The sequence below is a fragment of the Homalodisca vitripennis genome, chromosome 4 (assembly GCF_021130785.1).
Source record: "Homalodisca vitripennis isolate AUS2020 chromosome 4, UT_GWSS_2.1, whole genome shotgun sequence".
Lineage (NCBI taxonomy): Eukaryota > Metazoa > Arthropoda > Insecta > Hemiptera > Cicadellidae > Homalodisca > Homalodisca vitripennis.
The window spans coordinates 17558245-17846602 of NC_060210.1; the positions used below are offsets into that span (position 1 = coordinate 17558245).

The window sequence follows — 288358 nt, forward strand, 5'->3', positions numbered from 1 at the left end:
TTTATTATTAACAATAAAATTAATTAATTTGTTACCATAAAATAGATTTTGTTAAATACATTGCATTTTATTTTAAAACGTATTATTATTTTTTTTAATTAAGCATAAAAATAACATTAATGTTTCAAATCCAATACAAATATAGTATTTGTATATTTCTAGTACAAAAGCTTTCAAATAAAAGTTTCAATTTTTGTAAAAAAGGGTTTAAACAACAACTTATTTTGATTAACAGTATCAATGATAGTTTAATGTTAATATATGGTGTGTTATATTATGTCTGGTTAATTCGGACAAATACCCCACTGTGTGGAATCCTAAAAACTACATTATTAGAAAGAGCAGAATTTATTTGACTTACTGTGAAACTTGTCATTATGACAATCAGTTCTTGTTTTCTGCTTCCCAAAAGGAAGCGATGTTGGTGAGAAATATGCTGTTTCATCCTCACTGGATATAATGTTGCCTTTCATTTAGGCATTCCTTCGAGGTTTTAAATAAGACAACGTTACTCTTGTGTATTAAAACTGCAATCCTTTAATAAACTCATGTCACACCATAAAGTTTGCAAAACATAACGCTAACATTTAAATGTTTTATTTATTTTTTGTTTTTTTTTCTCATTTAAGCCTCAGTGTCAGCTATGCCGGCTTCGAAGTGCACTGGTTTTTGTTACTATTACATTTTTGGACCGCCCTGGGATTTCAACCCGTGATCTCTCGGTTAGAAAGGCGAGACTATAACCATTAGTCTATGGAGGAGGACCATTAAAATGTTATAGAACAAAATTGTACTACTTAGAGATAGATACATTACATATGCCATTCTATCCCTATCTACTGAAGTGACTACTCTGCTGGCAATGATGCACGACTGTGTGTTGACAGGGACTTACAAGACATCAAAGTTAGCATCACAGTTAATACAACAAATTCCTTTCTTCCAGGCTGAAGTTTAATCATAGAGAACGTTTGGATGGCTGTAGACAGCATTAGTAGATGAACAGAAGCAACAAGAAAGTTATGTTTCATTTTGGGTTACAATTTTGAATCATAGCTTTTAAGCTGTTATATGTTAATAAAATAATTCGACTTGAACATTAAAGAAATTAAGATTAATGAAAAAATATAATGCAATCTTATGTAGCTTATATTGTATCAGTGTATTGCGTTTCCAATGTTTTAACACTCAATGGTTGAGATATTTCTTAGCATTGTCAAATTCTTCTCATATTATTCGTTCTTATATACTCAAGAGTAAGGTGGTAGCGAATATTAATTGTTTACTTAATTAATAATCCTTAACTAGTATTATGTTAATGTATTAAATATTTTGTCTCCGTAGTAAACATTTAATTACTCGAGAAAAATGGTAAAAATTAGTTTTTGGTCTATGTTTACTTTAAAGTCTAGATTAATTTGTAATAATTAATACTTCAAGAAATGCCATATTTATAATTACACTACTTAAACCATGTACAGTGGAGTCCCGCTAATCCGAACACGTGTAATCCGAACAGGTCCAGGAGGAATTATTTATAACGATAATGAACAGTTATAGGAACTAATTACATAAAAAATGAAAATGGGTGCATCATTTCGTACATAAACAAAGGAAACTTTAATTAAATAGACATACTGTACAGTATTTTATTAAGACAAATTGTGTACGGTACAGTACATAAATAATGAAGTTAAATACAGTATCAAATTGAAACTTATAGGTTAAGTATGAGTTAAATTACTGTATTAAGAAGTGAAATCAAACGAAAATTGGACGTACAGTACTGATATTATTATTGAGTACAATATTAATTGTTAAAAGACATAAATTCAGTTATTGTCTTCTGTCACATTAAAGAGAGTCTATTGGATGACGCGTAGTTTCGTACAACTATTGAACGCGTGGACCCGTACAATATCCAGTGCGCTCACATTGCTTAACAATAGAACTGTCACACTAAATACGGTAAATGTGCTTAGTATTCGCAAACACTTTTATTTGTCAAGAAATACAATGCAACAGTCAGAAAACATATTTTAATAAACAATGTTGATAATTCTATAACAAAATAGACCCATTCTCAAGTTTAAAACCGTATTTTTCTGTAATTCTGACTAATCCGAACAATCACATAATCCGAATAGGGCTCGGTCCCAATTAGGTCGGATTAACGGGACTCTACTGTACCTGAATTTGTGCATACACACTTATAACATGAAAGTAAAATAAGTTTTTTTAATTTTAAACGTTTTCAGAAAAATATTATATATATATATATATATATATAATAATAATAATAATATAGTTTTTATATATATATATAATATATATATATTTATATATATATATATAACTTTTTTTGGATAGAGTTAAATTCTTAAAAATATAAAAAACTATTTTTAAGTTTCATAGAAATATGCCTATTGCAATAACACTCTTGAGATTGATAGTCATTGTAATGTATTCAGCATTGAATAAAATTATGATGTACTATATATTTTATAATTACATAATATATATATTACATAATAAAGTACCTTTGTTGCACCAAGTTTTAGAATTCCGTGTTTGACTTTCTAACATACAAAAATCTGTATTTTGAGGATATTATCCTGTGAATACTTTGTTTATTTGTGTCACTGAGTAAATTATTAAAGGACAACTACTTATTAACAAAAATGACAAAAGTCTTTATAAAAAATAATATTTATTGACATACTTTACAAAAGAAATATGTACAATATAACAATAATTACATTTTTGTGTTTCTGCAGTAAACATTATATTTTACAAGTGTAATTTTGAAAGTTATCACTAAGACTTAGAGACTGATTGAAAATAGTCTGATATTTTTTTCTTCTGGTTTGTTTTTTGGCTTTGCCTGGCTGTGCCGGAACTTGACCCCTGCAGAGTTTCACTGGACTGTTCCGTTCTTACCGACTGCTCACTGGAACCAAAGTCTTTTTTAGAGTCATTGAGATTTGTCCAACTACTGCTGAGTCTTTTCAGACACAATTCCTTGTCACTTTTGATACTCAATGTCTTTGCTTCCAAAGGTTTTGTTTCCTCTGTGCATTCTTCTCCATTTTCAATATTGTCCAACGCCTTTTCTATTTCTTCTGAGCTAAGTTTATGATTATTGTTGACTTTGACCGCTTGTTTCTCTGATGGCGACTCCTTTTTGCCTTCTGATTGTCTCATTGTTTCCTTTTTAATTCCACTTCCTCTGCTGCTGTCCAGAACCCTCTGTTTCTTGAAAGCTGGGTGGTTTACCCCCTTGAATGGCACTGGAACTGTAAAAAATAACGGTATTTAAGAGGAGAACGAGTAATGAATTATGATTAATCCTTTATACTCCAACTTTCTGTGAACTTTGTTATTCTTCAGGTGCATTTCATTTTGAGGTAAAAGTATACTTTTCATTAGTTTACTATTAAAAAGTACTTCTCTCTTTTGGAACCCATGAATTTTGTTTATTTTAGAAGAGATATATATTAAACAAACCAAAACAAAAAACTTAAAAAATTATTACTATTATTATTTAAATTGTTTGAAGGAAACAGAATGTTTTTGCTTACTTTAAAGTTAAGTAAGATAAGTCTTGTTTTGTACTGCCTACATTATAACACGCAAACTGAGGCGATGTATACATTTCAAAAACAATATTCATAAGAAAGGAAATAATTATAAAACAAGACATTCTCACACGTAATAGATTTGAAAGGGAAAGTAATTACTAACTTGCTTTCGCTTGCTTGTTTGTATTTAAGTTATAACTGGTGGGAATAAATTATTTTTCAGGGCTTTAAACAATTAAGCTAAAAACATGAATTTGTAAACTAAGTTTCATTAGCAATTTCGCAAGTTTGTGTAAACTGTTGTTATCTTCATCAAGGGAAAAACCATCATTAAGGGAAGAATAAAGAAATAGGAACTAAACTAAGCGTTAGTAAACTTGTATGATAAACAGGTGAACAATGCGTACAGCTCCTTATAAAAGCAACTTGTAGTTGGCTAACCGCTAATACAAGTGAAACAACACTCAAAAGTCAATGCAATGTTTGGACCGGCAGACACACATTGACATAAATCGTTCTTATTTCATTAGCTTTTATAATAAAATAATTATTTTGGTATAATTTTTTTTTTGTTGTTAATAAGAGAACAACGATTTTTATTAATTTATTAAATGTTAATATTTAAAAATTGTATGCTTACATTTAAAAGTAGATATTATTATTGTATAAATTTATAGCTCTATAAAAACCTGAAACAAGTTTACTTGACAAAATTATGCATCATCACATTCTAATATATTTAATGAGAAAGCCTGTGTAATTTTGTTAAAATAATAATGACAATTTACAGATTTATGTATTTATTGGTAAAGTAAGTACAAAACTTACTTTTACTATAAAAACGCAAATGTCATTAGATAAAAAATTGTACTGTATAGTATTATTTTGTTTGAATATAATATGAATGTCAATACAATGCTACTTGTTATAACACGTTTGATATAAAATCAGAAAACAAACTTAGCTTTTCCATTGATCACAATTGAAATAAAATTAAATTTTGGAACTATAAATGTTCAACTTAGGTAACAAAAAACAACACCTACATATTTTCTCTTAAATCAAATAAAGTCTACAATAAATGTCACACTTGTATAAGCTTTAAAAATATAAGTATGTAAGACAAGATTAAACAATAATACTAATACAGTGTAACCTTGTTAAGTTGGACTAGCCGGGACCACGGCCGATATGACATAACGAAAATTAGGGGTTAAACAGAGAAGGTTGAAAAAATATAAGTATGTAAGACAAGATTAAACAATAATACTAATACAGTGTAACCTTGTTAAGTTGGACTAGCCGGGACCACGGCCGATATGACATAACGAAAATTAGGGGTTAAACAGAGAAGGTTGAAAAAATATAAGTATGTAAGACAAGATTAAACAATAATACTAATACAGTGTAACCTTGTTAAGTTGGACTAGCCGGGACCACGGCCGACATGACATAACGAAAATTAGGGGTTAAACAGAGAAGGTTGAAAAAATATAAGTATGTAAGACAAGATTAAACAATAATACTAATACAGTGTAACCTTGTTAAGTTGGACTAGCCGGGACCACGGCCGACATGACATAACGAAAATTAGGGGTTAAACAGAGAAGGTTGAAAAAATATAAGTATGTAAGACAAGATTAAACAATAATACTAATACAGTGTAACCTTGTTAAGTTGGACTAGCCGGGACCACGGCCGATATGACATAACGAAAATTAGGGGTTAAACAGAGAAGGTTGAAAAAATATAAGTATGTAAGACAAGATTAAACAATAATACTAATACAGTGTAACCTTGTTAAGTTGGACTAGCCGGGACCACGGCCGATATGACATAACGAAAATTAGGGGTTAAACAGAGAAGGTTGAAAAAATATAAGTATGTAAGACAAGATTAAACAATAATACTAATACAGTGTAACCTTGTTAAGTTGGACTAGCCGGGACCACGGCCGACATGACATAACGAAAATTAGGGGTTAAACAGAGAAGGTTGAAAAAATATAAGTATGTAAGACAAGATTAAACAATAATACTAATACAGTGTAACCTTGTTAAGTTGGACTAGCCGGGACCACGGCCGACATGACATAACGAAAATTAGGGGTTAAACAGAGAAGGTTGAAAAAATATAAGTATGTAAGACAAGATTAAACAATAATACTAATACAGTGTAACCTTGTTAAGTTGGACTAGCCGGGACCACGGCCGATATGACATAACGAAAATTAGGGGTTAAACAGAGAAGGTTGAAAAAAATATAAGTATGTAAGACAAGATTAAACAATAATACTAATACAGTGTAACCTTGTTAAGTTGGACTAGCCGGGACCACGGCCGACATCCTACATGACATAACGAAAATTAGGGGTTAAACAGAGAAGGTTGAAAAAAATATAAGTATGTAAGACAAGATTAAACAATAATACTAATACAGTGTAACCTTGTTAAGTTGGACTAGCCGGGACCACGGCCGATATGACATAACGAAAATTAGGGGTTAAACAGAGAAGGTTGAAAAAATAAAGAACAACATATACAAATAATACAATATTTGTTTATTGTGGAGAAAACATGCAAAATAAACATCACAATAAAGTATAATGCACTATATACAGTTTAATTTTTCTGAAAGAATTTCTTTTATTTGAGTTGCGTCAGCTTCGGATACCGTTTCAAAGCCGTGCAGTTTCGCATCTGTTCCAAAATGAGAAGCTCGACCGGTGTTGTCTCTTCTTGTTGTTTAAAATAAACCATTAACTCACCCAAATGAGATGCTGCTTCTGCTTGGCTTATAACTGAGATATTTTCAGTGTTTCTTCGTCAGTATTCTCCTTGCTATTGGCATCTTTGTCGCAATACATGTAATTATTGAATGTACAAGCCGTTTATGGATAAAAATATCCATCCCACAATCTGCAGTCTGGGCGGACGACAAAAAGCTAATTAAAAATTTTCTTCAACTGATCCGGGTTACCTAGAGATACGAGGGGTCCGACTTAACGAGGTTGCACTGTAGCTGCAAGTGGCTATCATGTAAACCCAAACGCCACTGCCTTATGAATAATGGAACTATATTAAACATCAAAAGTACTATAAAAATTGCATAAACATAACAAATTATGTTACAATCTAGAAGCAAAATATATAGTTCTGCACAAATCAGCACTAATTTTATTGATATTAGTAAATAAATGGATGTGTACTGTTTGAAAATGTTGAACCTAAATAAAGGCTCTTGGCGCTTGACGTCCAACCTTAACCAAGCCTATATATAGGCTCTTGGCGCTTGACGTCCAACCTTAACCAAGCCTATAATAGGCTCTTGGTGCAAAAAGGGTTAAATGACAATTTATTGTCAGAAACGTAAAATATTTACTTTATTTGGTAATAAGCATACAGTATTTAAAAAAACATCTCAAATGGCTAGATTACTGAATTAGACTATATCGGCAGAAATAGATTCAAATGGAAACTAGGTTATTAATGGAGTAATAATTGATCTTATACAAATCAGATCAAATTTATCTGCAACAAATTCAACTTAAGAACAAGTTTGATAATTCTTACATCAATATTTTTACTATCAATACAGAAATCAATAGGTTACCTGAGCCGTTTGTCACTGTACTATAGATGTGATCGTACAGGCTGTGACGATACAGTGCTGGAATATAGCTGGTAATTATCTTCCATAGGTCACCTGTTGAAAGATATAAGATTATAAATTATAACTTTATTAGATGGTGTTATTACTTATCAGCTGACATTAAGTTGGTCAGTGGATTGAGAATAACTGCCTGAGCAACATGTTTTAGTAATCACATATGATCAACATTGGAGCTTTGAAAGCCTGTGAGAAGAGCCCTATAGTCGGATGTATTTCAAATCCACAAAAGGCAAATTTAGAGTGTAAAAGAATTTTTTATTCGTGCCAAATATGTATATAACATAATATTTTTAGATACTTAAAATTATCATACAGAAAACCAATAAATTCTTGTTTTAATAAAAATTCTTATGTGGTTTAAATCAAAACTTATTATACAGTGAGTTGTCACTTAAAAATTAAAATTTATGGAAGAACGATAAACATTTGCATCCCAGAATGACTTGAAATATTAAGTTAATACTGCAAAGTAACGTGTCAATAAATTTCAAAGTTTAAATAGGCCATCTCTAGGCCAGCCAGTCCCTCAGCTCAGTGTTCCCGAAGGTGAAATAGGCCATATCTCGGCCTGTCACAGCCGCTGCCATCAGCTGTAGCAAGTTTTTGAGGTTGGCATCACCCCTGTACGCTCCACAGTCCCAGTACTTACCTACAGTGACCTGATGTTTGACAAGGAAGCTGTGCATGTCTGCCAGCCTGTCCCTCAGCTTAGTGTTCCCGAAGGTGAAATAGGCCACATCTCGGCCTGTCACAGCCGTTGCCATCAGCTGTAGCAGGTTTTGAGGTTGGCATCACCCCTGTACGCTCCACAGTCCCAGTACTTACCTACAGTGACCTGATGTTTGACAAGGAAGCTGTGCATGTCTGCCAGCCTGTCCCTCAGCTTAGTGTTCCCGAAGGTGAAATAGGCCACATCTCGGCCTGTCACAGCCGTTGCCATCAGCTGTAGCAAGGTTTTGAGGTTGGCATCACCCCTGTACGCTCCACAGTCCCAGTACTTACCTACAGTGACCTGATGTTTGACAAGGAAGCTGTGCATGTCTGCCAGCTTGTCCCTCAGCTCAGTGTTCCCGAAGGTGAAATAGGCCATATCTCGGCCTGTCACAGCCGCTGCCATCAGCTGTAGCAAGGTTTTGAGGTTGGCATCACCCCTGTACGCTCCACAGTCCCAGTACTTACCTACAGTGACCTGATGTTTGACAAGGAAGCTGTGCATGTCTGCCAGCCTGTCCCTCAGCTTAGTGTTCCCGAAGGTGAAATAGGCCATATCTCGGCCTGTCACAGCCGCTGCCATCAGCTGTAGCAAGGTTTTGAGGTTGGCATCACCCCTGTACGCTCCACAGTCCCAGTACTTACCTACAGTGACCTGATGTTTGACAAGGAAGCTGTGCATGTCTGCCAGGTTGTCCCTCAGCTCAGTGTTCCCGAAGGTGAAATAGGCCATATCTCGGCCTGTCACAGCCGCTGCCATCAGCTGTAGCAAGGTTTTGAGGTTGGCATCACCCCTGTACGCTCCACAGCCCCAGTTCCCGGTTGCTATGCTCTCCCAACTTCCACTGGCTACACCCCAAGAGAAACCTGCGTATGCCTGTTCAACACCAATAAGCCTAGTGAAGAATTTATTCTTATAACTACAATTGTATACAATACACTTAAGGAATATATTCTTTTTAACCAAAAATACCTACAAACAAAATATAACAATTAAAAAAAATTATTGGAATGTTTTTAATTTTCTTAGAGGAATATTTTTAAAGGTACATCTATTGTATGTTATCGCTCTTAAAATAGCAGCAAACCAATAAATTTTGCGATATTGAACTAGTTCCGATGCTCACTGTATGGATCTTGTATTTATACCTTTTACATATACAATTTTTTAGGGAAGTTCAAGAAAACTGCATCTAATAAAAGATGAATGTATAAGTGACTGGTACTTTGGTATTATCCAAAGGCTATAATTTCTTTAAAAATATTTGTTACCGAGGACCTACAAAGTACATTACTAAGAACACTATTTGACTTACTGTGAAAATTACATGTCATTTTGACCATCAGTTCTTGTTTTATACCTGCCGAAAGGAAGCGATGGCGGTGAAAAGGTCACTCATACCCTCTCTTATTTGTCATTATAAATATAAAAAGTTTACATTTTCGTCTTTGCTACATTTACAAGCACTCACGTGATCACTCGTAATGGTTATCTTCAACTTCGATACTACTAGAAACACATTTATTATAATCTAATCTAAACCTACTTATATCGCATGATAAGAAAAGTAAATAGGGACTGAATGGCCTCCTTCGCTCCGACAGTGCTACCTTTTGAGAGGCACAAAAAGGTTCAATCGTCATAACAACATGTTATTTGTACAGCAAGGCACATAAAGTCTGCTATTTCTAATAATGTAGTTTTTTATGTTCCCCAATAAGAAAAACTGTTCTAAGAATAATGACCTCCAGATAATACCGAAGTACCTACTGATTAAATCGCTGAGACAACTAACTAAAAATTTTCACCCAGCAGGTATCACTTCTGGGTGGTTTATACCTTCAAGTTGAACATACCACTGGGCACAGCAAAAACCGATGTGTCACTTAAATCTGGGTAACCTTATGGATGTCCAGGAGTGGCACATCACTAACCGCAAATGTCGAGATTCTGGGGTGCAAGGTTAATTTGATAGGTCTAGTCTACTACGGGAGATAACTGTTGGAGTTGGATGGGGTTCGTTCCCTATCTATCGGAGGTTCTTGCTACCCTGAACAAGGGTGTGCCACCCCCTGCTTACTTTGACTCAGGGTCTAGTAACAAGGGCTGAGCCATTTCTTTGATTTCAGCGCTGGGCGTAGGGTACCTCCACGGCAGGCGGAGTGGTGGGAGGGGGTGCTGTGACGTCGCTGGCTGATCAGGCCAGATACCGCCACCACGCCTGCACCGCGTTGCAACTTGCAGGGACTGGCCGTGTTGGCGTTGAACATGTGTTACATTGGCGCACTGTCGTTTACAAGCTGCTGCACATGCCGAAAGTGATTTTAATAGAATTAATAGAAGGAATCGCACCACTTGTGATGCGGTTCGTGCCTTTCTTCAGGCTTGTCTGGATGGCATGGAGAAGAGGCTTTGTGTGGAATCAAGGTTCTTTGACCTTTCAAAGGCCTTTGACACTGTGCAGCATAAATCACTGTTGGTTAAGCTTAAACATATGGGTTTTGATCAGATGTCTTTGCCTTTCATTGAGTCCTATCTTAGTAACAGAACTCAGTGTGTGTTTTTTAATGGGTCATTATCTAGTTTTAGGGATGTTGTTAATGGTGTTCCGCAAGGATCTATTTTAGGACCACTTTTTGTTTATCATATATATTAATGATCTGCCAGCTATTTTAGATGATGATAATACACAGTGTCACTTGTATGCTGATGATATTTGCCTAAATGTTACTTGTGAAGACAAAATCACTGATATTTTTAATTTTAAGATTGGTTTACTCTCGGATTGGTGCAATGTTAATAGTCTGTCTTTAAATTTAGAAAAGACACAAGATTTAGCAATGTCTTTAAATAGATGTAAAGAGATTCAGTCTGTTAAGTTTCTTGGTGTTCTGTTGCAATCTGATTTAAAATGGTTCTCTCACATTAATTATATTTTACCCAGGATCACTAGAGGTATCTTTATGTTAAAGAAAATTAAATTACACAGTTTCTAATGATGTTCTTTCTTCTAATTTATTATAGTTATATACATTCTTTTTTAATGTATGGTGGCATCTTTTGGGCCAACTGCTCTTACTCTCATTGTCTGTTTTGTCTTGCAAAAGCAGGCAGTTCGATTGATTTGTAAAGCTCCAAACTAGATCCCATTGTAAGAATTTATTTATTAAGTTACAAATTATGACAATTCCATGTATCTACATTTATCAGTGCCTTATTTATGTGAAACAGAAACATACATCTTTTCAAATCTAATAGTGATTACCACAGTTATGAAAACTAGAAATAGGCAGGAACTAAGAAATGATTTAGTATCCTACAGTACAACACAAAATAGCTTTAAATATACTGCCATTAAGTTATATAATCATCTGCCATTATACTTTAAAAATCTACCATCGAAAAGTTTTAAATGCTGTATTAAAAGATTGTTAACAGACAATAGTTTTTTATAGTGTTGATGAATTTTATGCTATAATTAGTTAATGATTATTTTATTGTATTTTTGACTCTGCCTGTACAATTATGTAATGATTGTTTTCTTGGCAATAAAGAAATGAGAAATGAAATGAAATAATTGAGGTTGATCCTCAGTGATTTGATGTGGATTTAGTTTATGCAGTGTCAAAATGAATTGCTGTGCTGTGGCTACTTGTCCAAATAACTCTAAAAAGACTAAAGGAAGTGAACAGCGAGTAGTGTACCATAAGTTTCCTAAAGACAGTGAGACTTGTTAAAATTTGGTTATCAAAGTGTAAAAGAGGAGACGCGGTAAATTGTAAGTATGCCTATGTGTGTAGTGATCATTTTTGCACCATCTGACTACATTGATGACATGAAAAAATCGCTTATTTAGGGCTGCCTCAGAAATTCACCAGATGAACTCGCCGTACAGTCGTATATTGCTCTGGAAATGGCTTCTTACCAATACTGCCATGAGAACGATCTTGCCGTGAATGTTTCCAAAACCAAGCAGCTGGCTTTCGGGAGAAGAGGGGTCTTGGTTCAAACTGTGCCTGGTGTGTCTTTGGAAGAATACTCTGCATTTCTTGGAGTAATTATAGACAGCCAAATCTCTTGGTCTCGGCATATAGATGCCTTAACAGCTAAACTCAGCTCCTGTATATATGTTCTAAAGCGCATCAGACAATCAGGTAGTTCTAGAGACTGCTATAATCGCCTATTAAGCGCTCTTTCAGTCACACCTGCAATATGGGCTGGCTGTTTGGGGAGCATCAACAGCAACAAACACAAAAACGCATCTTAGTATTGCAGAAAAAGAGCAGTGAGAATACTGGCTGGTATAAAACTCTACAGACTCATGCAAAGAAGTTTTTTGCGACATTAAAAATAATGACTGTCATCTCCCTCTATATAAAAGAAGTAGTATTGTATTTGATGCAGGAACCCTCCCACAAGGCTCAAATATCCACAGCTACAACACCAGATATGCCACACACTACACAATGCCTCGCCATCACCTCACACTGTACGAGAAGACACCACCAGCGTATATGGGAAGAAAACTCCACAACCTCCTGCCAAATGAGCTCAGGACCCTAACGGGAACAAGACTGAAGACTGCTCTGACAGCATGGCTGAGATCGACAAACCTTTATACGCTGGAAGAGTTCCTGCAATGGAAGAAACTGAAAACTGTCCATTCTCTTCTTCTTTTCATTTTTAAAATGTTGACACCCATTGTATTTCTTGACGAAACTGCAAATAAAGAAAATGTCTATGTCTATGTCTATTGTTATTAAAGCCCTTTGGTTGTTCCGTCAATAAAAATTTCCCACTATCAGTAATGACGATGACGATGTACGCAATGAACGGATAGAAAAAACGACGTTGTAAAAACACAAATTGAACAATTAGACAGTTTAAGTCCAAAAAAAACCTCGATTTGAGCTGTGAACAGACCGATTAGACGAAAGTAACCTCGTACAACCGAGTTCTGTTTGCGAAAAAAATGCGAGAATCTGTTAGAAGAAAAACAAACAATCTGAAATCTTCCATTGATGTTTTAGAACAAAAACTAACTAATCTGAGAAGAGAGCATGATATATTGTATAAATCCATTGCGAAAAAAAGGAAAATGCATTCTAAAACCTTAAGAAGGCGTGCAAAATAACTGTCAAAAACCCTGAGGACAAACTAATGTTTGTAAGCAAGCCATACACGTGTATGCCAGAGTGAGAAACTTTTATTAGATTAAGGAACGTTAAATGGTAACTTTAGAATGCAAGAGGAAACGGCTTAAAAAAGCTAAGAAGTGGATTCAATCAAAAAAAGACTGAAGAACAGTTGTTGAACTAGATAAATGAGTGCTGTAACTATTAAGTGGTATCAATCTATTAACATGCATAATTGTAGTTTTAGGTATTGACGTCTTAAACAAAACAGTAAACAAATAATGCTGTAAAATGAACGAACTAAATTTTATTTGGACTTGCAATCTTTTTGTCGTTGGTTCTACTAGACATTTACATTGCCTAAGGTAAGTCACAAAATATTTACAAACATATCCATAAAATTATTTAAACAGTTATTAACCAATAAGATGTGTGCAAATTGAAAAAATGTAGATTCAACGGATATTATTATTTCTTTCTAAAAACTATTCTATTATTCATTTGTATAGAAAAGCCTAGGGAATATTAATAATATTTTATTCCAATTCTTCCAATGAAACTTATAGATAAACTAATTTACTACAACTTTGTCACTAAAAGTTTGTTTTAACCAAAAAAATAACGCTTATAAACTTTCAATGTATTGCATTTCGGAGTTCAAACACGTCTTTTTGTGGTTGTACAATTTTCAAATCGATATAAACTGAAATATATTTATACTGCTAGTTTTTCAGCAGATCACACAGTTTTAAGAATATATAAGGATGTCCTTAATTATATTATTCTACTGATGTGTAATAGCGTGTAAACCATAACGCTCCCATAGTGGCAAGCGGGTAGACGCGGGCAGACGTCAGGTTCGTGACATATGCGGTCACGTGACCAGGGGGTCACGCCGGCAGGCAAAATGGTGCAGCCCTTGATACTAGGCCCTGACTTTGACTGAAGAGGCTGGTTCAGAGCTGGCCTCCCCTTCTTCCGGGGGACATGACTTTGAGATTAGTGCCCTAATTCTTCCTCATGGATCTCGATAGGAGGCGGCCCCCCCCCCCTCCCAACCTTACACATTCTGAATATCTTATCACTCCAGAAGAAGCGCTAAGCAAAAAACCGATGTGTTACTCCTAAACATGTTCAGGAACCACACATCACTAAGAAAACTTCAAGATATTGGGGTTGATTAAGTTTAAGTTTATGAAAAAAAGTCTATCTACTTCAGGTTTATTTAAACAGAGAGTCTGAAACATTATAAAAAGAACAATTACATATTATAGTACTAGTTGCTATTATAGTTTAACCCTTCCCACGCCGTAGATGGATATATTAGAATGGTAAACTTTGACCAAAACACAAAATATAGTCATATCCAATATTATATTTATGTCACTTGGAGAGCTTTTTAGTTCAAAATAGACCTTCAATATGCCCAGTGTACGCTCAGTGCTTATCTTGCGGTTGACAAGGAAGTATTTATCAATGACTTTCACTCTACAGCAGGGGGAGGGAGGGGAGCACCCTTTGTCTAACTCCAACCACCTGCTCGTCATTTCTGCATTTCCTACAGAACCATCACCAAACATATCTGTGGCGTGTATTATTGCTTTCTCGGTTGTCACGAGTGCGTGTCTGCTACGTATCTCAATATTATTCTTCATTTTGTGGTGTTGTGATTAGTTTGAAATACTTATTTTCAGTTTAATTACATTTTACAATGAAATTGATATTTATTTGAATTAAACAGTTTTGTAAATAGTTGTTTTTTATTTTTAGCAAAAGATATGCTAATTGTAAGTAAAATGCTCTGTTGTATACTGTTTTTGCTTTTACCTTTTATAACTTAGTTATAACAACAATTATCTTTGAACTTTAGGAAACAAAACCTTGTTTCCTTGTCTTGTCGTTATAGTAAAGTTAAGGAAATTATTAGTGGCGCGCAAAGGGTTAATACAAAATTATAGGAATAAATATTGTACTAAATAAAAGTTACATCTTATTTGAAGAATTACTTATCACTTTTTTGTGTTGTGACAAAATTTGAATAGGCTAAGGATAAATCAATAGAAAACAATATATTTAAAGTTCCAAGAAATTTATATTACAGGGCACAAATTCAAATAAAAGATCTATTATTTGCCAAATTATAATTTCACCTAAGGCTATACCTTGTTAAGTTCTCTGCTGATATGTGCCTCGGAGTATTGTGTCTTGGCACTCGGAAAACGAGATGCGTCAATGGCGAGCACCGTACACAGACGACGTCCACCACTGTCCCGAGGAGTAGAGTCCTCCACATTACCGGTCCACTCAAACGTGTTAGAGTATCCTTGGTACGTGCTGAACCTCTCGCAGCCTAAAACCACACAATACTTAACTCAATTTGTAATATATGTTACAAAGTACTGTAAAATGTAATGGAAGTACTAGCAGGTCCTGGGATATCTAAACATTTGGAACAGAAGAGTTTAGAAATTATCCTCACATGTAACATTCGTGGCATTATATTGGTATAAGTAAGAAGTGAAATGATTATTTATTAACCCTTCTCATGCCGTAGACGGATATATTAGAATGGTAGAACTGACCAAAACGCCAAATACAGTTATATCCGATATTATAGATTATTTCTCCTGGAGTATTTTTAATTCACAAAAGGGTCTTTGAAATGCCCAGTGCAAGCTCTGTGCTTATCATGGTTGCCAAGGAAGTATTTATAAACGACCTTCACTCTGTGGCAGGGGGAGGGGAGCGCCCTTTGTCTAACTCTGACAGCCTGCTTGTCAGTTCTGCGTCTCCTAGAGAGCCATAACCAAACATATCTGTGGTGTGTATTACTGCTTTCTGCTACTACATATCCCGTTATTATTCTTCATCATGTGGTAGTGTTGTGATTAGTTTGAAATATTTATCTTGTTTTATAGTAAAATGAAATTCTATTTTTTTTTTTTTTTTTGTAAATAGGTCTTCTTTATTTTTATCAATAAATACGCTAATTTTAAGTCAAATTCCTTTTTGTACTTTTTTGCTTTTATCTTTTATAATTTAGTTATAATAAAAATTACCTTTGAACTTAAAGAAAGAAAGTTTTTTACTTGTCTAGGCGTTATAGGAAAGTTAGTTGATATATTAGAGGTGTGCAAAGGGTTAAACGTATTGAGAGAAAGGAAAACTTGCTCTTTCAGTTTAAGGTGCTACCTTAATGATCACCGTGTAAAAGTAGATTAACATATAATTCTGAATTATCTGCACTAACCGCTGATAATTATGGCTTCGGTGTCGTCCAGAACTTCTGCGAAGAGACGAGCGAGAAGCAATTCTGGACAGATGACAAAGCGAATCTCCTCTTGGACACAGCCTCGTCCTAACACACCTCCTCCTATAAACCTGTAAATATAAATGCTCTCCAATGATTTCTAATAACATAACTGTATCGATCGTAACTGTAAATACGTTTGGGCCAAGTACGTTAGCACTTGTTATGTTTTTCTCTCATTTTTATCACATTAGCTACTGATCACGATACACATGGATTGGAAAGAACACACTGAAGTGATATTTTTTGTAAAGGCAAGCCAATGTCTCATTTTTAATGTTCTACATGCGGTAGTGTGATTATTATAGTTCTTTCTAATGGCAAGCAACATTGTGTTAGTAACGCATTGCTGACTAACGTTTTCCATGTTAGTCTAATTAAGTGTTTGTGACACATGCTCTTGGCATTAAACTTTTCTTCTTTTATGGATTAACTAAGTAAGTACAATTATGTGATTATAAAAATAATGTGAAAGATAATTCAACATTTTATCTTTAACAAAATACTTTTAAAATAATAGTAAATGTTATTAAAACATTACTTTTCCAGTATGGTTTATCTTTGTAGAGTCGCCTTTCAAAACCAAAGACTCCACAAAGGTTTGGAAAGGCCTCGTCCAAAAAATAGGCTATATTGGAAAAGTATTGTTTTAATAACATTTACTACTATTTAAAATTTTTTTCCAATTGCTCCAAGAGTCTACAAAATACTTTTAGTAAAATTTACCAATGTATTTCCAATTAACAGTAGATGATATACGTAGTACCTTGTTGTAGCAAAAAACATGCTATAGAGCAACGTCACACATATATGACAAATAAGTTTATCTAAATCATTATTAGGGTAATTGGAACTTGGACATACAAGAACTGTTTGGAAAGTATCCCATATTTGAAGATTACTCCTTATCTTCTGCAGCTATCGTTATATTTAGTATGCATGATTTCTGTACCCTACTGCTGCACCAAGAATAGCTCAGTCAGCTTAAGTAAGTCAGCTGCCAATCAGTGTACAGTGTGTGTGTTTCTCAAGCCTTGCTCGTAGTTTTTCCTTCCGAAACGACGGAACATGAATATTAGCGAATTTCCATTCAGTTTTGTTTCAAAATCTGGAAAAACGTGTGCGAAGTCAACTCAAATGATCAACAAGCCCTCCAACTTTCAGAGAGTGACTACGTTACTGACTTAGGCTATTCTTCAATGAGATCTAAAAAGAAAAAGCCAATTCTTAGCCACACTAACCTATTGGCAAAATCCACCTGAAGCATGTTGGTACCCTCGTCCTCTATCGTGCCAGTACTCGAGACGTACATGTTGGGCAGTCTGTTGGTAGCCTTGCTCCAGTCTGGCAGCTCCCCCGGTGGGACGTAGTGTCGTGAATACGTCACAACGCCTTCGGGCACTAAAAGCCGACAAGATTATAGGCCTTTCTGAACCTCTGGGAGCCCACTGACAAAATTTCAAATCTACAGCCAGTTTCTATGAAAAAGGCGAGAGAATTGTACAACAGCTGAAATCTCACCTTTTGTGGTAACTCTCCTGAAGTAGTTTATTAAACATTTCAGTTTTTCATGGAGAGACGGAAGTCTACCTTTATCCTCTACGTAATCACCCGTGAACAGTCTGCACAAAATAAGTACATGTACATTCTATTAGTCATATATTAAATTTAATGTAATGAAGTTCAGTTAATCTTTCGTTATTTAAGTTAAATTATGTTATTAAATCCACATTACAGGATTATTTTTATATTAGAATAATGAATTGTGAACTAAAACCTTTTTTAAAACATTTTATTTCCAGACACGTGATGGCAAAATTTTAATAAAAGGTTTAAAGAACATATACAAGCTTTGAAAACAAATAACATGTCACAATAAAATCAAATTTCACTGAACATTTATTAGAAACTGACCATAACTACACAAATATTGAGAAGAACATGGAAATTTTGGTTATCAAAAGGAAAGGAGAAATATTAAACACAAAAGAAGACTTAAATATCTATCTAAATTGTAACAAAGATCCTCACATTTTAAATAACAATCTAAAAAATACAGTAAGACAAACCCAATGTTTGAAAAAAATTAAAATATTAAATACACAGAATACTAATCATAATTATTGCAACTGTGTCATAAATGTAAAATCTGTTTAAATGGTCCAAATGTTTATATATATAGTTGTTTATTGTTTATTATTTATTTAGAGGTTAATGTTCACACTGATGATGGTTTAATACTAAAATATGTGTACGGAAATAAAATGTTAAAAAAAGTTTTAGTTGACCATTCATTATTCTAATTAAGTAAATTAATACTTGCAATACTTAACACACGCTTGACGTTGGATGACGTCATTTATGTACACCATATAAAGCTAGCTAATAAATAAAGTTTATCTTACTCTGATATGAAAATAAAGACATAAACAAAGAACAGATTTTTAATTAAAACTTTACTGTGTGTTGACCTACCTATAACATCAAGTGTTTTATTCTAAAGAATGTACGACATTAGGTTTTCTGATCAATCCACACATTTTGCCTTACTAAATCTAGTTATTAGATTTAATGTGGCAATGTAGATGCTAATCGAAATGGGAGTTTTCAAAAATTCAACAAGTATATTAATTTAAATCAAATTCGTATTTCATTTCAAAAAATTATAAAACCAATGAACACCTATGAGGGAAGCTGTTTATTGTTGGTGATAAAATTGCCAATAGTTTAATTAACATTGATTATTACTTATATTAGGTAGATGTTTGGTTTTATACTCAATAATTTTGTGAAATGGCAACAAAAAATGTAATTACCGACCTAAAAAGGTGAATATTTTGGTTTAGAATATAATTTAAATTTCATTAATGTATCACAACCTGTAAAAATACCATCAATACTAAAAGAAGAGCAATCCGTTCCGTTGCCTACCTATTGAAATTGATGCTGGGATAAGTACTATACTCAGAATCCTTCTTGCCGGTGTTTCTACGAGGGAATGTGCAGAGAAAGGCGTTGGCCAGCAGACAGCTGATCTGCTGCTGAGTAAGACTGATCGAGTGTGTGACGTGCTGCTTCAGCAGAGGCACCCCCTGGGTCAGCAGTGTCGGCAGGCTGAGTGCCAACTCCACTACCTTCGGCAACACCTTTGCGAAGAAATACTCTGTCTCCACTTCCTCCAGAGCCTGTAAGAATTAATCTATTCTAAATTCCAAATACTGATGTGTCAGTTTCCGAGATCGTTTCTTAGATCCTGAGATAACAGATGAGTAATTGAGAGTATCGAGGGAAAGCTCTATGTGAATAGCACACAAGTTCATGCCAACTTAAGTTATGTTTTTACCACAACCATTTTTTCCATCCCAAATACTCATGCACTGGTTATGCCAATCATTTTCAAATAACACAGCAGTAAATTATTTGTTACCTCCCATGTTCGTTTGCTCCCATGTATTTTACAAAATAATTAAGGTTGAGATTTAAATAATAAACGTTCAGTTTATTATTTAAAAAGTTAGTAAATAATATAATTAAAGAGTTATTAAATAATAACGTACCTATTATTTAAAAAGTTAGTAAATAATATAATTAAAGAGTTATTACATAATAACGTACCTATTATTTAAAAAGTTAGTAAATAATATAATTAAAGAGTTATTAAATAATAACGTACCTAGTCCAGTTTGTAGTTTTTTATACTTATTCTGTATCAGAGGTAATCCACTGTTAAATATCTTTATCAATGGCAGTAAACATAATTCAACAAGATTAATTAAGACTAAAGTTAGAGTTAGTTAACTGCACAGATCACAGTCTAGATACAATAAGAACAAAGATTCAGATAAAGACTGTAGAGCTGGTTGTTCTCAGCAGTACAAGGTTATATTTTGTTCTAAATTAGCATTTTACATTTTTATACAATCAACTGAATTTCATTTGGGTTCATTTTATTTATGTAAATGTTGTCAGTTTTTTTACTTTGTATTCAATTTCTAGACATTTTTCTTGAAAGTTCTTGTAATGTTCACGAAACCAATAATAATGGTACCGTACATTAACCGCTTCCCGGATTATCCCGAGCTAACTCGTGCAACAAATAAATGTGCCGTTCTAATTTGGATTGGCCCGTATTAACTTGCTCAGTAGTTATTTGAATGAGTTCCACGCATGCAGCAGCACTTTACGGGCGCTCTAATAGTTTGTAGAGGAATCGGTAGATCGCGTTAGCGTCGTCCCTTCCTCATTCATTGCGCTGCCATTTTAGCTGTGTTTCACAATATTTTCTGTGTTTATTTTCAAGTAAATTTGAATGGTGTATTAGACCACAAGCGATGAAAAGCTTGTTAGTGATTTTGAAACAATCAGATGAGAGTAATGTGGAAAGTGAATCTGACACACACGACTTGTCTTCTTCCAGTGAATCGGATGACGACAGCCTCTCCGCAGCCAGACAGTGGACTGAAGTCAATCCAGAAACGTGTGGTTGCCAACTCACCTTGCTTCCCTTTCCAGGGCAATTCAGGTATTTCTTTAAATTTGAGGACAATGGCAGTGTATTGGCAGTACTTTGAATATACTTTTTCGATGATGATATTGTTGGTATGATCTGTACTGAAGACAAGCAGATATGCCATAGAGTACATACGTACTCACAGGAGGGCAAAACCCTTTCCTGAGGTAGGCCCTAATGAGGTAAAAGTATTTTTAGCTGTACTTTATCCTACAAGGTGTTGTAAAGAAGCCTGAACTCGAGCAATATTGGTCAAAGAAACCAATGCTGGTAACTCAATTCTTCCCATAGACTATGAATTACAGGCGCTTCAAACAAATCAAACAATTTCTGCATTTTTCAAATAATGCAGAATATGATGAAGCATCTCACCAATGTCCAAAACTTAAACAGAATTTGGCCATTGTTGACAAAGCTAGTTTTAAAAGTTTAAAAAATGGCCTAGTCCCAGACCGTGACGTAACAATTGATGAGAGTTTGCTGCTTTACAAGTGGCACCTGGGCTGAAAGCAATACATTCCACTAAAGCGGGCACGCTTTGGAATCAAAAGCTTTATGCTATGTGAGTCTAAAAATGGTTATGTGTGGAACTGCATAATTTATACAGGCCAAGGGACTGTGCTAGGTTTTGTTGATGAGAAAAATGCCTGTATCCACCAGAGTGGTTCTTACCTTAATGGAAGACCTTTTATGGAAAACGTTACTGCCTCACATGTGATAATTTTTACAGCTCTCCTCAACTTGCAGATATTCTTATCACCAAGAAAACAGATATGTATGGAACAGTAAGGCTGGATCGAAAGGAAATTCCTAGTAAGTTGAACAAAAAAAGAACTGAAGAAAAATAAACTGAAAAAAGGAGAAATTTTATGGTTTCAAAGAGGTAAGGTGACTGTGATTGCATGGAAAGACAAGAAAATTGTGTCACTTATATCGACCATTCATTCAACAAAAATGATTTGACGTTGAGAAGAATGGTAAAATAAGGAGGCGAACCAGAGTGTGTTGTAGCTTACAACGACACAATGGGTGGTGTTGATCGGGTGGATCAGCACCTCTCTGACTAATCAACACCAAGAAAGAGAGGCAAAAAGTATTATAAAAAAATATTTCTGCATCTTATTGATCTGGCCCTATGGAATTCTCTTGTTAACTGTACAAAAAGTCAGATGGCTCTCTGAGTCCACTGCTCTATCGCCTTGCTGTAGTTGAAAAATTGATAAGAGACCTACCATTACTCGGACCAAATTCGGAAGGCCAAGCAACAGTATGACTCCATTGAGACTTTCTGGGAGAGTACCTACCTGCTACGGAGAAAAAAAAGCCAATCCTACCCGCCTGTGTTCTGTATGTAGCAGAGTACGTGATGCTAATGGCAAGAAAATACGATGGGAAATCACGCTACTATTGGCCTGACTGTGATGTTGCTTTGTGTGTTTCTCCCTGTTTTCGAGTGTACCACACTGTGTCAGACATACAAGTTCAAAGAATAAACTAAAACTTTATTCATGATGTAAGTAATAAATTGGAAATATGTTTTCTTTTATAAGTTAGATTTTACGTTTATGAAGAAACTCTTTTATTTTCATTATAAGTAGGTCATTTTCAATCTAAGATACTGCCTAGTTGCTATTCATAATAACTCATATCTTTGGCCATGTAGTTCAATCTAAAATTTGATACTTTAATAGTTTGTATTACATAAAACTCTTACTTCCATCAGTTAAATGGTCACTGCAACTTTCAAAGCCTACATACTAAGTTTACATAACAACCGTATTTGTATTGTATGTTGTAAATTTTATATTCAATACATTCATTTATTCTCTAACAGAATTTCATTATATTCCTTTAGTATAGTTCATTAGATATATCATGAATATAACAACATAATATTTGAGATATAATTTATAATAAAAATGTGAGTATGTTTGCGTGTGCAAAACATTAATTTTATTTATAATATATATACATATACATACATCCGAGTATACTCGGGTTAAATCTTGTATATAGTTTTTAAAATTAAAAAAAGACATGAAATATGCATGAAAAAAATTTTTAATCAATATAAATAGTTTTCACTTGGACCTAAATATGACCAACTTGGGCAAATAAAGTAGACCGGGAAGCGGTTAAATCATCTCCAACTTCAATTTCAGGCTCTCTAATGTACTTCATGACACGGTTGAGTTTCTAACACATCATTTATTAGTTGCTGACAGAGACAACATTTTAATGTAGCTCTGTATATATAAATTAATCTTAATTGACACGTGAGATCCTGTTACCTTAATCACGGTAATTATTATTTTGAACTGAAGACAAACATTATTTGTTAGGTTAATGTTTTCGTTACGAATTCTGTTAATATCGTTGACATAAATGTGCCTACAACCAGATCTCACAGATGCTTTCACATTTCTCACAATTGTTTACTAAAAAATAAATTCAGGCAATGGAAATTCCAATAAAATATTCTGTTCTGTACAGCTCCAGGAAATCACTCAGAATAAATTCAACATTTTTTAACTGTAATAGATGTCATGGTATTATCAGTGGTATCAGTTAAATTTTACTAGTTACTGCAAACCTATTTTCTGTGTAGCTACAAGCACATCTGGCAAAGACTGGATGTAACTAGTCCATTCTATAGTAATAGTGGGAGAAGGACGTAAATGACAAGAGCTGCTAATTCAATACAACTTAATCAATAATCTTAATTTTTTAATTAAACCAGGATTAAAGCTACAATCGCATTTGTCGCATTTTGTCGACATTCGTAAAAGGCTAAGTATAACCAATTTAAGCATCTAATAGAAAGGAATTAATTCCAATGAGGTTTAAACATTGTTGTTCACAAAACAAAAAATAAGGCAACAGATTTAATGAGGTTAGTACTCAAGCTAGGGAGGGCGTAACTAGATTTATAAAAATAAACAGATTTTAAAAGTAACTTGTTTTATAAAAATTCACTATAATATTTTATTTTATTTCATTTTGTATTTTATATTGAGAGAAGACTTTTAATTTTTTATTTTTATTTTGATAATAAATTAAAAATATTATTTTGTAACTCAAATGTTTTCAATCAAACCTCATAAAGAATAACTCATCTTTTATTATTGAGGTTCTAAATATTTTAACAACAATATTTGTATTCAAATATATATTGTTTATAAAGGCTAAAGTATTAGAGAACTTCAGATTGTGTTTTTATCAGTATTATTGGAATAGCCACTAAAAACCAACACTATTAATAAGTGCTACAGGATAAATATTTTTGCTAAAGAGTCTGAAAAGCTTGTAGCATTTTTGCTAAGAAACTTTTCATCCCGACTTAAACTCTGAATTGAACCATATTAGTTTTAGTTGGTTTAGTTTTAGTTAAATTACTTTGGCCAATTAAAAAAATTAAACACATGACCAGTTTCTAGTAAATGATCAAAACCAAGAGCTCAAATTAAAAAAAAAAACAAAACAACTATAGGCCTGTATCTTATTTTAGAAAATATAACTTTGACACAACGTTCTGTGAGATTGTTTAAGTGGCTAACCGTAGAGAAGAAGGAATGAAGCGCCCGGAAGTCCCAGCGGTCGCTGTACTTGGAGTTGTAGTGTAAGATGGCCGCCTCCAGCTGCTGACTACTGCTGATAGGGCTGCTGAGTGCCTGCTGCACCAGCTCCCATCTACTCCTCAGCTCTGTCTGTCAACAGCACATCACATCATGGATTTGAGAGTGTTGGTAAAACTGAACCTTTGTAACCTTCACACCAATCTTCTAACTTCAGAATGAAACCTTAACCCTTTCACTGCCAAGCCCTTGGCAATCAACACGTGAACTGCTAGTCAAGTGGTGTTATTGGGAGTTTGCTAAAATGTATTAAAAGTCACATTAGAAAGAATTATTTGTTATATTTATGTGAGTTGTGTATTTGTATTTATGCATGAAATGATTTGCAACACTTAATAAAAACACTCACAAAACTGTTATTTATAACGTTATCGCCATGACCTATTTATTATTTGTTCAGAAATACATTGTGTATAATCTAATTGTAGAATGAATATACAGTTGCATCTTAAATATTCTTTTCAAAGTCAAACCCCAAAAATACTTTTTTTCAATCCAAACAACAATGAAAAAAACCTTTATTTTTTACCTTTAAATACAAATTTTGATACTAAGATTGTTTAGAAAAACAACAAAGCAAATTTAAGGTTTATTATAATATATAATAACGATGACATAAATTTTTAACACGCTGCAAAATGTCTAAAACCCACCTGGCAGTTTTTATACATTACTCTGGTCAAAGGCTTGGCAGGACTGGAACAGGTAGTGAGTATTTCACTTTCTGTGTTGTCTACTTGATGCCTTAACCGGCAAAAGCACTTTTGATATTAAATTATATTGTGGAAAAAATAAAAATGTCTTTTGTATTAAAGGTTGTGAGTAAACAGCCTGGCAGCGAAAGGGAAAAGGTGTGTTTACATAAGGAATACAAATTTGTTTTAAGGCCATTACAGCCCTGGTTTTACTGGGTCACTGACCGTACAAAAATTGTTTTCTGTTATTTGTACCCTTACTGAATATTTGAACACATGGAGGAATGTTAAGTCGGTCGAGGTCCATCATATATGAGTGGTGGAATCGTGTAAAACCAGAGCGAAATTAAAAACAGAGGCAGAAATATTTACAGTTAAGTGATGACAATAACTAGTGAGTGACACTGAAAAATTAATTTGAAACTTCAGTTTAATCACTCATTGAACAGCTACTCTTTCTTTGAGATGAAACACAAGCTTTGTTGCATTATTTATGATGTTACAATACATTTTGTTATTTCCCTTTAAGTTTTTTTGTATATTTCATCCATGACTTGACTAAATTAGATAAAATGAGAGTGCCATAATGAAATGAGTGAATAAGTAGTTTATTGTGTGACTAATAGTGGTGAAAAATAAATGACATGAAATATTCACTGGTCTTAGTTGTTAACCAAGATTACATGGTGACAGGAACTCACTTTTCGATGAAAATTTACTTTACCATAATATAATCATAAAAACCTGTTGTTTTATTTACACACCAATTTTAACTACATGATCGTTAGTTTCAATTTTATTAGTGTAATCCCATTTATTACATGGCTTTATCCTGAACACGCCATTGAAGTTTGCCTTAGCAACCATTAAATTACTGTTCACCTAAATAAAAAAGTGGTACATAATTATTGTTCTTATTACTAAAATTAATTACCTTGGAAACCATTAAATTACTGTTCATATAATTAAAAAGTTTTACATATTTATTGTTATTACTAAAATTAATTGCCTAAGAAACCATTAAATTACTATCCACCTAAATGAAAAGTGGTACATATTTATTGTTGTTATTACTAGAATTAATTTAATCAAGTAAAAAAATATTCAAAAACAATGAGCCTCTTTTACACTTACATAGTTTCCTCGTTTCATTTAAACACTTCAAATTTAAAAATTGATTGGTGCAAGTTTCATGTTTGAAAAACTCCCACGAAAACAGATGCAGTGATTATTCACAAGTCTTAGTAAATTATAGTGTTTTGTTCATACATACATTATTGTTTACACTATAAATATGAAAAAGTTAGATTTTGGAGATCTTAGTAGAATCAAAGATATTAACCCTTAGTGGTACAGCATTAAACTGATACGATTGCCCAGTCTGCCCCTCAGCTTGACAGGCCACTATATGTGGCCCACTGTAATTGCACAGTTATAAAGTTCAATCCTTATCCAGTTGTGGCTGGAAAGTGCTGCAATCTCTCTGCCAAATTAGTCACTAAATTAATATTTCTCTATTTGCAGCACATACAACAGTAAAAATCAGTTAGAATTGTTTTTTATCTGATTGCCAGTGTCACTGCATCTGATAACCTATCAATTTATTAAAATATCAGTGCATTTGGTGGGGATAAAGCTCAAAATATTTATATTCTGTTGATACTGGAGACCTATTTGAGACTGATTGTATTTTTACTCTGCAAATAAAAATACATTTAAAACAGATCAACATATAACTTAAATTACATATTTGGTTTGTTTAAAAGCGAGTAATAAAAACCAATCAATAAAGTTTCAACATTGAAGCTAATAAACGTTTTAAACTGTTTGTTTTAAGACAGTCAAGCTGCGAGTACAACCACATAAGACTCCATCCGAGATAAGTGAGAGATATGTTTTTGCCACATTAGTGGCCTCCTTGCAAAGGGTTTCACAATATTAATGTGTTTTTTTTTTAAGAATCAGCCACAACAACGCTTATAAAGTCTGGATGTTACACTGTGTTTGTAAGTAATAAAGTGTGTGTGTTTTATTACGTTTAAAATGATAATTTTTAGAATACTAGTGTAAACAAAAAGCAGAATAATAAAACAGGCAAGAAACACAAAAAAAGTTAAAGCTTTTGGTACCTTGTTTGTTAGTATATGGGAAAATAACAGAAAAATCATTTTTACTGGCCATAATTATGTAGCATCTTTTAATTAAATTTACTAATTTCACTACAAAACTGTGTATATTTTGTACATTTACAGTATCTTACTATATCAATTCATGCGAAAGTTACATGGAGTAAAACTTAGAAAACAAAAAAATCTTAATATAAATCAATTTGTTTACAAATAAAATAAACAATACTCCGGTAAGTGCATAATTTTATTATTTTACATTTCTTTCTGGTTTCTAATAAAAACATTTACATATAACACTTATTACTTATCAATTACGATATATTTTTTTAATATCTGAAAAATAAGTTACGCAGAGACAAAAACCATTGTATCATTCTGGGAGTTTCTTATAATTAGTCGGAGGGTCAAAATTGAAACTGGTATGAGCATTTGATTTTCAAAATAGACTTATACAATGAAGATTTCGACTTACTGGAGTGACTGGATAGAGGTTTGAGGCTGAGTGTGGCATACGGACATGGTTCTGATCCCAGTTGTCTTGCGGTTTCTCTGGCCATGGTTTAGGCACTTGACCTTCCTTCACTGGCAGCTGTGAATATGTTCATTGAGCAAATAAATATAATAAGACAATTATTTATCAACTATCCTATTAGTATGGTTTTTGTTTTATAGAATTATTAATAGGTACAATGACATGAAATACTTTCCAATTTTGAATCAATTAATATATTGGTAAATTAGCATGGAATGGCTTCTTTTGCCTTCCCAACCTCATTACTATTAACTGTAAAATGGGTCACTCTTGTTCAGTGCAAATTCTTTTATTGCATAACAAATTATGTATAAAAATTCAATCACTCATTTTTGTACAATTAGGACATAGGTGATAATTTTTAAACAGATTAAAAACTTAACAGTTACTAGTTTAATTATAATATTACGAATTTTAACCCTTTATCGCACCAAGAGCCTATATATAGGCTGAACCTATTGTCATAAAACGCCAAGAGCTTTGATATAGGCTTGGACAAGTTCGGACGTAAAGAGCCAAGGGCCTTTATTTAGGCTCTCAACATTTTCATGCAGTACATAACCATTTATTGACTAATATAAATAAAATTAGTACTGAATTTATGCATTTTATGTAAATTTTACTATATGAAATGCATTACATAGACATTCATATAATATTGAAACACAATAACAATACACACTAAAATGTTTTATCTAATGACACATGTGTTTTTATGGTAAAAGTCTGTTTTGTACTTTATTTACTAATAAATATATAAATCTGTAAATTGTTTAGTTGTATAATTTTACTAAATTTTCACAGGTCTTTCTCAAGTAAATATATTACACTATAATACAGAGGGTTTTTTAACTCTTAATTCACAAAAAAAAAAAAAAAAAATTGGAAAAAGTATATTTAAAGGTATACAATTTAAACAGATCAACATTTCATAAATTCCATTACATGTCATTGTTCTCCTATTAATCACAAAAAATTAAATAAAAATCATTTGTTTATCATAAAATTTAGCGAAATGAGAACGTTTTATATCTATGTGTGTCATAATTTGTAAAATTGCTCTGGCGCTATTGTGACATATCCAGCGGCAATGCCACGGCGCCCAACGGGACAACCCGCACCAGTAACTCTGGCGTTATGTGACGCGACCTGCCCAATATACTTGCCGCTAAAAAGGTTAAACAATTAAGATGAAATTGTCATGGTATTGCACCTAAAAAAGGTGATTTGTTGCTATCTGTTTTACTGTCTCTACTGAATAATACTGTTTTACATACAGATTAATCAAAATAACTATGATATAAAAATTGCCCTATTTCAATATGAAATTAGCCACTTTTAATTATTTTCAGCGACCTTAACTTTCACTTACCTTGAATAAAACAGTGTGTTGTGGGCTGACTGCCACTGGAGGGTATAAATCTTTTCCTGTATTTTTTATCAGTTTGTGGAGTGGAGTGCCTCGCCATGGAATTTCTGACACCAAATACAAATTACTAATAATAAAAATGGAAATAAAAATATTCTTAATTCAGTTAACTCGATTAATCTAATCTAGAGACTATGTCAAGAGACTTATCATGTCATATAAATCATTCAAACATAAAACCCCAACTAGTATTCACTAATAGATCTTACTACTAAATTTAAAATCTCTTTCCTCTAATAAATATTAAGTGGTTGTATATGAGAAGTAGAGCAGCTCAAATTCTCCTCTTTGGAATTTACAAGAGAGCAGGATGTAACTTAAAAAAATACTACTCAGAGCTCTTTTAACTGAACTTCTTAAGGATTCCTCTTGGTACTAGATCCTATTTCAGTGAATACGCAGTGAATGTGTTGTCCCGTGAGCTTAATGCTAAATCAAAACCCTGGCTACTGAGGTAAGACTTTATCAAGGATACAAGAATGACAAAGAAGCGAGAATATAAGACAAAGTCTTCACCTAATGTACATAGAGTGAGTATGTGTGTGTTTAATGTATAAACAGACTCCAATGTGCCTTAATACTAATGTTCATTGCTGCTAAATGTTTGTTAACCCTCTATGCCCAGCATTGTCCAATGTACCAACTTGCTGTAAAAGTTCTTTGTCCTTTCAGCTTAATAGCCTTCATAAGTCATGTACTTTTTACATACTAAACAGTGTAAATCACTTTCTTCGCAGATTATTGTTTCTTGACCATTGCGGGGGAGGAAGGGTCTTTAAACACTGTGACTTCCTTCGAGTTGGAAAGTCATAAAATTCCATATACGTCTCATTGCTAGTGATAATTTTGGAAATAATCCGATGATCAGGATTACTAACCAGTTGGAGGGTTTGCTTGCTGTTTCTAGTACTCTTTGCTTTTTACTCATGTGTCAAATTGTAAATACCCATCGAGAAAACAAATTTCCTGACTTTTAAAAAGTTATACAAGGATATTGGCACTGCTGCAGATTCAATCTGTATGGAAGCCTCAATCATTAAATAATATAATACAGTGTCTGGCCTCTTATATCATAGTGTGCACCTTGATGAGCTATTTCTTGAGAGACAGCGGAATGCAATCTTCCCAGTTGTACAATGTCTTGACACAAATTACAGCTGATTCAAAATCCTGAACACTATAAAAATCAGTAGCCCAACATGGTGCTTCAGAACCAAAGCCAATTTTGATATGTTCAACGCACTCTTCTTGAGACAAACGGATTTTAAAATTGTAGAAAATCAAAGTCTGAAAATGATCTTCTAATGATTTTACAAAATTAATCTTTCCGAACAGACGACACAAGTACACTGATAAATCCAAATTGCTATCAGATACTGACTGGAGCTTGTACAATCAAATAAGAGTGATAAGATTTTTGCAGCAACCTAAGCATTGCTTAACACTGCCCGTATTTCAAAACTTTCAGAGTGTCCCTTCTATCACATATTTAATATTCAGATTACAGGAATTGGCTATTTTTCCATGTAATAAAATTAGTAACTGAGTAACTTGAAATTAAATACTGCATAGAAAAGCTTAGTAACCCAGTACAAACATATTTATTCTGCAACACAGCATTAGGTATATACGTTGTCAACTATGGACAATATAATGAGATATTGTGATTGTACATTTGCTTTTGGATACAGTAAATTACAGTTTAGTGTAGACACAGTTAAAAGTTCATCTTAATTATTAAAAGATACCCAAAAATGTGGACCATATTTTTATATTTAAATAAATAACTTTCTACTTGAAACTTGCATTAAAAATATAAGCACAAAGAGAATTCTTTAAACTGATTTTGCACAACCCAGTCTGTTGACTCGTGTAAACCTTACTTTATAGAATATGATATACTTACACTCCCTTGTATTTTTGTATTGCAGAGTTTGATATATGTAAAAGAAAATTTAGAACAATTTGACTTAAGAAGCTCAATACATACTCATTATACAAGAAACCAAGACTCAATCAACCAAAAACATGCTAGGCTAGCCAAAACCCATAATAGTTATCTGTATATAGGCATAAAGCTTTTTAACAAGTTACCATTAGAAGTTAGGGAAATTTCATGTAATAATTTTAAAATAGCTGTGTCTAAATGGTTAAAGCAAAATGCATTCTATTCTATCGAAGAAATGTATCTTTACAATATAAGTAATAGGATTTTCATGTAGTTCATGCATGTATGCTCAGCATTAAGGATATAACTGTACCATGTAAGCTATGTTAAGGTTTGTGTATGTGTTTTTGTTTTTATTTGTATATTGTATATTATATATGTTTTAAGGACATATTTTAAACTCTATGACTTTGTCAATGCATCGTTTGTGTGGGATGGCAATAACATATTCTTGATTCTTGATATAAAAAGTACTAACCTGTGTGTGATGTTTCATTTTTTACAGACGAATTACTAATTTCTGTTCTTGAACATTGAGGAGTTTCAGTACTACTAGACGTGGCAGAGTCGTGTTTAATTAAAGTATTATCTTCTTGTGAGCTGGCGAACATATCATCATCAGACTCTGAGACAACCATTGAAATATCATAACTCGAAGGCTCATCAATTTCCATGTTTAACAGTGACGTTGTCTTTTGAATCCTGTATTATTGAATCTGAAAACTGTAATATTAGTACAACTCAAGTTAATTGTAAAGGTAAATTTATTTATTTTATAAGCTTATTTAAATTCTTTACAATACTTCTCTATTTCCAGTTTAATATGCTATGCCAAACTTACACCTAAATCTCAATTTACTGAGCCCATTATTTGGAGTAACTTATGCGGTTACTTTAAAAATTGGCTACAACTCTATTATTGTATATTTCTACTTCAACTGATAGAAATGGTTAAGAATACAAAGTAAATTATGAAAGATTTTCTGCAAAGACAAGTTGGTCTATGTGCAGGAAAGAACTAACATCAGTCCATTTGTAGCACTTACTTAAATTAAATAAACATCAGAAAAGTTGGATGACCTGGGACGTTACCTGAGGGTTGGGAAAGTACCAATCGGAAATGCCCTTGACCATCAGTGCGAGCTTCGGTGGCATCTGTGCCAACCCGCACTTCAGGTGAAGAAAGAAAAACATCCCTTGAGATATTATCCAAATTCAAGCTCAGATCATGTGAGCACTTGTACAGGTTATCTTTAACATTAGTACTACTAGTAACATATCTATAACCTAATCTAAACATTTTTGTGGCAAATTTTGTTTATGTTACACAACAAGAGACATCGATACAGAGGAACACGGAAAATCGGTTGAAAAAATCTGTAACAATACCAGGCACCCAGAAACTTTATGCCCATCCCCGTTCCTTCTAGCATTAGTAAAATGAAAGTAAAAGCTTTTTCAGAATCCACTGAGTTTCAAATCGAAAATGTTACAACGATTCAGGACTGATTCAGTTTAGCAGTTATTTAACCATCGTCTGTGACACAGGTGGCTGGCCTGTGTTGAAAAAAGAAAATGGCCAATGATGAAGTAGAGGTTTCATTTTTAAACCCAGACACTCCAACGCCTAGCTTTTCTTTCCCTAGAAGACAAGGTATTCTTTGGTTTCCTGTGACACATATTGTATGTAAAGTAAATCTAGTAACTCCAATCCAGTGAACATATATATTATCACATGAAAAACAACAAAAAACCATAGAAGCCTACAGAGACTTTAATCAAAACTTTCCGAAGAGCCTCTAAAAGTTAAAAATTATGTATCTTGAGTCTATTATTCTTTTATGTAGGCCTAATATGTGTACAGTCGGTGCAGATGATTTAGTAATTGTTCAAATTAATTACTATTGATTGATTACATCGACTGGTATAATAATAAAATATCGTTTGATAATTTCAATGTAAAAACCGAGTCCGCTTTTCCTCTACCCGTTAATTATTTTTCAAATCACTGATACTGGTTAATTATTAATCAGTATCAGTTAGTTACATCAAAGCTTATAACTGAGTATTATCCATTTAAAAAACCTAGACCACTTATCATAATCTATCTTAAGATGGCATAAGAAATTAAGGTTTGACATGACCAATTGAAAGTTTGTAATGAAATAAAATGAAAATGTTAGATCCAGTAACATGTACATTGAACACAAACATAGGTTAGTTCAAACTTCAGATGAACTAAAATTGCCGCTTTAAAGGCAATTTTAAATTCTAAGTGCTTCTTCTTTATTGAGTAACCAAACACATAATAGAAACCCTTATTTCTGTTTGGGACGAATATTAGACAGAATTTGCAATGTAAATATCAAGTACAAACATAACCTATAAACTTTACATTAGTTTAAATTTTAGTACGGTAATAACCATCTGACTATGTTTAAATCACATAAAGGCTTGATAATTTTAAAGAGAATAATATGTATAACATAAATAGAACCTAAACCTAGAACCTTTAAACTGTTATTTGTCATTAACATACTCACAGAACAAATTATAAACATTACGCTTGATTATGAAATATATTTGATAATGTAGCCTATATCATTGCTTGGACAGAAATATTAATTTTAGAGTATAATAATCAAAGTACTAACTTTGATTTTGCCAGTTACTGACGTGACTGTAATATTTAATATTAATAATCAATAAAATTAACCTAACCTGTAGTGATGTTACTAAATTGCTTCTGACAGAAGAGAAATGAAAGCGAATGGGCAGTCGACGTACGTTGAACATGTGTGGAGCAACAAATCAGCTGCAATACAAAGTTTAAAAAAACTTATGAACATTATAATATTATTGTAATTGTTAAGGATAAGTTAAATCCTTCACTTATAATCTATACTACCTCTTAAGAGTATGTTTTTATGTATGGTTGTAGTGGCTTATAAAACATCAACATCGTTTTATATTTTACTTTTATCTTCTTCCCCGCCGCAGTCCTAATCCTTGACAAAAGGATCTGAGAGAACTAAGAAAATTCGATTTTATAGTGAGAAAACAAGAGACATCCGGATATTTCCTTGTATCACGTAATCTTGGCAATTCTAATTTCCCTCCCCTCTCCGACGCCTGAGTCATCATCATTGCCTTCCGCTGGGATTGTGAAATAGTGGTAGGAGTCTGGCAAAGGACGAGCTCCTCATGCAGTGGAATAATGGGGCGATCAAGCCAGGTGGAGAGAAAGAATGGGGGCAGAGCCGAGCAGTACCGATAAATCCCGAGAATTTTTGACAAACCCTGTACATGCGGCTGATAGCGACCTCAGTTCGGAACGGTTCTGATTTCTATTATCTTACGAATTAATGAGTCGTTTTATATCCGAACATATCTGTAAAACATAGAAATTATATCGAATTAATTGTATTAATATTGAACTTTCTTTATAACTCCAAAGACACTTTACAAAATGTGTGATGGTGCACAACGAATAAAATGTCATAATCTCATCATATTTTGCATATAGGCTTAAAACGACGGTAAATATATTTTTTTGTGTTATTGGAATATATTCAAATTAATAGGGCAAAAGCAACATATTATAATGTGGAGTCCTTCATTGGTAGTAAATTAATTAATAATTACGCTACAAAATCTGTAATAAGAGTTATGTAATAGCTGTAATAAACGAAGGGGATTAAAAAAGAAACTTCCGAGTAAATATTCAACCAAAAACATAATTATAGAAATATAACAAAATCAATGGCAACTACCTGACTTAAATACCTAACAAAGCACGCGACATCATTAATAAATACAACATTTTCTTAATTATATTATATTACTGGAACTGACAAATTCAGATTAAGATCATATATGAGTATATGTTTGGTTTAATATTTTAAACACTTACAGTATATTTATGTAAGAAATATTAAACTTATATTACAGAAATATTTATGTAATACAGATGATGAAAATAATTTAGTCCTACTGATCTATAATGCTACGAATATACAGATTTATGATACAATTTATTACAATTACACTAATTTATATAATTTATTGAAGTCTGTCATTGTCACTCAGAAGGCTTAAGTCTAGATCAATTTTTAACTTTTTCTCCTCTGTGAGGTCTCTCTGCAAGGGTTTTTTGTTCTTTTTGGAGGAAAGAAAACGTCTCTGTTTAGTAACATTGGTATTGCCTGGTTGCATTCTGTTACACTCTTCTTCCTAAAACATAAATTCGATACATTTGACAGAATTTTCCGTGGTATACTTTTGTGCTGCTATTACTTGTTTTAAATTTAATTCAATTTAAGTTTTACTACTAAACAATAAATAGTGCTTTAATTAAAACTGGCCATAAAGTGATTGGACTTACCTTAACTGGTATCTGCGCAGTAGTGGCCGCATCCAGGGGGGCTCTTTTTAATCCTCCTGGATGTTTAATCCACCCTCGAATGTTTTCTAGCTACGCCACTGAATGTAACGAAGTTACTTTGTTAAGTTAGACTTCCTTACGTCTTTTTTGGGTCTTTCGATACTCCGTTGTGTTGGTTTATTTGTATGTAGAAAAGATTAATTGCCTGTCATTAATTACGTTGTAAAATCAAGGTTTAATGAAATAAATTTAATTACGATGCATCCTGCAGCATCCAGCTTTAAAAATGGAATATATATGTATGTTGTAGAAAATTACTGAAAGGTGTTTAACTCAGAGTAGAAGCTAAAAACACAGTGGTACATTTTAAGAGGTTTGTCATATTAATTGCCTGCAATTTAATTGTGCTGCATCCAGCAACATCCAGCTTTGAAAATGTAATTTAAATATATGTATGCTAAACTACGGAAAGGGGTTTGTAAATACAGTGATACATTTTAATAGGTTTGCCAGGTACTGAACTAAATTAAATTCAAAGGAGTACAGAGCGAGAACGCGCGGACTGCTCATTCCACTATATAGGCCTATTCCAATACAAGGGCTATCTGTAGTTGGCAGGAGGGGCCCCTCCATCCCCACTCTTTCTCTCCGCCTGGCTTGATCGCCCCATTCTTCCACTGCATGAGGAGCTCGTCTGGCAAAGGACGTAGCCAGGAACAAACTTGTGGGAGGGGGCTAAGATGCAATTGAGGGACCTCCCCCGAAAACATCCAAATTTTAAGAGAGGCAAAATAGTGAATATGTACGTATTTCAATATGTTGTATTGACTATTAAAATTCATAATTGTGGAGGCACTACTTTAGTAGTCTGTGTAGAATTAATAATTGAAACTGATTAGATTTATGTAGCAATGTAATTACAAAAAAACTCTTTTATTGCCTGCAAAACACAGTACATAGGATACAAATCCATTTTAAGAAATGGTAATATGCAAAAATGTTTTTAAAAAAGTGAAATCGTTCCTGACTTCTTAGCTAGCGCATATTGTACTTATTCTATAGAAACTGATATTTTCCCGTAGTGGACAGAGAGTAAGTAAAGTGCAGTCATTCCCCATTTTGTCCCTTAAAACGTTCTTTGCCCATTTCAATATTGAGAACGATTTTCAACAGTACATGTCAATAATACTGAATTATTTAAATAATAATAATCGTTTGCTAAAAAAGTAATTAAAAAATATAAAAATTGGGGGAGGGGTCCAGACCTCTTGGACCACCTCACTGGCTACGTCATTGAGCCAGGCTTAAGACTTGGTTATCAATATCTTATTTCGTGTATCTATTTATAGATCCGGAGGCCGAGTACTTTCTTTAAATTCCGAATAACATTTGAAGACGTCAGGGGAAAAACAAGCTCAGTCACATTTTGCAAACTTTTTCAGGAAATAGATTTTAAAGTTTAAAGTCTAGTTTCTAAGTTAGTTTTAAGGTCAGGTTATTTTTTAAATGCTATTGTTAATATTTAACTCTTTTAATTTCACTATTTAATTGTGTATTTTAAAAAAAAATAAATATTAACATCAACGTTTTTAAAATATTTGGTTAAAGTACAGTTTTTACAGTGAAAAAACAGGCTCAGTCCCGGACTGAGCCTGTTCTTCCCCATCGTACTAAACGAGGATTGAGACTAGGATAGTTAACACAAACCCAAGTCCAAAATAATACAGATATTTATTTTACATATAAAACTTAGCACATTGAAAATATAATTTAATTTGGATTGCTTCATTTAAGACCCTAATTTTATTCATCCAAATGGGGAAGATTGGTGAAGTATTCTTGGGCAGCACTACTACAAAAATATCTTTAAATCTTTCAAGTCATTTGTATTTGGCCTTCTTGATAGGCAGTGGACCTGTAACAAAATAATAAATTGCAATAAGGCCTAGCAAGTTAAAATTGTTTAACAGTTAAATTAGGTTCTTTAAAAATGTTCACTTACCATCATAAGATTTTTCTGGCATTAGAAATTCATTTTCAGCACATACTGTTGAAGAATGGGTTTTTTTTCTTTGGCAGGATTGAACATTTTGTCCCACGCTGCATAGTAAGAACTCCTCAGCATCAAATTTTTGTTCATTACCATTGCCTTCCTTGGAAATTTTAAGCTCCTTTATAGTCCTGGTAGCAAATGGGCATTTTTTCATATATAATGTGTCCAAGAATTTTGTCCACTGTCTACAGAATTGATTGTCAATACTCACAACTTTAAAGGGGAAAAGGGTTCTTTCTAGCATTTTCAAAAACTTCAATCCCAATCTGAAGGAAGTTCTGCCTTAGATTTTGTGTTGACAAGCCCCATATTCTTGTCGCATTCCATGTATGAATGGCCACGCACAGGGAATGTTACTTTGATGGAGTCAAGTTTTCTTTGCTTCATAAACAAGATAATGTAAAAATCTTTATCATTGTGAATTTTTTGTTCTGGCCCGAGCAAGAGTCACAGAATATGTGAAGGTGTCTAATTTTTTCATCCCAGTTGTTCATAGACAAAATTGTGTAGGAAAGAAGAAACATCATCACTCCCTTTTCTTTCCTTCAGTCTCAGGATATAGGTAGTAAAAAATACTTTTCGCACTAGACAACTCATGTATGTTAATAAGCCATACATTGATAACTGCCGCTTGTAGTAGATGTCATTAGTGGTAATATTCGGCAATTGTAAATTCTTACCAAAGTCCATACTTATGGCCTCATGTTCCACTGATTGCTTACATAATTGTTTGGCACGTGTTTTCCTTTTGTAGAACACATCTGCTTTGATTTTGTTGAGTTTTGCTTCATTTTCAAAGAGAAGTTATTTCCTTATTAATGTTAGCAACATCATCGGATTCTCTGTTATTTTTTAATTGTTTCTGTAGCCCTGTAATTTTGGCCGTTTAGTTCATCGCACTTACTGCAAGTGTCAGTTCTGGGGTAGCCAAAAACTGATGTTAAAGTTCACTGCAAAAAACATTGTCTATATGTTTCATATGATACCTTTGCATTTGGATATTTTGTCTGAAACATTGATGCATTTTCGAAACATTCAATTCTTCAGGTAGGTAGGTTTTGTTACTTTTGTGGAGGCTATAGTGCGATGATCTTCCTTTAAATGATTTTATGTGATCACGTATAAGATCTACAGTTTCAATTAGATACTCTATGTGGGCCTATTTAAATGTTTACCTCGTTTTGTCCTTTGGTGATGTGCCAGCAGATTTAAGACTCTTAACCAAGAACTCAACTTTGGCTTTGGAAATTCCGTGAATAGAAATGAATGCCTTCACGACAAATGCTTTCTTCTACTAACATGTTATCTTTCAATACTCGTACTTTATAGGCATAAGATGCTTGATTTTCTCTAGCATTTTCTACTCTAGGCCTTCTACGCTGAACAGGGTATGACAGTTATTAACCCACATAAATAGCTATTTTGTTCAATCATGTGACCTCATAAGATTAAAGTCGGAGAGAATCTTTATTCCGAGATGTCTCATTTACTCGTCTGAAACAGCCACGCAAACACTGACAGTCACTGCCCATTTCATGGCTTTGAATTTTTAGCATTTTACTCACAGCCGACATCCTGCCATATTTTTTCCGTTTTTTTTGAAAGCTGCTCGTTGGTTTGCTTTGTGTTGCCAGCAAGGCATTGCACTTGAGGAATATCGTCCTCTCCACTATCCATGCCAATAACTTAAATATACAAGGCCTAAGCAATATATCTACAGTGTTATCTTGCTACTCACACAACTAATGTTTGGAGGTTATGTTGAATTTGCACTTGTTCTGACACATTCACTAAAAAAATTAGCCTACATCACATTTCCCTCTTTAGCTCAACTACAAACATAAAAAAACATAAGCTTACTATCTTCACTTGCAGAGGAACTTTACAATCATAAACAGAGTGAACATGTTAACAGGATTTAACTTTTAAAACAACACCACCAATCCAATCCAAGAAAGACAAAATAAACAGATCAGCTGATCCCACTCCCACAGTTCTCAGCTGGACTGAGCCTTTTTTTCCCCACAAAAGTAGGACTAAGCTCGTTCTTCCCCAGGACGTGGATTTTTCTTATTCTTATTACTAGGGACTGAGCTTGTTTTTTGCCCAAAATTGATGTATAGATATGTTTAACAATGTTCAATTTTATTATAAATAGAAAAAAAAAACGTATTTTGAAAAAAATGGACTGAGCCTGTTTTTCCCCTGACGTCTTCATTTATATACTACCAAAACGTAAATAGTAATTGAATGTTTTTGTAAAAAGACAGAAGTTGGGGGCAGGATAGTCAGGACATATACCTAACAATAAAAGATAATGATGGTGCTAGTTCTCGCCAAATTTATCCTTCAGCTAACTTTCCAGCTAATGAGATATGGATGAACTATCTAATCTCTCACAGTTCCTTCAAAGTGCTAGATTTATTAATGGCAGACCGCATTAGAAAATCAAGTAAATTATCATTGTGTTCTAAATTAGGAGGCATTTCGATTTATTTTCGTAGGAAAAAACTATTTTATTTTCAGTGAAACTACGTTCTTCAAACCACCAAGATGTGGCATATATACCTAAATGATATAGTTTCTGAGGAATACGCGAACTTAACCTCCAATATACAGCAATGTCTTGGAAATTTTTGTGGTTACCGTGTGTCTGATAATTAATAAAATTAATTAATTAGATTAATATCAGGCACACGATAACCCGTCTCTACTTTCCCCGTCTATAAGGAGCTTTATTTAAAAGGTTCAAGTCAGAATTGTATATTTTGTTACTGGGCAAAGGGTAAATTTCGACGGGTACATGACAACACTTATATATTATCGTCCTTGAAGAATCTGACCACCACACGCTGTTATTTAGTAATAAATAAATTTATTGTTCGCATTGAACACTCACTTCAATATACAATAACGATGACTTTAACTATACTTTCTTAACTTGTAAATCACCCAATATCTTTTTCACTTTCACACATCACTTCCTTTCAAATCTACTAGGTTAGCACAATCAGTTCTGTAGTAATGTTGTGATGTATAATTTATAGTTTATTCGTAAGAGCAGTCCATATGTAAGAACCAAATATAATATAATCATCTTTTACAAATTATATGTAAAACGTAAAACAAATTATATGTGACTTTACGTCACAGTTGTTTACGCGTAGTTTCGTCAGTCTCCGCGCGAATCGTTTCACTTGTGGAATAAAAAAGTATAGATACCTAAGTTTAAAAGTTAACCTCAAAATAAATAGTAGAGTTACATTACAAGAGATATTAAAAACGTATACATTAAAGTTGTACAGTATTAACAGTTAGCTTGTTTATGTCATCTTTTAGAGATATAAAGCAAATTTTAAATTTCAACCAATCTGCAAACGTGACCGTACCCCGCACGACGTTTTGTTTGGTTACGCCATCGTTGTGTAATAATCAAAAAGGCATTGGTCGACAGTTATCTAGAAAATTAAAAGAAAGAGAAACTGGCAAAAAAATAGAAGATTTTAAATGACATGGTCTTAAAGTCGATAACTCAATCGACTTTTAATAATTATTATTTATTGGCAACATCTAGATGAATATTAGCCTACTCAAACATCACAACATAACTCCGAATATTCCTTACTTTTCCAGTCTATGTCGCTTCGTTGGGAGAGCAAGATGAAGTTAATTAAAAATTATTTTAGAAGTAATATGAAATTGTGCACTAGATTGACAATTTTAAGTACCGTATTAATTGAATATCAAAGAGCATAAAGTTCTCATCTAGAAAAGTTAAATTAAATCAAATTCAAACATATTATTCGTCCTTTTTTTATCACGGGTTACTTTTAAAACTTCCATGCAGAGTTTAGTGTGATTTTCTATAAACATTTGTGTCTTTATATAGTTTATAAAACAGCTAGTGGATTGCCTTAACTTGAAAAAATGTCAAATACAGTATTAGTTCTTTTGGTTATGCAATTTTGAACATTTTGAAAATAGCCCTATTGTGAAATTAGGGCAATATAAACGTTTTTAATTTAAAAAATGTACTTAATTAAACTGCAGATATAAAAAGTTACATAAATAAAATTATTTTGGTTTGTCCTCATTCTTCTAATAAACGAGAAGTAAACATCATTTCTATCATTGGTACAAACAACCGCGAATATAATAATAATTATTATTAATTACTTCTGGTTTATTTACAAGCCGATTTGGAAGCAGCATAAAGTACATTTTTTTAATTTACGGAGTTTATTTTTGGAAAAGGGCGGTAGTTTTAGGACTTGTTCCCTCTGGAAAAATTTGTAGCTATATAGATTTTGCCTGACATTTTGCATCATTCAGTAATACAAACAATCAAAACACTACTACGCTTCAAGATCTGCAATCTGATCTCTTCTACAGGTAAATAACTAACCTAAGACCGTAATTACAAATTAGGTTAAAAAAAACAAATCATTCCAGAGCGTTGAGATACTCGTAAGTCAGAAATCAAAACCACCATGTTGTGTATCAACTTCACTAACTCTAAAACATGCACTTAATAATAAAAAAATATAATATTAATTTTTAAAGCTAATATTATAAAGAAGAGTTACCTCGACTAGTGCTCCTTTGGTGTATCGCTGTAGCCCCCTGAAAGAGAAGGAAGCTCCTTAGCACAGTCCGCACCTTTTTATAAACCGACAATAATTGAGTAGCGGTCCCTGATTGCACAATATGTTTTAAAATGTAAAATGTGTGTTTGTTATTATAGTGAGTTTATAATGAACGCTCAAAGAATAATATGTGTTATTAGTTTAAAATGAAGGATTTTAATATTTAAATATTTTATGTTATTAGCTCCACATTACAGGGTTATCTTTATATTAGTATAATGAATAGTCAACTAACACCTTTTATTATTTTATTGCCATAAACATTTTTCGGTATTCAACCATCATCAGTGTACATTAACCTATAAATAAATAATAAACAACTAAATATACACATGTGGACCATTTAAATATATGTTAACTTTATATGACACAGTTGTAATCTTCATTGGTATTATGTATTTAATTTTTTTTTGTTAATTGAATTTGTCTTATTTTTTAATTTTTGAAATTTATAGATAGACAACGCTGTTGGAAAAACCTTTTAAATTTCAAAATTTTCCATCAGTTACCAAACAAGAAATAACACATTTAAACTTATTGAAAACAAAGTAAACCAAAATTATGAAAAATAAAAATTACAAAAACAATCTGGAAGTATACAAAATTAACTGAAGTGACTGTGAAAGCTATTATATTGGACAAACTGGCAGACATTTCAATACAAGGTTTACCATACAACATATACAAGCTTTGAAAACAAATAACATGTCTGCATATAATCAAATTTATCTGAACACTTATTAGTAAACTGGCCATAACTACAAAAATGTTGAAAAGAAAGTGGTAATTTCAGATATCGAAAGGAAAGAAGAAAAATAATATACGAAAGAAGAATTACATATCTGTCTAAATTATAATAAAGATCCTCATAACATTTTATGTTGCAATCTGAAAAATAGGACAAACCCAATTAAAAAAAAAATAAAAATACTAAATGCAGAATACTAATCAAAAGTACAACTGTGCCATATAAATTTAATATCTGTTTAAATGGTGCACATGTTTATATTTAGTTGTTTATTGTTTATTATTTATTTATGGTTAATGTTCAAACTGATGGTGGTTTAATACCGAAACACGTGTGAGGCAATAAAATAATTAAAACAAGTTTTTGTTGACTATTCATTATACTTAAATATTTTACTATTTATTTATATCGCTTGTTTATGTATTTAAGGCGCTTAATTGATAATCTATCTTAAAACATCTTATAATTAGGATTTTATATACGAGTGGTTTGTTGTCATGTCATGTGAATCGATTTCAAACTATGAGTGTACTGCCTTTGCTGAGCCTCCTGTAAATGCAGCAATCTTGATTTTAGATCCGAACATTTGTATGATCTTACATTAAGACATAGAATTGTGTTTTATTATAAGTATATACTTATCGTGCATTAAACATAAAAAGAAACTTATTGTCTTTATATAATATATCCAGCGAGGAGGTCCAAGGGGTTCAAAATTTCCCCCAAATTTTCAATTTTTTTGAATTACTTTTTTAGTAAACGATTATTATTATGTAAATAATTCAGTATTACTGACATGTACTGCTGAAAGATTGTCCTCAACAAAGAAACGGGTCAAGAACATTTTAAGGAACAGAATGGGGCCTTACTCTCTGTCTACTACGGGAAATATCAGCTGTCTAGAACTCCCCCCCTCCACAAGTTTCTTGGCTACGTGCTTGCTTTAGAATGAGATATAACCCACAACGCTAAGCACAAAAATAAGGGCGTGAAAGAGTATGAGGTTAAACGGAGAAAAATACAGCCCAGCCCTTAAGAATACAATAAACATAGCACCAATTTTATGCTTGCGTAGCATAAATTCTGTGAGATGATAATCAGTTCTGTTTTTCAACAATTATACGACGCGACCGTACTAGATCTTGTGCTTATAGTGCTAATCTAACAATATTAAGATAACTAAAAAATTAAATCTACTAGTAATTACGTAATTTTTAGGAATTACAATTTAATATTGGGTATTTTCGTTACAGTTATAGTTTAGTCAATGTAAAATACCTACGATTAATTTGTTAAAAGTTTGCTGCATGGGAAATCAAAAAAGGTCAAGGTCGTTTGTAGGACACTATACTATAGTATATACAATTTGTAGTGTATATATTTTCACTCTCGTTGTTTAATTAGTAATGCAGGTTAAAAACAAAACAGTAATTATATAATTAACTACAGTTAAATACCAAAATAAACGTATACACCTTAAAATAATGTACGTGCTTATATTTTCGTATACAGGGTGTATAAAAGTCACTACCAAAACTTACTGTTTCGATGCAAAACATTAAATGTCTTAAGATGTTTTACATTACTGTACAATTGATACGAATATTCTGTAGGTATTTGATTACGGTGCGTACTAATTGCGCCTACAATCTTTTAATGGCAAAGTGAACTCCAAGTAGAACATTGGAGAAACCGCCAACAATTTGCAGGCTTCACGCTAAACGCCAGTGTTGTTAATAACTTTGTTGTTTAAGAGATCAATTTCATATTACAACTTTATATAATTAAAATAATTCGTAGTCCAGGAGTCGAGAGCCAATTTGTACAATAATAAATTACTAACTAACACTGATACATTCTAAGCTCCCGGCTTCCGAAAGCTCTCAGCCGCTACGAGCTTCATATATCAGCCTCTGGGTGGCTCCAGATCTGTTTTGGGAATCAAAACCATGAGAGCTGTTAGCATCGAGGAACTCTAGGTCTCTGGCAGTTTTCCAACTATGGGAGCTCCAGACCTGTTTTTGGAAGTCCCATTTCTGAGAGTTATCAGAATCTAGGAACACTAGGTCTCTGGCAGTTTTCCAACTATAGGAGCTCCAGACCTGTCTTTGGAAGTCCCATTTCTGAGAGTTGACAGAATCTAGGAACACTAGGTCTTTGGCAGTATTCAAACTATAGGAGCTCCAGACCTGTCTTTGGAAGTCCCATTTCTGAGAGTTATCACAATCTAGGAACACTAGGTCTCTGGCAGTTTTCCAACTATAGGAGCTCCAGACCTGTCTTTGGAAGTCCCATTTCTGAGAGTTATCAGAATCTAGGAACACTAGGTCTCTGGCAGTTTTCCAACTATAGGAGCTCCAGACCTGTCTTTGGAAGTCCCATTTCTGAGAGTTGTCAGAATCTAGGAACACTAGGTCTCTGGCAGTTTTCCAACTATAGGAGCTCCAGACCTGTCTTTGGAAGTCCCATTTCTGAGAGTTATCAGAATCTAGGAACACTAGGTCTCTGGCAGTTTTCCAACTATAGGAGCTCTAGACCTGTTTTTGGAAGTCCCATTTCTGAGAGTTATCAGAATCTAGGAACACTAGGTCTCTGGCAGTTTTCCAACTATAGGAGCTCCAGACCTGTCTTTGGAAGTCCCATTTTCTGAGAGTTGACAGAATCTAGGAACACTAGGTCTTTGGCAGTATTCAAACTATAGGAGCTCCAGACCTGTCTTTGGAAGTCCCATTTCTGAGAGTTATCACAATCTAGGAACACTAGGTCTCTGGCAGTTTTCCAACTATAGGAGCTCCAGACCTGTCTTTGGAAGTCCCATTTCTGAGAGTTATCAGAATCTAGGACTAGGTCTCTGGCAGTTTTCCAACTATAGGAGCTCCAGACCTGTCTTTGGAAGTCCCATTTCTGAGAGTTGTCAGAATCTAGGAACACTAGGTCTCTGGCAGTTTTCCAACTATAGGAGCTCCAGACCTGTCTTTGGAAGTCCCATTTCTGAGAGTTATCAGAATCTAGGAACACTAGGTCTCTGGCAGTTTTCCAACTATAGGAGCTCTAGACTGTTTTTGGAAGTCCCATTTCTGAGAGTTATCAGAATCTAGGAACACTAGGTCTCTGGCAGTTTTTTAGGAGCTCCAGACCTGTCTTTGGAAGTCCCATTTCTGAGAGTTGATAGGAACACAATAGGAGCTCCAGACCTGTCTTTGGAAGTCCCATTTCTGAGAGTTATCACAATCTAGGAACACTAGGTCTCTGGCAGTTTTCCAACTATAGGAGCTCCAGACTTTGGAAGTCCCATTTCTGAGAGTTATCAGGAACACTAGGTCTCTGGCAGTTTTCCAACTATAGGAGCTCCAGACCTGTCTTTGGAAGTCCCATTTCTGAGAGTTGACAGAATCTAGTAACACTAGGTCTTTGGCAGTATTCCAACTATAGGAGCTCCAGACCTGTCTTTGGAAGTCCCATTTCTGAGAGTTATCAGAATCTAGGAACACTAGGTCTCTGGCAGTTTTCCAACTATAGGAGCTCCAGACCTGTCTTTGGAAGTCCCATTTCTGAGAGTTGTCAGAATCTAGGAACACTAGGTCTTTGGCAGTATTCCAACTATAGGAGCTCCAGACCTGTCTTTGGAAGTCCCATTTCTGAGAGTTATCAGAATCTAGGAACACTAGGTCTTTGGCAGTATTCCAACTATGGGAGCTACCGACATATCTTTGGGACTCTCAAACCATGAGGGCTGTTAACATCTAGGAACCCCTGATCTTTTGGCAGTAAACAAACTATGGGAGCTACTGACCTGTCTTTGAGAGTCATATTTTTATTCTCTGTTGTCATTTATAATATTCGACTCATTTATTGCAAACCTTAATAGTAGTCTTATCAATAGGGGCAAAGTGATTGTTTTATAAAGGAAGCGAAGGTGAGGTCGGAAGTACGATTAAGCGCCTATTAGTAGTTTTAATCACTAGGACCAGCAGTGGTTGTTTTCACTGTACAATCGTGTTTTACGATCGTGGCAAAATTGAGGTCGGAAGCACGAGTAAGCGCCTATTAGTAGTTTTCATCACTAGGGGCAACAGTACTTATTTTCGGTGCATAATCGTGTTTTTACGATCGAGGCAAAATTGAGATCGAAAGGACGATAACAATAGTTAATTTCGGTGGACAATCGTGTTTTACGATCAAGGGAAAATTGAGGCCGGAAGTACTACTAAACGCCTAAAGACACTCTTGCTCTCTGTGGTGAACAACGGTTTCAATAATAAGGGAAACAAAATCCGAACTTACACGTTTTATTTTAATTTTATTACATAAGAGCACATAGTAATACTGTCAAGTTTACATATCAATAACAACATTTTTATGCAATGTTTTTCAATATTTTTAGAAACTTTAAAAGATCTGATTAGTTCTTCAGTAAAAGGTGTAGCATCATATCTTACAAAGCAGGTTGTTGTCTTGAATTTTTATAATATTTAATATAAAACACAAGTATCTTTATATTTATTATTAACAATAAAATTAATTAATTTGTTACCATAAAATAGATTTTGTTAAATACATTGCATTTTATTTTAACATGTATTATTATTTGTTTTAATTAAGCATAAAAATAACATTAATGTCTTAAATCCAATACAAATATAGTATTTGTATATTTCTAGTAGAAAAGCTTTCAAATAAAAGTTTCATTTTTTGTAAAAAAGGGTGTAAACAACAACTTATTTTGATTAACAGTATCAATGATAGTTTAATGTTAATATATGGTGTGTTATATTATGTCTGGGTAATTCGGACAAATACCCCACTGTGTGGCAGCCTAAAAACTGCATTATTAGAAAGAGCAGAATTTATTTGACTTACTGTGAAACTTGTCATTATGACAATTGGTTCTTGTTTTCTGCTTCCCAAAAGGAAGCGATGTTGGTGAGAAATACGCTGTTACATCCTCACTGGATATAATGTTGCTTTTCATTTAGGCATTTCTTCGAGGTTTTAAATAAGGCAACGTTACTCTTGTGTATTAAAACTGCAATCCTTTAATAAACTCATGTCACACCATTCAGTTTGAAAAACATAATGCTAACATTAAAATATTTTATTTATATATTTTTTTTCTCATTTAAGCCACAGTGTCAAGTTTACAGCCACAGTTAACAAATTTTTTAATTTTAAACGTGTTCAGAAAAATATTATTATTGGACTCTATCATACTGTATATCACTTTTTTTGGATAGAGTTAAATTCTTAAAAATATCTCATAAAAAAACTCTATTTTTAAGTTTTATAAAAATATGCCTATTGTAATAACACTCTTGAGATTGATAGTCATTGTAATTTATTCAGCATTGAAAAAAATTATGATGTACTACATATTTTATAATTATGTATATATTACATAATTAAGTACCTTTTTTGCACCAAGTTTTTGAATTCCGTGTTTGATTTTCTAACATACAAAAATCTGTATTTTGAATACTTTGTTTATTTGTGTCACTGAGAAAATTATTAATAAAGGACAACTACTTATTAAAAAAATGACAAAAGTCTTTATAAAAATAATATTTATTGACATACTTTACAAAAGAAATATGTACAATATAACAATAATTACATTTTTGTGTTTCTGCAGTGAACATTATATTTTACCAGTGTAATTTTGAAAGTTATCACTAAGATTTAGAGACTAATTGAAAATAGTCTGATATTTTTTTCTTCTGGTTTGTTTTTTGACTTTGCCTGGCTGAGCCGGAACTTGACCCCTGCAGAGTTTCACTGGACTGTTCCGTTCTTACCGACTGCTCACTGGAACCGAAGTCTTTTTTAGAGTCATTGAGATCTGTCCAACTACTGCTGAGTCTTTTCAGACACAATTCCTTGTCACTTTTGATACTCAATGTCTTTGCTTCCAAAGGTTTTGTTTCCTCTGTCGATTCTTCTCTATTTTCAAAATTGTCCAATGCCTTTTCTATCTCTTCTGAACTCAGTTTATGATTGTTGTTGACTTTGACCGCTTGTTTCTCCAATAGGGACTCCTTTTTGCCTTCTGACAGTCTCATTGTTTCTTTTTTTAATTCCACTTCCTCTGCTGTGGTCCAGAACCCTCTGTTTCTTGAAAGCTGGGTGGTTTACCCACTTGAATGGCCCTGAAACTGTAAAAAATAATGGTATTTAAGAGGAGAACGAATAAAAAATTATGATTAATCCTTTACACTCCAACTTTCTGTGAACATTGTTATTTTTCAGGTACATTTCATTTTGAGGTGAAGGTAAACATTTTCCATTAGTGTGCTATGAAAAAGTACTTTTTTCATTTACAAACCCATGATTTATGTTTATTTTAGAAGAGTATTTGTTAACCCTTTGACACTAAATGACACTTTTAGACGCTTTAAAAGTATAAGTAAATAAGATAAGATTATAGCAATAATATTAATACAGTGCAACTTTGTTAAGTTTGACTTTGACTAACCGGAACCTCGGCTGATCCGTCATAATGAAAATCTGGGTTAAATGGAGAATGTTGAAAAAATAAAGATAATATAGAAATAATACAATATTTGTTTATGGTGGAAAAAACACAATATATACATCACAATAAAGTATAATTCAGTATATACAGTTTAATTTTTCTGAGAGAATTTTGTTAATTTGAGTCGTGTTAGCTTTGGATGCCATTTCCGTGCTGTGCAGTTACGCATCCTTTTCAACGTGAGAAGCTCAGCCAGTTTTGTCTCTTCTTGTTGCTCGAAATAAACCGTCAACTCACCCAAATGAGATGCTGCTTCTGCATGGATTATAACTTTTTCAATATTTCTTCATCAGTATCCTCTCTGTTATCAGCATCTTTATCGCATCAAGTCACAATACATGTAATTATTGAGTTGTACAAACAGTTTACTGACAAACATATCTGTCCAATGATCCGCAGTCTGGGCGGATGACAGAAAGCTAATTTTACATTTTTCGCAACTGATCCAGGTTACCCAGAGATCCAACCTAAAAGGGTCCAACTTGCACTGTTGCTGCAGGTGGCTATCACCTAACCTCAAATGCCACTGCCTTTTATTCTTGAATGAATAATGCAACTATATTAAACATTAAAACTACTATAAAAATATGCATAAACATATCAAATGATGTTATACTCTAGAAGCAAACTTTGTTCTGAATAAATCAGTACTAATTTTATTGATATTAGTCAATAAGTGGATGTGTACCATAAGAAAATGTTGAAAACCTTTATACAGGCTCTTGGTGCTTGACGTCCAACCTGACCCAAGGCTATATATAGGCTCTCAGTGTGCGACCTCGTGGCGTCGCGACCGGAAGGTGGGACCTTATAGAGGAATAATCCGTGGATCCGCCACTAGATTCCGTCTATCCCAAAACCTAACCAGCTTTGATGACTAAATAAATACTAATAATTTGGGTATAGTTCCGAAAGGTTCCCTAACCAAATACAACTAAAATCTAGACCACCCACGCTAACTTCTCCCGGTCCACCCTGCTCGAAAGCTGCACAACGACTCTTGTGTGCACAACCTCCGGTCACAGCCTGAAAACCTAGCAGGAACCATCCTACCAGAACCTGTCCGGAAGAATTCCGGATGGTAGGAGGCTCCTATTGTTTGAGCTAAAGGCTAGAGGTCGGCGCAGCTGGCTATAGCGTTCGCGGCAACAGACGGATAACGCGCGCCAAATTCAAAACTGTAGCGGCACTCGCCGCAAGTGCAAAAAGATTTACATGACAGTTTTTTGTCAGAATACATAAAATGCTTACTTCATTTGATAATAAGCATAATTTACAAACGTCTCAGCTGGCTAGATTACTGAATTAGACTATGTCTGCAGAAATAGATTCAAATGGAAACTTGGTTATCAATGGAGTAATAACTGATCTTCCACACATCAGATCAAATTGATTTGTAATAAATTTAACTGAAGAGCAAGTTTTATAATTCTTACATCAATATTTTTACTATCAATACCAATAGGTTACCTGAGCCGTTCGTCACTGTGCTATAGATGTGATCGTACAGGCTGTGACGATACAGTGCTGGAGTATAGCTGGTAATTATCTTCCATAGGTCACCTGTTGAAAGATGTAAGATTATAAATTATAACCACTTTGCAATTATTATAAACAAAAGGTACTATCAAATGAATTTATTATTTAGTGGTAATATTTCAAAAATGGCTGTTTTAGCAATATTTAAAGAAAAATGTAAAAAGTTGATGATTAGTAGTTGATTATATCACTTACATATTTGTAGTCCTTCTTGTTATTATTATGTCATAAAAACTGTCATCATCCACATCTTAACAATTGCACCTTGATGTATCCACTGATCTATGTTCAATGCCAAGGTCTCCATCTCTCCATATGATCTATTCATATATTTCATCCGTTCCATTTTGACCTAAAGTAAGACTCCTAGGCCTGTTCTTGGTTTTATTCCATGGATGCTGCCTACCAAGAATGTTATATTAAATGAAGATATTGTATCACCCTTGTACGCTCCACAGCCCTAGTACTTACAGGGTTTGTCCGGAAAGTAATAGGACTGAGTCGATTAAAAAAAATGTAAATTGCAAATCGTTACAATTCTTTTAAAACTTTCAAAATAGGCTCCTTCTGCGTCGATGCAGCGCTGCCAGCGCGATTTCCAAGCATTGAAGGCGTCACGGAAGGCATTCTCCGGAATAGCCTTGAGAGCCGCGGTGCAAGCTGCTTGGATCCCCTCTGTCGTCTCAAAATGCTTGCCTTTTCAGGCAAGGAAACAAAAAAAAAAGTCTGGGGGGGCCACATCTGGGCTGTAGGGTGGCTGTGGAAGAGTTGGGATGCCAGCCTTGGTCAGGTAGCTGTTCACAAGAATGGCGGTGTGAGCCGCAATTTCTGGTCGCCAGTGACCACTTTTGGGACCATCTTCACACACACTGTGCGCATGTTCAAATGCTCCATTACAATTTCATGAACCACAGATTTCAGTAAATGTAACATCTGGCCAATTAAATGAATACTTAGTCGACGGTCTGAGTTCAAAACTTTGCGCACACGAGTCACATTGTCGGTGTTTGTCGAAGTCGAAGGTCTTCCAGTACGGTCTTCATCAGCGACCTCTTCCCGGCCCTCCATAAAGGCCTGGTGCCACCGAAACACACCACTTCTTCCTAAAGCAACATCTGGGTAAGCCTGCTTGATTATATCAAATGTCTCTGTCGCAGATTTAGCGAGTTTCACAAAGAATCTAATCGTGTACCCCTTCTCTAACGAAACGCTGCATTTTCGGCTTGCACCACTCACAGAAACAGGTCACGTGAAAAATGCCTGTCCTGACTCTTCAGGTGCTCGGAGAGAGAACTGACCAGCCGCTTGTTCGTTAGCTAGGAACAGCCTCTACCGAATCCAGTCGGTGCGCGCACGCTCCGAAGTATAGTCTCGGCGAAAGAAAATCAGTCCTATTACTTTCCGGACAAACCCTGTACCTACAGTGACCTGATGTTTGACAAGGAAGCTGTGCATGTCTGCCAGCCTGTCCCTCAGCTCAGTGTTCCCGAAGGTGAAATAGGCCATATCTCGGCCTGTCACAGCCGCTGCCATCAGCTGTAGCAAGGTTTTGAGGTTGGCATCACCCCTGTACGCTCGCTCCACAGTCCCAGTACTTACCTACAGTGACCTGATGTTTGACAAGGAAGCTGTGCATGTCTGCCAGCCTGTCCCTCAGCTTAGTGTTACCGAAGGTGAAATAGGCCATATCTCGGCCTGTCACAGCCGTTGCCATCAGCTGTAGCAAGGTTTTGAGGTTGGCATCACCCCTGTACGCTCCACAGTCCCAGTACTTACCTACAGTGACCTGATGTTTGACAAGGAAGCTGTGCATGTCTGCCAGCTTGTCCCTCAGCTTAGTGTTCCCGAAGGTGAAATAGGCCATATCTCGGCCTGTCACAGCCGCTGCCATCAGCTGTAGCAAGGTTTTGAGGTTGGCATCACCCCTGTACGCTCGCTCCACAGTCCCAGTACTTACCTACAGTGACCTGATGTTTGACAAGGAAGCTGTGCATGTCTGCCAGCCTGTCCCTCAGCTTAGTGTTACCGAAGGTGAAATAGGCCATATCTCGGCCTGTCACAGCCGTTGCCATCAGCTGTAGCAAGGTTTTGAGGTTGGCATCACCCCTGTACGCTCGCTCCACAGTCCCAGTACTTACCTACAGTGACCTGATGTTTGACAAGGAAGCTGTGCATGTCTGCCAGCCTGTCCCTCAGCTTAGTGTTCCCGAAGGTGAAATAGGCCACATCTCGGCCTGTCACAGCCGTTGCCATCAGCTGTAGCAAGGTTTTGAGGTTGGCATCACCCATGTACGCTCCACAGTCCCAGTACTTACCTACAGTGACCTGATGTTTGACAAGGAAGCTGTGCATGTCTGCCAGCCTGTCCCTCAGCTCAGTGTTCCCGAAGGTGAAATAGACCATATCTCGGCCTGTCACAGCCGCTGCCATCAGCTGTAGCAAGGTTTTTGAGGTTGGCATCACCCCTGTACGCTCGCTCCACAGTCCCAGAACTTACCTACAGTGACCTGATGTTTGACAAGGAAGCTGTGCATGTCTGCCAGCTTGTCCCTCAAACTTAGTATTCCCGAAGGTGAAATAGGCCATATCTCGGCCTGTCACAGCCGCTGCCATCAGCTGTAGGAAGGTTTTTGAGGTTGGCATCACCCCTGTACGCTCCACAGTCCCAGTACTTACCTACAGTGACCTGATGTTTGACAAGGAAGCTGTGCATGTCTGCCAGCTTGTCCCTCAACTTAGTGTTCTCCCGAAGGTGAAATAGGCCATATCTCGGCCTGTCACAGCCGTTGCCATCAGCTGTAGCAAGGTTTTGAGGTTGGCATCACCCCTGTACGCTCGCTCCACAGTCCCAGTACTTACCTACAGTGACCTGATGTTTGACAAGGAAGCTGTGCATGTCTGCCAGCCTGTCCCTCAGCTTAGTGTTACCGAAGGTGAAATAGGCCATATATCTCGGCCTGTCACAGCCGTTGCCATCAGCTGTAGCAAGGTTTTGAGGTTGGCATCACCCCTGTACGCTCCACAGTCCCAGTACTTACCTACAGTGACCTGATGTTTGACAAGGAAGCTGTGCATGTCTGCCAGCCTGTCCCTCAGCTTAGTGTTCCCGAAGGTGAAATAGGCCACATCTCGGCCTGTCACAGCCGCTGCCATCAGCTGTAGCAAGGTTTTGAGGTTGGCATCACCCCTGAACACTCCACAGCCCCAGTTCCCGGTTGCTACGCTTTCGCAACTCCCATTGGACACGCCCCAAGAGAAACCTGCGTATGCCTGTTTAAAAGCGAGAAGTCTAGTGAAGAATTTATTCTTATATCTACAAACGTATACAAAATACCCATAAACAAAATACAACAATTTAAAAAATATAGTGGAATGCTTTAATATTTTCTTACAGGCATATTTGTATATTTATTATATATTATTACTCTTCAAATAGCAGTAAAGCTATAAATAAGGATTTTGAAATATTAAACTAGTTCCAATTATCACTAAAAGTTATTTTTTATATAAACAATTTTTTTAAGAAAGTTGATGAAAAATGTATCTATTACAAGAAGAGAAATGGAATACATTACTGATTGATATTTTGGTATTATCCGGAGGCCGCAATTTCTTAACAATTTTTCTTACAGAGGACCTAAAAAGTACATTATTAGAAAGAACGCTTTATTTGACTGACTGTGAAAATTACATGTCATTTTGATCATCAGTTCTTGTTTTCTGATTGCCGGAGAAAGCGATGGCGGCGAAAAGGAGGCCACTAATACCATATCTTATTTGTTATTAGGCTATACATATGTGAGTATTATAAATATAAAAGTTTACATTTTCGTTGCTACAAGTCGATACTTACGAGCACTCACATGTTCTGAGCTTGAAGTTAGGTACTATCTTGAGGAATGTTTTCTTTTTTCACCAAAAGCGCGGGAAAAATAGGTCAGAGGCATTGTGATCTGATGTTAGAAAATTCGATCAATCTGGGATATGACAGATCACTAACCTCAGAAGGTTAGGAAAATACTAATCAGAAATGCCCCTGGCCATCAGTGTGGACTCGCCTTTGTCACCACTCCATACTTCTGGTGAAAAAAGAAAAACATCCCTCAAGATAGTATCCAGATTTAAGATCAGATCACGTGAGCACTTGTAAAGGTTATCTTCAACTATGATACTACTAGTAACAAATTTATGATAACCTTATCTAAACCTACTTACATAGTGAAATACAAAAAAGTAAATAGGGACATAATGGCCTACTTCTCTTTTTTTTTTGCTCTCCTTTTGGAAGTAAAAAAAACCAATTGTCATAAAAACATGTTATTTTCAGAGTAAGCCAAATAAATTCTGTTATTTCTAATAATTTGAATTTTTAGGACTACAATAAGTAAAACTGTTCTAAAAATAATGGCCAAAGTACCTAATGATTAAATAAATAGCTGAGACAACTAACAAAAAATTTACCCACAGGAGATTCACTTCTGGCTGATTTATCTTCCTGTTGAACGTACTACACTGGGTATAGTGAAAATCTGATGTGTCACTTATTCCTAAGCAACCGCATGGATGTTCAGGAGCGGCACATCAATAGCAGTAAACTTCCAGAAACTGGGGAAGTGTTGATCGATAGGTCTTACCGATAGGAGGTTGTCTGTTGGCGGGGGTGGAATTCCATTAGTGTTTTAGACTAAACACCAGGGTGTACTTTTCCCAACCAAGTGTGGGTGTACTTCTTCCAAGCAATACAGAGTCCGCTATCTCTTCTCATGAGATTTTGACAGGAGGAGACCTCTACCATCAACCTTACCCATTCTGAAAGTCCTATCACTCCGGAAGCAAGTGATTAGGTCCTATTGGGACTGAGTGCAATAAGGAGTTTCCTCAGCCTCATATCCTAAGTGAACAAAATAAAAATTTAGAAGAAAACTTTTTTCACCTAACATGAAAAAGTTTATTCAGGTTAAAAGATTTATTAAGTTTATGAAAAAAGTCTATCTACTTTAGGTTTATTTAAACAGAGAATCTGAAACATCATATACATATTATAGTACTATTTGCTATTATAGTTTAACCCTTCCCAAGCCGTAGACGGATATATTAGAATGGTAGACTTTGATCAAAACGCCAAATACAGTTATATCCGATATTATAGATTATGTCTCTTGGAGAGCTTATTAGTTCCTATAAAAGGCCTTCAAAATGCCTGGTGTACACTCTGTGCTTATCGCGGTTGACAAGTATTTATAAACGACCTTCACTCTACGGCAGGGGGAGGGGTGCGCCCTTTGTCTAATCTGACCACCTGCCGTCAGTTTTGCGTCCCCTTCAGAACCATAACCAAACATATCCGTGGCTTGTATTACTGCTTTCTTGATTGTCATAAATGCGTGTCTACTACGTATCTCATTATCATTCTTCATCGTGTGGCAGTGTTGTGATTAGTTTGAAATATTTATACTGTTTTATAGTAAAATTTATGAGATTGAAATTTATTTGAAGTAACAGTTTTGTAAATAGTTCTTTTTTATTTTTATCAATAAATGCGCTAATTGTAGGTAAAATGCCCTGTTTTATACTTTTTTTGCTTTTACCTTTTTGTAATTGACTTATAACACAAATTAGCTTTCGAGAAATTTTTGTTTACTTGTCTTGGCGTATTACATTTTTGTGTTGTGACAAAATTTAAATATGCTAAGGATAAATTGATAGAAAACGATATATTTAAAGTTCCAAGAAATTTATATTACTGGGCAAAAATTCAAATAAAACATTTATTGTTTGCTAAATTGTGTTTTCATCTAAGACCATACCTTGTTAAGGTCTCTGCTGATATGTGCCTCCGAGTACTGTGTCTTGCCACTCTGAAAACGAGTTGCGTCGATGGCGAGCACCGTACACAGACGACGTCCACCACTGTCCCGAGGAGTAGAGTCCTCCACATTACCGGTCCACTCAAACGTGTTGGAGTATCCTTGGTACGTGCTGAACCTCTCACAGCCTAAAACAATAAGTTACAAAGTACTGTAAAATGTAATAGAAGCGCTAGCAGGTCCTGTGATAACTAAACATTCAGAACGGAAGAGTTCAGAAATTATTCTCACATGTAACATTCATGACATTCATGTTTGCACATTTTGTACATTGAATAGTGTAAATTGATTGAAATAGATAATTAAATATTAAAATTGTAAAACTTGTAAAAACTTTGTAAAATTGTAAAAAATTCTTCAAGATATACTAAAATATTACTGACAGCAAAGTTCCTCTACGGAATACAAAGCCTTGCCAACAATATTGTCCTTCAAAAGTTTTATAAATCTGTTTTTATCTTGTATGTCATCACTGCTTTTAGGGATATGTTTAAAAAATATACTCCTGAGTATATGAGATTGAATATGAGCATAAAAAATAGTTTTCAGAACAGGTCTTCATCATCATCATCATCATCAGACGTTTCCGTTATCACGGGTCGTCGTACACAGCCTCCTCCACTTTTGTCTATCATTCCAGGTCTCCTCTTCCTCCACCTGTATTTTCTGTAGTCCCCTTCTCTCTATGTCTTTCCACACTTGGTCCTCCCATCTTCCTCTCGGTCTTCCTCTTGGTCTTCTTCCTCCTTCCTCCTTCTCCAGTGCTATTCTAGGCATTCTATTATCTCCCATCCTCTACAAATGCCCCATCCACTGTATTCTTCTTCCTTCCATTGTCTCTTGCAGTGAAACTACCTTCAATCTTTCTCTGGTTATTTCGTTCCTTATTCTATCTCTTCTTGTAGTCTTCTCTATCCCTCTTAAAAATCTCATTTCTGCAGCTTGCAATCTGCTTAAATCATTTTTAGTCCACGTCCATGTCCATTTTTCAGAACAGGTATGACACAAAAATATGACATGTGTCTTAGAGCATACAGCCCAGAATTAATTTTACTTATTTGGTCCATATGTTTATCCCAGCTAAGGTTAACATCAAGGTTTAAACCCAATTATATTGGTATGAGTAAGAAGTGAAATAATCGTTTATTAAATTCAAGTATGGTAATCAAAGCAGAGCCCACAAACCCAATGTGGATCACTAATGAAATATCTAATTACTAGCAGTTACCCGTGGTTTCGCCTGCAATTTCGTACGTTTTGCATCTATATGAACACTTATAGTTCAAGTGAATTATATTTTAGATGCCAATGTTGAGTTTGCCTTCTTGCCGCGATCAAGAAAATATATTTAAAAGTGTATATTTATGGTAATTTAATTTGTAATTTATTCCAGTTTTAGTAATTTTTGTTCCAAAACTGATTTTACCTCTCTCCTGACAGACGTTGTACGTTTATGACCACTGCTGGTTCGAGTGAATGATATATCCAACACCAATTTTGAGTTTTCCTTCTTGCCACGACAAAAATGGCATTTTACATTGTCGTGGCAAAAAATATGTAAAAAAGTTTATAATTATGCTCATTGTAATTCACTTCATTCTTAGTATGTTTTGTTCTATAGTTGATTTTGTTTTGTTTCAGAACCTAGAAAATATATATCACATATCAGAGAAGCCTACTTCTTTCAAAAGAGAACGAAGAAGGGTTTTATATCAGTCTTTAAATTTATATTAAAAGTTTTTAATATTTTAGAACATTTAAAGCCGGTACATTAGTACAAAAGAACAGTCCAGTGAAATTTCATCTTGTCAACTGTTTCAAAGTGAGTCTTCGGAGTCAAATTCTGACCTTGTTTTGTTTTAGGACTTTTCTAAGGTAGATAGTACAGGGTGGAGCGCGGTAATTTGCTGATTTGGAAATGAAATAAAAAAATTATGAACCTTAGAAAAAAATTATTTTTTATTTTAATTATATTGAACAGTAAGGGAATTTTTAAATTACATGGTTTTTTAAATAATGTATCTGGCAAATGTCGACCTTCGGCATCCACACACTGCTGCATACGTTTTCTGAAGTTTTCATTAACTCTAACAAGCATGTCGACTGGTATTCTGCCAATTTCAGCCTCAATATTGTTCCCTAGGTCTTCCAAGGTGTTGGGACGGTTGATATACACCTTCGACTTCAGGTAATCCCAAAGGAAAAAATCGCATGCGGCTAAGTCTGGTGAGCGTGCCGGCCAGTTCACATCACCCCTCAAAGAGATAAGCCGTCCAGGAAACATTTCCCTCAAACAATTCATGGTAACCCTCGCTGTGTGTGCAGTGGCACCATCCTGTTGGAACCATGTATGCTCTAATTGCATTGCGTCAAGAGCTGGCTGAAAAAATCCTGTATCATAGTCAAGTACCGTTCGGAGTTCACAGTTATAGCACGACGGTTATCCTGAAAAAAGTAAGGGCTAATGATGCCTACTCGTGATATGGCGCACCACACAGTGACGCGGTCCAAATGGAGAGGTCTCTGGTGGACTTCTCTGGGGTTTGTTTCACTCCAGTAGCGCATGTTTTGCTTGTTGACACCCATTGAAGTGAAAATGTGCCTCATCAGAAAAGAACACAATTGCGTCACGCGGAATAGTTGCAAGAATGTCTTCACAAGAAGTACGCTGTGTCAAATAGTCCCGTGCTGACAATTGATGGACCACGCACATTTTATACGGGTGAAATCTCAGTTCATCATGAAGAATCCGGTGGAGAGAACGTCTTGGAATGCCAAGAGCAAGTGATTGCTTCCGAGCAGAGCGTTTTGGAGATTGCAGTACTGCTGCTCTAACTCTATCGATGTTTTCCGGTGTTGTAATCCTTCTCTGAGGTCCCCTTCATACACATGACACATTCCCTGCTGTTCTGAATGCAGTTACCCAATTTACAATGGATTGCCGACCAGGAACACGTCCGCGTGGGGAACAGCGAATCGTAAACGAAAAGCACGCTGCACTGCAATGATTGAGTGGGCATTTGAAAAATACGCTTCAACACAAAACGACCTCTCCTCTCGTGTCCACTGCATGATGGCAACTGGAACGCGGAGGAATACAAATCTCCCGTCAGCCACTATAAGCCACGCCCACTATCCCCTCTCTTTGACCAACAGTGCCGCCACAGCCTGCAGTGCAAAAAAGCAAATTACCGCGCTCCACCCTGTACTTACCTAATCGCTGGAATTTAAATCGGTGTTATTACACAACTTTAGAGATCAAGGTGGGAATTTTTACTTCAAAGACCACTGGGGTGTAGCCTGATGGGATTTTCGAAATAAGAATAGACCTATATTCATCCCAGGAACCACAAGAATGTCCACGTAAAATTTCAGTACAATCGGTTAAGTAGTTCATGCATGAAAACAAAAAAAAAAAAAAACAAACAAAGGCACTTTCACATTTATAATATTATTATAGGTCAACCGCTATTAAAGAAACCTACGCAGAAGCAAATTTCTGAGCAATACTGCACAGGAGGGGCCCCCCTCCGGCGGGGAGTTGGGGTGGGGAGTGGGACCAGCACCTTCTTGTATCTGTTTATCAGCTGTGTGGATCGTGTCTCGCTCTCACAGTTTTGTTTACATTGCAGCTACTTTACCTGTTCTATAACTATATATTTTTTTGTGTAGGCATATACAAGTGTCGAAGTCTAAGCATAAAATATTAATTGAACAGATTAATGTAGTCATAGATGTATGCAGGAAGCTTGAATTTTGTTTTGAGGTTAGCCGTGCAGTAGCAGTGGCCATTAGAAATGTGTTGTTTAATTCGAACGGGTCAGTTAAGTGAACAACTGATCCAGATCAGAGTTTTTCAAAAGACCCGTTCACTTTGAAAGTGTTGTTCAATTTTGCCTGGCAACTGAATAAATTTGATACTTTTTTCCAAATCAGGTATATGAAATTAAATGAAAATGGTTTATTTTCCCAAAAATAGTACAATAAAACATATATACATATACAAGTATTGCAACAAACGTATGCACATTTTTTTTCCTTCCTGAGGGAAAAGGACAGTTTGTCCACGCGCTTAGTCCTAAAAGGACCTTTGCGCCTCCCTTACTTTAATTTTGTGCCCTCAAAGACCGAGGCTTTTGCAAAAACCAATCAAATTTAAGGGCTCCTGTTCTCTAATGTCCTTGGGGCTGAGGAAATATGCTCCCAGGTATCTTTTCCGAGTCTCTACGATGGCAGGACAATCTAACCAAACGTGCTCCGCTGACTCCTCCTCCTCTCCACAGAGTCTACATTCATTACTCTGACTAAGGCCTACCTTCATAAGGTGCTTCCTCAGAGGGTCATGTCCTGTCAAAATTCCTAATATCAGTCTTACATCCTCCTTATTCTGGTCTAGGAGAGCTGACCACCCTTTAGCATAAGGAGAGATAAACAATTTGGATAGTCTTAATCCTGAGGCTCTACTCCAATTATTGTGCCTTGTCCTTTTTTCCCAATCTTTGACCAGAGCTTTAATGTTGAAGAAGGCTATCCCATAACCTGGCTCAGGCCCCACCAATGTGGATTCCTCTCCCATTTTGGCTAGGATGTCCGCTTTTTCATTCCCATGAATACCTTCATGACCCGGTACCCAACCGAGTGTTACTCTGTTATTCATTGCCAGCTCTGCTAGAGCATTCCTGCATTCCCAGACCGCTTTAGAATCAAACAAACAGGTATCAAGTGCCTTCAGTGCAGCCTGACTATCAGAAAGTATTAGGTATGATAATCCTTTTGTCCTCATTTGTATGAGTCTTCTGGAACATGAGTCTATTGCCATGACCTCCGCCTGAAAAACCGTGGCATGTCTTCCTAGGGGCACAGCCATGTCAACTCCAGGTCCATGTATTCCATATCCTGCCCTAGAGTCAAGGCGTGAACCATCAGTGAAAAACTTCAGGATTCCTTTTTAATCCATTTCTCCCTACTTCCGATAGAGACCGTATATGGTCTGTCAAAGGAGTATTTCTAACCATTGCATCTGACACCTTGGTTAGCATTTCAGACAACGTATGCACATACATACAATGTCTGAAACCATGTAACAAGAGTGTAACAATATAGTACTTATACATATTTAATTATTTCTTATTATATAAATCTTGTAGTAATTCTATTTAATTCAATTAAAATTTGAAAAAAGAAGAATATTATAACTGGGAAGAGCCAACATGGGCTTGGTCGTGGATATTGGAACTCAAAACTAATAATAGAACAAATTATATTACAAGTATAAAAAATAGTTTTGTAATTTTTGAGATTATTAAATGGTTCTAGAATATATTTTTAATCCGGCTGGGTGGCAATGACAACAGTGACCATGCATGCAATTGATGAGTCACATTGATAATGATATGTAACCGAGTATAAATCTAGTTTTGCTGCACTGTTGTATGATGTATTAGTTACGGTAATTATAGTGAAGGACCAACCGAATAACAATAAATAATGAGAAAGGGTTAAAAGTTCAGCGATAACAAGGGACAACAAGTCTGTATACTTCTTCGCCATCTAACGATAGTAACCAATCCTTTACGCGTTTTTAAACCAGTAAAGATTAGGTAATTGGCGAAGTTGTAACTCAAACACACGTTACCGTACAAAACAGGAGAAATATAATACAAATTTGTTACACTGAATGTTTTTTTAAAATATAGAAACTGTAATGCCGACTTGTTGTGAGTATCGTGTGTTATGAGTATAGTTGTCAACGCAAAAAGAGTATGAAAATTAGTGTATAAGTAAATAAGAATTGTTTTGATAAACAAATGTCTTATAGTCATTATTTTTGCCTCGAGAAAAAGCAATTCTGAAGAATATGTTTTACTCTTAAAGAACATTATTTTTAGTATTGTTTTCTGTTCAGTAATTAATGGCTCAATAATAGTTTTGAAAGCAGCACCATAGACTATAATACCAAATCAAAGTTGGAATTGAACGAAAGCAAAATAGGCCACTTTAATTTCCTTATCCTGTGAGTACTTCTCGTCATTGTCTGAAGGCAAAAATGTAGTTGCGGATTTTATTAAGAAAAATTAATGTGTTTTGACACATTCACATTATGATGTGAATTTTTTAAAATATATTTGCAGGTATTGAATCATGCCCAGGAGCGGAATTTCCTCTCAAACTGGATACGTAATGTATAACCTTTTGTAACAGTGCATAAGTTAAAGGTCGAATTAAGCCTATAAGATCGGTCAAAACATTGTTATATTTGAGCCATTGGAGTTCGCCAAGTTCTGACCCACATTCGAAAAGAATTCATTAAATTCGTTGACTACTTCAAGCTTAATTTTGTCATTGAATAATTTGGTATTTGGCAAATATTTATTTAGCTGGAAAAAAACTTTGTTAACCTCTCTACCACTCAATTTATTTACAACCCACCAAAACATTTTAAAATCCCCATTAGTTCGGTGCTCCACATTAAATGGTTGCTTTTTCACCAATTTACTTAATTTATCTCTTTCTCTTATAGCTTGGACTAAATCTGAAGTAATCCATGGTTTTAGCTTTTATGACCTAGTTTTAAATTTATTCGACTGGCTATTGAAATTGTAATAATATTTTGAAGTTGTAGTGCAAAAACATTTACATTAGTGCTGTTAAAAATTGATTGCCAATTAGCATTTAAAAGGTTATCATTGTGATAACACATGGTCGATATAGGTGCGATGTGCAGGGTCGATCTGAGAGGAGGCGTTCTGTGTAGTAGTGTGCGTAATATCATTTTAATGAATCGTTAAAACTTATAGTCAACCTGGGTATTATGAAAAGTGGTGGGAACTTACTCGGTTAAATGTATAAAATGTGTTATTATAAAAATAAATTATTTTCAAACGAGCAATGTGTCTGTTTGATGTTTAGTAATTTACTGAAACATTTGTAGTGAAATAACCTTATGATAAATCAAAGGTATATCAATAAACCAAGTCCATTGTTCATAAGTATTAACATTTAAAATATTTAGTAATGTATATAGTAACATACAATTAATTATTTTTTAATCAGTTGTAATAATAATATATATTTACATTTACTAGATTCCTGAATATATACTGTTGTGAATACAATACATTTACTCTTATATATCTATCCATTCACTGTAAGATATATTGTTTCTTCCTCTATTCCAATACTTTTTTACAAGTGGATCCTTTCGTTCACTTGGTCATTCCGTTCAGTCGTTTATTTTGTTGAACACGATGACCGGTAAAACACGCTCTAGCGGGAAGGCTTAGTAACTCTGTACTGACCGGTTCAACTAAACGGGTCGCAGCACCCGGCTGTACATATTATTATTACGATAGACTGAATCAGACTGGTATTTATTACAGTGCTAGTGAATATAATATGAAATATATTGTATATCTCTATAATATAGACCTAAATTTGTGTAACTTACATACAAGAATCCAGTTCGTACAAGTAAGTGAGTATGAACACTGGACAGTTCGACCCGGTAAGGCACTACTGTTCTAGATCGATCCTCAATGTGTTAATCGAATGAAATTCTTCAAAAATTAATGTGGATTTATGGTGGTCAATATTTAAACGTTTAGAGAGAAAGGATAACATGCTTTAACAGTTTAAGGAGCTACCTTAATGATCACCGTGTAACAGTAGATTAACATAAAATTCTGAATTATCTGCACTAACCGCTGATAATGATGGCTTCGGTGTCGTCCAGAACTTCTGTGAAGAGACGAGCGAGAAGCAACTCCGGACAGATGACAAAGCGAATCTCCTCTTGAACACAGCCTCGGCCAAACACAAGTCCTCCTATAAACCTGTAAATATAAATGTTCTTCAACGATTTTTAATAACATAACTATCGATCGTAGCTGTAAATACGTTTGGACCAAGTACGTTAGCACTTGTTATATTTTTCTCTCATCTTTATCACATTAGCTACTGATCACAATACACATGGATTGGAAAAAAACATACTGAAGTGATTTTTTTTAAATGCAACCCAATGTCTCATTTTTAAAGTTCTATATGCGATAGTGTGACTATTATAGTTGTTTCTAATGGCAAGTAATTCACTGTTAAGCCTTTATTGCTGACTAACGCTTTCCTTGTTAGTCTCGTTATGCTCTTGGCATTAAACTTTCTTCTTTTATGGATTAACTAAGTAAGTACAATTATGTGATTATAATTATATGATGTCAAAGATAATTCAACATTTTATCTTTAGCAAAATACTTTCACAGTAGTACTAAAAGTTATTAAGTTATGTTATTAAAACAATACTTTTCCAATATAGTTTATTTTTTGGACGAGGCCTTTCAAAACCAACGGTTTTATCGTCAGGTGACTCCACACAAAATTTTGTTGGAAAGGCCTCGTCCAAAAAATGTTGTACTATTTTAAAAGTATTTTGTTAAAGATAAAATGTTGAATAATCTTTTACATAAATTTTATAATAATATAATTGTATAAACTGAGCCATTTTATGTAAAAAGGTAGAGATATTTTTAATGTTTTTTCCAACTGCTCCAAGAGTCTTCAAAATACTTTTAGTTAGATTTACCAATTACAACATTTACCAACATATTTCCAATCAACAGCAGATGATCATAGTACCTTGTTGCAGAAAACATGCTATATCACAATGTGACACATTTATGACAAATAAGTTTATCTAAATCATTATTAGGGTAATTAGAACTTGAACATACAAGAGTTGTTCAGAAAGTAACCCATATTTGATGATTACTCCTTATCTACGACAGCTACTGTTATCATGTTGAAGATGGAGCTTATATTGGCTACTGACGAAGACAGCCTTGCTATCAAAAGGCCTCACAAAAATAAAAGTATTGAATATTGGTTTAAGTGTAATTAAGTTACAGTTATCATATTTACCATGCATGATCTCTGTAACCTCCTGCTGCTCCAAGAATAGCTCTCATTCATATGTTAAGTAAGTCAACTGCCAGTAAGGGTTTTTTTTTTGTTCTCTTAGGACAAGAAGCTTATAAATTGCACTTAGTCCTGTAAGAACCTTTGCGCTGCTTCTGGAGTGATAGGATATTCAGGATGGGTAAGGTTAGGGAGTAGGGCCGCCTCCTATCGAGATCCATGAGGAAGAATTAGGGCACTACATCTCAGTCATCCTGGAAAAAGGGGAGGCCAGCTCTGAACCAGCCTCTCCAGTCAAAATTGGCAGGGGGTGGCACACCCTTGTTGAGGTTAACAAGAACCTCTGAGTTAAGGAAACAAACCCCACCAACTCCAACAGTCATCTTCCACAGTAGACTAGACCTATCGAATTGCCCATGAACCCCAGAATCTCAATATTTGCGGTTAGTGATGTGCCGCTACTAGACATCCATAAGGTTGCTCAGATTGAAGTGGCACATCGGTTTTTGCTGTGCCCAGTGGTGGGTTCAACTGGTAGGTATAAACCAGCCAGAAGTGATCCCTGCTGGGTGAGCAGCTACGTTGCTGACTTACGGTTAATTGTGGTTCAACAGTTTTAAAAATGGTTACAATTTAATTAAAGTAATCTGGTTGGCTTTCATACACATAAACCCCTGAAAACAACAAACATGTGCAATTAGCGGATTTGGGTTTGAAACCAATGGTTATAAAATTCATCGCAAAATTGCTCATGGAAGATTGTAGCTGCATTTTAAAACTGTGCTGTATGAAGCCATGACTACTGACCCTGAAATTGAAATCCCCGCTCAAAGGAATCTAATTTTAAACAGTGGAAGAGGTCAAACTGAATGCGATGACGAAACTAATGGCGATCCTTAACGCGAACTTTGCAACTTGTTTCTGAAAGTGGGAGGATTGTTTCAACAAGTGCATTGTGTCCAAAGGAAAGCATTTTGTTGGAAACTACCCGTTTGGTTGTTATCAGTAAGCTAGTTTTTCAGAACTGTATTATGAAAATATATGATCCTTCGGGACAGCCCTTATATACATTCTGTAGGCATATTCTTTGGGCTCAACATTAGACAAAAACAAAAATAAGTTTGAATAGATTTAGTAGATTTACCTGCAACAGTCAGTCTCAAAAGCACATCTAATGCAAGGATATTAATGTTAGGAATATAAGAGTATGGAGTACCCAGAAGTTCGTGAATGATGCTGCACTAGGTCAGGCTCACATTTAATAATTTGACAATTAAAGATATCAGCTCTTTATAGAAGCAAAATATGTATTGACCCTTTAACCGCCATGCCTCAGAGATATATCGTGCAACTCTAGTTCTGAGAACAACAGGCTCACCTGAGTATACTCGTTTTCATATTATCAGCTGGTTTATTTTTGTTTCATCAGCTGGTATATTGTGTGTTTTTTTTGTCCTGAGGGAAAAGGATGGCTTGACCCCGTGCTTAATCCTAAAAGGACCTTTGCGCCTCCCTTACTTAAATTTGTGTCCTCAAAGCTCGAGGCTTTTACAGAAGCCTATCAGATTTGAGGGCTCCTGTTCTCTGATATCCTAGGGGCTGAAGAGATATGCTCCCAGGAATATTTTCCGAATTTCTAAGACGGCAGGACAATCTAACCAAATATGCTCTGTTGATTCCTCCTCTTCTCCACAGAGTCTGCATTTCTATATTGTGTTACTTGGTGCTATATTATGTTAGAAATGTTTAGAAGACAGCTGTCCAGTTGGTGGTGCAATTTTTTGGACATTACTAAAACTACTTGGATATCACACACGAGTTCGGGAATGTTTACGTAACGTTGATATTTTACAAAGTGTTTTCCTATGTTTATTCGTAGGCAGTTGTGTGATAGTGGTAATATCTTTTAATTATTTGGCAGATTGACATTATTTTAGATGTTTGTAAAAATTTTTAATTGATTACTGTATTTACTAAACTTTAAAGTGTTATGTAAAAACTTAAAATGGGAAAAAATACTCAGTGTTGGGGAGTTTTAGTATGTAACTAAACCAGGCGCATGGGTGTTGTAGTGAATCCAGGGACGTGGTGGTTAACGGGTTAAGGAATCTATAATATGTAGCTGCTCAGTCCAGTGAATTTTATTTTATTGCTCACTATGAGAATAAAAAAGTGCACATTTAAATTTAGATTTATTCCACACACAACTATGTGGGGTACTCTTCAATCAGATCTATCCCCCCCTCCTCCTGAAAAGCCAAATCTTAGTTACGCCACTGAACCACACTAACCTGTCGGCAAAATCCACCTGAAGCATGTTGGTACCCTCGTCCTCTATCGTGCCAGTACTCGAGACGTACATGTTGGGCAGTCTGTTGGTAGCCTTACTCCAGTCTGGCAGCTCCCCCGGTGGGACGTAGTGTCGTGAATACGTCACAACGCCTTCAGGCACTAAAAGCCAACAAGATTATAGATCTTTCTGAACCTCTGGGAGTCCACTGACAAAATTCCACATCTACAGGCAGTTTCTGTGAAAAAGTTTAGATAATTGTACAACAGCTGAAACCTCACCTTTTGTGGTAACTCTCCTGAAGTAGTTTATTAAACATTTCAGTTTTTCGTGAAGAGGTGGAAGTCTACCTTTATTCCCTGCCGTGAAAAGTCTGCACAAAACAAGTACATGTACACTCTATTAGCCATATGTTCCATTTAATGTAATAGAGTACAGTTAATCTTTTGTTATTGAAGTAAATTAATACTTGCAACATCGAATACAAGCTTGACGTTGGGTGACGTCATTTATTTCCACCATACAAAGCTAACTGATTAACCCTTCCCAAGCCGTATACGGATATATCAGAATGGCAAAAACAGTTACACTTGATATTATAGATTATGTCCTGGAGAGTTTTTTAGATCACAAAAAGCCTTTGAAATGCCCGGTGCACACTCTGTGCTTATCGCAGTTGCCATTTATAAACGACCTTCACTCAGCGACAGGGGGAGGGGAGTGCCCTATGTCTAACTCCGACCACCTGCTCGTCAGTTCTGCGTCTCCTACAGAGCCATAACCAAACATATCCGTGGCGTGTATTACTGCTTCTTTGGTTGTCACGATCACGCGCATCTATTACACATCTCGTTATTATTCTTCATCATGAGGTAGTTTTGTGATTAGTTTGAAATATTTACAAAGTTTAATTCAGGTTCTTTTTCAGTTTAGTTACATTTTACTATGAAATTAAAATTTATTTAAAATAAACAGTTCTGTAAATAGTTCTTTTTTATATTTATCAATAAATATGCTAATTTTCAGTAAAATTCCCTGTTTTATATTTAAAAAGCTATAATAAAAATTAGCTTTGAACTTAAAGAAATCAAATTTTTTACTTGTCTTAGCGTTATAGGAAAGGTAATGGGGTCTACCAGTGGCGTGTGAAGGGTTAATAAAGCTTATTTTACTCTGACATGAAAATAAAGACACATAAACAAAGAACAGATTTTTAATGAACCCTTTACTGTGGTTTTTTATTTATTTTTTTATGTGAATACATACGATCCTTCATGAGAAGCGATCGCATGTACTCATGTACTCACGTGCGTTGACCTACCTATTACATCAAGTGTTTTATTACTACAAGGAATGTACGACATTAGGTTTTCTGATCAATCCACACATTTTGCCTTACTAAATCTAGTTAATAGATTTAATATGGCAATGTAGATGCTAATCGAAATGGGAGTTTTTAAAAATTCAACAATTATATTAATTTAAATCAAATTCGTATTTCATTTCAAAAAATTATAAAACCAATGGACACCTATGAGGGAAGTTGTTTATTGTTGGTGATAAAATTGCCAATAGTTTAATTACCATTGATTATTACTTATATTAGGTAGATGTTTGGTTTTATACTCAATAATTTTGTGAAATGGTAACAAAAAATGTGATTACTGACCTACAAAAGATGAATATTTTGGTTTAGAATATAATTTAAATTTCATTAATGTATCACAACCTGTAAAAATACCATCAATACTAAAAGAAGAGCAATCCGTTCCGTTGCCTACCTATTGAAATTGATGCTGGGATAAGTACTATACTCAGAATCCTTCTTGTCGGTGTTTCTACAAGGGAATGTGCAGAGAAAGGCGTTGGCCAGCAGACAGCTGATCTGCTGCTGAGTAAGACTGATCGAGTGTGAGACATGCTGCTTCAGCAGAGGCACCCCCTGGGTCAGCAGTGTCGGCAGGCTGAGTGCCAACTTCACTACCTTCGGCAACACCTTTGCGAAGAAATGCTCTGTCTCCACTTCCTCCAGAGCCTGTAAAAATCAATCTATTCTAAATTTAAAACACTCATGTGTCGGTTTCCGAGATCGTTTCTTAGATCCTGAGATAAGAACAAGACCGGGAACAGATCAATAATTGAGAGTATCGAAGGAAACTTGCTTTGCAATAACATACACCAATTTTCTGATAGCATTACAATTTTTCATATAAATATTCAGTGTCTTAGAAATAAGGTTAATGAATTAGATATATTTTTAAATAAAGGTAAATATGATATAATTTGCCTTAATGAACATTGGCTTGCTACTCTGGAGGTGGATATCTGCTTACCTAACGGGTATAATTTGTCAATTATTGTTGAAAAAACTTAGGACATGGGGGAGTATCTATATATGTTAGTAATAGTTTTGTATATGATTATGAACCAATTAGAGCAATTCAGTCTTGAAAAAGATCATCTGTTGTTTTCCCCAGTATAAAACTAATTGTTATCACAGTTTATAGAACACCAGATTCAATTATTGAAGTGTTCAATGATGCTCTAAATAATCTGATTCTCTTTTTGAATAAATTTAAAAAATTTAAGAGTTGTAATCTGGTCATAACTGGTGACATTAATTTGGAAATTCGTTTTACAGATAAAAAATAATTAATTTTCAGAATATGTTAAGATCTTATAACCTGTATTGTTTAAACAAAACCCCAACTCGATTAAATGCCTGTCTTGATAACATTATTACAAACAAACATAATGATGAATATTCATGTGAATTAATTCAGCCACATCTCTCTGATCATCTAGGATTAAAACTTAATATTAAATTGAAAATCAATACCGGAAATTATAAAAATAATTGGAAGGACCAAACAACAGTAAGTACTTTTAGACCTTTGAATCATTATTCTGTAAATATTTTTATAAGTAGGTTAAGCAGATTAGATTGGCTTGGTGAATTGTCAAGGTTTTGTTCTGTTGAATAGGCTTTTCAATTTTTCTTGGAGGCTGCCTCTGATCTTTATAATCAATTCTGTCCTGTAAAAAATTAAAAAAACAATCAAAACCTAGAGATTTTCGGTCTGATAAAAACTGGTACACTCCAAAATTAAAGCATATAAAAAATGTACTTTTACTTTATTTTGACAAATCTAGAACCAACACAGTGTACAAAGAAGCTTATGCTAGGTTAAAAAAGATCTATAGGTATGAAATTAGAATAGATCCAAAGTTGAGAGCCAATGATAATTTTATAACTACTTCTGACAACAAGTGTAAGGCAGCTTGGAAGGTCATAAATTCAGAAGTGGGGAGGGAGAGCAGCAAAAAAAAATCACAGTTTTCCTTTCTCAGCTGAAAATTTTAACAATTACTTTGTAAATATTTGTAATGATACTATACCAAATGCAAACCCAGCCAATATTGTAAATGTAGACAAAATGCTAGAAGCAACATGTTAACATTGTAAATAATTTTAAATGGAATGATGTAACTGTACTTTATGAAGAAAGATGTATTAAAAAACTCAGTAGTTCAAAGTTTGAAGATTTTTATGGTTTATCAAATTATGTATTAACCCTCTCCCGGGCAAACGCCTCGAAACGCCTCGGCAGGGCGCCTGGCGCTAAAGTCCAAACGCCTCCAATCGCCTCCAATTGCTTTATCCACGCTCTCTGCTTTGTGCTGCTGTCATACGGTTGTTTGTGGAACTAATACTGGAAATATCTATTGGCAGTGTCATTGTTGCCTTGTTTATTCATAGTTTTATGTCTAGGGACGCTATCTAGGATTAATAATTTGAAACGGTTCATTGATTACTTCATTGACAGTGATCTAGTTGTTCAGTAGTACAATTCTTTCTGACTTGTGCTGCTATCTTACGTAATTTGATGAACTATTTGGGACTTTTTATAACCACTTATTGACTGAAATCATTTCGTTAGTTGTTTTCGTAGTCTTTACATTTGGTTCTGTACTTCATAGATGGCAGGTTCAAGGTGTTAGCGTGATAGCATTATTTTTGTTTGATTTTAATTTTCCTCATAAGGTTGATACTTTTTTTTATAAATACAACGTTATTATAGAGGATTTAATAATCTTCGTAACGATGTATAATACATAATAGTTTTATTAAAATAAAGTTCTTAACTTAATAAAAACGCGAATAGGTGTCCCCTCGCGACACAGCAGTTATTTAATTCAGCCCAGTAGCGCCAAAATCTCGTCGCGGTAATTCGACCGGGAGAGGGTTAAAGCAATGTTACAGTGTTTTGCTATGTCCTATGGCCTATTTCATAAACTGGATGTTTTTTGAGGGTATCTATCCTAAATGTCTGAAATTTACCATTACAATACCTGTTTTTGAGAAAGGAGATATTTACTCTCAGTAATTATTGTCCACTAATTATTTTATTTTATTTCATTTTTTATTTTATATTGAGAGAAGACTTTTCATGTTTTATTTATATTAATAAAATATTTTTTATTAATATTTTTTATTAATAAAAAATTATTTTATTTTGATAATAAATAAAAAATATTATTTCGTAATAAACTGTTTTTAATCAAACCTCTTCACGAATATCTCATCTTTTAATTATTGGGGTTCTAAATATATTAACAACAATATTTTATTCAAAAATATATTGTTTATGAAGGCAAAAGTATTAGAGAACTTCAAACTGTTTTTTAACAGTTTTATTGAAATACCGCAAAAAACCAACACTATTAATAAGTGCTACAGGATAAATATTTTGCTAAAGAGTCTGAAAAGCTTGTAGCATTTTTGCTAAGAAACTTTTCATCCCAGCTTAAACTTTGAATTGAACCACATACAAGTTTGGCCAATTAAAAAAATTAAGCACATGACCAGTTTCTAAAAGATTATAAACAACAAGAGCTCAAATTAAAACAAAAATACAAATGCAGGACTGTATCTTATTTTAGAAAATGTAATTTTTACACAACGTTCTGTGAGATTGTTTAAGTGGCTAACCGTAGAGAAGAAAGAGTGAAGCGCCCGGAAGTCCCAGCGGTCGCTGTACTTGGAGTTGTAGTGTAAGATGGCCGCCTCCAGCTGCTGACTATTGCTGATAGGGCTGCTGAGTGCCTGCTGCACCAGTTCCCATCTACTCCTCAGCTCTGTCTGTCAACAGCACATCACATCATGGATTTAGAGTGTTGGTAAAACTGAACCTTTTTAACCTTCACACCACTCTTCTAACTTCAGAATGAAACCTTAACCTTTTCACTGCCAAGCCCTTGCCAATCAACATATAATAAACTGCCAGCCCAGAGTCTGGTCTTATGGAGTTTGTCAAAATAATTTGCAACACTTAATAAAAATACTCACAAAAATGTAATATATAACGTTATCTCCATGACCTATTTATTACTTGTTCAGAAAAGTATTAGTATCATCTAATACTTGTAGAATGAATATGGAGTTGCATCTTTAATATTCTTTTCAAAGTCAAACCGCAAAAAAAAAACAAAACCTTTCTTTTATTGTTTACCTATTGATACTAAGATTGTTTATAAAAACAAGTAAACAGCAAATTCAAGGTTTAAAATATAATATAACAATGATTACATGAATTTTTAACATGTTGCAAAATATCTAAATACTGCCGGGCAGTTTTAATACATGCCTCTACTCAAAGGCTTGGCAGGACTAGAACAGGTTGTGAGTATTTCATTTTCTGCGTTGTATACTTGATGCCTTAACCAGCGAAAGTGCTTTTGATATTAAATTATATTGTGGAAGAAATAAAAATGCCTTGTATTAAAGGTTGTGAGTAATCAGACTCGTAGCGAAAGAGTTAAGGTGTGTCTGCATAAGGAATACAAATCTGTTTAGAGGCCATAGCCTATTCACTGACCCCACAAAAAATATTTTTCTCACGTTTTCTGTTATTTGAATCCTTACCCAATATTTGACCACAAGGAGGAATGTTGTCGGTCGAGGTCCATCAGATATGAGTAGTGGAATGGTGTAAAACTTCAGAGCGAAATTAAAAACAGAGGCAGAAAGATTCACCGTTAAGTGATGGCAATGCTTGCTTACATACTCTAGTCATCATCATCAGACGTTTCTGTTATCACGGGTCGTCGTACACAGCCTCCTCCACTTTTGTCTGTCATTCCAGGTCTCCTCTTCCTCCACCTGTATTTTGTGTAGTCCCCTTCTCTCTATGTCTTTCCACACTTGGTCCTTCCATCTTCCTCTCGGTCTTCCTCTTGGTCTTCTTCCTCCTTCCTCCTTCTCCAGTGCTATTCTAGGCATTCTATTATCTCCCATCCTCTTCACATGCCCCATCCACTGTATTCTTCTTCCTTCCATTGTCTCTTGCAGTGAAACTAACTTCAATCTTTCTCTGGTTATTTCGTTCCTTATTCTATCTCTTCTTGTAGTCTTCTCTATCCCTCTTAAAAATCTCATTTCTGCAGCTTGCAATCTGCTTAAATCATTTTTAGTCCACGTCCACGTCTCTGCTCCATATAATAAAATTGGTTGGAAATAAGATTTATACATCAATACTTTTGATTCTTTCCCATGTTCCAACTCCACACAATCTTCTTCACCATATTGAAAAACTTTCCACTCTTCCATATTCTGTTTCCTATCTCTTCTCTTGTTGTGCCCCTATCTGTTATGATACTTCCTAAATAACAGAATTCCTTCACCTTTTCAAGCCTTTTTCCTTCAACTAACACGTCTTTGTTATTTACTTCCCTTCTCTCTACTTTCATTACTTTACATTTTTGTATGTTCATCTCTAAACCATATTTCTTCGCCACTTTTGCCCATTTGTTCAACTCTCGTTCTTTTTACATACTCTAGTAACGCTGAAAAATTAATTATACAGTTCAGTTTAATCACTCATTGAACAGCTACTCTTTTTTTGACATGAAACACGAGCTTTGTTGTGTTATTTATGATGTTACAACACATTTTGTTAAATATTTTGTACATTTCATCCATGTATAGAATTGACTACATAAATTAGGCAGTATATAAGTGCCATAATGAAATGAATGAATAAGTGGTTTATTGTGTGACAACATTGTGTGTGATGAAAAACAAATGACATTAAATATTCACTGGTCTTAGTCGTTAATCAAAGATTACATGGTACCAGGAACTCACTTATCACTTTTCAATACTTTATCTCGGGAAAACCATGACCTTTAAAAAGCTACTGGTTTGTTAAAAATTTACTTTGCCATAATTTAATCACAAAAAGTTGTTGTTTTATTCACACACCAATTTAACAACATATTTGTTTCAATTTTATTAGTACTATTCATCTAAATGAAAAGTTGTATATACTTATTGTTATTACTAAAATTAATTGCCTTAGAAACCATTACATTTACTAACTATCTTGTTGAAAAGTAGTACATATTTATTGTTGTTATTACTAAAATTAATTGCTTTAGCAACCATTAAATTACCAACCATCTAAATGAAAAGTAGTACATATATATTGTTATTATTATTACTAAAATTAATTGTCTTAGCAGCCAATAAATTACTATCCATCTAAATGAAAAGTGGTATATATTTATTGTTGTTATTACAAAAATTAATTGCCTTAGAAACCATTAAATTTACTACCTATCTTGTTGCAAAGTAGTACATATTTATTGTTGTTATTACTAAAATTAATTGCCTTAGCAACCATTAAATTGATATAAATCTAAATGAAAAGTGGTACATATTTATTGTTATTACTAAAATTAATTTGATAAATCAATGAATAATATTAGTTAAAAAAAAATAAAAACCTTTAAACTCACATGGTTCCCTCATTTCATTTAAACATTTTAAATTTAAAAATTGATGTAAGTTTTGTGTTTGAAGAACTTCCACAAAAACAGATGCAGAGATTATTTGAATGTCTTAGTAAATTATAGTGTTTTGTTCATACATACATTATTGTTTACTTATATTATTTAATTTGGCCAATTTACATTATAAACGTGAAAAAGTTAGACTGGAGATCTTTGTAGAAAAAAAGATATTAACCGTTTGTGGTACGGCATTAAACTGATATGATAGCCCAGTCTGTCCCTTAGCTCGACGGGCTACACCTAATGTCCCTTGCTGTTCAGCTCGTCAGACCACTATATGTGGCCCACTGTATTGCACAGTTATAAAGTTCAATCCTTATTCAGCTGTGGCTGGAAAGTGCTGCAATCTCTCTGCCAAATTAGTCAGTAAATTAATTTCTCTATTTGCAGCACATACCATAGTAAACACCGTTCAGAATTGTTTTGTATATGATTGCCAGTGTCACTGCATCTGATATCCTATCAATTTATTAAAATACCAGTACATTTGGTGGAGATAAAGCTCAAAATATTTATATTCTGTTGATACTTGAAACTGATTGTATTTTTACTATGTAAATAAAAATACATTCAAAACAGACATCCTATAGATTAAATTACATATTTGGTCCACTTAAAAACAAGCAATAAATACCAATCAATCAAGTTTTAACCTTGAACTTTGTAAATTGTTTGAGAATTTCATTTAAATCTCAGTCATTTAAATAAAATGACAGAGATGGCAGTACAGGTCAAACACTGCCATTTAAATCCAAGTCAAGTTATGTACTTGGTTAAAAAAACGTGAGTGGCGATGCAGGAAAACGTCACGCTGAGAGGACAACCACATGAGATTCCATCCAAGCTGAGCGAGAGATATGTTTTGGCTACATCGCAAAGGGTTTCACAAAATTAGTTAACCCTTTGACGCCGGCGCTATTTGACGTGCGCTGTGCCTGAGTAGCGGTGCGCGCGAGACCTGCCTGCCCTCGCCTGCCCAACTGTCCATTGAGTTACGGAGAGGTTTCCGCCTTGCGTAAACAATAGCGCTACAGATGTAGTATGTTCAACGAAAGATGAGACAACACATTTTTGCTTATTCTTCACCTAGTCATGTTCACAAAGGGAGTAAATAAGATTTAAAACAAAGCTGTTTCAACTACGGTTGAAACCAAATGTGTGAAGAACTGGAGATAAATAACACTACACAATAACTATACAAATTACTTTCTTTGCAAGTAAACGTTTCAAAACAAAGTTAACAATTTCGATTAGTTTTTTGTGAAAATACAGCAGGTGTCCCACTCGCTACTCAGCCACCCAAGTATGCCGGGACAGACGCTGTCCCGCACGCTAATCGGCCACTCATCACGAGTGGGACAGACGCTGTCCCGTTTGACCTCTAAGGGTTAAAGCTTTTGGTACCATGATTGTTAAGAATTGGAAAATAACAGAAAAATCATTATTACTGATAATAATTATGTAGAATCTTTTAATTAAATTTACTAATTTCACAACAAAACTGTGTATATTTTGTACATTTACAGTATCTTACTATCTCAAGTCATGTGAAAGTTACATGGAGTAAAACATAGAAAATAAACAATTTTAATATACATTTTTCAATTTGTTACAATTAAAAAACAATACTCTAGTAAGTGAATATTTTTATTTTTTTACATTTCTTTCTGGTTTCTAACAAAGAATTGATATATAACACTTATTACTTATCACTTAGCATATAATGTTTTTACATATCTGAAAAATATGCTACACACAGGCAAAAACCAGTGTATCATTCTGGGAGTTTCTTATAATTAGTCGGAGGGTCAAAATTGAAACTGGTATGAGCATTTGACTTTCAAAATAGACTTAAACAATGAAGATTTCGACTTACTGGAGTGACTGGATAGAGGTTTGAGGCCGAGTGTGGCATACGGACATGGTTCTGATCCCAGTTGTCTTGTGGTTTCTCTGGCCATGGTTTAGGCACTTGACCTTCCTTCACTGGCAGCTGCAAACATATTCATCGAGCAAATAAACATTTTATATAAGACGAGTATCAACAATCCTAATAGTATGGTTTTTGTTTTATAGAATTATTAATAGGTACAATGACATGAAATACTTTTCAATTTTAAAATTAAGTAAGGTAAATTAGCTTGGAATGGCTTCTTTTGTCTTCCCAATCTCATTACTATTAACTGTAACATGAGTCACTCTTGTTCAGTGCAAATTTTGTATTATATGACAAATAATGTATGAAAATTCAATCACTAATTTTTGGACAATTAGGACATGGTGGTGATTTAAAAACAGATTAGCAACTTAACAGTTACTAGTTTAATTATAATATTACGAATTTAAACCTTTTTAGCACCAAGAGCCTGTTGTCATAAAACTAATTTTACTCCAACACGCTTCAGGGCATCTGGGTAAAGCTCATTTTTACTCACCAAAGTGGCAAGGAAACCCCCATCAAAACTAAACGCTTAATTAATAATTTTAGATTGTATAACTTAATAAATTGTCTGTCTTCTGTTGATTGGTCGTATTTGTATGAAACTGTAGATGTAAATATTGCTTTTGTAAATTTTTTAAATATTCTAACCTCTTCTCATAATAAGCTGTGTCCTGTAATTGAAGTAAAACCAAAAAGAGGTACTGGACAATCTAAAAAGAAGACTGGTGCTCACTTTAATAACTGGTTCACTCCGGCGCTGCGTACAAGTCGTGATATCTTATTAATGTTTTATGACAGATGGAAATGTACTGAAAGTGTAAATGATAAGAATAGGTACACTAAGTTTAAGAAACTTTATAAGAAAGATATAGCAAATGCTAAGAAAACTGTCAATGACGACTTCATTTTAAATGCAAAAAATAAATGCCAAATGGCCTGGAATGTGATCAGGAGGGAGTCGGGCTCAGTTAAGTGTAAACCAGAAATACATATTACTCCTGAGTGTCTTAATAACTATTTTGTTAATGTTTCAACACTTGTAAAAAATCTTCAAGGCAGTGTAGACTTAGATGCTGGTTCCATGTACAGAAGCCATTCTGACTTTCTTTTAAACTTTGATAAGCCTATTATACCTGAAACTGGTTTTAGTCGGCAACATGTTGATTCTGATGTAATACTATCGGTTGTGTCTAACCTTAGTAACAGTAAAAGTGAAGATGTGTTTGGCCTCTCCAATTATGTTATCAAAGCATTAGGGAATACTTTAGTTAGCCCTCTTACATATTTAATTAACTTAGTTCTTGTAAATGGTATATTTCCAAATTGTTTAAAATTAACAAGAGTAACCCCTATTTTAAAAAAAGGCAACTGTAACTCAGCTGAATGTTATCGACCCATTGCTATTGTCCCAATTATTGGAAAGATTATTGAATCCTGCTTAATACTTCAGTTGTATGAATGTTTTAGTACTAATGGTTTACTGTATCAGCACCAATATGGGTTTTGACCAAAGCACAACACCTGCTCTGCAATTGCAGTTATTTTAGAATATATATTAACTGGTTTTGAAAACAAATCAATAATAGCCTCTAATTTAATAGATTTAACCAAGGCCTTTGATTGTCTATCTTTTGATATTTTATATGACAAATTATCTTTCTATGGTATTATAGATAATGAATTGAACTTAATAAAATCCTATCTGTTTGAGCGGAAACAAAAAGTGGTGGTCAATAACAATAGTTCAAACTATCAAGAAGTGATTGCAGGTATTCCTCAAGGTTCTGTCCTTGGACCCTTTCTCTATCTGATTTTTGTTAATGATATGTATTGTAATATTCCTTCTCTTTGCGTACTTTATGCAGATGACATCACACTTATCTGCTCTGATGATAACTTTGAAAATGTTAAACCAAAAATTAAGAATGCATTTGATTCAGCAAAAATGTGGTTTCAATTAAATAATCTAGTTATAAATGATAACAAGACTGAGTTAATCTACTTCTCTCTAAGAGATATTCCTGCTGAGGACAACACAAGTGAGTGTGTAAAGTTGTTGGGTTTTACCCTGGACAATCAGCTAAGCTGGGAGCCTCATATACTAATCTAAAACTTAAACAATCAGTTAGCTTAGACACTTATACTATCCTATTATGGTCTTTTTCCATTCACTAATGACATATGGAATATGCTTTTGGGGCAATTCATGTCACGCTTCAAAAGTTTTCATTTGGCAGATGAAAGCCATTAGAATCTTAGGTAACCTTACCAACAGACAATCCTGTAAGGCAAGTTATCAAAGATTAGAAATTATGACAATGCCGTCCTTGTTTATTTTAAGCAATTTAATTTATGTCAAAAAAAAAAACATAGACTCATTTTCTTGCCAAAGCTCCTTTCATGATTATCTAACTAGGCAAAGAAACAATCTGGCGACACCTTCTAAAATCTGGTAAGATTTTCTAAAACAATCAACAGCCATGTATATCAACAACTTAAATTGTTTAACAAATTACCATTAGCTATTAGAAATACAAAAATTTTAAAAATATCATTAATAACCTGTTAAAAAGTCAAGCATTTTCCACAACTGATGGATACTTTAGTCTTAGCTTCTAAGTCCCACATGTAAATCTGTATTTTGATTAAGTTATTTCTGTTAAGTACCACCTTTGTCTCTTAAATACTTCTTGTGTCTTGTTCATATTAATATGTATTTTGATTAAGTAATTTTTGTCAAGTATCACTTTTATCCATCACTGTCAACCAGATATCTCAGCTTGCACTTGAGTTAGGCTGTTTGTCTCTTTCATTTTGCATTTTCTTTTGTTTCACAAAACTGCTTAAAACAACTTCCTATATTAATCACCTTAATATTAATATATTAATCACCTTAATCCTAAGCTTTTAAATAATTTTACTTATACAATGTACAATTTTTAAATACGTTTTGTGTATAAAGTTATGATGTTACCATAACAGTTTTATATTATAAAATAGAAATGATGGGTCTTATGATTGTTAATATGCCTAACAGAAATAAATATAATTGTCTATTTGTCTATAAACGCTAAGAGCCTTTATTTAGGCTAAAGCTAGGTTGGTGGTGAAATGCCAACAGCCTTTATTTAGGCTTTCAACATTTTCATGCAGTACACAACCATTTATTGACTAATATCAATAAAATTAGTACTGATTTATGCATTTTATGTAAAATGTACCATATGAAATGCATTGCATAGATATTCATGTAATATTCAAAGAAAATAACAATACACACTAATATGTTTTATCTAACAACACATGCGTTTTTATGGCAAAAGTCAGTTTTGTACTTTATTTACTAATAAATATACAGGGTGTCAATTAAGTCTGGAACCTCTTTTTTAATTTTTAAACCACAATATAAAAAAATACCAAATTTCACACGTGCTTACTGGTGATATATCTGCGGTGGTATATCTGTGGTGGCACATATCTGCCCAATTACCGACCAGATAATCCCTTTGGGGTACGGTCCACAAGGAGTCAGACAAAATTCTTAAATAGCAGCATAGGTCAAGTTTGGTATCAAATTAAAGGTCTTACTTAGCAGAGTACAATGCCGCAAACCGGACATAAAGAGGTGGATTCATTCAGTAGTTATAGCTATTTGAATTTTAAAAACAATTGAACAATGTAAATTATTAAGTATTACAAGTAAACACCAATTTTTAAGTACCTGTGATCAAAGTAAGTGTTCAAAAATGTTCCCCTACTATCGTCTGGCAATGTCCTAGGCGGTTGTAAAAGCCATCCACTGCATTTTGAAGGTAGTCACGAGGAATATCTTGAGCTTCTTGGACTATGAGATTTCTTAGGTGCGCCAAATCTCGAGGCTTAGTACGATAAACTTTATCTTTGAGGTATCCCCAAAGAAAAAAATCCAGCAGAGATAAATCAGGGGAACGAACGAGCAGGCCACTCTACTGCACCACGTCTTCCAATCCATCTGTGAAGGAATATTGTATCCAAGTATTCTCTAACAAGGAGAGCAAAGTGTGGTGGCGCACCATCTTGTTGGAAATAAATTCTTTGAAATTGTTGACCAAGAGCAGCTTGTAGTGCAGGAATTATCTCATTTTGGTGCGTTGCTAGATACGAGTCACCATTTAAATTACCATTGATAAATAATGGGCCCATAATTTGATTTTCTATAATACCTGCCCAAACGTTAAGTTTCTGTAGATGCTGTGTATGACTCAATCTGCCACTTTCACATTCTAACAGTAGTTGTGTTATTGGTAATAATTATTGGTTCCTGGCTTCGATTACTACATTGTCAGATGATGGGAGGGGAACATTTTGAACACTTACTTTGATCACAGGTACTTAAAAATTGGTGTTTACTTGTAATACTTAATAATTTACATTGTTCAATTGTTTTAAAATTCAAATAGCTATAACTACTGAATGAATCCACCTCTTTATGTCCGGTTTGCGGCATTGTACTCTGCTAAGTAAGACCTTTAATTTGATACCAAACTTGACCTATGCTGCTATTTAAGAATTTTGTCTGACTCCTTGTGGACCGTCCCCCAAAGGGATTATCCGGTCGGTAATTGGGTAGATATGTGCATTACTATCACCACTAAGCACGTGTGAACTTTGGTATTTCTTTCTATTATAGTTCAAAAATTAAAAAAGAGGTTCCAGACTTAATTGACACCCTGTATAAATCTGTAAATTGTTTAATTGTATTATTTTACCAACATTTCACAGGTCTTTCTCAATTAATTATATTACACTATAATACAGATATTTGTTGAGTAAATATTTTTTCAGGCATTCATTGAGCTCTTAATTTACAAAAAAAGGAAAAAGTATCTAACTTTTAATGGTGTACAATTTTAATAAATCAACATTTCATAAATTCCATCACATGTATTCTGTTATTAATCACACAAAAATTAGATCAAAATCATTAGCTTATCATAAAGTTTTGCAAAATGAGAATGATTTACAGTAGAGTCCCGTTAATCCGACCTAATTGGGACCGAGCCCTATTCGGATTATGTGATTGTTCGGATTAGCCAGAATTACAGAAAAATACGGTTTTAAATTTGAGATGGGTCTATTTTGTTATAGAATTATCAACATTGTTTATTAAAACATGTTTTCTGACTGTTGCATTGTATTTCTTGACAAATAAACGTGTTTGCGAATACTAAGCACATTTACCGTATTTAGTGTGAGAGTTCTATTATTAAGCAATGTGAGCGTACTGGATATTGTATGGGTCCACGCGTTCAATAGTTGCACGAAACTACACGTCATCCAATAGACTCTCTTCAATGCGACAGAAGACAATAACTGAATTTATATCTTTTAACAATTAATATTGTACTCAATAATAATATCAGTACTGTACGTCTAATTTTTGTTTGATTTCACTTCTTAATACAGTAATTTAACTCATACTTAACCTATAAGTTTCAATTTGGTACTGTATTTAACTTCATTATTTATGTACTGTACCGTACACAATTTGTCTTAATAAAATACTGTATGTCTATTTAATTAAAGTTTTCTTTGTTTATGTACGAAATGATGCACCCATTTTCATTTTTTATGTAATTAGTTCCTATAACTGTTCATTATCGTTATAAATAATTCCTCCTGGACCTGTTCAGATTAACCAACGTTCGGATTACACGTGTTCGGATTAGCGGGACTCCACTGTATATCTACGGATGTCATAATTCATAAAATTGCTCTGGCGCTATTGCGACATATCCAGCGGCAATGCCGCGGTGCCCGACAGGACAACCCGCACCAGTAACTCTGGCGGTATGTGACGTGAACTGCCCAATATGCTTGGCGCTAAAAGGCACCAAGATAAATATTAAGATGAAATTGTCATGATATTGCACCTAAAAAAGATGATTTTTTCTATTTGTTTACTATGTCTATTTTAAGAATATTGTTTTACATAACTTTAATCAAAATAACTATGATGTAAAATTGTCCTATTTCAATAAAATTCAATACGAAGTTAACCACTTTTAATTATTTTCAGTGACCTTAATTTTCACTTACCTTGAATAAAACAGTGTGTTGTGGGCTGACTGCCACTGGAGGGTATACATCTTTTCCTGTAGTTTTTACCAGTTTGTGGAGTGGAGTGCCTCGCCATGGAATTTCTGACACCAAATACAAATTACTAATAATGAAAATTTAAATAAAAATATTCTTAGTTTATTTAACTTGATCAATCTAATCTAAAGAGACTTATCATGTTATGTAAATCATTCAAATATAAAACTCCAACTAATACACATTAATAGATTTTACTTCTAAATCTGGAGTCTCCTCCAGTAATAAACATTAAGTGGTTATATATGATAAGTAGAGCAACTCAAAATCTCCTCTTTGGAATTTAGAAAAGAGCAGGATGTAACTTAAAAAACTACTCTGAGTTTCTATAACTGAACTTCTTGAGGATTTCTCTTATTACTAGATCCTTTGGAAATTTTGGATTTCAACTGATTCAGTGAATATGCAATGAATGCATTGTCTCATGAGTATAATGCTATACCAAACCCTGGCTACAGAGGTAGAATTTATCAAGGATACAAGTATCTTAAAGAATGACAATGAAGCGAAAATAAGAGAAGATGAAGTCATCACTTCATGTACAAAGTGGGAGTGTGTATGAGTGTGAGTGAGTGTGAGTGTGAGTACGTGCGTGCGTGCGTGCGTGTGTGTTTAATGTACAAACAGACTTCAATGTGTCTTAATACTAGTGTTCATTGCTGCTAAATGTTTGTTAACCCTCTACCGGTTGAATTACCAAGACGCATTTCTGGCGCTAATGGGCTGAATTGATTGGGTGGCTCCATAGCTGGAGAACACATTCGTGTTTGTTTTTGTTATTTTACCAACTCTATTCAAACAAAACTGTTAAATATTATAATATTCAGTCAATTTTATTAAATTCTCTTCAATATGGTGGTATTTGAAAAATTATTAAGCCTATAAGGTAAACTAAATGTATATGAATACTTATTTGTATAAGATATGTTTGTTTATATTGTTATATTAAAACAAGACTACATGTCTTGTACAAAGAACTGTAAAAACAACATAACAATGTGTCATTGAAACAGTAACTGCAGGAAGTTACAAATAGATCTAGTAATTCTATAAGATGACAAAAGAAGTTGGAACAAAACTCTATGAAAAATGGCTAAATCATTGTTAATGAGGAGATTGATAAAAGTTTCATATTTAATGAAGAGATCAATAAAACGTTTCATATTTAATGAAGAGATCGATAAAACATGTTATATTTAATGAAGAGATTAATAAAATGTTTCATATTTAATGAAGAGAACAATAAAACGGTTCATATTTAATGAAGAGATCGATAAAACCTTTCATATTTAATGAAGAGATTGATATAACGTTTCATATTTAATGAAGAGATCGATAGAACGTTTCATACATTACTCCTAGATATTATTGCTACTAGGCATAAAAAATGTAATGAATAAGGACAACAGTACTGTCAATAGATATTTCCATTAGCAATCCAAAAAGTAGCCAAATGTTGGTAGCACAAAGTCGAGAGCAATGATAAAGTTAATTGGTGGCGATTGGACTTTAACACCAGGCTTCCCGTCTAGGCGAATGCCCAGGAGAGGTCAACGGTTACTTTATTGTTATTATTTTATTTTATAAAGGAAATATAACATGAGGCCGATGTTTCATCCATTTATATAAATTAAAAAATGGTGTTTGCTCCGGAAATACAATATTTACAATTTTGGCCAAGAGGATTCTTTTGTACAGAGATGGAACAACGTGTACTGTAAATACTGAAACAAATCAAAGTAAGAGGCGTTAAACCTGGAAACCTGTAAATGAAAAAGTGGTCACATTAAAAAAAATGAGGTAATGATAATAAATACGAAGGTCACGCTGAAATTTTATAAATATATGAAGAGTTTTTATTTTAGACTTACTAAATGTTAGTGTGTTCAAAGTAGTCCTCTCCAGCATTAATGAATTTTTGAAATCAGATTTTGCACTCATTAAAAGCAGCTAACCACAACTTTTTATTTGAATCCAAATATTTAAGAATCTTATTATCAATTTTGGCATCTAAAGAAAAGTGACAACTATGCAAATGTCTCTTCAGATAAAAGAATAACCAGAGTGAATAAGGTGGGTGCTCCATCATTTTGTTGCCAATTTATACAAAAAACTCACGTTTTAGCAATAGTGTGGAAAGAGGCATTAGTGTGGTATAAAATGAAATCCTTTATATTTAAACCATGAAATATTCTAGCAAGCATTATCCAGTATACCAACTTGCTGTATGTTCTTTGTCCTTCCATTTTAATAGCCTTCACAAGTCATGTACTTTTTACAAGAAAACAGTGTAAATTACTTTCTTCAAAAATTATTGGTTCTTGACCATTGGGGGGGGGGGGGGGAAGAAAAGGGTCTTTATACAAGTCATAAAATTGCAAATACGTCTCAACACCAGTTAATTCCTAATCCGATGATCAGGATTATTAACCAGTTGGAGGGTCTGCTGGCTGTTTCTAACACTCTGCTTTTTGGCCATGTGTTAAATTGTGAGGTACCCATTGAGAAAACAAATTTCCTGACTTTTAAAAAGTTATGCAAGGATATTGGCATTGCTGCAGATTCAATCTATATATGGAAGCCTCAATCATTAAATAAATGCAGTGTCTGGGGCTTCTTATATCAATGCGTGCACCTGAGGAGCATTTTCTTGAGTGACGGTGAAGTGTAATCTTCCTGATTTGTACAATGTCTTGACGCGAATTACAGCCCCTTCAAAATCCTGAATAATATATAAAAACCGTAAACCACCAAAACCAGTGCTTCAGAACCAAAGGCAATTTTAATATGTTCAACGCACTCCTCTTGAGACAAACGGACTTTAAAATCGTAGAAAATCAAAGTCTGAAAATGCTCTTTCGATGACTTTACGAAATTAATCTTTCCGAACAGACGACACAAGTGCACTGATAAACTAAAATTATCGTTAGGTACTGACTAGCACTTGTACAATCAAATAAAAATGATAAGATTTTTACAGCAGCCAAAGCACTGTCTACCACTGCTGCTATCTCGAAACTTTCAGAGTGACTTTTGTATTACATATCTAATATTCAGATTACAGGAATGTTATTTTTCACACATAATAAAATGCAAAATTGGTAACTTGAAATTAAATACTCATACAAAAGCTTAGTACACCAGTATAAACATCTGCAACACAGCATTATATATGTACGTTATCAACTATGGACGATATAATGAAATATGTGCTAGTACATTTGCTTTTGGATAAAATAATTACAGGTTACTGTAGACAGTAAAGCTATAAATTAAAGGTTTACCTTAATTATTAAAATATACCCAAAAATGTGGACCATATTTTATATTTAAATAATTAAGTTTCTACTTGAAACTTGTATTAAAAACATAAGCATAAAGAGAATGCTTTAAACTAATTTTGCATAACCTAATCTGTTTATATATAAAGTATTAACCTGTATGTGATGTTTCATTTTTATCAGACGAATTATTAATTTCTGTTCTTGAACAGTGAGCTTCAGTATTACTAGACGTGGCAGAGTCGTCTTTAATTAAAGTAATATCTTCTTGTGAGTTGGCGAATATAATATCATCATCAGACTCAGAGACAACCATTGAAATATCACAACTCAAAGGCTCTTCAATTTCCATGTTTAACAGTGACGTTGTCTTTTGAATCCTGTATTATTGAACCTGAAAACTGTAATATATTAGTGCAACTCAAGTTAATTGTATAAGTAAATTTATTTATTCTATAAGCCTATTTAACTTCTGTAGAATAATTATCTATTTCCAGTTTAATATGATTCTAAACTTACACCTGAAACTCAATTAATTGACTTCATTTTTTTTGGAGTTACTTATGTGGTTACTTTAAGAACTGGCTACAACTCTATTACTGTATACAGCGTGTATCAAAATGAATGACCTGATTTTAAAACTCAATATCTATTGCTAAAAATGTACTGCAAAAATAATATTTATTGCAAAATACTCACAAAATCTTAAAGTTTTAGGTATGTTATTACAAATGTTCTATATGTCCACCAGCAGCAGCACGAACAACATCCAGACGATAGCTAAATTCCTCATAAACCTTACACAACGTATCTGCGTTCACAGACCTTATTGCGACAGTTATTCTGTTCTTTAGTTCTTCGATGTCATGAGTTATAGGGGGAATAAACACTTTTTCCTCCACATATCCCCACAAGAAAAAGTCGCATGGGGTCAAGTCTGGTGATCTTGGAGGCCAAGAATGAAGGGCATTGTCTCGAGGTCCCGTGCGCCCTATCCAGCGGTGGGGCAGAGTGTTGTTGAGAAGCTGCCGAACATTGTTGTGCCAGTGAGGCGGAGCTCCATCCTGTTGGAAAATAAACCTAAAACTTTAAGATTATGTGAGTATTTTGCAATAAATATTATTTGTGTACCGGTAGTACATTTTTAGCAATAGATATTGAGTTTTAAAATCAGGTCATTCATTTTGATACACGCTGTATTTCTACAGTTGTGGTGTAAACACTTCAAATCAGATTTATTTTCAACTAAGATTCAAATGATCAAGAATATAAAGGAAATCATAAAAAATTTCCTGCAAAGACCACAAGTCGGTCTGTGTGCAGGAAAGAACTAACATCAGTCCATTTGTAGGACTTACTGAAATGAAATAAACATAAAAAAAGTTGGATGATCTGGGACGTTACGTAAGGGTCGGGAATGTACCGATCGGAAATGCCCTTCACCATCAGTGCGAGCTTCAGTGGCATCTGTGCCAACCCGCACTTCAGGTGAAGAAAGAAAAACATCCCTTGAGATAATGTCCAAATTCAAGCTCAGATCATGTGAGCACTTGTACAGGTTATCTTTAACATTAGTACTACTAGTAACATATCTATAACCTAATCTAAACATTTTTGTGGCAAATTTTGTTTATGTTACACAACAAGAGACATCGATACAGAGGAACACAGAAAATCGGTTGAAAAAATCTGTAACAATACCAGGCACCCAGAAACTTTATGCCTTCATCCCCGTTCCTTCTAGCATTAGTAAAATGAAAGAAAAAGCCTTTTCAAAATCCACTGGGTTTAAAGTTGAAAATGTTACAACGATTTCAGGACTGTTTCAGTTTAGCAGTTATTTAACCATCATCTATGACGTAGGTGGCTGGCTTATGTGTTTGAAAAAGAAAAAAGTCAATGATGAAGTAAAGGTCAGTTTATTTGAACAACTAGCTTTTCTTTCCCTAGAAGACAAGATATTCTTTGGTTTCCTGTGACACATATTCTATGTAAACTTTCTGAAGAGCCTCTAAAAAAACTTCAAGTTAAAAATTATATTCATAACTTAAGTGTATTATTTCTTTTATGCAAAATGTGTACAGTCAGTGCAGATGGTTTAGTAATTAATAAAATTGATTACTATTGATTGATTACATCGACTGGTATAATAATTAAATACCGTTTGATAATTTCAATGTAAAACCCTGAGTCCTCTTATTGTACTCTACCTGTTAATTATTTGGGTAGGGTCCAATAAGCGGACCCGGTTTTTTATATCGAAGAATATAATCATCGATACCTAATATTCGCATATCGAATCATAGACTAACAATCGATATAAAAATAATAACAATCATATGTTTTAAATTAAAATGTGAATTTAATGATGTAACAAATAATAAATGAACATAACCAAAATCAGGGAAACTCATAACTTTAACTAAATGAAACAGAACGAAAACGTTTTTACTAAAGTTGTGTCCACCATTACTTTCTTTTTTGCATCTGAAGACGACTATGTTAGCTCCTCTGACAGTTACATTTGTTACCTTTCCACAAATATCACATAATGGATTCTTAGGTCCTAACCCAACATTCTGAAGCCATAAAAACATGTTTTATCGTCTTTTAAAGCAATTTCGTGAAGCTTCCTAAGATTGACAGCCATTTTTAATACACAATGTTACTTATGTGAAATTTAAAATATTACCTTAATTGTATTATTTGAAAGTGTTTACAGCTGTTCATATAGATTATTTGAGTTAATTGTTAAAAATAATTAATCAGTATCGATTGATTATTTGGATGGTTATGATTAAGTAATATTGTTTGCCAATTTCGACATAAAAAACCGGGTCCGCTTATTGGACCCTACCCAATTATTTTTCAAATTAATGAATCAGTCAGTATCAGTTGGTTACATCAATGCTTATAACTGAGAAATATCCATTTAAAAACCATAGTCCGCTTATCATACTCTACCCTAGGATGGCATAAGAAATTAAGGTTTGACATGACCAACTGGGTAATGAAAATGTTAGATCCACTTACATGTACATTGAACACAAACATTGGTTAGTTCAAAATTCAGATGAACTTAAATTCAGGTTTTAAAGGCAATTTTAAATTCTAAGAGCTTCTTCATTATTGAGGGTAATTATCATATTAACCGCCGGGGCGGAAAAATACGAGTTTTGCGTTCTTAACTTATTGGAATCGTCCTATATAAAAAAAGTATAAGGTTTGATGGGGTGGAAATGAGAAATAACGAAGTTCTAGAAAATAAAAAATTAAATAACTTTCCAGTAATATCTCCATGTTCTACATCCACGTCTAGCGTCACGTGACCTTTTGTGGCCAATGATTGAACCTCGTGATGACGTCATCGGTTGCGCCGCCATCTTTGCAAACGTAAATGAGAAATTACAGAAATGAGCAGAATTTTGATCAAAATTAATAATGTTTTTCTTAATTTCGAGAAAAAAATTAATTACGAGTGCCTCCGGCCATCAGCGCGGGCTTCGGCAGCACCTGATGTCAATAAAAGAAAAACATCCCTCGAGATAGTACCTATCAGTAAAATATAAAATTCTAGAGGGGCTGATCAAAAATATAAATTGAAATGTAATGCAAAGGCAATTATGTAAAGTTTAAAAACTAAATAAATCATGAAAAACTCAAATATATAGATGGATATTAACAGAGAACACTTACCATTAGTGTGTTGGCGGATATAGCTAAACAGCAGCAACAAAAAAGTGGTCTATCACAACGAAACGACACAGTCTCCCGGTTTAAAAACACCACTCGACCGCACGACGAACAAATACACTCATTTTTAAAAATGCCCTGTTCTATTAAAAAAGAGATAATTTCGTTTCGGTTAAAACGTAAGCTCTTTACGTGCCCTACGAAACACTCCGACACACACAATTCACTAGGGTTGGTTGAACTAGTGGATGGTTGATTCATCATTGTAAACTCACTCACTCAATCCGACCTACTGAACACGATATCTTGTGTAGAACTGACCTATGCCCCGGACAACTCAGATAACAGGTATGCTATCAGGCTGCTATCAGTCCCGGCCGCAGATAATATTCAAGTAAACAGATTATCCAGACACTGCACACAAACTGAACATTAAAACATTAGAAACTTTACCACTTATCAATATACCCCCTAAAATCATGTTATTTGTCATTTGCACCCCCTAGTACTATATATATTTTTTGTTCAGGAGGGTGAGCAGAATACGTTGGTAACGTCAAATTCGTGATTTGCCGCCCCGGCGTTTAATCTTACTGGTACCTTATTGAGTAACCAAACACATAATAGAAACCTCTATTCCTTTTTGGAACGAATATATGACGGAATTTGCAATGTAAATATCAAGTACAAACATAACCTATAAACTTACATTAGTGATTCTAAGGTTTAAATTTTAGTAAGGTAATGATCGTCTGACTAAGTTAAATCAAATAACGGCTTGATAATTTTAAAGAGAATAATGTATAACATAAATAGGCTAGAACCCTAAAACTGTTATTTGTTATTAACATACAGAACAAATTGTAAACATTACGCTTCATTATGAAATATATTTGATAATGTAGCCTTTATCATTGCTTAGACAGAAATATTAATTTTAGAGTATAATAATAATCAAGATACTAACTTTGATTTTGCCAGTTACTGACGTGACTGTAACATTTAATATTAATAATTAATAGTATTAACCTAACATGATACCGATGTTGCTAAATATTGCTTTTGACAGAAGAGAAATGAAAGCGATTAGCGAATGGACAGTCGACGTAAGTTGGACAGTTGTGGATTAACAAAACAGCTGTAGCACAAAGTTAAACAACCTATGAGCACCATTATATTATCATAATTATCAGAGATAAATTAAATCCTTATCTTATATTCTATACTACCTTTTAGGAGTATGTTTTTATGTATGGTTATAGTGGCTTATAAAACTTCAACATTGCTTTATATTTTACCTTTATCCTTTTCTCCACCGCAATCCTAGTCCTTGACAAGGGGATCTGAGAGAACTAACAAAATTCGATTTTATAGTGAGGAAAGAGAGACATGCGGATATTTCCTTGTATCACGTCATCTTGGCAATTCCAATTTCCCTCTTCTCTCCAACACCAGTGTATCATCATTGCCTTTCACTAGATTGTGAAATAGTGGTCGGAGTCTGGCAAAGTACGTAGCCAGGAACAAACTTGTGAGGGGGGGGGGTTAAGATGAAATTGAAGGGCCTCCCCCGAAAACATCCAAATTTTTGAAGTTTTCAAATTTAAGAGGCAAAATAGTGATTATTATGTACGTATTTCAATATGTTATATTGACGATTAAAATTCTTAATTGTGGAGGCACTGCTTTAGTAGTCTGTGTCGACTTAATAATTGAAACTGATTAGACTTATGTAGCAATGTAATGACAAAAAAAATGCTTTTATTGTCTGCAAAATACAGTACATAGAATACAAATCCACCTTAAGAAATAATAATATGTGAAAAAGCTTTTACAAAAGTGAAATCATTCCTGACTTCTTAGCTAGCGTATGTTGTACTTATTCTAGAGAAACTGATATTTTCCCATAGTGGACAGAAAGTAAGCAAAGTGCAGTCATTTCCCATTTTGTTCCTTAAAAAGTTCTTTGCCCATTTCAATATTGAGAACGATTTTCAGCAGTACATGTCAGTAATACTGAATTATTTAAATAATAATAATCGTTTGCTAAAAAAGTCATTAAAAAATATAAAATTGGGGGAGGGGTCCAGACCTCTTGGACCCCCTCACTGGCTACGTCATTGAGCCAGGCTTAAGCCTTGGTTATCACTATCTTATTTCGTGTATCCATTTATAGGTCCGGATGCCGAGTACTTTCTTTAAATTCCGAATAACACTTATACACTACCAAAACGTAAATAATTATTGCATTTTTGCGTAAAAAGACAGAAGTTGGGGACAGAATAGTAAGGACATATACCTAAAAAATAACAGATAAAAAGGGTACTAGTTCTCGCTAAATTTATCCTTTCAGTTAACCTGCCAGATAAAGGGAGATGGATGAACTATCTAATCTCACACAATTCCTTCAAAGTGCTAGATTTCTTAATTGCAGACCGCGACGAAAAATCTAACAAAGTATAATTGTTTTATTATGAGGCATTTTAATTAATTTTTATTGGGAAGGACTATTTTACTTTCAGCGCAAAACCGTTATTAAAATTACCAAGATGAAGCATAATATGTACCTAATCTATGTTTTGAGGAATGCGCGAACTTAACCTCCAATGTTTGACAATGTCTTGAATCTTTTGTAATTATCGTGTATATGATATTCAATTTATTTACAAGGTTCGAGTTGAAATTATATATTTTGTTACCGGGCGAAAGATAGATTTTAACAGCCCTTTAGTACCTATATTATGTCAACACTCGAAGGTCGCCCTTGAAGAATCTGAACTCCACGCGCTGTTATTTAGTAATAAATGAATTTATTGATAAATTTGATTTATTGTGTACTCACTTCAGTATACAATAGCGATGTCTTTAACTATCTTCTTATCTTACAATCAATACCTTTTTCACTTTCATACATCACTTCCTTTCAACTCTACTAGGTTAGTACAATCAGTTATGTAGTAATGTCGTGATGTATAATTGATAGTTTATTCGTGACAGCAGTCCATATGTAAGAACCAAATATAATATAATCATCTTTTACGTGTTATATGTAAAGCGTAAAATATGTTTAATGTGACGTTACGTTACAACTTTCTACGCGCAGTTTTGTCAGTCTCCGCGTGAATAATTTTACTTGAAGATAAATATACCTAAGTTTGAAAGTTAACCACAGACTAAATAGTAGAGTTACATTACAAGGAGTATATACGAGTTATACATTATAGTTGTATTAAAAGTTAGCTTGTTTATGTCATTGTTTACACATATAAAGCAAATTTTAAATTTAAACTAATCTGCAAACGTGACCGTATTTCGCTCGGCGTTATGTTTGATTACGCAATGATCAAAAAGCCATTGACTGACAGTTATCTAGAAGATTCAAAACAGAGGAACTCGGCAAAGAAATAGAAGATTTGAAGTGGCGTGGCCTTAAAATCGATTACAATTATTGTACAATTCAAGCGACTTTTAAAAATTATTATTTCTGAGTAATCCTAGACGAAGATGACCTACTCACACAACGTAACTCCGAATATTCCTTATTCTTCCAGTCTCTGTCGCATCGGTCGAGACCAAGCTGAAGTTAATAAAAACTATACAGGGTGTCAATTAAGTCTGGAACCTCTTTTTTAATTTTTAAACCACAATATAAAAAAATACCAAAGTTCACACGTGCTTACTGGTGATAGTAACGCACATATCTGCCCAATTACCGAGCAGATAATACCTTTGGGGGGCGGTCCACAAGGAGTCAGACAAAATTCTTAAATAGCAGCATAGGTCAAGTTTGGTATCAAATTAAAGGTCTTACTTAGCAGAGTAGAATTCCGCAAACCGGACTTAAAAAGGTGGATTCATTCAGTAGTTATAGCTATTTGAATTTTAAAACAATTGAACAATGTAAATTATTAAGTATTACAAGTAAACACCAATTTTTAAGTACCTGTGATCAAAGTAAGTGTTCAAAATGTTCCCCTACCATTGTCTAGGCGGTTGTAAAAGCCATCCACTGCATTTTGAAGGTAGTCACGAGGAATATCTTGAGCTTCTTGGACTATGAGATTTCTTAGGTGCGCCAAATCTCGAGGCTTAGTACGACAAACTTTATCTTTGAGGTATCCCCAAAGAAAAAAATCCAGCGGAGATAAATCAGGGGAACGAGCAGGCCACTCTACTGCACCATGTCTTCCAATCCATCTGTGAAGGAATTTTGATCCAAGTATTCTCTAACAAGGAGAGCAAAGTGTGGTGGCGCGCCATTTTGTTGGAAATAAATTCTTTGAAATTGTCGACCAAGAGCAGCTTGTAGTGCAGGAATTATCTCATTTTGGAGCTTTGCTAGATATGAGTCACCATTTAAATTACCATTGATAAATAATGGGCCCATAATTTGGTTTCCTATAATACCTGCCCAAACGTTAAGTTTCTGTGGATGCTGTGTATGACTCAATCTGCCACTTTCACATTCTAACAGTAGTTGTGTTATTGGTAATAATTATTGATTCCTGGCTTCGATTACTACATTGTCAGATGATGGGAGGGGAACATTTTAAACACTTACTTTGATCACAGGTACTTAAAAATTGGTGTTTACTTGTAATACTTAATAATTTACATTGTTCAATTGTTTTAAAATTCAAATAGCTATAACTACTGAATGAATCCACCTTTTTAAGTCCGGTTTGCGGCATTGTACTCTGCTAAGTAAGACCTTTAATTTGATACCAAACTTGACCTATGCTGCTATTTAAGAATTTTGTCTAACTCCTTGTGGACCGTCCCCCATAGGGATTATCCGGTCGGTAATTGGACAGATGTGTGCGTTACTATCACCAGTAATCACGTGTGAACTTTGGTATTTCTTTCTATTATGGTTCAAAAATTAAAAAAGAGGTTCCAGACTTAATTGACACCCTGTATAAGAAGCACCATGAAATTGTGCACTAGATTGACAATTTTAAGTACCTTGTTAATTGAATATCAAAGAGAATAAAGATGTCATCTAGAAAAGTTATATTGAATCTAGTAAAAAATATTATCCAGTCTTTTTTATCGCGTGTTAATTTATTATAAAGCTTCCATATAGAGCTTAGAGCGTTTTTCTATATAATATTGTGTCTTTATATCGTTTATAAAACAGCTAGTGGATTGGCTCAACTTGAAAGAATGTCAAATATTAGTTATTTTGGTTGTGCAATTGTAAACATTTTGAAAATAGTCCTATTGTGAAATGAAGGCAATATAAACGTTTTTAATTTTAAAAATGTACGTAATTTAACTGCAGATATAAAAGGTTACATAAATAAAATTATTTTGGTTTGTCCTCATTTTTCTAATAAACCAGAAGTAAATATAATTTCTATTATTGGTACAAACTACGGCGAATATAATAATAATTATTATTATTTATTACTTCTGGGTTATTTACAAGCCGATTTGGAAGCAGCATGAAAGTAAATTCTTAAATTTACAGAGTTGATTTTTGGGAAAGGGCGGCAGTTTTAGGACTTGCTCCCTCTGGAAAATATGTAGCTATATATTTTTTGCCTGACATTTGCCATCGTTCAGTGATACAAAAAAATCAGTAACACTACATTTCGAGTTCTGAAATCTGATCTCTTCTGAACTAACCTAAGGCGTAATTACAAACTAGGTTGTATATAATAAACAAATCATACCAGAGCGTTGTGTCACGCCTAAGTCAGGAATCACAACCACCATGTTGTGTGTCAACTTCACTAACTCTAAAACATGCACTTAATAAAAAAACGAATCACTAAACCTGTTTAGTTTTTAATACTAATATTATAAAGAAGAGTTACCTCGACTAGTGCTCCCTTGGTGTATCGATGTAACCTCCTGAAGGAGAAGGAAGTTCCGCACCTTTTTATACCGATAATTGCGTAGCTTTCCCTGATTGCACAATATGTTTTAAAATGCAAAATGTGTGTTTGTTATTATAGTGATTTTATAATGAACGCTCAAAGAATAATATGTGTTATTAGTTTAAAATGAGGGATTTTAATATTTAAATATTTTATGTTATTAGTTCCACATTACAGGGTTATCTTTATATTAGCATAATGAATAGTCAACTAACACCTTTTTATTATTTTATTGCCATAAACATTTTTCGGTATTCAACCATCATCAGTGTACATTAACCTATAAATAAATAATAAACAACTAAATATACACATGTGGACCATTTAAATATATCTTAACTTTATATGACACAGTTGTAATCTTAATTGGTATTATGTATTTAATTTTTTTTGTTAATTGAATTTGTCTTATTTTTTAATTTTTGAAATTTATAGATAGACAACGCTGTTGGAAAAACCTTTTAAATTTCAAAATTTTCCATCAGTTACCAAACAAGAAATAACACATTTAAACTTATTGAAAACAAAGTAAACCAAAATTATGAAAAATAAACTTTACAAAAACAATCTTGAGTATTCAAAATTAACTGTAATGACTGTGAAAGCTATTATATTGGACAAACTGGCAGACATTTTAATACAAGGTTTAATGAACATATACAAGCTTTGAAAACAAATAACATGTCTGCATATAATCAAATTTATCTGAACATACAGTAAACTGACCATAACTACAAAAATGTTGAAAAGAAAGTGGTAATTTCAGATATCGAAAGGAAAGGAGGAAAATAATACACGAAAGAAGAATTACATATCTATCTAAATTATAATAAAGATCTTCATAACATTTTATATTGCAATCTGAAAAATAGGACAAACCCAATTAAAAAAAATTGAAATACTAAATGCAGAATACTAATCAAAAGTACAAGTGTGTCGTATAAATTTAATATCTGTTTAAATGGTGCACATGTTTATATTTAGTTGTTTATTGTTTATTACTTATTTAGAGGTTAATGTTCACACTGATGATGGTTTAATACCGAAACACGTGTGAGGCAATAAAATAATTAAAAATGTTTTTGTTGACTATTCATTATACATAAACATTTTACTATTTATTTATTTCGCTTGTTTATGTATTTAAGGCGCTTGTTTGATAATCTATCTTAAAACATACTTTTATCTTATCACATGACATTATAATTAGGATTTTATATACAAGTGGTTTGTTGTCATGTGAATCGATTTCAAACTATGAGTGTACTGCCTTTGCTGAGCCTCCTGTAAATGCAGCCATCTTGATTTTAGATCCGAACATTTGTATGATCTTACATTAATACATAGAATTGTGTTTTATTATAAGTATATACTTATCGTACATTAAACTTAAAAAAGAAACAAAATAGAAAGCTTTGGAATGTATATTAATTATGTATATATATATATATATATATATATATATATATATATATATATATATATATATATATATATATAGCCAGCGAGGGGATCCAAGGGGTTCAAAATTTCCCCCAAATTTTCAATTGTTTTTAATTACTTTTTTAGTAAACGATTATTATTATGTAAATAATTCTGTATTACTGACATGTACTGCTGAAAGATCGTCCTCAACAAAGAAACGGGTCAAGAACATTTTAAGGAACAGAATGGGGCCTTACTCTCTGTCTACTACGGGAAATATCAGCTGTCTAGAACTCCCCCCCTCCACAAGTTTCTTGGCTACGTGCTTGCTTTAGAATGAGATATCACCCATAACGCTAAGCACAAAAATAAGGGCGTGAAAGAGTATGAGGTTAAACGGAGAAAAATACAGCCCAGCCCTTAAGAATACAATAAATATCGCACCAATTTTATGCTTGCGTAGCATAAATTCTGTGAGATGATAATCAGTTCTGTTTTTCAACATTTATATGACGCGACCGTACTAAATCTTGTGCTTCTAGTGCTAATCTAACAATATTAAGATAACTAATAAATTTAATCTACTAGTAATTACGTAATTTTGATGATTTAAAATTTAATATTGGGTATTTTCGTTACAGTTATAGTTTAGTCAATGTAAAATACCTACGATTAATTTGTTAAAAGTTTGCTACATGGGAAATCAAAAAAGGTCAAGGTCGTTTGTAGGACACTATATTATAGTACGAGTATATACAATTGTAGTGTATATATTTTCACTCTCGTTGTTTAATTAGTAATGCAGGTTAACAACAAAACAATAATTATATAATTAACTACAGTTAAATACCAAAATAAACGTATACACCTTAAAATAATGTACGTGCTTATATTTTCGTATACAGGGTGTATAAAAAGTCACTACCAAAACTTACTGTTTCGATGCAAAACATTAAATGTCTTAAGATGTTTTAAATTACTGTACAATTGATACGACTATCTTCGATTCTGTTGGCGAGAGAAAAGAAGAGACCTGGCCCGTGCCGGCGCACAGCTGTGTACTAGTGTGTTGCCGCCCGGTAATTTCAGGCGCTTCGCCCCACAGCCAACCCTGCGAATTGTTTATCCTAGCAATGGAACAGTGAAACAATAATGGAATTACGAAACAGGGCGCGGCAACATACTAGTAGTAACGCCTGCAAATTTCAGATAGGCCAGAATCCAGGTCTATTCTTTTCTCTCGCCATCAGTATTTGATTACGGTGCGTACTAATTGCGCCTACAATCTTTAAATGGCAAAGTGAACTCCAAGTAGAACATTGGAGAAACCGCCAACAATTTGCAGGCTTCACGCTAAACGCCAGTGTAGTTAATAACTTTGTTTTTTAAAGAGATCCATTTCATATTACAACTATATATAATTAAAATAATTCGTACTTGTAGTCCAGAAGTCGAGAGCCAATTAGCACAACAATAAATTACAAACTAACTAAATATATACTAACTAACACTGATACACTCTAAGCTCCCGGCTTCCGAAAGCTCTCAGCCGCTACGAGCTTCATATATCAGCCTCTGGGTGCCTCCAGATCTGTTTTGGGAATAAAAACCAGGAGAGCTGTTAGCATCGAGGAACTCTAGGTCTCTGGCAGTTTTCCAACTATGGGAGCTCCAGACCTGTCTTTGGAAGTCCCATTTCTGAGAGTTATCAGAATCTAGGAACACTAGGTCTTTGGCAGTATTCCAACTATAGGAGCTCCAGACCTGTCTTTGGAAGTCCCATTTCTGAGAGTTATCAGAATCTAGGAACACTAGGTCTTTGGCAGTATTCCAACTATAGGAGCTCCAGACGTGTCTTTGGAAGTCCCATTTCTGAGAGTTATCAGGGGTCTAGGAACACTAGGTCTTTGGCAGTATTCCAACTATAGGAGCTCCAGACCTGTCTTTGGAAGTCCCATTTCTGAGAGTTATCAGAATATAGGAACACTAGGTCTTTGGCAGTATTCCCAACTATAGGGAGCTCCAGACCTGTCTTTGGAAGTCCCATTTCTGAGAGTTATCAGGGTCTAGGAACACTAGGTCTTTGGCAGTATTTCCAACTATAGGAGCACCAGACCTGTCTTTGGAAGTCCCATTTCTGAGAGTTATCAGAATCTAGGAACACTAGGTCTTTGGCAGTATTCCCAACTATAGGAGCTCCAGACCTGTCTTTGGAAGTGCCATTTCTGAGAGTTATCAGGGTCTAGGAACACTAGGTCTTTGGCAGTATTCCAACTATAGGAGCTCCAGACCTGTCTTTGGAAGTCCCATTTCTGAGAGTTATCAGGGTCTAGGAACACTAGGTCTTTGGCAGTATTCCAACTATAGGAGCTCCAGACCTGTCTTTGGAAGTCCCATTTCTGAGAGTTATCAGAATCTAGGAACACTAGGTCTTTGGCAGTATTCCAACTATAGGAGCTTCAGACCCGTCTTTGGAAGTCCCATTTCTGAGAGTTATCAGAAATATAGGAACACTAGGTCTTTGGCAGTATTCCAACTATAGGAGCTCCAGACCTGTCTTTGGAAGTCCCATTTCTGAGAATTATCAGAATCTAGGAACACTAGGTCTTTGGCAGTATTCCAACTATAGGAGCTCCAGACCTGTCTTTGGAAGTCCCATTTCTGAGAGTTATCAGGGTCTAGGAACACTAGGTCTTTGGCAGTATTCCAACTATAGGAGCTCCAGACCTGTCTTTGGAAGTCCCATTTCTGAGAGTTATCAGAATCTAGGAAACACTAGGTCTTTAGCAATATTCCAACTATAGGAGCACCAGACCTGTCTTTGGAAGTCCCATATCTGAGAGTTATCAGAATCTAGGAACACTAGGTCTTTGGCAGTATTCCAACTATAGGAGCTTCAGACCTGTCTTTGGAAAGTCCCATTTCTGAGAGTTATCAGGGGTCTAGGAACACTAGGTCTTTGGCAGTATTCCAACTATAGGAGCTCCAGACCTGTCTTTGGAAGTCCCATTTCTGAGAGTTATCAGAATCTAGGAACACTAGGTCTTTGGCAGTATTCCAACTATAGGAGCTCCAGACCTGTCTTTGGAAGTCCCATTTCTGAGAGTTATCAGAATCTAGGAACATTAGGTCTTTGGCAGTATTCCAACTATAGGAGCTCCAGACCTGTCTTTGGAAGTCCCAATTTCTGAGAGTTATCAGAATCTAGGAACACTAGGTCTTTGGCAGTATTCCAACTATAGGAGCTCCAGACCTGTCTTTGGAAGTCCCATTTCTGAGAGTTATCAGGGTCTAGGAACACTAGGTCTTTGGCAGTATTCCAACTATAGGAGCTCCAGACCTGTCTTTGGAAGTCCCATATCTGAGGGTTATCAGAATCTAGGAAACACTAGGTCTTTGGCAGTATTCCAAACTATAGGAGCTCCAGACCTGTCTTTGGAAGTCCCATTTCTGAGAGTTATCAGAATATAGGAACACTAGGTCTTTGGCAGTATTCCAACTATAGGAGCTCCAGACCTGTCTTTGGAAGTCCCATTTCTGAGAGTTTATCAGGGTCTAGGAACACTAGGTCTTTGGCAGTATTCCAACTATAGGAGCACCAGACCTGTCTTTGGAAGTCCCATTTCTGAGAGTTATCAGAATCTAGGAACACTAGGTCTTTGGCAGTATTCCAACTATAGGAGCTCCAGACCTGTCTTTGGAAGTCCCATTTCTGAGAGTTATCAGGGAATCTAGGAACACTAGGTCTTTGACAGTATTCCAAGTATGGGAGCTGCTGACATATCTTTGGGACTCTCAAACCATGAGGGCTGTTAACATCTAGGAACCCCTGATCTTTTGACAGTAAACCAACTATGGGAGCTATTGACCTGTCTTTGAAAGTCATATTTTTATTCTCTGTTGTCATTTATAATATTCGACTCATTTATTGCAAACCTTAATAGTAGTTTTATCAATAGGGGCAAAGTGATTGTTTTATAAAGGAAGCGAAGGTGATGCATCAGAAGGGACAACGGTAGTTAATTTCTGTGGGCAATCGTGTTTTACGATCGAGGCAAAATTGAGATCGGAAGTACGATTAAGCGCCTATTAGTAGTTTTCTTCACTAGGACCAGCAGTGGTTGTTTTCACTGTACAATTGTGTTTTACGATCGAGGCAAAATTGAGGTCGGAAGTACGAGTAAGCGCCTATTAGTAGTTTTCATCACTAGGGGCAGCAGTAGTTATTTTCGGTGGACAATCGTGTTTTACGATCGCGGCAAAATTCAGATTGGAAGTACGATTAAGCGCCTATTAGTAGTTTTCATCACAAGTAGCAAAAGTAGTTAATTTCGGTGGACAATCGTGTTTCACGATCAAGGCAAAATTGAGATCGGAAGTACGATTAAGCGCCTATTAGTAGTTTTCATCACAAGGAGCAACACTAGTTAATTTCGGTGGACAATCGTGTTTTACGATCAAGGCAAAATTGAGGTCGGAAGCACGAGTAAGTGCCTATTAGTAGTTTTCATCACTAGGGGCAGCAGTAGTTATTTTCGGTGGACAATCGTGTTTTACGATCAAGGCAAAATTGAGGTCGGAAGTACTACTAAACGCCTAAAGACACTTTTGCTCCCTGTAGTGAACAACGGTTTCAATAATAAGGGAAACACAATCCGAACTTTCACATTTTATTTTTATTACATAAGAGAACATAGTAATACTGTCACGTTTACATATCAATAACAACATTGTTTTGCATCTCTTTCTACTTCAAAACCGCCATTGAGTGAGACCGACTACTCTTCCTAGTATTCTGCACAGAACGGCGTATGTCGAAGTGTTAAACAACAAAGTTGGAGGTTAGGACACTGAATACACTTAACCTGTACATCAGCTATACTTTTTCAGAACGAAAAACAACTTTGTGGGTCAATTTGAATATACAAATCAGCTGTTATTTGTGCAGTATGAAAACAACTTTTTACGCACAAGACAGTAACTACACCATATGGTGTAACCTAAATAACTTCAACAGCAGTCGCTTTCAATCCTTTCAGGATATTTTGAACTCGAACGTTGGGTACGATGTTTGTTACGGTGAAATACGGCGAGAATGAGGAACTGAAAGTGAACCCGAACTGCTACACGAGGATAATACACGACTATATAAGGAACAAGCTGAACATCCGTCCTGAGACTGAGTTTGACCTGTGTACAGAGGATGGTGAGCGATGTCACGTGATGGAGTACCCCCCTAACACCAATGCCGCGGCCCAAGGTATTCTCCCTCCGCGACAGACGTTTCGGGTCCTAATGTTCGAGGAGAGGACTATCGATAACGAAACGTTATCCGGGACCAGTAACTTCAGGTCTAAAACGTCAGCGGATACACCAGGAGAGGTCAGTGTATGAAGAACGACACAGCTTGACACAAACTTTTACAAATTAAGTAAATTTTAGTCCTATTGACAGTATGATAATGGAATAAAAATGGCAAGTGTCCGTATATTTAATTATGTATCTAATCCTGCCAGTCATCAATTTTTAAATTCTGAAACATAACTTGTGTAGAGAGAAATATATTCTATGCAGCTATATTTCGTGTAATGTTTATTGATTAGGCCGATACAACGTATTTCTGTTCGATTATGTGTGTGTGTGTGTGTGTGTGTGTGTGTGTGTGTGTGTGTGTGTGTGTGTGTGTGTGTGTGTGTGTGTGTGTGTGTGTGTGTGTCTGTGTGTGTGTTTTAATGGTTTCCTAGCTGAGCATTGACAGATTAGGAAGCTATAGAAGATACTATCGCCCATCGTGGATAATTTTTGCTGCCATAACAAATAAATAATTTCCTGGACTTTCTGTAATTTTGATCGTTTTTGTCGTTGACATGAGTAATTTTACAAACCTATTGAAAATTTGTTGGATAAACGAAATTTGAAACTATTGTTCTGCATAGTTACAGTCTAATTGCTCTGCCTACAACTTATGAGTTATTGAAATATCTTCTCTAAATTAAGGATATTTATTGTATTTGTTTTAGGGCAGGAAGTTTTCGTAATAGTTTATTATACATATACAATAGGCTGGTTACTTACTACGTGCACTTATGAAATATGTACTTTGGCTTGGCATTCTTCTCCAATTGAAATAAAGAATAAATTAAACCTATACACAAAACGAGTTTGGACTTGGTAAGGTAAAATGCTATAAATTGCTCACAGTACGCAGTACCGACATTATTAAACTAATGGGTACGATCAAAATGTAAAACGTATCCTTTAGAAGATTTAACAGATTATATTTATGTATGCTTTGCTTATTTTTATGCCACCTTAAATTTTTTTCCGTAAGATTGTCTTTAAAATTCAAAGAGGATTTTTGGAACGTCCAGATTATTTCAACTATCCATTCGTTCAATTTATTAGATTATTTATATCGTATACGATCTAGCACTCGTTGTCATTATTCTTTAGATGAATAAAAAATCTATCTTTGCATTATTTTAAATCTAAAGAAGCGTGAAAAATAACAAAGGAACTGTACATGCTGCAACAGATAAGTTGATATTTTATTATAATAGTTCACATTTATAATATTGTCAGTTCCATTACAACTAAATTTATAGTAAACTATTTGGTTAACTTCGCACCCTAAAAAACAAAGACAATAAATATCCTTAATTTAAGTATGCAATTCCAAGAACTCGTGAGTTGTCGACAGAGCAATTAGACTGTAACTATGAAGACCAATAGTTTCAAATTTCGTTTCCCAAACGAATTTCAGTAAGTTTGTAAAAGAACTTATGTCAACGACAAAAACGATCAAAACTACACAAAGTCCAGGAATTACTTCCAGGAAATTGTTTATTTGTTATCGCAACACGAATTCGATAGCATGTTATCGCAATCCACGATGGGTGATAGCATCTTATATATATAAAAATCTTGAGTCACGATGTATGTTGCCAATAAACTCCAAAACGACTGAACCAATTTCAATCAAATTTCACATGTATCCGTAATTTAGTCTAACTTAGAAGATAGGATAGTAATTATCTGAATTATTCGCTTATGTCGTGAATATAAACGAATAAAATGAAGAAAAGTTTTCAAAGCGCCTGCACATTATAACCTGCAATTACGAGATAGATACGTATATTAAACAGTGAAACACTATTTGAAGGCGCTAAGTTATGATGTATAATTGTCTAAACTAAATTTTTGTTTGAACTTAAAGGTTGAGTGGTAGACCACTTTGTAATAAAATACATTATGCATGTACAATACATTTTTGACATATTTTCTTGATCGTGACATCAAGGTAAAATCTACATCGGGGTTGGAATTTACTTCAACCAGAAATGCTCATACGCGGGCAAAACTTACGAAAAGCGTGCGAAGCCGCGGGAAACAGCTAGTCTTCTATAAGTTGCTAATCTGTCAATGGTCAGCTAGAAAACCATTATCATATCTCCCTTATCTAAAAGCCTCAATAATGGTTTTAAAACGTAAAACATATTTTATCTAACCAATCGGCATGTATACACTACAGGCATTGTAAAATCATTTAAAACTCAATTCTTTACATCTTAAATGCAATGTTGCAGCAAAATGTTAAAACCTTTATGGATAGAGATGCAACTCAAATCGATTTTTATCCTGGTTCATTTTGTGACATGGCTTTTTTTAATGTGCTTAAGGAAAACATAAATGACCACTAACATGTCTCAACAATCCATTCTTCTCCATAGCACAACAAAAAGGCAGAACCTTATGAACGATTATTTTGAAATGTTGCATTCCCAAAATAATAGAATAGAATACACTTAATTCCAGAAAATATAGATTAACAAAAATTAACATCAGTACTGGTAGGAATTACTAGCCACAGTACCCAGTAAGCGTGGCTAGCTCAACTGAAAGTTGCACTTATTTGTAGTGTTCAGTCGAATCTTAACAAGTAAATCATGCGGTTAATCCGCAGTGTGCACACCCCAAAATTAACAGTTTTTTTTAATAACATTTTTTAGTTATAAATTTACAAATCAAACACTTTTCATATAAAACTGTTCAAATTCGTAAACAAATATTTTTAAAATGTTGAAATGTATTTTCAATTTATTTTCAAATTCTTTTCTATTTTTACAATTTTTTATTTGAAAAGGCAAACTATTAAAAACATTGTGGACACAAAAACGAAAACTTTTTTGAAATTGACTTATTTACTTTCGGTCTTATGAATAACCCCAGTATGTCACCTCTTGTTCTTTGGTAAACTCTGTCGTTCCTGTTTCCACTTTTCTCATAGAAAATGTTTAATACTTTGAATAAAAATAAATAGTTTAGTGGTAATATTCTTAGATATTTATAAATAGGTACTGCAGATCCATATCTTTTCCTTTTTGCAATTATTCTTATGAAGTGGTTTTGTGTCATATTCAACGGTTGTATGGTTATATTGTCAGCAGCTCCCCAATTTTCTATGCCATAATTCAATTTTGAATGAATTAGTGCAAAGGTCTCATGATAAGGATTTCAAATTTCTACAGCATGTTTGTGAAATATGATCGGAGGAATTAATATATATTTTATTTTGAAAAGCATTTGATAGACTTGACAGGAGTGAAATCAATGAAGAATTTTTGATACGAAGAACAGAATTTCGTAGAAAGGAGACCAGCCCTGGAGAGATAACCACTTCCACTTCCTCCTCTTATCAGTGTTCCCGGAGTCGAATAATGACCAGATGATTGGCAGTACCAGAAGCGGGTCTGTGATATCGCTGACCCAAGATGTGACCTTCTCTGGTGTTCCGTCTTTAGGGTGAAGATAATAACACCACTGACACCATCAACTCATTCGATAGTTAATAGTAGGTCTACCGACAATCTTAGCAACGACATCAAAGTGGTTTTAAGAACAGAACTGCCAAAAACTGTATAGGCATAGACCTATTACACGATTATTGGTATAAAAATAACAAATAGACGTCTATACCATACCATATAATAACAGTGTATATATATACAGGGTGAGTCAGAAATATGGTAAAATATTTTAAGACGTGGTTGTAGAGCTAAAAATAAGAAAAAAATGTTATTTAAAGGTAGGTCCGGAAACGCTCCATTACTGAGTAATGGCTGGCGAAAGATTTTGCTTTGTTTTCAGTTCACCTGATGAAATTAAGTGATTCTGAAAGGTTTTGTTCTTACTTTTTAACTCAAATAAGATGGATGTATAAAGAAGATCACCTGAAAAATCAAATAAAACCACTCTAGAGGTTTTAGTGTGAACAGTTTTTGAGAAAAAGTATGAAATTTGCCAAAAATCTAATAACAAAATTACCGTCTTAAATGTTTGATATCGAATAACATTGTTAAATGACCAATAAACAAACTGTTTTTCCTAATAAAGATTGTAGATAATTTAATTCTGAAAACAACCATAGTAAACAAAGTTAACTAAATGTGTAAAAAAGTTATGATATTGACTCCTCACGTATCACACTACACAGCAAACTTTTGCTGTTTTATAATTACAAAACCATAAAAACGTTTTTGGAACAACGAAGAGAAGACGAAGATTTATCACACTATAATCATACTTACACCGAAATTCCCCAGAACTCCAATATTTTATACACTTCCGAAAATTCATAAAGATGTCAGACCACCACCAGGACATCCAATTGTTACCACTTATGGGAGCCGAACCGAACATTGACGACCAACTGCAGCCTTTTGTGAAACTACTTCCATGTCATGTTGAAAATACTAATGATTTTATTGTTAAACTCTCCCAAATTACCCAAACTTTACCAAACAATTTAATCCTAGCCACAAATGATGTCACATCACTGTATACCATCATCCCACGTGATGAGGGCATAAACGCAACTAAACATTTCCTTGATACCAGATCTGCAAATTGAAAGCCCTCTACTTCTTTTCATTTAACACTAATAGGGTTTATCCTGACAATGAACTGTTTTAAATTCAAAGATAATTTCTATTTGCAAATAAAAGCCATGGGAGCACCCTCTTATGCAAATCTACTTAAGGCCTTATTTTAACGAATTTGTTTAATTCCAAAAACAAAACTTCCTTTGATCTGGTATCGTTACATCGATGATACGTCATTTTTATACGTCAACAGAGTGAAGATCGCCTTAAAGATTTTCTAATATCCCTGAACACTTTTTCAACATTAAATTTCACTTGGAAGTATTCCCACACAATCATTACCTTCCTAGATGTTGATGTGTTTTAAGAAGAAGGCTTTCTTAATTCAAAAATTCACGTTCAAAATACCAACACTATGAAATACCTAAATTATAGTAGCTGCCATCCTATATATGTGAAAAAAGTATTCCAAAAAGTTTAGCCACACGAGCAAAGAATTTATGTAGCAAAGAGTCTGATTTCACAAATTATATTAACAAATTAAGTAACACATTCAAAAAGTTAAATTATCCTGATAAACTTCTAAAAATCAAATTAATAGGCCAAGAAATTTTAATTACAACAAATATTTTCCTCTATATGAACCTAAATTTACTACCAAATTCTACCCCGGACTTCAAAAAAGAACTTCTATAATTAAAACTGCTTTTCATATTCTACAATCATCACCGGAAACTACAGATGTATTTTCAAAACCACATAGTGTCATCTTTAGAAGACCGTCAAATCTTAAAAATATGTTAGTCCAAACCAATCTTGAAAACAAAAACCGGGGAAAAAATTTAACGGTAGTAAAACCCTGTCAAAAACCACGTTGTGGTACATGCAAAATTATGTCGTCAAAATTTTAGCGGTAACATAACCAATAAAACGTATGCAATTAAAGGAACTATTTATTACAATTAAAACAATATAATACATCAGCTAAATTGTAATTTTTGTAATAAACAATATATTGGCCAAACCTCTAACCCTCTTCGTATCAGAATAACAGGTCACTGTTATAGTATTGTTCATGGAGATGACAAGCCCCTCACTGTATATTCCAGGGCACATAATCAGGACAAAACTGAAAACTGTTACAAATTAAAGGGCATCAATAATGTTCCATTGCGTACTACTGAAAATATAAATAGATTTCATTAAAGAAGGAGAAACTGCTCATCAACTTGTATTAAAATCAAAATTTACTTCAGGTTGACATTCGTCAATTTATAAAAAGTTGTATTTTAACTCTTTGGTATTTATGATGAAAAATCAGCTGTGAGGTATTTTTCACTGTTTATTATTAAATTTCGGTTCTTTTTTCTTGTTTAAATTTCCAATTTTCTAGTTAGTTTAGTAAATATTCACACAATGTTACGTCTAAAGAAGTACGCTGAGATGTACAAAAGTTTATAAAGAGTTTATCAATATTTGGTTTTTTATTTTTGTATGAAGAGAATTTACATAATATATTCTTAATGTTTTAACTTTCTCACTTGCTCGGCTTTATGTTGTATAAATTGACAGCTGTAAAAGAAAGCTGTGTGAGCTGAAAGTAATCAGGCTTAAGATTTTATAGCAGTGAAAATAGCGTAATTCTTTAATTCGTTCTAGTTATCCATAACCTATAACGAATTGTATTCAAAGAATCTCCTCTGTATTTGAATTAAACATTATGATATAACAATAAATCTATGTTTATTCAAGTGACTACTGTCGCTCCTTATTGAAAGTGATTGGTTTGAATAAATCTACGAACTACTAATTTATTTATTCATGAATCCAACGTAATATTGATTCACTTACTGCGTCATTTCGTAGTAGTATTTAAAGCTCTTCGGATTCTAAATTGAATGTCAGCACGGTTAGTAGTATTCCAGTTCACTAATAGCTGCGTCCTGACGTGATTTAAAAAGGATAAAAAATTAATTGATTAGATCTTTTCTAACTAACACAGCCGTAGTGTAATTTCAACCTGGAAGTAAATTAGCCTTCCTGTTAAATAATTATAACCTCTACTCAATTACATTGGGCCTTACCTTACATTCACTTAAAAAAATTATGGTTGCCTGTAAAGTCGGTTTTACGGGCGAAGATTTTACGTGACAACGTCTTTTCTCGGTAGAATATTAATTTATTGATATGAATATTATTAAATTGCACAATAGGAACAAGGAATTGAATGAAAATAAGAATTGCACAAATTTTAACTATAGAAATATATTTTGTTTACTAAAACATTGTACATAATTTGAAATTAATTAAAATTTGTTATTGTAAATGGTAAAGTTGAATAAAACATTTACTAAAATTGGAATTTGAAATTCTTGCTAAACACAGTTAAATTCTAACTCCGCGCGTGGTGATTGGTCGGTTTAGTTCGTTTGTTTGGTCGCACTGTTATGACAGGTTAGAGGTTATAATTTGTTATTTTAAATGTTTGACTAGCAATACTGTTTTATTTTAAATGTTTCTTCTCAATCGACTGAATTACGATTGATTGCAGAGTGATTTAAACTAATAATTTACTTAACACTATCAACATTTGTCAATAGTATGACATAACCTATAAACTCAGTTTCTCAACTTTTGTGTCAATCTAACAATTAATCAATCAATCATAGTTTACGATAATGAAATATCAGTGTACAATTATTTACCTTTATTGTTGTAGTTGTTGTAAATGACGAATCTAAGCACTCCACATTTTCACGAATAAACATAGTTATCTGCTTTATCTCGTGCGGCGGACCCACAGTTATCTGCTTTATCCCGTGCGAGTCCCGTGCGGCGGACGCACAGGACGTGCATCGTAACGTTACCGGGCGTTACACTTTTTCATGAGTGACTCCGAGCCGCAACCTAATTTAAGACGTTGTCACGTCAAAAATAAATTACGTAAACTCAGATTTTAATACAAATTTTGCTGCGGAAACGCCAACACCATTAATTGACTTTTTAAAAGATAAATTAAATGATAGTGCCTTTGTTAGTTTTCAAACTATTCAACCGATTGTACTGAAATTTTGCATGGACATCCTTGCTGTCCCTGGGATGAATATCGGCCTATTGTTATTTCGAAAATCTCTCACGCTACGCCTTACTGGGTTTTAAAATAGCAAAAAGTCCCATATTGTCTCTAGAGTTGAGAATTAATAATTGAAAGAGCATTACTAATGTAATCAACTGTTTTGTGTGAACAATGTTTATTATTTTCAATTATTGCAATTATAGTGAGTACATTCTCTAAGGAATAACAATAATGTTTCAAATCGTTTTAGATTTCAGCGATTAGGTAAGTACTCATCTACCTTAAAAAATATCCTAAAACATTAGATGGTCAGAATTTAACTCCGAAGACTCCATTTGAAGCAGTGGTCATGCACTGCAACGCCTACTAAATTGCTTGCAAAGCAGCGGGAAACTGCTAGCAGTGCGTGTAGCCTATAAGCGACAATATAGTCTAACTTTTACTTTAAGTCTAAAGACTGTTATGAAACCTACAATAGTTGTCTTTGAAAAAAGTATGTTTCTCAGAGCTGTGTATTTATAGATATCTTTTTGATCGGGAAAGAGGCAAAATTAGGTATGGAACAAAAAACTAAGATTGGAGTAAATTACAATGACAATAAACATACACTTTTTAACATATTTCCTTAATCGTGGGAACAAGGAAACTCAACATTTGCATAGGAAATATAATTCACTCGAATCAGAAGTGCTCATACAGGTGCAACATTTACGAAATTGCGTGCGAAGCCGCGGGTAACTGCTAGTGTTTCAATAAATATTATTATATTCTTTTCCTCTGTTAAATTTGTGAGAAATGGATCAGTATAATCATTTCCCCAATGAAAGACATCGAATCAATAGAGTATTCAATAGGAGCGTGGTCCTGCCGTCGAAATGGGCCTCTTAAAATTTCAATGATACTGTTATTCACGCTGAGAGATAGCCTCTACACAGAGAGTAGGCTGTATCTGAACTGACGGGACAGAATCAGTCAAGCAGCCTATTGACAAGGTATGACTGATAGAACAAGATGTTAACACTCCCAGCCGCCTATCACTTGATAAGATAACCGCCGATGCTACTGCACCCTTCCGTTCATCTCTCCTCATCTATAATCTATATGCCAGCAATATGGAAAGAGATGTTCCTCACCAAACAAAATTAGGGAAATGTACAAGTCAGAGTTGTAGTGAACCCACTGTTGTTATGGTCAAGCAAAATAGATTAAGATCGAGAATTGATCAGCGTCCACCACTACTATTCATCTGACATCAGTGGGATAGTTTTAGTGTATTGTTCTACTAAATACAGTAGTACACTTTTGTCTCACTAACATATTGTATTATTATAGTATACGTTTGCATGTAAACTATTGCGTCTTCTATCAATGACTGTATAATTTAGATTGTTTTGATATTATTTTACTGTTAGTATAAGTACTCTGACGTGATATATATTGCATGTGATCTAATGATCAATAAAAAATCTTATCTTATCTATAGATAGGCCAAGGGATCTGAGCGCGCGGTGGAGGCTGTACTAGTCATCCACGAAACATTGACCTCAACTACGGGCTACCATTCTGTGATTGATTTAAAAGAATTGAACTATCGGAACACATTTTATTTGAATATAACCACGAGACAACGGAATAAATCAGTGAATATTCCAGTTCAGGCCTGTTGGGTTACGAGTATACTGGAGGATGGGCTCTAAGGAAAAACTTAATGTTCTTGGAAAAAACTGTCCTCTCCCCCGCCGGTCAATCAGGCGGCCGACCGGCCCGCGCTTGCGCACCTCTCGACCCATCTGTTCGTGGAAACGATTCAGTGTTTCTTAGAAACGAATCTGCGCCTAGCACTCCGTCCATGTAGTCAAAGGTGACATTTGAAATTTTGCGTTACAGTTTAGATTAATTTTGCTATCGACCCAAAATAAGTTAAATATAAGCCTAAAATACAAACAGTTAAAAATTTATTTGAATAAACTTTAACAAACCGAGAGTACCAAGCTATGTTTCGGAATTTTTTACCACGAAATTGCGGTTGGATTTAGTGTGTAAGTTAAGAAAAATATTACCTGAGAAACAAAAGTAAGGTAGTCGCGGGACTTACCGACAGAAGTGACTACTTCTTATAACAGACTGTGAATATATATCTTGAAAAAATGTTAGCTAATTATTAAATGGTTATTTTTATATTTTAAATAATATGAGACACTCAATTCTTTAATATAATAACGTTTTCTATTATTTTATACATATTTTTGTAACACTTTTTACATTTCATATATTACAATGATTATTAACTTTAAATATTAAAGTACTAAATATTTATATATTTTCATTATTATCGTTTATATTTAATTCCATAGTTTGGTTAATATTATATTGACCACAATCGTGTACTTCCGAAATAATTACTTCATTTTCATTGTCATTATAATCTAAAAGTGAAATGATGGGATTATGATAACTGAAATAAGATATAACAATTCTGGAATTAAATATTGCTGAATATCTTGTAAACACAGCGTCTATTGTTGTTCTTATGTTTTTATCGTTTGAAATTGGTGAATTTAATTTATCTTTTAAAAAATCAATTAATGGTTTTGACGTTCCTGCAGCAAAATTTTTGTTTAATCTGTTTTTATGTAATTTATTTTTTAAGTGAATGTGAGGTAAGGCCATTATGTAATATAGTAAATGTTATAATAATCAACAGAAAGACCAATGTCTCCAGTATTAAATTATTCTACGGCTTTGTTAGCTAGAAAAGATCTCATCGATTTATTGTTAATCTTTTTTTTAATCCCGTCAGAACGAAACTAGTAGTGTACTGGAATATGAAATAGTATTAAACGTGCTGAAATTCCATTTAGAATCCAATGAGCTTTAAATACTGCTATTAAACAATGCAGTAAGTTAATGAATTTGACGTTGGATTATTGAATAAATAAGTTAGTAGTTCGTAGATTTATTCAAACCAATCACTTCAATAAGGAGCGACAGTAGTCACTTGAATAAATATGGTTTATTGTTATATCATAATGCTTACTTTAAAATCCAATAGAGATTCTTTGAAAACAACTCGTTATTGGTTATGGGTAACTGGAACGGATTAAAGATTTATGCCATTTTCACTGTTGTAAGTTACAACAAAATCTTAAGCCCGATGACTTTCAGCTATCATTTACAGCTTTCAATCTCTACAATGTAAAGCCGAGAAAGTGAGAAAGTTACAACACCAAGGACATATATATATATATATATATATATATATATAATTTTATATATATATATATATATATATAAAATTTCAATAAACATTGAATCGCAAAAAGTACTTGCTCCGCCGGGACTCGAACCCGGATCTCTCACTTGCCGGGTGAATGTGCTACCATTACACCACAGAGCCTTTACTTTTGCAATTCAATTATTTTGTATTTGGCCGTATCTGTCAATTATTTTGTATTTGTGCGATTAAATAACCAAACTAACATATGATCTGAAGACCAAATACCTGTCAAACGACTTTTATTTAGATTGATTAAATCTGTATAGATGGCAATAGCCGAATTTTAATTCCAATAAACATCGTATCACAAAAAGTACTTGCTCCGCCGGAGCTATATTTTATTTAAAGACCGAACATGTCTACTTCAAATGTCTATAATTTCTCCTGAAGCGACCTAAAAAATGGTGTTGTTTTTCAGTCTTTAGGAAAGAACTGGAATATTCACTGATTTATTCAGTTGTCTAGCGGTTATATTCAAATAAAAGATGTTCCGATAGTTCAGTTCTTGTATATAAAGTACAGGATGACAACGCCTAGGTGAGGTCTACTGTATGTTTCGTGGATGGCTTGTACAGTGTCGGCCGCGCGCAGTAGATGTACTCATCACCACTTTCCAACACTCCAAATTATTTGAACTAAATATATTTGAAATTTATCTTGCATATAGACGGATACATACGTGACAGAAATTTACTTTCGTCGTCTACTGTCGAGACGCTAAATTCTAATCATCCTAGTGGTTAAATGTAAATGGAATAACGTTTTAAGGTTACAACTCTAGATTGTATAACGTAAGCTATGATTACGTTACATTTTTGTCGACCTCCTTGTAGACTTCCTCCACTGGATGCAAAGAGTGACTACCTTAAAAACTATTTCTTAAGTCCAGTATTGATTTACTAAGTTTAACTTTCACAACTTGAGCCATTATTATAAATATTAAACCATCTAGAACAGGGCAAGTGTAATTTTTTAAAGAGTGGACTTTTTGAGGTCGGATTTGCGGCGATGTACTCTACTAATAGACTTTTAATTTGTTGTACCACACGACCTATGTTCTCATTTAAGATTTTCTTCTAACTCCTTGCGGGCCATCCTCCTGACATGACAAACAATTGGAAGTTACTTCAAAAAGTACATTTATTTGTGCAGTAATGATGTACCAAGTTTTATTGCTTTATCTGTAATCGTTTGGGAATTATCAAGCCAGTGCGGGACAACTGTAACACCATATATAGTATAATGCTATATTCACATTAAAATATCTAATCATGAATTTATAATCCATGAACTGAACAAGACCTCAAGCAGAGAGTGTGAAATTCAGACGACACTTCCACAACATAATGATTAGCATTGAGGCCCCATTATCACCAATTGTCCATGAGTAGCACGTCTAGCAGGATGCGTCACTGCAGCTGTAGGCTCAGCCATAAATCAGCTGTTGGTGAACGCCGGAAGTCGCCGCTATCCATGCTGATCAGCTGATGACCGGTGTGGTGACATGATTGGCAGCTCGTTACGGCCACTGCCTTCCTTACAGGGCCGGATTTAGGGGGCACGGGCCCCGGTCCTACAATGTGAACGTGGACGTATTTAGGATATAAATTGTGGAGGTGTGAGGGAAGTTGGATGGAGGTGAAAGGAGGTCAAAGATTAGAGGTTATAGAACAGTCAGGGATTCGTCGTAATTTGCCGAAAACTGTTTTCAATTTTTATGTAAGTGAGTGCTTTCGTTTCACTTTAGATGTCAATATTTTTGTTTACACCGTTAGCATAATTTTATCTCATAGTTTCTTTACTTGTTTAGGGAAAGTACAAAATTGTCAGTCCAATGAACACACCAATAAGTTCTTTGTTTAAAGTTAGTTATTGACGATGAAAGCTTTGAAAGGTCCTCTTCGTCAGGTGGGGGAGGTATCGATACCTTTTATAACCTACGATATAACGATGGCAAATGTCCGAAATCCTGACACCTATAAGACTCAGCGTGTATTTGTCCGTTAGTATTTTTGTGTTTGTCGTACGGACAAAGTGGGAGCATTTTGTCTTTTCTCTCAAAAATATGTTTTGATGTAAACGTTTTACGAATAAAAAGATCAAAAAATGGGGCGAAGTATATAGTAGCAGCAGACCGTACGCCAACGTTAGAGAAATTGTGCTACTGACGGAAATTCTGTTTTGTCGGACAATTTATTTGTAAGTACAGTATTGTTACAGGGCAGACTTTGAACCTGATCTCATGACGTATTACAGTTCTGATTGTCTTTCGAGAAGAGTCTCAGAAGTAACCGACAAAGTCAGGATCGTTTCTGGTTACAACAAGCTTGAACAAATCTTAGGCCTCGATTAGGCCTACTTGAATTGCCTCAATAAATCATATTGGTCTCTCTTATAAATCCAACTCTTCAAAGTGTTAATCTCCAATGGAGGTAATCTAATCTCAAGTTATGTTCGCTTGCCACTTTCTGTAAGCTCGTTATCAGTACGTGTATCGTGGATTAACGCCTCCGCCTTCCTCAAGGCGAAATGTTGCAACTGATCTTCGGTAAATTTGCGCTTCCAGAAATGATTCAAGTTCCCTCTCGCATAACCTTAAAGTGGCCTTTGCAACATAAACTATTTTTTTTATTTAAAAGTTGTAGCTTTTTAATCAGTACTTTCCAACGGAAACGTTGATGGAGTATTATTTTAGTGTGTGCAACACGATGGCGAGTTCATAATCTATTGTTATAAAACTTCTGGTATCTCCCAAGTTCCATTGGTACACAAACTGTTGATGCAAATGTTTTTTCACATAACAATTCCCGGTAACGCTCTTGTGGTTCAGAGATAAGATTGGGTTTAGAGACTTTGGAAGTCCCAAGTTTGCAGGCCTGGTGCTGCGGAATGGCAAGGGGTGGCAATACCTTCCAATGTGGCTAACATCTGGGAGGTTTACAGTTATCCAGTCATTAATGAGGAGTTGTTTAGCAGAGTTGGTAGCAGTTATTGCAATAGAAAGTTCTTATTTTTAGGTTGGGCTTTGGACTTCACTTGATGTACATCTTATATTAATGATTTTCTTCTCACTCCTTGTGGGCCATCCCTCTAACATGACAAACAATGGTAGTTACTTCAAAAAGTAGATTTATAGGTGCTGTAATAAAGTACAAATTTTTATTGCTTTACCTGTAATCTTTCGGGAATTATCAAGCCCGTGCAGGACTTTTGTAACACCCTGTATAATATTGGGTGTTTCTAGCAAGGTCTAATTAATCCAATTATCAACGTTATCAAGAGATTCCTAATATTGTATGTGGAGTCCTAACTATTCGGATTTTGCTTTTGCATATGGATTTTGGCCTGCTTTGGGTTTGACTAGCTGAATCCAGACACCAATATCAACAGTTCAGAAGATTCCTTTACGGAAGAAGAAAATTGCACATTATAAGAGCAGTACAAGTTACTTGCAGGTTGTAAAATTCCAGGGAGTACTCTCCATAGTTTTAGCTTTATGTAGTCTTTTTATGTACCTGCGTGTCTGCATTCACAATTAACATTAATTATTCACTTTAAGGTTACCCACAATAAAACAGCAGAATATATGAAAACAACCTACTTACTGTTCATATAATTACGCTATTATAAATGTTACAAATGCAATCAGTTTTAATTTATTCAGTTACTAATAAAGAATAAGACATATAGAAAAGATTTGATCATACGTTACCTTTGTAGTACAGTTAATTGACACTTAATAACTGTTAATTTTTTTATAATAATTTACAATCTGTAATATAACAGTCTTTGTTGGAATATCGAGTTATCCACGTAACGAAAGCAACTTGTTCGACATATCACCGACTATGCGTCCAGAGAGATCAATGTCCTACATGATGTGCTAACTCTAAATCATTCTGCCCTTTATTTTGTAAAAAGGTATTCGATATACAGTAGAGGTAACTACCAACGTTAACTAAGGTTCAAGGATATGTGGTTGATTTCAGCCCATCGTAGTAACACAACCAATGGCTGATTTAGAAGCTAAGTGGTCGGTCTGTCACTCGATCCACCACCTAAAGCTGGATGTCACAGTTCAGGTTAAATGTTGTCATTAACAAGTAACACAAAATCAGAGGGCCCAAATTAGATCCTTGAGGCACTCCGAAATTGACAATGGAACTCTCAAAATACGCTTCGCCAAACCCTGGAGTAGCAAGTCCTTGAGGAAAGGATTCCGAAAAGTAGTGATGTGAGAGCTTTGTATGTCAAGGTAGATAACCTGGCGTCGTCGCTCAACCACAGAACCACCTACTGCTAAAACGACAAGTTTGTACCACTCAAACCGTCGAGCAACCTCTCATGAATGGAGAAATAATATAGCACGCCTAATTTAAAAACGATTTATGTATGTATACATGTTGTACCGATAATATTGTAAAGAGCCGTATGCAGTTTACACTGTAAAGAAATTTAAGAACGTTTTGATAATTTGATCTTTATAATTCAATAAATAGTCTATGTTGTTGGGGTCTGAAGATTTAACTATATACACTGTATTACGATCGTGAATGTTCATTTCCACTCGACAGTTGCCAAAAGAGCATTTCAATTAAAATCAGTACAAAAAATGCAAACTGGAGTTTAAAACATTTTGCACTTACGACCAAAAACCCTAAGAAGCTTCATTTTCCAAATAGTTTAATTCTTTATTTATATGAAGTTTTCAAAAAGTTTCGGAGAACCTTAAAATGTGGGGTTTTACGTGTAATTTGATAATCTGATCTTTATAATTCAATAAATAGTCTATGTTGTTGGGGTCTGAAGATTTAACTATATACACTGTATTACGATCGTGAATGTTCATTTCCACTCGACAGTTGCCAAAAGAGCATTTCAATTAAAATCAGTACAAAAAATGCAAACTGAAGTTTAAAACATTTTGCACTTACGACCAAACCCTAAGAAGCTTCATTTTCCAAATAGTTTAATTCTTTATTTATATGAAGTTTTCAAAAAGTTTCGGAGAACCTTAAAATGTGGGGTTTTACGTGTAATTTGATAATCTGATCTTTATAATTCAATAAATAGTCTATGTTGTTGGGGTCTGAAGATTTAACTATATACACTGTATTACGATCGTGAATGTTCATTTCCACTCGACAGTTGCCAAAAGAGCATTTCAATTAAAATCAGTACAAAAAATGCAAACTGGAGTTTAAAACATTTTGCACTTTCGACCAAACCCTAAGAAGCTTCATTTTCCAAATAGTTTAATTCTTTCTTTATATGAAGTTTTTAAAAAGTTTCGGAGAACCTTAAAATGTGGGATTTTACGTGTAAAACATATACTAATAAGTCTGATTACTGCTAAAAATGTAGAAAATTCTGTTTGTTTCTTCAACATCTGAGTAGGGAAATTATACGAAAGGTTCAGTAAGTACAATCGTCACGTCTATAGGAGGAGTCGGACAGTGAAAACCAGCGCAAAAAAATTCCAACTGGAGTTAAAAACATTTTGCACTTACGGTCAAACCCTAAGAAGCTTCATTTTTCAAATAATCTAATTCTTTCCTGATATGAACTTTCAAAAGGTTTCGGAAAACCTTAAAATGTGGGGTTTTAAGTGCAAAAAAGATACAACAGTGTCATTTTGTGTGTTTATTCAAAATCTGAGTAGGGAAATTAAACGAAAGTTTCAGCACGTAGAATCGTCCTATCTATACAAGGAATCAGACACTGCGTTCTGGGACTGATAACTTTATCGCCACCTGCGTTGGTAGGAGGACTGGCGGGGTTGACACGCAGAGAAGCTCTGTATGTCTAGCGCTAGCGCTAGTGTAGCGACAGGCGCTGTAGCGCGCGCGTGTTCATGTCTCTCACTGTTTACACCGTCTCTCCCACTTGTATTGCGCTATCTATACGATACAGATTTATTAATTGTTTGGCTCCTGTTTGACTTTGCTGTTTAATTAATTTGTTTGTTTGTTTGGCCGCTCTCCTCGGGATCGACTGCAGTTGCTGCCTTCGCCCAGCCCGGCTCGCTTCTTCCTCTTCTCTCTCAGTCGGTGAGTGGTGGATAATTACATCTTCTTTTCTATACGTTAATGTACAGTAATTAATAAAAGGAACTTAATGAGATAATCAATATAGTTGCCTTTTAAAACAAATTAATAAATTTACACTAAAAATTAAACTCTTTGCTTTTCACAACTGCAAAATTAATGTTTCCGAAGTTTTAACAATGTATACTAAGTACTTGTATCACCAGTTTAATAATTGTATTCAAAAGATTTAATTCAATTGTTACGAGTCCGCTCCAAATAGTTAAAAAATATATAACATAATTACTTTTGGTACTTAATCATATCTTTTATAATTATTATCTTATTATAAAATACTTATTTTGTATCGTTTGGTTTAGACAAGATATTGTATTAATCACAATTAAAAGCGTAGAAAATACTTTAAATTTATTTTTTAAATAAAAGAAACTTGATGAAATAATCAATATGGTTCACTTAAAAAAAATGAAATGTTTATTGAGTTTTGCATTCTACAACCACCAAATGATGTTTTCAAGGTTGTAAGGTTGTAACACTGTACTTTAAGGTTTCAAATTTGTGTTGCCAGTTTGAAAAAAATTGTAAATGTTATTCAAAGGTTAAAATTGTCACGAGCCCACTCCAAATAATTTAAATGTGTTGACATAAGATAATTACTTTTTTAAATATAGCCTTATTTTGAAAATGTTTGCATAGTTTGATTTAGACGTGATATTTTATTACTCACAATTAAAAGCGTAGAAACTATTAATGTAATTTCTAATTAAACATTACATTAAAGCTTTTATTGTTGAAACAAGATTGGAGACTGCTATTTCGGACCAACATGTCGGCTATATTAAATTATCTATAATTTGGTCTTAAATTTCAGACATACACTGTTATATTTAACCATAACAATTTTACACTTCTCCCTCATTTGAAAACCACTAAATTGTTTAAACACTTGAATATAAGAACGGAATCTTCCTATTCAGTATTATGTAGTCAAAGCACATAAGAATATTATTAAAGACTTCGATATGGCTTAATGGACTGAAAACAAATATTTATCATTATATAACCTTCTTTTCATCTGCATGAAATCATGTTCTTATATCTTGCTGTATTACAATAGTACATGAACTATAATAGTAAAATTAGAATAATGTTACTATTTTATACAATGGTCACTAAAATATTTTTTTTACATTTTATTGTCATACACGTGTTTCGATATTCAACCATCATCAGTGTACATAACTCCTAAAACAAATAATAAACAACTAAATATACATACGTACCTTGTAAACCTATGTTAAATTTTGATGACATGGTTGTAATTTTGATAAGTGTTCTGTAGTCTATTTAATTTTCTTTTATTGGGTTTGTCTTATTTTTCATATTGCTATTTAGAATGTTATGAGGAGCTTTATTATAATTTAGATACATATGTGATTCTTCTTTTGTGTATTTATGTTCCATTTCTAAAAAATGTTCAGCGAAATTTGGTTTTATTGTAGACAGGCAAACTGTTATTTGTTATTATATTGGACAAACTGGCAGAAATTTTAATAAAAGGTTTAAAGAAAATATACAAGCTTTGAAAACAGGATTTAGATATTTCGGATTTAGGAAGGTCAAAGTCAGATTGAAGGGTAATTTATTTCTACAGATTTTTATGATTATCGTTTTCTTCTTATTAACATGTCTATAGTAAAATATGGTTAAACTTAAAGTATTCAGAACATTCTGTTGCGTTAGCTTTAAAGAGAAACTCTTCAAAACTAACTTTTATAAATTTGTCATTACTAAATAAGTCTATTACGTTGTAAATGTAACTTTTCCTGTTTATTTTTTCCCGAAATCCTAATATTATAAATGCGAAAGTATCTTTGTTTGTATTGCTTTCACGCGTAACATATTCGACCGTTTACACTGAAATTTTACATGGACATTCTTACGGTTCCAGAGATGAATATAGGCCTATTCTCATTTCTAAAGTCCCTCTGGGCTACGCCCCACTGGTCTTTAACGTAGCGAAAATCCCATCTTGTTCTATAAAGTTGTGAAATATTAATTAAATGAGCCTGTCATTTATAGTGAGTGCATTCTCTGTAAGGAATTACCATTATTTTTTATGCCGTTTTAGATTTAAGCGATTAGGTAAGTAATCATCTACCTTAGAAAATGTCCCAAAACATAATAAGATAGCCAGCATGTGACTCCGAAAACTCCCTTTGAAACAGACGGCAAGAACTATTGTAGACTATGGAAGTTCGCTGGACTGTGCTTTTGAACTAATGTACCAATTTCAGCTCTAAATGTTCTAAATTATTACCAATATTTTCCAATTTATAAAGAAACAAACGCATAATGTCATTGTTAATGTACTTATAACTTTACATTTTTATAAAACACTAGCTGTTTCCCGCGGTTTCACACGCTTTTCGTAAGCTTTGCCCGTGCATGAGCACTTCTGGTTCAGTAAATTATATTTCCAACGCCGATGTAGAGTTTGTCTTGATGCCACGATCAAGAAAATATGTAAAAAGTGTACGTTTATAGCCATTATACAATTACATGTGGTCTAACACTCAAGCTTTATGTTCAACGAAAAATGTATTTTAAAATACAAATATACATCACAAATTAGCGCCTTCAAACACTGTTTGGCTATTTAATATACGTAACTGTCGTAAATTGCAGTTTATAGTGTGCAGACGCTTTGAAAACTTTTATCTTTTGCAGCGCCGCCTGGTGGCGAATTCCATCAATAGGCATGGCATATAAACCTTCTCCATGGAAAAATACATATACATACAAATTTTCGTAATGCTCGGTTACATATTTTACGATTCCATAAAGGACAAACACACAAACATTCATTTATATATATATATATATATATATATATATATATATATATATATATATATATATATAGATTAAGTATTAGATCTAAAAGACAATGCTGCAGTCTAAATTTTACTATAAATTTAAGGACTGTTATAAATTCCATCTTAATTCACTTTTGACAGAAGTAGGCTTCTCAGATCTGTAATATATGTTTTCTTGGTCGGGAAACAAGGCAAATTCAAGTACGAAACAAAACATACTAAGAACAATGTATATTACAATGGTCATAAATATAGACGTTTTGACGAATTTCCGTGATCGTGGCAACAAGGCAAACTCAAAACTGGGGTCGGAAACATAATTCACACGAACCAGAAGTGCTTATACAGGTGCAAATCCTACGAAATTGTGTGCGAATCCGCTGTTAACTGCTAGTATAACAAATACCTTTACAATTCGGACTAATTTGATAAAGAAGGAGGGGCATCACAAATGCCAGAAGTCAGAGGGAAGCCGGAAGTCCGGTATTTGATAAGTGCGCCCATTCCCTTACAAACTGTGTCATGCCTACATCCTTAACTGGCGTCTACATCCTTATGTTGGTGTGAAGTTTGGCTAACGCCTTAACATTTACAAGGATATAAAACCAACAAATAATAACTATTATGATTCTTCGGAGGGGCTTCTTAAATTTTATTTATGAAACTAATTATTTTAGCCCACTTGAGCTTGTTATATCACGGACAAGTATGGTGGAGTTTTCAATCGTAAGCTGAGAGAGTAAGTTTGACCTGAAATTATTAATTTAGTTCAACAATTGGGACTAAGAAGATTTGATAACATTAATTTCATACAGTTTCAGGGTCTGAATATGTAAGTTTAAAAGTTATAAACTGTTATATAGTTTGAAATAAGTTTAACTAAAATCCCATTGCCACCCCATTCTGAAACTTCGCACACATCACAATAAAATTGTAGACTGCGTGCAATTTGCACATTTTTTAATATTGTGTTTGAAAATTTAAAGTTAAAATATTATTTTTAAATTGGATACTTTAGAGACTTCCTGGATACGAAAACGTGCATTTAACGATTGGGTACAAAAAAGAAGACAACTTAACCATTCTCAGATCAATTACGAGACGATAAATTACATCTTTCTAAATTCACGCTGGACTATTTTGGTTGGTTTTTGGACATTTTAAGTTACAATAATTAAAAACTGTTGAGATAAAAAGCTACAACCTTTCTTAGTCAAAGGAGATGACGACTTACAGAACAAGCATTTTATGAAATAAAAACCAAGGTTAAAAAAGTAAGAGATTACTGGACATGAAAGAAAATCAAAACTGTTAAACTACATTCCCCAATTAACTAAATAGATAAATATTACTTCCTTTAGGGACCATAAAGCTCAATAGACAAAGAATTAACGCCAACCAATTATAAAAGTAAATTCAATAGTCAGTAATAAAATATGAGAGGCAAAATCTCTTAAGTTAAAAAGATTATTGATCTTTTAATATTGTTGGCTTGGCTCGCCCATGGCGGAAAGCCGAGTTCCGGACGGACTGTTATTGTTATTATCTACCACTTAATATTACTTCGAGTACTTGACACTTTGTGATATATTACAGAGCTTTGAATTTGATTTACATCACTTTTGTAATACAGAACAGTTCGGTCATGGTTAATCCGTGGTGATTTAATTAAGCTTGTAGTTTAATCTATACTCGTAACGTACAGACCTAACCATTTTGCGTAGCGGCGCGCGCGGGGAGGCTGATGTGGTCCCCCACATCACCCCCTCTCGTGATCAGGGTGACCAGACGAAAATTCTTAAATGGAATTTAAGCTGTGAACAAAGAGGACATTAAAGGAAAAAAGATGACAGTAATGTAAAAAAAACATTTATTTATCCGTTATTAAAAACGCACATTATAAATTAATAATACTGTATTTGAGCATATTATAATGCAAATACAAAAACTAAAATTAGATTTATTTTGGTATACAAATTGGAAAATGAAATACTATTAAGGAATATGATAGATGTAATATGGAATTATTTGAGGCTATTATTTTGTATTCTGTATAAGATTTAATTGAATGAATTATTATTAGAATTTTTCTCTTTTAAAACTAACTGATTTGAACCAAAATTTTGTGGAATGATACCAAAAAGTTTTGTAAAATACTTGGAATTAATTCTTTCCATTTATTCATTACACTATTAGTAAGCTATATTCACAGGTATATGTAAGAAATTATCACTATAACAGAAACATACGTATATAGCGTATTATAACAAAATTAACCAATCATTCATAATACATACACTAGAAATACAAATAGAAAATCAAGGAGTAGTAGGGCCAGTGCATCTGAACACTATAGAGTGCTATGTGACACTAGACAACACTGGACATACAACTGAATCTAACAGCTGTTCACATATCATGGCATTACGTTTGCCCTGGAGTCCCTTCTCAATGTCTATCTCCGGGACTTCAGAAATCGGAAAAAATTTGTAATGTGATGATACTATTTTCGGACATTTAAGCGTTCACAAAAAAGCCGGACATTTGACATAATTACAAAAGCCGGGAGGACAAATATTAAAGCCGAACGTCGCGTCTGGTCACCCTGCTCGTGGTAGTCGTCCCCACCACTTCGTTTGGTTTGGACTGTACCACGAGCTTTAGTGTAGATAGGGAGGGAGCCTAGTGCGCATGCGCTGGTCATGCTTCGTGCTAAATGATTCGAACTGTACTACAGTGTGACAGCCTTCAACTTGACACCAGGCAATGTGATGCCAGACCAGCTGAGAAATAGCATACTCGTGCATTTTCTCGAGGAACGAAGCACAGCACAGCTCACAAACAGCCTGGCAAAACACAAAATACTGTAAGAAGTATGATTCAAGTATTTAAAATATCTGAATGATCCACAAACAAGTCATCACATAAATTACGACCTTCGGAGGTGGGAATTCCCCAAATTTCGTATCTGGGCTCTATAGATATAAGTGTAATTGTATATCTGCACGAAACTGTTCTCAAGTTGTGACATTGATTTTTTTGTAGTAGAAAAATGATTTATGCATCATGGAAGTTAAATCCCTAAGTATAGTATATGTATACAGCATTTTGATGACCCGATAGAGGTTGTAAATGTTAACTCTAATAATTAATACACTGCTTATATGCCAAGGGTTGACAGTGTTTTAAAGATATATTTTGTATCAAATAGCTTCATTAAGTACTAGTAATATTTAACAAAAATACTTTGTTAGATATTAATGTGTCTTTATCTCAATTTAGGTTGTATTTGCTTATTGCGCCATTGTATGAAGTATTTTTATTAGATTTTTTAAATATTTTACCTAAATTATTTCCGATCTTTAAAAGTTTGTGTAAAAAGTAACAGCTTCTAATAAATTGGTTTAGAAAACTATGATATCATTGTCTTCTACTTTTGACACCCATTCGTGAAATGTGCACGTTTTCGTAACCAGGAAGTCTCACGAAAAAGATTTCTGACGTTGAACGTAACATTGAAAATGTTTTAATGTATTTTATTTTAGTTTAAAATGGTAGCCTACAATTTTTATTTTGCACATTTAAAATTACCCAACTTTTAGACACAAAATATGCTTTCGTTGTTTACAAAAACAAATTATTTTTTAATACATTTGTTTAATTTACGAAGTTCGCTCCTAATAATTAAGTTTTTGACTCTACCTGGAAACCATAACATGTTTTCCTTTCTTGAGGCAACATTAAGCGGATGTTAAGTGTCAACGTCCTGTTTGTACAAAATACTGGAAGAGGGTGTTTTATTGTATAATAACATTTATTGGGATCAGGACACCTAACATTTGGTTTGACGATCATCCAATAAAAAGTATACACGAAATTTGAGTAATAGAAATTCAGCTACGTAAGCTCTAAGAACGTTAGGAACATTCAAAATTATTCAAAATAAAACTCGAGCATCATTTTCGAGCAATGCGTCCACTACGTGGGCCATCTTTTTGTAAAGTTTGATGTTCTATCAAAACCAACATTCTAAAAGATACGATAACCAAACCAGTTAGGTGACACAATTACCAAACATATGTGATCTTCTTGGGCGGCCATTGATGTTCCAATTTCCATAATCCACAAAAGAAAATAAAGAACTTACTATTGACCCGTTTTCTAAAGAAGAGTATTTTAAACATAGTCACTCATTATAACCAAATGCATGATGTAAATTTGGAGAGTGCTTTTTAAATTGTTCTTTTGAAATGTAGAAGATTTCATGTTGGAGTAAATATTGTAACTTTGCATGGTCTTTTCTTGTAGATTAGCTCTACATTTCTTAAAGCTTGCAACATACGTCCAAGTAGATTGATCAGGAATTTCATTTTTCCAGAATTGTGTATGTAGTGTAAATGTTATAGCTGCGTTATTTATCATGTGTAGTGTTTCATTTGAGTTAGTGACATATAGAGAATATTATTTAGGGGGGGTAACACATTGGGTTGTTTAAAACGTATAAAATAAGCTCCAAAATTAGGGACTCGAGAATCTTCTCCCTGGAATTTGTGGAGCTTTGAGACCCTTGGAAAATCTAGCTTAAAAGACAACTGGGTGCAATTTAAATTTTTTATTTTTATACATTTCGGAAAGAGAGGGGCTTGAACCCTCTCTTTCGTATATACCCATGATTTGAGGTTATGATTGAAAAGAGTAAATCCCAATGAAATAAAAATTTCACTCTAGATTTAACATAATATTTTACGACTATAAATGTTATTCTAATAATTAATTATAAAATGCACATTTGCAGAGCCATGCTGAGGGCGGATTCAGACACAGAGTGTATGAAGGTACTGGCTCTGGTGATCCTCAACTTGTGTGGGATAGTCATCGCTCAGTTCGACAACTACTACAGTAAGTTTAACAAAGTTTAATTAATTTTACTTAACTTTTTAAGTCAGACAGGAGAATTGGCCAGAAATTGGAATTATTATTGTGTCAGACTTACAGTTGTATACTCAAAATAATCCTTTCCAAAAATTCTATTTTGAAATAGGACGTCATATATTAAATAAGCCAACCAACCGATAAGTCAACCAATGACACGTTCCTATAGCTTCGAATGATTTGAGGTTCACGGACAGGTCGAGTGCAAATTATTCGGAGTTATCTAACAAAGGCGTAAAAAATTAGAGGCTCTCGGACGATTCTACTTTATGGCACTAATGTGATCCAGGATTCAGAATTGACGGTTCTTTTTTCGACCCTAGCGGATTATTTTCGGTGCTATCGGACTACTTCATTTTATGAGTTCTGAGTTATACAGGATGTCCATTTTAACTGTACCGTCATTGGTATCGCAAAAACTAAGGAGGCCATGTTTGGAAATTCACACTTTTAATTGTTACTAATAAGTAGGCGAAGTCCTCCCATTAAAGTTTTTCTGCAAATTTAGTCGCTTTTGATTGACCAATGGTGGCTCAGTCAAAATGGGCACCATTTATATAGTGGGTACAGCGGTTATCGTAAAACAAGCGAGGAACATTGAGCTTAATTGCTCGTTGAATGGCAGTCCTATGAAGCAGCCCGCATACTCGGCAATTGGTGGTGGTTCAGAAGTCACATTAGTCCCTAGGTTAAATTTTAGAGAGGGAATCTTAAGCCTAACGTTATCAGATAAAATAAGACGTCCTCTGACTTTATCTTCTAAATTTCAGCTAGCGCTATTTGAAAAGTTCTTAAAATTGGTAGAAACTTAGTTGAGATGGATGTCTTGTGGTAATTATTCACCCTGCATAAGAAACTGGTTTCCTTTTCTCTTGATGTACGTTACTGTACGCCCAGCAGGAATCACTTTCGGCTGGTTTATACCTTCCAGTTGAACCTATCACTGGTCACAGCAAACACGATGTGTCACTTAAATCTGGGCAACCTTATGGATGTCCAGGAGCGCCACATCACTAACTATAAATGTCGAGATTCTGGGGTGCAAAGGTAATTCGATAGATCTAGTCTACTGCGGGAGATGACTGTTGAAGTTGGTGGGCTTCGTTTCCTAAGTATCAGAGGTTCTTGCTAGCCTCAACAAGGGTGTGCCACCCCCTACCGGCTTTGCCTGGAGAGGCTGGTTCAGAGCTGGCCTCCCCTTCTTCCGGGAGGACATGGCTTGAGATTAGTGCTCTAAATCCTTCCTCATGGACCTCGATAGGAGGCGGCTCCTACACCCTAACCTTACCCATTTTGAATGTCCTGTCACTCCGAAAGCAGCTCTAAAGTTCTTAAATGACTAAGTACAATTTATAAGCTTCTTGTACAAGAGAATAAAAATTGTTACTGTAACGGTCACTTTGCCCAAACTGTAACTGACCAAACTACCCTTTGCTATAGACTGGCCAGACACCAGCCCTCCAGTTGTGAAGACAGAGACTCGCGTCGCAGGCAAAGAGACGAGGCTCCGGTGTCACATCAAGGAGCGATTCCGACACATACAAAACGGACTGAACCTCACTTGGGAACACAAAGTAAGTCAATTCTCATTGGGTTTAGATTTGTGTTCAGGTTTATTCATTTACAACTAAACTTCATCAGGTTCTTTAACAGAAAATGAAAGAGAAGTTGAGTATGACAAGATGCATCTCCACTCGCTGTGGTGATGTAATGCAAAATATGCAGTTACAGCTCAGTTTGATAAAGTGGGGAAAGAGGTGGTTTTTAGTCACCCATAACTCTTTGGAACCTTGTCAAGAGGAAACAGGATTTTCCGGACATTTGGCATCGTTCAGTGATAAAAATCAGTAACACTACGTTTCGAGATCTGCAATCTGATCTCTTCTTCAGGTAAATAAGTAACCTAATACATAATTACAAACTAGTTTAAAATAAACAAATCATACCAGAACGTTGTGACACACATAAATCAGGAATCACAACCACTATGTTGTGTGTCAGCTTCACCAACTCTAAAATATGCACTTAATAAAACACTAAACATAACACTAATTATTAAAACTGAACTACAGAATACAAGTCTCAATAGATCTGCATTCGCCGGCCAACCACCTACGACTGACCAGAGGCCAATAGCAAATGGCGGTAGTCACGGCAGAAACAAGATGGCGAAAAAAACAAACTTCAAACAAGGAATTGTCAAGAAGAATGCAAAGCAAAACTAATGGTACCCAAAACAAATTTTGAATGTACCATTTTCCCCCTCTTCCTGCAGGAAAAAAGGTTCTTTAGCAGATAAAATGTTTTAATACTGCTGGTATACATAACCCATAAATAAACAAACCGCTTCATAACTTCTAAAGGTATAAACAGATTTTTCTTCTAAATATGTTTTTAAATATACACGTTTAAGAGCTCTTCAAAATTCGAAAATTATTTTATAGTAGCTACTATTTGACAAAATCGTGGTAATAGTTTGGCTGAGGTTGTAGATAAAATTTCTATTCTACAGCTACATGTGTTACCTACATCACATTTTAAAATTTCATATGATCGTTTTCAGTTTGTTTACAAACCCATTTATTCTACGATTTTACCTTCGCCATTATAGTTACCCATAAGACCAATATAAAAATGTTCACTATTGTTCAACCAAATCCCATGGAGTGACATTGTTTTCAGTTTGTTTACAAACCCATTTATTCTACGATTTTACCTTCGCCATTATAGTTAACCATACGACCAATATAAAAATGTTCACTATTGTTCAACCAAATCCCATGGAGTGACATTGTTTTCAGTTTGTTTACAAACCCATTTATTCTACGATTTTACCTTCGCCATTATTGTTACCCATAAGACCAATATAAAAATGTTCACTATTGTTCAACCAAATCCCATGGAGTGCCATTGTTTTCAGTTTGTTTACAAACCCATTTATTCTACGATTTTACTTTCGCCATTATAGTTACCCATAAGACCAATATAAAAATGTTCACTATTGTTCAACCAAATCCCATGGAGTGACATTGTTTTCAGTTTGTTTACAAACCCATTTATTCTACGATTTTACTTTCGCCATTATAGTTACCCATAAGACCAATATAAAAATGTTCACTATTGTTCAACCAAATCCCATGGAGTGACATTGTTTTCAGTTTGTTTACAAACCCATTTATTCTACGATTTTACTTTCGCCATTATAGTTACCCATAAGACCAATATAAAAATGTTCACTATTGTTCAACCAAATCCCATGGAGTGACATTGTTTTCAGTTTGTTTACAAACCCATTTATTCTACGATTTTACTTTCGCCATTATAGTTACCCATAAGACCAATATAAAAATGTTCACTATTGTTCAACCAAATCCCATGGAGTGACATTGTTTTCAGTTTGTTTACAAACCCATTTATTCTACGATTTTACCTTCGCCATTATTGTTACCCATAAGACCAATATAAAAATGTTCACTATTGTTCAACCAAATCCCATGGAGTGACATTGTTTTCAGTTTGTTTACAAACCCATTTATTCTACGATTTTACCTTCGCCATTATTGTTACCCATAAGACCAATATAAAAATGTTCACTATTGTTCAACCAAATCCCATGGAGTGCCATTGTTTTCAGTTTGTTTACAAACCCATTTATTCTACGATTTTACCTTCGCCATTATAGTTACCCATAAGACCAATATAAAAATGTTCACTATTGTTCAACCAAATCCCATGGAGTGACATTGTTTTCAGTTTGTTTACAAACCCATTTATTCTACGATTTTACCTTCGCCATTATTGTTACCCATAAGACCAATATAAAAATGTTCACTATTGTTCAACCAAATCCCACAGAGTGACATGAACCATAATCGAACTAGATATTGCTTTATAGAAGAGAAGCTTCACTAACGCTCAGCCAATCACTTGTCTTTGTACCGGCCATGGCTCGTGAGAAATTTATGCGTGGAAGCTCACGCCTTCAAATGCAATTCCTCTAAACATTGTCAACAAAGTCAAGAAATTAAATATATAACATTTTTGTCATGTACAACTTGGTGATAAAATAAAATTTCATAATGTAATAAAAAAACTGTCCATTTTTACGAAAGGATTCCTTTAATAAAAACATCAATTAACTTTTCAAAAAGTTTCTTTGTGTCTAATTGTTTAATATAGAGTCTACCTGTTGCTTGAAACATTATTTATTTGGCTTCGAAAAGCATTTTCAAGGGTGTGTTTTTGAAAATCCGTGTTGTCCAGCAAATCAGAATGTGTTTTGACCATCAGAATGTACTCCTTAAAACTTTGCCGCACGGATTCTGACACACCCTGTACGAATTGTCTTCACAAAGAAACCACGTGGTTGTCTACACTTATACCAGAAACATACAGAACTTCAAATGCTTCTATGCTATAAATGTTATAGAAAAAATTAGTTAAATACTAAGATATTATTATTAAAGTACAGAATTTTATCAGGAACAGTTACCAATTATAAAAAGTTTTGCTGTAATTTTACTTAACAAAACAATGGCCTATTTAATGGGAAATAAAAAACAGACACAAAGACACCTGTAATATAGCAATAGCAACTGTACTGAACGAGTATTTGATATGAATAGAAAATATCAGCAGATAATGATGTATAAAACATGTTTAATATGTGTTGATAACCCACGCACGTCGTTGCTAATGCAGGTTAAAATTCATTCTTCTGTTATCAAATCTACTTGTATATGACAACTGAATGTCAGTTGGTGTAAAAACCCTGATGGTCTTCTGTCAACACGAGAATATTGCCATTAAAGTTAAAAGTAAATTGCTAAACAGTTTATGTTCGTATTTATGATATATTAAGTTTAAAATAAACAAATTAAAAACGAACATTGTTTTCTGTATACATTTGGTGCAAATACAATAGATCTTTTTCATTATGTCCCTATGCTTATGACGTATCTAAATTCCTTCATCCATTAATAAGTACACCAGTACATTTTAGGTATTTAAAGAAAGATAGAATCATTATCTCAATCTTTATCCAGACGTACACGCGGATTACAGCAGTAATGGGAGAATCGAATACAGAATCAAAAAGTATCCAAAGACAGCTCGGGTATTCATATATTCAAATACCTCAAAATTAATCCGAATAGTTTAGAAATAAATACAGTTTCTCTGGAAGAATTGAAGTCAAACCTACAGTATTCGTTCATTCGGACTAATATTGTTCGAAATAAAAATTCAAGAGCTGTACATACATTATGAAAATATAAAGACAAAAATGAATCTTACTTTCATGTTGAAAAACAAAATATGATAGAGGTTTTGAATTCAATCTATTTCTACGATCATTGGTGACAGAACCTGCAGTATAAATGAATATTTCAGACGGGGCTGAAGTAGCAAGTAAACAAAAATGTAATGTGTCTCAAGTTCATATATCATGGGTATAACATGTTTGTAGGAGGCACAAAAAGGCAAAGGATTTTCCCATCTATTTTGTATGGGCTATACCAAATAACCAAGAAACCTATCCTGACTCTTTTGAAGCTCCAAAACTCGGAACGCTCTCACATTATTGTACATGTTGTAGACTTGCAGAGCAGGCTATGCAGGAGCCTGCATGGAGAATGGAGAATGGCGTGGTGCTCCTGGACAACCCTGTCCTCCTATCCTGACTCTCGTGGAGCCCTAAACCTCGGACCACTCTCACATTATTGTACATGTTATAGACTTGCAGAGCAGGCTATGCAGGAGCCTGCATGGAAAATGGAGAATGACGTCCTGTGTGTGGTGCTCCTGGACAACCCTGGCCTCCTATCCTGACTCTCGTGGAGCCCTAAACCTCAGACAACTCTCACATTATTGTACATGTTATAGACTTGCAGAGCAGGCTATGCAGGAGCCTGCATGGAAAATGGAGAATGGCGTTCTGTGTGTGGTGTTCCTGGACAACCCTGTCCTCCTATCCTGACTCTCGTGGAGCCCTAAACCTCGGACCACTCTCACATTATTGTACATGTTATAGACTTGCAGAGCAGGCTATGCAGGAGCCTGCATGGAGAATGGAGAATGGCGTCCTGTGTGTGGTGCTCCTGGACAACCCTGTCCTCCTATCCTGACTCTGGTGGAGCCCCAAACCTCGGACCACTCTCACATTATTGTACATGTTATAGACTTGCAGAGCAGGCTATGCAGGAGCCTGCATGGAGAATGGAGAATGGCGTCCTGTGTGTGGTGCTCCTGGACAACCCTGTCCTCCTATCCTGACTCTGGTGGAGCCCCAAACCTCGGACTCTGGCCTTTATCGATGTCACATTACGCTGGACACCTCTGTCATCACGCCTAACATTTACATGCTTCAGTTTATAGGTGAGGCAATTATTAATCAACTCTGATATAACTCACTATGTTTTTTGTAAAAAATTATTCTCTTCTTGACAAATGTTTTAAGATTAATGTGTGGTACAAAACTTAACGTATAAAAGTTGCATACATAATTGAATATCACCTAGTATTCTTCCCATTCATAGATGGTAAACTGAAATCTTACACATAATTAGATTAAATCACCCAAATAAAAAGTATTACATTCACGTCTTTGACATTTTAGTAAAGCGTTTAATTTTTTGAATGATCCTTTTTAGAAAATACAGTCCGTATTTTAACAGTAAGTGATTGTTCACAAATGCATTTGCCTATTGATTGGAAAATGTTCATTCTTGCCAAAAAAGCTCATAATTTTTGAACTTTTTATTATTTTACTTATAGAATAAATAATCACGAGTGAAATATTTGTGCGACTGCAATATATTGAGAAATCTTTTGCATACAAATACAGTAATCTAATAATGATCTTGATTTATTTGGATGAAATAAAGAATAAAAACTATTTTAAATTTTTTTATTAAATAAGGAACATTTTTGTCAAACAACATACACTGCACTTGTAAATTTAATTTATAACATCACATATATCAATTCAGGCATGTTACTATGTTTCATGTTAAATATAAAATATATGTTCTAACACTGTTACTAACTAAAAAATGTTGTAAATAATAGCTTGTTATTCAAACTGCATGCCACTTATAGTTAATTCAGACAGTGTTCACATGTCATGGCAACATGCCAATTCACATGCTGTATTCTGTAGACATCAACAATCTGTTAACTACTGAAATACAAGTTTATAAATAAGAATGTTGTCATACACCACTGTCAATGATGCAAAGGCTGTTAGATGGATCAGTAACACATGTCACTAAACACACCTTCCCCCACTGCCAACATCACAAAACGATTTCCTCACTTTGGTAACAGAAATTATATTGGCAATTTTTTGTATACAATGAAAACAATTGGATTCAGAGAAGAAGAAGATAAATTTTGTATACAAAATCAGCTTATTGCACTTATGGAGAATTTAGAGTAACTAACTTCATTAAATTTGACTATAAATATATAAAATATTATCATTCTTAGTCTACTTTCGAAGCCAATAAAAATTGAAATATAAATACTGACTAAAATACTATAAACCTATCTGTAAAATCATATAGTGATGTTCCTAAAACTTTTTAGGATCCACAAAAAAATGAATGGAAAATAAAAATATCATGAATTAAAAATTAATCTTAAAATTCAAATAGAAAAGTTTCAGAATTATTAAAAATCTATAAAATGTATTGTTAAAGTACAAAATAAAGGCTATTAAAATAAACAGAAAATCTATTCTTCATGTTTCTTTTAATAAAAAAAACTTTAAAAAATCATTAGATAGTAATAAAATTTAACTAGTCAATTTTTAAAAACCTTTTTTTTCAATAGTTCCAATTCAACATTTTTTTATCCATCAAAACTTTATGAAACAATTCTTATATAAAAAAATGTTACTAAATAGTCACATTTGTCCCTATTAAATTGAGCAAAAAAAATTAATTGTCTTTACTGCAATCAAGATGTTTTGAAGAAAAATTATAATCGTCATTACATCTCTAAAAAACATATAAAAATAAAAGACAATGAATTTAACTATCTTCAAAAATTGGACAAAACAAAACAAAATTATTATTGTGGAAAACTAAATTTAGGATAACTTAAAGAAAATAAAAGTGATCTAATTCGCATTAATATTTATAAATGCCAAGATATAGGTAAAGAAAAATCGTTTTAGAAAAATTGGTGGTTTATTATGAGAAACCTTTGATACAACATATTAAAAAAGTTCATGAACATCCAAGGTGTTTTGGTTTTAGAAATACTAGATTTATTTAAGATGCAGCATTTCAGCATGGTCTGACGATTTCCACAAAATCTTGAACAGAATTGGTTCCAAAGAAAATATTGTAATCGTTCATACAGTTTGTCTATAAAAGAATATTTTAAGGAAATTGTAGTTTTAGCAGAGTTTATTTTTATGCTTTATTCATACAAAGTTTACAAAATAATTTTTATTTAAGAATTCATAAACTTTTGAAACAATAATAAAGAATTTTGCTAAATTAAAAAATTCATAATGAAATTTAAAAATTCTATATATAGATGTCATTAATTTTTTGATGGCTCCTGAAAAGTTGCAGGAACATTTACATGATTTTATGTTATGTTTATGGTATTTATATTTGAATTTTGAATGGCTTTGAAAGTGGACTAGGAGTGGCAATATATTATCTACTCATTTAATAAAATGTAGCTTGAGGACACAACTATCCCAAAAAATGCCTAAACAAGTAGAAAAATCTTGATACAAAAATTGATCTTATGAATAGCTCGGCTAAGTTTATTGCCAGTTTGGTATGCCATTTATTTTCAATGTGGTGGCTGTTCAAATTTAAAAAATTCCCTCAACCATTATTTATCGACCTAGAACAAAAATCAAGAAGTGGTCTAGAATGCTTATAACATTTCCTTAACATGTTGTTACAAGCAATCTCTATTGTATCTTGAACAGTTTTCAAGATATTGAAAAGATATTACAAGATATTTATATATATATATATATATGTAAATCCGTAATAATAAATTAATGATATTTCAGTTTTCACAAAATGTACCTACTTCTTCCAACCAAGCCGGATGGACTATTATAAAATTCACAAAATTTCAACAATAACCAAGGGAAAGGCATATAATATAGTCTATGAAAAAGCGAGTTAAGACTACTTAAACCAACATTTTTGGTTTTTTCCTAGAGGTCAACCTAAATATTCTACTGAAGGAAAGTATACTTGGTGGTCCAATGACAAAGTAACTCAGTTGTATTATATTGGCAATATTTTTCTCAGTCGCGATAACAGGAAAAGTTAGTAACATTGATTTCTAACCCTGGTGAAAACAAGATTTTATAAAACAGCTTCATCTATACCAATGAAAACCAGAGGTCAATAATTGCCGTAGCACACCTATAGTTAATAATACTTCCACAACTTCATTAACACATCATGAATCAATTTAATATCAGTTCCATATTCACATACTGATTAACAAATTAAAACGTATAATGTCATAATAGTTTGTAATAAATACTCATAGGGAATTTTATCGTCATTTAAGGTTAAGTAAAATTTATTTGAATTATTCTTCAAGTCCATTATTTACTTTGTGAGTTGTATTTAATTTCATAGAGAAAAGACGTGAGCCTCCCACGATAGTGGATGGCATGAACAACAATCTGACAGTGGTAGCGCAGATGGTGGCTGTATTACAGTGCAAAGTGCACAGTTTGGTCCCACCGACTGTGCGCTGGTTTCGCCGCCTTGACTCTCCACCCCTCTCCATTCGCTCGCCCACCCATAACTTCATTCAGTACCTCAACAGCACTTACAAGGTATTCTTCTGATTCACTTCAAAATCAATTCGCTCAGAAATGTACTTATTTTACTTGATTATCATATTTATACATTTCATAAGACTTTTAAGGGCATTCACTCCTCTAAGTACTTAATAAGTACGGTAAACCATCATTTCAATTTTGGTTTTTTTACAATTCAAATGGAATTTTACGATAAATTTATTCACCTTCCTAACTTCATTGTTTTATTAGAATCTAGAATGTGCTGTATTTAAATTAATTTACTTTTTTCTTGGAAGGACAAAATGTTATAACTGAATATATAGAAAATTTTATTTGTTTCATACTGTCAGTTACATATTTTTATATGTAAAAGCTAAAAGTTTTCCTTTGGAACTAATAAATTGCCTTTGGAACAACTTCAAAAAAATTCTTTTAAGGAATCAACAAATTTAATCTTTTAAGGAACATTCCCTTAAAAATTAAATGAACTTTAGTAAACAAATAGTGGACATTAATAGAAGTAGCCTATGTAAAACTGGTCAATAACGGAATCTGAATGTTACTCTAAATATGATATAATATACATTTTTATATAGTTATTTAAATTCAACATTCCTTAAATTCCATTATAATAATGACACATGCAACATTGCTCTGTAAAAGTAAAGGATAATTCTTGGACCATGAAGGTCAATAACTCATTTGGAAGACACACAATCTGAACTTGAACTAGCCTTGATTTAAAATGAACTTGCTAACACTATATTTAAATCTGCCTGGCCATCAACGATGTCAACTACACATACAAGGAGGCGTACATCAACGTACTTCCTATCCTCAGGGTATCTCAAGGACACTAAAAGCTCTGATTTAGCACTTCCTTGTCCTCAGCTGCTGAACTGTTGCCCAGTGGCTGCTCTCTCCCAGCGGGACCTGTACCTCAGTAAACTGGTCATTTCTGCCAGTTCCCTTTACGACTCAGGATTCTACATCTGCCTGGCCATCAACGATGTCAACTACACGTACAAGGAGGCTTACATCAACGTACTTCCTATCCTCAGGGTATCCAGTTAGTATCATTTTGATTTTTAGTAAGTTTTAAAATTGTCTCATTGTACAATGTAAATTTTCAATTTTCAAATTAATAAAATTATGACTATGAATACCAATTATCATAATCAATTCATTTGTAAAACGAGTACTTATAGTATCAAGAGTTAAATTGTATAGTAATGAATGTTGGTAAAACATTTAACCGTCAAACTTTATTTAACAAAATATATCTCATCCAAACACGTGATGTATTAAGATACATATTTTTTGTAATAACTATAAAGCAAATAGTAAAAAAGATTTTCTACTGAACACATGAGTTTTTTACACATATAATTATTTATTGCTCATTTAATTATGGTAATAAAAGGCAAAACTCACCATTAGTTAATTATTTTGCATTTATATCTCTAATGATTTGTTTTTGTAGCAAGACAAGTAATCCATATCTTCAGGAATTCCGTTCAGTTGGTAAAACGTGTTTCTAACACTCTACACAGAATACAGCTATACATACAGGTTGTACATTAAGTCCTGATACACCCGGATACATTCCAAACGGATTGAGATATCGATGTAAAATCTTCACCATACCTATTAAAATACTTGTTTGAACTTTGTAAAGAATAAAAATATTTCACCCTCCCCCCTTTGATAAAGGAGGGTAGAGGGAGGTCACTTTAAATTTTCAAATTGCAACCTCTATCTTGTGACATGTCATTTGAGAGGTCAATTCAAAAGAAAAACTATAACATGAACAAAACATCTGTAAGAAAATCCTAGCAAAAGTTATGGGCAACCAATCCCTTACATATAAGGGTGTAAATTAAGTCCCGATACACCTGGATATATTCCAAATAGATTGAGATATCAATGTACTACCTTTATCAGACTTATTGCATAACTTTTTTTACTTTTTGAGGGTAACAAAAATTTCACCCCCCCCCCCCTTAGAAGGTAGAAGGGGGTAAATTTAAAATTGCAACTCCTATCTTGTGATGTGCCATTTAAAAGGTCATGTCAGATTGGTGTGTAAGGAGGATTTCCTTCTTGTTACTAGTATGGTTATTTCTGTTGTGCCTTTCCTGTAATTGTACTGCCATCCTGTATCCTGTATGGCAGGATATATTACATGAAAGTGTACAGAAGTACAAAGTTGGACAAAAGAGTTCCTTCACTTGTGTTTTAAACCTTAATCTTCACTCTTATTTAAATTTCTTTATATACAATTTCACTAAATTAGGCAGCACCAAGACATTTTAAGATTTATGGTTAAATTACCATAAAAATGTACATACAAATACAGTACCTTAGCAAAATTAATAAAATACAATCTTAAGACACAAAGTCAATGAAGCATTCAGCGCTATTGCTACAGTTGAGGAGCAACGTCCATATTACTTCGCTTAGTAGTGAATTTGTTAAGAAGTTATAAATGTGTCCTCAAAAAGGATTCAGCATTCTCTTTGTAACTAACAGCACCTGTTCTGTAAGGTGACAAAGCGGAGACCGGGTCGTTCTTGGGATTGTTTCTGATCCCGGCGGCCCTGGCTATGATCCCAGCGGTGGCGTGGGTGATGTGCTTGAGACCGCGCAAGCTGGCGGCTCTGGAGTCCCCTGCACAGCCTCGACAGGCACACACGTGCAGACAGTCTGTTCCGACACACACAGAGCCTGCACCTATACACAGGATACCTCTACTGCCTACTTGCTCCAACACGCCAGCCATCAACCCATCATTTAGACCGAACTGACTTTACTTGTCGTTAGTCACTACTCTTTCATCTCATATTGCGCCAAAGTTCCAGTCTCCTGGGTACAAGAGTTACCAAGGTACCGAGTCAAGCAACTAAGAGTATGACTCTTCTACTTGGATCTGTGATCATTGAGTAGGTCTGCCCTTGCAAACAGCCTATTCGAGTAGCCATTAATTTTGAAGCACCTATGAAACAAAACTATAGATGAGTCGCTTTGAAAGCGACCTGTGCTAAGATTTCTTGAGCGTAGGGGGAGGGTAACACAAACCCTACAAGTGGTAAAGTGGCGACTGAGGAGTGGTTGGTAAGGAATGTGGAGGAAGAAGTGAGTCCACACTTCTTCTCCCTCTCCACATCTCTCTCTCACTCTTCCCCGCCGCACTGTTCACTTAAAAGGTCGATTTCAAAGCGGCTCATCTATAGTACAATGCAATGGTCTATATAGAAAATTGTTTCAGAGGAGACCTACACACTAGGTGTGTTTAGAAGGTATGAAATTCCTTCAAAACTCAGGATCTCGGGAATCTTTCCCCAAGAAATTGTTGAGCTTTAAGACCACAAAAATGTTCTAGCGTAAAGTAAACTACAGGGTAAAAAATGTTTTTTTTTTAATTTGAAGGGAATCAAACCCCCTTCCCCATTATTACGCCCATGACTTTGAGGTGAGGCGAGTCATCCCTTTTGAGGAGTCTCCAATGAATAAAAGTAATACAGTAATTATTGTGCAGTAAAATTTTTCAATCTCAAAATCATTGACTTTGGTGAGAAAAACACAAGTGTTTATTTCAATTGCAATTATATTTTTCCTATTTATTGTATCTTTAATGTTTTGATAATTTAAACAGAGCTAGAAAAACAGTTCATTAAGCTCTAGTAAAAAATCTAGCAATCCTAAAATACTACTCTTAATATATTATTTCTTATTATTATTATATTATTCTTGATATTTACAATATCAAATTTTAGAACATTCTAGGAGAAGAAAAATTATATTAGTAAACACAAACACTTTGGTTAATATATTTAAGTCTTCTTTAATCAGTTTCATGTCTTGATAAATTTATTTTCTAAATCACTAGCTGCTTTTCAAATTCATCCAATCCATCTGCAAGGTAGTGCCATCCAATTTTAAATTATTATGTATCAACATATAAAATATCAACACATGCTAGACGATATGTTCCAAACGCCAACGTCAGTAATCTTAGAACAGTTCTTAAGGGATGCCAGATTAAACAGGGTTGTTTATAGAATCAGTTCGTTTTTATGACTTGACGTTGCATCATTTTGCTAACAAATCAGGATGAGACAGACTATGGAAAATTGTTTTCATTTTTGCATACACACTTCTGGAAGATGAAATCGTTTACTGTGATTATAGGTTTTTAAGGAATACTTTCTTATGTTTGGTTTCAGGGTCTACTAATTGGTTTTTTCACGGTCATGATCATTGGAAAAAGCAATTCCACAGTTACTATTTTTACAAGTTTTTAATAAACAAAAAGAACTCAACTTTGGCTGCAATAAAACTAAATAAGTCAATCAGCAAATTTTTGTATATCTCACATTTTTTAATTCATACAAACGTGATATACATATGTTTTGTACATATTATGTGAAGACTGATATTTATAGTTTATTATTAACATAATTTACATACTAGTCACTTGTAAATAAAAATTATACAGTTTCGAAAAAAATTTTATTAATTCTTAACCCTTGTTTTTATCCTGTAGTGTTTATTTCAGAGCTGTATGCAATTTGTTGAAGACAATTCACTAAAAATACAAATAACAAGCAATTTATATGACATTATAACATTGTTTCTGAATGAAATAAAGAATTTAAAACAGGTAATTGTATAAATCTTATTTCCAACCAATTTTATTATATGGAGCAGAGACGTGGACGTGGACTAAAATGATTTAAGCAGATTCCAAGCTGCAGAAATGAGATTTTTAAGAGGGATAGAGAAGACTACAAGAAGAGATAGAATAAGGAACGAAATAACCAGAGAAAGATTGGAGGTAGTTTCACTGCAAGAGACAATGGAAAGAAGAAGAATACAGTGGATGGGGCATGTGAAGAGGATGGGAGATAATAGAATGCCTAGAATAGAACTGGAGAAGGAGGAAAGAGGAAGAAGACCAAGAGGAAGACCGAGAGGAAGATGGGAGGATCAAATGTGGAAAGACATAGAGAGAAGGGGACTACAGAAAATGCAAGTGGAGGAAGAGGAGACCTGGAATGACAGACAAAAGTGGAGGAGGCTGTGTACGACGACCCGTGATAACGGAAACGTCAGATGATGATGAATTAAATTTTTTTAGATTTTCTTTATAAATTGAAAATTTTTTACATCTACGGGAGACATAAATAAAGTTGTTATGAGGAAATTAGAAATGTGAGACAGCCATTTTGTTTCAAATGTCACCTACCTAAAAAATTTAGAAAAAAGAAACTTTATTTTACATATTTGTAATCGTGCTAATGTTACAAACCAAAAACAGTTATGCACATGAATGATGAAAAAGAGGTTTAAACGTAAGAGTTTGGAAATAAAATTTTTATAAATATAACTGTAACTATAGATTCAACTGAAAACTATAGCTTTCGATACCTAAATTCTTTCACATTTCGTTTGTACAGGTTTTTAATGAATAAAGATTAATTTAATTTAATTAAATGCACGATACTCCTGTGAGGTAAAGGGTTGGGATATGCGGAAATATAAGAAAAACACTGAACTATAGTATAAAACTTTATTTATATAAATTAAAACAAATTAACTAGAATGAATAATTGCACATACACTGCTAAAATGTTTACTGTTTACACACCATGTATAACACGTATTTCTTGTACCATAGGAGTAATTTACATTGTAATTACAAAGTTAATAGTGAACAGTGCACATAAATTTCTGTCAACATAATCAACCTGAACATTTGTATCCTAGAGAGTGCGAGTGGACAAGTACTATACCTCTCTCAACCGTGGAGTAACTCATGTAACTCGGTCAAAACAAGTTGGTCATTTGTTCGGTTCACAAATAGTATAGACATTGTAAAATATGCTGGAAGTCTCCAAAGTATATGTGTACCAAAAATAATTTGTAATTTACACGCCAATAAAAACATTAATCTTAATTTTTATCCCCTTGGTCATGTGGACTCCTTTTGTTTTCAATTAATCTCCAAAACTTGGACCAGAACTAACAGATTTTTAGTAGTAAAGTTTAGTAATAAAAAAACAAATGGATACTTGAGTTCAGGTCATATAGAGAAGCTCTACCACATGTGATCTGTGCTGTTACGTCACCACTAAACTGTATTTATACAGCATTGAACACTTCATCTGTAGTTAGCAAACAATTCTAATAATGCGTGCTTATGTAGTCCATTACTTTCAAATTTTCTAACGATTGAGTTTTTAAATTTAACCACATCCGACATAGGTACTTAATTGGGACAAATTCATAACAAACCACTGACAACTGCTTATTGCATGCAGATCCATTGTGACCAATATTTTTCAGTTCAGTCAATAACGATTAGTGTTTTTTTGGTTAAGTGTTTGTCTTGGAGACAATATACGTGGAGTTTGACAAGTTTGTTAATACGTTCACAACCACGTGTACCCCATCGGGTACGTACCAGGCTTTCGTAAAGCACATCATGCACGTGATGGGGTACACGTTGCAACGAATTTCCTTATTGCTTTTTTATTGTTTGCCTGTCTTGGTGGTTTGTTAAATTTGATCCCTCACTTAAATAAATACTTCACATTATTGTGTACCCCGTCAGGCGCACGATTGTGTAATCTGTAAGGCAAATTTTTTACAAGTTTACATGTAACCCTTGGGGTACACGGAAAAACATTGAAGAAACATATTGAAATAATTTTTTGTTCAAAATTGCGAAGCCTACATACTTTTCTCGTTACACTTAGAGGTTTGACGTAAAAAATTCTGGAAATAAGCCATTGTCGCAAACGTCTGAATTTCGGGCTTAAACATGTCATACCGCTTTTAAATTATTTATTTATGTTTAATCAGAATGTAGATTTCTTATCGATATGAGGAATAACTAAAATCACATATTAAAAACTATATGATCATTTGTACAATTATTTTGTATCATTGAACAATAGCAAATGTTTGAAAAAGATCATGTTACGTTCACAATCTTTCCATGATAGTAAGTAAACTTTAAACAAAGATATATTTTAATGTTTAAACTTGAATTGATTTTTATTTGTTTCGGTCACAAATAGTAAGAAAGTGTACAATAAGCTGAAGTCTCCAGAATGTATGTATGATTTTGAATAATAAATACACAAATTCAAAATTGAGTTCCAAATAAATAATGTATATAAAAATAGTGGCCTACTTGGGAAAAACGGTGGGAGCACATAAAGTATGTGGTCCTCCAAGTTCTACAAAAGTCAAAATTACAAATAAAGGTCTTTCCAGACAGTAGTAACGTGTAAATACGGATAATATTTCAGAATTGTAAAAAAAAGTAAAAGTTTGATCTCTAAACAATATTAAATGCTACGACCAATTTGCTTGCGTTTTGATACAACCATTATAATACTATGTAAAGTTTCAAGCCAAATCAACTGATACGGTAAAAAAACTCACAAAAAACCCCTAATTGTGCTTATAATAAAAGGTCAACCGACCAAAATAGTTTTGTTGCATAAGTAACCTAAATGTAAAATTATTACTAATTGATGACAATGATTATTACTAGAAGAATGGTTCCATGTAAAATCCTAGCAAACTTACCTGGTATGTCAACAACTACTAATAAAATTTCGGTACTTTGGGATTATACCGACCACACCCAGACATGAATCGTTATTTCACATTTCGTTTCTACTGATTACTAGATTAGCGTAGAACAATATTTCGTCAATATAAAACAGGAATTGTCTTATCGCAAACCCCTCCCCATCCTCAGACAGAGGTCAAAGTCGAGCGTCTAGTAGATAACGTGATTGCAGAGTCTCGCCGCCCGTTCAGCTGGTGCATCGCTTTGTTGTACTTCCGTGTTTTACCTCTACATTTCTCCAAACACAAAAATTCAACAAAAACAAACATTTACCAAACTAAACTCTTTATTAAAAAAACACTAAAAACTTGTTTTTATTCTTGATCACATTCCGCCACCCAAAATGCGAGTGCCTCCGGCCATCAGCGCGGGCTTTGGCAGCACCTTCGGTGCTGCCCCGCGCTGATGTCGACGAAAGAAAAACATCCCTCGAGATAGTACCTATCAGTAAAATATCAAATTCTAGAGGGGCTAATCAGAAATATAAATTGAATTGTAATGGAAAGGCAATTATGTACCGTGCAAATCACGTGATGCCGCGCGGTCTGCCGTAATCAGGATTCTCGAGAAAGATAAGATAACAGCGACAACACTAACGATCACAATACCTGGAAATGCTTGTAAGTTTGTAATTTTGTAATTGAAGAGTTGTTTTTTCGTTCTATTATGTTTGTTTCTATAAATTTCTATTTTTGTGTTCTTCATACTAGTGTGGTCGGTATAATCCCAAAGTACCAAAATTTCTTTAGCAGCAATTAAATGTGCTACGTGCTGATCAATTTCTAACATTAACATTGACAAAACATCGCAATGTAGTGTTAAAATAAATTTCCTAAAAAATAGTTCTAGAAGAAAAAACCAGAAGGACTTAAACCAAGTGTGCCCGAGGAAGATTACATATTTATTCATAATTGAGGAACACTTTAATAATAAAAAACTGACACAAGAACAATTCAACTTTGAACTCAAACAATTTAATTGCACAAAATCATGAGTGATTACTAAATTAGTCGCCTCATCAAAACAAAATTATATTTTCTCTACATACCTAATAGAATCTTTAGCTATAAACAAAAACGTTTATTCAGTACTAATACATCTAATAGTTTGTACAATTGAAGTTTTCACCTCTATTGCGTAAACCGTGTCATTCAGAGTGACGCAGATTCTCCACAGTCAACACAACCACAAGTGCAGTTCGAGTGTGTACACTCACATTGTTCACACGTGTCACTGGAGTTTCTAACGATAACATCGAAGCAAACGCTAGGTTTCTACCGTCAAAACAAGTTAAAGGATGATAGTAGTATGTCAATAAATATGAATTGGATACAACACTAACATTAGTATAGTAAGGAGTGAGTTAAGTATGATATTGTGGCTCCAGTGGTCAGTTTAGTCTAAGTCAAGATCCCTCTGTTCTTCCGTACATCACTGTGAACACATAGACAAGTATTACTCGGTGGACAGTGCACAACGCACAAGGTACGCTCATGTGAACACAGTTTACTTAACCCTTTCAGGACCAGGCAGTTAACACACTCGCTGCGGGTTACGACAATTGTTGTCATGCGATACTAGCGCGCCATGTGGATGACAACAATAGCAGACATCTGCTCGCTTGGCCGCCATTGCCTCAATGTGAGCCTAGCAGTTGCTGTGGAACGTTGTGCCGTTTACCACATGTTGTGCCTGTTTCATACATTGTTTATTCGAAATCCGTTCGTGGTTCGCAATTTTAGTTCGCTGGCTATGCTGTATTGTTTATTGTGTGTAGTGTATGGTGTAAGGTGACTGTGTATGAGTGTTTATTATTGTATTTGGCCAATATAGAGGATGACAATGAACTAGTGGAAGACTATGAGTGAACAGGACGATTCCGATTCAGAGAGTTCTATTGATGTAAGTTCAGTCCATGTTTATGGACTGTTTTCAAATTTTTTTCTTTACAATTTGTGCAATTGACAATGTTTTCCGTGAGTGACAGTGCCATTTGGGAGTAATAGACTCAGTGTCCTGCAGTACTGACTAAGCGAGGACTGGCGCCAGGCGCGGCTGTTGACAACAATTGTTCTCACAGTTATGATGTCACCAAATCTGGCAGTGGGTTTATCTGGACAACCTTGTAAGAACCTCTTTGGCTGCTCTGACTTCATTTTGTGTAAGTTATAAAAAAATATATTTTCCCGCATTTACCATGATCGGTCAAATTTTTTTCAGCAGCGAATGTGTTAAAAGCATTTAGTATACGATGTCAGACGATTATTTCTATAGACAGACTTACATAAAGGTCGCCTTTTTGATTTTGGTTTGTGGCAAAGAAATAAAAATCACACTGGCAGTAAACCGCCACCAGGTGTTTGTGTTTTTTTTTCCGTTACTTTCAAACACAACATTAAAATACCGTTTGGTCCAAAAAGAGTTTAAAGTAAGTTCAAAAGAGTCAATTTAAGGCTAAAAAATATATGTGAAGGAAATCACAGAAATTAGGAAATAAGCTTTATGTACAACTATACAACTTACGAAAATATTAAACATCAAGTTTAGCCATTACGTATCGTCTTAACCTATTACAACTTCAACAGGATTGCACAAGAGTAAATATAGCACAGTGATGAGTCAGTTCTATTTACATTCGTTCAAATTTGGTTCAGTTCTTTCGCATAATCATTATCAGTTCCGATTATAGTTTTAAACATTCTCTTACAAGAAGTAATTATTGTCTTATTGATTATACAGTGTGAGTTAAAAGTATGGATAGACTCTGTTTAGTTTTATATGGATAAAGATGGAGGGATGGAACTCAGGGCACCTTTCTAGGAAATAGAAGTTAACTTTTTAGTCACTGTTACAACTTTGCCCATTTCCCCAAAATGGAATTTTGTGGGGGGCTTGAAATTTTTTAATTTAAAGACCCATTGAATAACACCTTATTTGAAAGGTCTTAATAAAAGAAGAAGAACCGTAGAAACTAGAGCTTTCCATCTCAACCCAGTACAAAATTGCAGCTCATTGAGATTAATTAAAAGCTAATTAAAGCAAAACGTTTCACATTCCATTCAACGTCACTTAATTGGTCTTTGCATTTAAAAATTTTAAGTAGTTCCCCAAAATGGGATTTTGAGGAAATGGGCAAAGTTGTGACAGTGACTAAAAACTTAAGTTAACTAAAGTTAACTTCTATTTCCTAGAAAGGTGTCCCGAGTTCCATCCCTCCATCTTTATCCATCACAAAATAAACAAGAGTGTATCCATACTTTTAACTCACACTGTATATGTCTAATGAAAAGTAATTGTGTAAAGAAAGTGCTTAAACCTCAAGAGGGTAAATGCTGCGTTCTTCTCAGATTTCTGTGGTAAATGAAATTCACCACAGCAGCACATTCTACAGTTTGGTAAGTGTAGCAAAGTTTTGTAAAAACAAAAAAAGATAAGCTTATAAATCACCAAGCCAAATCTATGAAAGACTAAAACTCGGTAAAACCTCTGTTAATTAGCTGAAAATTACTGGCTGAAACATTTAACCGTCAATAAATAAGAAACCTAAAGACACTGATCAACTACACCACATATACTGATATTATAAGAAACACTTCATAATGTAATATATTCAACAAAAGCGTATTACGTCAATTTAAATTTGGAACACAGTACTTTTAGAATGGAACAACGCCTGTGAGGTTTCATATTACACTTGCGTTAAAATTATAAAATGTTTATCTGGATGTAAAAGGAAGAGAAAATTTGTAGTTTTACAATATTTAAATAACATTGGCAACTGTTTGTTGAATCAGGTCAACTGTAACACATCCTATGAGAGAGTGTTAGAAAAAGAGGGAAATTATTTTTAATCTGAAACAATTTGAGCACAGCTCTTGTAGTGTTACAGAATAGCAAAATTCCGCGATAACGTAGATACATAGTCATACGTGATTGACATTTTTGACTGAATTACATTGCGCAATTTGTATTTTTGACACAAACTTCTTACTCTGTAACGTCTATCAGGTTTTAAGTTACACAATCCACCACTAGAATGAGTGTGATGAAATCAATCAGCTTATTGACAAAGCTGTTGGCTTGCTTTGCAAAATCTCACTACGCAAAAACACAATTTTAAAAGTACTATACTAAAAAAAACATACAAAGTGTAGTACATTTGTACATTATCATCAATGGACAGTAACTACGTTCAAATGAGACACTGTAAAATGAATGTAAATATGGTTACGTTGTAAAAATCATGTGTAAATAACTTTCTTTTCTATAAAACATGCAATATACTTTTTTTACTAATTTACTTAAATTTTATTAATTTACTTAGTTTTTAACAAAATCGAACAATTTTAAAGTCAAAACAAAGAAGAAAACAAAAGAAATACCAGTTTTTATGAGTTCTTTTATTATTTATTTTTTTTTTAATCATGAAATTGTCCAGCATTCTATAAAGCTAATTGTCTCATTAGTCACAATGAAAAATAATTAGTATGCTAGCATCTTCACTGTGTGTATTCTGCATTGTGTATGTAATTTAATATTTAACCGCAAGTTACAAACAAAGGCTGTTTCTCTCTATAGTCCCATAGTACATTGCTGCAATGAGCTTGCACAGTGTCCTGGCATTCCATGTGAACGCATTTCACACGTATCAACACGTCATAACGTATCAACACGCCATAACGTATCAACACGCCATAACGTATCAACACGCCATAACGTATCAACACGCCATAACGTATCAACACGCCATAACGTATCAACACGCCATAACGTATCAACACGCCATAACGTATCAACACGCCATAACGTATCAACACGCCATAACGTATCAACACGCCATAACGTATCAACACGCCATAACGTATCAACACGCCATAACGTATCAACACGCCATAACGTATCAACACGCCATAACGTATCAACACGCCATAACGTATCAACACGCCATAACGTATCAACACGCCATAACGTATCAACACGCCATAACGTATCAACACGCCATAACGTATCACAGTCAATAATACGTTTATTCGGTGATGTTCAGAATTGGATTAGACAGTTTAACCGTAGAGGTGGCATTATAAATTCTCCGTAGTGGCAGTGTGTTTTAAGCCAACTGATTGTGTATTTTTCTAATGTATATTACTACCTCAACTAATGCTCGAAACTTGACATATTATACATAATTTTTTCATAAAACACAAAAAAACATGTTCTACAAAAAAACATTTTTTTCTTGGCATAAATTTTTGATGCGGCAAAAAGATTTAAAAAAGTAAAAAAATAAAATTTTATCCTCGGATTCTGTTTTGTACTTGACTTCAAGCGCATAAAGAAACAGTTCTAATATATACAATGTATCTAGAACTTTATTAGTGATATCAGAAATATACAGTTTATATGACCTTAAAAATCCATATTTACACTGGTTTTGTTTTTTTTTTACGGAAACCTACGAACGCACTTATTTTTTATGCACAGGGGTAAGACATGATGTTTTGCTACTAGAATTCACGCCATCAGGAACCACAATTAATGGAGAAACTTGCTGCGCAACCATAACCAAGCTTCGCTAAATAATACAAAACTTGTAGAATATATGGTTTCCCACCGACTGGAAAAGAAAATATACTATTTTTAAATTGTTAATAATTCGTTTTAGGTAACGTTGCTACAACGCACATTATCCCTATAGAGAGAAACAGCCTTTACATAAAAAATTCCTCGTATGTTTTTAACAAGACAAAATGTATGCACCCAATTCTGTATTGTGTTTACATTACTAATCAGCACGCATGAGCATAAGGTACGAACTGCTCAAAAGAATCTGAAAATTCAGCCACTTAATTTTCAAGGAATATTTTAAATTAAAATAAATATAATCTGAATATTCTTTCAAAATAAAATGCCCATAACATTGTCAAATCGAGCTGCAAATATTTGTGCAGGACACAAATTGCGGGACTTGACCGAAATGAAACACATATCAACTTACCCAAACTAATTGTCTGTATCCATTTTCAACCTCTTGCGACTGTCAGTTTTGGGAGGATCTGCGTACGTGACCTTCAGTCTCATGTGACAAACTTCTTCTCCGTGGAGAGCCTATAAATACTCAACAAGTTCCAATACTGGTACAAACACAGCATACATATCTAACAAATAAAATAACAAAGGAAACCCCAATGTGGAAAAAACAATTTCGTAATAAGCAGACTAAACTTTATGTCCTTGAATTAGAGCAAAGGTAATCTGTATAAATTATTGATTTTTATTTGGTTTAGAAATATAAGTGTGGACTGAAGTGAATGATTCATATTCTACGATTACTCCTTATCTACGACAGGTACTGTTATCAGACTCAGTATACCCAATCCCTTGTACCCCCTGATTGAAACAAGAATAGCTCTCATTTACACCTTTAATAAGTCACCTGTCACTCAATGTTCAGTGCACAGTTTCTCAAGCCTTCGTCGGATTTTTTACAATAATTTAACGTGAAGACAGCAAGTTTGCATTAAGTTTTGTTTAAAATGTAGGAAATAGTGTGGGAATGGCTCAAGTATTCCAACAAGCCTTTCCAGGATAAGACATGTTCCAAATATCTGTGAATTAGTTGTTCAAAAATTTTTAAATGGCCGCAATTCGATTGAAAGTAATCAGTGTTCTGGTTGCCCTTCTTCAATGTGAAGCCTCGAAAACATTGAATGCTTTAAAAACACACTGCGTGCAGTGTGGTAGGAAGATTTGGACATACAAAAACATTCAATGTGTGTGGTTAGGGATCAAAGCGGATAACCAATTAACAGTGTGCAGTGTGGTGGGAAGATTTGGATATACAAAAACATTCAATGTGTGTGGTTAGGGATCAAAGCGGATAACCAATTAACAGTGTGCAGTGTGGTGGGAAGATTTGGACATACAAAAACATTCAATGTGTGTGGTTAGGGATCAAAGCGGATAACCAATTAACAGTGTGCAGTGTGGTGGGAAGATTTGGATATACAAAAACATTCAATGTGTGTGGTTAGGGATCAAAGCGGATAACCAATTAACAGTGTGCAGTGTGGTGGGAAGATTTGGATATACAAAAACATTCAATGTGTGTGGTTAGGGATCAAAGCGGATAACCAATTAACAGTGTGCAGTGTGGTGGGAAGATTTGGATATACAAAAACATTCAATGTGTGTGGTTAGGGATCAAAGCGGATAACCAATTAACAGTGTGCAGTGTGGTGGGAAGATTTGGACATACAAAAACATTCAATGTGTGTGGTTAGGGATCAAAGCGGATAACCAATTAACAGTGTGCAGTGTGGTGGGAAGATTTGGATATACAAAAACATTCAATGTGTGTGGTTAGGGATCAAAGCGGATAACCAATTAACAGTGTGCAGTGTGGTGGGAAGATTTGGACATACAAAAACATTCAATGTGTGTGGTTAGGGATCAAAGCGGATAACCAATTAACAGTGTGCAGTGTGGTGGGAAGATTTTGACATAAAAAACCATTGTTGCTGAAATTCTGTCCAAGGAGTTTGATTTCAAAGAAGTGGTTGAGAAATTTTTTTTCCAAAATTGCTTACTGAAATTCAGGAGTGGTGTTGTTTCCAAAATTGAAATTCCCACTCAAAGGACCTAGATTTCAAACAGTTGAAGAGGTCAAATTAAATGCGACGATAGAGCTAATAAGAGATCCCAAGGGTGACTTTTCAACTCGCTTCCCAAATCGGGACAATCGTTTGAACAAGTGCATCATGTCTAAGGGAGAGTACTTTAAAGGATACTAAAGTTTGGCTGCAAACACTAAGCTAGTTTTTTAGTAATATAAAAATATTGGATATTTTTCGGACAGCCCTTGTATTCTATTAATTTTGTATGATAATTGCCTCACCCACCCAAAAACATTTTTTTAAGTTCTACAATTTACTGAATTAGCTCATTTAAAATTTAAAAATAGGCTTAAACTTCATGCAACACAGTGTAATTTTCAACAGTGTTATAATTAGAGTATTAATGTATTAAAAACATAAAACATATTTACTTATCTCCATCATCACGCTTCAGTTTAAAAGTTACGTGATGGTGATGAATGGATTGTTAGAACTCGAAACATTCAAATGGCAGATACTTTAGACATGCTCAGCTTATCATGTATGTTCTACGAAGGATATATTTATTTCCACACCTTCAAATACTTATATATGTCAATTAATTATTAATTAGGAAATCTTCATAAGTTAGGTAACCACATTTAAATTCATTGGTCTAACGAACTATTAAAAAATGTAAATTTCTCACCGTCCATTTTTACTATTACATCTTAAATGACCTTTGCAAAACCTTCTATCCATTGCAATTTTATCAAACTACAGTACATTTTTAAACCTATACAGGTTTTCCGTATTTATTAAGCAGCTACAGAATTCAGACGAACCAAATGAGTTGATATTAGAGGTGAATTGTTTTAAAGAGATAAGCACTCGTGCAATAGATCAGCAAAGAGGTGGTTTTTCTAATAGGATTAATATCCAAAATTTTTTGATCTTTCCTTTTATTTATTTTTAAATTTTTAATTCCAGCTCGAGCTCTTAAGTTTATAGTTAATTTTAGACAAGATGAATTGTAAATTTACCTCAAGAGCTCTGTCAGCAGATTCTTTCTTGGCGTAGTTAACAAAACCGCAATTCTTCCCATTGATGACGAAAACCTCAATCAGGTCACCAAAACGGCCAAATACATCCCATAATGCATTCTGTGGTGGAAGGGAGGGTTGGCCCATTATGAATAACCTAAGAAATAAAGAAGTTAAATTTATAAATAAATTATTATATAAAATGTTTTCATGCTACAATTTATAAATAAATAATAGAATAAAAAACCATTTATGTATTTAAGTATGAAAACTGACTACATTTTTAAGTTAAAAATGTATATTTTTACCCCTTTGATGTGGTTTGACGGTATATGAATGCGCTGACCTATCATGTGGTCTATCTTGTGGCCATTTCTTGAATTAATCTGACTAAATACTTTTGATTCTGGTTGTTTTATTGTGCTGAATATCGTCAATAGCCAATACACTTCTCTCAGCTGATTGCAGTTATGGCAAAGCAGTCATTTTGTCAACGAGAAGGATTTGTGGATTATTTAGGTTAGTAAAATTGAATTTTCTTTACAAAAGTGTTTGCTATTGTGATGTTCTCTCACAGCTAGCGAAATCGACCGATAATGTTTCTACCAAGAAAAGTAATTAAATAACAAAATTATTATTAGATTTAAAACAGCCGTGTCAAAACATAAAAGAACTAGAGTTGAGAGTAACATACATACGTTCCAAGAACAGATATTTTTATCAGAATATTTATAGTTGTTATTCATTTCTAAGTAGGAATTCTTTTAGCTTGTGAAACGGTAGCCACTTGTTCAGTGTACATCTGCTCCTTTGACATATATACGGTTAGTAGTAGCTTGATACAGAGATCCTTGAAGCCTTCTCTGCTGCTGTCCTGAGTTCAGTTCAGGGATTATTTTATTACGTTCTTCTGAATTAGAAGTATTCTTTGTGTGTTGAAAAATCTTTTGCCTGCCATACAGCAATACTGAGGTATAAATGATTTAGTAGTTGAAAATAATGCCAAGAACATCCATGAAAGCAGAAGATCCGTAGTCACTCATGCAATTTAAATAGTCTATGTCAGTATTTTGAATATTGCGAATAAAACAAGTTGAAAACAATTTTTGTTGGAGCAACAGAGTTTTCTACACATAACGTAGTTATTGCAGAGAGGGTTGATTCAATCGAATTTTGAGTTTAGCTCTTCCTTTTTATTGCAGCATCTGGTATCTGACCATGCTATATTGTTATTTAATTAGTTTTGTTTGCTTAAATTTATATATATTACTGCAAGTCAACAAATTGAATTAACCCTTCTTACCATAGCTACGTTATATGTAGACTCGGTTGCTCCACTGTGCTTAGAGATCGCGTCAGAAACATCGTAGTGCACTTAATTGTGCACCTGATGAGACAATGAGACAACCACTTCACCTATTCATTGGTGTCTCTGATGTAAAAACGATGTAAATGTTTCGTTTTGAGCTTCTTTGTCACCGACTTTCTTTTATCTCTTCAGACGAACTTGACTCTAGATTCCAGGAGTCAAGTCTGAAACAGCGTCAGAGACCAGATGCAGCAATAAAAAGGAAGGTGAACTGGAGCTAAGCTCAACATTCAAATTCTTGTTGGGTCAAAAGATAACTATGCTAAGAAATGACAGCTGGCTCGACATAAGATGAATATACTGTCTAATGTGCTACATGCAACACATAAGCAATTCAAGTGTACATTACTGGGGAGCCAGTTTTTTTTGTTTCATTGTACCACATCTTACTCGACAATGTCTTATTGCAATTTAATTCCGCACGTTGACACTCATTTTACATAACACTCCACAATCCTGTGTCTGTAGCTAGCATTACACATAACAGTACAACTGCATTGATTTCTAATGTCAATTATTCAAAAAAACTTTCACAAAAATACTCGCTATTTCCTCACCTTTCTGCCATTTTCGCATCTTTCCGTGCGAGAGACTGAGGTGGAGGGAGCCTGACGGAACACAACGACGGGTTGTAAGTGTCAGACATTTGATTGCCACCCATCCTGACACCTGCCAGAGCTCCTGCCACAAACAGCAACATTTGTTAGCAAACATATTTCATGAATGGACTAAGGCACCCCTATTCATTACAGAGAAATCTGCGACTTACAAGCTACAAATAAAGTTAAAGCTAATTTAACATTTGCAAGTGTTGAAAACATGACTGTAACTTTTGTGGTACACACACATACTTTAACCCTTCGCACGCCACTAATAAATCCCTTAACTTTCCTGTAACACCAAGACAAGTAAACAATTTTCGTTTCTTTAACTTCAAAGCTAATTTTTATTAGAACTACATTATAAAAGGTAAAAGCAATAAAAGTATAAAACAGGGCATTTTACTTAAAATTAGCGTATTTATTGATGAAAATTTAAAAAATACTATTTACAAAATTTTTAATTGAAATAAATTTTAATTTCATTTTAAACTGTATTAATTTCATTTTAAACTGTAATCAAACTGATAATTTTAATTACATTTTACTATAAAACCAGATAAATATTTCAAACTAACCACAACACTACCATACGATGAAGTATAATAACGAGATACATAATAGACGTGCACAAATAAATCAGTAATACACGCTGCAGATATGTGTTGGCTCCCTAGGAGACACAGAACTGAGGAGCAGGCGGTCGGAGTTACACAAATGGTGCTCCCCTCCCCCTTCCACTGGGTGAAGGTCGTTTATAAATACTTCCTTGGCAACCACTAAGCATGGAACGTACACCTGGCATTTTAAAGGTCTTTTGTAAACTAAAAAGACTCTCCAAGAGACATTATCTATATTATCGGATATAACTGTATTTGGCGTTTTGGTCAAAGTCTATCATTCTAATATAGGAAAAAATCGGAAAAATCGGAAAAAATCGTCTGCTGTAAAAATTGGAATCTAACCAGAATGCAACAAAACCTTCATCAAAAGTTACATTGAAGCCTTTGGAATGTGTATGTATAGTCATTGAGCCAATTTAGATAAATACTATATAAAACATAAGCGTTACTGCAGAAGTCGCAAATAGCGATTCTGGCATTTCTTGCATATAATGCAGGGTCGCAAATAGCGATGCCCCGGCACTCAAAGGGTTAAATAATTTTACAACCATATATTTTGGCTTTTTACAATAGAATAATTGCAAATTATGACAATCTATAACCATATTATTTCTATTTCGGGTATAACAGTCGTGAATGTTGCCACAGGTACTAATGTCACTTAAACGATTTTTGACAGACAGTACAGTCCTATAGATATATGCACTATAAACTGTCATTATCCCCAATCGAGGGAAATGCGTTTTAACCAATTCATTCCATTGCAATTTTAGAATTACAGATTGCATTTTTCTGAATGATTGAAATTGAATCCAAAATTTTTAGCCGATTTAGATCCATATAAAGAAATGCCGAATGTAAAATGTGAATGAATATACAAAAAATATATAGACTTTAGTGTTTGGTCTGTACATAATCAACAGCATATAAACCAGAATTAATTTTTGAGACGATCTTATCTGAATGTTTATTCCAATTTAGGGACTGTCCAAAGTTAGTCCCAAGAATTTTACCTCTTCAGCTTTCAGTACAGAAACTTGTTCAATTTTTTATAATGGGACTAATTTGATTTCTGCTTCTATTTGCATTAAACTCAAAATAAACTGTTCTTTGTGGATTTAAAATTAAATTACTTCTTTGGAAAAACTTATTGAGATTTGACAAACTGAGGAAGGCTGACATTTTGACTTCTATATTAACTAATATTATTTATTTGTTAGAAGTTTCTTTTTGATGATGGAAGAATTGTGAAGGAAACAGGATTTTTCCGGACATTTGCCATCGTTCTGTGGTACAAAATCAGTAAAACTTTTTTTGTAACACAAGAGTGTTACTGATTTTTTGCATCACTAAACGACAGCAAATGTCTGGAGAAATCCTGTTTCCTTCAGAACACTCTTAAAATACCTCCGACTTGGAGTTTGATCATGTTTGTGGCTTCAGCCAGTGCTTTGGTCAGAGTGGCAAGTTCCTGGGTGATCTCGGGGGTGGCAGCAGCAACAAGTCCCATTGCATCTCTCTTACCGGTCACACCTCCCATCAGGCTAGACAAAACATCCACAAGTTAATATCCAAAACATTGATTACAATTCTCACCTGGACTAAAGACTGATGGGATAGTGTACCTGTCATTGCGTTGGTCGAATTCAGACTTAACGACAATCTTCTTTCCTGGAGGATACTCAAAGCCGTGCAATTTCTCCAGCGCATAAGAAGCAGCATTTGGATTCACATATTCCAGGAGGACTTTTCGCAACAGTGGCTGAAATGAATCGAACAACGACCTTCATTAATTTAAATACTCACAGCCAATCATATGCTTATCTATAAATTAAAAGAGATATAAAATTTACAAGTAAACAAACAAATCTTAATATTTTACCAAGACGATCCAATAAATTTTTGTTACATTATAATAATGCTTGGAATATTTATATCACTATTATGTATTTATTAATATATTTTAAATTTAGGGCGATTAATACAATTACTAATTTTAATGTTCCGAAACAGATGAAAACCCACACTTAATCAGTGAAGTTTTTAACTGAAAAGAAATGGACAAATAAAATGAGCTATAAAACACAGTGGACACTACATAGAAGTGTTTCTATGTTTCTCGGCTAGGTCTCGTTTGCGTTCAGGAGAACAATTATTTTCTGTTTTGACTTTGATTTGTCTCTTCAGCTAAGGAGTTTGTGCGTAGAAGCAGTAATTTTCACTGCAACACACACTCATACATTTTAGGACAGGATATGGATTGTAATCCTTTTGGGATCCGAAAGCTCGTAGAGACTGGTCACCCTTTTGGAATCTGAGTTTCTTTGATAAGAACAATTATAACTCTCAAAGTAATACAGAAAGTCTTTGATAAGAACAATTATAACTCACAATGTTATACAGAAAAATTGTTATAGTGAAATAGTAATTTTCAGAGTGAACGTGTTGCGGTTGGTTTATAAAGCACCCTCTTGCATAATGGTCAGTATTACTAGTCTAAGGGTTAACTGTTCTAACCCTTACTCAAATTGATATGCATCAGTGCTATATTTTCTGCTTATAACTGGAAGTGCCAATACTTGAGACTAAGAACAATGTCAAACGCTTGATCTGCTCTTCGATCAAATGAGCAGACACGAAAATGATGTGTCTTCTGACCTCAACATGACCATAACGAGTCTTGTCACTTCAGATCGACTGACCAGATAAAAATCTTCTTTTACTCACTGTGCGATTGTAGTTAGACACATCGTTCACTGCTTGTAACTGGAACTGACAATACTTGAGACCTGGAACGATGTCAAACAAGCGCTCAACCTGCTCCTCACTGAGTTGTGCAGACACAAGCGCGATGAGTCTTGTCGCTTCAGGTCGACTGGCCAGGGCGTAGTTGTTAACCATGTCCATAGGGCTTGGATTATTGCCATAGCCTACACAAAGGTAAAAACTATAACTACAAAAGATAATATACAATAACTTTTTATGTACCATATTAATTTTGAATTTAGACTACAGTATTGTAACAAACGGTTTTGAATTTTATGCTAAGCTACTTTTTGTTGTTCATTTAAGACAAGAAGCTGAGAAACCACTATTTACTCCTAGTCCTAAAAGCACCTTTAAGCTTGCTTCCGGAGTGACAGGATATTCAGGATGGAAACTGTTGGGGTAGGACCCGCTTTCTGTAAACATCCCATGAGGATTTCTAATTAAGAAATTTAGTGACTGCTCCTTTACATTATGACTCTGTCGAAACCCTTAGAAAAACAAAATAACAGGAAGGAGGCATAATTTAGTTTACTTCAGTTGTTGGATTTAAAAATGAAAACATTTTTTATAGTAAAAATTGTACAAAAATGTTCTGGGGTACTGTAGCTAAATATTGTGCAGCTTCACGTTAACCTTTTGACTGGTGGGTTTTTTCTTAGTACTAAAAAGTGAGTTTTTTTTATTTTTGATTTTGGTTAGTTTTAGGTGATTTGAGTTTACTGCATTAGATGTGTTATAAAACACACACTATTAAACGCTTCTGAAGTTTTAATGTACTTATACAGAAATTAATATAATTATGCACAAAAGTTATTATATTTACAAAATATGAGAATAAGATCAAATATTCAGTAACATAAACATACTAAAGTACACGATAAGTACACTTTGTAACGTTACACAAATCTCCTTAGAAATCTTTGATGGTATGAAAGTAGCGAAAACAATCGGACACACAAAGCGGAACGGTGCAATCCCGGCACATTGTGTCTCAGCACTGCTGCTCGCCGATGCTGGTCTATCTGTACACATGGCATACTCTATTCGGCTTGTCCTTATCTATAGTAGGGGTGGTGTTAGGAAAATGCAGAGCAGTAAGTCTCAGGGGCGCATGTTAGCCAGAAATTCATCTGTAAGTCTTTCTCTAGCCATTTTACGTAATTAGTAATTATACAAACAGCCACGTTTATTTACTCACGGTAAAAACAACAAAATGTTTATAATCAGGGCAACCGGTAACGTAAAAGTGAGGTTACAACCTGTGTTTTCTACAAACAGAAAAAGAATTAGGTGATTACTTGGAACAACTGATTGAATACCGTTGATTGGGTCTGAAGTAATAAATAAAAGAACAACTGCAATCTAGTGGGAATGACAAAAACTACTTAAAACTGTTTCTTATTTATTCCGCTAGATCATATTTATATTCAAGTGAGAGATTATTCATCATGAAACGTTATGTGAAAACTGTTTAGCACCATAGTGCTTCCCGCACGGCTATCAGGATTACTGGGGGTGGCACGTAGGGCACTCTAGTTTGTTGTGGGATTACTAGTCAAAGGGTTAACTATGTAGTATGCAGCCAGCAGCACACACTAATTGTGTCTTTGTTCTAGTTTAAAAACCAATAACTTCCAAATAAAAATAAAAATGCCAAAAATAAAAAATTCATTCTGACCTTGATGGCTATACGAGCCGCCCATATCCATGAGAGGGGTAGGAGAAGATTGCTGCATGGAGGCATACGAGTTGCCTTGACTGGAGTTGAATGAACGGTCGAAGGGGTCCATGTGACGATCCTGTGGGCCTCCCTTCCGCTGATAATCCTGCTCCTTAGGGCGGGCGAATACTGCCTTGAAGCTTCGGTCACACTCTTCGAAGGCGGTGGCAGCATCTGATACCCTATTGAAGCAATACTATTCTATAACTAACTCAGAGAATTAATAACTTTCCAATGCTATTAACCCTGTCGAGATAAACGTCTGATCTGTCAATTAAATCAATCAATAAAGTATAGTATCTTTGTGTTGTTTATTATCCATTTTACCTAAATATAACAATGTCTTCAATTAATTAACGCCATTTTAAGAAAGAGATAGAAATACCTAATTCGGCATCACCATGGACAGACATCAGAATTAAGCTTAAGCATTGACAAACAAATTCTATCACTAATTGTGAAATGGGTATCCATAGTTTTTATTCACCCTGTATATCTGTTTAATTTCAGGCTCTTAGTTTTCAAATATGAATTTGTACATACAAAAATTTGAATTTGTGACACAGATCACCAGCAAAAATTTTTTAAACTAATGTTTGAATGACTATTTCCTTATTTAGGTGTAAAAAATATTCATAAAATTTGTTGATCTGTGTGTGTTCATGATTTCCTTTGATTTCTGTTAACCTTTCCAGCGTTATTGACGCGGATCCGCGGAGGGCCACTACAAGCTCAAAACGTTATTGCCGTGGATCCGCGTTTTTTGCATTCTTTATTTTCTTACTGCTATGTTAGTTGAATATTTTGCTGTTAGATGGTTCTAGTCGTCATGCGACATACAGACGGGTTGCCCTGCCTCGAATTCTGTTACAATGGGAGTGGCAGTTGCTTCTAATTGGCCAAACACTGTCTAGCGGGCGTGGCCCCGCGCCTTTCACAAAGTCATTGACGGGAGCTCCCGTCAAGGCATCTAGCCAGTTGTTAGTGAGAAGCGTCCGGTACACGCATATGTATTTCAGTTATCGCTAATTTTCTGTTGTGTCTTATTCTTTTTAAAGTAAATTATTCATATTAAATACAGCAGTTTCCAGTATTTATTTAGTGTTTTTTACCATTATTCGTGTGAATGGCCTATCCAGACGATTCGGAATTTGAAGATTTGGTAATTCTGAGCAATTACTTGGTCAACCCCAAACTTTTTAATATTTTACTACGGTCATAAGGATGTTATCACAAAGCAAGAAACATAATTCAAGCCCTGCAAGGCTGTCCTACACGTTGCCGAGCGATAAGAAGGTTCAAAGTCCACGCGATAACAGTGGCTTGCGGGAGACGCGTGGAATGTCAGTTGTGACAGCCCGCCACTAAATAAACACTCTTTGTCTACTTTTGTATTTTTCTAATTTTATTGGTTTGTAATATAGTATACGTTTATCTATAAAACTGTGTTTCATTCCCATACTTACTGAATAAATTATAAAAATATTAGTGACAACTACACTGCTATTCTACGATATTCTCAAAAGTAAAAAATTATCCTAGGTAATCCAAAAAAGGCTAAACGAATTTTATTTACCGTTAAATAACTCTATTTTGACATACAGAAACGAAAATAAATTGAACTTTACACATTGGAAATTTAAAAAAATTGTAACTTTATCAAAGATCAGGTCTAATTTTTCATGACGCTTAAAGGGTTAAAGGGGTAGGCCACTTTTTAATTGAATTTTTATGGGTTTTTGGTTTTTGATAGTTTTGGATAGCTTGAAACTTATTCTTTAAAATAAAATATAACACAGTATGGTTTGAAATTAACTTAATTTTGAAAAATAGTATTTCTTAGAGTATATCAGTTTTTACTGTCTGGATCGCTGCAGTAACCAGATTGAGCTCATCATGCAAATAGTGTTCATAATCTATTTCATATAGTACACGTTTGTGTTGAACTATTTATTACAGTGACATTAAATACCAGCTGATCAATAAACTCTGTGGTATTGAAAATCGCTGCAGTCACCAGATTGAGCTCATCATGCAAATAGTGTTCATAATCTATTTCATATAGTACACGTTTGTGTTGAACTATTTATTACAGTGACATTAAATACCAGCTGATCAATAATCTCTGTGGTATTGAAAATCGCTGCAGTCACCAGATTGAGCTCATCATGCAAATAGTGTTCATAATCTATTTCATATAGTACACGTTTGTGTTGAACTATTTATTACAGTGACATTAAATACCAGCTGATCAATAAACTCTGTGGTATTGAAAATCGCTGCAGTCACCAGATTGAGCTCATCATGCAAATAGTGTTCATAATCTATATATATATAAAAATGAATGTTTGTATGTTTGTCCTTTATGGAATCGTGAACTATTGGACCGATCATGATGAAAATTTGTACGTATATGTATTTTTCCACGGAGAAGGTTTATAAGCTATGCCCATCCCTTTCCCGATTCAGGATTCCGCCCCACTGGTTACAGAAATACCCATAAGAAATGCATTGCAGCAAACATATGTTAACGTCTTTTCAAATTTTTAATCAGCTGTTCTTTGTAAACATATATTACACTTATAGTTTTAAAGCATAGAGTAAGCTTAAGAGAAACGGCAAATTTTGTTTAAACTGTTTTTGCAATCACTGTTAAACATAGACTTTACTATCCAGATAATACAATTCAAATTTGACGTAAAAATTCACCTTTAACTGCAATATTTATTTAATATAAACCATGCTCATGCTTGATCAGAAGAGTAATGCAGATATCATAATTACTATCTTACGTTGGCTACAAATATAAAGAATGTTATAAAATCAACCTTAGTTGTTTTTTTTGACAGAAGTATGGTTCTCAAAACTCCGTGTGTACATATTCTCTCGATCGAGACAACAAAGCAAGCTCAATCGTGGCATCGGAGATATAACTAATTTAATCTAAAATTTATTATAGTAAAAAAAAAAATTTACTAAGTAATATAAGGACTTCGGTTCTTAAGATTTGCGTGCGAAGCCGTGGGTAACAGCTAGATAGAGGCAGGAATATGGTACATACCTTCATAATACGCCCAAGAGGCTCACGATGGAACGACTATCAATTATCTCAGCAATGTTTAGAATGTGATAGAAAAAGAATAAGTGAATATAGTGTACTGTTTTCAACGGGAAATTGCGTGCGAAGCCGCGGGCAACTTTTGCAAAAAATTATTGAAATGCGCAGCAAAGCGCGCCGGGCCCGCTAGTCTATTTCATATAGTACATGTTTGTGTTGAACTATTTATTACAGTGACATTAAATACCAGCTGATCAATAATCTCTGTGGTATTGAATGCGACACCATTTTTTTTGTGAGAACTTATATACTAAACAACTCAAAAGAAATTCTCTTCAATGGAAAAAGTTTTGGCCATAGCTGTCTAATTAGACGTGTCATCGATACAACCCAAATCTTCCTGGACCTAGCCACTACTGACTGGTAAGTTTCTGATATTTTCCTAAAGTTGTATTTTTTCATACTTAAGTACATTTTTCTTAGGAACCGCTTGACTAATAGAGCTTAAATCTGGCACAGTTCTGGACCTCATTCCTTTACACAACTGGAAACGTAATAATTTTCATAACTTGTTTAATTTTTAATTTGTGTCATTATTTATATGACTAAAGTTATTTTTTTACATCGCACAACATAAAATCTGATAACACATCTTTAGTTACAAATATTACAAATTCTACATGTACATGTTGTGTAAAAGAATTAGTTCTATACAAGTGTACCAAATTTCAGTTATCTAAGTCAAGTGATTCCTGAGAAAGATATACTTAGGTTAACATGTACAAGTATATGGGTAATGAAAATGGTCTGTTTCCCTTAAATTATAAATCTGATAAAAACAATTAACTACGTTGTTTTCCATTTACTTTAAAAATAAATTTAGAAAACTTAAAAATTAGTTCTTTTACATATGGTAAGATAAGTTTTAACCAGACTAGTGAATTATACTAACTTCATATATTTGACAAAAGCGTAGCCTTTGCTCTCTTTGGTCTCACGATCTTTGACAACGGAAACGTAATCTAGTTCTCCATATTGCTTGAATTCATTGGTGATGTCCTGATCAGTCATAGTCTTGGGAACAACAACAAAGAGTCTCAACAGTCGTTCCATATCATCTCCCTTTCCTCCGACATTGGACTGATCTCGTCTGAAACATACAAAATACTATTAAAGTCATAATAACAAAAGTCCAAAAGTACTTTATATTACTAATAAATAAACAGAATTCTGAAATACAAGTAATGGTTTTTTTATACAGTTTTAATGAAGGTTGAGCAGGGTCCATCCATGCTTTTATTAACTTAATTAATTTAAATGAGCTGCCATTTTGTACAGGGTTGAGATAGAAAGCTCTAGAACCCGCTATTATTCTTATTTTATCACGACCTTTCAAATGAGGTGTCACTTAATGACTCTTCATATTTAATAATTTTGAGCCACCCCAACAATGGGCAAAGTTGTAACAGTGACTAAAAGTTCACTTATATTTCCTAAAAAGGTTTCCTGAGTTCCATCCCTCCATCTTTATCCATCAAAAACTAATCAGAGTGTATCCATACTTTTAACTCACAATGTATGGATTTCTAAAATTTTATTGTTCTCACGTGTGAACTTCAGGATATTTTATATATAAATAAATGTATGTGATATAATAATTCTACTGACCATGATAACTCCTGAAATAGTTGTAAATTTTGGATGAAACTCGGCAATATGTGGAATATAAATTAGTCCAAACATAACTTTCCTTGTCTTTGATATAGTTAAGGGAAAGTTCAAAATTTCTTTGAACCCACTTAATTATTTCATTTATAACAGAGAACTCTTATGATTTAAAACATATGTTTCTATTAACATACATTTCTCATATTCATAAATATTTATATGTATAACATGTTGTACAGTATATAATAATTTTTGTTGTAAATTAGTGAAAATATTTCATTTTGTGGATGTTTTTATTATTATGAACTTAATAGAGAAATGTATGTATTTAAAAACTCACACATACAAAAAGGTTAGAATCTAATAAAGGAAACACGAAATCAACATATTCAGTCCCTCCTTCCCTATCCACATAAAACAATCTACAAAGTAAATATTGGAAATCAATGAGCGATAATGATGGAAAAATATAGAATAGTCAGAAACAATTTAAATGATCAAATTAGACATGCAAAGAACGTATGTCTCAAAATTAAATTCTGTCTATAATAAAAGAGTTCTGGCCTTGCATAAAGCAATAAAATATTGTAGGCAAGAACACATATTGCAGACTGCAAATATTTTTGAAAGTTAACAAATATTTTCCTTAAATGGGCTGTGAAGCAAATAAAATAATTAAAAAAAAAAACAAATTAACTTTTGGAAGCTCAGACAAACACTCATGAATATTTATTTAGTTTCAGGCCAGTGGCTAATAGTATTAAAGTATGTGTAGTATTAAAGTATTGAAGTATTAAAGTAATGAGCATGATCAAATCTAAGACAGTGAGCTCTGATAATATTTTTATTTCTTTACAGAGAGTTAAAAATATAAGTACATTTATTATAACACCTCTAATGGATACATTAATAATTTTGTGACTCAAAAAATGTGAATTTCCTGGAAACCAGAAGGTCAGCATAGTACATACTCTCCCTAAAGTTGCTGCACCAAATTGAACTGAAACAGCTTCCTTAGGCCAATTTCTATCCTGCTGGTGATATCAAATATCTAATAAAAATGTCATTGGTCAAATGATGAGTTACGTTGAAGAAAATAATTTTCTCCCAAAGTCACGTTCTTTATGAAGAATAAATTCACATTTACAGCACTTCTGGATATATTAAGTGACTTCTATTATGCCAAAGATTGAGGAAAATCTAGCACATTGGTTACTCTAGATTATTCCCAGGCATTTTATTCCTTAGACCATGACATAATGATAACTAAGATTAAAAATTATAGATTCCATGTTGTTTGGATAAACTCTGATCCGAGAGACAAATTTTGGGTCACGAAGCTAGTTTTGATGGAAAACTTGCTGAACTACATCTTGATAACAATAGACAGGCTTTTAAAAGACACAAAATTCTGCTATTGCCAATCTGTGTCATATTTATATAGTACATCGTGGATTCATCTAGTAAAAGAGGATCTACCAAACGCAGAGAATTTCATCAATATAACCTCAGATGTCTATTTAATTTGTATGATAGTGCACATTGATCATTTCTGTACCAGAAGAAACCTAAAAATATTGGAAGATTTACAACCTCTCACGGATTAAAACTGAGGGGACGTGTAAAAAAGCCTTTACTATTATACAGTTCATATCATAGGAGAATTCATTCAAAGACCATTTGACACTTACTGACTAATTTCTGATTTCTTAAAGTTTTAATGCATATTTTTATTATTTTCAAGCAAATTGTGATACTTAATCTATTTATATTAACACCTTCACCGTGACACCTGTCATGTACTAACTTTAAGATGTCAGGAAGTAATAATAAAATGTGTCCGCCACAGTCAATGTGTTAAACACTGAAACACTCTAATTCCGTAAAATACTTTGATAAAGTATTACATCCAATGGCTATTCAAATTGCATAAGTCTTTATAGGCTAATTGTTTCCCAAAATCGGAACCCAGTCATTAAATACAAAACAACCATAAATTTTTGATTAAATTAAAATTACAGTTATTTGAGAGTGCAAGATCTTCAACCTTGTAATGACCCATACACCCATCTCACATTCATTTCAATATTTAATTTAATTTAGAAATGTATTAGTAATAATAATTAAATAATTAAGGAATAATTATTTATAAATTGTCTCAAATTTTAATACAAACAATAATAAATACAAAATTAAATATATCAAAATTAATCAAAATTCACCTTATCACACATAAAACTCAAAAGTTATAAAGTAAACTAAAGTCAGTGATACAGTGTGCAGGGATGATTGTTGAGTGAAGAGAGCAGAGGTTTAAAAGTTGAGAGGAGAGAGGGATATAGAAGAAGTGAAGCAAGATTATTATTTTAAATAAAGAAACTGGTTACATTTTATTCAGCAGTATTTGGTTCAAAAGAAAGGTTAATTTATTAAATTCATATTATCACTGAAGTACAGAGAAGCAGAAGACAGACATTGGGTGAGAAAATTCCTTTTAAATTTAACAGTGATCCATTGGAAGAACATAAAATCCAGGAACATTCGATTTGGCTAACAATTCAAAATTAATATAATTAAAACTTAACAAAATTATTTTTCAAATTACAATATCTTTTATTAAAAACAATACCTAATATTTCTATTTCATTAAGCCAGCACGACCACCCTGCCCTAAAATTTAAGAACTATATTTAAAAAAATTTACCATTATTGTATCCTCCATCTTGTTTCAAAATTCAAACCTGTATATCAATTAATTTATCATCATTAAAGTTCACATTTGTATCATACTGAGTTATTTATTATTTCTAGCTATAATCATCAGAATACAAATTGAAGTTTAACCATTTATTTAAAGTGTATAGTAGTAGTATATTACAACTTCATAAAATTTGTAGTTTCCTATTTAAACGTCCTTTCAATTCTATGTTAACATTTTTATTTCCATCCACCAACCTGAATCTTTTTTAAAGAATTGATAAGTTTACTGATAATATATAGGCCTAAGCTACTTACGATAGCGCAATTCTAACTTTAAGAGGTCTTGTACATCCTTCTATAGTCTTTTCGTTAAGTCCTTCCATTGCACGAGCTGCATCTGAGGTCTTGGAGAACTTGATAAATGCAATGTCTGAAAAATTAAAAATATGAAAAATATATTAACATGTTAAATTGAGTGAAAAAGTACATTGGCAATAAGGTACTTACATATTAATGCCACCGCAGCAAAAATTTAATGGTAATCAAGTGCAGAAAATCTAAACCTAAATTTTTGGTGGCAAAATATACAATAAAACACTTTATTTAACATCAAAACACTTTACAATTCCAAATAAAAAGCAAAGTGTTCATTAGCATTTAGATGGAAAATGGACTGATGTAGAATTCCAAAAGATAACTTTATGCGCATACGAACAAGGTTGATGTGTGAAGACAAAGAGGTTGCTATAAGCGAACAACAAGATTGGTCTTTATTGGTGCATTGGCAGAATTTTTGCTGCAGTGGCATTAATGCGTTATGACAATATAAATCCAACGAATAATACAAAATCAAAGTGCCAAACCGAATAACGTTTTAAGTATTTAAAGTTTATAGTTCAGCTATGTTTTCATACCTAAAAAATTAATAATAGTACTTTGGTATTATCTGGTGGCCATTATCTTTTTAACAGATTCTCGGTATTAAACTTTTGCTGCAGTAATGTTAATACATAAGTACCATTATAAAGTATATCATTAACTACTTGACACATTGATTACAGTTAATGCATTACTGCATCAGGATTGAGGATTCTGGTACTTTGGGATTATAACCGACCACACCCAGACATGAATCGTTATTTCACATTTCGTTTCTACTGATGTACTAGATTAGCGTAGAACAATATTTCGTCAATATAAAACAGGAATTGTCTTATCGCAAACACCTCCCCATCCTCAGACAGAGGTCAAAGTCGAGCGTCTAGTAGATAACGTGATTGCAGAGTCTCGCCGCCCGTTCAGCTGGTGCATCGCTTTGTTGTACTTCCGTGTTTTACCTCTACATTTCTCCAAACACAAAAATTCAACAAAAACAAACATTTACCAAACTAAACTTTTTATTAAAAAAACACTCAAAACTTGTTTTTATTCTTGATCACATTCCGCCACCCAAAATGCGAGTGCCTCCGGCCATCAGCGCGGGCTTCGGCAGCACCGTTCGGTGCTGCTGCCCCGCGCTGATGTCGACGAAAGAAAAACATCCCTCGAGATAGTACCTATCAGTAAAATATCAAATTCTAGAGGGGCTAATCAGAAATATAAATTGAATTGTAATGGAAAGGCAATGATGTACCGTGCAAATCACGTGATGCCGTGCGGCCTGCCGTAATCAGGATTCTCGAGAAAGATAAGATAACAGCGACAGCAATACCGATCACAATACCTGGAAATGCTTGTAAGTTTGTAATTTTGTAATTGAAGAGTTGTTTTTTCGTTCTATCATGTTTGTTTCTATAAATTTCTATTTTTGTGTTCTTCATACTGGTGTGGTCGGTATAATCCCAAAGTACCAGGATTCTATTCAAGATCATTACTTATATAACTACAGTAAATGTGATAAAAACCTAGAAGATTTAATTCAATTTTATACCTAGTGATGTCTTTATTAGGCCCAAAAAGGCACAATTTAGAAAACTTGTAAAATACATTCCAACCAACCAAAATTATAATACAAATTGAAATGTTTTGTTTAAAACAATATTTTGATAGGTAGAGTACGATAGCCTAAACGAACCCAGTTTTTTATATTGAAATTATTAAACGATATTTAACCCTTTGAATGCTACTGGCATTTTCCCAAGGCATATGCATAAAGTGCCAGGCTGTTTTTTTTCATATTTGTAAGCATTTGGGAAAAAAAGCTGTTGTAAAATAATTACCTAACAGATTTTTATAATTTTGTTATTTTTCTCAGTATAATAAAGAATATGAGACATATGGTCATGAAAAACATTTGCTTTATAAAAATATAAAATTTTCAGTTATTACAAAAAAAGGTTTTTTACCTTTTTATAAAAAGTTAAGTTTGAACCTAATTTGAGTGCATATGATATTTTAAAGATTTGTTTTATTTATACCATGATAAAGGCTATACAATTATAAATAAAATATATGTATAATATATGATTCTACATTAAAAACAAACATGGCATTATATTTATAAACAAAATGCTGCTTGGTACCGACATTTTATAAATTGTACAATTTTATGAATTTAGAAATTACATAGTAATGGTGTAGTTTTCACAATACATAAAATAAAAAAATCAATATAATTATTAAATGTAGAGACAAATAACTTGCTTACATTTCTTTTGTATGAGTATCGATAGTTCTGTTATTTGATATATAAAGTATACTATGGAAGATTGGGTAAATATTAAGATCAGCGACTACCGCTCCAATCGCCGTACTTTTGTGCATACTAACACAGGTTAACGTAATTTCACCGAAAAAAATAGTCCCGATTATCGCTAACATATATAAAAAACCAGTTTTTCGGCAGTACAATGTTGGCAATACAAAACACATAAATAACAAGATTTTCGACTATCAAACTAAAAACAATGGCCGACCGTGGTCGTTTTGATGAGTTGACAGTAGTCACGTGACAAACAGGAAAGTTTCGATTGGCCGGGCGGATCATGTGACCTATAGGACGGCTTCGATTGACCGCCAGACGTAAACAAACAAACCCACATGGACAAGGAATAGTTAGTGAAGTTATTGACATGGCGTGCGATGGTTCTTGTCACACGCTAAAAAGACCCTAGCTTGCCTATTCAAAACTCAGATCACGCGATGCTTGCCCGCTGCGCTGCTTGCTCTTTTAGAAAAAAAATTAACTCGAGCTTGCAAAGTCCAAGCCAGGTCACGCCATGACTGCTTACACACACAAAACTAACGCAGGTTTCATTACAGGCAAAAGATAAGCGGCGCGCGTTTATCACTGATAAGATAAGACGAGTTTATACTAGAAGTAGTACCTGGACTACTGCCCTACGAACTAATAACACCAAAAAAAACGAATAAATGCACTGTCAGTCAGGTTTTTTTTTTATTTTATTTTTTTTTTTTTTTTTGGGGGGGGGAGTAAACGGCTACGGCGATAATCGGGACTATTTTTTTCTGTGAAATTACGTTAAACCTGTGTTAGTATGCAAAAAATTATGGCGATCAGAGCGGTAGTCGCTGATCTTAAGATTTACCGAAGATTGTAATAAGCGAGATAAAAACCGGGTCCGCTTGTCATAGTCTGCCGTTTTGATATGTTTATCAGAATAACATTTATTTATAACCTGTGTACTAAATCTGGATTATAAGTATATATGCAAGACACAGCTATCAATTTGTAATAGTTATATTTACTTTTAAAAACTTCAAACCAGTTCACAACTCAATTTAAATTTGAAAATAATTAGGTTTGGTATTATCTACGCTAGCCTATGTTTGGAATACCGCGGACATAAAATATCTACATTGTTACTTATAGTATATATTGTACTAACTTACTTTCCTATACCTTTATTTTAAGTTAAAATTTTGACATATAGTGTGAAGTGGCTAAAGTAGGTACCAGCTAGGTAGCCTATCCCAGATATATACTCTCGTTCAAGAGAACAAGCCTAGTACACTAAATTAATGTCAATATAATTAGGCTATTAGAAATTTCCACAGTTGATTCCATATACATATACATGGAGCCTACTGAGATTATAATAGGCCTACTTTTAAACAAACTGTATAAGTAGACTATAATATTTTATAGGTTTTATAAATGGCTCCAAAATCAATATAAAAAGATCGTGTAAATGTTAAGTTCTTCAAACTGTTAGTTAAAAGTGAAAAACTAACTAGGGAAATAACCCACCGGGCTAGTACATTAAAACTTACCTTTCCGCTCGCCTGTATTTTTATCCTTGCAGATCCACACATCTTCGAGATCTCCATATTTTCCAAATGCATCTCTAAGATCTTCCTCAGAAACTTGTTTAATATTTGCGACAAAAAGTCTGGAGTGAGGTGGATCGTCATGTTTTGAAACTCTATCATTATCTCTTGAATGATTTCCTCTCATATTGTATGGGCAAATAATTGAATATTTTGATGTTTACAGCGCTTTTAAAAATTTCTTGATAAAACTAATAATTTATTACTGTTAAATCCTTTCACAATGAGCAATATTCACCAGCAAATCAATCCAAATAACCTACGGGCATAACAAATAATACTCAAAACAAAATAATGCCAAGTCAATACTGAGTAGTACACTAACACACAGTCCCTCATTAAACACAATTCAAGCAAAAAAATTAGCACTACAACGTAACATAGAGAATATTGTGAAAAGTGTTTCTTCAAATTTGCATTATCTGACCTGACCTTTTACGGTCTAATTTAACTCATAGAGTATAATTTGAATGAAATGGACAGTCAAGTATACTGTATAAAACGCATTTCTTTATATGAAGATAATATACCATTGATTACTCACTTAAAAACGCACATCGCTACGAAAGAAAAAATCTAGGCAGTGCCATAATGAATAAAAGCATTTTGTTATGTATGTAAAAGTTGAAAATGGAATGAGTGCACTTTTACTAGCTTTTGGACCTTTGAAAGACCTTTTGAAGGAAAGTTGTGACAAATAAATATCATAATATTTGTACAGTGGTTCTTTCTACGTCAATGATTTTTTTAATTGCGCATACTAAACGCTTTTATGGGAAAACGGTCCAAACCTAACTTACAAATATTTATTGACTTCCCAGGGAATCGAACCCGTGATCTGTCGATAGAGAACCCCAGTCTTACCTCTGCGCTACGGCGATGGTCCTTTTTTATCTGCTAAAACACTATTTTAAATAAATGGCTTAAAGTTTTCCTTAAAAATGCGTTGCAGCTGTAAATAGTTAACTGATAAATGCTATGACGTAAAAAGGTGTTCACATTTATTATCACTTGTGGAGTATACTATTTTAATACACACTGCCAACATTCTTGCTGAATTAGTTCCTCTTATTGTTGGACAAAACTGTATTGCAATTTAAAATTTTAATGCTAATATAATTCAGTAGAGTTAACTGCGCTTAAAAGTAGACATTACTTAAAGGATATTTGTTGTGGATTCGAATGTGACAATCTAGCTCTTCCACATTTACTGAGTACATAATCCTATCCTTATTAAAAGTAAAATTTTATTTTAGTACTGTAGTATTTATCCTTACAGTAAAATAAGTAGATATCTTACTACAATAAAACAGCTATACGTCTGATACTACTTATTATCCGAAAAAAGAACACAAATAATTTTTTTTAAATGTAGCCTATGAAAAATGACATATGCAAATATAATACACTAATTGAGCTTATTTGTAATTACAGTTTTTAAATAATTTTATATTCTATATGGGACAATAGATTTATTATAATTTTCTTGGAAGATACTCGAAGAGATAGCAAGTCTTCAACTGAGTACGCTGTAACACAATGACAGCTGAGGTCTGCTGCCTGTGTATGAAGAGACGAATTAATAACGTCGAAACAGCTTAACATTGCCATCGCAAGGTTTTTACCAAGCAGGCCAAAACCTATAGCACAGTGTTAATACCCACTATGCTTTAGAAGCCACAACAAGTGACGGGTGGCATAGCGTTTGAAGGGATCAATCCGTTTTGACTCGGGGTGTATATCAATTCAAATTACAGAGAAACCTCTCTCTAGTGAAGAGAGCACGACCAGGCAAGCGAGGGTTCATTCCCCTGGTAGCATTAGCTACAGCTGTTGGAATTGCGTCGGCACGCGCTTACTTGTGTAAGTCCAACATTGTCATATTTCTTGGTCTATAAATAATTCCTCTAAATAGATTATTGTCTGACATTCGTTGAGCAAGGTTATTACTCTCTCAAGTCTTTTAAGTCTTTTAATAGACTTGCATTGCCAAGGGCGAGCCCCTTTCCGTCCGTGTATTCCAATACTTTCATTTCTATGCCGGAGGCAGCCAGGGACCTCAGGAAGGAGATACCCTGCAGCTTACTTCGACAGACCGACAGAGAGCCTGGAAAAAAGGACAAGCGGGCGGCTTAAGTGGAGAGAACTGTTGGGAGACTCCTTTATTCTAGATCACCCAAAATGACACCATCAAGGCTAAAGTTTCAACGAAGTCTCGTCCGGAGGCTGTTCTTATAAGACCGGCCGCTAGCAAGACTTTTGCGGGCCTGCTAAAGGATTTTCGGGTTAATGTAAAACCTGATGACTCGGGCTATCAGGCAGACAAGAACGGAGTGTGTATCGTTGGAACTTGGCAGGATAACCACAAAACCGTGACCTCTTCATTGCTGAAGGATCAGATCGGGACAAGCGGAACCGTTTGAACTCTTGCCGATGGTGGCCTTAGAAATCCGTGACCTCTTCAGTCCCGCCAAAGTCGTGGAGGTCAAGGCCACCTACACTGGCGATCTGGGAACTGACACTGGGAGTTTAAAGATCTCCGTGATTCAGCCGAATAGGCAGGAGCAGAGATTGGTCATAGTACACCTAGCGGAACGCGCGGCCAGCAGGCTTCTGATAACGGACCGTATAAAAGTCGGTTGGATCAATTGCAGGACCTCCGGTGCTTCCGGTTACAGCCACCTCTAGGCGGACTACAGAAAGACCGACAGAAGAGGTCAAGGCCTCTTTTAAGTGTGGGGAGGCTGGTTACAGGTAGAAGCCCGACGTTGTCTCTGTCTAGGCCTGAAAATATCCTAGAAAACGGGAACAACTTCCTGGAATGAGGACCTGTTCTGTCTTCCCACAGGCTCTAGACGTAAAACGAAAGAGAATAAACATCAATCAGGGAAATCTCCATCGAAGTAGAGTTCGGACGATCTCAGTTCGTCCGGGAACACAAAATCGACGTTGTCACAATAAGCGAGCCGTACTGTGGCCTGGGGCTATCCTAAACGACCTGCTCACTTTTGATAGGAAGAGAACTTTTGATTTAGAATGTATTTGTTTAAGATGGATAAGTTTGAAAGCTTGGAATATTCCTAAGGGGGTGCGGAGCACAGCGACGCCAACCGCACGTTCTTCTTCTGCAAACAGTGAGAAATCGAAAGAATGAGACTCTACATTTCCTTAAACCAACTTTCACCAGCCACCATGGTTCGTAAATTGTCACTGACAGATTGTGTCTGCTTATGTAAAGGGGATTCTGTAAACAAAATTAAAATGAAAGGTAATACAGCCTGGTGCTACCCAACCGATAGCCTGACACTGTAGGAGTTCTCTGTTGGCTCCCTCTTCAATTAATGTGGAAAGCAGTCCTGAGACATCTATTAGGCTGGTGGGGTTTTAGTCATTGATTTTAAAAAAGTTAAGAAGTGACTCGTGTCACAGTGAATTTGTTAACATATTCTGTAGCTGGAGGAGGCACTCAGAATAATAGTGGCCTAACCCCAAATTGGTAGATTTGTGTAAAACCAAGTTGAACTTTGTCCTGAAATTAAATTATTTTTACTTTTTTTATTTATTATTATTTATTTTCTAAAACATTTATCCTTGTACACAGTTTTTCAAGAGCTTTCTAAATGTAGCACCCACATTTATGAATGTTTATTAATTTATTAATAAAATGTGGGTTAGGCCACTATAATATTAACCATTTTATTAACAAATTTTAATATTGTGGGTTAGGCCGCAAGGGTAAAAATGAATAAACTCTGTATTAACACCAAAATATTTTTAATTCAAACATAAAAACCTTTAATAATTATAAATATTACAAGTTATTAGAGCTACATAGTCAATTTATGAGAGGAACAAGATTTTTTGAATGGAAAAATGCTTTAGGCCGTTACATAACGCCAGTAAAAACAAAACGATTTCCATTAATTTACTTTTATGCATTGTCTTCTTCTGATCCATTGTTGCTCTCATCATCTACAGGAATGGTTTCAGGAATAGACTGACAGCTCAAAATTTGATTGTAGAACTCGTGCCTTAAAGGCGGAATGAATTCTAGGAGACTTAGTAGATCTTTTTTCTTATTTCCCTCAATTTTCTTCCCTTTAGGATACAAAAGATCCAGCGTTTCCACTTCCCTGGTCGCCCTCTTCTTCACATTTACACTGTAAAAAGGAACGCCTTCATTATTAGAATACTAGTAGAAGATTGTTTGTGGTTTATTCTCCTCGTAGCGCAGCCATTGCATTTTCAACCACTCTACTGTCTCCACTACTTCCACCTCCTTGTTGTTGATTGAAGCTTTCACTTTTTGTTTTTTTTCTATTGGTGATGTTGTCCAAAAGCTTCTTGAATAAAAAAAAAATCTTCTTTTTCCATTCGTTTAACCACAAATGCAGGTTTTCTTGCAGCTAGAATGATGGGTATCCAGTCATCGGGGGCATAAACTTCTGGATGATACTTTTTCCTTTTTTCTATTAAACCAAAGTCTTGGTCACATGCAAGGTATGTGTGTCCTGAGACAAGAAATTTGTGTTCAATTTCTTTGCAGAAATATTTGGGCTTCGTGACCAAATAATAACACAATGCAGCCATCTTTATGTTCCTATTTTGACCTCCACATTGGTCACTGTACATAATAAGTTTGGAGGTTCTAACATATTTTTCTACAAAATGTAGAATGCATGAACCTATCTCTTCAGGGCCCCTGGAAGCCACAGATTCATTCCAGACGTACATGTAGGCTTCATTTGTTGATAGATTGTGGATTCCAAGATTATAAGTCCAGAGTTGCGTTTGTAATAAACAGTGCCAGTTGACAGAACAGGTGTCGGTAAAGTTTTCATGAGGTCAAAACTTATAACCGTAACATCATTTAACCTGTCTTTCCCTTTTTCGGCATCTAGCTTCATACCAGCTCTAGCGGATTCAGCTTGACGTAAATGTAGCTCTTGCTGTACTTTAATGGGATTTTGTTCTGGCGGGGGGGGGGGGGGTTGCTTGTAACTTAGCTTTAAAAGCATCACACTTTTTGCAGCTGTCACTTACTGGTGCATGAAAATGTAGGTTGAACTTTGTGTCAAATACATGGTTTAAAGATGTATTTTGAGACAGGATCAGCTGGGTTTTCTTCTACGTACAAGTTGTACATGATAGTTTTATTCAAACTATATATTCAATATTTCCGGTCAAGATTTTTCTGTCTTGGATAGTGTGATGTGTAAGAAGGAAACTTTTTTTTATGAACTCTATTACTTTTTCAGTTTTATGATCAGGTGTTTTTCTATGATTTGATGTATGTAACCCCCATTTATCTTTTGGGGGAGTGATTTTTGCATCATTTTTGTGCGATAGGGCGCGTGTCAAACAATCTAGCTTGGCAACATTCACAGTACTTCACTCCAGTAAACATTTGGCCCAAACCACAACTGTGAACAGCTGTTTTGTGTGTTAGGTCGCTTATGTGGGTTAGGCCACTATATATTTTTCAAAGACCACCAACACTGTGAATAAAAAAACAAACTGGTGCTGATATCTAGTGAAAGAACTTAGAAGGTGGCTTAGGCCTCTATATATTTTATAGAACACATTATTCAGCAACAAATTTCCATGGTAATTCAAATAAGCAAATTTGAGGGATAGGCCACTATAATTCTGAGAGCCTCACCATAGTTTAACAGTGGTTAAGGTAGACGCACCTTGCTACTATATCGGCTGTCCTAAAGTCATCATTAAATGATTTTGTGTCGCATCGAAGGTACTAATCAGTAGATAGTAAATGTGTTTTAATCATCTGTCAAAGTCAAGAATAATAAATATAATAATTTATACGCATTTGAACAGGTGATATTAACACATTCATGACGTTTTCCCCAATCGAGTACACACCATTATTCACAACTGCCGTGGTGTACCCGATCGGGTTTTTGTAAAGGATGTAGTGAGCCCAATGGAGTACACGTTGTTATGCGTTTCATTATTGTGCTTTTATTGTTTGCCTGTCTTAGTGATCTGTTAAATTTGATCCTGTGCATACATAAATACCTCAGACTACCGTGTACCCCTTTGGGCGCACATTTGCTTAATATTTAAGGTAAATTAATATTTTTTAGGTACCCCTTGGGGTACGCGGAGATAAATTGAAAAAAAAAAAAACATAGTGAAATAATTGTTTTTGTGAATAACTGCGAAGCCTACATACCTTTCTCATTGTACTTTTGACGTTTGACGTAAAATAAACCAATTACGGTTTTTTGCCATTTATATTGAAAAATTTGATGGCAAATAAAGTTACACTTTACAAATGTGTTATGTGCAGAGGTTTTTTCTTTTCTGGATAATTTGTTAACCCCTCAAGGATGATGTGTATTCTGCTAGTAAACCATAAATTTGGACATGAGAGAAATATAACACAAAACATTGGTAACAATATTATATTTATTTCATACATATTACATTTGTTTTAACATGGTGGGGAGACATCAAACCTCAATAAAGAAATCTTAAAAAAACTTGCTAAAAGAACAGAAGTGATTTATTCAGTTAATATCCAAAAGGAAAATTCCAAGCTGCACTTTAAATATTGGTGTTATTTGCTAATCCACAACTATTATTACACCCAAAATTGTTACTTTAAGAGTGCATTATCAAATTTCAAATATTGAACTATGAACTATCAATTTTAAAACAAAATAGAGGCATTGCACAATTTATCGTTAATGATCTCATGTTTCAACTATGAGTATTAGTCAAGAATTAATACATTTTTAAAATGTTGCGAAATGATGTGCATAATATGTAATGATTACAGCTGACGTGTCCTATTTATGATTTAGAAAATTGAAATTTTCTAATGTGGGAAAACATGTTTGAGATGCAGCTTGAAACAATGAATCAAGAAATAATGTAGCCTACAAATACATTCGGTGAGTGGTAGATATACAGATTATGAATGGAATGTTTTGCACAACTACCGATAGATGTTGAGAATTTTTGTGGAGACATCTAGAAAACCACACAAAACATAAAGATTTAAGATTTAATCACATTTATAAGCACACAACTGTTAAGTGCTAAGACACTTCTTATAAACAGTGATTTTATTAATAATTTGGAATCAGCTAAAAATTATAATTTTTGACACTCACAGTTTATTTTGATGTACTACAAATTTGGTGAACATTGTTATGAAAGAAACAATTTCAGAATAACATTTCAGACATGAAATGAAAAAAAAAAAAAAAATGGAATTCAATGCAGCTTTTTAACTTAGTATAAAGTATATAATTCTAGTATATTTATACATATCGTTATTTAGTAGAACTATTTTTTTATTATCCATAAAGCTTTAATAAAAATTACTTTTTATATAAAATTGGCAGGAATGTAAAATTATTACAAAACTAGATAAAAAATAACAACAGAGGATGTAATAATTCGATTTGTGATCGAGAAAACTGGATATCAAGCTTCTCAGTTCAAAGTAATGGAGAAAAAAATGATTATAATAATTAATATTAATATGTACGCTAATAAATATAAATATTTAACTATATTTGATGACAGTTATCATAATATCAATTATGTTTTTTGACAGGATAATTTAACTGGTGAAATCAAATTTTTTGAAATAAAATATCCAACTTCAATGTTTTAAATATTGTGTCAAAAATTGAGTTGAAAGTGGTTGTATATTTGTAGATTGTCGGTATACAAATAGAAATTTGAATGTCTAATTATTGATGTCAAGCTATTTATGTAAAGTGAAAAAAAGATGACCCCATACAGAACCCTGAGGAACACCATGACTCACAGCTCCCCATTCAGATGTTCTACTACCATCCTTTACACATCGTTGTCGTCTTATCACAATCGTCTGAGAAATCATACGTTTTATTGAAGTGCCGCTACATACAACAAATCATTTATGTCACATTCATTAACAACAATCAACAAACTGCTATACACATTAATCAAGATAATTTTTTGTAAAATAACTTTCGTTAGCTTACTTTTTTAATAAGTCGATTCAAAAAACCTCCAAAAATTATATGGATTTGGTCAATAAACAAAATCTGTTTGGAGATATGAGTTTACTTTGGCCTACAAATTCAAAAGGGCAGTTGTAATTAAAATCACAATAAATTTCAAACATAGGAATCTCATGACAGTAATAAAATGTAATATTACCTTTTCTTTACTACTAAGAAAAAAACAAAAATGATAATTTTTAAAGAGACAACAGGGTTATGGACCGTTGTTGTAACAGAATGATGATAACATGTTTCAGGAATAGATTGTAATCTTCAAAACATGTTACTGTTATTCTAACACTGGCAACTTCCATAAACCTTTTATCCCTTAAAATCATCCATTAATTGGCAGTAATTAACTTTAAATAAAGAGCAGTTTTTTTTTTTTGTTTTAAGCTAAAATCTAATGCGTTATATTCATTGAACAATTACTACTCCCTTTTTGAAGTGGTTCTTATAAGTCCAATTTCATAAGTTAAAAATAATTTTCATGCTCTTTAGTCATGATATGTTGCAGCCAGTGAATCAAACTGATACAAAAGGATAATTTTGCCGTCAAATTGTTACGAATTACACTTATGTAAATCCTCTTCTTGTTATCATTACTACTTTTGCTCCTTCTCATGATTGTATATAATATATATATATATATATAATATATTGATGATGATGACAAATTGGAAACTTTGCAATAAGGGGTTTTGGTTTTACTACTTAATTTAATATTTTGATAAATAGTCGTGAAGAATTGTGACAGATAATAAAATTAAGGAAGTACAATAATTTTATAAATAACATCTGACATATTTATAAAAATGGACAACGGCTTGATCGATAATAAACAAACAAACTAAAGCTAAAATACATATGTCACACTTTGTGTATGACAAACCGTGAACAGAATAGTGAAGTAATAAAATACCACGCTTTTGTAATATTTTATTTAAAGTTCATATTTATTATGTCTATTTTCTTATATCACTGGTGATATTTTTCTTATAATTTTGAAATAATGAAAATATTTTCTTATATTTTCACCATAATTTGTGTACTTGTATATAGATACATACTTTGTAGATATATGTGAATTCATACCTCAATATTCTATATCATGGGTAAGGGTGATTAGAAATATTTTTGTTTAAAGTGATAAAACTATAAACATATTTATTTTTTCAAGTAAAAGGAATACATTCACGAAACCAATTTTATAATCTATAAAAAAGTAAAGGAAGCCAAAATCAACTCAGCGTATATGAAATATAGCCATTTCTTTGAAACAATTCAAATCTGTTTTAAAAATAAAAGTGGTATTTCTGGCCAACTTTTCATGTTAACAGGATGTATTCGAAGAGATAATGGAAGAAGTAAATGTCTTTTAAAGACTAAACATATCAGAACACAATATTGCTCACACAAGACCTTGAAAAATGCTTGCTTAGTAAAAAAACACATTCCAACCCAAATGTGACAACAATGTAACAAATTGCTACAGTGAAGATTTGGAGAATTTTAAAACTATGTACGTATTATATATACATTTCTTCACACTTTAATTTTTAAAATTGTTTCTACAATTAGTAGAGCCAATTCTGATGAAATTGGCAAAACGCTTCATCCAAACAATTAAATAAATATTGGAAAATGCGCTCAGTTGGTATTATTTTAATTACACTGAAACAGATCATGTAAATGATAGGTTTAAATGACCATGGTTTAATGGATAAACTAATTAAATAATTACTAAACTGAGCTTGTTAGTTTCAACTTATTGGTATAGCACTACATGGATACTTTGGTATTATCTAGGAGGCCATTATTTTTGGAAGAGTTTTTCTTACCAGAAACCTAAACCAGACTTCATTTGACTTTTTATAAATTAAGTCAAATAAAGTCTGTTCTTTTTAATAATATAGTTTTTTTTTAGGTTTCCCAGTAATTAAAAACTATTCCAAAAATAGAGGCCTCTCAATAATACCAAAGTACCCTACTGTTCCTTGGAAATTAATGGTGCATAAAATGTGATTCTACAACATAGCTATTTAATTACAAACTTTCTGCTTTTTGAACAAGTTGTTAAGTTTTAATTTTCCTTTTTTTTAATTTAAAAATTCCAGGAACTGAGTTAAACACACAAAAAAATATCCTCTATTTGCAATGCATATGTGAGTCAGTTCAAAGAGTAGTGATCTTTAATTACCTATGAATGTGTTTTTGCGTTCAGTGATTATTTTTTCAGTGTTCAATAAGTAATTAGTTTTATGACAAAGAGACACGTATTTTTTTAATTACTGCCTTCAGAATCTACATAAAACTTCAACATAAATATTTTTATTGGTAAATCCAACATTTAATTTCAGTACAAAAAAATAGAAAATTGTATGAAATTTAATTGCACCATATTTTATAGAAAAACCTTACCTTGATGAGTACTATCATCTCTGTCCACAAAAAAACTTAATCATAAACTTTGTTTAATTGCATACCTGTAGAAGTTTAATTAAAATATTTAGTTTCTGTAAGAGGGACATTTTGTAAGTAACAAAAACCATACAGTATCAAAGTAAATACCCTGTTTACAAAAATAGAGATGTACGAATAGTGAAATATGAGATCATATAGAATACAAATGTAGTATGTCAAGGACTTAATTTGTTCTTTGGTGTAAATGTGAAGGATTTAATTATACATGTTTTATGAAATGATATAAAGCTGAAGCATTATCACCAAAAAAAGCTCTTAACAAATATCAATTTTGTGGGAATATTTCATAAAAACCCTTATTGTGTCTCAGTGATTTAATTTATTACTATGTTGACAAAACCTATCATAATTTCTTTAATTGTCCACAAAACTCTTAATACAGGCACACAATTAGGCGTTGAGGTACAAGTCAGGTAATATCAATGTACCACAGCTGTTCTAGTTTGGAAAAACGGCTAAATGGCTGTAAAATATAGAGTACTAAAAACCAAGGATGAAGAAAAAAGAGTGGCCCAGACTCTTGGAATAAAACATGGCAAGAGTTCTCTTGTTTGGTGAAGTACAAATCCTTAAAAAGTACTGTGGAAAGATTCTCCAAGTACTAGCACTCTAAGCTCTAATAATTGTACTTTAGCATTTTCCAACAGAAAAAATTACGGATGAAATTATTCAATAGCTGTGGTTAACCTTTTTGTTATCTGTGCCAAGAGTGTTAGTAGCTTCAGTAATTTTTTCTAAAAATTAGATTAAACTTAAGTGTGAACTTGGATTACATAAATTCTAAATACAGTGTTAATATAATTAGATTTTACATAATTTTAAAATTGAATATCCAATGGATGTCCGAAAAATATCCGTTATATGATTAGTAAAAATATAATTAATTATGAACAAAATATGACACTTTGTGAACATACAATATACTTGTAACTGCATTTCAAGTCAAATTAATAATATGAGGATTGTTCAGAAAGTAAGATTTTTATAACAAATAAAAAATTACACATAACATTTATAGCTTTTTTATTATATAGATTTGAAAGAGCAATGCTTACTATTTTTTAACATGTTTTACATTTTTACATATACTCATCTTATTTGGGTACAAGCTTTTCAGTAACGATTGCATACATTTTGTTGCATATGCACGTAACCGATCTGCACAATTTTCTTAACAATGAGATGTAACCCCACTCCATTGAGTGTCTCATTTGTTTGATCGACTGGATAAGAAAAATTTAGAACCGGTTCCATTCTCTTTGTTTTCAATCAGTCAAAAGAGTTGGGTACACATCGTGCACAAAATGTATGTACAATAACATTTGTGTTGTGTGAAAACTGTTTTTTAACCTTCAATAAAATCTAATAGTATGTTTGATATCTAGCCGTTCAACTTCATATTTCAAATATTCGAACAAGCTCTAAATTTATTATTATTACATAAAATGTACAACAATACCAATTTTACTGAAGAAAAAAAATAAGAATAAAGAAAACTGAATATAAGTATAAATATAAGTGTTAACTATGCTATTAGAACCAAATAATATAATTAAGTTTATACTTATTGCCTCAACAATTCAGAATCTAGCTATAATCTTGATATCACACAAGGCTAACATACAATGTACATGTAGTGTACAGTTCAAGATAATAGGAACAAATAAACAATTACGGAACAAAGACATCCAAATTCCTCCGCTCAGTGACAAAACATAAATATACTACGAAATAAAAAAACTAAAACTAAACCAGGTACAAAATATTTACACAGAGTTTATTTACATACATTGAAAATTAAATAAACACATTTATTTCACTGATATACATTTATAAATAGTGGTGTTCACCGATAATGTTAATTGCTACACCAACAATTGTCATTCAAGAAGAGAATCTTTAAAAAAAAAAAAAACACAAATCATATTACATACATGCATGTATTAAATATTTTTTTAAATAAATAAATTCACAAAAAGAGAATAAAATGAATCCACCAATCAGTTAACTTTAAAAATACTACCATGCAAATTTGTTCCCAATATTTTTCCGTAAATTTTTCAACATTATGATAGAAAACAGCCTTGTTAATACACGCTATGGTCCATTATACAGATAGGAAAAATAGAGGATTTTCTCCTATCTTTGAATCTCAGTTGTTATACTTTTGTAACATACAACATTGGCTAATATCTTAAATACTAGTATCCTTTCAAATAATCCATCGTCAACAACAAAATTTAAACAAAGAAAAAAAATCAAAGTCTTTAAACTGTAGTTTAAAAAATTGTTCTTAAGACTATTTAAAAAAAGAGTTTTAAGAGTACACCACATTTTCCAAAAGTGGGGGAAGGGGGGAAATCTAAATGGTCAAATGCCAACCCTAATCTGGAAACCAATAAAATAAAAAAGACAAAAATGAAATTCAACACTCTTTTTAAAAACCGTCCTCTTTCAACTTTACAACATGAATGGTGATTAATAATCTGAATATGGTTCAATCAAATAAACACACTTCATTTTAATGTTGAAAATATTATGTTCAGAAAAGTATATCCTTTTGAATATTTTCATAAGACAACTTGAAGTTGTCTGGTTTTTGAGTGTTTTATGGGCCCGGGTTGTCTGTCTTTCTAAAACAAAAATTATTTAAGGGGGTTTTTTTAAATTTTTTGGCAAAAATTAAAAAATTTTAATTAAATTTTTAAATTGGTATATAGGAAATGGGGTTTAAATAAAACATTGAAAATTACCTTTTTTTTTTTTATTTTTTAAAATTTCTTTTCAAGTAAATAAAGGGCTGGGGATCAAAAATTTTTTTTTTTTTAAAAAAATGGGATGTTTTGAAATTTTTTTTAAAAAAAATTACCTTTTTTTAAAGGGAAAAAAATTTTTACAATTTTTATTTTAACAAGGGATGAAATTTCGAAAATATAATATTTTTTCTTTTTTTTTTTAACATTTTTAAAACAAAATGGAAAACCAATTAATTTTTGCAACCGGTTTATTTAAAAAAAAGCAAAAGGGAAAAAAAAACCCCAAAAAGTTTTAAAAATCAGTTTAATTTTTAGAACCCCTTGGTTTAAATTCCCAAATTTGGGGTTAAAAAAATTTTAACTAAAAAATAATCATAGATAAAAAACCCGTAATTTTTTTTCAGAACATGTAAAATAAAGGGGATTAAAAATTTTTTTTAAAATATTTTGGTTTTTTTGCCCTTTAAAAAAAAAAAAAATTTGGAATGGGTTTAAAAAATTTTTGGGTTTTTAACAAAAAAATTTTAAATTTGGGGGTGGTTTAATTTGTTTAAAACCCAAAATTCCCCATTTTTTTAATTTAAGGTCTGGAAAACCCGACCTGTTTAAAATTAAAAAAAAATTTAAAAATATAAAAAAAAATTTTTTTGAACAACAAAAATATGTGTTAAACAATAAATCATTTTTTTCTCATTGTTGTAAATAATAAAATTAACAATGGAAAATAAATTTTTTTAATTTCGAAATTCTTAAAAAACATTTTTTGGTTCTTAACCCCCCTATCAAATTCCCAAAAATCAAAGTTGTTTCCGCATTTAAATTCAGACGTATCCCATAAAAGGGTGGTTTAAAAAAATTCCATTGAACAATTTTAAACCATTTTCCCTTTCTTTTTAAAAAATTTTAAAAATTTCTAGTATTCCAAAATGTTTTTTTGGGCAAAAAGTATTTAAAAATTTTTTTAAAAAAAAAAAAGAAAAATATAATTTTTTTTTCCAGGATCAATTGGGGTTGGTTTTTATGTGAAAAAAGAATTTGTTTGATATCAAAATGGAAGATTACCCCAAAAACTAATTTTTTAAAAATGGAGGATTGTTTGTGCCAGCCGAAAAAAATGGGCCATGTTTCAAGGCTTTTGGAAGTTTTAAATTTTTAAATTTTAAAAATTTCGTGGCTGTGGCATGCTTTCATTTTAACATACTCCCTTTAAAAAAAAATGGTTCTTTTCAATTTTCCCAATTTTTAATATTTTTTGGTTTCTGTTAAAAAATTACCAATAAAAGGGTTGTTTTAAAAAATTTAAAGGCCAAAAATGAAAATTGGGGGGGTAATTAATTTTTGGTTTTTTTAAATGTTTTTTCATTTTAAAAAAGGAAAATTGAGAAAAGAAAGAAGTTTTTTAAAAATTTTTGGGGGGAAAAATGAATGACTTTCACCCAAGGGGTAAACCAAAAGTGGAAAAGGGCATGTTTTGACAGAATGTATATGTTTGGTGTAAAACTTGAATCTAGAGTAAAAAATCCTTTTTTAAAAGGGTTTGATTTTAATTGAAACCAAGCCCAATTTTTAAAAACCCCGTTTTAATTTTTTGTTTTTAAAACCCAAATTTTTGTGGTTGTTATAAAAGGGGTTTTTAAAATTTTTTTTGAATTATTTTTTTTTTTAAATTTTAAAAAACCCTTGGGGTTTAAAAAAACCCAAAAAATTTTTTGTTTATACTGTAAAGGGTTTGGTATTATGGCGAACGGGCACAAACTGGATTTAAATAAAAAAAACCCCAAAAAAAAAAAAAAAATTTTTTAATTAAAAATTATAAATATTTTTGAAACCCAAAAAAAATGAAAGTAGACAAAAAATACAAATTTTTTTATTACCCAAAATTTGGTTAAAAATTTTAATTTAATTTTATGGAAAAAAAAGAAAATTTTTAAATTTGGGTTTTCAAAAACTTTAATTTACTTTTGGGATCCCCCTGCCCCAAGGGGAAAAAAATTTTAAAAATTTAAAAAAAAAGAATGCGTTTTGTTCCCCCAATTTCCCGGGCTATACAAAAGGGTGAGTTTCCCCCCAAAATTTTACTTTGGGGAAAAAAAAATTTAAAGGGGTTTTTTTAAAAAATTATATAAAAAAAATTTTAATTAAAATTTTTTAATAAATTATTGTTTGAAGGTGCCTTTTTTTTAAAAATTTTTTTTTAAAAAATTTTTATTAAAAAAACCCAAAAAACCAAAAAAACCCCGCCCAAACAATTGGGCCGTCTGGTTATAGGGGGTTTCCTGAGAAAACTCAAGAAAAATTTAAAGGGTTTAGTTACTTTTAACCCCCAAACCTCACTTTAATTAAAAATTTAAAAAAAGGGGGGTTTTTCTTTGGCCTTTTAAAAATGGCTTCGTTTCCAATTCGTTTGGCCAAAAATCGGTAAGTTTTTTGGGAACCCCAAAAATTCTGTGGTGGATTTTTTTCGAATTGCTCCAAGATTTTTCCCTTTAAATAAAATTTGCTATTTCTCCCCCCAGGTGTTCCAAAAAATGCGGGAAAAATAAATTTAATTTTAAAAGGAAAAATTTTTTTAAAAAATTTAAAAATTTGGGAAAATTTTCCCGCAATTTTAAAAAAAAAGAAAAAAATTAAAAGAAACCAAAATTTTTTAAAAAAAAAAGGTGGGATTAAGTAATTTTTTTTTTTAAAAAAAAATTCCAAATAATCAAAGGGAAAAAATAGAAAAAAGAAGAGAAAAAAGACTTTTTTGGGGGAAATAGGGGTTGGAAAGGGAAAATAAAGGGGTCGTTCCAAAAGGGGGGTGGCACGCCGGACTCACGGGATGTCGTGGAAAAAGGGCCCCTGTGCATTTGTAAATGATTTTTCCCAAAAAGGGCCCCAAGCGGGAGGGTCCACGAAAACCCCTCACTCCAACCCCATCTTTTATTGTTTAAAAAAATTTTTTCCCACGACCCTTGCCACCCAAATTTTCATCACCAAATTTTTTTTTTTATTGTTTTTTTAGTATTTATTTTTTGTGTTTTTAGTAGAGGTTTTTTTTTTTTTGTTTTCTACCCATTTATTTTTTAGTGGGGAAAATTCTGAGAATTTTTTTTAGTGAAAAATTACAAACAAGAAAAAAATTAATTTTATTGATTTATTTAGTTTGGAAGTTTTCTGTATGAATTCATTAAAGATAAAAAATTATAACCCTTGGCCCAACAAAGATTACATGAAATTGGGTATTAACGATTTAAAACCAAAAAAAGGTAAAATTTTAATTTAAAGGGGAAAACTTAAATTTATTTGTTTAAAGCTGAAGAAAATCTGACGAAGTTCAAAGGGAAATGACAAGTAAAATTTTTCCAAAGGATTGGTTGGAACACCCCATAGAATTTCCATTTACACAAGTAAATTAGAAATTCGTTAATTCGGTTTGATAATCAGCTACAATTTCCTAGAAGCCGTAACACCCGGGCGGTTCCAAGGGAAAACTGAACGTGATATTTCGGCTGTGTTAACTCTCCGGGCACCAGTGGTTCCTTTACCTTTTTAAGTCGTGTGCAACGACAGTTAACAAGAGTGGCAAATTCCATATTTTTGACTTCTGTGGAACCGCGCTTTAATGATTTCAACAATCAAAATTTCAATTTTGTCAAAAGTATTTCATAAAGGTTGGTTTTCTAATTTAATCATATCAATTTACAATTTTAGCAAATATAGTTTTTTCATAATTAGAAATTTTATGTATTTAAGGTCATTGTCTACCACCAAGCCAACCTTTTTATTTATTAGAAATTCGGATTTCAAAATTATTTTTTGTACCAAACAAAAAACCCCACACCTTCTCATTTAAATCTAATTTTTTTTGGCCGATATAAAATGAGTGAATTTGCCGACCTCACTTTTCCCGCAAAGAAAGCTCCCCAAAAACTTCTCAGCTTTTTCAAAGTCCGCTGGTTTGGAATGCAAACACCAGCTTATAACCTAAGTTTGTGGCCGTTGTTTTGCTTGTCTTTGTAAAAAAACCGTTTGGCATTTTAAAGTCCCAGTGAAGTTACTTGGGAAAAAGAGAAAGTAAATGTTCCCGTGCTTGAGGACCATAAAATTGTCAAGTAATATGGAATCTTTATACCTCGCAAAGACTCCACAGCCAACTTCCCTTGGAAACGACAAAGTGAAACTAAATCAACCACCTTCAAAAGTGTGGAGGGTACAAAACAATGGGCGGTCCCCAAAGGGGAACAGGTTTTATTCTTTTAGGGTCCTTTCCAACTACGTACAATCTCTTTTTAACCAGTTTTAAAATCCCCAACCTAATTCCGGACAACAATTTCAAAGGTAAAACATTTTTAACACTTGTAAAATTTTCTAAAATTTTGGTCCCTTTTTTCTATATTATGTTTTGGAATCTTGTAAATTTAATTTTCCCCTATTGCTAAGCAATTATTCATTTAAAATTTAAATGTTTGGGTTCCCCAGCCCTGCCCTTAAAAGTGGGGTTTTTTATTAACATTTTAGGTCCTTTAAAAATTGCGGGTTTCCCCAACGGATAAAATATCTGTGGCCTTCCCTGGGAAAAAATCCAATTAAATTTTTGGTTCCTGCGGGCCGTTTTCACCCCTTGGGAGAAATCTTTTTGGGTTTGGAAATAAACCATTGTTTTCAGGAAAATATATTTAGGAAAGGGACGCCCCATCGATCGCAGCGGCCATCTTTGGAACACTCATCCCCCCACTAGCACATTAAAACCATTTAATTGCATTTTGTTTTACAAAACAATTGCCCCAACTTTACCTTTTGGTTGGGAACCTCCTTTTAAAACACAAAGCATTAAGCAAAATTTAATTTTTTGCCAACCTATTTTATCCATTTGTGATTGTATAATTTTTAAGAAGAAATTTTGGTATTGAGAGGAAAATTGTATCTTGAAAGGGTTTAAAACACAACGTCTTCGGAAAAATTTTTGAAAAAACCCCAAAACAAAAGGTATTGAATTTTTATTTTAGTGAGAAATATTTTCATTATCCCCGGGTTAAATAATTTCTCAATAAATGTTTTTATAATAAGGGTTATTTGTTTGCGCTGCTATAACTGGAAGGAAATATCACAACAAACATTTCCAATAAAAATTAAATAAATTTCGCTCTAAGTTTTAAAATGTTTTCCAATTTTTAAAAAAGTTGAAAAATAGTTGCGAAATCCCTTTAAATCTTTTGGAGTTACTCCCAAACAGTATCTACTTTTTAAAAAACGGGAAATGATGAAAGCTATTTAGCTAAAATCTGGAGGTTGCAGAGGGGAACGGAAAAGGCTCTTCCGGATCCAAAACGAAAATTAAGATCCGTTCAATTTTCTTGGGGACGGGAAAAGGTCACGAAAATTCCAGAGAAGCCCTCAACACGCGGGAACAGTTTTGGAGGGCCAAACACCCCACCGACGCTGCACATATCAACCCCCGCCGCGGCTAACTTACCACTTCTCATGGGACCCCGCCAAGTTTGGGTTTCCTTACAATTTAAACACAGGAGGAGCTTAACAAAGTGTGTTAATTAAATTAGCCTGATTCTTATGGAAACCCCTCGTTACTAAATTTCACATTTGGGACGAAAATTTTAATTGCACTTCCTTTTGGCACGAACCAAATGGGGCGCTTGGCCACCTAAATTTGAAATGGGTAGTTTTTACACCGATATAGGGTCTCATAAATCGAACGCGTAACCCTTTTATGCCGTGAGGCTTTTTAACCATTTGGGTTTTTGACGTCAAAAAGCCCCGCCGCATTTTTACTTCCAAATTGAGGAGTTAGGCAATATGTCTAGAATCTTTATTAAAGAAAGATGAAAACCCCCTTGGCTCTCGCAGACATAAATTCCCCTTTTTCTCAACAACCCGAATATAACAAAAGGGGAAGATGGAGACTCAACTCTTCAGGAAAAAAAACTATCAGTTAAATTTCAAAAAATCAGGAAAATTTAAAAAGGGCACGGGTTTGGAAAGTCAAACACAAAACCACCGTTTTTAAAGCTCACAATTAAAAAATCAATTGGGTTTTGGGGCCCGTGGTAAAATGACCACAAATTCCTTTTCTCACCTTTTAAAGGGTCACAGCTAAAGGTTTCAAACCCTTTTTAAAAAATGGAAAAAACCTTTCTCTTGAGAATAAAATTATAAAATTTGGGCCCCATATTAAAATTGCATACTTTTTAAAAAAGGTTTCCCAAACAAATCAAAACTAATTTCCGTTAGGGAATTTAAAAAAGTAAACAAAAAATCAATTATCGGAAACGTCTCAATATTGTTGTTGGAGCGGTACAACCAACCGAAATTCATTTCATCGATAAAGGCGGAGGAGGTGCCGGAAAAATCCTCAAGCTAAGTCACGAAGATCCCACCCAGTAGCTTGTTATGACTAAACGCTGCCCCCTGGCCCTTTCCGGCCACAAACAGCAATTCACAGGTACTCTCGTTAGGTACATTTACGTTTTTAAGTGAAACCTAAACTTTGTGAAAATGGACAATCCATGTTTTTTGGGTTACACCCTAAGGCATTTCATTAGGGGTAACTGCCGGAAAACCCCCTTTTTGCAGGGAGCAAACTTAATCTTAAACATTCAAAATTGTGGGTTTTTAAGCATGGTAACCAGGCTGTGCATTTTTATCTTTCCAAGTCCAAAAACCCTTTGTTTAGGACGCTCATTGCTCCTTATTCAGGCGGTTCTCATTTGGATAAATACGTAAACACCCTTAAAACAATTTAAGTTTTCCCGAGTTGTCGGCATTAGTTAAGCAATTTAACAGTTTGCGGTTTGTTTTTGAACCCCCGGGCCATTTTTTATGTATTGTTGGTGGAACCATTTTTACCCATGCCTTTACACGAAAATTATAAGTTTAGGACGGAATTGGCTTTGCAACAAATTAATCAAGGCACTCAGTTTTCCCTTAATTAAAATTATGGGAACGCTCTTTTGGTCCACCCGACACCATTTTTTAACATTATTCCACTTTTTTACTCACACAACCACACACACCACAAAAATGTTGGGTTCAAGGGAATCGCCTTTTTGATCATTTTCCACCCAAAAGGGGTTGAAAGAAACAAAAGTTATAAACCCTTTTTTGTAGTAAAATCAACCTACCAAATGGGGCCGGTCCTTGTTTTTTTTACGTTAAAACAGAACCAGCTTTTTAGGGTTCATCCCCCGAGGCCGGAAAATTTTGACCCAAAAAAAGGAAGTTTAAACCCAAAACAATTCGGTTTAATGTGGAATTTATGGTAAGAACTACAAGCAAAGGCTCCCCCAAGGAACTTTTGGAAAAAACTAGGACGAACACCCCCCAAATTCTTTTTAACCCCAACGGGAAATATAAAGGACACTTTACCTACCAACTAAGGGCTTTTTTAACCAAGAAAAAACCCAAAAATTCGGTTTTTGGACAATTTAACGGAAGGAAAACTTAAACAACTTTCGTATTTTCTAAATTGGCTTTTTTTAATATTATGTTTATTCATTGATTAAACAATTTCGACTATTTATTCATTTTGAAAATCAAATGTTGTTCATCTTGTTCGAGTATGGAAATATTACTTTTAAGCCTCAAATAATTGGGTGAACCGTTCCCTATTTGGGCAACAAACACTTGGTAGCAGAGGAAGAAAAACCCTTCCGGAAAGCCAAGCAGGAAAAAAAAAACATTAATAAAATGACATTGTGGGGGATGTTATAAAATCAGTAAAACAAATTGAAAAAAAATATAAAATACTTGGGAAGGGAGATTGATTTGAAGAAAATTGGGTTGGAAACCCCGGAAAATTTAAATGCCAAGGTAATCTTCGTTGAGGTTGTTTCTGCAGGAAAAATTAAGGATTTTATTTTAAAGGGAAGGAAAAGTTGGGAAGATGTTTATAAATTAAAATCAAGAGGTACTTACTAAGAACAATGGGTTAAATTTAAAGAGATATATGGAGAGTGGGACTTCTTATCCCTGAAAAATGTTTTACGGAAATATGAAGTTTTTGGACACAGGAATAATTTTGGGGGGAACTTTTACTAACATAGTGAAAATGGCTATGTGTTTGTAACCCGAAAGGGATTTTTTTTCTGGGTGACCATCAAATCGATCCGGTATTTCCCCATCCTTGGCGCCAAACCCCGCGTAGAACCAGGGTTTACGCGTTGTAAAACTCCCAAAGCCATATTTTTAAAAACCAAAAATGGAATAGGAATAATAAGGAAAAAGTATTGTCGAAAACTAAGTATTTATTTTAAAAATTAATAAAGCTTGAAACTTGAAGAATTTGGTTAAATTAAACTTTAAACAAACAACAATTCAGCAAAAAGTATCTTTCTCATGTATGTTTTGGAAAATACTCACGGTAGCTCTACATGGGAAAAAAAACACTAACGTTGAAAACTTGTGCAAATTAGAATGGCAAAATTGAAACAGTTTTCCGCACGGGTCCTGGGGAATTATTCAAATTTTAAGGACAAACGAGTGGGGTCGAACAAGTGGGGCCATTAAGCTCACAATGAAAAAACCATTTTCAATTAGTTCGAGGGTCCCAAATGGCTAAAAAGGATCGAACAACCTTGGCCTCATTTCCCTTCTTTGAAAGGGAAAAGGGGAAAACAAAAACTAAAGAGACTCCCTTTAGCGTTTAAAAAAGTAGGGAAATTGGGAAAAAAATTTAAAAATTTTCCCCTTTGGGTAAAATTATGTTTGGATATTTTTTTATAAATTTAAAAATTTTAAAAAGAAAAAAAAATTTGTTTTATTAAATGCCTAAAAAAAAATTTTGTCGGAGCCTGTACGCTATCAATTTAGTTCGCAATGCCAGGTGGTAGTTCCAAGGTCACGACACGTGGAACGCTCAAGTCCAACAGCGACACTGCAGACGACACAACACCGGCAACTTTACAGTCAGTTGATGATAAATTAAATACAATTATGCAAATACTAAACAACAATACTGATGACATCAAGGAAATAAAAAAGGAACAGAAGGAGCTCGGATTGTCAATTGAATTATGTCATACTAATATTGATGATTTAAAAATATTAATAAAAGCTCAAGACAACAAGATTAATGAATGTAATGGTGAAATACAGCGTTTAAACAATGAAAACGTTGAACTACGAAGAAAAGTAAACTCTTTGTCTCATGAAATAAATTGTATGGAACAGTACTCTCACAGAAGTAATTTAGTCATCTACGGTGTTCCCGAAGAAAAGAATGAACATATTCTTAACGTTGTGAGAAGGGTGGCGGCTGCGATTCAGTTCCAGAAATGGTCTACCAACTTGATAGATGCAGTTCACAGAACGGGGAAGGGAAATAACGCTGAGCCGAGACCCATTATCATCAAATTTATCAGCCGATTAGACAGAGACGAGTTTTTGAGGTGCAGAAAAGTGAGGCGTCATCTGAAGGCAACTGATCTGGGCTACAGCAGCGAAAACTCGATCTACATCAACGAGTCACTGACGCCTTCTACGAGGGAGCTGCTCAAGCTGACCAAGGCGAGGGCGAAGGAGAGAAACTACAGCCAGGTGTGGACCTTCAATTGTTCCGTCTTCGTTCGAAAGGACAAGGGAAATACAACACCTGTGATCAAGATTGTCTCTGTGAGTGACTTGGACAAGATGTGAAATTGTAAGTAGGCTAGCTGTAACGTCTGTATATTGATGCGTTATGATTTATATACTTGTTGCCGATGCATGTTTTGTTTATATATTTATGCATTTTATAACCTTAATGGTTTATTTTGTTATAATCTAAATGGTTTATCTTGTTATACTCTTAATAGTATATTTTGTTATAATCTTAATAGTTTATTTTGTTATAAGTATTTGTTGTTTTTGAAATTTATGTCAGTTTATTTATTTATTTTGGAATGGGTCATGTATGTGTATGTGTATGTGGGTATGTACATGTATATATACTCGAATGTATATGTATGTATGTATATATAATGTATTTAATAATAGATCTAGATTATTAGTAACGTCATATGTCACCTATTTAATATTTATTAACATGACAATATTTACAAATGAGTAATTTAAAGGGAATACATAATATTTATTATCAGAATGTAAGAGGTCTCAGATCTAAAACAACTTCATTTATGAATAACATTCTTGCTTGTAGTTACGATATATTAACTTTGACAGAAACCAATTTACAGTCTGATATACATACCGGTGAACTGTTCCCCGACACTTACAACGTTTTTAGAAAAGATAGAAATTTGGATGTTACTGGGATGTCAAGTGGAAGGGGTGTTTTAATAGCAGTAAAAGCTAATTTCATTTGTAAAAGAATTTATAGCCTTGAAGTCGACTTACCAGACTGTGAAAATATATGGATAAAGTTGTCAAGTATTGCAGGAAAATCAATATATTTATGTGTTGTTTATATAAGGCCTAGAGCGTCTGTACTAACATACCAAACTTTTTATGATAGATTACAGAATAACAATATCATTAATAATTCGTGTGTAAAAATATTAGGAGATTTTAATTTACCGATATTTGGAAGACATTATAACTTAACAATGGGGGATAGATTATGTAGAGAACTATTAATATTTCTAAATACTCATAATTTACAATTGAAAAATAACATTTTGAACTTTCAAAATAAAACCTTAGATTTAGTTATTTCAAACATAGAGAATACCGAGGTGAGTCGATGTTTGGACCCGCTGGTGGTGGAGGATCCTTATCATCCTGCGATAGAGGTGGAGTGTGTTATCGCGGTACAACAAACGTGTGGGTCAAGGTCGATTGACGAGCCAGGCTATTGTTATCGCCGGGCAGATTTCCTTGAGTTGTATCGTGGTTTGGCAACAATTGACTGGTCTCAGTTGTATCTGTTATATGATGTTAATGTTGCTCTAGATTATTTTTACAAAGAAGTATATAAGGTTATTAATAACACTTGTCCTCGTAAAAAATCAAAAGTGTGTAAGTTTCCTGTTTGGTTTACTAAGGAAATTATTTTAGATCTAAAATTAAAAGAAAAGTTTCGAAAAAAGTATAAACGCTCTGGTAGGCAGGATTATTATGTTAAGATTTTCAAATTTAAGGTCAAAAATTAAAAAAGATATTAAAGTTGCCTACGAAAATTTCGCTATGGAGGCTGAAAATAACATAGTTGCGGACAATAAACAATTTTGGAAGTTTGTAAACAATAAAAAATCGGCAAGAAAAAATTTGCTAGTAATGGAGTATAATGGTTTGCAACTTAATAATGGTAATTTGATATCTAATGGCTTTAAAGATTATTTTAGTTCTGTTTATAATAAATATACAGTAGAGCCTACAGTAGAGTTGGCAATGGAAGGGGCGACCATGGTGGGTGCGGGCCATTTAGCTCTGGACCGGGTTACAGAGCAAGATGTCACTTTAGCTATTGAAAAGTTGAAATCTAAGAGCACTGCGGGTCCTGATCTGTTGCCTCAGTATATATTTAAAGGGTGTGCAGATGTTTTTACTCAACCACTGATTTATTTATACAATTTAGTTTTGAAATCTAATACATTTCCTGATCAATGGAAGTTGACAAAAATAACTCCAATTTTTAAGAGCGGGAAGGAATCACAGATTGTGAACCACCGACCAGTAGCAGTGTTATCGGCACCAGCTAAGATATTTGAAAGTATAGTTCACAAATATTTGTATAACTATTTTAAATCAATATTATCACCTGGTCAACATGGGTTTTTGCCTGGCCGCTCTATTAAAACTAACTTATTAAATTTTACAAACTATGTCTCTTCACGGTTGGACTCATCGGTTCAGACTGATGCAATATATCTTGACCTGGCTAAGGCTTTTGATAAGGTGGATCATTTGATTTTATTAAAAAAATTGCATTTTTATGGTTTATCGAATAATCTAATTAAGTTTTTTCATACCTATTTAATAAATCGAAAAACAGTTTGTCTATTATAAAGGTTATTTGTCTTCCACTTTTCTAGTACAATCTGGGGTACCACAAGGGTCAAATTTAGGCCCATGTTTATTTACAATAATGATCAATGATCTGTGTGACTTTGTAAAATCTGTAAGTGCTCTGTTATTTGCGGACGATTTGAAACTGTTTTATCATATATCCTCAGTAAATGATACGGAAATATTACAATCTGACCTAGATAATGTTAATAACTGGAGCGTTCTTAATAAATTGAGATTTAATGTCTCTAAATGTCATGTGCAGTCATTTACCAGGTCAAAAAACTGTATAATAAAAAATTATAACTTAAATGGCGAAGTAATTGCAAGAGTTGATTCAATAAAAGATTTAGGTGTTGTAATTAGTAGTGATTTATCATTTTCCAGTCACATAGAAAATTGTGTCAATTCAGCTAGTCGTATGTTGGGGTTTATAATAAGACAGGGGGTCAATTTTAAAAACATCAGGTCTTTTATCACATTGTACACATCTTTAGTCAGGTCAAGACTTGAGAACGCCGTCATTGTATGGAATCCAATGCATTTAATTCACGAAGAACTGATTGAACAAGTTCAAAAAAGATTTTTGAGATATTTATATTATAAATGCTTTAATATATATACATATTTAGTGCCATACATTGAGTTATTAGAAATGTTTGGGCTGGAGAGTCTGAGTCGGAGGAGACGGGTCCTGGCGCAGGTGTATCTCTGGGGCCTGGTCCGGGGTCGGGTGGACGACGCGAACTGTTTGGGAGTCCTCAGTTATCGAGTGCCAAACTTCAACAGCAGGAACAAATGTTTGTTTCATTTGCCCTATTCACGCACTGCGACGCGTGCATTCTTTCCTCTGTTGAGGATGATGAGGTCTTATAATACAATACTCTTGGGTGGGTCCGACATTGACATTCACCATGACAGCTTGAATGTTTTCAAAAAAAAGATTAAGCCATTGTTGTCATGAGATCCGTAGGTCAACGTTCTCCATAGGTTTCTCCCCGGGCTGTTTTGTTCTCTATGTGGGTTGGTGTTTAGTTATTTATTTATTACTATTATATTATATTTATTGCATTGTTATTATATTATATTTATTGCATTGTTATTACATTATATTTATTACATTGTTATTATATTATATTTATTGCACTGTTATTATGTTATATTTATTACATTGTTATTATAGTATATTTATGATATTACACTAGTTACTGTAAGAAAAGTAAAGTAAAGCCAAACGTGAAGAATTGTGCTATGGACTGAGCTATAAACTCAAACCACTGATGTCTGTTTTGTAATTTTTCTTGAACTGCTATAATGTTATTAGGGTAAATCCTGTTTTATAGCATGTAAATAAAATAAAATAAATAAAATAAGAGGATTATCTTACTTTGTCAGGATGAACAGCAATGGAAGAAAATATAAATATACAATAGGATAATATTACTTTGTCAGGATGAACAGAAATGCAGGAAAATATAAATGTATAAGAGGATTATCTTACTTTGTCAGGATGAACAGCGATGCAGGCCCTTCGGTAAGCCTTCTTCACATCAGTGGCAGACACCAACTGATGCATCTCCACCGTGTATTTGCAGTCCTCCCAGAGCACACGGTCCATAGAGCACAGCAGCGCGCGTATGTTACGCGTCTTTCCTTCAGTCCACTCCATTACCTGTAATGGAGACATCATCATACACAACGTGTTTAAGAAATTTGCTTTGATGCTAAATAACTTATAAACAAATTTCTGTCAATAAATGAATTGAACATTATACAACCTTTTACAGTCCTTAAAAACGTATCTCATTTATTTATCGACAAAGGAATACCTTAAGCTTATCAGGATCCATTTCTTTGGCAAGCTCTGTTTTCCTCATCTGGTTTATCGTTCGAGGGCCGCTGTCCTTCTTTGAGGAAAACTCGTAACCCTGGCTACCCAGTAGGTCTCCAAACACATCACCTGCCTTCTTCCCTGGAAAGGTAAGAGAGTTTATATTACAGATTTCAGTGAGTCATTCTCCATCAGTGAGGTGCGACTTGCCTGGCACTAAGCCGCAGGCCCTATAGCACATTTCAGAAGTGAGTAAGAAAATGAGAAGTGAGTGAATAATTATGCCTAACTGTGGAGCCTAATTGAGAGGCAGAGGAAAACCGCAACCCTTTTCTAGTTAACAACTATTGTAGAGTTTTTTGTTTAAAGTTTGTTATTGACGATGGAAGGTTGAAAGAATAACAGTATTTCGGACATTTGGCATCGTTATAGTTTATAAAAGGTATAAGAATCAGAATCATCTTTATTTAAAGTTTACACATGGTGTACATGAATGGTGTCAAGAATATAAATACAATATATATTTTTAAATACATAAGTGGGTGTTTATAAAGTCCAAAATAAACCCATAAAAATGATAAATAATAAACAATATTAACTATGAGTAATTTGGATAATTATAAAAAAAATGGTAACATAAATACATACAATCTTTATCTATTAAGCAAATTCTTGTTAGTATCCCACTGTAGCCTGTGCTAGTGTGATGTGTGATTGTGATCCTCGTACTTGTGATTTGTGCTTGGGACTTGCATCCTGTGTAGTGACAACGCCTGGACTGGACTCCAAGCAACTTTTGGGAATGTTTGAACCCTTTTCTTTCCCTTCTTTACTTGTTTCTGTTCTTTATTTTTGTATGTACTAATACCTCCACCACTTGATGAAGAGGATAGATTTCAATCCTCGAAACGTTTTGTTATACCTTTTATAACCAATAACGATAGCAAATGTCCAAAATCCTGTTATTGTGGAGTGATCTCTTTTGAGAGTTAACACACCGGTACTAACTTTTATAGTCATACATTAACTCCATGTTTGTGTAAATCTCCGTTCTCCAAGGGAGATACACATATCCTGAAAGATTTTCTAAAAAAATAATAAATCAGGATTTGATCTGAGATGACATCCAAAATGCCATTTCTTCCGATCACAATGGCAATGCTGCAATGGCCCATACCACATCCAGAGATGGTCTAATGCTGTTGAATATTGTAAGCATTCCTACATGTCTAGTGTAATGAACCATATTTTGAGAGATGATTGAACCCGGTTGAATATTGTAAGCAATCCTCCATGTCCAGTGTAATGAACCATATTATGAGAGATGGTTGAACCCGGTTGAATATTGTAAGCAATCCTCCATGTCCAGTGTAATGAACCATATTATGAGAGATGGTTGAACCCGGTTGAATATTGTAAGCAATCCTCCATGTCTAGTGTAATGAACCATATTTTGAGAGATGATTAAACCCTGTTGAATATTGTAAGCAATCCTCCATGTCCAGTGTAATGAACCATATTATGAGAGATGATTGAACCCTGTTGAATATTGTAAGCAATCCTCCATGTCCAGTGTAATGAACCATATTATGAGAGATGGTTGAACCCTGTTGAATATTGTAAGCAATCCTCCATGTCCAGTGTAATGAACCATATTATGAGAGATGGTTGAACCCAGTTGAATATTGTAAGCAATCCTCCATGTCCAGTGTAATGAACCATATTATGAGAGATGGTTGAACCCTGTTGAATATTGTAAGCAATCCTCCATGTCCAGTGTAATGAACCATATTATGAGAGATGGTTGAACCCAGTTGAATATTGTAAGCAATCCTCCATGTCCAATGTAATGAACCATATTATGAGAGATGGTTGAACCCTGTTGAATATTGTAAGCATTCCTACATGTCCAGTGTAATGAGCCATATTTTGAGAGATGTTTGAATCCTGTTGAACATAGTAAGCACTCCTACATGTCCAGTGTAATGAATCACATTTTGATCTTGTAAGTTGCGATGTGTAAATCCCAACAACTTTTCTCACCTGGCTGGTCTGATGGTTTGAAGGCGTTATCAAAGTGTGATCGACTGTAATTCGGCTCGCAGGGGGACTTGGAGTGATGCACAGGGCTTCCTGAAACATCACAAATTTGTATTTACACAGTTTTACTTCATTAAATCAAACAAATTGCCAATTAACAAAAATGCATGTTTCTAACTACGATATGATTAGATGATCAATGAGGTAGAATTATGAGAAGGCAATGACACACCTTACTCACCATTAATGCAGTTTTGAAATTTTTGTGGTGAACTAAAAGTTTAACAGTTTATTAGTATACAAACCCCAGTCAGTTATGTATAAAGTAATAACTTTGTTTCTTTTTTTTTTATCATTTGCTAAAATAGTTCCCCATATACTCCACAATCATATTGACGTGTTTTTAATTTTTTAAAAGTATTTGTTTAACACGGCTTCACAAGTAATTTTCAAAATCAAAGTCTGTACCTTGCTTATTAAAAACACTTTTGATGCAATAAGATGGGGCGGTAAGATATTTTTTGAACTTTTTTAATTTATCATTAGCGTAATCTGGAGTCATATTTAGATAGTAAGTTTATCTTTGCAATCTGTATTATAGTATTAATCAAGTACTGTATACTTAACATTTTCTAAAATTTAAATGTATACAATTGTTTCAGCCTCTTTGGCATATTTAGCTGAAAGTGTCAACAGCTGTTTAGTGTCCGCTAAATTTGGATTGTGAAATGCAAACGTGACCATTATTTTTTCAAATTTTAATATATTCTGGGAATCTTTTCTAACCTTTCTCTTCATATAAATCTTCCTCAGACTTCCATGAATATTTAAAAAAAATTTATTAGCCAAATTGCTCAAGTTGTTCTTGAGATCAGCACTAAACAATACATTTAGCGATAGACAATAGACAATATACTTTATTCATTATCATTGAGACAAGAATGGTGTCATTAAGCAAAATACAATTTTTTTTTTTTAAGTTGAGATAAATCACGGTGGTTCGAGAGATGTGGTTAGGCAGTTAGTCCTCCAGTTCAGGAATTCCTCTATTGTATAAAAAGGCCGGTCAAGAAGCCAGTCGATCAGTTTTCGTCGGAGTTGTTGCTGTTCCGTGGTGTTCTTGAACTCTTGTGGCAGGATGTTAAGAAATTTTGCACCAGCATATGTGGGTTGTTTTTCGTAGAGAGTCAGACGATGGGTGGGAAGTATGTAGTCATGTGCGGATCTTGTGTTGAGGGTGTGAACGTCATTTCCTCTTGTCAGACGTTGTTGACTTGCATATGCAACTACTTCTAAGATGTACAGGGCTACTGAGGTTAGTATTCTTAGCTGTTTAAAACCACCTCTACACGATTCTAGAGGTCCTGTTCCCATTAGTATACGGATTGCTTTTTTCTGAAGCACTAGTACTCTTTGGGTGTTAAATTTAGAGGAGTTGTCCCAGACAGTTATTGCGTACCTCAGGTGACTCTCGAAAAGAGCATAGTATGCACATTTTACTATTTCTGGGCTAGCAAGTTGTTTTAAGCGCCTTAGAACATATAAAACTGTGCTAAGTTTCCCACATAGTTGGTTGATATGGTCACTCCAAGAAAGAGATTCGTCAATTAATATTCCTAGGTACTTTACGTTGTCCATTCTTTCAGCGTCCGGCAATTCCAGCACTTCTTCTTTCTTCCTTCCCATTATTAGTTGCTGAGTCTTTGTTTGATTCAATACCAGGTCGTTTGCTTGACAGTATTCTATTGCCATATTTATGGCAATGTATGTGTCTATTTCCAAGGTCGAAGGTTGTTTATTTTGTAGCAGGAGTGTCGTGTCATCTGCATACATGAGCATGAAGCAATACAATGCCTGATTGTGCCGAGTATTTATTCGTATATTTTTAATAAATTGTACTCAGTGTCATTTTTAAATCGTGGTATTTGCACAAAATGCCGGGTAAATGTGCCAAGTGTGTTTTGGATTTTGCGTCAACAGACATTGTGGCAAAGTGTACAGACTGTAAATTGGAGTTTCATCCTACTTGTACACGTGTTGGTTCTGCTCAATTCACAAAGTCGAAAAATAAAACGTGGAAATGTGATGTTTGTGTGGACGAATCAACCTCGACAACATCAGTCCGAAGTACAGAAGACGAAGATAAGAAGACAATCCTAGAAGCAATAAAATCCCTAAAATCCTCCATGGAAATTAAAATTGATGAAGTCAGATCTTCAATCCATCTTTTATCAGAAGATATTCGGTCGCTGAAAACCAATGTGGAAAATTTAGACAGACGGCAGAATGAGTTAGAGCAGCGCTGTGTTACTCTCGAACAGAAAAATGGACTGTTGACAGACGAGTCGCGGGTCTTGAGGCTTCAGTTGCAGGATGTGGAGCAACACTCGCGGTCATCTAACTTGGAGATTATCGGCATTCCACAGACGCAGGGGGAGGATGTCTCCGAGATCCTCGGGAAAGTGGCAAGTGTCGTCGGGATCGACTACAACAGAGGAGATGTGTCGATTGCTCACCGCCTTCGCCTGTACTCTCGTAAGCACACACACCTGCCTCTCATCGTGCAGTTTACGTCGAGGATGGTCAGGGAGATGTGGCTGGCTGCCGCACGAGTCAAGAGAAACCTTGTGGCTTCGGATATCGCAGCTTCGTTCCCCGCGACCAGTGTATTTATTAATGAACACCTTACCCCCAGTAACAAGGCGCTGCTTGGAAGGGCCAGAAGACTGCGGCGAGAGGGAAAGCTTCACTACGCTGGTTTTGTCAACGGTAAGGTCCTGATCAAGCCCAGGGAGGAGGATGCTGCCATCAGAGTGCTGGAGATGGAGGAGATGGACAAATACAAGTGACCGCAAGTATTGATACTGTGGTAGTTTGATTGTTTTTTTAAGAATAACAGATTAGAGTTATATATTTATTATTATTAATCTTAAATTTTCTTTTGGTTTAATTGAGTACATAGCTTTTTTATCCTCATAAACAGTATTATTATAAATTTAATTAATTAACTATTAAAAATCAAACTAATTCATAGTGCAAGGCAAGTGATGTTCAAAGCGTAAGAAAGATTTCAAGGTTGTTTTTTATTTGTATTATCCTTGATTGTGAATCCCTCAGGATTCATAATCGGGAGTATTATCTATCTGCAATTATTTCACAATGTACATCTCTGTCTGTCTATAATACATGCAGTGTCAGCAGTTAGGATTTAAAAGAAAGATTTTTGTTCACTAAAACCATTACTTAAGTAAGTTGACTGTCCTCTGTCTTGTTGTTATTCTTTGTTTGTATGTTTTTTAAATCCACAAGTAAGTTTTGTTTTAATTACTTAAAAATATTTGTGTTCTTTTTGTAAGATATGTTGTGAGAAATATAATATTTAGTTGTTATATATAACTATTATTTAAGTAAATTTTATTGTTTAAATTTAGGAAATGATTCGTTTTTCGTCATTGGTTTTTTAAACTCACAGGGAATGTTTTGTTTAATTATTATAATTTCTTATTATTTATTAAATGTTGTAAATGAAATATCTTTATTTTAGGAAGTATCAAATAATATACAAAATGGTGTAATTAGTAAAAATATCTACCGTCATAATAAACATTAACCGTCATAGTAAAAATTATGTATAACATCTAATATCAATAACAACCAATACTCATAAATGTTATTTATTTTTTACATTTTTATTTCCCATTATTTGTAATCATTGTGTGACGCATTACACTTTAGTATAAATTCACTAAAATTTAAAATAAGAGGATAAGTGTCTAAAAGACCGAGTAAATTAAAAAATCATGCTGTTATATTACAAGTAGTATTACACATTTCATGTTACAACTTTTAAATTAAGGCAAAATTGTAAATATGCTAGTATTAGTAGGCTGGGCAGGTGGGCTGTGCGGAACTTATGACAACCAAAAACGTATTTGATGATGACGGCACTAACCTTTTTACCATCACTTGTTCAGTTTTGAAGAATATAAATCAGTATGGTGATTTTTTTACGACTAATCTGGAGGATTGCAGCCTAAATATTTTCCACTCCAATATAAGATCATATGCAAAAAACTTTGATGAATTAGCTATATTTATAGAATCGTTGAGATGTCGGTTGGATGCGATAGTTTTGACAGAGTGTTGGCTGGTGGGTGGGAGAGGGGTGGAGGCTCGACTGGAGGGGTTTGACTGTCACAGAACTGACAGACAACGGAACAAGAACGATGGAGTGGTCGTGTATGTAGGGAAACACTTATCTTCAACTGTAAAACAAGTGGCTTTAGGGGACGTTTACGGTATTGCGTTAGATTTTATATTTTTTAACAAACATTTTAATGTACTAGCTTTATACAGGACTTTTGACAGTGACATGGATATGTTCTTGGAAGGATTACACAATTATTATAAATTTATGGGTAGAAACAAAATGTGCATATTACTGGGAGACATAAACTTGGACTTACTAAAAAATGACGTACACATTGACGAATATAAAAACTGCTGTGTTGAAGCGGGACTTGTACAATGTATTGATAAACCTACCAGAGTAACTGAAAAGAGTCAGTCCAGCATCGACCATATTTTCGTATGATACAGTGACATGACCAAGGTGAAAGCCGCCATTTTCCAGACGGCTTTCACGGACCATTACAGTACTGCCCTTACGATAACAAAAACTGCTACGGACACTGACACTCAACTCCCCCCTCGCACTTACGTAGACCATGCCCTACTCACTGACAACCTCGCCAAGTCCGACTGGGAGGCAGTGCTGAACTGTCTGGAAGTCGATAGTTGTGCTAATATCTTATGCGAAAATATCAAAAACTCAATAGAAAGTTCTAAAAAAGTAGTAAAAAACGAACAGACGAGAAGAAAAAAATTGAAACCATGGATCACATATGAGCTAATCCGAGCAATACGTGAGCGGGATAAATTAAGTAAAGTGGTAAAAAAACAACCATTTAACCCAATTGTCAGAGAAGTCTTTCGAGCACAACGCGCAAATGTCAGTAACTTGATCAAGCAAACAAAAAGGAATTATTATAGATCAAAGATTGATCAATCCGGAAAAAATCCAAAAATTCTCTGGGGAATTATTAAAGAATTGGCAGGGAGGGATGTACAAAAAGACGTTTTTAAAATCCAAAAATATTGTCCACATATTAATGTAAACAACGATTTGTTTAAAAATGTAGCAGACGAATTTAATAACTTCTTTGTGAATGTAGGCGAAATATTAGCAAACAACATTAACCCTAGCGGCGACCCAGTTGTGACTGACGAGGACTACCGACAGAACAGTTGTTTCACACTGCATACTGTCACAGAGGAACACATTTTACGTCATGTATCCGGTCTGCGGGGAGGGTCTGCCCCCGGTTGCGATGGCATTTCAGCTGAAGTTCTTAAATTTAATTTAAATATTCTTTGCAAACCTTTACTACACTTAATCAATTTGAGCATTAGTTCTGGTACTTTCCCAAATATTTTTAAAATAGCTAAAGTTATACCGATTCATAAAGCTGACGAATATACCGATAAAAGTAATTTCCGACCGATATCTCTGCTAAGTGTTTTGTCTAAAATATTGGAAAAAATAATAAAAGAACAGCTGGTCGAATATCTCTTTACTCATGATATTAAGTCGAAGAATCAGTATGGATTCCGGTCAGACAAAAACATTTCAAATGCTCTATTCGATGTCTGCAGAGAAATAAATCAAGCAATAGCAAGTCAAGAGCGTCTAATGTTAATTTTTTTAGATCTAAAAAAGGCATTTGATTCTGTAAACAGGAATAAGCTCTTAGATAAGCTCAAGGCTGTGGGTGTTCGGGGCGGCGCTCTTTCGTGGTTCCAGTCCTACCTCACAGATAGGCGACAGATAACAACGATCTGTGGTGTCAACAGCGATCAAATGCCCATTAATTACGGAGTGATCCAAGGAAGCACACTTGGGCCCATTTTATTTCTATTATATATCAATAATATATCTAAGTTGAATATAACAAGTAAATTAGTTCTTTTTGCCGATGACACTCTTATTTTAACGCGGGGAAAGACCTGGAATGAAGTACGCTTAAATGCTCTAAGTGATTTGGCAATAGTGAAAACATGGCTCGATCAAAATATTTTAACACTAAACATTTCAAAAACTAAATTTATGCCAATTTCGGTGTCTACACAATCAGATTATGTACTCTCTGACTTGACCATTCACTCTTGTGGAAATTACACAAACACTAATTGTAACTGTGGAAATATACAGCGTGTTAGCAGCTACAAATATCTGGGAATCATATTTGATAATCGTATGAAATGGACGGAACATGTTGAGTATTTGAAAAACAGATTAAGGAAATATATTTTTGCTTTTAAAGAGTTAACAAATATTCTGAACGTAAACGAAATTAGAGTAGCTTATTTTGCATTTGTACAGTCGATTCTGTCTTTTGGTATTATTGCGTGGGGTGGAGCAAATAAAACTTTAATTCATAACCTTAGTATAATTCAAAAATCAATATTAAAAGCTGCTTTTAGGAAGAGTAAGCGTTGCCCGACCAGTACCCTATTCCAAGAGACTAGAGTTTTTACGGTCAGACAAATTTTCATTAAAACTGTATTAATACACACGTTCAATAATTTTACCGAAATATTTATTCCAATTACTCATAATTACAGCACTAGATACTCTAGAAACATAGGAATTACTACCTCCAATCTTATTAAATCTTTTTCAACTACTAATTGTTATTACATTTCTCAACTACTCTACCGAAATTTGTGCTTAAAATATGAAGGCGTAGAATTTTTTCAAACAACTGCATTATCGACTTTTAAAAGGAAAGTGTCGGAGCTGCTTATCAGTCTCAGTGACGAGGAAGTCGAGGCCCTCATTGTGACCGGGTACAACAGGCGGACCTGACCTTGACCCCCCTCACCTACCCCTCAGTCATTGCGTCATGTATTGTTGCGTCCGGCTGCCTCTGGAAGGAAATAGTTGTATCCGACAGATATTAGATTGTTATGGTTTGATATATTTTTATTTATTTTTTTATTCTTTATTTTTAGCTTAAAGAGGTGGGTTTGTTGTCATCGTTAGCTGATTGCTCCAAAACTATAAACATTAATGTATTGTATTTCTTTTATTGTTTTACTATTTAATTTTTTCTTAATTACAAAATATTCTATCACATATAACTAATTTTTTTTTCTAAAAATCCATTCCTATATCGTTGCCATAATGGCTCGGGTCTACGCACAGGCTACTTGCCCATGTAGACCCTATTTTTCCCTGATGGAATAGTATTATTGAATATTTTGCAGCAGTTTTTTACCATATTTAGATGATTATCTATTATGTTAATAATGGATGTAGGATTTATAGTAATATAGATACATTGTACATGTTATTAATTTGTATTTGGGAAATAAATATTATTCATTCATTCATTCATTCATACCTTTTTAAGTAATCAGGAAAGTCACTCACAAAGATAATGTAAAGGATAGGGCCCAGGACTGATCCCTGCGGAACACCTCTGTCAACAGGCAAAGGTCTGGAGGTTGTTGTTTTTTTCTTTCCTTGGTCTGTATTTTTTATTTCTACTGACTGAGTTCTCCCTGATAAGTAGCTCCGAAACCAATCTGCAGTTTATCCTGTGATCCCTCGGCTTTCTAGTTTTTTGAGGAGTTTGTCATGACTAAGGCAATCAAATGCTTTAGTGAAGTCTAGAAAGATAGCAGTTGTTGTGTCGCCCTTATCTAGTGCTCTTATTAGATACTCAACGATTCTAACCAGAGCAGTTGATGTTGATTTACCTTCTATAAAGCTGTGTTGATTATCAGGGAACAGATTATGTTTTTAAAAAAAATCTAACAGTCTAGACAGTACAATTTTCTCTATGATTTTTGAAATTGAAGGAAGTAGAGAGATTGGGCGGTAGTTAGCGACCTGGGTTGGGTCTCCTTTTTTTAGTTTCGGATAGACTTTTGCCAGTTTTAGTTTTGATGGAAAAATTCCTTCTGCAAATGAGTTATTGATTATAGTAGTTAGGGGGTTTAATAGGGGCTCACTGCAAGTTTTTAATAATCTTGTGGAAATGTTATCAAAGCCAGCTGAGTTTTTCGTTTTCAATGTTCTTATAGTCGTCTTAACTTCATTTTGAGATGTTGGCCAAAGAATGAATAAGAGAGTCATTTACTTGAAGTCTGTAATCTGGAGTAACAGGATTCCCATCGTAGACAGCTTGTGCTAGTGTTTCGTTGGCAATGTTTACAAAGTATTCATTTAGGTGTGTTGCTACATCCAGGGGAGCCGATATTAGTGTGTCATTAGATTTAAGATGTATTGTTTCATTGGTGTTGTTGTTTTTACATCGTTCTTTATTAATAACACTCCATATTGCTTTACTTTTATTTTCAGACTTATTTATGAACTCAGATGTCATAAGTTTTCTTTGGGCCTTGAGGTGAAGGTCATAGATTTTCTTCTTCTCTGTTGCTCTAGCTTTGTTTTCTTCTGTCCCAGTCAGTAGATATTCCTCTTGAGCCGCTAGATATTGGTTGCGCTTTTCTATCGTTTCTTGGTCAAGATTCAAGATTCAAGATATTTTATTGTCATTAAGCACAATACATATTATGCAATAGACAAAGTCAACATATTATATAGCCTACTTTAATCTAATCTTTAATCTAGGCACAGTTATAGGACAAAATACAGTATTGCCAGCTAGAACTAAATAACAATAATATAAATGTGAATAAAAACAATAAAATTACAATTAAATAATTTAAAAATCTATACAATATGTGCTAACAATCCTAATCTTAAATTAACAATGGATTAAAAACTTAATGAGCTAATATCACAGGCTAGGTAATCTTCAACAGTGTAAAAAGCTTTATTTTTCAGCCACTTTGCAATGGTAACTTTAAAATTATTAAGTGTAACATTCCATGCTTTCTCTGGTAATTTATTAAATAATTTTATACTGAAAAATATCTGGCTGTTTTTGGTCTTTTCGAGTCTGACTGGGGGTAGATCGAGTAAATATTTTTTTCTTGTGCAGTGTGTATGAACATCTTGTCTATTTATGAAACTATTCAAATTTTCTTTTACATCAAGTAATGAGCAGTAGATGTATAAACTTGGCAAGGTCATAATTTGAAGTTCTTTGAAAAAAGGTGAACAAGATTTTTGTTTAGAAACATTTTTTAAAATCCTAATAGCTTTTTTTTGCCATAAAAATATTTTTTTGGCACTGGAACTGTTTCCCCAAAGAGTCACACCATACCTCAAGTGTGAGTGGAAAAATGCATAATAAGCAGTTATCAACATCTCCTGAGTAACAGTATTCCTTAGTTTACATAATAGGTATATAACTCTAGATAGTTTAGTACATAAATAATTAACATGATGTTGCCAGCTTAATTTACTATCTAGGATAACACCCAATAACTTAACAGAATCATTACTGTATTTAGTATTATTGTGTAGAGATAATGTTAAATATTCAGTTTTATTATGATTCACTGCCAACCCATTTGCTTTAAACCATTCTAGAGCTAATTTAAATGAACGTTCTTGATCAGATTTTAAGGTTTGTGAGTCTTTATTACAGTTTAAAAGAGTAGTATCATCCGCGTACAAAACAGAATTACAAGGTAGGCTAGATGAAAAATCATTGATTGCAACAATAAACAGAAAAGGTCCCAAAACAGAGCCTTGCGGAACTCCCAATTTCACTGTTCTGAATTGGACTTGTTCTCCCCTTGGACAACCATCTGTTTCCTGTCAGATAAATAAGATGACAATAATTGTAATGCTTTATGTTTTATGCCATAACTAAACAACTTTTTTAACAACAACTCATGATTAATACAGTCAAACGCTTTACTTAAATCTATCAATGTTGCAGATGATATAATCTTTTTCTCAAAATTATTTAAAATGTTTTCCACAATTTTTCCTATTGCTTTCACAGTGTTTGATTTTTTTATAAATCCATATTGTTCTTTACAGAGCAAATTGTTTTGAGAAAAGAAATCATACAATTGGTCTTTTAAACAACACTCAAAAATCTTACTCAGTATGGGAACCAAAGAAATGGGACGGTAACTAGCAGGATCTGCCTTGCTGCCCTTCTTATATACTGGTACTACTTTGGAACATTTCAGTGCTTTAGGAAAAATCCCCTCAGATAAACATCCAGTTGAATAGAAATGTCAATGGTTTTACTATGTAGGGTATAATATCCTTGATGATTTTATTAGAAAACCCAAAATAATCTTCGCTTTTTGATCCACTCAACTTAGATACATATTTTATAATTTCAAATTCAGTTATTACATTTAATTGGAATGTTTTACTAGTATTATTAAATCTAGATAAATAATTACTCAAAAGCTCAATAGCAGTGTCAAAATTATTTTGCTTCAAATGTGTAGTACTAACTATAATTATAAAATAATCATTAAAGTCATCAGGCTTTATTAATTCTTCAACGCTTTCTTTCTTACAATGAATTTCCTTTTTTATTATACTCCAAGCAGCTTTACATTTATATCATAATAGGTCATTCTTAATAGGTTGTCGTTTTTTAGACTTTTTGCTAGTACGGATGTATGGGCATGCTATATCCATATGGTATGTCGAAGTATTCAGAAACTTGTTATAGGATTCCTCCGCTGATCTGGGGGTTAGCACGTCACACCATGTTTCTTGTTTCAGTAGATTATTAAGAAGTGAGAGGTTCTTGTCGCTGAAATGTCTGTTGAATGTTATTTGGTCAGGTGTTTTAGTTTTGAAGTTCTGTAATGTGGCTATTTGCCCTGTATGGTCAGAGATAAATGTGTTTAGGATAGTGACTACTGGTTCCGTAGGAAGCGATTTATTATTGTATATAAGAAGTATATTACAGCTGACTAATATGTGTCATTGTTTAGTTTTTAGTACGGTAAATATGCATATACTTTTACATATTCATGTAATACCAGTTTAGTGCTTATTTTGTTAACCAATTAACTCTGCTCACCCCTAGACGGATATATTAGAATGGTAGGTTTTGACCAAAGCGCCAAATACAGTTATATCCGATATTATAGATTAAGTCTTTTGGAGAAATTTTTAGTTCACAAAAGGCCTTTGAAATGCCCGGTGCACACTTTGTGCCTTCACTCTACGGCAGGGGGAGGTGAGTGCCCTTTGACTAACTCCGACTGCCTGCTTGTCAGTTCTGCGTCTCCTACAGCGCCATAACCAAACATATCTGTGGTGTGTATTGATACTTTCTCGCTTGTCACGAGTGTGGCGCGACTACTACGTATCTCATTATTGTTCTTCATTGTGTGGTTGTATTGTGATTAGTTTGAAAAATTTATACATTGTTTATATTGTTTTATAGTAAAATGTAATTAAACTTTTCAGTTTAGTAAAATTTTACAATGAAATTAAAATTTATTTAAAATAAACAGATTTGTAAAATAGTTCTTTGTTACCTATCTTTTTTTTGTCTATAAATGTGCTAATTATAAGTAAAATGCCCAGTTTTATATTTTTTTATGCTTTTACCTTATATAATTTAGCTATAGTAAAAATTAGCTTTGAACTTAAAGAAATAACATTTGTTTACTTGTCATGGCGCTATAGGAAAATTAATGAATTATTAGTGGCGTGCGAAGGGTTAAAATGGAAAAGAAAATAAATAAAACAGAATAACTAAGGCTTAAGTCATTAGTTTTCCTCAATTAGAGATTGTCTGTTATACAAACCAGCAGGTGTAAAAACTGGAGTACTCGGTGGGTAGGGGGTGGGATTCCAGCTGCCAGGTGGCTTGTGCTGGGGAGATAGTCCTGGAGTCGTACCGCCTCCACTGCCGACACCGCCGCCTAGACTAGAGCTGAGGTTGCCAGCTGTTAAACACAGTTTTATAATTAATTGTGTTTGAAAATGATAACTCTCCAAAATTGGAATAACTAAGGATAGGCACATTACCATTCTTGAATAGTTTGATTTTTCCCCTAGATATCAATATTAACCCTTGGTACGCTAAATAATCAGTAGAAAAATCTACCGTTACGCATAATTACATTTTTTTATTTTTTCTAAAGTTTATTTTTTTTATTGAACATATTGGTTAAATACTATATAAAAACACATGTTATATTAAAAAATTATTTTTATTATTTACATAAATATATAACAAAAGTTTTCAAGTAAAAAAAAATTTTTTTATTTAACTTTTTAAGACTTGATACATATTAGTTTAAAACAAAATAATTTGGATTTGGTACACTGTTAAAAATTAAATTAGAAGGCACGAAACAGTTAGAAAATTGCACAGTTAGAATTGAGCTTGACTGTGGTAGACTTCAAAACAGTCATCTGGATGGACAGCAGGCTTGGCATTGCATATCTTGCAAAGATAAATGGTTTCTTTCCTCAGTCCTCTCTTCAAACAAACGACGCACCTTGCTGTTCCTTTTTTCCTTTTTTTCATAAAGTGAGTCTTTCCACTGTTAGGTTACTAAACAAACAATGCACGTTCAGCTGTTGTTTTCAAGAGCGAGTTTACCCGCTCCGAGCGTAGAGACGGCAGGCCGAGTGCGCGCGCAGGCGGTCACGGCCAACACAAATCAGATGTTGTGACTGACGACAGCTGTTTTGATGTGTCACGCTCCACCAATATCACAATGGAAGACAAAAGAAGCACTCATGCACGTTCTGGCGGCATTTCGTGGAACTTAAATGTTTATAATACGTTGTTAAGAAATACCGCGAATTATACCGCTTAACGCGCTACGGGCAAATTACGATCGGCGATATATACCGCTTAACGCGTACGAAGGGTTAAGAGTGTCGATGGTCAGGCGGTCTAAGGCGTCGGACTGAGGATCTGAGTAAGAGATAGTGCAGGTTCAAATCATGTTTGTGGCCTTAGGAGTCCACATCTGCAATGTAAACTCTCAATAGATTTGAATCAAGTTTATAGTATAAAATGTACAGAAATTTCCATCAGAAAAGGATTTATCATTAAAGTGTTTTACGAACAATGTAAAATGTCTGACATGAATTTCAGTACTGTATTGATTTCACGTTATATGCCCAAAATCGTAATGTTTTAAACAGATGGACATTGAAATGTAACTTTATTCTGAATACACTGGGAATGTTATTTAAAACTAAATTACTGATGTAATCCAACTCACCAAGGTCAGCAAACGGATCCCTGTTGAGGTTAGGTGTGCTGACATTGCGAGGCATATTGATGTTACTGCTAGGCCACGCCCCGCCACCGAGCAGGTTCGGTGAGGGACTCGGGTTGGGCGTCAAGACGACGTTATCAGCGAACAGGTTGGGAGTGCTCACGTTACGGTGGATCGATGAGTTCTTTAGTGATGGGTCGAGCAGGTCATTCTACAAACATACAGAACACTCTTTGGAAACTTAATGTTACAGCTAGGCCATGTCCTGCCACCATGCAGTTTCTACAAAATCACCAGAACATTCACCACCAATATTGCTCTGATCTAACACTTCATTGTAGAGTTTGACAATCAGGACTCTCTGTGTTGTGCAGTGCAAAAGACAACACAGGAGACCAGAGCTGGGAGGGGTGAGGCTGTGTGCAGATTCAAGGATTTGAATGGGTTGGTGTTTGAGTGATGAACTTAGTCCAATTTAATAGAGTTATTCAATCAGTCTCCCTGAGGGTTGTTTTTCTGATATCTAGAAGATCGTTACAGTTATCCCAATTTCAAAAGAGGTAACAGACATGCTGAAGAGAACTACCGTCCGATATCTTTGCTTCCTTTTCTGTCAAAATTATTAGAACGACTAGTTAAAGCAAGGCTGATTCAATTCTAGGAAGATAATAATATTTTTGTCACGTCAGTTTGACTTCAGGGAAGGTTTAAGCATTGAATTTGCTCTTCAACACTTTTTGTCAAATATTTATCAGGTTTTGAATAGTGTGGCTGAAAATAAAACAGCTTGTTTGTTTTTAGATATGAGCAAGGCGTTTGATACTTTTGTCATGTGTTATTGGTATATAAGCTAGAATCTGCAGGAATTAGAGGGGTGTCACTTTTAAGGAAGCAATTAGTCAAAATGGAAGCTTAGTAAAAGTGAAATCTTAAATATTAGTTACGGAGTACTACAAGGATCTGTACTTCGCCCAATTTTCTTTTTGGTATTCATTAATGAATTTTGCAACAGTATTTTTAATGGACATATTACAGCTTTTGCTGATGATACGGCATTGTCATACAGTTCCAACCCTTTGGATGTGGTCAGAAAATGCAAGATGATTTACATAGGATATCTCTTTGGTTCAGCTGTAACAAGCTTTCTTTGAATGTGTCCAAAACTGTATTAATTTTTTTCTCTTTCTCAATAAGGTTATTTTGCATTTGCTGTAACATTTCTTACAGTAGAGTGTAGTGAAAACAGTTGTTCCTGTAACATTATAATGCAATGTAAGCTTATCAAATATTTAGATTTACACCTAGATGAAAATTTTTGATGTTAGTCATTTACAAAAAGCTTGGTGCATCACTCACTTAGATAATTTTTTGATCTGAAAAACCCATGTCCTTTGCTACACTGAAGTAGTTAATTATACTTTGATAAATTCAAAACTAGAATATGACTTTTCACTATATGGCAGTACTTATGTGTCCAATTTACATTCTCTCATAATATTACAGAAACATTCATTTGATTACTAGCAAATGCCCATTTATTTTTTTAACATTTACTTCCTTTGTTTGTTGGTCATAACATTCTGCTCTTAAGGTATTTGATATTTACGGTGCTGGTGTTGACTTTGTCCTTTAAATTAAGTCAGTGGTAATACAGGTTCAACTGTTGACAATATACATGATTATCCCACTAGAAAAACCTTTAGGAATACTTTCCAATTGTTACTCTTCACTTCTGACCATTCACCATCAACTCCCTGTTGCATTGCAACACTTGAAAGCTTTTGTAAGGAAGCAGTAGCTACCTCCCTACCGTATGATGTCTGTGCACAGATCCTAACCAAAAGATGTCAGATGATTCTAACCTTTAATGACTAAGCTTTTTTCCAACGTAAAACTTGTCTCTAAAAACTGGTAAGAAATCTCCACATTCGGTAGTCGCATTCTCACATTCAAATAATATAACTATTACAAATATTTCTTCTATATAATTTTCATCTACAAATAAAAAGTATATTATTTACTATTTTGGTATTGTTCTGAATTTCTGTACCTTCACTCTTCCAAACACATACAATATTAACGTTCTTGAATAGTACTCTCTAAGGGGTAAATTACACTAACAGTCTACATTATATTCCTTGAAATATTATAATAGTATGATAAATACAATTCTTTGCTTTAAGTTTATTTTGGACGATGGAAGGATTGTGAAGGAAACAGGACTTTTCCGGACTTTGCCATCGTTCAGGGAAAAAAATCAGTACCACTACGTTTCGAGATCTGCAATCTGATTTCTTCGGGTAAATAACCAACCTAACACATAATAATTACAAACTAGGTTAAAATAAACAAGTCATACCAGAGTGTTGTGACACGCGTAAGTCAGGAATAACAACCACCATGTTGTGTGTCAACTTCACTAAACTCTAAGACATGCACTTAATATGAACTAAACTCAACACTAATTATTGTTTTTGTGTTGTGTTGTGTTTTTGTAGGTTTTACTAAGTGAATGTTTGAATTAAGCGTGTCATAATGCTCTGGTATGATCTGTTTATTTTAACCTACTTTGTAATTATGTGTTAGGTTAGTTATTTACCTGAAGAAGAGATCAGATTGTAGATCTTGAAACGTAGTGTTACTGATTTTTTGTTTCACTGAACGATGGCAAATGTCCGGAAAAATCCTGTTTCCTTGATAAATACAGTTTGTGTGGTATACCTTAGCAATATTGGAGTCAGAAGCAAAGGGATCGAAGGCAAGTGGGTCCACAGCGGGTTCAATGCTGTTGGCGGTAGTGGTGGGGGGATCTGCACTGACAAACTGTCCGAAGCCTAGTAGATCTACGTTGCTGTCACTGCCATCCCCACCCCCACTGTCTCCGATGTTCAGCAGGTCCGCATGTGGTGTAGGAGCCGGGGGTCGTGGAGGCTGTGACAGAGGGGGCCTCTGGGGCTGGGACGATGAGAGGTTCAGGAAGTCGGCATCCTCGTCTTCATCATTCAGCAAACTCTCTCTCTCTTCTGATCTTTTCTGGAAGAAAAATTTGAATCGTATTACAGCCAATGAGATTTGCCGGAACTTAAAACAACATGGGACACATAATTATATATCGTCATTTAAATGTTCTTCAATAAAACAACTAACAAGAGAAAATTTTAATGTTATAAATTTGTAGTGGAAATTGAAATATTAGTCACTTATTAACTACACTGCAATAAATTTATCAACATATTTTTTGCATCTCTTCTTACTAAGATTTAGAAGACAATGAAATAACTCACCATGGGAGGAGTGTCAGGTCCATCTCTATACTCATTAGGAGGTCTTGAGGGTGGGGGAGGAGCTGGTCGGGGTGGAGGGCCGGGGCGAGATGGTGGAGGACCTGGTCTTGGTGGTGGCGCTGTCTTTGGTACTGAAACAAAATATCCTGTGGTTTTAATTTTTTTAAACAAGTATTGTAATAAGAATTAAGCATAACTAAGGAACAGTCTTTCCTTAGGAATTCAGTCTTTCCAAAATTTTAGGAATTCATATTGATAATAATCTTTCATGGGGACCTCACATTGATTTTCTGTCTACTAAATTATCTAGAATTATTTTTTTATTGAGACGTCTATCTTGCTGCATAAGTGAAAATTATGTTCGGACTGCATATTTTGGATACTTTCAGTCAATTTTGAGATACGGATTAATACTGTGGGGAAATAGTGCTAGAGTTCAGGAAATACTGGTGCTTCAAAAGAAAGCTGTTAGAATTGTTGGTAAAGCTGAATATCTTGATCATTGTAAACCTGTTTTCATTAACCAAGGAATACTTACAATAGTTAATTTATATTTGTTTGACTTATCTGTTTACATTTTAAATAATAAGGACTTAATAAACCATACACAAACACATAATTATAACACACGAAACAAAAATAACATTTTAATTGAATATTGTCGACTGAGCAAATCTTTGAATAGTCATGTTATAATTGGCTTGAAGGTGTATAACAAATTGAAACATTTGATAGAAAAATACCCTCTTAAAATTTATAAAAATAAACTTTATGAATGGCTATTAAAAAACCCTTTATATAATATTGATGAGTTTTTTTTCTATTAACAAAATAGACTTTTAATGATTGTTTTAAGATAAACTCATAATATAACTAGTATAATTATCAACTAGACAATTGATGTCTTATATTGTTGTATATATAATATTTATGTATTATACTTATTAAATATTATTTAGAGACAATGCTACTTAGTCTGTAGCTGAATTAGACTTTGTCAATGCATGTAACATGTTTTACGACAAATAAACGAATTTATTATTTATTATTTCTCTCAAAATTGAATGTAAACATTCAATTTCGAGACATTGTAAACATTCAATTTATTAATTCTATGAACAAATGTTTGCAGTAGGTTAACTAATGTTTTTCCTAATACAGGATTGTTTATTTTGTTTTTGTAAATCTCAACAGTTTTTTAATACCTAAAATTATGATTAGCCACTAAATCATTTTTACTATCTGTATCCATGTCATCATCACACACAAAATGCGAATCGCCTATTTGTGTATAAAATATTTCCATGGTACAATATACATTCTAGAAATAAAACGATAAAATATGCCAGGACAGGTGACAAGCAACAACACACGCGGTAGCTGTCTGCACTGTGCGACTACAGCGAACTCACCAAGGTGCAAAAACTCATAACTGAGGACCGAGGAAATGATGACATTTAGTAGAAAACGTCAGAACTACTTAACGTTATGCGTGGTTGTCATAGAAAGTCTTTTGCACAATATTAAAGCAGACAACAGAATAAAATAGGAACAATATGACGATGCGTAATATTGTCATTAGCACACTTTTATGCAATCGCTAAGAATATTATATTACATAAAAAACTATGAAGGGGTTAGGTAGAATGTACAAAACAGGAATATTTAAAATAAACAGAAATTTTCATGATGAGAATCCATGTGGCGTATTGTGCATTTTTACAGATGAACTATTGACAAAAGTGAATCAAATTTGTGATCCCACAACTTTCTCTTGCTTTACATAAACTTAAGAACTATTGCATGAGATTGTGACTAAAACTTGAGACAGAATTTAGTTGTGACAATACTCAGCACATGACAGCAGCTTTAATTTTTCTTGAGGCTTATGGCAAAAATGGTAATTTAATATTGATTGCACTGAGCTTCAAAAATAGGTAATGTACGTGAACTGTGAAAAAAAGACTGTCTATGGAGTAAGAGTGAACAGAACTAAGAAATGTCTGAAAGTTTTGTTTGCAATCATAGCCATAGTTTTCTGTTATTTCGGTGGTTATTACGGTGCCAGGTATAAAAATCTCGGAAAAATACTGTGTAAGTTATGACAAGCAATCTTAGCTAAGTAAGGGACAGAGTTCCGATGTTTTGGTCCTCCATGACAACATCCACCAATACATAATAAATCAGACACCGGAACTTTTGTACAGATTCAAGTGCTAAATATTTTATCATTTCTGATATAGCCTGAACCAGTACAACATCAAAGCTAGAAGAGAACAATCTATGATTTACTGGCTGAGCATTAGCGAAGTCTACCTCTTGAGGGGCTGGTAAAATTTTATATTTTGGTCTGTCTGTCCATAAGATATGAAAAAAATGAACTGACCTACAGATTTGAAATTTTGCAAGAAGCTTCATTTCTATAAAGGCAACACTGAGTTTGATGGTGGTGCATGTCACTCCATGGGATTTGGCTGACAATCAACTAAAGAAGCTGAGTACAATCCTATGAGATTTATAACACATATAGCTTATTCATCCCAATCCAAGTAATATAAATTTGATTGTGGCAACAAGGTAAACTCGACATAACGTTGGAAATATAATTCACTCTAACCAGGAGTTCTCATATACTTGCAAAGCCAACGAAATTGTGGGAGAAGCCGCGGGTAACAGTTAGTAATATTATAAATGCACAAGCGACTTTGTTTTGCTTTCACATGTAAACTATTGAACTGATTGTACTGAATTCCTGGGATGAATATAGGCCTATTCTTATTTTGAAAATCTCTCTGGGCTATGCCACACTGGTCTTTAAAGTAATGAAAGCTCTCATCTTGGTCACTAAAGTTGTAAAATATTAACTGAAAGAGCCTGTCAAATTTTGGTGCGGCTTCATAGCACCTAATCTTTTTAGCACCTAATCTCATACCACCTACAGAAAAAAAGTCGTCATTTAGGTGCTGTGATATTAGGCGCTATAAGATTAGGTACTGTGCAACGATCCGTGGTTCGTTTAGGTGCCGTGAGACTGTTTCAAGTTTCAGTGTCACAGCACCTCTCGCTTTGTTCCAAAGGGGTCTTGGTGGGGACAGAGCGGTTGGAGGAGAATCCAACCTTGCCCCTCAACCCCCGCTACCGACGATCCGCCATTACAGCAGGGGGCGAGCAGTCGACAGCACAAGGCGAGGCGACACGAGATAGACAGTCAGTCTACTCGCAGAAGGGAAGGGACCGTGCGTTATGGCGTGCGGCCGTTGTTGATTACAACTAATGATGGCCACCAAAATATTAAGTACCTTGAATTTGAATGAATGTTTAGGCCAAACCGCAAATCTCGCACATAATCCAATAATGTCTATGATTTGTTCATCTAATTTCATTGTGTTTCACATTTTTATATAAGTTTATAATAGTTTTTATCGTCATTGGAATTAAATGTGTTCAAATCGTATATACCGTGCACTGAAAACCTGGTAATAATTTGCATTCAAATCTCTATAAAAATAGGCAAAGCCTTCTCCAATTTCCCCCCTACATCACACAAAGTAAAAATGTAATACACGTAAGCACCATGAGTTAAATAAAAGCAAAAGTATTTGGATTAAAACATAACATCCATAGGGAATTGCAACCATTAGAACTATAGTTTAGCTTTTTAAGCTCCGATGTTCTATAACAGTGAAATTTGACTCACGAGTTTTATACTTTCAGCTGAAAAAGCTAGCTATTTCATGTCAAACAGTTAGATAAGTGTTATAATGAATACAAGTACTATACATATATGTTGTTTTTGTGAACTAAATACGAGATTACTTAAAATAACCCGAACGATGTTAGAGCAATTGAAACACTTGACAGAGTGTAACATAAGTGGTAGCGCACAGACGATTCTTCTTTATCTTAAAATCAATATAGTTCTTATTTAGACCAATAAGAGCATATGTACCAAGTTTGAAATCACTAGGACGTTTATAATAAGAGTTATCGCACAGACGGACGCACAATAAAGCCTTTCGATTCTTCATGAAGCGTTAATAAATTGGCGGCGGCTCATTACATTACATTAAAAAATATATTTATTTTATAATTACTACATAAACTTATAAGTCTAACTGCAATTTCTATAATTCATTCCATAAATTAACGAAACTAACCTGAGCTTTTTGTAGTAAAAAAATCCAATTGGAAAAAAATAGATTATATTAGTTTTAATATTTAACACAATGCTGTTCTCCGTGTTATCAAGATGAGTGATGATTGTGCCGATTGCGACGATCCTCTACCTCATGTGAGTGACATGCTGTTTGTTCTCAATGTAAAAACAAATCTACACTTTGCTGATATTTTAGAAAGCACATGGAATCGCATGGGACAAGCACGTCGTGAATCATGGAAGTGTAAGAACTGCTGCACAGGTAAGAGTAAACAGCAAAAAAGAAACAATTATACTAAGGACATTTTGGCCAGATTGCACGAAGAATTTTTTTCAAAATGGAGGATACCGTTAAGGCTCAATTTGAAAAATATGTTATTATTTTTTAAGAAACAAATGGGTGAATTTAAGTAGTTACATACAATTTTTTTCTAACAAGATTGATGAGTACGAGGGGAAGATTGAAACGTACTTGACTGAAGTTAAAAACCTTCAGTCCGCACAATCCGCCCTTGAACAACAAAAATAGTGATTTAAGAAAATGTGTTGCTGAGTATAAGACCAAACTTGAAAATATGGAGCAATATAATAGAAATAAAAATATTCAGATTGATGGAGTTCCGGAGTCAGGTAATGAAAGCTGTCAGAGTTGTCCAGTTATACCGTTGAATTTTGCCACTGATGTGCAAGCAGCCAAGCAATGCGTAGGATTCCACCAAAGCGGGAAAAGGGACCAAAGCCCATTGTTGTTCAATTTTAGAGCAGACAGACTAGAGATGCTATGCTACATAAGTGTAAAAAATTGAAAATAAAATCCACGGACTATGTTCAAGGTGTTCCAGAAACAAATGTTTATGTTAACTCACACTTAAAACCAATAACAAAGAGTTGTTATTTCGTGCAAAAGAAACTCAAGAAACATAATTGACGTTTTGTCTGGAATGTGGGAAGGTAAAGTTTTTGTGAAAAAGTTGAAGAATTGATATAAATTCTAAGTCTTTCTGCAAAGGAAGAAAGCAAGCTGTAAAATTTAACAACCAGTATAGTGAAACATTAGATTTGATTTTATAAATGATACGTTGAACATGGTTCTTAATTCTTCTGTTTTAGCATACGCAGACGACACTGCTCTTGCATGTGGGCCTACAATAGACGTTCATTATTTCAAAGAATCAATGATCACTTGCAGAAGATTTATAATTGGTTAATCAGTAATAGATTTGCTTGTAAATGTATATAAGTCTAAGTGTATTAAATTTTTTATTAATAAAAAAAACAAAAGAATATTTGCACGACATGTTGAATTGCGTTTTCACTCCCAACAATGTATAATATAGCTGTGAATTTTCTAGTATAGAAATGGTTGAAAGTGTTAAATATATAGGTTTTATATATTGTGTGAGTATTTTAAAGTAAAGATATACATGTAAACTATGTAACAAAAAGGTTAAGGAAAATAAAACTATGCAATTTACTATTTGAAAAATTTTCTTAGGAGTGACCAGTTGAAGCAGGTGTATGTGTCATGGTTTGAGAATACCATGAGGTATGGGATATTGCATTTTTGGAGGTGCATATGCCACTGTTCTAAAACCTATTGTAATGAGCCAAAGACATGCATTGCGAAATATATACAATGTAAAATATAATGAAAGCATGAGCTACCTTTTTACAGAACACAATATTTTAACTTTCTCACAGATTTATAACACACATTTTTTACCAAGGAATCGAGTAGACATCCGTTTTTTTATCTTGGCCCAAATCGTTTAATGACTTTGTGAGATTCTTTGGAAATAAGGTTATATTTGATCAAAATCAAAATGTTAAAATCAAAGCTATAACTTGTTAAAAGAATTAGTTTAAATATGTGTTGAAGTTTTAATATATAAACAGCCATATATATTTATTTACATTGCTTGTTATAACTTAGACTATTTATTTATTTGGTTTGTAAATGTTAAAACTGTATTGTTTACCAATGCAATATTTATTACGTACTATTGCTATTACTGAATTATTTATTAAATACTTATTTAATGTTTGTAGCCACTTGGAATGTTTATTTATTTGTTATTAGATTTCATATATTATAGTTTATTTAAATTATTTGTTATTATAGTTTATAAATTATAATTTACTGAACGTTATTAAATTTCAAACCACCTACAATATTATATAATATATATATATATATATTTATTTATTTATTTGTTATATCTACAATATATATCTTATATTTTATGTCAATTTGCATTGCTTGTTATTTCATTATTTTTGTGCATTGCAAGCAATAACTTTGCAAAGGAATTTGCTTGAAAATGTATTAAAATTGTACTGTTAGAAAGTTAAACATTATTATTTAGACTACTTGTTGCACACTTGGATTATTTATACATAGACTATTTTTTTATTTGGTTTGGGAATGTCAGATTCTATTGTTTACCATTGCAATATTTATTACTTATTATCGTTATCACTGCATTACTTATTTTTTATCTATTTATTATTCCTTGTAAATTTGTAATGCTTATAATTACATTGTTTTTGCACATATACCTGTTAATGCTGCTTTATTCTAAGTAATATTATAATAATCTCGTGGTATACCATTTATTATATTTACACTGCTTTTGAGTAGTTTATGAATTTAGTTTAAGTCAAGACAATGTTATCGAAATATGAATGGGACAATGAACACTAAGATAGTTGTAATTATGATTCAACTGAACTCCCGCTCGCGCCGCTTGAGGTGCACTAGGAGGTAAATTGTATTTTTATGTATTTTGAGATAATAAAGAAGATTGAACTTGATCTTGAACTTGAAAAATTTGATTTATGAATATTATTTTAATATTCTATTAAAAAGTGTTTATTGTTGTCTATCAATGGCATGAGTATATATTTTAAAAAGGTGAAGATGTCTAAATTCTTTCAAATGGCTTATGGGCTTATATGAAATAATATCCATATTACGATTACAAATAAGGCCTACATATTATACATAAAAATGAATCACAACATATTCTTATTTCGACAAATCTTTGGTAAACCGTTGAAATGTGAAGAAATTTTCTAAGAAGAGGTGGATCAAATAGTTGCCTGGAATATTTTACAATTTGAAAACTATTCTAATATTATTGTTAACTAATATTAACTAATCTAAAATTAACTAATATAATTTTAACTGAGTATTTAACAGTTGTTGACACTTTCAGTTCATGTTCGTAAAACAGGCAGAAACATTTTAATACAAATTAAATTTCAGAACAGTGCGTTATCAGTAGATATTTAGACAGCAAAAAATGTATATATATATTATATATTATATATTATATATATATATATATATTTATAAATATATATTATATATATATATATATATATATATATACTAGCAGTTACCCGCGGCTTCGCATGCAATGTTCTGTTAAAAAACTGGAGAATATATCTATGTATTCTTTTTCTATGACATAATAATAACACAGTCTAGACATAATCGATAGTCACTCAAACCTATTCCAAATCTCCTGATCCAATTTAGATTTAAGTTTAAAGAACAGAGGTTTGGGATCCTGAAGTGGTAAAGTGAAACACTTTTTATAAGATTAGTATTTCCCTCCCACATTCCATGATAATTTTATTGAAGTTCTTCGATGGCTTCAGTAACAATAAGAGTTAGCCTTTTTATCCAATGACGAAAGTGTATAGTACAACAAAAAGGTTGCTGCGGTCAATATGGGTCTGTTCTGGTTGTTTAAATTCACCCCCGGTCTAATCTATTTACAGTTCCACTATTGATTTATGCTGTTGCAATAACCAAAAAACAATGGTCTCATATATTGGTTTCGGAATCTAACTTAGGTTAAATTTTTATGATTAGGTGATTTTGATATTTTTACCGATCACTAAATATGTATTAGGGGTAAATGCTTCAAGTATTAAGGCAATATTATCTCCATTTGCTTTTCAATAACTACAGTAAAAAGGCCATACACAATGTTAAAGGAACTAACCAGATTAGATTACGTTATATGCAAACATTCACAGCTTTATACCAATAAGGTAGTTGTTATAACAGCGTATATAAATAGCATTTCTATTGTATTAGATGGATTATTGATCATTGGCGCAATCTAAATTTAAAATTAAATAACTTCGTATTTGCAATCTGCATTTACACTACTGATTAAGTACTCTAAAATTATTCAATATTTACTAAAATTTAAATGTAAACACTTGTTTCTGCCTCTTGGATGAACTTTAGCTGAAAGTGTTAACAGCTACTCTAAGTGTTAATTCAGACTAAAAAGCTATACCGGTTCCAAATTTCAGCACAATCCGTATAGCAGTTTCGGCGTGATTCGAGAACAAACTTCCAAAACATCTTAGCATCTAAAAATACAAACATCCAAATATTCAAACATGCAATAATATTAGTGGGATATATATCTTATTACAGATTGCTCCAGTAACGCACTTATAAGAGCGCGTCTTGTTTTGGCTGTTCTAAGTAAATAAAAACTTGTTATGAGTCTTTACAAGAATTATTTATCAGCCTGCTACCTCTGAATTTTGGTGTATTGGCCCAAATCTCTCTCTTAGTAATGATTGCATAACAAATTTAAATTAATGTTTAAATCACATTGTCATAGCTAAACATTCATAGATTAAAAAGAATGTATGAGACCATGTTTAAAAAAGACGTCAATCTTAAAAAGAGGATGAGGGCTATTAGAAAATTACTTGAAAAAACTGAGAACAAGTATAAGGCTTCAGAAGACCAATATAACATGACATACAGTGCAAGACGACAACATCGAAAAAGTATCTTAACACCTTTGTTGCTGGGTTTATACTGAGTGAGATCGACTACTTTTAGTCCTCCCACTGCGCCGTAAGAAGTTTGCCGCAGTCTAACTTGTAGACTGATTGTTGTTTAAAATTAATCTTCCTGATTTTTGAGGATCAAAGTTATTCATTGTTTAGGACGAAATCTCAATACCTCTCAAAATATTCCATATGATACTATTAATAACATATCCAATTCATTGTAATATATTTATACAGGATGTACTACATAGGAAGAAATAAAATTTTATAATATAGAACCAAAATAGGCTTTCAATCTCAGTTTTTTTATAGTTTTTTTTTTTTTTTTTTTTAATTATAATTATCAGAAATAAACTCTGGTTATTGTCTGCTCACTTGCCTACACAACAGGCATTGAAGATTCACCTGGTAACCAGGCAGTGTGTCTCAGCACTCAGTGCACATACACAAGTGGCCACAAGGAAAGACCACTTGTGTAGACCTTTGAGTCAGGCACACTGCACACAATTACGAGACACTCCCGCTGCTGTGCCTCGTGCAATACATCAAATATTGCAATTTGCTGTGTCTTCTGAGTAATTATAACATGCCTATTTTTTTTTTTGTTTAATCTGAAATGCTCAATAACAATATTGTAGCTTTCTTACAGCTACATTGGTTTATATTTTTATTAAAACTTAAATTAAATGAAAATTTTGGGAACGAAATATTGGGATTTGATTTAAAATTAGATTGTGAAACGTCAGGGTAAAAACGAACATGTAATCCTTTGTCAAGTTAGTACTGGTAGTTTTAAATTGTTAGGAAGGCAGGTTGACTGCCTTGAATTAATTAGAACTTGTCTTGTTTACGAATATTGTTCTCCTTGTTTGATACAGCTGGACCAATGAGAGAACACCGCGGATGTCCTGCAAAGTTCCTTGGAGGGAGGGAGTATAAAAGCGCCAACACATAATTTTCGACCTTCTTTTGGTTATTTTTCGTGAGTTAAGTTGATTACAGTGCGCCGTGTTTCTTAAATTTTTTCCGCGAGGGATTTTGAGGTAAGCACCAAATTTATTGTAAGTTTTATTGAAATAGTCTTCCTGATCTGATATTAAACTAATTTTGTTGTCTTTTTTATAGGAAAAAATTAAATTCATAGAAACTACAGAGCAATCTGCATAATTAATTCTCGATGAAACAATTAGAGCATAACGGAAATCATACAAGTTACATTTGGTTCATACTTGCAAGAAAGTTGAATTAAAATTGCACTTTGTTAATAACTTTAATTGAGATTCGGTACTTTATTAATATTTAATTGGATCTGTTTTATTATCAATTTGTTAATTGGTAATTAATTGAACTTTAATAATTGTTTGAGAGAGTTGTAATCTGAACTGCAGAGACTTGAAAGTTAAGGTTCAACTAGTAGAAAGAGAAGTTTAAATTTTTATTTTTAATTTTCAGTGAAACTTAGAAGTGAACATTTTTATTTTAGTTATTTCCAAAGTGGTATTTGATTTTTATTTTAAAACTTCATTATTTCATTTTAGAAGAGAGCTCTGATTTTAGTTTGAGGTATTTGATTAATATTTTTTTATTTCTTGCCAAAGGAACTTTTAAATTTACTAAAAGGTTTGTCAATTCTTTGTGGAAAATAGAGTGATGAAAATTGTGAAACGTTGAACTTATTGATTTGCCAGTTTAAAATAAATCCATTATTTTTATTTAGAACTGTGATTTTTATTTTAGACAAATCAGATAAGTTTTAAGGTCCTGCTCAAGTCAAAATATGTTGCCTGAGCAAAGGCTTTAATCTCAAAAGTGTTTAGGACCTCCTTAATTAGTGAATAAACTGCATCAATGGTGTATACAGGGTGAGTCAGAAATATGGTAAAATATTTTAAGACGTGACTGTAGAGCTAAAAATAAGAAAAAAAATGTTATATAAAGATAGGTCCGGAAACGCTCCCATTACTGAGTAATGGCTGGCGAAAGATTTTGTTTTGTTTTCAGTTCACCTGGTAAAATTAAGTGATTCTGAAAGGGTTCGTTCTTACTTTTTAAATCAAATAAGATGGATGTATAAAGAAAATCACCTGAAAAATAAAATAAAACCACTCTAGAGGTTGTAGTGTGAACAGTTTTTGAGATAAAGTATGAAATTTGCAAACAATCTAATAACAAAAATACCGTCTTAAATGTTTGATGTCGAATAACATTGTTAAATGACCAATAAACAAATTGTTTTTCTAATACAGATTGTAGAGAAATTAATTTCTGAAAACAACCATAATAAACAAAGTTAACTAAATGTGTAAACAGTTATGAAATTGACTCCTCACGTATCACACTACACAGAAATGTTTTGCTGTTTTATAATAAGGAATGAATAAAGAGTATACCTCTTCTATTGTAATAAATTTAGATTGTTGTTATTTTCCGGATACGCAAAAAGTTCATTATGTAAAACAGTTTCTATTATTACAGGATAGATATAATATATACTGGGCAATAGCTCTCAGGGAGACTCCTAGACCCTTTCTTAAGAATCGGGCAGATATACATATAGTTAATGGGTTCAAAACGTATGGTAAATTCGTTAAAATATTATAATTTTAGATGAGTTATAAATGTCTTTTGCTTTCTGAGTTTTTAACTCTTTTGACAGCTTTAATGACCTCATCAATCGAGATTCTACAAAGATAAATGTGTTTCTTTCAATATGGTAATTTCTTATTAAGCTCAATCTATTAACATGAGGCTTTTTTATACTACCCTTTATTTGGTGTTAACCGAATTGATAAAACAAATGGTTATCTGGAGTAATATTTATTGATAATGCTGATTAAAATACTAAATTTTTGTATTTTCGTTTATCAAATCCCCAGGCCTTATATTGGTTACTGCTATTTTTCTATTTTTGCGACATTATGAGTAAGCTTTGCCTCTTCTACGGACTTTTTATCACATTTCTCGAGATTTACATAGTTAACATGAAGCCTATCACTAGTAGAAAGTTTTGTCGATTTCTCCAAAAACAAAAGTTTCTTTATTTGGTCTAGTTCCCCTTTGATTTCGACCTTTAATCTCACTAACCGTGGAACGTTGTTTTTTCACTGTCGTGTAAAATGTTTGTTTATTAACTAAAATGGAGAAATATGCATGAACGAATTTTTGGGTAGATTAAACTCTTCCATTACTAAGCAAGACATTCCAATCCATGTGAAAACAAATGGTTTGTCAGACCAACAATAGAGGATTCTGGAAGAATTAAAATAAAATGTGTCACTTTTACTTTTGGATTTAGCAAGGTTTTAGATGTTTCAGACAAAGTATTCTTTTGAATATTTAAAATAAGCCCATTACGATCCGAGAAAGAAATAACATTATCAAGACAATTGGGCTCCCCGAGTTGGTTTGCCATGCATAACACACATGTATGTCAAACTTTACATTCATAGGATACCGGGAAGTTTACAAAGCAAAACGTAGTTTTTATAGCGGGTACAACTTTCCATGTAAACCAGTAATCTGGGTTTATCTTCTTTAATATACGTTTTGTAATCAATTTATATGACGGGAACTGTGTGTGTGTGTGTGTGTGTGTGTGTGTGTGTGTGTGTGTGTGTGTGTGTGTGGGTGTGTGTGTGTGTGTGAAATTTTAACTTTTTTCGGATTAGCGGGGAAGATGAAAAATAATAATATTACTTTTTCTAGGGTTTGCAATTATATTTCAGTCGCTATGTTAGTTAATCTTCATAAAGACGCTATCGTTTTTCTGTGCAAGTCATGAGGCATGTGTGTGCCACATTTTATGTACATAGGACATAGGAAAGTTCTTCTAAGAATTCCAAGTCCATTTCTACCCCTATGGGTGGATTATATTAATGAAAGATGTAGTTATTGCTATGTATAATACACTGTATAATTTAAAACAAATAAGTAAAGCACCTAGGAGCAAAAGATATAAGGCAGAAATTACAGGATGGTTTACTAGAAAGGAGACACTTTAGTTCAGATATGATAAAGCCGAACTTCTATTGACAGTCAAGCTCCACGCGACAGAACTAATATGGGCTCAAATTAATTTACATAAAAGCAAAAATAATAAGTCGTTCACTATTACTTCTATCACATAATTTGTAAAGAAGCTTTGGAAAAGACTACACCTGATTGTTGGATGAAAGTTGTAGAAAATACAAAAAATAGTTATTGAACGCTTGGACCAATGAATGATTGCTGGAGGAGGCTGTAGAGAGACTCCTTATATTTTGATTGGAGGACAGAAATTCGTCGGAAGGCTGTGTTAGTGAACATGAGGTAGACAGTGTGAAAATATAAACACCGATAACAAAGACGATGATGATAAGATTATGGAAGGTATTCGGGCCGCTTCGCTTTGAGGAATATTAACTTCCCTCAAGTTAATCTGTTAGTGAAACTTACAAATATAAGTTTAATTAAATGTTTGTTTTTGGGTAAATGAATAATTTAATTACCTTTCCTTGAATTAATTATATTTACCAGAATCATACAAGCCTAATTTAAACATTTTTCCTGTTGTGGTTTGTGTGAAAATAAAACTGTCGATATTTTTATTTTGTGTTTTTGGCACACGGGGGCAAGTTGGTATGCATCATTAAGCCATAATGTAGTAAGGTTCCGGCACAGTTACTGTGTACCTTCGCTTGTTCTGCACCCTCACTCAAAAGTAAAGACAATTAGTAATAAGAATTTCGTGATTTACAAATAAATACAAGTCTAATGAGTTTCCCAAAAAAAACTTGTTACTCCTTTAATTATTAACTTAGAACTCTGAATTATCATTATGTTGTTCTTTAAGAGACATACAACAAATAATATATTATATTTTTAACTGTAATTATTTTTGAATTATGAGGAGTTAAATTTGAGAAAGCTTAAATTTAAAACAAAAAACTGTGTTTTTCTTTATATTTTTGATTATCACAATCAATAAAAATATCTCACTTTCGCTATAGTATATGGATTAATACTACCTAAACCGTCAAACTTTTTCAGATGTAATAAAGGGGTAAATGTTAATGTGGTAGACGTTTTAAGTGAGATGTTTTAGTATGTGTTCTTCCAGCGAGCGCGTTAATGCAACCCGCACAGCACGTGTCAATAACCAACTCAAAAAGCTCCCCCCTAACCACGCGACTCTAACGGACGGTCGCCCACTGGCCACGGACAGTGGTAGCGGCCTACCCCTCCGGCGATCCCCACCACTCCCTTTTAGGTGGTGTGATATTAGGGTGCTATAAAACTCCAGCACGATCTTTAGGTGCCGTGCGACTTTCGGGCATTTCCTTAGGTGCTGTGAGATTAGGTACTATGATATTAGGTGCTATGAGAATCGGTGCTATTAGACGGTTTAAATTTTAGGTGCTGTGAGATTAGGTGCTATTAGATTAGGTGCTGTGAACCCCCATCAACTATTCTGTGTAAACATTGCTTCATGACAGCAAAAACCATATGTTTAATTAATTTAACCGCTATTCTAAATTTGTTTTCATTTATAGTGTGTAAATTCTGTAAGGAGTAACTATTAGTTATAACTTCGTTTTTAGATTTCAGCGATCAGGTAAGTACTCTCCATTAGAAATGTACCTTAGAATATGTTCTAAAATATAAGATTTTACATATTTTCTTGATCGTGGCAAGAAGGAAAATTTAAAATTTGCACAGAAAATATAACTCTTTCAAACCAGAAGTGCTCATACATGTGCCAAATCAATGAAAATGCGTGTGAAGCCACGGTTAACTCCTAATATCATATAAAGTAAAAATAAAAGAATGGAAATTTAATGTTAAATACAAATTTCAATCAATGTTTCAATTAAATGTCAAAAGTCAATGTTGATTTCAGTGCACTTTTTGCATTGTAGTATCCTCCGCACATCTCCGGAACTTTTATTATTTCAAATCAAATCAAAACAATCTTTTTTCATTCATTTGCACATTTTAACATCAAATAGCGTCAATTTAATGAAAAAAGTAGTCAAATTACAATATATAATTATAACGTAAAGTTTATAGTTTAATTATTAACAGATAACTAACAAGTATTAAACAGTATGCACTTACTATTACAAAATTTAATATTACAGTCTTAAGGAAAAGTGCTCAAATTCTTCTAAAGAATATAAAGTTAACCCTACCAAAAACTCTTAACTTTCTTTTAAGACAAGTAAATTTACCCTCACTTTTATATGATCGAGAATTTTTCTTAAACATTTATTTGCTACATAAAATGTATTTTTTTATATAATTCCTAACGATGACAAGAGATCACAAATTCATTTTTATATCTGGTGTCATGGTGATGCACCACATTACTGTTACTGATGGATGTTTGATGTTTAACATACATGATGGCTTCAAAAACATAAAGTCCATATATAGTTAATATATTTAATTCTTAAAAACGTTCTTTGACAGATTAAAAAAAAATGGTCCGGACAGCTTTTTTTGAACTTTTAGTATTGCACTGAGATTTTCGTTTTGGGAGACTAAATGTGAGAAAAATAGATAAGTTTTAAGGTGTCAGTACTGCATAAATCAGACATTCTTCTATTTTAAACACTGCTATGTGAATGTATCATGTGGAAAGACCTTACGTAAGATTTCATCTGTATTTTGTATTAATCTTTATTTTTCCATAGACAAGAATGAGTTCTATGATGGTTTAGCATCTTTGAAGTAATCACTCAGTAAACACACAACTTCTCTTTTGTCTGCCAGGGAGATGTGAACATTTCTTTTCTGTACAGTTTGACTATCTGTTCGCAGGACATCTCAAGACTGAAATTAGCTATAGACTTCTAAATTTTTACATGCAACCTCAACACAGCCCGTTACGTGACACTTGGTGTTGCGTACTCTTACAAAGGCAGTAACTCACCGAAGTTCTCTCGGGTCTCCTCTGCCTCTATCGTGGAGGAGAAGAGGACGTCTGAGTTGTAGTTGTGAGAGTAGTGGTCCAGCCATGGTGTGACACAGGTCTCCGTAGCCTTCAGCAGCTCTATGTACAGCACCACCGAGAACTTGTCACCTTGATAGTGCTCACCTTCAGACAAGTCGTCCAGTTCATTTCTGCACAGTTAAGAGCATTCTTGAGTATGAACTTAAGATTTGGAGATAGCCAAACAGCTAAAATTATTACCAATGGATATGAAAATTAACAGGCTTACTTTGAAGAAAACTAGGGTCCTGTGATTTGAAATAAACATAAATAAGGACAACATATAACATACAAAAACATATAATTTTTCTCGTAATACAAACACCAATAAACATAATACCAGACATAATTTTATACAGATAAAACAACATATTTCTTCCAAATTATATGATTTGTAAAATAATAAATAAAATATTGAAATGCAACAAAGAATTGGTGTCCAGCATAAGGTCTTTAAAGGAAATAAAAAATACTTTGCTAATGGAAGCATACTGTTTGGTAAATGAATTTTTGATGACCCTGTCATATAAAAATAGGGTTTTTTTATTATTTTAAATTGTAATAGTAATTCCAGATTATGATAGTTTATAGCGAACAATGTTTTAAACTTCTTACTGAATCTTTATATTAAGAACTGATTAATTTTGTGTTGTCTAAAAATATGTTTAGTGATGGTCTTATGACTTTATATTAAATCTATGACAATTCTCTATGTACACTATATATTGACTGAGAAATAAAAATCTATTGTCTATTGACACATAAAAGCGCAAACCCATATTCAGAAACTTTTTATTGCACTGCTTTTACTCATTGAATGAATTTTTTGAACTCAGAGGTAGATTAAAACGATTAATAAGTTCACATTGTATTTTATACTGTATTGTAATGTGTTGTAATATTTATTGTTTTATGTCTGACTTTGCCCATTCTATAAAGAAAATGACAATAAAATTCATTCTAATTCTGCATCAGATACGGTATTATACCATGAATTCAGTGACAACTTAATCAGATTAGTTGAGAAGATACCAAGCAACTGGCTCTACATTGGACATCCAAATGATGACTTCTTCTTGTGTATATTCTTATTGGAGTCCATCCGAAGAATGAATGAACAGAACATAACCCTTTGAGATTCCAAAGGAAGCATGGTCCACCAATCCAGTGGTATTCCAACTGTCACTGAGTTTAGAATTATCTGTTGAATTGTGAAGTGCTCTAGTCCACATTTATCCTACAGGTACTTGGTTCCAAGAGCCGATTTGCAATGAATAAACAAAAACTAGTTTTTCGTGAAATTGTAACACTTTCAGTGCCAACAACGTCATTTGATAGCACCGACTTGTACAGTAATATGCATTTAAACGTATTTGGACTTCAGCATTCATAGTCATTTGCTATTTCCATGTTTTTATTTCTTACTCTATGGATTATTATTTAAGGAAAGTTGTTGGCAGTCATCTGGAATATTGGAAAAAAGTTTTTTACAAACTCGTTGTCACATCGCGTCGGCCGTTTGTTGTCGTTCTGACAATTTGCCGTCTGCATTGTTATTGTTCTATTTGCTAGTACTTTAGTTTACGATTGTTTTGTGAGTAAATACAATGAATTGTGACAGTGAAAGTGATGATTTGTTCCAAGATGACACAGATTAATGATCTTGTGATTTTACTACCGATGAACTTCTTGGGACATGCAAGTAAGTTTGTTGACATTATTATTTTTACTCTAATAACAAATATAAGCAAAATAATAATAACAATTTTTTATCATACTCTTTGATAACTAAAAAACAATTAGGAAAGGCTGTAAGAAGAAACACTTCCTATCAGTGTAGCAAGACCAAAATTGCCATGTGAAAGAACCACATTTCAAGACTTCCCACACAAAAAAATATTTAAACATAAGTGGATTTGTATTGTTAATATGTGTAGCTACAGTGACAGTAATGACAACACTGAATACAGCAAATAATAATAAGAAACAATTATGTTTTAGACTAAGTACAAGGTGATGTCTTTTGGTAAACTTTTTAATTTTTGTTAATTTTGTTTTTAAGTTTCAAAACAACACTTTTTGTTTGAAAATATTTGTGTAGAGAGAGAAAGAACTCAGCTTTAAAAAGGATGTAAGTCCCATTGTTTTATTCTAATTGGTTAAAAAACTATATCTATTTAAAAATCATTAAAAAGGGTGGCAGTGTAAGGAGGTAGCAGTGAAAAGGTTAAGTGCCACGCCCATGTTTAAACGTAATTGACGTATAACCTGTAAATGTAAACAAGGATATTTGTCATTCAAATTAAACGTATTGGTTTGGGTTGGAGGCTGAGGAGCTGCTGGTTTCCCTTAATTTCCCGTCTATAACCCTCATTTTGTTAGCGACCAAGTTGTTCTAGTGATCTCGACCTGATTTCTTTCTTTTGGATAGTGAAACATTAAGAGAAGGACGTATTTAAGTTCTCTCACTTCTTTTACATGTGATTCTCAAAATTAACTTGTGAAATCTTACACAGTGATAATTAATTTTATTTGTTTACATCTAATGTGATGAAATAATAAGTGAATATATGATTTTCTCATTTAATTTGAAAATATAATGAATTTACGTTTTGTAAACACTTGCTAAGTGTGTGTCTGCAAATTGACGTAAGGTGTTTGAAGTGGTGTTTTAAACCAATGAATCAGTGATTTAAATGCTTTTAAAAGAAGAAAGTGGGTTCTTTATTTTCCCAGCAAGTGAAATCAGTTCTTGAAAGTTTAACTGGGTATAATGAAATCTACTTTACAAAAAAAGTAATATTGCAACAGTTGAAGAGAAATTGTGAGTCATAAATACATAGTATAAAAGTGTGTCACACTACATATACATTGAACATCATAATGTGGCTCAAACTAAGTGGGGCTGAATACTGTTCAAATTTGACCAACACACACCAAATCTTCATCAATACGACATTCAACTTCTGAGCATCATCATTATGACAAACAACGTGGTCTATAATAATTTACACAAATTGAACATCATCATATGATGCAACAACGTGGGACCTCAATAATTGACTAAAATTTATCTACTTCATATGGTGACCAACAAGTGGAGCTTAAGATTAAGACAATCATAAATTTTTATCTCTCCTTATGCTAAAGGGTGGGAATCTCTCCTAGATGAGAGTAAGGAGGATATAAGACTGATATTAGGGATGTTGACAGGACATGGCCCCCTTAGAAACAATCTTATGAGGGTGGGCCTTAGTCAGACTGACGAATGTAGACTCTGGGGAGAAGAGGAGGAATCAGCAGAGCACATTTGGAAAAACTGTCCTGCCATATCCACAATTCGGAAACGATTCCTAGGGGCGTATCTCCTCAGCCCCAACGACATCAGAGAACAGGAGCCCTCAAATCTGATCGGCTTCTGCAAAAGTCTTAGGTTCTGAGGGCACAAATATAAGGGAGGTGCAAAGGTCCTTTTAGGACTAAGTGGGGACAATCATCTCTTTCCCTCAGAGTATAAAAAAAAATTAAAAAAAAAACAAGTGGGACTGATAAAATTGACACAGAATCCACATATGATCAACTTCAAGGAGAATCACTGGTCAGAACAAGGTCGATGGTACTGATAAAAAGTGCTACGGTCACAGACAGGATTTGAACCTGTGGTGTCACTAACTCAGATACAAAGTCACATCTCTTAGACCGTGCGGCCATCGGCTCTCCAAAATTGTGACAGAACCCTATTTCTTCTAAACAATGACAGACTTAAACAAGTACACCACACAAAGTGTTTAGGACTTATAATAGACAAAAATTTAGCTTGGGATAGACATGTAGATCATGTTACTAATAAGATGCTACTGGCCTATATGCATTGCGACAAATGGCAAAAATTAGTAATTTAAACACACTTAAAATATTATATTTATCACTGATCCACTCACATTTAGCTTATGGAGCAACAACGATAAGCAATTTAAATAGGCTATTGGTCCTACAAAAAATTTTTTGTGAGTTATGAAACATTTAAGATATACAGATTCTGTTAAACATATTTTTTTTTTTAGCTTGGAATTCTGACAGTATTATAGTTTACACATATTTGAATCAATAATTTATATAAAACAATTTTTTGATTCTATACTAAAAACTAATAAACATACATATAATACTTGTTTTAATAGACATATCGATCCAAACACAATCTCGAATTTCACAATTACAGAGGTGTGAGATATTTACATAATTTACCAACAAAATTGACAATGGAAACAGATCTGTTAAAATTTAAAAAAGAAGTAAAGGATTATTTATCTAATTTGTCTCTATACTCTTTTGAGGAATATTTCAATACAAAACCCAATCAATTCAGTTTAAGAAGAATTGAAGATAAATTGTTAAACTGTAAGTTTTATCATTTAGATGAACTAATTAAAATGATATTCAGTAACTTACTTGGTGAAGTTGAGTGTGTTGCCGGCAATGAAGCCCGTATGTAACTGCAGCTGTAGTATCTTAATGCCGGTGGGACGACCCAACACGTGTCTTGCATGATACACCACCAGCGTCACGTCACCTACCACTGTCACGTTCAGAGGCAGCGTGATCTGCAACAACGCACGCTGCTCAATGTTACAACTCTACTGTAACACTTTGGACAATACCATTTACCCTCTATCTCTAAAGAGGTGCTTGGAGAGCCAGTGCAAAAAAATTAAAGGTGAAGGAAACAGGATTTTTCCGGACATTTGCCATCGTTCAGTGATACAAAATATCAGTAACACTATATTTCGAGATTTGCAATCTGATCTCTTCTTTCAGGTAAATAACTAACCTAAGACATAATTACAAACTAAGTTAAAATAAACAAGTCATACCAGAGCGTTGTGACACGCGTAAGTCAGGAATAACAACTACCATGTTGTGTGTCAACTTCACTAAACTCCAAGACATGCACTTAATAAAAACTAAACACAACACTAATTATCAAAACTGAACTACAGAATACAGGTCACAATAGGTCTGCATTCGCTGACCAACCACCTACGTCTGACCAGAGGCCAATAGCAAATGGCGATCGTCACGGCAGAAACAAGCCATCAGTCAGTACGGTCAGTCGTAGGTGGTTGGTTGACAAATGCAGACGTATCGTGACTTGTATTCTGTAGTTCAGTTTTGATAATTAATGTTGTGTTTAGTTTGTTATTAAGTGCAAGTGCTTGGGTCACAAAAAGGAGCTGAGTTGATCAGTCTTACCATTTTCTTTTGGATAAAAAACACTTTTTCAGAGGCAGGGGAATTTCCCCAGAAGATCGTTCCATACCATAAATGTGAATGAGCATAGGCAAAGTAAATCTGTTTGAGAGTGTGTTTGTCAACAACGCGTAAAAGAGTGAGAGGGGCAAAAACACTTTACTAAGTTTTGTCAGTAGCTCATTAATGTGGTGGTGCCAAGTTAAACAGTCTATTTTGATTCCTAGAAAATTTTGTTGCTGAAACTATGTTAAAATCTGTTGGGAAAAAAGAGGAATCACTATGGGAAGAATTTCGGTAGTTAATAGGGAAATGGAGAAATTGAGTTTTTTTCTGGATTAAGCTTTAACCCATTTGCTGAAAACCATTCCTTCATTAAATTCAAGTTCTCCACTAATGTCTCAACCAATTGATCTTTGTTTTTATCTGAGGCAACTACCGATATATCATCAGCATATAGGACCATTTTTTGGTGAATTTTTATAAATCGTTTACACATATATGATAAGATAATGCAAAGTTATAAAATATTTAAAAAATTTATATCAAGCGAATTCAAACACAGAAATATTTTTTGAAAATAAGAAAATATTAATGAATATAATTTATTATTATTATTTGGAATATTCTGAAAACAATTACATATAATAAGTTCTATATTTGAAGAATTTTTAGTGGTATATAACAGTTTAATGTAATTCTTAGAAACGGCTAAAAAAAGGGTGCCAGTACAGGAGCAGACACCACAAGTTAACATTGCTCATCTGATCAAAGCATTATGTAATTATAACATTAACACACTAGTCGAGTAATGATGATCATTACGGGATGGTGGTTTGAATGGGTAGATCTGCAGCCAACTATGAATGCATACCTTGCCATGAGTGATGTTAAAGAGTGTCATGCGCTCATATTCCTGTTGAGTGCTCATCACACGCTCTTCCCCTTGGTAGACTTCCACATAAGGTCGACATCCATCCCTGTAATATTACACGACAGTTTGTAAGTACATTGTAATATGACCAACCCAAGTAGTTAAACTATATGTTGATACAAGATGATTCCTAAAATTAAGAGAGGATTTGAACTTTATAAATTAGAATAATTATTATCTTATGGTAGTATCATTTTCTATGTTCAGTCGTACATAGTTAATTCTCAACAACTTCTAATATTAAATAGGTATTATAAATATTTCTCAATTTCTTTACAAACATTTTGATTAGGAAAAAGTATTAAGATACCTTGAACATTACAAAATCCATACCTTGTGTTTAAACACTCAACGAAAGATAAATTACGAACTAAATTTGAACAGCATTGCAAGCAATTTAAAAATATATTTCAGTACCAATCCTTAAAGATTGTCTTATAAAAACAGAAATGACTTTTAAGGTCTTCTATGCTGAAACATCTTTCATTAAGAATCAAGAAAGTAAAAGATGGTTTAAAATTTTAAAACACAAATATTAAACTCATAGAAATGTTTGAAAAGTGTCTTAAAAATACTTCACAATTTATTGGGGTTAATATTTTAATCGATGCTTTAATAATACAACACTTCGACTATAATGGCCACTAGGAGAGTTAATGTCCATACCGGCTGAGAAAGTGCCATGTTTCTAGCAATTTAAACATGAAGAGAGAACTAGTCAATGGTCAAATTCTTTATTACATTAACTTCAAGCACAGAAATGGGTCAAGTACAATAATAACATACAGGTTGTACAGGTATCAGAATTATAAATTATGGGTTAAACTAAGAATATCGAATAGAATGTGTCAGGTAGTTATGGCCATGAATTCCTCCAGCTTGTAGATCGGGTAGCTGACCAAGAAACTCTATAGACTTTTCTTGAATTCATATCCTTTTAGAACCTTAAAATGTTGGGATAGGATGTTTCCCAGCTTCCAACCAATGTAAATGTAAGAAGGCTTTATTTTCAGAGACTTGTGTGATGGTGTTACAGTATAGATGGGTGCTTTGAGTGTTTTATAGACGTGTCTCTTTCCTTGTCAGAAGACTTAATTTTTCAGTGTGAAGAATAACTTCTTGGGTGTATAGAATAGAATGGTGATGGCGAGAATCCCAAATGACTGAAAGGCTTATGTGCAGCTTTCATAAAGATGAAAGTCGGCAAAGGCATGTATAGCCTCTGTTGAAAGAGTAGAATTCTGTTAAGATTTCCCATCGACGAGCGACCCCACACCGCAAGCCCATACGAAACGCGTAATATGCAGTTATTGCAGCTTCTCGTCCTCCGTTCCATTTTGCATTTTACAACACACACCGCTGTACTCACCTTCTTACGTAGTTGGTTTATGTGCTCGTTCCAAGTTAATTCACATTTCAGTGTCACACCAAGGAATTTTACTTGGTTGCCTATAAGGGTATTAGTTTTGGTCATATTCTCTCGTTTCTTCTTACTAAAATTTACCTGGACTGTTTTGGAAGAAATTACTACTAAGTCATTAGTTCTGCAACGTCTGTAAGATGGAATTAAGCCATTTGACGCACTTGTAAGAAGACCATCTGCTGTGTTGTTGTTTATGAGTAGTGTTGTGTCGTCTGCATAAATCAAGCTGGTAGTATTGTCACTAACATTTCAGGGTAATCTGGTAAATTGTTGGTGAAAAGTATGAACAGGATTGGGCCCAAAACAGATCCCTGAGGAACACCTCTTGTCACTGATGGTGGTTTAAAACAGCAAGAATAACCGTTGCTTGTATGTTTGAGCCATATTAACTGGGATCGGCTGCAAATGTAATTTACAAAAAATTTATTTGCTAAACCTTCTACCCTAACATGTTAAAGTTTTTAAGCAATCAGGTCTAGTCCAACGCAATCAAACGTTGAAATCAAAGAAGAGGACAGAGATAAACTGGTCTTCATTTATTTGATCTATGATGTACTCAACATGGCTAATAATAGCAGAAATTATCGATCTGCCTTGGAGAAACCTTTGTTGAGACTCAGAAACGAGATTTTGCTTTTTGAGGTGGCGCACGAGCCTCCTAAGAATTTTTGAAAATGTGGTTATTAGTGATATTGGGTGATAATAAATATTTGTGTTCAGAGAAAACTTTGGATAGTTTGAGTGCACTTGGGTATTGACTGTGAATGAAGGAGTTGTTCATTATAGGTACTAGGGGGACATTAGCTCATCTGTACAGTACTTAACAATTTTTGAGATCAAGATCACAACTTTACTCTGCTTCAACTTTCCCAACACCTGGCCTTCAAACAGCAGTACATACCTGACTTTGTTGAAGAGAGGCACCGGTTGCAGGGTGATGGAGACCAGTTTCATAGGCTTGAAGTGTGGACAGTAGGGCGGAGATCTCAGCACATCTGCTAGGTAGTGAAGATATCTACACATGAAACATAAACATGGCCTTTACATATTCCTTACTTCCTGCTCTCACAAGCCTGAATGCAATTTGAGAATTCAGAATTGTTTTTAGTTTCAATAGAGAATTTTTGTAGAAATCTGGCTTACTTTACTTCTGAGATATGAGTGAGCAGAGTGCTCTTACACTCACAGTACACACGCAGTATACCAAGAAGGGGCAATTACAAGACTGTAAATTATGACAGTGTATTTTGTAATAATACTACAATACTATAAGATTTTTGTACAATAATCACAAGTGAGCAAAAGTTGAATGGTTTATTAATTCAATAACACAGCTGAGAGCAAACATAAGTTGTCCACAGTTAAACTTCACAAACAAAAATTATTTAAAATGTTACTGTGCAAAATGATTAATTATATTAACAGAATTGTTTACTGTGGGAAACACACATACGAAAATATATTTTGAATTTTGACTGAAATTGTTAGATTAATCCTAGATTTATTTTTCTCATGCAACCGTTTTGCTTCTGTTAACACTTTTATCAGTCTTTCTTTAAAATTAGTTTTAATGATGGGGGATTTGAATCATTATATGACAATTGTGCATATTGGTTATATTACAAGATTTCATTCAAATACTGTTGGATTTTTTTCACTTCCTTGGTGAGGTGAGATGGAATAACGTATGACAAAGTAATTTTTATATCCAATCTTGAAGAAGAAATTTTTATTTTTCAAACTAAATCTTAAAGACTTACTGTTTTATTTTTGTCACATTAGATGTTAATCCTTTCACCACCATCTATTTTTACTGCAGTGAATAAAAACTGTTGAGGAAGTAATTTAAAATGCCTAATAAATATATCATGAACATGAACGCTGGTAAAAATAATGTTTTGTACTAAAGTATTGTTGTTAAAAAGAGACATTTGACTAACTCTTTTACTAAATTTCAACTGAAAATACTAAGAAACTGAGTCAAAATTAGAATAAGGAACTCAATTTAGCATTGTACATTCAGCATATAATTTCTTTACTTGCTCACGTTCATAGAAACACCTAAACAAATACACAAGTCATAGATTAAATTAATCAATATGTATGGCACCTGTATCATTAAACACAGTTTCTATGTCTTATAAATAAGAAAGAAAATATAACAAAAAATTGGAAAATCGGAGTGTCTAAACTATGTTGATGTCAGCAGCAAAATGGTTGATATTGTAAAATATACTGTAGAACCAAAAAAAAGCTTACCTCATCTCTGAAGGCTGAAGTCCAGGTGGTGTTCGTCTGACGGCAAACAACTGCGCAGCATCTTCTGGATTCCGCACAAATCCGACGAACAAGAGAAACGCGCTCACTAACATCGCAGAGCTTGCTTTACCATCCTGGAAACATAAAACCTTTTCCAATATTAACTCTTTGAGGTCGGCCGGGACAGCGTCTGTCCCACTCGTGATGAGTGGCCGAGTAGTAGCGCGCGGGACAGCGTCTGACCCGGCATACTTGGGTGGCTGAGTAGCGAGCGTGACACCTGCTGTCCCGCGCTGTAGTGCTTTGTTCTTTATTTTGTATCTCCTAAACGAACTAACCTTTTCATACCAAATGTTTTTTTGTTCGTTTCTTAGAAGGTTGTATTTTTCAAACAAAACAAATCGAAATTGTTGACTTTGTTTTGAAACGTTTACTTGCAAAGAAACTATTCTTCCGCAAGAAACAGGGACCGTGTTCTAGTTCTACAAAAAAAAAGCTATCCGAATACTAGCAGGACTGACTTCTCTCGAGTCATGCCGTCAAGCTTTTGGAGAACTTAAAATCTTGACAGTGGTCTCACTCTACATCTGCGAGGCCATCTGCTACACAATAACTCAGAAACCTGAACACCTAGGTAACAATCACAACTATAACACTAGGAACGCCTATGACTATGCCCTACCTACACATCACCTGACCCTGTTTGAAAAGAAACCTACATACATGGGAAGCAAATTTTTCAACCAACTCCCGGAAGAACTGAAGAGAAATAGAGAAGACAAGAACTTCAAGAGATCACTCAAGACCTGGCTGCTACAGAAATCATTTTATACTCTAGAGGAATTTTTCAATGCTTGACCTTTCTGACTACATCAAATATCCAATGTAACTTAACTACTTTATCTCATTGACTCTGTATCTTTTTGTAACCTTTTGATTGTATAATGTTTAATTAAGTGTATGATTTTTTTGACGCCAAAACTGTACTCAATATATATGTTAATAAAGAATTTTTGATTTGATTTGATTCCATTTTTTGGATACCACTGAATTGATCAGCTATATTCTCTACAAACCTGAAAATGGAACAAAGAAGCCTCTTAGTGGCTTTCGACTACAGCTTGTCCAAGGACTTATTCTTTGTTTTGGTTCCACTGAGCGAATTGTTCAGAGTCCTACCATACGAGAAACCACCAGGCTTTCTGCTAGAAATAGTAATCACTGGCCAAAACAATCCAACACTCGACGACGCGGTGTAGTTTGCCGCAAAGCCGGAGGAGAGAAGAGATCCACTATCTACTGCAGTGGTTGTCACGTAGGATTGTGTTTGGATCCTTGCTTTCAAAGGTATCACACCATCCTACATAATTAAAAGACTCGAAAATCATACTCGAAACTATTTCGATCTGTGTAAATAACTTTAACTTACTGAACTCTACTCGATACAATTTGTAACTATAAAAACGTATTGGTGTATTCTTATCCCAAAGAAAATGTTTCTTTTCTAATTAAAATCTAACATAAGCTGTATACTGATATTAAAACTAATTTCAATGATTTCAAGTATTTGAAAACAGCTTAATTCTAGGTTTTTTTTCACCACAAAACACGTTTAATGTAATGAAACACAAGTTTTTCGAACTAAATTAATGTAAAACACATATATTAATTGTCGGGATATTCGTAAGATTAACTCAAAATAAAGGTAATTTAGTTTTACAAAATAAAAACTTTACTTTGAACCAATTGAATAAAAAATAAGAAAGTTAGAGGCAAATAACTAGAACGATGCGTGGGACGTGAGATTTAAGTGAAACCCCGCCGCCCAGTGAGGGCGTCAAAGGGTTAAAAGCCCTTAAACAAACACAGGAGGTACTACATTTGAAAAGTGACTTCATGATACACAGCTAGGTTATTTGTGTTTAGCGCATGCGTACTTCTTGTATATAAACATCAGTTTTAATAGTCATATGTTGTATAGCAACAATACTAATAAATAGTATAAATATATTTTTGGCAACAAAAATTTAAAATGCAATTTTTAGCCTGGCTATTAAAATCACACTATAGTTTTCCATAACACTATTTCATAACGTTCTTTACCAAATAAGGGATATCAGTGTTTTTAATTCCATAAGAACCGGATGTACTGATGCCCATCTTGATATAAGCCCTTTAAGAACGATGTTAACACTATTACGTCCTTAATTTTAGTAGTAAAATTGTGAGTACCTCAGTTTAGAGATATAATTAATACAAGTCCAAAAGCATTTTAGTTATTTAATAATTAATTTGCTACCAAAAACAAAATTATAAAACTTTTTTTATGTATTTTAATGTTTAAATACTACAAAATTATACAATTTATAAGAAAAAGTAAAAACAATTTGGATATATAATTATCATACCATTAAAATGAGGTATATTCTATAATTTTATAACCAATAATACAGGTGTAAAAGTGTTTGAAGTTTAACACATTGACTGAATAGTTTAACATGTTAACTACAGCACATGACCTACTGTGTACTGGATGAAAGTTTAACATGTTAACTGTGGCACATGACCTAGTGTGTACTGGATAGTTTAACATGTTAACTGTGGCACATGACCTAGTGTGTACTGGATGAAGTTTAACATGTTAACTGTGGCACATGACCTAGTGTGTACTGGATGAAGTTTAACATGTTAACTGTGGCACATGACCTAGTGTGTACTGGATAGTTTAACATGTTAACTGTGGCACACGCCCTAGTGCGTACAGGATGAAATTTAACATGTTAACTGTGGCACATGACCTAGTGTGTACTGGATAGTTTAACATGTTAACTGTGGCACATGACCTAGTGTGTACTGGATGAAATTTAACATGTTAACTGTGGCACATGACCTAGTGTGTACTGGATAGTTTAACATGTTAACTGTGGCACACACGCCCTAGTGCGTACAGGATGAAATTTAACATGTTAACTGTGGCACATGACCTAGTGTGTACTGGATGAAGTTTAACATGTTAACTGTGGCACATGACCTAGTGTGTACTGGATAGTTTAACATGTTAACTGTGGCACATGACCTAGTGTGTACTGGATGAAATTTAACATGTTAACTGTGGCACATGACCTAGTGTGTACTGGATGAAGTTTAACATGTTAACTGTGGCACATGACCTAGTGCGTACAGGATGAAATTTAACATGTTAACTGTGGCACATGACCTAGTGTGTACTGGATGAAGTTTAACATGTTAACTGTGGCACATGACCTAGTGTGTACTGGATGAAATTTAACATGTTAACTGTGGCACATGACCTAGTGTGTACTGGATGAAGTTTAACATGTTAACTGTGGCACATGACCTAGTGTGTACTGGATGAAGTTTAACATGTTAACTGTGGCACATGACCTAGTGTGTACTGGATGAAGTTTAACATGTTAACTGTGGCACATGACCTAGTGTGTACTGGATGAAGTTTAACATGTTAACTGTGGCACATGACCTAGTGTGTACTGGATGAAGTTTAACATGTTAACTGTGGCACATGACCTAGTGTGTACTGGATGAAGTTTAACATGTTAACTGTGGCACATGACCTAGTGCGTACAGGATGAAGTTTAACATGTTAACTGTGGCACATGACCTAGTGTGTACTGGATGAAGTTTAACATGTTAACTGTGGCACATGACCTAGTGCGTACAGGATGAAATTTAACATGTTAACTGTGGCACATGACCTAGTGTGTACTGGATAGTTTAACATGTTAACTGTGGCACACGCCCTAGTGCGTACAGGATGAAATTTAACATGTTAACTGTGGCACATGACCTAGTGTGTACTGGATGAAGTTTAACATGTTAACTGTGGCACATGACCTAGTGTGTACTGGATGAAATTTAACATGTTAACTGTGGCACATGACCTAGTGTGTACTGGATGAAGTTTAACATGTTAACTGTGGCACATGACCTAGTGTGTACTGGATGAAGTTTAACATGTTAACTGTGGCACATGACCTAGTGCGTACAGGATGAAATTTAACATGTTAACTGTGGCACATGACCTAGTGTGTACTGGATGAAGTTTAACATGTTAACTGTGGCACATGACCTAGTGTGTACTGGATGAAATTTAACATGTTAACTGTGGCACATGACCTAGTGTGTACTGGATGAAGTTTAACATGTTAACTGTGGCACATGACCTAGTGTGTACTGGATGAAATTTAACATGTTAACTGTGGCACATGACCTAGTGTGTACTGGATGAAGTTTAACATGTTAACTGTGGCACATGACCTAGTGTGTACTGGATGAAATTTAACATGTTAACTGTGGCACATGACCTAGTGTGTACTGGATGAAGTTTAACATGTTAACTGTGGCACATGACCTAGTGTGTACTGGATGAAGTTTAACATGTTAACTGTGGCACATGACCTAGTGTGTACTGGATGAAGTTTAACATGTTAACTGTGGCACATGACCTAGTGTGTACTGGATGAAATTTAACATGTTAACTGTGGCACATGACCTAGTGTGTACTGGATGAAGTTTAACATGTTAACTGTGGCACATGACCTAGTGTGTACTGGATGAAGTTTAACATGTTAACTGTGGCACATGACCTAGTGTGTACTGGATGAAGTTTAACATGTTAACTGTGGCACATGACCTAGTGTGTACTGGATGAAGTTTAACATGTTAACTGTGGCACATGACCTAGTGTGTACTGGATGAAGTTTAACATGTTAACTGTGGCACATGACCTAGTGTGTACTGGATGAAGTTTAACATGTTAACTGTGGCACATGACCTAGTGTGTACTGGATGAAATTTAACATGTTAACTGTGGCACATGACCTAGTGTGTACTGGATGAAGTTTAACATGTTAACTGTGGCACACGCCCTAGTGCGTACAGGATGAAATTTAACATGTTAACTGTGGCACATGACCTAGTGTGTACTGGATGAAGTTTAACATGTTAACTGTGGCACATGACCTAGTGCGTACAGGATGAAATTTAACATGTTAACTGTGGCACATGACCTAGTGTGTACTGGATGAAGTTTAACATGTTAACTGTGGCACATGACCTAGTGTGTACTGGATGAAGTTTAACATGTTAACTGTGGCACATGACCTAGTGTGTACTGGATGAAGTTTAACATGTTAACTGTGGCACATGACCTAGTGTGTACTGGATGAAGTTTAACATGTTAACTGTGGCACATGACCTAGTGTGTACTGGATGAAGTTTAACATGTTAACTGTGGCACATGACCTAGTGTGTACTGGATGAAGTTTAACATGTTAACTGTGGCACATGACCTAGTGTGTACTGGATGAAGTTTAACATGTTAACTGTGGCACATGACCTAGTGTGTACTGGATGAAGTTTAACATGTTAACTGTGGCACATGACCTAGTGTGTACTGGATGAAGTTTAACATGTTAACTGTGGCACATGACCTAGTGTGTACTGGATGAAGTTTAACATGTTAACTGTGGCACATGACCTAGTGTGTACTGGATGAAGTTTAACATGTTAACTGTGGCACATGACCTAGTGTGTACTGGATGAAGTTTAACATGTTAACTGTGGCACATGACCTAGTGTGTACTGGATGAAGTTTAACATGTTAACTGTGGCACATGACCTAGTGTGTACTGGATGAAGTTTAACATGTTAACTGTGGCACATGACCTAGTGTGTACTGGATGAAGTTTAACATGTTAACTGTGGCACATGACCTAGTGTGTACTGGATGAAGTTTAACATGTTAACTGTGGCACATGACCTAGTGTGTACTGGATGAAGTTTAACATGTTAACTGTGGCACATGACCTAGTGTGTACTGGATGAAGTTTAACATGTTAACTGTGGCACATGACCTAGTGTGTACTGGATGAAGTTTAACATGTTAACTGTGGCACATGACCTAGTGTGTACTGGATGAAGTTTAACATGTTAACTGTGGCACATGACCTAGTGTGTACTGGATGAAGTTTAACATGTTAACTGTGGCACATGACCTAGTGTGTACTGGATGAAGTTTAACATGTTAACTGTGGCACATGACCTAGTGTGTACTGGATGAAGTTTAACATGTTAACTGTGGCACATGACCTAGTGTGTACTGGATGAAGTTTAACATGTTAACTGTGGCACATGACCTAGTGTGTACTGGATGAAGTTTAACATGTTAACTGTGGCACATGACCTAGTGTGTACTGGATGAAGTTTAACATGTTAACTGTGGCACATGACCTAGTGCGTACTGGATGAAAGTTTAACATGTTAACTGTGGCACATGACCTAGTGTGTACTGGATGAAGTTTAACATGTTAACTGTGGCACATGACCTAGTGTGTACTGGATGAAGTTTAACATGTTAACTGTGGCACATGACCTAGTGTGTACTGGATGAAGTTTAACATGTTAACTGTGGCACATGACCTAGTGTGTACTGGATGAAGTTTAACATGTTAACTGTGGCACATGACCTAGTGTGTACTGGATGAAGTTTAACATGTTAACTGTGGCACATGACCTAGTGTGTACTGGATGAAGTTTAACATGTTAACTGTGGCACACGCCCTAGTGCGTACTGGATGAAGTTTAACATGTTAACTGTGGCACATGACCTAGTGTGTACTGGATGAAGTTTAACATGTTAACTGTGGCACATGACCTAGTGTGTACTGGATGAAGTTTAACATGTTAACTGTGGCACATGACCTAGTGTGTACTGGATGAAGTTTAACATGTTAACTGTGGCACATGACCTAGTGTGTACTGGATGAAGTTTAACATGTTAACTGTGGCACATGACCTAGTGTGTACTGGATGAAGTTTAACATGTTAACTGTGGCACATGACCTAGTGTGTACTGGATGAAGTTTAACATGTTAACTGTGGCACATGACCTAGTGTGTACTGGATGAAGTTTAACATGTTAACTGTGGCACATGACCTAGTGTGTACTGGATGAAGTTTAACATGTTAACTGTGGCACATGACCTAGTGTGTACTGGATGAAGTTTAACATGTTAACTGTGGCACATGACCTAGTGTGTACTGGATGAAGTTTAACATGTTAACTGTGGCACATGACCTAGTGTGTACTGGATGAAGTTTAACATGTTAACTGTGGCACATGACCTAGTGTGTACTGGATGAAGTTTAACATGTTAACTGTGGCACATGACCTAGTGTGTACTGGATGAAGTTTAACATGTTAACTGTGGCACATGACCTAGTGTGTACTGGATGAAGTTTAACATGTTAACTGTGGCACATGACCTAGTGTGTACTGGATGAAGTTTAACATGTTAACTGTGGCACATGACCTAGTGTGTACTGGATGAAGTTTAACATGTTAACTGTGGCACATGACCTAGTGTGTACTGGATGAAGTTTAACATGTTAACTGTGGCACATGACCTAGTGTGTACTGGATGAAGTTTAACATGTTAACTGTGGCACATGACCTAGTGTGTACTGGATGAAGTTTAACATGTTAACTGTGGCACATGACCTAGTGTGTACTGGATGAAGTTTAACATGTTAACTGTGGCACATGACCTAGTGTGTACTGGATGAAGTTTAACATGTTAACTGTGGCACATGACCTAGTGTGTACTGGATGAAGTTTAACATGTTAACTGTGGCACATGACCTAGTGTGTACTGGATGAAGTTTAACATGTTAACTGTGGCACATGACCTAGTGTGTACTGGATGAAGTTTAACATGTTAACTGTGGCACATGACCTAGTGTGTACTGGATGAAGTTTAACATGTTAACTGTGGCACATGACCTAGTGTGTACTGGATGAAGTTTAACATGTTAACTGTGGCACATGACCTAGTGTGTACTGGATGAAGTTTAACATGTTAACTGTGGCACATGACCTAGTGTGTACTGGATGAAGTTTAACATGTTAACTGTGGCACATGACCTAGTGTGTACTGGATGAAGTTTAACATGTTAACTGTGGCACATGACCTAGTGTGTACTGGATGAAGTTTAACATGTTAACTGTGGCACATGACCTAGTGTGTACTGGATGAAGTTTAACATGTTAACTGTGGCACATGACCTAGTGTGTACTGGATGAAGTTTAACATGTTAACTGTGGCACATGACCTAGTGTGTACTGGATGAAGTTTAACATGTTAACTGTGGCACATGACCTAGTGTGTACTGGATGAAGTTTAACATGTTAACTGTGGCACATGACCTAGTGTGTACTGGATGAAGTTTAACATGTTAACTGTGGCACATGACCTAGTGTGTACTGGATGAAGTTTAACATGTTAACTGTGGCACATGACCTAGTGTGTACTGGATGAAGTTTAACATGTTAACTGTGGCACATGACCTAGTGTGTACTGGATGAAGTTTAACATGTTAACTGTGGCACATGACCTAGTGTGTACTGGATGAAGTTTAACATGTTAACTGTGGCACATGACCTAGTGTGTACTGGATGAAGTTTAACATGTTAACTGTGGCACATGACCTAGTGTGTACTGGATGAAGTTTAACATGTTAACTGTGGCACATGACCTAGTGTGTACTGGATGAAGTTTAACATGTTAACTGTGGCACATGACCTAGTGTGTACTGGATGAAGTTTAACATGTTAACTGTGGCACATGACCTAGTGTGTACTGGATGAAGTTTAACATGTTAACTGTGGCACATGCCTTAGTGCATACCGGGTGGTTACCGGTACTGATTATCAACCACCGTGAAATTGTTAACAGTGTTATTATGGGATAAATCTAAAGGCCATTTCACTACAGCTGACTTTTAAATAATGGGTTATCACAGAACTATGCTCAGTCTTAGTTGGGGTTTTTTCCACTCCAAACGTACTCATGCACTAGGTAATCAAGTAAATCACATGAAACTATTAATAAATAATAGAGGCAATATAACCATATCAAGGGTCTAAAATTATAAAATTTAATATTTGAGGGTTACAATCTGTATGTATATACTTATTGACATGAGAGTAGTTTAAAAGCATTTATTGCACATTAATCATCTGCTCATAACAATAAGGTACTACAATTTTTTGTCTTTTACAATCTATCTTTTATGTCTAATAAACAATAGCTATTATTTGAATCTAATAACGATAGATTTCCTTCTATCAGCAAAAAGTAACATATAAGAAGACATACAAAATTAGAATATCATAACTTAAACGATTTTGAGTTATGATTTATTTTAATTAAAAATATAGACAGGCACTAAACGAAGTTCAATAGAACATTAGTGTTAGAGGAATTTGTTTGTTTATTTTCATGTACTGAACTATATTCAAAAATATTTTTTCAACATTTTTTAAACCCTCTGTATAAGTTTTGAAAGGCACTTACACTGTGTTTTTGAGGATATGATCGGTGTACATTTCACAGTCCCAGGCTTAAATATTATTTTGAGACATTTGGCATTTGTAAAACCTAGTTATTCTAGGAGAATTTTCTACTATGTTGACAATTAATTAGTGAACACTCACTACACAATGTACAACGCAGACATTTCGAGGGTCTAACGTAAGGAACTCGTACATGTCCTGACAGAGGGTGTAGAGAGAGTGGAGGGGAGGAGCACGCCGCAACACGCCACCCCACCCGCAGTCCACCACCTGCAACATAATTAATTATTCACTGTTACAAACAATGAGCACATCTAAACAATTAATCAGCTATTCATGTTTTGTTTAATTTCCTTAACTGTAACCAATTCTAGGGACAGATGGCATTGTCCTGTAATAGAGGCCACTAATTGAAGGTTGAATTTTTAGAATTGCTTGAGACTAGAGTGAACTGAAGTCAGATTTCAATGATTCCTGATATGCTCTTGGATGACATGAGTTTTATAAACTCCCAATATTCACTTGGATGACATGAGTTGTATAAACTTCTGATTACTCTGGGATGACATGAGTCTTATAAACTCCTTATAATATATTCTTGGATGACATAAGTCGTATAAACTCCTGATACATTCTTGAATGAAATGTCCTATAAACTCCTGATTGGGATGACATAAGTTTTATAAACTCCAGATTACATTCTTGGATGACATAAACTCCTGATATACTCTTGGAAGACATGAGTCTTATAAACTTCTGATTACTCTTGGATGAATATTATGAAGAACGGTGAAGGGTTTTAATTTGGATACGGAAACTGAATTTCAAATGTATACTTATTTACAATATTTAAATTTCCTAGGTTTGGGTTCTACATATAATTGTAAGACACCCTACCAATCTATTTTAGCTAGTAATTTATATCACATCACATTTATCTTTCATTTACATTGAATTTTAAACACTGGAACATACTGGAATACTTTGGGATATCAAGTTGGTAGTATACAAATTATTTATTCCTTTATAACTTGTTCCAATGTTCAATTCCCCCCCCCCCCTATATTTAAAAGTAAGTTTAATGTGTCATCTGAATAACATAATGGTAGTAAAATCAACTGTTCAAATATTTAGTAAGGTTTCTCGATTTTCTTTACCACCAATCCAATTTCAGAAACTCGCATTAATGATCACACAGGCTTTAGTACTAGCCGTGTTTGGTCTTTATTGTGTGTCACTTTATCTATTATAATTTAGCCGGAACTGTTATTTTGATCATGATATATAAAACATACTTTATTCATTTTATTGACTGTGCTGACTTAAAAAATCTAGTGCATACTAGTCACATGCAGGAATCAGTAAAATTAACAACCAACACATAGTAACAAGTATACATACTTACACACAATAGTTGCAATTAATGATATGACATATACAACTATAACAACTAACTGTAACTGTTACAACTTTATAGTAATACTTAGATTCAGACACGATGCATGACAAATACATAGTCACATTGCGATATAACAACTTCTTTGACTGCTCATTACTCAAAAAACTAGAAATGTCCATCATTCTTAAATCCAAAATGTCTTTGGTGTGCTTCCGGAGTAACGAGTAAACATGGGTAAGTAAGAGGGACTGTTGAACAATCTCAGGCTAGCCTACAAGAAGAGAGGATTAACACTTCTTTAGGAACAGTTCTTAAATGCTGAAAAAATTGAAATGTAGTGATCAAAGGTGAATAGTCAGCAATAAAGTTTAAATCAAGTCATACATTATTTTGTTGTTTCTAACTTTATTCAATGAAACTACTGACTTGACTAAGAGTTCAAGAATTCCTAGATTTTTGTCTCGAAGGTAAGGATGGATCCAGTAGTAACAACTTTGTGAAACAGGATTGATCTGAAAGAGACTGTTCAACATGGCTGTAGGCTTCTGATCAATAATTCCAAACACCATTATTCAGTAGTTAACAAAAGCAAATATTAGAGACCTTATTTACAAATTAGCTTTGTGACAGACAATGTTAATGTGTAATGTTAGTCGATATGAACACAACTGTTAACACTTACTAACTACTGATGTACGCAATTACTTTCTAACTAATGCAAAGTAATCAGTCACATATGTGACCTTTCTACAACATTTTGAATGTTACTCGATTCTAGTTAATTAACCGGCACTGATGTTCTACAATTATTACTGGCATTCTGAGAGCAAGTTAGAAAATAGAAAGTCAACAATATTTGGTGTTTTTAACACACCTATTCTCACACCTCCAGTAGTGAAAGTACTGAAAATATCATAGTCTAGGAGCCGAGAGCCAATCCTGAATCAATAGAGAAATTTTTCCAAGGAAATAAATTGTCATGTTGGTTTTGATGAAGGTTGAAATAGGACGGTATCAAAAGGGTTAAAAATATAAAACAATAATTTTGTTAAGAGTATTTTTGATAGCCTGATATACGTAAAACTGACCATTAGACACACAACTAATGGTTATAACACCACTAGATAACTAAATATTGAGACTAAGTCACTATTTTAAGGGTTGCTTATGTCGATTTAACCCCTTGAGTGCAGGCCATATTTCATAGGTACATGTAAGAGATGCCAGGGTGTTTTATGCATAACACACACTTTTATGATAAACACTGTAACTTTATTATGTTTCAAAATATTACAATAGGACAGGATATTTTCGTTGTCACTCTACTTCAAATTAACTATACATTCATTGGTAAACAATGTTTTACAAAAATAAATAAATACAATTATTAAAAAATTATTGACTTTGGGTCATCTAAAATCTTCAACAACAAAATCGTCTAACATGAGATGTTAGTATGATAATCTACATATATTTTTGAGTTCACACAAGAAAGTTGGTAATCATATCTTTCATAAAACGGAAGTTACAGCAATTTTTCAACATTGTCTAGATTTGCACAATTTTTACTAGTTTTTGTTCTGTGTATAATATTTTCCTTTTATATGTATTTTTGCTCAAAAAGTATATTTTGGCAAGTTGGAATGCATAATTTTAAAACTGTTTTATCCTGGCCTTTGGAAGATTCATTTTGGACAGTGAAAACAGGATATGACAAGAACACTTGTGAAGGTATGAAAGGAGATGAATTTTAGGTTAGTTTTGAATTAATAGGGCCAAGGATTGTTACTAGTTGATAAGAAAAATAGTAACAACTTTTTGTCAGTGAATTTATATTGCAACACGTTAAAAGAAAACAGGATCGTCCCTGGAGGGGGGAGGGGAAAGGAGAGAGGATTGATAAATGAATCTTACCCCTTAAGATCAAATTCTATGTGTGCCCTGAAATAATACAAACAAGAGACACGTATAAAATAACATTCATTTTGCCACTTTTAATGCAGCAAAAGAGAGAAAAAGCATAACTTACTTATATTTAAACTTTCTTTTATCACACCTCCACCGAAAAAGCTACAGTAATACCACAGAATCTGAGTTATTCCGTTTATATCATTTTTAACTTTCTAAAAGTGCACCAACTAGGTAAGTCTCCTTCATATTTCCTTTTAATTTCTCTAATCTTTCTATTTTAGAGGCTCCTCCTACATGTTTATGTTTTAACACTAATTGGGTGATAAGTGTAATCTAATCATGCATTTGTTGCCAGTAATAATATGGTGTTCAGAAAATTAACATAAACACATGTTATAATTTCTGGATTTTCTAGTTAACAGTGCCACTGTGTTAAGCTTTAATTTCATTTCATTTTCCTTGAGGATAATTTTAGTATTTCTTTACAAGATTTTGAACTTTGAAACCTACATGTATTTCTCTTTACTATTTTTCCAAACACAGAGTAAAGTATTGTATTAAATACAGAAGAAATTATTGCATTGGTCTCTATATTAAAGTTTAGGTTTTCTGTAGAAATTTTCATTTCGGAAACACACTGAGTTAAAATAGTGGTATTACTGATATTCATGACGTTTATGGTTAGTCAAATAAACCAAAATATTTTACAAAAAAACACTATCAATTTTGATGAATACCTGTTGACTGGTAGACATTCTAATGCATACTGGATTGTTAAGAGTACAAAATAAACCAGCAGTGAACCTATAAAAACTGAATCAATAATAAAATAAGCCTAAATTATAATTTTTTATGAAATTCAAATTACACCAGTAGATACCACCATAAAATAATATACAATTTTATATTAAATTTAATGAGTACGTTTAATGTATTCATATCTATTTAATATAGCATTTTCCATTTTTATCAGGAGATTATTTTAAGTTTTAAACGATTTTAATTGAATATTTGTACCACTGAATAATTGACCAGTTGAATAATTAAAATTGACATAATTCACATTGAACAATAAATTCTGTTTTAAAAAGGGTTAAATGAAACCAAGGCGAACCAAATACGCCTTGACTCTGATAGTGCAGGAACACAGGAATACTATCTAGTATTCCAAAAAAGTGTGCTATATTCTCGAGCTGATTATTATACAGGAAGTCCTGTAACTCTCTGGACAAAGCTATACCATTTTATTGCTCAGGTTAAGACAAACATATTTAACCATATGAACATGGGTCTCCGATGCTTAGTTTTCCATCTGTCTGTATGTGTGTGTTTAAAAAAATTAATATCTCAAAAAGCAATAAATTTAATTATACCAAATTTGGCTCAAATGTCAATGGTAACAAGGCCAGTTACTGAACAAAAATATGATAAAATTATATTTAGTATTTTCAAAATGGCGGCCATAAGAACTTTTAAATTTTGAATATCTTAGAAACCAGCAGTTTTTCTCAAGAATTATATGAATAACAGTTTTTTATAGAATATTATCACAAATCTAATGACACCAAAATTATTTAAATCGAATAAGAAATAATTTATTTAGAGCAGATTTACTGTAACAAGACATGGCCCACATTGAGAGTTGCTGTTCAGTTTTTGTACTGTTGGCTATTCGCTGAGAACCTGAATAATAACCCGATAAATATTTTGGCAATTGGCCTAGCTGCCAGAAACATTTGAACTAAATTTGGTATAATTAATCTTAATACTTTTTGAGATATTAATTTTTTTTGAACACATACAGACAGACAGATGGGAAACTAAGCATCGGAGGTCCATGTTTATCAGGTGAAATATGTTTGTCCTGACATGAGCAAAAACGTGGTATACCTTTGTCCAGAGAGTTACAGGACACCCTGTATACATAGCAATGATCACTGCCATCAACAAAACAAACGGAGATGTTAAAACTGACCCTGCCCTTGCCGAGCCGGCCTGCGGGGTAGGCACGTCCGGACACGTTATACACACAATAGTGGGCCCCAGGATGCCTGGTCTCCAGGTAGACCTTGACGTCCTCAGCGTAGTTGCTACGGGTCGTCACCTCTAGTCCTTCCGCAGGGAATGGCATCACGGCCAAGCGAGACGTGATGTAGCTCATGTCCACCTCACTGCGCGCCATGCTCCTGTGAAACAGTCGTATTACTAGATTGTTGATAAAACAATATGAAGCAGTATCAAAGGGACCGACAGAACGCTACGAAATTCTTACCAAACAAAGTTACTTTATCACATGTGTTACTACGTTTCCACGCCGTAGATGGATATATTAGAATGGCAAACTTTGACCAAAACGCCAAATACAGTTATATCCGATATTATAGATAATGTCTCTTGGAGTGTTTTTTGCTCACAAAAGGCCATCAAAATGTCAGGTGCAAGCTCCGTGCTTATCACAGTTGCCAAGGAAGTATTTATAAATGACCTTCACTTAGCGGCAGGGAGAGGGGAACGCCCTTTTTTTAACTCTGACCACCTACTCGTCAGTTCTGCGTCTCCTACAGAGCCATAACCAAACACATCCATGGCGTGTATTACTGCTTTCTTGGTTGTCACAAGTACACACTTGCAGGCTCGTCTACTACGTATCTCGTTATTATTCTTCAGCGTATGGTAGTGTTGTGGTTAGTTTGAAATATTTATCTTGTTTTATAGTAAAATGTAATTAAACTTTTCAGTTTAGTAACATTTTACAATGAAATTAAAATTTATTTGAAATAAACAGTCATGTAAACAGTTCTTTTTTTATTTTTATCAATAAATACATTAATTTTAAGTAAAATTCTCTATTTTCTACTGTTTTTGCTTTTACCTATTATAATTTAGCTATAATAAAAATTAGCTTTGAACTTGAAACAAAATGTATTTACTTTTCTTGGCATTACAGGAAAGTTAATGTATTTATTAGCGACATGTGAAGGGTTAAATGATTGTATTTAGTTTATTTACAGATATTTTTATTCTGGATTTTCTCGTTACCATCATGGTTGCCCATAAATGCATCATCAACGAACTCAGTGTTCCTCGTATAGAAATTAAGCCTCACAATTTCAAGCCCATAGGTCTGTTCTTTCAAGATATTGTGCGGATCCAAATATTGCTCAGTAGAAATTCAATAAACCATTTACTATGCCCACGATACATTCTCATATAACCTTTGGTGTTGCGTTGTATGGGGCCACTAGTAATAAAGATCTGCAAAACATTCTGCAACTTCAAAAAAAGGCAATTAGAATAATACTAAATTTAAAGGACCCGGATTCTGTGAAAAATTACTTCTGTAAATTGGGAATTTTAAATTTTCATGGAATGTATATACTTGAAACAGTAATGACAGTCAGATCAAATGTTTACAAATGACCTCGATAGGGTCAAGTCACGACTCTTTACTTTACGAAATAGAAACCAATTGGCAGTACAAAACACTCGGAGTTTCATTATAAGAAACCAAGCTCGGCAGGCATTAAGTTTAGAAATAAAATTCCAAAAGACTTACTCAGTATAGAAAATAATTTATTGTTAAAAAAATACCTTACAACATTTTTGACTAATAAAGTTTTATATTCATTTGAAGAATTTATGGAAATATAAAAATATTTTAAATAAAATATGACTGATTCTTTATTTGTATAATTTTAAATGTAATTGTAAAATGATATGAATAAAGTTGTTTTGAATTTGAATTTCAATAGAAAGACAAATAGACAGAAAAAATAAACTTTTTCCCCCATGAGTTATAGGCTTTGCTTAGGTTAGCCGATAATTCAGCATATTTTATACTTTGCAGTTGCATGTTCAATCGAATCGAGCAGAGACCGGCTGCAGAGTTAACAAAAACTAATCAACTAAACCTGTGTTAAACATTAAATATTTTAAATTGTGTTTTCAAAATCAAATGTCGAAGATAATGACTTTAAGAGCTGCATAACGTGATTAATGACAAGTTTGTTTTAATGCCCAGCCAAGAATAAAGTTAAGATGGTAAATTAATACATACTTATTAATTTATGTAAAAACTATATATATTGTATTATTAAATTACATACCAAAAAACAGTATTGTTAAAACTAATTTGCATAAAAATTTGGTCTGAATCGGATCACAAGTTTCAAGTTATGAATTTTCAAAGTTGCAATTTGGTTGAAAAGTGCCAAAAATCGGTATCTTTTTCATTGTTATCTACTTAAAAACTGGACGTCATTGTTTTTTTTAATTATTTGTTTTGTATGTCCAAATGGAAAAAAGGAAACTAAGTTTAAACATAACTCCTGCTATTGTAGCTCTACTAGTTATTTTGTGGTTAACTCAAACTCGGTTATCTACGAGGGTAATTCGGAAAGTAAGGTCCGTTTTTTTATTTAAAAAATACCACAACAGATTTTTTTTTAACTTGTTTTATTTGATTCCTGACATCAATCACTATTTTTCTACATAATTTCCACTTTTGTGTAAACACTTGTCATAAAAATCTACAAGTTTTTGAATGCCGATGTCATAGAAGTCGGCCGCCTGCGACGATAACCAGTCTTGTTAACCGCTTTAACCGGTGACGTCGAGTGACGCCGCTCCATTGACTGGCGTTTCGTTTCTGGGGTTATGTGGGAAACCCATGTCTCGGCACCCTTCCTGATGATATTGGATCAAAAATTCAAGAACAATACCCATTCTTCTGTTTTGTGTTCCTCAGTAAGCAACCTGGGAACCCGTGAGCACAATTTGCAAAAATCCAAAATTTCAGAAACAATTTTATACAACGTGCTCACGTTTGGAAATTCTATTGCTAATGAAGAAAAAGTGAATCGCCGATCTTCACGAATTTTTTCATCGACGGCTTTTGCCAAATCTTCAGTGATCACCGACGGCCGACCAGATCGTGGTTCGTCATGGACATTTTCCCGTCCATCTTTAAAACCTCTCACCCACTTCCGCACTTTGCTGTCACTCATTGCATTTGGACAGTACACTTCACTTATCTGTCGATGAATATCCGCTGCTGACACGTTCCTTGCTGTCAAAAACCGTATCACAGACCGTATTTCACAGTCGGCGGGACGTTCAATAGTTTTATATTTTAAAAAGGCACAGACAACAGCAGACTACAACTATTTCATTGCAAATGGCGTCGTTCTGCGCGCAATGCATACCGGGAGTCAGGGCGCATGTGCATTTCGCTGCTCGCTTACTGTTTGTCTGGTTAACGCGAATCGGACCTTAATTTCCGAATTACCCTCGTATTTACACTTTTTTTTTGTTCTTAAAAAATATTTCAGAAAAATATCATCTCGGGTTTAAAAATGGCGGCCATACACAATTTCCAAACTGTAATAACTAAAGAATACGGATAAAAAGAAAAGTTTATATGGATAGTGAAGTATAGGGTACTTTAAAACTATTTTAATGCCAAATTTATTTCGCTGCGACAAAGAGTAATTAAGTAGTAAAGGTTTTACCAAGCAACATCATTCACTTTAAATTTACTAATCAGTTATTAATGCTGTTAAAATGTTTATCAATGATCAACTGACTGTTGTATTTAACAGTTACAATTACTTGGTCATTAATATCGTTTTGCATACTTGTTATGGTAATGTTTTATGTATTAAATGATGTTTTGCAAAATTTTTAATAAATTTGGTTTTATTTATTTATGTATTGTAACCAAATACAACACTTAATGATATTCAAAAAAACTATTACAACTTTTTAGTGAATATTATCTGAATAATAAAACTACAAATTATGAAGTAGTTAAGTACCATCTCTTGTTTTTATTCTTCTATGAAATAGTTAAAGAGAATGCATACTGTATTTTACTATTCATTAAATACAGTACTTATTTCTAACCTTTTTATGCTTCAAAGTTTGTCAACAGTAACAGATTTAGTTTATTTTTTTAAACTGAAAGACTTGAGACTGAAATTAATTAAAAAAAAAAAAAACAAATTAAATACTATAAAAATTAATAGTAAGTTACCAATTTAATTTTCTTGTATTTCATGAATTTCCTTTTTTAAGCGTAATTGTAGCTTTTTTAATAGTTTGGATTTGTCTACCACATTTAATTCTTATTTTTAATGGAGAAAGTACGAGCAATACAATAGATATGAAAACCAAAATAAAAACAACAACAAAAAACACACAGTATAATATCTATAAAATATAACAACTAAATAAAAACACTAAACTATGGACTTATTGACAAATCAAATTCAGAAAAACAAAAATTGGCACGTCTTCATGAGTTTAAAACTTCTTAATGAAAACGCTAAAGAAAACATTATAATAATGCCAAGCAGCCTACCTCCATCTTCTTCTTTTGATAAAAAATAACCTTAAAGGAGTTTTCATCTTGAAACCTTTGATGTATTCCATTGGAGCAACACACACACACCAGCACTAACAAGATGGCACTGCCAGTGTCTAACGTAACGGCAGTTGATTAGCGTTTGTCAGGTATTGAATAGACTCATTAACATCAGAAAATGGAGGAAAACAATAAACACTGCGGTTATCTGCATGACTTGTGGCCATCAATAAATCCACACCGACATGTTTTGTGCATAAATGTCACAAGAACAATACAACCAAGATTTTTACACTGCATTCTTCCTAGAACCAATGTTGAGTCACAGTATTTAATCCTCTACTTGTATAATTGATTCCACCGGGAAATTGTATTACAAGCAGTAAAATCATGTTTCTACATTATATAAAGCTACATTTAGTCCTTCGGCAATTTAAAATTAATTAAACCAAACCATTACAGACATTATACTATACACTATATCATATCATAAAATTGGTAACTACAAATGATTAATAACCTAATAGTATGAAGAACCATGGAGCATTAGTAGAAAGTTTAATTATTGCAATAATAAAATTAATATTGGAAAACTTTGTATTTATTTACCAGTGATAGTAAATTAACCTAATAGTAGTCAAAATAGTTTTAACATTACAATTTACCAAATAATTACAATAATTTAATTACTAAACAAATTATGCAGAATGTTTACTAATATTCAAGATATTTTATTGTCATTAAAAATAGACAAAATCAGAACATCAATATTTAACCATTTACCATAAAACAATAATATATTTAAAAGCATAAATAAATAATTAATTAAAGTTCATAACTAAAACCTAATAAATAAACATGACACATACAAATTAAGTACAGATAATAAATAACAAACTATAAATTAAAATAATTTAAAAACTCAGGGTATTTATATCACATGTTAAATAATCGTCAACAGAGCACAAAGCATTCATTTTTAACCATTTACTTAATATTAACTTAAATATATTCATTTCTACACTAAAGACTCCCTGAGGTAGTTTATTAAATAATTTAATCTTCATGAAGATGTGGCTACTTTTTTGATTTTTCCAACCTTACTGAGACTTGATTAAGTAAATAGTTATTCCTTGTATTGAAGGTATGAACAAGTGATTCAGGTTTTGAATGCAAAAGAGAACTTTGTATTAACATTATTTTCCAAAAAGTATTAACTTATACTGAAATGAAATTGTTTGGATCAGATTTAATTCATTACTAAACTTTTTAGTCTACATGTAGTGCAGTCATTGAAGCATTATTGCTCCAAATTTTTTTACTGTGAACCGAATTGCATATAATTTTGGAATTAGCTTCATCTTACCCTTAACTTCAAAAGTGAAAATGATTTGAACTCCGCAACCACCCTGGGTTGCCACCCCTTCTCGGGAGTGAATTGTTTTTTTTTTTTTCAAAATAACCTCGGATATCGATATAAGGCCTAATTTTAAGCAAAATATCATCTATAAAGTTTTTCGAAAAATCCAATAATTTTCAAGTTATTGGCAATTGAAAATTCACAATTTTTTCACGTTTTTTCATCGGTTTTTTTTGCAAATATCTCCAAAAATATACGTTTTATCGAAAATGTTATTAAAAACAAAATTGTAGCAGGTAAAAAAATGAACAACTAAGTTTTTTTATAAAGTATTCTAAGTGCACTATTAAGCTAGATATTAAAGATCAAAGCCGTTTTTTATTTTGTCTGACATTTAATCGATGTGGTCAATGCCATCTAGTGGCAAGCAGATGCATTTTAGGCATTCTAATAAAAAAGGTTTTGTAGTGCTTGAAATAAGCTTTAAAATGAGCACTATTAAAAGTCTTTTGCACGTAAAATAAGTGAGCTGTATTGCAAATAAGAGGAGCATCTAATGTTTTTTTTCTTTTAAATCAATGGGTTTCATAAGTGCTATTTCCACCAAAATTAAAATTAATCGTATTCCGCCTAGAATTAACTTTATTATGAAGAGTTTGATAGATTGTATCAGTTTGGCTGCTTCAGGACATATATTTTTCAAAAAAGTCACGATTAAAAAAAATTTCAAATTTAAAAAAACCACCTTTTTTCATTATATCTTAAAAATGACGACAGATATGTATAAAAGTGTAAGAATGAAAAATTTAGGTATTTTTCTGACAAACAATTTGGTTTTTTTGTTTTTTCTGTCAAATAAAAATTGACGGAGATATGGTTGTTTAAAGAGTGCGTGGCAGTGCAATCACAGCCTCAACGTTTGAGAAAAAGGTTTTTACTATATATTGCAATGAAGGATGTTATGCTCTCTTAATTACCTTTACAATGGGTTTTTTATAAATTGTGATAGCATGAAAATTGAAGGAGTTATGGTCCAAAAACCTATCATATTTGTTTCTACTTAGTAACTGAAAGTTTTGGAGTGTGAATATTTGGAGCAATGTGAAAGTACGCAGTATAAATAGAGACCCAAAAACTATTGTAATGTGTATATATATATATATATATATACAGGGTGTTCTGAAAAAAAAGGTGCCCCATAAGTCAGGGCGTGATTCCTCACATCAAAAATAAGAAAAAAAGGTCTAATTAACATAGGGTCCGAAAATGCTTAGTTTACCAAGTTATACAGGGTGAAAGATTTCGTCTGAATTTCAATTCCCCTGCTGCAACGAAGCCCCTACGGGTATTTGTTGGCTGTTAATTAAGATGTACAATTTAGCGTACTTTTATGTAAAATGAACTGAAAAATTGAATAAAACCGTTTCCAGACTGTAGCTACAGTAATTTTTAAGATATGTGACGAAATACGCGAAACTTGGTCCCGAAAAACAAGTTACATTTAGGTTTGAAGCAGATTTTACTATGTTAAATGTACATTAAACACAAAATATTTTTTCACGGTACTTGTAGAAAATTTAATTTCGAAAGAGAAAGATGTAAAATAAGTCTATAATAGACAAACGCAAACTTTAAAAAATAATCCTTAATTACATACAAAAACGCATGAAAAATAGACAAAATCTGTTAAGCTCTCTACAAATGTAATATTGAAATTAAAACAGCTGTTTTATTAAAATATTTGATTTGAGAAACAAAATAATTTCTATTTTAAAAACATATGTTTTAACAATGTAACATTGTTTATAATAATTTAAATAAACATTACAAGCAGCTATTTTTCCATTGCTCATTAAGTGCGTGTGTTGATCTGTACTTTAATACAAGTTAGTGCGAGTGCCGTTGAAGTTAATTTTTGATAGCTAATAGCTAATAAAAAAGAAATAATAATAATTTCATCATGGCAGGTAATATGAATATTATGTACACTAATGGTGAAATGGCAGACATGCATTTAATGTACAGTCTTGCACATTGCAACAGTCGTCAGGCTAGACGACTCTATCAGGAACATTTTCCTCATAGACAGTTACCGACTCATAAAAATGTTTTCTTCCATTCATAGAAGGCTAAGCGAGACGGGAACCTTTAAATCTGGAAAAGTTGGTAGATCAGGACGGCCACGTACAACGTGTACAGCTGAATTGGAGGAGGGCGTGTTGGACGAAATAGAGAATCATCCTGGAAGAAGTACTAGAGAACTAGCCTTGGATTTCGGTGTTAGTAATTCAATTGTCTGGAAGATTTTACACGAGCAGCAGTTTTGCATTCTTATCACTATCAAAGGGTCCAGGCTCTTTTGCCTCGAGATTACTTTCCTCGTGTTCAGCTATGCCAATGCCTTATCCAAAGGTGCAGAAATCCACATTTTTTAAATTACATTATCTTTACTGATGAAGCAAAATTTTCAAGAATGGCTATTCTTAACACCCACAATACTCACATGTGGGCAATTGAAAATCCACGTGCTATTTCAGAGAACCGTCACCAATATCAGTTTTCTATAAACGTATGGGCTGCTATTCTGGGTGATACAAATTTTTATTAGTTTTTTACCTGATACGCTCAATGGTGGAAAATTATTTACATTTCTTGACGACTAATCTGAATGAGTTACTCGAAGATGTGCCACTATACACACGCAACAACATGTGGTTCATGCAGGATGGAGCTCCAGCTCATTACACATTACAAGTAAGAGAATTTTTAAATGAAGCATATCCAAACAGATGGATTGGTTTGAGGAGCCCCAGTAGCATGGCCTGCAAGGTCACCTGACCTCAATCCTCTAGACTTTTTCTTATGGGGACATTTAAAGACGCTTGTCTACGACTCGCCTGTGGATACCATAGAAGAGTTGCGAATAAGGATTGTTAACGGGATTCAAAGGATACGTGAGACACCTGGGATCTTCGAAAGAGTTCGGCAGTCTATGAGAAGATGGCTGGATGCTTGTATTTTGAATGAGGGGAAACATTTTGAACATCTACTGTGACGTGGTTAGTTTTTTAGGACAAGTGTAACTTTTTTGTTGAATGATAATTCAGATAACTTTTTTTATGTATGATAATGTATGATTGTTTAAAAATATTTACTTGATAAAAAATAATAGTAACTCATTAATTTGTTTTAATAAAACAGCTGTTTTAATTTCAATATTACATTTGTAGAGAGCTTAACAGATTTTGTCTATTTTTCATGCGTTTTGTATGTAATTAAGGATTATTTTTTTAAAGTTTGCGTTTGTCTATTATAGACTTATTTTTACATCTTTCTCTTCGAATTAAATTTTCTACAAGTACCGTGAAAAAAATATTTTGTGTTTTATTGTACATTTAACATAGTAAATCTGCTTCAAACCTAAATGTAACTTGTTTTTTTTTTTCGGGACCAAGTTTCGCGTATTTCGTCACATATCTTAAAAATTACTGTAGCTACAGGTCCTGGAAACGGTTTTATATTCAATTTTTCAGTTCATTTTACATAAAGTAACGCTAAATTGTACATCTTAATTAACAGCCAACAAATACCCGTAGGGCTTCGTTGCAGCAGGGGAACTGAAATTCAGACGAAATCTTTCACCCTGTATAACTTGGTAACTAAGCATTTTCGGACCTATGTTAATTAGACCTTTTTTTTCTTATTTTGATGTGAGGAATCACGCCCTGACTTATGGGCACCTTTTTTTCAGAACACCCTGTATATATATATACATAATATGGCTCATATATTTTGGAAACGTAGGCATGAATACATACCAACGTTCTTAAATATGTATATATAACACATTTGAGTGAATTTTATATAATTTGAAAATATTTTATTCAATAAATGGCAATTTTTTACTCTAAATTAAATTGTTTTTAAATATGTAATCATATATATTTACTGTTTTCATTTAGAGGTAGTTTTAAGGGTAGAAAAGCTTAAGAATATGATAATCATTTTTGAGAGTGTGGAATAATATTTAAATCCTTTTCATTTTATAAAAAAAAATTTTTTTTTTCATTTTTTTATCAAGAGGTAGTTTTCAAGGGTTGAAAGGGGATTACAAATTTGATAATTATTATAGAGAATATAAAATATTACTTACTCTATACTTAGATCTTTTTATGTCATACAAAAGTATTTTTTTGTGATTTTTTTCAATTTAGGGGTTGTTTGCAAGGGTTGTAAGATTTTCAAGGGGTTGATTTTAATATGAGGTAATTGTGTTAGAAAACACTTTACAATTTCACCACTTACTATTAGACATGTTTTCTAGCAATAAAATGGCTCAATGTCAATGTTTCCATTAAGGGGTTGTTTACACCTCTTAAAAATAATAGGTGGAGTTCAGATCATTTTCACTTTTGAAGTTAAGGGTAAGATGAGCCTAACTCCAAAATTTCATGCAAATCGGTTAACAGTAAAAAAATTCGGAGGTAAGACCGTATTTTTCGCTTCAATGACTGCACTAATGAGGTTTTCTTCATACATTAATAATACAATTTTCTTTCCACTATAGGTTTGTGTTATTTTGAGTTTTTGTCCAAAATATTCTGAACCAGTGAATATTTTTTTATGACATGGTGCTGTATTGTTTATTTTTATTACTTCATAAGTCTGTTGTTGATTTCAGAATGACAGTTTCAAACTTGCTTGATCTACAAAAAAAAGAGTAAATGTTTAATATTTGTTCCAAGTCCAGGCAACTTCCGTTTAAAGTAATCTGATATAAAACAATGAAATAGATTTTAAATTATGTCTAAGGAACTACAGTTTTGTACATAATAATTAGTTACCTGCACTCACCTTACCATTAACGCACAAAAATATTGTAATCATTGTGTCCTTGTATTCACAGGTTTAAAAATACATGATCTATCCTAAATTTACCAGAAAAATTATTTAACTTACACCAGTGTCCATTAATGGTAATTATTCGGGTAAAAAATAGTTATTAGAAGTATTTATTTAAATTTATTGAGACATTTTTTGTTTAGTGTACTGGCCAAAATACATCACCATCAAATAATCTGAGCTGATAATGCTGCATTACTCTTAAATAAATCAACAATTATTTATGTGTAACTGAAATTAATTGTGAAAATAACACTATAAAAAAATTAAATGGAAGTAATATTGTGTTGTAGCGTTTTTTTAAAGTCAGTGCCAGATTTTATTACACCTACGCCTTTTTTAAAAAATTGTTTGCGAAAAAATACCGTTGGATTTGGAATTAAAAATACCAAAATATAATTTTTCTGTTTCTTCTGTAAAAAAGGAGCAAATTTTAAGTTGTTAGAGTTAAATCTAAATATTTTCAAATTACTTTTGGAAATTTTCTCTCTGAGTGTATGTCTCTATAGGAATTTTTTAATTTCTAGAGACCAATTTTACTATTTATTTTTTTAACATATTTATGAAAAATTTGAATTACTGGTGTATTTTTTACTTCGTTTCCCTAGTGCCCCACAAAATATAACTTCCCATTCTGCAAATAGGATGTTTTCATTGTACATACATTCTTTGACAAATTATTACAGATTATGTTATCAAAAAATAAAAATTTTATTATTACCATAGTAAGAGACATACCTATGCAAGCCTGGGATAAGGCTTTTTAAAATAATAATAATTAATTGAGATCCCTTAAAATTATTGTCGTAAAACCAAAACATCCAGGCTTGCATGATATGTCTCATACTATACTAATATTTTTTGCTTTGTTTAACGAACCCTGTGTAGTACAGTTTTAAATGTCTGCCCTAATTGGAACTGTAAGTATAGTTTTTAAGTGACATTTTTTGTTAGTCTAATATACTATTTATATTTTTGTTATGTTCAATTATATATTCAAAATGTTTTCTTTATGATTTTAAATGAAGATTTTAAAACAATATCAAATTAGGTAAATTTTACAACCATATTAACAAGCAGTGCTTATAATTCTAGAACTAATTTTATACTATTGTAAGTCTATTGGTAAAAACTCTTACTTCAGAATCCGAAATTTGACTCTAACTTTGTCCATTGTATTTCCTATTCACAAATAAAAAATAACACTTTTTTAATTCCTACAAGCTATATATATATATATTTATGTTAAAAAGAGTCTATTCCGTTAAACAGTTTTACCATTTAGTATACTTGTAGTACGTCTGTATCTGAAGTAGTCTGTTACCACAGAATTTGTTTAAATAGTGATAAATAACATCATGAGCCTTGAATGAAACTCATGAACTTTGCAAGAAAGCAAAAGTTAATGGCTAAGGTTTTGTATCGTTAGTTGTATGATTATTTCCATAATGCACCCATCCTCTAAAGGTTATTATTTTAGGAAAGTTGTTAAGTTGTAAAGCTTTCAAAACATGTTAAACTGTTTTACCAAAACAATTTTAAATCCATATATTTATAAAATACAGATTTAATAAATACTTTGATTTATAAAATAGATTTAGATTCTCACTGATATCATAACTTTTCCTTCCAAATAGCCTAAAAACTCACAAAACAAATTACGATTAGTAGTGTTCACTTAAAAAGACAACTCTGCATATTGACACTATAATACACTTTGCCTTACATACTTAACACTTTGTACCCTGGGCCCTTAATACATGTTTCGGCGTGGCTCCCTGGGGTTTTATGATGCTTTTAAAAAATTCTGTGTTATTACAGTAATTATGTTATAAACTCATACTATATATTTTTTTAAAGATAGAGATACTTACTTTTTTTAAATGTATACAAATATAAAGTTTATTTTCAAAATAAAATTATTACACAATATTGAATGTTATGTAAAAAATACAAAAAAAGTTTTAGCTACATAGCTTGTTAGTTCAGGTAGTTCGCCTTAGTGTGGTAATTTTTAAAGCACAATGGTCTCAATCAAATACAGGATCTCGCACATTTTCGTTTAGATCGTTCATAAAGTCAATATTTGGTCCCAGGTGTGTATCAATATCATCGTCACTTTCCGACTCGGAGTCAAACAAAAGATCGCAAATTGCATCACTTTTGATTTCATCACCCATATTATTTAAACTCTAAAATAATAAGTAAAGAATATAAAAGAAAATCAACGGGAAGTTGAGAAGAAAGAACAAAGCTAGTGTAAATAAAAAACAAAAACACACGGATAACCTCACATTGCTTGCATTTGCTTTACTTCATTCAGTAAGAAACTAAAGCTCTGATTATTTACAAACAGTTAAATTCACATTTAGAATACATTATAATAACATTTGCCTCAGTATTTGTGGGCAAGATTTGTAGAAAACTTAGTAAGACATCACTAAGACTCACAACACACAACGTGAAACACTACAAAGCAAACTGTCAGTACCGACGATCAGCCACGGCGCCTACGATCAGCGTCTAGACTCGCTTGTAGTACGACGACAAATATACGTATTTCATTACTAAAACGTGACCCAGGGATCTCAAAACTAACAAATACGAACTTAGACAACCAATGAACATAATCCAAATGTTTGAATCCAAAAATAAGATGAGTGTAAATAATACAATTAAATAACACGACCCGAGCTATACTCGGGCGCCGGTAGCAGGCGCTGCCGACGCGGCCCGACCTATACTCAGGCTCAGGGTACAAAGTGTTAAATATCATGACAATCCATAGATTTATTTCATAAAATACACTTTATTGAAACAGCCTTAACTTTTGTTCTCCTTAAAATGAAAACCATTTCACTTCTTTATTTTAAAGGTTGTAGATTTTTAGAAAATGTCTTATTTTACAATTGTATATTTAACATAATAAGAATGGTTTATATTTATCTAGCAACCAAAATAAGGTATGGAATACTTAAGGTATAGTCTTGCTCCTATGGATGACAATCATCATAACCACTAGTACAGCCTTAAGGGATATCACATGAAAAACGTCAACTTACTGTTGCACAGACTGGACCACCTTGGATGATGTGTCCTTCAGACCCTTAAAGAAACTGCCAGCACCACCCTTGATAGTTGAGAACAGCCCACTCCCTCCTCCTCCACCCCCTCCCCCTCCACCACCACTCATCGGGGCCACTGCGGGCGGGGGCTGGTGGACAGGAGGTGGTCTGGAATAATACACACGTGATTATTTTCTTCCAATCACAGTTCTTATTTTTGTACAACAAAAATTATTTGCATAAATAAATCAAAGTTTAGGAGATCATTATTTTTAAAGCTTTAAGGATTAAGAGCAGATCCGTTGTCCTTCAACGTTTTTCTCTTAACCCATTGGCCATTCAATATAATGCACAATGTAAAAAATTCTCAGCTAACAAAAACCAAATTTCTAGGATTATATTTGGATGGGAACCTAACTTGGGATGAGCACATTTTGGCTTTGTGAATAAAAGATCTATTCCAGATTGTTTGCTCTTAAATCTATGTTCAAATATTGCTCAACAGAAATTCAAAAACCATTTACTATGCACACATACATTCTCATATAATCTTTGGCGTTGCGTTGTATGGGGCCACTAGTAATAAAAATCTGCAAAGCATTCTGCAACTTAAAAAAAGGCAATTAGAATAATACTAAATTTAAAGGACCGGGATTCTGTGAAAGATTATTTTTCTAAATCAGGAATTTTAACTGATTATGGAATGTATATACTTGAAACAGTAATGACAGTCAGATCAAATGTTTACAAATGACCTCGATAGAGTCAAGTCACGACTCTTTACTTTACGAAATAGAAACCAATCGGCAGTACAAAACACTCGGAGTTTCATTATAAGAAACCACGCTTGGCAGGCATTAAGTTTAGAAATAAAATTCCAAAAGACTTACTCAGTATAGGAAATAATTTATTGTTAAAAAAATACCTTACAACATTTTTGACTAATATTCATTTGAAGAATTTATGGAAATATAAAAATATTTTAAATAAAATATGACTGATGCCGTTCTTTGTTTGTATAATTTTAAATGTAATTGAACAAATGATATGAATAAAGTTGTTTTGAATGTGAATTTGAATATTCCTGCACCTAACCTCCTTGTACAAATCCAATTAAATATGAAAAAGATTTCAAGGATTTTGCAAAACTGTCACAAAAAATTCAATTTTATTCCAATTTGGTTGACTGAGCTATTGTTTTTTTTTTAGCTAATGGCTATAATATACAGTAATTTATAAGCATCTGAAATATATATATATAAGATTTTTCATATTCAGAATAATTTGTAAAAATATTAATCTTTTTTGTATATTTTGAAAGCAAGAAATTCTTTTTAGTACAAAACTAATCCATGATATTTGGTGTAATTTTATAAAAATGTAATTCTTGACTTGGAAAATTTTATTTCATTCACTTATCTTAGTTTTTAAAATTGTATGTACATTTTTGTAAAACAAAACATTGATGTTCTTACACAAATTCCAGCAAACACGCAAAAAAAATACAAGGTTCTGATAAAACTCATAAAATTTTCAATTTTATTGTGATTTGGTTGACTTAGCTACTGTTTTTAGCTAATGAAACAGGCTAGAATACTATATAATTTTTGAGAAAACAAAAAACACTCATTAGAAGTCGTTTACAAAATTACCCCACTGTAATAAGAAAAAAACAGAAAGGAGATCAACCAGTAATGTATTTGTTTACTACAACCATAGATATACTGCAGAAACAACCAAAAATAGAATAGAAAGTTTTACAAAATAAGATACAAATTGATCGTTATAAAAAATTATAACATTGCAGACAATTGAATTACATCAAAAAAGTCCAAAAATATAGTACCTTAATTCACATTGTTTTTCTGGGGTTGATTTATATGTATAGTACATGGTTCTTTTGTTTAATTTTAATACATATACTTTATTATTTGAGCTCATACTAATATTTAAATAAATATTTAATAACAAGTGTCATAATCACGGTACCGTCTTGTGATAGGTGTTTTGGTACCGCGTTTATTACAATTTTATAATTTAAACATTACTTATAGTTCCAAATAGTAAATTAGAAGATAAATTACATTAAATATTAATATTATTAAATATTAATTTTTTAACGGCATTCCTTCTGCTTCCTGTGTTCAAAATGTTGACAATAATCTAGAAAATATTTGTAAAAAGTATCACTCATACTCTGTATGACACATGAACCATTGTTTAAGTGTTAAAAGTAATAAAAAAACAATGTTTGACACATCAAATCAAGCTACAGCACTAATGAAAGGTTAGTAATAAATTAAATTATATTATTTACCTCTAAATCGCTCAATATTTTTTTCCAATGTGTAAGTTGAAAATTGTTATCATCATAAAGTTATTATTTTATAATCTAACGTAATAAACATTTGCAGTTTTGTCCAAAAAAATTGTAAAACAAAAACAAGTATTAATTAGATTTCTAGTTTCATCCTTAAGATAAAACTGTATCGAAACGTTGTTTTCTTGTTTGGAATAAAAAATTAATACATATAATTTAAATTTACGCTACATAATATTTTTCTCATTGAGTATGATTATTTCAAAAAATATAATTGAAAAGAATATTAAGTTAAGACAATAATTACCAACACACAAAACAGTCATGGTGGGAGGAGTTGATTTAATATGAATGTTGAGTTTAATATTTAATATGAATGAAGAGGAAGGAATACTGGAGCTAAACTCAACATTTAAATATTACCAACGTTATGATTTGTTTTTTTGGACAGTCTATAAAACATCTATTTTTACAGCAGTCTTTTTCGCATATCTTTTTTATGAGACAATAACTATTTTTGGTACTGTCAATAACTGAAGAAATATGGGTCCTCAAAGGATTGTTTTAGACACTATTCAAAATAACTGAAAATTTAAAGGAAATAAAAGAAGAAAATAAATGTACAAAAAAACTTACCTAGAGGGCGGAGGTGGGTGTGGAGGCGGTACTTTGTGTGGTGAAGGCGGAATCTGGTGGGCTGAAGGAGAACTAGTGCGATCCATCCCGTTATTTGTTGGGCCATTGTTCATTGCAAGAGCTAATGGAAAAAAATTACCTATATACAATTTTTTAATAATGAATTTCTTGACTTGCCCAACAGACAAGTCCAGCATCGATCTGAAGGATCTGGTGTGCTGTGGAAATTAGCTTGCTGTAAAGCATTTATGAAGATGAGTGAGAACTATGTAATTAAAATGTTTCTATGTTGATTAACATTTGTCAACTGATTTTTTATGCATTCAGTTGTGACAGTATCAGTGGCATAACTAAGGGGGGTGATAGGGGTAGAACCCCCCAAAAGCCATACATACTATATTCACTTCATTTTCCAAAATTTCATTTCTATCTGTTTGTCTGTATACTTGTCCATCTGTCTGCACAATATTTCGAAAAAACCTGACCTATAGACCTGAAAATTTGCATGAAGCTCTATTTATATACGAGGGCCATCCGGAAAGTAGTACCCGTTTCCGCCGCGTGAGGCGCTGACGACGCGAGTAGCCGCCGGTCAAGGTCAAATCGCTTCAGTGGCTTGTCTGCCTTCTCTGTTACAAGTTCCGTGACGCTAGCATTGCCTGTGTTGTTTTTGTGGCAGTTCATAATGTTTAAAAAAATTGAAAACGCCGCCAGTTGTGAAGTGAGGGCTGTAATAAAATTTCTCAACGCAAGAAACGTTCGACCTTGTGATATTCATCGCCAATTAAAGGAAGTGTATGGAGACAATGTGATGGAAGAGTCATCTGTTCGGCGCTGGTGTCGTAATTTCAACTTGGGGGGGGGAACACACACGACGATGAGCGTTCAGGGAGACCATCTGTCATTACAGATCAACTGCTGAGGTCAGTAGAAGAATTCGTGAGGAACGATCGGCGCGTCACAATTGATGACATCTGTGAACATTTCCCTAATGTTTCTCGAACAATTGTTCATGAAATTGTCAAAGACCATCTGCATTATTCAAAAATTTGTGCAAGGTGGGTCCCTCGCATGCTTACAGATGAGCACAAAACCAAGCATATGGCTGCTGCATTCACATTTTTGGAACGTTATTCTGATGAAGCATGAAGTTCTTGAATCGCATAGTTACTGGTGATGAAACGTGGGTTTGTTATGCTTCACCTGAGAGTAAACGACAGTCAATGGAGTGGCATCATACTCATTCACCAAAGAAACCAAAAAAATTCAAGACTGTTCTGTCCACCAGGAAACTTATGGCAACCATTTTCTGGGATCGACGTGGTGTACTGCTTATTGATTTTATGGCCCGTGGAGACACTATTAACGCTAATGCGTATTGTGAAACATTAAAGAAATTACGGCGGGCAATACAAAATCGACGGAGAGGTCTATTGTCTGATGGCGTCATTCTCCTCCATGACAATGCCAGGCCTCATGCAGCTGGGATAACACAACAACTTCTGCAGCAATTCAATTGGGAAATTTTCGACCATCCACCATATAGCCCGGACTTGGCCCCTTCAGATTTTCATCTCTTTACAAAACTTAAAGAGTTTTTGGCGGGAAAAAGATTTGACAGTGATGAAGAACTTAAAGAAGGCGTGACTACGTATTTCAATCGGCTGGCGGCGGAGGAATATGGCGCTGGAATACAAAAACTCGTCACACGTTATGACAAATGCTTAAATTTGCTTGGAGATTATGTGGAGAAGTAGTTTAAGGTATGCTCTTTTCAATAAAAATGTTTATATTTGTTAATATTTACTTCTGTATCTTTATTTCACAAACGGGTACTACTTTCCGGATGGCCCTCGTATTAATAACGGTAAGTTCAACAATAGTGCGTGTTAGTAAATTATACATTGGTCTTACAGGTAACCATGATAGTAACAAGAAAAATGCATAATAAATAAATTTGTAAACAACCAAACCACAACTATATGAAATTTTAACACACTGAGTGTGGCGAGCAGGCTATCATGTTGTCTGAACTGTCACGCCGGTGCTGTGAGCAGGATTCCCCGGCTTTTGCCCACACATACAACTATAGAATGAGTCACCAGCTTGCATTGCTTGGGGAACATTTAGTGGTCCACTGAATTATATTTCGATTAAAGACACAGCCTACAAGTATGGCTCCATGAACGTCTATAAACAATGTGGTTGTTCCAAACCCTAGTGACAATGGTCCTGAATCAAGTGATGACAGTGATTATGAAATGGGTGGGAAAGAGAGTGATAATTTGGACAATGATTTCGACCATCACGGGCTTCTTCTACGCAGGGTTTTTGTCGTGTAGAATTCACAGGAGAAAATAGGGAGTACCAGGTGATAACAAGCCAACAGATTGGTTTAACCTATTCCTCGATGTTTTGAAAAGCGTTGGCTCTTCTTGTATTAACTGAAAATACAAGACTAAATATAAATAAGTGGCAAGATGTGGCAGTATCAGAATGTTACAAGTCTATAGTTATTTTGCTTCACATGGGAACTATAAGAATCAATCGCTACCAGGATTCCTACACATCCAGATTCCTACACTTTTCTAAGAACGTGGAAGGTAACGGTCCTGTAGCAGATGATTGACTAAATAAATTGGAATTCTTGACAAGGGATTGGTACTGTGGAGAGGATGTTTGATGTTTAGGCAGTATATAAATGGAAAATGCCATAAATACAGCATCAAATCGTACTCCCTCTGTGAGCCTCAGGGATTAGTTGTTTCATTCACTGCAGCTAAGAATCCTCTAAGGGACAAAGGTCATGCTACCAAAGGTATTATGCATCTGATGAGAAAAAAATTAATGTAGTTTTAAAAAAAATGTAATCTTTTTTAATCTTATAATAATAGTTTTTCCCTTGCTTCCAAACTGCTGTCTAACGAAACATACTGAACTGGCATCCTAAGTCTGAATAGAAAGCACGTTCCAGATGATGTCAAACAGGCAAAACTGAAAAAAGGGGGAACAATCACCTGATACACTGAAGGTGTCATGGTGGCCAAATGGAGGGACAGGAGAGTCGTATCAAATATCTCAACAGAGCATGACAACAATGTGGTCCTCATGCGTAATGTCTGAGAGAGAAGCACAATACAATGCCAACATGAAAGGTGTAGATACCCCTCTCTCCTACTACCCTGGTGATCATTAATCAATACGTTGGTATAAGAGTTTTATTCACCTACTTCAGACGATAATGGTGAATTCTCTGTTGCTAATACTGGGTACACCATGCAACTGTATGAATTCCACCTACAGGTCATCGAAGCACTTTTGCCACCCAAGCAGGGACCTCCTCTAACGCAACCTTCTGCATGTGCTTTCAGAGACACTTCCATTTACAAAGAAGGGTGACTTCTGGGTAAAAGATGTCGCCAGTGTTTGGAAGAAGGAAAGAGGAAAATGACTGTATATACGAGGTGCGACAATAAAGTAATAAAACTGATGTGGAAAAAAATCTGCTTATCATTATAGTCAAGTTAAGTGTTGTCTTCTTCAAAGCAGTTCCCTGTAAAGATGCAAAGTGCAAAGATATTGTGCTTATACTAGACTGTAGGGTTGCCATATCTTGCAAAGAAAATCAGTTTCATTACTTTGTTGTCGCACCTCGTATGTGTGTGCGATGTGATGGAGAACCGCCATTGTGTGCTTCAACAAGCACAATGCGGACCTTCTAGAATAAGGGCTATAAAAGGGAGGTCAGCAGGGTTTAAAATATGTAAATAATACAAATTTTTTGAAATTTTTCTTCATACCATTGGTTTTAACTGTACATAAACTAAATTTGACTAATTCTCAATAACATCGCCACTATGAGTGATGTAACAGCATTTTCGGCTCACTCGGTGCTTGGTGCAGAAATTCCGTCACAGCATTATGACATCAACGTCTACAGCCTTGAACCTGGAACGGTTTGAACATGGAATTTGGCTGAGCGCCATTGAAGACTATCACTCAGTAGGCTGACATAATTTCTTCTTTTCCTGCCAGAGTAATGTAAAAATGTACTTTATTGTATGATGCAGAACATCTGTAGAATGAAATGAGCTATAACCTTGAAAATTGAAAATGCAACCTTAGCAAAGCCTGTTATAAGACACATGGTGTGAAATATTTCTACTGTGTTATTATTTCAAACTAATTTCAATAATCTGACCGAACTTATTTGTAAATGTGATGGAACTAGGCTTTCATCCCATATCTAGTTTATCGCCACCACCAACAACCACCGTCAGAAACCTCATTGCTATTGTGAAATTTACAAATTTAATTCGATTTTATTCCATATTTATTGTAATCCCAAAAATATTAATTATAAGCTAACAAAATTTAGCACAACAAGAATAGCTTTGAACAAACAGAATGATATGGAGTACCAAAAACAATATCCTCTACAGCGCACCAATACAGTTACTACAAACATTACACCTTTGTTCTTTCCTTCTTCTTTGAGAAAATTCACCTGATGGCATTTTTGACTAGGTACATCTGCTTTGAATTTTACTAGACGTTTTTACAGTCTGTGCATATATTTTGGCTTACCCATTAGTTGATAGATAGTGAAGCAGCTTCTACTGTAAAATCAATCCCCATTTAATAAAAAGTCAAATTTGAATCCATTTTCTGTAAGAATTGTTAGAGAAGACCGGTATGCAAAAAATATTTCTTTTAGGAGGTTACAAATAGCCTCAGAGATCTATCTTCATATGGGGACCAACGGAAGTGACCGAACCACCATAAACGGCCGGGCAGGCAGGCTGCTTGCAAGGAAAGGATCGCTCAGTGATCAGCCATACAAACAGCAGCCACGGTCGACGTTGCTTGACTTAGCTATCATGCAATAACTGCCATACTCGCTAGACTGCACCACTGGCTTTTTTGAAAGCATGATTTAAAAATCCTTTTGATTTTAAATATTCATTCTTGTAAAAGAGATCTTTGTAAGAAGTTCATCTTTGGATTGTCCAAAAGAACAAGGAAAATTTTCCAGGATTTGGGATTAGGCATTTAATATTTACTGTCCAAATATGAGACGGTCCCAATAAAGGCTACATTGGTATTAATTTTTGTTGAATTAAAAAGTAATAAGGTTTCTTCATAAACACAAGGCGATCAACCTGGAGATAGAACTGGGTAATTTACTGTAGCTGATTTATATCAACTAATAAACTATAGTGAACTGTTTAGTGAAACAGCAGAGACTTTGTGGTGTTACAGCTCAGTAAAACTCCAAACGCAATTTTAATCGTTGTTTTAAAAACTATGAATAAATTGTTTGCATCAATAATAATAAAATATCAGAAGAAATTTTGATTGAATGTAGAGTCTGATAGGACTCTATCTTCAAACCTCTACTGTATTTAATACGTTTATGGCCTGGATGAAAATTTGAGTTTATTGTCATGCCCCTCAAAGATATGTTTCATTTGAAGACTCAATTGTTTTATTTCATCCTATTGGTTTTCTGTTACAGACACTTTCCAAAATAATTATTTTACCTTACCAAATACATCTCTATTTATTAAATGCTATTAAAGATATCAAGTTCTTCATTTTGTTATCGTGGCGGATGATCAACTGAAGCCTGCGCACAGGCTGAATGCCCATGCAGGCTTTATTCCTTATTAATTATTTACGTAATATCTTAGCTAGATAACTAGTAAACTATTGTTTTCAAAACAATTCTGTTTAGTGCTTTACTATTGTCATTTTTAAGTGTATTTCATGTACAGTTGATGGAAAACATTCATTCATTCATCTTCCTTGTAAGTTTTCCAATTATTCATGCATTCCCTTCAGACTTGATAATTTTATTTTTAATACTAATGTTATTTCTAGTCTTCAATAATTCATTTTCCTTCAGAAATGGTGTTCCTATGTTGGCACCCATTGCTAGCTAATCTGCTTGTATCCGATCTTTCCGATCCAATGCTAAAGCCAATTTCAACTACGCTAACTTAATGTTCAAGACTAATATATTATATTAGAGATGGCTCATAAGTTATAATAAGTTGTTCACTCAAATTTGTTTTTTTATTTGATAATTATTTTAATATAATTTTTGTGTAATTTTAATACCAGTTTTTATTTGTTTTGCATTTAAGAAGACTTTGATTTTGATTTTCCTTTTATTTTGACCAGTACTTTGCACAAAAAAAGTCTTTTTAATATTTTAATTTTGTCATTTCAAATTTAAAGGGAACTTAAATAAGTTAATAGTTTGAATTATAGGTAAACAATATAGGTAAACAACACAGTAAAGTTACTACATAAAGAGAAAAATAATTGTTAGGTAGTTTAATAGCACAGACAATTAATAGAGAGTTGAGCATTTACTAAATGTCTAATGCAATTTGACTTTTGATCATTGTTGCAAGTATCACAGGTTATTGCCACCCCTCCCCCCTGCTGATATAAGAGGTGAAGAAGCTCGTATTTACATAATGGTTTGGCAGAACAACAATTCTAAAGCATTTTGCATACAACAATAATTGTTATCTAATATATGCTTCAAAAGCTATGAGCATATTGTTGGTTTTAATAATAAGAAAAATGATCAGAAGAAATTTTTGTTGGACGGAAGTTTGACAGGGCTTTGTTTTTTAAACACAAAATTGTCTACAGACATAACTCTAAAGAAAAAACAAAAACTGCCACTGTGTGATGTACGATAATGTAAAAGTTCTGTATACAAAACAGTTCACATCCCTTTACACAACTTGGGATTTACTTCATTAGCATTTCTAGTGTTTTCTGCACTGGAATTAGTTAGCTTGATATGGTTAAAAGTTTAAAGTTGCTTTAGTCTGAGCCATTTACTAAAAAAACATCACACTTTTAACTATTCACTCGTCCTAACATGTTTAATCAGAACAGACAAAGAGATTTGGCAAAAACTCTCTAATACATATAAAAAGGTTTGAAACTGTCATTTAAATATTTCTGTATTTTAAGTTATATAAAATTCACAAATTTACATGAGGATTGCACACGTCATGCACATCACCTAAATCATAAAACATAAACTTAATAATCATAGATTGGTAAGAATATAAAGATGCACAAAATACTAAATACGTTTGCATGCAAATCCTCGCCAAAGTGGAGACTACTGCATTACGTTACAAACCGATGAGCCTGAGATAAAAGCCACAAAAATATTGATCTAGGCCAATTTACGAATTTAGCCTTGTCAATTTTGAAAGTTATTAACCTTTTCACAAGTAAATGTATTGTTAATAAATGGATTCATTTAGCATAACATTATTTTCTATTCGCTTAGTATAGACATAGTTCGGAAAATCATTTTCAATTAGCTTAGTACAAAAATGTTGGAATATCATTTTCTATTCACTTAGTACAGACATTTTGGAATATCATTTTATATTCGCTTAGTACAGACATTTTAGAATATAATTTTCTATTTACTTAGTACATACCTGTACATTCCGGAATATTATTTTCTACTAGGTTAGTACAGATATTTTGGATTATAATGTTTAACTCTTTGATGCAGTACTTATATAGTGGTAGATGATAACCATTACAGCAGTACTTTTTTTAACAAATCTGGTATGATAACTTTAGATGTTTAGTAAAAATACAATATCTTAATTAATTTTGGTGAAATACTCGTAATTTTTTCACAAAAATATATATAACGAATTGCATAATGTATACATAGTAATTATTTTATTGTAAAACTATTTTAATGGATGTTAACATATTTATTACCTGTTAAAAGTTGATTTTGGTGTCCCAACAAAGCCCTGCTTTGCAGTATGGGAACGAAAAATAGGAATCTTTTCTTATGCACTTCCATGTACAAACACAACACCTCTTCTGTGGTCTGTCGTTTTTTTCTGTAGGGGGGATTCTCTCTAAAAATACCTTTCTCTTAGTCTTGATGGCCAGGTTCAGGGTGACCAGACGTCCGGCTTTAGGAGGACATTTCCTCATTTCTAATGTTTGTCCTCCTATCCTCCTAGCTTTTAAAAATTATCTAAACGTCTGGCTTTTTAGAAAACACTTAAATCTTCGAAAACAGTAGTATCACATTAAAATTCTTCTGATTTTTTTTAAGTCCTGATTACAGCGCACACGTAATGTGAACTGCTGTTAGATTGTTGTATGTTGAGTGTTGTCTATAATGTCACAGACTCACTGTTGATTCTTTCCGCAAAGCTGCACTGGTGCTACTACCTCTTGGTTCTTTATTTATGTATTATGAATGATAGGTTAATTTTGTTATAATACGTTATAAATTGTTATGTTATAGTGATAATTTCTGATGTATGTATGTTAGTAAAGGGCATCCTACAGTAAAGACATCATCCTTATCAGTATTCACAAGGAAAGACCATGTGAAACCAGTAGATGACTCGCACAATCCAAAAGTTTTAATTCCAAATATTGAAGATTTCTGCGGTATGTATTGTTCTAAGGATAATCTCCCCCTCCAGGAGTTAAGAAATTCATCAATAGTGACATTTTGGCCCAGCTTGTATGATTTAAATTTGTTATTTTAGATTATCAATAATAATTTGAATTTTTCACTCCATACTCATCCATACCTCTCCATAGAGTTCCTGTTTCTTTTTCTTTAGACCTATTTTGTCTCAGTTTTTTATTTATATAGTTACTCATACCATTAAGCCTGTTATGGCCTAAATGATATGTCTGTCTCTCTTTCTATGGTATCCCCTTGCTTTAACTCTAAGCCAATGTTTCCATTATTAGGCTAGTAGGCCTACCTTGGTTAAACTCGTTTTGGGTAGGTCTAGGTAGTAAAAACTCATGTTCACTAACATTGCCATCGTCGACATCCATAACTGCAGGTACTTGATTACCTGTAGGCCTAGATGAAGAGCAGCTAAGAATGTCATCTTCATCAATTGCCTCACAATTTGGTGATCTTTGCAACTGAGTGTAGTAAATATCAACATTAACACTATCATCAGAATCATAGTCCACAGAGCGCTCAATTTCACTCTCCCGTGCTGTCATTTTTACATCTAATTACACCACTAATATTACATATTACGGTCACAAACACTTTTCTAACGAACAATCAAATCCACCAATGTAAAACACAAGTAAATGTGTCCCGGTAAACAAGTCAAATCCCCTGTTGAATCTGCAGTCAGCTGTGGAATATCGTAAATGTTAAGACAAATGAAATAACGATAAAAAAACAGCAAAACATGTTCCTTGTATCCGCAACGTTCTCGCATTATTACTTGGTCTAAATAGTTCGGGATTTTTCCGCAAGATGATAGACTGATGGCTGGAGTTATATGAACGTCAAACCGCATAAGGCGGTCATGAGGCGCCAATTCCATCACGTTTAACCACATCAAAGGGTTTTTTCCTTCCTGAGGGAAAAGGACAGTTTGTCCCTGCGCTTAGTCCTAATAGGATCTTTGCGCCTCCCTTACTTTAATTTTGTGTCCTTAAAGTCTGAGGCTTTTGCAAAAACCAATCAGATTTATGGGCTCCTGTTCTCTAATGTCCTTGGGGCTGAGGAGATATGCTCCCAGGTATCTTTTCCGAGTTTCTACGATAGCAGGACAGTCTGGCCAAATTTTTGCAATGACATTTGTTTAATTTACTTGAAGCAATTTTTTGTATGGTTTCTACTTTCAAAGTTGTTTTTATTGAATTAGAAGACAGATTATGATGATTAAATAATTTTCATGCAAGAATGAGACAAAAAGAAAGAGTACAAGTCAGGGTGTACAGTTTTTCCAAATACACACAAATCACATTACTAAGGCTGGCAATTTTTGCATATAGAAGAAAATAAATTTTGAAAGACACAACATTTCACTCATAACACAGCTATGGTGGAAAGGATTAATTAAATGCGAATATTGAGATTAGCTCCATTTCACCTTCCTCTTAGTGCAGCGCCTGAAATCTGACACTGTCACAGAATTTACTCCTAGAATCTGGACTCTAGTATACGTCTGAAGACATTTTTTTTAATTGGTGATGAAGTTAAAAACAAAGCTTAAAAATGTAATCTATTTAAAGAGGTATTTTCATTGTCTCATCAGGTGCACAATTGAGTGCACTACGATGTTTTAGACACGATCCCAAATCATGGTGGAGCAACCAAGTTTTATACATGTAACGGTACTGCGGTGGAAAGGGTTGTCAAATTTCAGACACTGTACAAAATGGAAGATGCAATTGAGCTGAACTCAACATTCATATAAAATTTCACTTATTAAAATGACTGGCAATTATGAGGTTAAAGGCCGACCTAGCAAATCACGAATTTGACGTTATCAACGTATTCTACTCATCCTCCTGAACAAAAAATATGTATGATTTTAGGGGGTGCAAATGACAAATAACATGGTTTTAGGGGGTATATTAAAAAGTAGTTAAGTTTTTAATGTTTCAATGTTCTGTTTGTGTGCTGTGTCTGGATATCTGTAAATATTATCTGCGGCTGGGACTGATAGCGTATCTGTTATCTGAGTGCTCCGGGGCAGAAGTCAGTACTTCACAAGATACTTGATGGGCTGTCTAACAAGGTTTTAAAGTATATTATTGAGGTAATAGTTAACCCATTATCTTTCCTGTTCAATAAAATGTTGGAACAAGGATATACCCGAGGGCACTCAAGGTAACCAAGGTGATACCAGTTTACAAAAAAGGTGAAAGATTGACCCCGTCAAGTTATCGACCCATTTCTCTTGTCCCAATTATTAGTAAAATTTTTGAATCATGCATAAAGGGTCAGATTAATTCTTTTTTTATTAGCAATAACTTGTTCTGTGAGGAACAGTTTGGTTTTATGTCAGGTAAAAATACAATCAATGCAGTAGAAAATGTGGTCAGAAAAAGTTCTGGCAAATTTTGAAAAATAAACTGTTGTCATCTGCGTTACTGATTGATCTGTCAAAGCTTTTGACTGCATTAATCCTGAGATTCTAAAACAAAAGCTTTTTTGCTATGGTATAAGGGACAAGGAGCTCAGTCTATTGATATCATACTTAAGTGACAGGAAACAAATGGTTGTCCAGGAGAGGATAATATCTGTTTTTAGAAGAGTAGAGATGGGAGTTCCACAGGGATCAGTCCTTGGGCCTCTACTTTTTATTATCTCTTGTAAATGATTTTCCTTTCAATGTTCCTTGCCCTTCAATTCTATATGCGGATGATACAACGCTTGTTAATTGTAATAAAGATTTAGATAAGCTTATTATTCAAGAAAAACATGCCTTAGATATAGCAATAGAATGGTTCCACTCTAACTCTTTGATTGTAAATGACCAAAAAAAACTGAAACTATTGTATTTTTCACTGGACCATTCTATTTATAAAGAATACAAAGCCTGTTAAGCTGTTAGGTATCCATATAGATAGTAGGTTAAGCTGGGACTGTCATATGGAACAGTTATGTAAAAAACTATCTAGAGTTATCTTTCTTCTTCGAAAACTAAGAACCTGTGTCACTCTTAATACGCTGATAACTGCATATTATGCTTTTTTTCCATTCCCATATGAGGTATGGGATAATTCTATGGGGCAACTCTTGTGGGGCACAAACTGTTTTTTAAATGGCAGAAAAAGGCTCTGAGGGTAATTATAAAAATGTATCTGCTAGGGAATCCCTGTGTGCCATTGTTTAAAGAGTAACAAATAATGACTCTCCCTAATCTTTATATTTACTGTTGCGTGATGGATATCAAGCACTCTTTGAATAATCTTCCTACAAGACGAGAAACACATAATCCCTACTAGGCAAAAACTACCTTCTCGAAACAATACCAGTAAGGTTGGAAAAGACTAAATGTAGTCATGTGTGTATGAAAATAAAATTATTTAATAAATTGCCAAAAGAATTATGGTGTCTGCCCTTGAAGCAGTTTGAAATAAAACTAAAAAAGTTTCTAAAGGAAATTGTTTTTTATTCAATTGACGAATATTTGGCCTATGATTTTGACATTAGTGTCTAGAGTAGTTTTTTAGAGAATACGTAGGGTATCTGAATCTTGTTGTTTATTTATTTATTTATTGAGACCTCGTTGTTAGTAAATAACTGTTGTTGAATAATTTGTTGATTATATTGTTACCATTTTAGCTCTACTGTAGTTAAATTTTCTTTTTA

The 288358-nt window shown here is 33.7% G+C and overlaps 4 protein-coding genes across 19 annotated transcripts in view; 1 reads left to right on the forward strand and 3 right to left on the reverse strand.

Annotated features, from left to right (window-relative positions):
• Positions 1-2691: 2691 nt before the first annotated feature.
• On the reverse strand, positions 2692-97122 carry LOC124358998 (poly(ADP-ribose) glycohydrolase-like). 15 transcript variants are annotated; one of them, XM_046811316.1, is made up of 14 exons: positions 96982-97122; positions 87623-87860; positions 84129-84232; positions 77985-78101; positions 73248-73397; positions 70036-70289; positions 68536-68627; positions 68256-68415; positions 64756-64886; positions 56995-57182; positions 8700-8841; positions 8256-8522; positions 7194-7286; positions 2692-3296 (listed from the first exon to the last, which is right to left on the reverse strand). In XM_046811316.1, exons 2-14 carry the CDS (start codon positions 87816-87818, stop codon positions 2818-2820), a joined length of 2373 nt encoding a protein of 790 aa, XP_046667272.1. In that variant the 5' UTR covers positions 87819-87860; positions 96982-97122; the 3' UTR covers positions 2692-2817. The 15 variants fall into 15 exon arrangements, with proteins under 15 accessions (XP_046667272.1, XP_046667277.1, XP_046667271.1 ...); XM_046811321.1 differs by having other exon boundaries at positions 87623-87867; positions 96982-97018; XM_046811315.1 differs by lacking the exon at positions 96982-97122 and adding an exon at positions 92458-92650.
• Positions 97123-120515: 23393 nt separating this feature from the next.
• LOC124359000 (fibroblast growth factor receptor-like 1) lies at positions 120516-143027 on the forward strand. Its single transcript, XM_046811327.1, has 8 exons — positions 120516-120753; positions 128425-128528; positions 130002-130135; positions 134593-134691; positions 134840-134936; positions 138191-138393; positions 139252-139429; positions 140908-143027. The coding sequence occupies exons 2-8, from the start codon at positions 128429-128431 to the stop codon at positions 141165-141167; spliced, it is 1071 nt and encodes a 356-aa protein (XP_046667283.1). The 5' UTR covers positions 120516-120753; positions 128425-128428; the 3' UTR covers positions 141168-143027.
• Positions 143028-146960: 3933 nt separating this feature from the next.
• On the reverse strand, positions 146961-173788 carry LOC124359001 (RNA-binding protein 45-like). The gene is made up of 11 exons (XM_046811328.1): positions 173383-173788; positions 169465-169579; positions 165734-165931; positions 161682-161905; positions 159962-160164; positions 158860-158996; positions 158642-158778; positions 156570-156693; positions 154644-154800; positions 152004-152113; positions 146961-147442 (listed from the first exon to the last, which is right to left on the reverse strand). Exons 1-10 carry the CDS (start codon positions 173564-173566, stop codon positions 152009-152011), a joined length of 1584 nt encoding a protein of 527 aa, XP_046667284.1. The 5' UTR covers positions 173567-173788; the 3' UTR covers positions 146961-147442; positions 152004-152008.
• A 26287-nt stretch (positions 173789-200075) lies between these two features.
• The window catches only part of LOC124359002 (cyclin-G-associated kinase), a 107859-nt gene continuing 19576 nt past the window's right edge, over positions 200076-288358 (reverse strand). The window contains exons 9-24 of one of the 2 annotated variants that reach the window (XM_046811329.1): positions 276190-276310; positions 273231-273401; positions 259518-259728; positions 254374-254502; positions 244839-244972; positions 243481-243594; positions 241097-241202; positions 239425-239591; positions 234913-235103; positions 219011-219141; positions 218448-218759; positions 215730-215937; positions 214293-214433; positions 202521-202610; positions 200476-200618; positions 200076-200318 (exon numbers count right to left, since the gene is read on the reverse strand). In XM_046811329.1, coding sequence (XP_046667285.1) covers positions 200139-200318; positions 200476-200618; positions 202521-202610; positions 214293-214433; positions 215730-215937; positions 218448-218759; positions 219011-219141; positions 234913-235103; positions 239425-239591; positions 241097-241202; positions 243481-243594; positions 244839-244972; positions 254374-254502; positions 259518-259728; positions 273231-273401; positions 276190-276310 — 2549 coding nt within the window. In that variant the 3' untranslated portion in view covers positions 200076-200138. The remainder of the gene's footprint in view (positions 200319-200475; positions 200619-202520; positions 202611-214292; positions 214434-215729; positions 215938-218447; positions 218760-219010; positions 219142-234912; positions 235104-239424; positions 239592-241096; positions 241203-243480; positions 243595-244838; positions 244973-254373; positions 254503-259517; positions 259729-273230; positions 273402-276189; positions 276311-288358) is intronic. The other variant, XM_046811330.1, reaches the window with a different exon arrangement.

Bases quoted from the DNA above. Each gene is read 5' to 3' on its own strand.
- LOC124358998 (XM_046811312.1), bottom strand. From the start codon at position 31,962: ATGGAAATTGATGAGCCTTCGAGTTATGATATTTCAATGGTTGTCTCA. The intron at 27,969-29,283 runs GTAAGTGAAAGT...ACATATTCACAG, and splicing joins AACACACTGTTTTATTCAAG to CTGCCAGTGAAGGAAGGTCA. The intron at 8,842-15,262 runs GTATAGCCTTAG...GGTGTTGAACAG, and splicing joins TCAGCAGAGAACTTAACAAG to GCATACGCAGGTTTCTCTTG.
- LOC124359000 (XM_046811327.1), top strand. From the start codon at position 128,429: ATGCTGAGGGCGGATTCAGACACAGAGTGTATGAAGGTACTGGCTCTG. The intron at 128,529-130,001 runs GTAAGTTTAACA...CCTTTGCTATAG, and splicing joins TCAGTTCGACAACTACTACA to ACTGGCCAGACACCAGCCCT. The intron at 134,937-138,190 runs GTGAGGCAATTA...TTAATTTCATAG, and splicing joins TTACATGCTTCAGTTTATAG to AGAAAAGACGTGAGCCTCCC.
- LOC124359001 (XM_046811328.1), bottom strand. From the start codon at position 173,566: ATGAGAGGAAATCATTCAAGAGATAATGATAGAGTTTCAAAACATGAC. The intron at 165,932-169,464 runs GTAAGTAGCTTA...TGTATGTTTCAG, and splicing joins AAAGTTAGAATTGCGCTATC to ACGAGATCAGTCCAATGTCG. The intron at 154,801-156,569 runs GTGAGGAAATAG...TTTATTTCTTAG, and splicing joins GATGCGAAAATGGCAGAAAG to GTTATTCATAATGGGCCAAC.